The 281,923-nt window shown below is 55.4% G+C and overlaps 4 protein-coding genes, 4 long non-coding RNA genes and 1 pseudogene across 9 annotated transcripts; 6 read left to right on the top strand and 3 right to left on the bottom strand.

The window, feature by feature from the left end:
• Positions 1–74,815: 74,815 nt before the first annotated feature.
• LOC115504305 lies at positions 74,816–88,915 on the top strand. The gene is made up of 5 exons (XR_004343057.1): positions 74,816–76,298; positions 80,189–80,470; positions 81,508–81,609; positions 85,801–86,171; positions 88,544–88,915. It is a non-coding gene; the product is annotated as an uncharacterized LOC115504305 (long non-coding RNA).
• A 1,884-nt stretch (positions 88,916–90,799) lies between these two features.
• Positions 90,800–92,123, top strand: LOC115504306. Its single transcript, XR_003965655.1, has 2 exons — positions 90,800–91,763; positions 91,869–92,123. It is a non-coding gene; the product is annotated as an uncharacterized LOC115504306 (long non-coding RNA).
• Positions 92,124–95,581: 3,458 nt separating this feature from the next.
• On the bottom strand, positions 95,582–95,766 carry LOC115504619 (annotated as a pseudogene).
• Positions 95,767–96,736: 970 nt separating this feature from the next.
• FOXK1 (forkhead box K1) lies at positions 96,737–167,400 on the top strand. The gene is given in 10 exon segments (XM_030301180.1): positions 96,737–96,797; positions 96,800–97,367; positions 144,438–144,623; positions 154,514–154,670; positions 155,226–155,372; positions 156,029–156,222; positions 158,130–158,296; positions 158,383–158,667; positions 159,486–159,710; positions 160,171–167,400. Coding segments are annotated over 10 exon segments (2,259 nt in total). The 3' UTR covers positions 160,440–167,400.
• A 4,780-nt stretch (positions 167,401–172,180) lies between these two features.
• On the top strand, positions 172,181–183,324 carry AP5Z1 (adaptor related protein complex 5 subunit zeta 1). Its single transcript, XM_030300783.1, has 17 exons — positions 172,181–172,263; positions 175,154–175,291; positions 175,557–175,743; positions 176,711–176,855; positions 177,050–177,162; positions 177,573–177,741; positions 178,083–178,223; positions 178,499–178,536; positions 178,614–178,776; positions 179,256–179,434; positions 180,065–180,207; positions 180,461–180,601; positions 181,211–181,322; positions 181,602–181,699; positions 182,139–182,271; positions 182,350–182,564; positions 182,778–183,324. The coding sequence occupies exons 1-17, from the start codon at positions 172,223–172,225 to the stop codon at positions 183,046–183,048; spliced, it is 2,427 nt and encodes an 808-aa protein (XP_030156643.1). The 5' UTR covers positions 172,181–172,222; the 3' UTR covers positions 183,049–183,324.
• Positions 183,325–184,091: 767 nt separating this feature from the next.
• Positions 184,092–188,619, top strand: LOC115504108. The gene is made up of 5 exons (XR_003965588.1): positions 184,092–184,171; positions 185,792–185,989; positions 186,556–186,770; positions 187,487–187,619; positions 188,108–188,619. It is a non-coding gene; the product is annotated as an uncharacterized LOC115504108 (long non-coding RNA).
• On the bottom strand, positions 186,581–274,706 carry RADIL (Rap associating with DIL domain). 2 transcript variants are annotated; one of them, XM_032591581.1, is made up of 16 exons: positions 274,476–274,706; positions 273,741–273,810; positions 249,199–249,797; positions 210,693–210,925; positions 208,403–209,041; positions 206,413–206,450; positions 200,288–200,448; positions 195,919–196,031; positions 194,562–194,799; positions 193,845–194,017; positions 190,233–190,383; positions 189,097–189,287; positions 188,594–188,921; positions 187,472–187,611; positions 186,977–187,116; positions 186,581–186,710 (listed from the first exon to the last, which is right to left on the bottom strand). In XM_032591581.1, exons 1-16 carry the CDS (start codon positions 274,495–274,497, stop codon positions 186,605–186,607), a joined length of 3,342 nt encoding a protein of 1,113 aa, XP_032447472.1. In that variant the 5' UTR covers positions 274,498–274,706; the 3' UTR covers positions 186,581–186,604. The 2 variants fall into 2 exon arrangements, with proteins under 2 accessions (XP_032447472.1, XP_030156657.1); XM_030300797.1 differs by lacking the exons at positions 273,741–273,810; positions 274,476–274,706 and adding an exon at positions 253,700–253,751.
• LOC115504106 lies at positions 189,282–192,890 on the top strand. Its single transcript, XR_004343041.1, has 3 exons — positions 189,282–189,386; positions 190,939–191,235; positions 191,815–192,890. It is a non-coding gene; the product is annotated as an uncharacterized LOC115504106 (long non-coding RNA).
• PAPOLB (poly(A) polymerase beta) lies at positions 235,625–237,550 on the bottom strand. The gene has a single exon (XM_030300801.1). It carries the CDS (start codon positions 237,548–237,550, stop codon positions 235,625–235,627), a length of 1,926 nt encoding a protein of 641 aa, XP_030156661.1.
• Positions 274,707–281,923: the final 7,217 nt, after the last annotated feature.

The following is a 281,923-nucleotide window of genomic DNA, read 5'->3' as shown; positions in this document are numbered from 1 at the left end:
CGTCAGGTTACCCCAAGGGTTCTCGCAAAGGCACCCCATCCGCCCCTGCTCCAAAGGGCTCCTCCTCTCCCCATCTTCTCAAGCCCCATGTAAATTCTCTGCCTTCTCTCCAAGCAGGCTAATGCTGATGGAACCACCAGACATCTCCGGCCCAACTTGGAGACAGGAGATTTCCGTGTCCTCGTCCTGTGACAGCTCTGTGATTTACTCTTCAGAATAAAGTCCGTCTCTGTCCTTGCTCTTCCTCTGAATTGTGAGCTATGTAGGAAGAGGGGCAGTGGTTCCCCTGTATCAGAAATTCTAGCATCTAGAATTGCATAACTACGAGCGCCAGTTAAACAGTTTTGGCCGATTAGGAATACTCCGAAATGCTAAAGCAACTTTCCCGTCTGTGCCAAGACCCTGGACAGAATGTGCGTTAAGGAAGTACCCATTCCGAGGGCAGAACTCCCCAGAGCAGCGTGACTACTCTTTCTCTGAGATGAGCTCTGCATCCTGAAGACGGCTGCCTGGGATTCTGGCAGGCAGAGGCCATGAGGCTATTTTTGGAAAACCTAAAAGCACAGAACTTGGAACTTTCAGAGGAAGGCCGTGAATTACCTCCCGCAGATGTTTCAGGGAAAGGCGGAGAAACGTCCTGCCCTAACTGTTGATGCCCCATCTTGGTTCAGACTGTGTCACAGGAACACACGCCGGGAGACCCATCCTTGGGGGAAAGGGTCGCGTCACGGAAAACTCCCGAACGCGGGTGCCGTAAATGCCAAAACTGACCGCTGTCTCCGCCTGAACCTGAAGCCCAGTGAGCATGGAAGGCAATTGGAAGATAAAGTTTCAACTTCCACGGAACACACAACTGCTAAATGATGCCGCGTAAACAGCCAGGTGGGCTGGTTAGAAAGAAAGCTGGGCTCAGAGGCAATGAAAAGTTTCATTTTGAGATGTTCAGGAAAGAAGGTGGTTTTATTAACCTGATACACATTTAAAAATCAACCGTTGAGGGGCGCCTGGATGGCTCAGTCAGTTGAGTGGCTGACTCTTGATTTTGGCTCGGGTCGTGATCTCAGTGGTCTTGAGATCAATCACTGCATCGGGCTCGTGCTGAGTGTGGAGCCTGCTTGGGATTTTCTCTGTCTCCTTCTGTCGCTCTCCCATGTGAGCTCCCTCTCTCATTCTCTCTCTCTCTCCTCAAAAAAAACTTGAAAACTAGATGTTCTACTGAACTTGTATTTGTGTTTCTATTGAAATCCATACTTAGAGACAGAGAGAGAGTATATATATATTTTTTTTCCTCAAGTGTACTCATTTTTTTTCTGGTGTGATTCTTACCTTTCATTTACTTGACAATTAAATGTTCACGGCATGATTGTAACCTCTATTGTATCTTTGGCACAAAACCAGGTTTCTGTCTGTCGCAGTCCAGCTTGCGTTTCTGACGGCAAGGTGGTGGTTAGCACCTCCACACCCCTGGGCAGCTGGGTTTGGTGAAAACACCCTGGGCTTTGCCGGCTGTGTGGTCTCGATCTGACTGCCCATGCTGCCGTGTGGCCAAAAGCAGCCACAAGGTGGTACCTAAACCGGTGGGCGCGGCTGTGTTCCAGCAAAACCTTATTTACGGACGTTGAAATTTGAATTTCACATAGTTTTCACGTGTCACAAAATAGTATTCTTCTGGGTTTTTGTTTCGTTTTTGCAACCATTGAAAAATGTACAGGGGCGCGTAGGTGGCTCGGTCGGTTGAGCGTCCGACTTCAGCTCAGGTCACGATCTCACGGCTAGTGTCAGCTGTGCTGACAGCTCAAAGCCTGGAGCCGGCTTCTGATTCCGTGTCTCCCTCTCTCTCTGCTCCTCCCCCGCTCGTGCTCTCTCTCAAAAATAAATAAACATTAGAAAATTAGAAGAAAAAAATGTATAAACCATTCTCAGCTCGCAGCCCATACAAAGTGTCAGGTCAGGTTACACTACATGAGGGCCCCAAAAAAATGGTGAGGTGAGTGATAGCGAAGTTGCCCCTGCATCAATGAGGAAAGTGAGGCATAGATTTTGAGTGACTCCGGAAGGTCAGACAGTCACGAGTGGCGTGGCAGCGATCGGGTCTGCCCCTGGAGCCCAGCTTCCAACACCGCATGAGACTGGCCTCTGGCTACTCTGTGTATTGTTATTGTGTGTTTATCGATCGCTTTGCCACCTCGAGCATGATGTCATTAATTTATATGAAATTCTTCTCCAAGTGTTATGTTTTATTCCTGACGCTTCCAAAGCTCTCCATTACTGAACTTATTAACAACAAAGCAGCAGTCTGTGGTCAGTCGAGCAAATAGCCCGAAACCGTTGATGGTTTATTTTCTCCGACCCCAGGCTCAGAAGACACCATCATTGTAATTACTTACGTATTTATTCCCATCCTACGACACCTCTACGAGAGTTTTAGGTAACTTACAGCATTGTAACCTCGTAAATTAATGAAGATGTTATAAATGGGTGATGTTAAATCTTTAAACATAAACCGTAAGGCCCGGACATGCTCTTTTAGGGATTATTAATTTACTTCTTTCTCTTGCCAACACGGGAACAAGAAAAATAATTCACCCGCAGGCAAAGCCAAAGGTGGGATTGTCAGCCTTTGAAGACACACACCTCGAGTTTCTGGGAAGGTGCTGACAACTTCTTTCCATGAAGATTTCCTCACTCCCAGTCTGTTCTTTTCTTTTTTCTTTTCTTTCTTTTTTTTTTTTTTGTGTTTGTTTTTGTTTTTGTTTTTTTTTGCTCTAGCAAATTATTTGAGAAATTCCAAAAAGTTACTGAATTACTGGACACAACCCTGTGGCGATCTGCCTCAGGACCTTTGTAGGTCCTGTTCAAAACAATCTTTCCTTTGCAAAGCAGATGCCTTCTCCTCCAGGTCTTGGCTTGGGAAACCCTCCCTAAGCTCATTTTCCATCTGCTTCTCTCTTCCACTGCCTTTTCTCCTTTGTGGCCATTCAGAATCTGTAATTCCATGACTTATTCATGGTTTACGAAGGCTTCCTCTGTCTCCTCCTCTACACTGGAGGCCTTGAGGGGACCGTGTCTGCTTTTCAGCACTGTTTTCCTGACCCCTCACGTGGTGGCATCTTCTTGGAAACACTGGAGGAGAGAGACACTGGAAAGGTTAGCGAAGGCACCCACGTTGCAGACTGAGCCACCAAGAATGTCCACAGAGGCCACCAAGGAAGGCGATGTTTGCAGGAGGTGACAGGCTGAGTAGAGAGTGACTTTCACGAGGCAGGAACTTCGTTTCCTCTCTCTCCTCTCAGCTGTGATACCTTCTTGGATTCTTCCCTCCTTTGTTCCCATAGCAGAAGCCTCCCATCTGGGGATGCTGTTGGGGTACATTTCCTAACTCCCCCCACCTCACACGGGCACCCACGTGCCCCTATCTAGTGTCAGTTTGTCCTAAATTCCCTGCGTTCAAACTGAGCTAAGACACAAAAGTGAGAAGGAAAAAAAAATAAAAAACCAGTTAATGTGTCGGGGAATATATTTATTCCTGTGCTATCCTAGAGATGGGCTGAGAGGTCATTTCAAATAATTATCACCCTGATAATTGAGCAGATGGCAATCACCAAATCAGGCAGTTCCCCACCAGTCGGCGTCTCTAGCTAATTCACCTTCATGCCTGGGCAATTTGTTCTAACGAGATTATATTTCATGATAGCAACTTGCATTCGGCGCTTTGCAGGGTGCCCCAGAAACTGACTTTCCAAGGGGTTTGGTGTCACACAAGGAGCTGCTGGCACAGAGGCTGGGAAAACAGACGTGGGGCCGGAGACCCGGCGGCTGCCTGAGGCGTCACAGTTATACCCCATCACGCCTCTTTTCACGGCTGCCTTTGTGTCTGTGCTGGAGCTGTGTCTCCTCCTGGACCGTCCTCCTCAACGACGCCGCCGAGTCCCCCTGACAATTCCTGCAGGGATGTGCTCGCAGGATGAGCGCTGTCTCTCCCCGCGTTTTAATGAATCGACTCCAAGGGGAGAAGCAACTTGATCACGGCCACCGTGCTTCTCAATTTGTCATCCTGGTGCCCAACTGTTCCCCTGACCTTTTTCTGCCTTTTTAGTTTGGTCCTTTTTATCAGAATTCTGAGGGAGTTTCCTACCTGTGCAAATTCACCTCTCCCCGGGAAGGCAATCACGCACACTGGCAGGTGCTCCCACTGTGAATGGGTCATTACTTTTAGGCAGGGATGTGAATAGTCCATTTACTTGGAGGAAATTAGAGGCGAGGATCGAGGCAACAACGTATAATCACTTAATTTGGAGGAGATCCAGGACTGAATATAAGCACCTTTGATTTAAAGGAAAAAAAGCAATTAAAGCCAGTTGGCAGAAAGTTCTTTTCAAGTCAATGAAGTCATTCAAGCAGTCCCTAAAAAATGACTAGCTTTTGAAAGCATAATTTGATCCCAAGTGAGAAGGGGGGAAAATGCAAAGACGGGCGTGGACAAGAAGAGAAAACCAGTACCGAAGGATAGCGGACAGCCTCATTGGTTTTCTGCTTCCGTCTTGCTCTCCTGTCATCCCCCTTCTCCGACACACTCCAGCCCTGCCGTTCATCCTGCCAGCCAGCATCTCGGCCCCAAACATTTGACGAGGCCCTGCTTCTCAGTGGTGGGGGGAAGGGCTGAGGACGAGTGCTGGGGGCTCACTCTCCGCGACCACCTGCAGCTCAGGCTCAGCCCCAGACGCGCTGCCCGCACCGACTCCTGCACTAGTGACGTCAGGAGCCAGGGAGGGGGGCTCCCTATCATTTCAGGGGCACACAGTCCTGGCGGAACCCGTTCCGAAGTGTGATGGGGGGGCAGGGCTTCTCCAGCTCAAGACCACTAGGTGTCCGGGAGAGGGAGCACGGACAGCACACCAGGGCAACACAAACATCACGACTTCGCCTGGAGGTGGATGAGTCCTAGGAACAGTCAGAAAGTTCTTCTGGCACAACTGCCCCATCTTTCCTCTGTCTCGCCCCAACTGCCCTGAGTGCCTCAGGTGCGCTCACGGCCGGGGTTCAGCTGCCAGGTACCCACCAAGTTCCTCAAGGCCCCAAAACCCCAACTGCACGCACCTGGCCTCCAGCTCAAAGCTGAGCACTGATTACAACTGACTTAGAACTCCATCGTGTCATGTTGCCATGAGAGGCCCACGTGCCTTATCTGAAACCCTTGGGCCAGATGTGTTTGGGAATTCAGAACTTTGCAGCTTCCGAAAGATAATGCATGCATGTGCTCTGTATTACATTAAAAATCCCGAAGGCTCCAGGGGGACAGCACCCTGTAATCAAACCCATTAATATTTCTGTAGGAAAACACATGAATATTCAGACTAAGCGGAGAAAATAATGATTATAAGTAGTGTCTCATCAGTTCAGGTCAGGTTTTGCAACCAAAAGAGTTTCAAAACTCTTTCCATTTGCAGAACTTCCGGATTTCGGAGTTACATGTGAGGATTGTGGACTTTTAAGATATTTGCATATCTTACGGGGTGCCTGGGTGGCTCAGTCTGTTGAGCGGCCGACTTCAGCTCGGGTCACGATCTCGCGGTCCGTGAGTTTGAGCCCCACGTCGGGCTCTGTGCTGACAGCTCAGAGCCTGGAGCCTGTTTCAGATTCTGTGTCTCCCTCTCTCTGACCCTGCCCTGTTCATGCTCTGTCTCTCCCTGTCTCAAAAATAAATAAAAGTTTAAAAAAAATTTAAAAAAAAAAAGATATTTGCATATCTTGGGGCACTTGGGTAGCTCAGTTGGGTATACGTCCGACTTCAACTGAGGTCATGATCTCACGGTTCGTGGGTTTGAGCCCTGCATCGGGCTCTGTGCCGACAGCTCAGAGCGTGGAGCCCGCATCGAGGTCTGTGTCTCCCTGTCTCTCTCCTCCTCCCGTCACCCCTTGCATTCTGTCTCTGTCTGTCAAAAAATGAATAAACATGAAAAAAATTAATTAAATAAAATATAAAAGACATTTACCTATCTTTCCACCCCACCAGCCTGAACACCAGCAAAGACATGTTGGCTCCCTGGCCGTCTATAAAATCTGAGGCCTCGGTACAACGTGTGACTAAACCAATGACAAATAAAGTAAAAGGAAGTGTTGAGGAATCGAAACAGGTGCCCCGTCCCTTCTCCAAAATGCTGCCCTCCTGGCAGATAATCCGAGGCCAGGTAAACTTCTGCGAAAGGCCAGATAATAAATAGCCTTCAGGTTTGGGAGCCAGACAGTCTTATTTGTGACTATTTAACTCCGCCATTTAGTGCAAAGGCAGCCTTAGACAACAGGGAAATAAACGGGTGTGTCTGTGTCCCAATAAAACTTTATTTATAATGACAGACCGAGGCCACATTCGCTGACTCCTGAACACATCCGTGCTAATGTCTTGCTTAACAAACAGGATCCACTCAGCAGATAAGGCTTCTATCATCCGACGAGCCCCGTTCTCAGTACCAGAAAGTCAGCAGTGACTAAAACACCAGTTTTCCCCCTCATTCAGCTTGGAGTCTGGCTGAGTCCAGGAACTCGGTAAAATTCTCCACATCATCTCAGCTCTGTGCTTTGCCTCGACGAAAGTGGACCTTGGCCAAATTAGGCGTCATCAGGGAAACGCACGTTAAAGCAACAGAGGTTCTGTTGCACGTCCGTGGCAACGACCAAAACCCTGAACGCTGACCGCCAGTCGCTGTCAAGATGCGAACAGCAGGCGCTCTCGAATTCGGGGCTGGTGGGACGGCCACTGTGGAAGACGGTGTGGTGGTTTCTTACAAACCCATGCACACCCTTACCGTAGGACCCAGCAGTGCCGCTCCTTGGCAGTTTACCCAGACCGACGGGAAAGGTCCGTCCACACAAAAGCTTGCTCATAGATGTTTACGGCAGCTTCATTCACCACGGCCAAACTTGGAAGCAACCGAGATGCCCGTCAGTAGGTGCCGGATAAATACACTGCGGTCCATCCAGACAGCAGGATATTATTCAGTGCTGAAAAGAAATGAGCGTCAGGCCGCGAAAAGAGATAGAGGAAACTCAAATGCATATTTTGAAGTGCAAGAAGCAGTCTGAAAAGGCTTCGTACTGTGTGATTCCAACCATATGACATTCTGGAAAAGGCAAAACTACGGAGACAGTAGAAAGATCAGTGGTTTCTTGGGTGGGGGAGGGGGGAGAGAGAAATACGCGGAGCACAGAGGGTTTTCAGGGCACCGAACATCCCGTGTCGTGTTATAATGGCGGATGAGTGTCACCATCCATTTGTCCAAGCCCACGGGCCGTACCACACCAAGGACGAACTTGAAGGTGAACCGTGAACTTTGGGTGATGATGCGTCTGTGCGGTCCATCCTCTGTAAAAGATGTGCCATCCTGGTGAGTGAAGTTGACAGTGGGGACGCTGTGTTGGGGGTGGCGGGCACTCGGGAAACCTCTGTACCTCCCTCTCAATTTCGTTACGAACCTATAACTGCTCTAAAAAAAAAGTGTTGGCACATAGAGTTGATTCTCCTTATTTACAGATTCCAAATTTCTGACTTTGCGTACACACTAAAACCTATTTGTAACCTCAAGGTAAACACCTGCAGAGTTTGGGGGGTCATCCACAGACATGGGGGGAGCAGTGAAAGATTGGATTCGCACAATCCACACGTTCTTAGCTACGGTCGAGGGAGGCAGCCCTTGGCCTCTGGTTTGGTTCTCGCTGTGCAAACAAGTGTCCTTTCTGCATCTATTTGGTGCCATGGTTTTTGCATTTTTGTGCTTTTTGCTATTTAAAAGGCCCCCAAAGCACAGTGCTAGCATGCTTTCTAGGATTCATAAGTGCCAGGAGGCTGTTTGCAGAGAAAATACGCGACTTAGTTAAGCTTGATACAGGCGTGAGTTATAGCGCTGTTGGCTGTGGGTTCAATGTTAATGAATCAACAATATATATTCAATAAGGTGTCTTTAAACAGAAATGCAGATAAAACAAGGTGATGTATTGATCGGCTGATGAAAATGTCGTGACCAGAGAGGCTGGCAGTGACACAACCCAAGTTCAACCCAGGAGCCACGATTCAGCATTCACGAACTCAGAGTTCGTGGTGACTTTATAAAACACAGACACCGGGGACGCCTGGGTGGCTCAGTCGGTGGTTAAGCGTCCAACTTCAGCTCAGGTCATGATCTCACGGTTCGTGAGTTTGAGCCCCACATCGGGCTCTGTGCTGACAGCTCGGAGCCTGGAGCCTGTTTCAGATTCTGTGTCTCCCTCTCTCTGACCCTCCCCCATTCATGCTCTGTCTCTCTCTGTCTCAAAAATAAATAAACGTTAAAAAAAAAATTTAAAACACAGTTGCTGGAAGAACTAAAATCAACAGTGTTTGTTAATAGTATTCTTCTATTTTTTAAATCTCCACCTCATCCATAATTATAATTCTTCATATAAAACATGATTTATCTGGGCCTTGATCAGTGTCTCCAGAAACTTGTCTGAAATCCTTAGTTTGGGTTTCTTTTCCCCCCGAAGATAATCAACTTTTTGGCTCTTTTTATTCTTCCATCCAGAATTCTTTTCTAACCCCCAAGTTATCCAGCCACATATGTTATTAAATTCCCAACCAGTGTGCATTTTTTTTAGTTTATTTATTTTGAGAGAGAGAAAAAGAACTTGAGCAGGGGAGGGACCGGGGCGGGGGGCGGGGGGGAGGAGAGAGAAAGAATCCCAAGCAGGCTCCACACCATCAGTGCAGAGCCCCCCGTGGGGCTCAAACCCACAAACTTTGAGCTCATGACCTGAGCCAAACCCAAGAGTTGGACGCTTAACCAACTGAGCCACCCAGGCAACCCCCACAGTGTGCATTTTTTAATTTGTCTTTCCGTGTTAGCTTCTGACTTCACAGCGATGCCATTGGACGACATGGGCTGTCTGAAAGCCATCCCGTCAGACAGGTAGGGGCTACCCAACGGCCCCTACTCCGCTCACCACCCATGGGCGCCAGGCTGGTCTACAGCCCTCAGGCTGAATTCGGGCCCGTTAGGCCAATGCTCAGCTCCGTGCGGATTTCCCATAGCCTTGCTTATTTGCTGTCTGATTACTTCCAATAATTGGAATAATTGGAAAGGTGGATTTATCCATTTCCCCTGCAGCTCCGTCCATTCTTGGCTTCCTCCGTATGGGGCTGTCTTGTTAGATACTCCACATCTGGGACGGCCGTCCCTTCTCACTGAACAGAGCCCATGCCGTCGCACAGAGACTGGCTTCATGCTTTCCCACGCGTTTTGGCTTGAACTCTTTCTGCCTACTGTTTACCCGAGTACAGTGTCTTTTGGGTGGTGTATTACTGATAGGCCTTTTCGTCCATCCTCTTTATTTTCAACCTCTGTGGGCCTTATGCTTTAGATGTGCCTCTTAAAGACAAGAGACGGGTAGAAAAGGGTGGGAAACAGGAGAGCCGACGCCCATGTACCCACAGAAACAAGGCGGGAGCGAAGGTGGGTGAACCCAGCAGCCTTAACCATCGCAGACCAGTGGGGACGTATGAGTCTACAGGCTGCGCATTTTCAACACCCACAATTTCCCAGCTCAAAAAGAGGTGTGTGGCGATGGGAGATCAGCACTGGTTTGCTGAAAACAAACGTTATCGTGGGTCAGTGGGCTGGGAGGGGAAGCATAAAGTGTGCAGAGCAAGTTAGAGCCAAAGTCAGCAGAGATGAGTAGCACCTGGGTCCCTCCCGCAGGTGCGCGTGCACGACAGTCCCTCCATGGATGCGCGTGCATGGCCGTCCCTACCTCGGGCCGGACCTTACCACAGGGAAGAGAAGGACTAACAAACATTAGTTGAAAGGAACAACCCTCAAAGTTTTTGACGGAGTCACGAGGGCATCAGGCTTTCAGAACCAACTTATAAACTTGAAAAGAACAGCCTTGGACCTCAAGAGAGAGACTCAGACCCATGACATGTTTGGATTGTGACATAATCATCTAATCATGATGACTAACTTTGTTTAGAGAAGACATTTGCAATTGAGCCCTTGCAAGTCAGGGTACCCAAATATATCCAATGCTTGATACAAAAAAGCTTACATTTGACCTAAGAATTCTAGGCATCACAACTTGTCTTAAGGTCATAAGGGGACCACTGCACATACCCAAATGTAGGAGGGTGTTAACTGCATTGCTCTTTCTAACCAGAAAATCAGAAAACAATCTAAATTGATGGAAAATTGATGAAGCGAATCGTGGCATATCTGTGCAAAGGATTACTTTGCAGCCATTAAAATTATGCTACAGATCGATGGTCACTGATACGCAGAGATGGCCATGCCATATTAAGTGAAAAGAACAATACGATACTTAAAAAAAAAAAAAAAAAAAAGGAAATGCGTGTACAAAATTACTGTGTTCATGCCTTGAAAAAAATGCCTGGGAAGTCATTCATCAAACTTTGAGGATTACTGGCAATCTGTATTTTCTTTGTGCCTTTTTATGTTTGGTGAGTTATTTAAAATAAACACAAATCATGATGGTTTATAAAAAGAAGGTGCGTAAAGAGCCCATTGTGAAAGCTCTTTTAGCATTTTAAATGAATAATTGATCTCTTTGGCAGCTCAGGTTTATTCTAAGTTGTAAGTTCCCGAAGAGTGGGGAGGATCTTCACTTCTGTTCCTCCCCCCACCCCCCGGCTGCACATGCAGCCCTGCCCATGATAAGAGCTCCCTGATGGCCACTGACTGACTGAGTATCTGGGTGTCAGGTACAGAAGAGATATTAGTGAAAATAGCTGAGGACCAGATTGCATAGCTGAGCCTTTGGCACTAGAACTTTTCATAATTGAAAACTAAAACCTTTGAGTCGTTTCATTTTATTACAAACGAACCCACCCCTCAACTCCCCTTCGGTTTTGAAATCTCGCCAAAGTGTTGGTTACGATCCCATCACTCGGCTAATGTGAAAGTTCTAAAAGCTGTTTAATGACATCGTTATCCCGCAAATCATAATGAGGGAGGCAAGAAGAGTTCGGTGTTTGAACAACTCACGCGTGGGCCTGTGGTCTCTGATACGGGAGCAGGGCCCCTGCGGAAGACAGTTTCGCCTCTCAACTCCTTCCCGGGGCCTTTGCCCCCTGTACCGGTCAGCTGTTGCTGCCTGACAAGCAGCCACAAAAATCTCAGTGGCAGAGAAAGATGACGTGCATTTATTGGCCTGTGCTGGGCTCAGTCGGGGGGTCCCAGCTTCTTCAAGCCGCGAGTCTGTCTGGCCTCTCCCCGTCCTCCTCTGGGATTCCGTGTATTCACTTGGGGTCCAGGTTAAAGGACAGAAGCAACTTAGGGGACGCTCTTCTTCTGTCAGGGTAGAAGGCCAAGGTCAAGAGTGTATGCTCAGACACACAAGCACGCTTCAAGTTCCTGCTCACGTCATGTCCGCCGACACCCCCTGGGCCAGGGTCAGTGCGACGGCAGCAGGCTGGGGAAGCCCACAGAAGGGGGCACTCGAGGGGAGCAATGATAGCTGCTTGTGCAGGTGTCTGTCACCACTTATGCTCTTCCTGAGTCCACCGCTGTTCCCACGCAGCCCTATCTAGCCACCCATTCTGCCTGGAGGAGAAAAGCCAGCCTTGCCTCAGTGGTAAGCTCGGTGTCCTTTTTGGGCAAATAAAACGCCGATTTGATGTTTCGTTGACCCGAGTTCTTACCCTGTTTGAGGGCTCTTTGGAGAGGGAGGGCCCTCCCCGCCGTTAGCGTAAGCTTTTCGTCTCTTAGTCCTGGCAGCCGGAGTCGGGGGAGAGCCCTGGGACTTGCACAGAGGGACTCGCCAGCCACGCGTGTGGCCAGAGTCCTACGGGCTGAGCAAGAACGGAGCCCCTGTCGCGCAGCCTGAGAAGACCCGTGGCAGGGGCCTGTGGCCGGCAGCAGGCAGGGGGCTGGCGGGCGAGCTGTCACCCACAGCACCAGCCCCGGAGCGGTGCCCGCGCTTCCCTCTGGCTGAGGAACAGCCGGCGCTCCCGCTAATAACTCCTCGCTTTAAACCTCTCGGAAAAGCAGGAGCGGTTTTGCCTCCTAACGTCGTAAATTAGGCCGGGTTCTCGGGAACCGCGCCGAGGCACGTCGGGCCGTATACAAACGTGAACAATGGCGGGATGTGGAGAGGAAACAGGTCGTGGGTAAACGGGTCCCTGTCCTGACACACAGGCCACAGAGGAGCTCTCAGCTTTCTCCTCCCAAATCTAGACCCCGGTTGGCAGTTGGTGCGCCTATGGTGCCCGAGCGAGACGGAGGCCCTCCGCTCCCAGGCCTGGCTGCAGCCGCGATGAGAGGAGGCGACGGTCCAGGCAGTGCCGCGAGGAGCGAGTGCTAAGGTTTCGAGCTGAGCACCCCAAACGAGGGAGGCTTGAGGACGGGACGGCTCAGGCCGGCTTCCCGAGACTCGGGCCTCCAAGGCACTTGTCCTAGCTGCCCCCTGGCCCCCGGGGATTCCAGGTGGACAATCAGCACGTGGTGAGCGTCCCTCACGGGCCGCTTGAAGGAGCAGGGCAGCGCGCAGAGGGGAGAAGGAAGGGCAGCCCGGGGTGGGCACGGAGCGGAGGACAGTGCCGGGAGAGCGTGCTGGGTCCCGCGCCGCCCCGGGTATTGGTCTCCTGAGCCCGCCAAAACAGAGGCCGCGGAGCCTGTGGCTTACCCCGCGGCACCTACCGTCTCCCGGTCTGGAGGCCGGGTGTCTGAGGGCGGGGTGGCGGGGTTGGGTCCTGCGAGGCTGCGAGGGGCGTCTGCTCCGTCCTCTCTCCCGGCCGCGGGTGGTTTGCCATCAACCCTGGGCCTTCTTGGGCTTGTGGAGGGATCCCCCCATCTCCGCCTTCTCCCTGTGTGCCCTCCGGTCCCTGTGCCCAACTTCCTTTCTATGGAGGACACCAGTCATCGGGCCACCCTCGAGACCCTGTCTTGACTAATTACATCTGCAAAGGCTCTATTTGCATATAAGGTCACGTTCACAGTTACTAAGGGTTAGGGCTTCGACATCTCTTGGGGACACAATTCAATCACAATCGCTGACAATTGTGTTTTTTTTTTTAAGATTTTATTTTTAAGTTATCCCTGTGCCCGACATGGGGCTCGAACTCATAACCCTGAGATCAAGAGTCACACGTTCTGGGGCGCCTGGGTGGCTCAGTCGGTTAAGCATCTGACTTCTGCTCAGCTCATGATCTCGAGGTTCGTGAGTTCGAGCCCCACGTCGGGCTCTCTGCTGTCAGCACAGGATCCTCTGTCCTCCTCTCTCTGCCTCTCACCCACTTGGCTCTCTTTCTCTCTCTCTCAAAAATAAATAAATAAACATAAAGAGGGAGGGGAGGGGAGGGGAGGGAAGGGAAGAGAAGTAGAGGAAAGAAAGAAGGAGAGTCACATGTTCTACTGACTGAGCCAGCCAGGCACCCCGCTGACAGTTGTGATTTGTACAGTCATGGGCACATGTGACCCAACAGGAGCCAATCAGATGCAACAACACACCGCTAAGATTCTGGGTCAGAGCTTGGAGCTCGGAGGATGTGAGGTCCGATGTGGCCAGCTGTTTGGGACCCGTCACGGAAGGATAGGAGCCCACGCTCGTGTGGACACAAGGGAGCCAGCCCCCATCCTGGTGCCACGTGGACCCAGGAGAATGTGGGGAAACACTGGGTCCAGGTGACACCACTTAAATGCTTCAAGCCAGGCCTTTTCCCAGACACTCCAAATGCAGGAACCCATGCCTCCTTTTTGTCAAAATCATCTTGGATTGTGGTTTTCTGTCCCTTGAAATCCAAAGAATTTGACGATACAGATGGTTCCGCTGGTTCTTGGCCTGATGTAACGCATAGAAAAACAGAACAGCTGGAGTACAGTGAGGGCTGCTCTTGGCTCAAGAGGGTCTGCCTGGCTGCAGAGAGAGATCTCAACCCGCAGGACCCACACCAGGCACACGGCGTCTCCAGGCTGACCACGGAGAGGCCCCAAGTCCCTGCTGCTCAGCATGTGGTCCACGGGCCAGTGTATCCGGCCCCCCGGGAGCCGGTCAGACACACAGGTTCTCAGGGCCCGCCCCAGACGCTCTGAACCAGACTGCGCATCTTAAACAGGATCACCATCGATTTATGTGCTCATTAGAGCTCAAGGAGCACACTTCCAGCCTAATTAGCGAGCAAAGTTTGGGTGGATTAAATCCCAGCTATTTAACAATCAAATTGGATTTCTGCTCTTTCTATCTGATTTAAAGCTCTTCCTCCAAGGATTGAGATGCCCAAACAACCAAGTAATCCTATGAATATCGTATTGTGTCGTATTATATTATGTTGTGCCATGTTGTGTCACGTTATATCATATCATCAAGTTATAAACATAACATCAAAATTAAGTAACATCAGAGTGCAGCGTAGTATATACATTCCACTTAGAAGTACGAGGCATCAGACAGTATTTTCCATGTCGTACCTTATTGAAGAGCACAGGATAATACTGGAGACCACGAGGACCACCGTCTGTGCCCCAAGCGCTGCTACGTTCACCGCCGTCTTCAGCGTCGTGAGCAAACGTTGTCGAATCATGGCTCAGCTCTTGGCTCCGTGCGTTTCCACTCACCGGGCATCCGGAGTAGCCTCGCGGAGGCTCCATCAGCACCAGAATGACGTGCCTCCGAAGCCCAGACAGCTGGAAGCCCAGCGCAAACCTCTAGCGGTTCACCTGCTCTTATGGAAAGTAAATTCTCTCCGGTTTCCTGAGTGTCATGGAGACATTTGTCTGGCCTTCCACTGTCTGAGAGACCTGCTTGGAAGCCTTTGGGGAGTTAGTTTCTGCTGGTGGTCATCTTTGATGGCACGGCCGCCGGGGTGGGAGGCCCGCCGGGGCACCACGTTTCAGCAGGGATCGGCCGCCGAGTACTCAGAGGCCCACAGACAACAAAGACACCGAAATTAAGCTAATCCTCCGTGCAAGGCTTTGCAGATGAATAAAATTACTTCTGACCCTTTCACATCTTTGACTCTTTGTGTCTTTATTTAGATCGTTATGGATACCGTCAAAAATGAAAACAAAGACTAATCAGAGCTTAATAAAATGCACAAAGTGAAGTCTGTTCAAAAGGCAGAGGAGAGTGTGCCATGAGGAAAAAGCCCTGAGCGGAAAGGCAAGGTTTAAATCCCAGACAGGGGGTTGCTGATGAACAATTGACAACTTCTGCCGTGGACAGAACGGAATGATCCCCTCGGTGTGTGTACCATTGGTTAAAACAAGCCCTATTGTGGGGCGGGGCCCAGGCGGTTAAGCATTGATCTTGATTTCGGCTCAGGTCATGATCTTGTGGTTCATGAGGTCAAGTCCCACGTCGGGCTCTGTGCTGCCAGAGTGGAGCCTACTTGGGATTCTGTCTCTCCCTCTTTCTCTGCCCCTCCCCTGCGTACATGCTCTCGCTCACTCTCGCTCTCTCTAAATAAGCATTAAAAAAAAAAAAAAAAAAAAGCCCTATTGCTCCCTGGTCTGGCAACTGTCGTCAGCTTGGTCCAGGAGGGGTCTGGGGTCCATCCAAATCCATGGTCCTCCATCCACGGCCTCTGGCTGGGGCCACTTATGTGGACTCTCCTGGACGTGTACTGCTCTGAGTGCGTATGGCACCACATTAGAGAAGACTGCGCCCCCTACCCCCTTGCACTCCCCACCCCCTCGACCGCGTCTACTTCTCCTCCTAGCTCCCGCCACTGCCTGACCTCCGTTCCGCTAGCGTGCGTTTGTGCTGCTGACTTGACCCACTCCCAGCTGAGAGCTCCGAGGGAGAGGGGCTTTGTTTTGCTTTCCGGCTGCATTTTCACATCTAGGACAGCACTTGGCGGAGAGTAGGTGCTCGGGAAGTGTTTCCGAGTGCAAAACGACGTATCAGGTGCTAGGCGGCACTAGAGCTTTTCAAATGAAAACACTGTTATGAAACATAAGCCAGACACTCTCCGTTTTAGGAAAATATATTTTAAGCCATAGACTGAAAAGCACAAGGAAAAACAGCACATTTTATCCTGCTTTGGAAGGTAATTTATCAGCGTCTCCAAAAGTTTTCAATTCTCACACCCTGCAACCCCAGAGCTCTGTCTCTTTGGATGCACACCTCCCCTCACGCACAGAAGTCATGCCCTTGGATGTTCACACGGCCTTGTTTGTGAAATACTGAAGACAAGTCTCAAGCCCCGTCCACCACGTGCTTCCCGTGGGTCTCCTCGGAGAACACAGCGAGTGCCCGGTGAACACAGACCTTACCATCCACGGCAGGAACCCTGTCCCGCCCTGTCCCACCTCCGGGAGGGACCCAGCCAGCTCACTCAGCAACGTGATCTGTTTCCACAGTTCATGACCTGAAATCGGGGTGTCCTTGACCTGCCCTGGTCTGAGAGTCTGAGCTCCCCTCGCTGCTGGAACAGACCTGTCCGTGCTCAGCCTGCACGGCCCATGCTGAGGCCGTGTTCCCCTGTGAGACACTGGGGGTGTCAGCTTAGCCAAGTGCAGGTGTTTGGGGGAAATTTTGTGAATGAACGGCCCCAAAAGAGCCAGCGACTCCTTTGCTAAAGGCAGCGGAGTGGGAGACCGGCGGCCACGTTCTCATACAAGACCGTCTGCTGTCTTCAGGGCTCCTCACTCCCCCCAAAATAGGAATGTCGGGCAGAGAATCCCAGACATCTAGAGGTCAGGCGTTCAGTTTCAGAAAAAGGTCAGTAGCAAGGTATTAATAGCTGCTTTTCAAAAGTCATGTGTCTAGTAGGCAAGCCAAAGCCACAAGTCCAAAACCCCAGAGGTCCTCCTGGGGAAGCCTGCCTCCCTTTGGAGCCCAGGGACTGCAGTTAGCAATGTCTTCATGCTCGGTCTGTCCCCTACGGCTAAAGGCATTCCCGCAAGATGCCGATCCATCGATGGCAGCGAACGGCAGGGGCTTAACGCACTTCGGTTCTGCACATACAGCTTTCCCACATTTGGAGGGCGGCCCGCCTACTCAGCGTTCACCACTTTCAATGTGAATCTCATCCAAAACAAGCCTCCTAGGTGACGCATGAAATAAACCGTCACAGTACCTTCTCTCCTCCCCCACCACGCCCGGTGCCCCTTCCCCCGCAGGACCAGGTACGGCGGTGACCCAGGTACCCATGGCCAACAGAGAAAGAGAAGTTGAGATGCTCTCCTCACACAATGTCCAGGCTTCCAGTCCTCCTTTGGCACGAGGAGACCTCGGCCCCACCCTGAACCCCGAAAGCCACCGAGGGGCAGAGGGCGACACGGAGAACGAGTCTCTGGCATTCAGGCTTCAACAGCACGACCACCGCTTGTGGCTCAACCGACCGGTCTTCCAATGTCCACAATCCACCCAAAGCCCTCTGCCAGCCCTGGGACGCACAACCCTTTCCCTCTACCTGCAGGAGAGGGCAACACCCAAAACCCCATGTGGGCTACTTGCTTCCACCCCACGGCCACCTCCAAACCATCCTATCTGCGGGCAACGAACCAGAGGACACCGTGTCACCCGCCTGACCATACAGGATGGTCACTGTGTCAAGTACCAGTTCTCCTGAACTTCCCTCAGGTCCCCCCAGTTGGTCTTCAGGGCCCTCATCTGCCTCGTCCAGAAGCCCAGTACCCCAGCCTCATTGCCAAAAGTGTTAAGTCCGAATCTGGGAAGGGCCTGGATTTTACTGAACTTGCATCCCAAGTGCTTGGTTTGCCATAATTTTATATCCATATCCTAGCAGAAGGACACAGGACCCCCTGGGTCAGAGGGAGGGGTTACTACTCACAGCAAGAAAGATAAACAGCGCAGCATCCTGTGTGTTAACCCTAATCCCCACAGGGCCAGGCACGAGGGCCAGGTTATCCGTACGTGCAGTGGGGTGCAGGCGCCACAGGACCCTAAACTCGAAAGCCTCTGAACTTTCGTGAGCTGCTGGCGTATCTGCTTAGATTATTCGTTCCCCCCGGAACGTAAGCAAATATTTCAAGAAGGGGAGGAGATTTTATCTTTCCTGTCTGGAGACATCACCAGGGAGGTATTTCTCTACATTTCTCTGGTGGGAGCGTCTCTCGCTTCCAGCACGGGCTTGCTCTTCCAGCGTGTTCTTTGTGCAGGTGGCCTGGACATGCAGGAATACAAGAAACCCATGAGGAGCTGTCTTCCAGCAGTATCACCTTTTGTGAATTGTCTTTTCAAATATTTGGCAATTCATCTTCTTATCATCGAGCTGTAACAAGATATGTATCACCAGAGCCCTTTGTAAATCTACATATTACAAATGTGGCAAACAAATGAAAAAACCCCTCCAATGATCCCTGTGTTTACTTAATGGTTTTGTAACAGGAAGTTTAAATGCCTTCTAAAGTCCAATTTATCAATTTCTTTAAATTGCGTAATTTGCTTTTGTATCATTTTTGTGTCCTCTGTGCTGACAGCACAGTCTCTCTCTCTGCCCCTCCCCCACTCCTATTTTTTCCTTCTCTCTCTCTCAAAATAAATAAACATTTTTTTAAAAGGCTAAAAAAATCAGTCATATGCATATGGATCGATTTCTGCGTTCTCTATTTCAGCCCTAATATAAATACAACGCAAGATGTAAATGTAAGCTACATATGTGATTTTACGTTTTTCTAGTAGCCACATTTTCAAAAGTGGACCGCTATGGAACCGCCATCTTAATCACCCACAGTTTAGTCCCATGCACATTTACCCACTGACGCTGTGTTTGTTTGTTTGTTTGTTTGTTTTTTAAGGAATGGGTCCCGGGCTGGCCAATACAGGGGGTGGTTCATCGTGAAATATGTGTCAAGTAAAACAAAACTTGATACGGCGAGATTAAATTGCTCCGTAAGCTGGAGCCTCGGCTAAAAGCAGAGCCCACGCATTGTGACTTTCGGTGTGATGTCACATAATCAGTGCTGAACATTTCCCCCTACCCAGGCTGTGTGGAACAAAGAGCCAGAATCTAGATCCATAATCAATACCATGAGCAATAGGACGTTCATTTAACTCAAAGAGGCGAGAAATTACTAAAGGCTGAAATAAATCTTAAAGTTGAGTTACGAATAGCATATACTATCCTATGCCTGGCTTCACGGGTTAAGTTTCTAGAAACAACTGAATGAAGCTTTATGGTTTAAAAGAAACAAAGATTTATGGGAGAAATGCCATTCGAAGAACAAAGACTGCAATTAGTCTATGAAAAATAAACAATGGAGACATAACAAAACGACATACTGAAGTGTCACTGTCCTCTGATTCCAAATCCCATAAAATGGCAGAAAATATAATTTAAAAGAAAATAAACACATAATAGTACTACAGCAGAACTTTAGAAGGTTTTTTCGAAGTATAGAAAGTTCACAGGATATGGGACGCCTGGGTGGCTCAGTTGGTTGAGCGTCCGGCTGTTGATTTTGGCTCAGGTCATGATGCCAGAGTCATGGGATCGAGCCTCAAGTTGGGCTCGGCACTGACCATGGAGCCTGTTTAAGAGTCTCTCTCTCTCTCTCTCTCTCTCCTAACCCCTCTCCCCTCGCACTCTCTCTCCCAAAAATAAAAAAAACTAATAAAAAATAAAATAAAATAAAAAATAGGAAGTGCACAGGGTATGGACACACTATAGGGGAAAAGACAACAACAAATAGCCCAAAGGCAACACGAAAGCTAAAGCCATTCAGGGACGCTCCAAGCCCAGAGCAGAACCCAGAGTTCCCGGCTGTCCACTGACTTCTCTATCACATTCCGTACCTCTGGTAAATATTCTCCTAAATGATTTAATACTTTAAAAGTAAGCTCAGGTTACAAAACTTCGGCGTTAAAAAGCAAACAAGGGGCGCCTGGCTGGCTGTTGGAGGGGCATGTCACTCTTGATCTCAGGGTTGTGAGTTTAAGCCTCACATTGGATGTGGAGATTGCTTAAAAATAAAATCTTTCGGGGCGCCTGGGTGGCTCAGTCGGTTGGGCGTCCGGCTTCAGCTCAGGTCACGATCTCGCGGTCCGTGAGTTCGAGCCCCGCGTCGGGCTCTGTGCTGATGACTCAGAGCCTGGAGACTGCTTGGGATTCTGTGTCTCCGTGTCTCTCTGCCCCTCCCTCCCTCATGCTGTTTCTCTCTCTCTCAAAAATAAACATTAAAATAAATAAAAAATAAAATCTTTTAAAATGAATAAAATAAAATAAAAATAAAAAGATTCCCTCTTAGGAAAGCATCCCAGTTCATTGCCTTTTCTTTTATATTTTATATTCCTTTTGTATTTCCCTACTTTCAAGTGTATTTTACATATGCATAATGATACATTTTTATGTATAATTTGTAGACATATACAATCTTATGTCCCGTTTTTCACTTAACCTTATATAAGTGTTTTTCATCTTGCCACTCACTCCTCATAGCTCTCATTTTTGATGTCTGCATAATATACTTTGATTGAATGTAGCATGATCTATTTTCTCCTTTCCTTCTTTTTGACCATTTGGGTTGTTTCCAATGTGTGCTATTATAAATAATGCCGTAATTAACATCTCTATTTCCTCAGCTAAATTTAAATCTGTTTTATGAATTAAAAGCAGCTGAACTGACTTGTGTGTCATTCCTTTTTGAACGAAAACAGAATGTCCTGGTTTTGTAACAAGGAACGCTTCTAAAATTAGGCTTACGGATAGGGCTGTGTGACAAGTCGGAACAGCAATGGCAGAGTTCCTGAATCTTTTTAGACAATGTCTGCTTAGCTTACTTGTCCCTCTTTGGGGAATAGAGTAAGTCCCATGCTGCTTCAGCTTAAAACGAATCTCAAGATCGGTAACGTTAGCCTTGACAGGAGTAATTTTTTTTCAGACAGCAGCGCTTCTGGCTGCGTTACTTCCTTCAGATCTTCCCGCACTTGACCAGGGTGAAGGTCAACTGCGGATGCATAATTTTCAAGCTATTTGAAATACTGGGTAACACTGAAAAGGTTTCTGTTTTCTCATAAAGTTTTTTGTTGCCCCAGATACAGAACACCTTGTGAGAGTAAAGCAGATATGTGCATAGAAGTGGAGGTGGAAGGGGAATGAGTTTTACAAAAGGACCAATTACAAGTCGAAGAAACTTATTTTTTTTTAATGTTTATTTATTTTGAGAGAGAGAGAGAGAGTGCACGTAAGCAGGGGAGGGGCAGAGATAGAGGGAGACACGGAATCTGAAGCAGGCTCCAGGCTCTGAGCTGTCAGCACAGATCCCGATGTGGGGCTCAATCCCACGAATCAGGAGATGGTGACCTGAGCCGAAGCCAAGAATCAGACGCTTAACACAAGTCAAAGAAGTTTAAAATACGATATTAAAACCTCAAAACTCAACAGATCAGGTGACCAGTAGTACACTGATACAGCTAAAAACGAATTCCTTCCTGGATAATCAAACCATTCCAAGAGCCACCTAATATGAATTTCATGGGCAGAGAATTGTGGGAATGAAGGGGAGAAAAAATTAATAATAAAATTATCCACAGTTAAATAAACACACGAGTATCGGGGTTGAGTGAGTTCACTGGAAGTTGATCAGAATGCATGAAACACATAAGCACCTACAGAGCACCGCTGGGAAATTTCAAAACGTCAAGGATAAAAGGGAAGTCCTAAAAAGCAGACAAAAATAAAAGGAAACAGATTGCCTACAATCTGTCCATTGCCTACAATCTTGTCAATTTGACAAAAGTCAAATTGGGTTCTATCTTCTCATTGGCAGCACTGGTGCTAGAAGACAACGGACAAACAACCCGGAAAGTACGAGTATACCTTACAAAATGATTCCGACGACCAGGTTAGTTACCGTATGCATCACATCACATAATTACGATGGTGTTTGGGGGGGACGGTGAGAACATTCAAGATCTACTCTCTTAGCAACTTTCAAGTATATAATATGATGTTGTTAACTACAGTCACCATGTTCAACGCAAGATCCCCAGAACGTAGCCATGTCATCATTGGAAGTTTGTGCCCTTTGACCAATGGGTCTGCCCATTTCCCCCACCCCCAGCCCTGACCACCACCATTCTACTCTCCGTTTCTATGAGTTTGACTCTTCTTTTTTATTCCACACGTGAGTGAGATCATATCATATTTGTCTTTCTCTGTCTGACTTATTTCACTTAGCACAATGCCCTCAAAGTGTTCATCTGTGTTGTCACAAATGGCATTGTGCCTTATCATTTTAAGGCTGAATGATATTCCATTTTATATATATATATAAACCACACATATCACACACACACACACACACACACACACACACACACCACATTTTCTTTGTCCATTTATCCATCGATGGACACTTATGTTGTTTCCGTGTCTTGGCTGTTGTGAATAATGCTAAAACAAGCATGGAGGTGCAGACACGTCTTGGGGATAGTGCTTTCCTTTCCTTCGGATATATACCCAGAGGTGGGATTGATGGATCATGTGGTAGTTCTGTTGTTAATTTTTTGAGGAACCACCATGCCGCCTTCTGTAGTGGCTACACCAATTCACATTCCCACCAGCAGTACACAAGGGCTCCCTGTTCCCCACATCCCCATGGACACCCATTGGAACAGGTGTGAGGTGACCTCACTGTGGTTTTGACTTGCATTCCCCTGATGGTGGGTGATGTTGAGCACCTTTTTATGTACATCTTGGTCATTTGTACGCCTTCTTTGGGAAAAATGTCTGTTCATGTCCTCTGTCCACATTTTATTTAATCAGATTATTCTCGATTATTGTTATTAACTTGCTGCTGAGTTGTGTGAGTTCTTTATGTATTTTGGACATTCACCCTTTATCAGATAAATGATTTGCAAGTATTTTCTCCCATTCTGTAGGTTGCCTCTTTGTTGATCGTTTCTTTTGCTGTGCAGAAGCTTATTTTATTTTACTTTATTTTAATTTTATTTTAGAGACAGAGAGAAAGAGCACACACAAGTTGGGGAGGGGCAGAAGGGGGGAGAGAGAGAGAGAGAGAGAGAGAGAGAGAGAGAGAGAATTTCAAGCAGGCCCTCCCCCCAGCACATAGCCTGATGTGGGGCTGAATCTCACGACCCTGGGGTCATGACCTGAGCCAAAATCGAGTCAGATGCTTAACCAACTGAGCTACCCAGGTGCCCCTGTGCAGAAGCTTTTTAGTTTTATGGAAGCCCGTGTGTTTATTTTCCTTTTTTTATTTTTCGCTTATGCTTTTGGTGTCATATCCAAAACATCATCACATTATTGCCAAGTCCAATATCAAAGGGATTTTTTCCCCCTTTTCTTCTTCTAGACCAGTTCCAGGTCTTACATCCAAATCTCCAACCCATTTTGAGTTCATTCTCGGGAGTGGTGTGAGATGGGGTCCAGTTTCAGTCTTTTACACGTGAACACCCAGTTCTTCCAACACTCCTGAAAATACTGTCTTTTCCCCACTGAGTATTCTTGGCTTCCCTGTCAAATATTAGCTGACCACATGCGCATGGGTTTGTTTCTGGGTTCTCGACTCTGTTCCATCAGTCTACGTGTCTGTTTTTACCAGTGCTGTGCACTCGGTGCCGATGACAGGACCAAGCCCAGTGGGGCGTGGCCGAGTTCTTGGGGGCACAGAGCTCTTTCTGGGGCTGTGGCAAGGACTGCATTTGGCAAACCAGCTGCCTGGGTTCAGACCCCCCCTTCCCAAAATCCTCACCTTGGTCTTGGGCTGTGCCGAGGCTCCAGTCTCCAACGTGGATTCCAGGGCTCCCACAAAGACGTGTTTGTCCATGAATGTTGGGGGCGGGGAGTACGTGTGAGGAACGTCTTATTCGACCATCTTGCTGGCATCACCCCAGGACTTTTTAGTTCACACATTGGTTTCTGGACACCTTCGTCATCCCAGATCCCCTTATCCGATTACACTCCAAGTTTGTCTGGGATGTGTTTCCTCTTAAAACCGAACCATCATGTAGGCTTATCCTGAAAGTGAGTTTTTGAAAATCACTCTGAGCCTTGACACTGCTTCCCAGCATTTTGGAGGGACTTAAGTCACCAGGAGACGGGGACGAGGACCACATCCAGGCCCCAGGAAGGACACACACACCACGACACATCAAAATCAGACATTCGCCAAACCGATTCAGTGCTGTTCACAACTTCCCCAAGGAGATTGCCGGTCGGTTTCAAGCTTGCCATCCTCACGAAGGTCCTTGGCTCACCTCAGACTTGCCGTTCAAGCCCCCAGAGCGAGCCAGGCAGGAGGGGAAAGGACCCTTGTTAGCAGGTAGAAATGCGGTCCCGACGTGGCCCTGTCTTCTCATTTTTCCCAACATGTCGGAAACCCAGATTTTTGCTTTTTGGCCGGGGACTCTCCTGACTTCTGTAATTTGCCAACAAAACAAAAAGATTCTTAAACATTCTACGAGCCAGCCAAAACAAATACATGCTCCCTATTCAGAACAGACTCGAAACCTCCGATTTCAGTGAAGTCTAATGGGTAATAATGCACAAAGGCGATTAAATTTCCAGGGCCGGAACTTTGGATCCAGCAGACAAAGGGAGGCGGGGCCGGGGCGAGGAGAGTCACAGCCATCTCTTTGCCATGGAAACCCCAAGGGATGAGACTTATATTTTTTTCTGTATTAAGAGATAAATGGGAGATTAATAATAATCCCGTACATTGATGTAGCACTTCAAACCTGAGTGCTTGCTCATCTACAATCTCATTTGATCCTTATAACAGCCCCGTGAGCTTGTCAAGAACATCCAACACTCTCTCATCCGATTAAAGGGAGCCAAGGACTCAGACAATTTCACTTAGAGAAAAAAAAGAGGAGAGACCAAAAGGTAACCTTTTCCAGCTTTCAGTGGCAATGCTCAGAAATAAGTCCTTGTTTCCCTGACTTTCACCTGCTCTCTTTCCTCCTCCCTGTGTTCGGTACACTGCCCTGTTCCCTTGTTCCAGAAGGAGCAGCTCATGTTCACAGAGCACAGGTCTCGGCAGCAGCAGGGGTCAGTCAGAGCTCCGGCCGGTGAACTAGAACCTGTCTGGCAAGGTTTGCAATGAAAATACCAGCTGGTGGTTGACGATCCAGAAATGACCCTCACTGACTTGTTGATATGCAAAGAACCAAGCTTTGACTGACCTCACTCAAGTCCTTGGTCATAAAAAATTTTTTTTAAATTCATTAACTGTAGCTAATCTTTACAATCCAGTGGCTCAGAGATAAATGAGTCTCTTGTCAAAAGTGGGGTGAACATACCTGTTACGATGGCTTCTACCCAAAGAAAAATAAACACAGAAAACCATAAGTGTTGGCCAGGATGTGAAGAAATTGGAACCCTCGTTCCAGGCGGGCATGTGAAATTGGTACTGTGGTTGTGGGAAAAGTATGATGGTTCCGCAAAATATTAAAAAGAGAATGACCATATGGTCCTGCAATTCTCCTTCTGGGTATTCACCCTAAAGAGTAGAAACGACAGCCTCGAAGGGGTATTTTCACACCCATGTTCATGGCAGCGTTACTTGGTGACGCTGTTACAGGCGAGAGCCACCCAGTACCTGTTGATGGATGAACAGATAAGCAAAATATGGCCTATACATACGTGCCAAAGAATAGTACTCAGCCCTAAAAAGGAAGGAAATTCTGACACCCGCTCCAATGTGGATAAACCTTAAGCACGTTGTGCTGAGTGAAACGTCGGTCCCGAAAAGACAAATACTGTGTGATTCTATCATGGAGTGCCCCTCGATTCAGAGTAGTCAAGTTCAGGGAAACAGAAGATGAAAGGGTGGGTCCTCAGGGCTGGGGAGGTGGGTGGGGAGTCCATATTTAATGGGGGCAGAGTTCCAATTTTTACAAGATGAAGAGTTCTAGAGATGGATGGTGTGATGGCCACACAACAGTGTGAATGCTCTCAGCACCACGGAGTCTTCCTCATAAGAACGGCTAAGCTGTTATATGTATTTTATCACAGTCTATAACATCTTTTTAAGTGGGGTGAAGTCACACAACTACCGCAATCCCTCAGCCGAACCTGGGGCATCACGATCCCACCGATTCCTGACTCCCTGGTGACACTCTGCTGGTCTACACCAGAGTAGGATAGACCATTCTCTTTCCTGTCCCCGGGGTTATCTTCCTTTCCTTTTCCTAGTTATTAACCAAACCCAGTTCGCACGTCACCTTTCCAAAGGCTCTCCCATCTGACCACCTACAGCGTGCTGGGAGAGTTTACCAGTCTCTCTGGGAGCCACCCCTTTGCCCTGTCTGTATTTCTGTTGTTGTCCTTTCATATCTTGAGAGAGAGGGTGGCAGAGAGAGAGAGAGAGAGAGAGAGAATCCCAAGCAAGCCCCCCCCCCCCACGCTGTCAGTGCAGAGCTGGATGGGGGCTCGAACTCATGAGCTCACGAGATCATGACCTGAGCCAAAACCAAGAGCTGGACACTCAACTAACTGAGCCAGTCAGATGCCCCATCCTTTCAAGTACTATTATGGCGACTTGTTTGCTGGTCCACACGTGTCTCCCCGGTAGGCCAGGGCTGTGGTGGGGAGGGTGCATGAAGGAATGATGGTAACCGGGCAGTTTCTCAGCCATCCAAGGCAGAGAGCAAAGACCCAAATATTTGGAGATGGAATGTAATTCCAGCGGGCATATAATGACCATAAACATGCACGCTTCATGACTTTGTGGTGTGTATAGCAGAGGGTCCTAGGCTTTATGCATCTCTAGGGTCTTAGGAAGACTCCAAGGAAAGGCAAGCCGGAGGAGATGGGTGGTTCCTGGCCCAGCTGAGTACTGTGTCCCATGCGGCAGGGGCCCACCGGGACTGGGAATGGTGGGCTGAGTAACGAAAATGCTTTCAAAAGACAGCCTTAGACACCCGTGAACACCTCGCCAGACCCAAACCTTGAGGGTACCCGGGCCAGATTCCCAAGAAGAAGAGGCCCTACAGTGAACAGTAAAAAAAGACCAATTCAAAGAAAAAGAAAGTGATCCCGTCCAAAGAATATTTAAAAGCCTATTGAAAGGAGAGAGATATACAGAAGCAAGAAATGAATTCAGACACAGACCCACCTATGGGTAGCCTGTTGATTTATCACCAAGACTCCAAGGCAGCCCAAAGGGAAAGAATCACCTTTTCAATAAACAGTGATGGCGCAGGTCGATATCCTTACCTCACACTGTGTACAACAGCAAACTCAAAATGGATCCTAGGCCTAAATGTAAGAATTAAATTCCTAAACGTCTAGAAGGAAAAAAGCATTGAAGAAAAAAGCCCTGTGACTTTGGGTTAGGCCAAAGCGTCTTACGTGTGACAACAAAATCACAATCCTTTTTAAAAAGGATAAATGAGACTTTATCAAAATTAAAAACTGTTGCTTTCCAAAAGACACCATTAAGAAAACAAAAAAACAAACACAGAGAAAGTTTGTTTTTTTTTTTTTAGAGAGAGAACATGCAAGCAGAGGGGAGGGGCAGAGGGGAGAGAGAGAGGGAGACAGAATCCCAAACAGGGTCCACACTCAGCACAGAGCCTGATGCAGGGCTCGATCCCACAACCCCGGGATCATGACCTGAGCCAAAATCAAGAGCCGGACGTTCAACCAACTGAGCCACCCAGATGCCCCAAGAAGGTATTTTCAAATCATGTATCTGACAAAGAACCTGCATGATATGTAAGTCCCCTCTAGGAAGCCCATAATAAGAAGACAACCCAATTAGAAATGAGTGAAAGGTTTGAAGAGGCATTTCACCAAAAAATAGTTAATAAGCACAAGCAAAAATGCTTGGTATTATTAGTCATCAAGGGGACGCATGTTAAAACTACTGTGGAACCCCATCACACCTCCTGAGGGAGCTGTAATCGAGAGGACTGTCAGTTGGCAAGGACTTGGAGGGGCTTCAATTCACACACTGTCAGTAGGAATGTAAAACCGGAAAACACTTGGAAGTTGCTTTAAATGTTAAGCGTACACTTATAAGCCAGCAATTCCATTCGTACGTCTCTACCCAAGAGAAATGAAGACATATGTCCACATAAAGACTTGTGCACGAATGTTCGTGGTATTATGACTCATAATAGACAACCCATAGGTCCATCAACTGGTGAATAGATAAGCAAAAAGTGATACATCCACACATTGGGCTCTGACTCCCTAATAGAAAGGAAGAAATTGCTAATATATTAAACAGCACAATTGCAACTCAAAAGCATTATGCTCAACATGAAAGTCTACATGTTGTATAATTTCACTTATATGAAATTTCTAGAAAGGATAGAGCTTCAGAGATGGCAGGCAGACCAATAATTGCCTGACTTTGAGGTTAGGAACAGGCGCAAGAAAATTTGCGGGGGGTGACAGAATTGTTCTAAAACAGGATAACGGGTGGGTGCAGAACATGCTAATTTACTAAAAACCATCGAGCCTGCCCTTACAACGGTTGGGTTTTATGGTATATAAATTATACTTCAATAAAGCTGTTTAAAAACAAACAAACAAACAAACGTGTTCTATACGTTACCCAGAAACTCTGCACCCAAGAATCGATCCTTAATACACCTTAGCAAAAATGCAAGATGGCCATGCGTTAATCTATTTACTGTAGCATTTTTTGTATACGCAAAAGACTGGAAACAACCCAAACGTCCATGAGTAGGGGACTGAGTCCTACCGTGGTAGACCCCTAAAATGGAGCATTTGGATGCTGTAAAAAGGCACGAAGCGATTATAACATAATCTGTACAACAAATTCCCAAAAATATTGTTAACTGAGAAAAATAAAGCTGCAAAAGAGTTTGATAGTAGAGGAGTCTAAGAACAGGGGGTAGTAACGTATTTAAATATGTGTTTGCCTAGCCTTTCGGTAAAGAGACCTGTGCAGTCTGTATGTATTTTAAAATTTGCTTACAGGAGAGCCTCTTGCTGGTGCCCCTTCAGCCTGGAACAGCGGGGTGGCCGCCACCTTGTTAAATTCTGTGACGGTGACGGCTGTCACAGCTACCCTGTGTAAGACTTACGGCCACCAAAAACAGGAGTCTCCTCAACCTCGTCACCTGGGGGTCAAGGAGACGGGTTTCGGGGAGGAAAGCGGACCTTGGCGCTGTGCTGGTCAGTGCTTCTCGCCCGGCCCCCCAAGAGAAAACCCTGACCGGCGGTGTTGGCCGGCTTCCGTGGTGCCGGTGCTCCCCTCAGAGCCGATTCCGCGCTAACATCGTGACATCCCCGAGCCCGGCCACGATCGGCTCTCCTGGGATCCAGACCAGCTCCAGCACATGGCTGGCGACGAGCTACCATCTCGCACCTCTAACTGGCAAATCAAAAAGCCTGACGACACCAGGCGTTTAATAGAAAGATGCATTAAAACGTGCAAGCTCTGTAAATTGGTCCTGCGCCTTGGAGAGCACTGCAGCTTGATCTGGTACGGCACACGCACACTGCGGTCCAAAACTGCAACCTTCCACCAGGAGATGTACAGGCATGTTTGCAACACTGTTGGTAAGAGCAGAAAAGTGGACGGGGTGCCTGGGTGGCTCAGTCGGTTCAGCGTCCGACTTCAGCTCAGGTCACGATCTCGCCGTTCGCGATTCCCGAGTTCGAGCCCCGCGTCGGACTCTGTGCTGACAGCTCAGAGCCTAGAGCCTGTTTCAGATTCTGTGTCTCCCTCACTCTCTCTCCGCCCTCCCCCACTTGTGCTCTGTTCTGTCTCTCTCTCTCAAAAATAAATAGACATTAATTAAAAAAAAAAGTGGAAACAACCTAAATGTCCATCAGTAGGGAAAAAATTATAAATCATAGAATAGTCATTCGACAGAAAGAAGAATGCCGTCCAGCATTTACAATTAGTAAGCTAATATATGTGTCAAGATGTCTGTGGCTTGGAAAACACATTGAATGAGAAATCAAGCTCTAGGATGTTATGCATAACGAATAACTTGTGTAAAAGTTGAAAATGCATGAAATGATAGTCTGCAATATGGTATAGAAATACATATTCATTGAAACGTGATGAAATCATTTTAAATAGAGTAGGCAAACACATAACAAATTTATGATGATACTGCCTCCGGGGAGCGAAAAAGAGAGACTGAAACTGGGGAAGGGTACAGAGGGTACTTCGTCTCTATCGAATTATCCTGAGGCCTTTAAATATTAGAAAATATTGATCTGAAATGAAAACAACACATTAATGGTTTAAATTCTGGGTTCTGAGCAGTAGGGTGTGGTGCTGGCTACCTTTGCCCTTATGTTTTTCAATATTTCAAAACCTCCTTCCAAACACTGAGGCACCTCTTTTGTTTTTAAAAAAAAATTTTAATGTTTATCTTTGAGAGAGAGAGGCAGAGTATGAGCGGGGGAGGGGCAGAGAAGGACACAGAATCAGAAGCAGCTCCAGGCTCTGAGCTGTCAGCACAGAGCCCGACGTGGGGCTCGAACCCACAAACTGTGAGATCGTGACCTGAGCCGAAGTCGGACGCTGAACCGACTGAGCTACCCAGGCGTCCCAAAGCACCTTTTTTATGACCGAGATTGTCGATTCTGTCACCGTTCACTGGCAGGTCCCATGGGCCAGACATCCAGCCGGAGAAATGCCAGTAGAACACCCTCACCGGGGCACCTCCCACACAGGTGGCATGGGACCACGGAGGGCACGGCTTCATGCCCCCTCTCCTGACTTCCTCCTCCCAAAACCTGGCGGCATCTCATGAAAGTGCCTATGGGGACATCTGTCACACTGTATATACACTAAAGACGTTGCATTAATAATAATAACGAGACCCCCTGAGTAGGAACACACTTGGCTCAGTTCTGCATTCCTGGGCCCTGGGTGCACCGCCGCGGGCACGCTGATTTTGAACGAATCGTGAATGAAGGAATCATCTGTTCTGCGTGGCCACCTTCTAATTCAGTGGTCTGGAGGCTCGTGTCCCCTCCGCCCAGATTCACAGGTTGAAAGCCTACCCCCCACAGTGGTGGTACTAAGAGGAGGGCCGTGAGGGTGGAGCCCTGAGGACTGGGGTTCACGCTCTTAGAAAAGACGCCCCTGCCAGCTCCCTTCTGCTCCCGCCACGTGAGGTGCCGGGGGGTGAGCCAGCAAGTGGCCTCGCCAGACACCGAATCCGCAGAAGTCTTGATCCTCGACGTCTGGCCCCAGAACGGGAGAAATGCACGCCTGCTGTGTATACACCGGCCCATCCGTGCCATTTTGTTGCAGCAGCCAGAGTGCGCGGAGGCAGGTGCGGGTGCAGAGGCCACACACTCTGCAAACAGGCCAGTTAAATAATCATTAGTTCCAGTTCTCGTGGCATGACACAAAGGCTCGTGGGCTTGATGACGTAAGCTTCTTGAAAGCCACCGGGATCAGGAGGGTCGAGCTTTGGCCAGTGTGGCCGCGGCCATGACAACGTGGTCTGGCTCTAAGCCCAGCGTTTCCTTCTCGTTCTTAACTCAAGATAAGTCTGTTCGCCAAAACTGCAAGACATGAGGCCCAGAAACTTCCATCACTCTCGTCTCAATGTCAGAGACAGAGACATCCCTCCACAAAAATAGAACAGTAGTGTGGACTTAAGGTGTGCCCACAGAATGGGGGCCGAGGAGGGCCCAAGAAAGGACAATGCAAGGGACGGGCAGGTGTCACGGCAGGACATACGTCCTGATGCAGATTAGTAAAGCGTGTTCCAGGAAAACCGTCTTCTTCACATCACAGAGTCAGGCGTGGGGGAAGAAATGAACCTCAGAAAGTATCTTCAGGAATCCAGGGACTGAGTCATTCAGCAAGCTGGCTCTTCAGCAAATAGATCTGTGCTAGGGGCGCCTGGGTGGCTCAGTCGGTTGAGCGTCTGACTTCGGCTCAGGTCACGATCTCGCGGTCCGTGCGTTCGAGCCCCGCGTCAGGCCCTGTGCTGACAGCTCGGAGCCTGGAGCCTGTTTCAGATTCTGTGTCTCCCTCTCTCTCTGCGCCTCCCCTGCTCATGCTCTGTCTCTGTCTCAAAAATAAATAAACATTTTAAAAAACTTTAAAAAAAAAATAGATCTGTGCCAAACCAGGCAACTCGCGTCGCTTCTGCAGCCGACAAGAGCCTGCGCAGCAAGTACGAATCTCAGCGACCTTGGCCAGCACTCTAGGTGGCTCGGTGGTGTCTCATATCACAGGAGAGCGTCAACTGCATTAACGTCCTCAACCTCACAGAAACCCCACGATAGGTGCCATTATCATCCCTGTATCACAGATGGGGAAACTGAGGCTCCCCAGCATTGAATAACTACATCCCCCAGCTTTCAGGTGGCCGAGCTGGCTAATGAATCCAGGGAGACTCTGCCCCTCAACGAGCACAGCCCACTGGCGCCAGGAACCTCGATGTCCCAACACAACTGCTGGGATCCTGCCCTTTAATGTGTGTGCACACACCCCGTACATATTCACACACACACACACACACTTGTACACAAACATACCCATGATGCACATACACCCTTTTACACACACACACACCTGTAAACAAACACTCACCTGGATGGACACACACACACACCACAACCACCACCACCATGGAATTTTGTGAGCTGGATGCCAAACCAGCTTGAAATGGACCACAATGGGAGTATTTATGTCACAGAAATACACGATAAATCTGGTCTTTTCTGAGAGAGCGACAACGTTGCTTTACCTCACTAGATATGGGTAGAGAAATATTTACATTATTCTATTTATTATTTATATTTCTATTTATTATTTATATCAATTCTGTGTGAATATATTCAACTTTCCTCTCTTTGGCCACTGAGAGAAGATGAAGAGGGGTGGAGGGAGGGGCACCCCCCCTGGCTGTGAGCAGCCCAGCCCCACACTCCACCCCTCCCTCGGCCTCACCAAACCCCAGCGCACCGGTAACCACCGTGATCTAGAAATATCCTACATGCCTCCAAGTCCGTAGACTGGAGTACAGAAATATTCATGTATACTTTTTTTTAATAAATATTTTTTAAGTTCGTTTATTTATTTTGAGAGAGAGAGCCGAGCAGGTGAGGGGCAGAGAGAGAGAGAGAGAGAGAGAGAGAGAGAGAATCCCAAGTGGGTTCCATGCTGTCAGCACAGAGCCTGATGTGGGTTCGAACTCACAGATCATGAGATCGTGACCTGAGCCCAAATCAAGAGACAGACACTTAATGGACTGAGCCACCCAGGCACCCCAATCTTCTGCATATTTTTTTATGTTTATTTATTTTTGAGAGAGACAGAGACAGAACACGAGCAGGGATGGGGCAGAGAGAGAGGGAGACACAGAATCCGAAGCAGGCTCCAGGCTCTGAGCTGTCAGCAGAGCCCGACACAGGAATTGAACTCATGAGCCGTGAGATCATGTCCTGAGCCGAAGTCGGTCGCTCAACCGACTGAGCCAGCCAGGCGCCCCTCTTCCGTATTTTTTTATTGAAAGAAAAATCTTGGCTTAATGTTAAAACATAAAACAAACAAACCCCACACTTGCAGAGAAAGTAAGAAAAGTTGAACAGAAATGGTTTCCCCACCGATGGCCCCATAGCCCACTTTTCAAAATGACATATTTAATCCAAAATTTCAATAAGGGATTTGGGGCTTTTAATGAAAAGTGAATCACGTGGGAAAGAGGTAATGACATGCATTGATGGGCAAACATTACAAGGGCTTGAAGTAATGCATTTTATGCAGTTAAAGGGGATGTAGGGAGGGGAAATGGAGAAGAAGGGTAATCACGAGACAGAAAGCCATGCTGGGGGTCCCTGGACACCAATGGCCGCAGATCAGTGACGCCCTGCAGGTCTCCCGGCCTGACTCACATTCGACCTGGTGACTCATGGGATCCAGGAAGGGAAGGCTCCAGAGGCTTTCGCTAGAGGGCTTCATCCCAAGGGGCTCTCGACAGAGACCGTCCACACCACAGGGGCCTCATCCTAGCAAGCCTGTCAGCTGGAAGTTTCCAGAACTCACCCCCACATTGCTTTATAAAACATTTTGCATCAAAATCACAAAATCCCTGGGAGAAGAAAGAAAACATATTACTAATCTAAATGTAACGAGCCCTGCCCCTAATGAGGACAGAACTGACCCGGAGCAGATGAAATGCAACTTACTACCTGTCACCGCAGGTGTTAGTGACGTCTTACGGAAAAGGAGAGAGGACAGAGGAAATATTGAAACGGAGAATTTCAAGTCTCTCTCGAACTGTCTGCGAGTACCGTAGAGTCCGAACATCTTAGCCTGTCTGTGAAGACCACATAACCCCGTTCTTTCTGACGTGTTTGGTGGGACGTGGGTTGTCTCTAAATCTCATAACCGTCTGAATTCTTACCTCCAGGGCCACGTGGAAAAACGGATGCTGAGGGAAAGCCAGCATGGCCTGCACGCTCTGAACCCCCAGTTACCACCCTGTTCACTGATCTCAGGAGCCCTGCTAGATTTCCAGGGGATTTAGGACATTAAGACACCAGTGACCTCTTTCAATCTAGCAGATTTCCATAAGTCTGAGACGTGTTTGTTGATTAAGAAAGTGATGGACGGATGAATGAATGAATGAATGAATGGCAAGGGAGACTTGCCCTCCAGTCGTCCACCGCAAACAGACAAGAGGAGACAGTGTCACCTCTCCAAAAAAGATGGAGCTAATATTAAAACACATGCTCTGGGGCGCCTGGGTGGCTCAGTCGGTTAAGCGTCCGACTCTTGGTTTCCACTCAGGTCATGATCTCACAGTTCGTGAGTTCCAGCCCCGGTCTGGCTCTGTGCTGACAGCATGAAGCCTGGTTAGAATTCTCTCTCTCTCTCTCTCTCTCTCTCTCTCTCTCTCTCTCTCTCTCTCTCCACCCCTCCCCCCCCCAAACTGTTTCTGTCTCTCTCAAAATAAACTTAAAAAAAGAATACAGGGGCGCCTGGGTGGCGCAGTCGGTTAAGCGTCCGACTTCAGCCAGGTCACGATCTCGCGGTCCGTGAGTTCGAGCCCCGCGTCGGGCTCTGGGCTGATGGCTCGGAGCCTGGAGCCTGCTTCCGATTCTGTGTCTCCCTCTCTCTCTGCCCCTCCCCTGTTCATGCTCTGTCTCTCTCTGTCCCAAAAATAAATAAAAACGTTGAAAAAAAAATTAAAAAAAAAAAAAAAGAATACAGTTATTTTAAAAATAAATAAAACACTTGCTCCGAGTGTTCGCTTCTGTCACTTAAATAAATAACAACAAAACTACCCGTCGCTGAGTTCCGGCTGTGATTTTGATGTTTTCACTGTGCGAAACACGGCCCCAGAATCGTGAGTGTGGGGGTGCGTCCACGAAGGAGTTGATCTGGGAAAAGTGGAAAGGAAATTATTGTTGTCGTTTTTTTGTTGTTTTTTTTTTTTTTTCGGAGGAAGGAAGTCCAGGAAGTTCTTAGGCGGTAATTGGGCACCGAGGGCCTGAGCGGGAGAAGCGGGATTTCAGAAACAAGGCTCAGGTCAGGTCTGCAGGAAAGGAAATCCAAAGCAGAGAGCCTCCTGTGTGTGTCCGCGAGTCTATTGCATTCCGTCTGTGTGTCCGCGAGTCTATTGCATTCAGTTACATTAACTTCCTAATAATTTTGCCAAAGCATCTCTTTTCTAGCGTATCAGTGATTCTCCCTTTGTGTAAACACACACACACACACACACACACACCTCATCTGGAGGTTGAAACTTGAAATCAATAGACAAGCACCATTTCACCTCAGTTACACTCCCTCCCTGCTCAAGTCAGCCCCGGGGCGCCTCCTGAGAAGGTGCCCCAAGTAAAGCAGAGAGCCCTGGTTCAACATCTCAACACCCAAAAGACGTCACAGGTGCCAAAGGGTGAGTTAGAGCCGTGGAAATAACAGCGGGGGGGGGGGGGGGGGTGTTGCCAATGCTTGAGAGATTGCAAGTATGTGCAAACTCCCCAAAGGTGAATCTCAGGCTGCCCGGGAAACTGAAGTTCCAGAACCATCCAGGGAAACAACAAGGCTCCTTAAGAGCATGTGCCAGGAAGAGAACAGCCTGACTCTAGCACACCGAGCTTAACGAGCCTCTACCAGGGTCCCCCTGGACGCGCCTCTCCCAATACCAAGTACGATTGTGCCTCCCTGGGAATCTGCACCTGCCAGGAAAGAAAAAAGCCTCTCGAGGATGCTTGCAAGTTGGAAGAGGAAGTCCTGGGCTGAATCAGCCAGAGGCTGCCGGCTGAGGAGACACCTGAGACTCCTCACAGCAGACAAGAGAGCCTGGGCTACACCTGGCCACTGCTAGGTGGAGCCAATGGCACCATTTCTGGAAAGTCTGAAACCCCAGAACCTCCCCCCGCGAAAGGGAGCATTTTTACTAAGGAACTAAGCTGGGATTTGCAACCATACGCAGCAAAAGAGGGGGTTCAGACAGCACTCACCCAGCAGTAATAGCCCAGGGGGAGTTCTCTTCTAGGCAAAAAGGGGGGAAATGTCTTTTTGTTCCTGTGATGGTTAATTTTATGGGTCCCCTTGGCCAAGCCGCTGCCCAGTTTTTGGTCAGCTGGCCAGATGAGCACCCCCACCCCCACACCGTGGGGAGTGATGAGCTTTACGCCAAGCCTACGGACCTTCTGACGATTGTATGCTTAAACTAGCCCCCGAGCAGAATCACATTCAGGTGTGCAAGCTCTTAAAGGAAGAAAAAAAAGTACCATGATGCATCTCTTCTCAGAAAGCTCCAGACGTGAGGCAAAGGGTGAGTTAAGCAACCTTCCCGTGAGAAGCACTTCGCCGTGTATGCACGTAGCTGGGCGGCCGCGTTGTGCACCTGACGCCTTCACAGTGTCCTTTGTAAGTTACATCTCAGTAAGCCTGGGAATAAATAAAAATAAGAAGGTGCCCTCTACCAACACGAGGGAAGAAACCAAGAAAGGGAAAGCCTCAAGGTCGAGGGACAGGTAAACCAAGGTGAGGCTGAGGTTTGCTGATTGGTCGCGGACGTCACATCATCATCTTTGAGGCCTTCCCTTGGGCCAGGTAATGATTTCTGGCCAGCGGTGAAGCCAGGGTTGTGGAAAAACCCGCTTGCTGCCCGCTTTCCCGGGTAAAATTAATGAGCTTGTCTCATCGTCAGAGACCCAGAGTGGCTCCAGGGGGCAGTCGGCCCGGAGCCCACCCCACGCCCCTCGCGGCACCAACAGGGAGCAGAAGGTAGTTGGAGAGCAGAGTCTATGCCGGAGCTCGGCTGGTGCTGCCCCACAAGGAACGGGCGCCTCCGTCCCCTGTGCTCGGGTGGTCGGCCCGTTCGGTCCCATGGCGGGGGGCATTGTAGTTGAGGCACACAGCAGTGTCCCCAAGGAGGGGATGTCTCGGGTCCCGGGGGGTGGGGGGGTGGGCAGGAAGCTTTCAGGTCAAGATCGTCTCTGTCTTGCATTTTGTGTTACTCAGCGTCGTCCCTCGTATGACATCCACCGAGAAAGTCCTTTTATAGTTTAAAACCAGAAAATGACAAACGAGCCAGCTTTATTCCCCACTAAATAACGTGACTCGGGCAGTGCTATTTCCCTCACTGCCCAGACCACTAGGATTTCTGGTGCAAGTTTTAAAATGTAATCACAGTAGCTTAGTCCTTGAGGAATCTTACTTGTTCCTTTTCATGGCTTTGATTCGTTTTTCTTTTCCCATAATCTTATTGGACCTGTCTCTTATTCTAAGCGGTCTTACTATCTCCCTGGGAGTCTCCAAGCCGGGCCCACGAACACCTCACGACGGACGGTTTTGGGAGCCAGTTAGTAAAATTTGCACGAAAGAGAGCCATCAAGGCATGTCTGGAGAAACGGTTTCGGGAGCCTCATTTACGGGGAACCGGGAGAAGAAGGGGAGTCAGATGCTCAGAGCATCGTGGCCACGACGTGGCCCGTGAGACATTCAAGAGGAGAACCAACGTGATCAAGGCCACACTACGAGAAACAGGAAGGGAGGAGGGGGAAAGTGGGAAACACAACGTGAGGTCCACCTGTGCGGTCCTGGGAAATAAGGGCGTCTCAGGAAAGTGGGAACAAAGGGGTGCAGATAGGAAGCTAATTATAAACACGAATGATGTTTTGATGCAAGGGACATAGTATTTTCATACTACGCCTAGTGTTAGGTTTACAACCTGAAAAATATTCCGAGTCTGAGGGTTCGATAGAGCCTTGTGAAAGCAGATGACGGGCCCCGAGGCCGCTGTCCTTGAATATGGAGAAGGGATGTCTGCATCTGATTTTTGATAAGGAATTTTCCAAAGTCTTCTGCAGGGCCCGAGGGGTGAGAGCGGGGATTTGCAGCCTTCGTTCTCTGTTGCTGCATCTGACAGTAAATCCAAACCGAAAAAGGCAGAAGCGTGTAGCTTCCGACCTATCTCGGCCTTCCAAATCCCAAATGAAATGCGAAGGCGGATAAATTACAAGGCAGGTGGCGGCCATCCCTAGATGTCCAAATTAGGCCTTCCGTAATGGATGATGTTATCATAAAGAATCAAAACTTTCGCTGAGATTTAAATAGGAGAGTCCGCCCAATTTAGAAGCAGGTGAGGGAGGGAGGGGACCTCCGGCTTTCCAACGACCTTTTAGCCGAAAGAAGGGAATGTATAAATATCTCTCCTTGCAACATCTGTCCCCCGGGCTCCCTCTCATTCCTGGATACCGCCCTCTACCTGCCAGATGGTAATTCACGTGTGGATGACAGGAATCCCAAACCTCCCGGTGCGGTTGTGTTTTTCATATCATTTTAATAGCCGTCGCTACGAATTTAGTACCTGTCTACTGCATACGGGGCCTCCTTCAGTTCCAGGCGCTGGACGCAACCCAACTGTCCCTTCCCGTTCCCCCCACCCAGGATAGCGGCCAGTCGATCGGACCTCCAACCCCCGGATCTGCAGCTGGGAGCCTAGAGCTAACGCTTGAGAAGTTTCTCTGTAAAGGTGTGTGTAAGTTCAAAAATAGGACGACCGAGGTTGGGAGGAAAACACATTAGCAGACGGAAGTTACCGGCATAATCCTAAGTGGGAATAGTTGACCTCCTCCTCCAGGCTGCGTGACCCCGCTGTCTGCCAGGCACTGAGAGAGGAATCCGTTCAAGCGCTTTCCTCGTCCTCGGCGGCCACAGTGTCGCTCGTGAAGATTCGCCCCAGCCCGCACTGCAGGCCCCCGCGAATGTGACCTTACTCGGAGACCGTGTCCTTGAGGCCGTGATGAAGAATCTTGAGATGAGCTCATCCTGCGTCTGGGTCTCGTACCCGATGGCCAGTGTCCTTGTAAGAGAAGGAAGCGAGACTGGAGACAAGGGGCGCCACACGGATGAAGGTTGTGTGAAGATGGAGGGCAGAGATCGGAGCGACGCGGCCACAAGCTAAGGAAGCCCAGGAGCCCCCGGAAGCTGGAGGAGGCAGGAAAGGATCCTCCCCTGGAGCCCTCAGGGGAACGTGGGCCTGTGGATGCCTGGATTTTGAAACTGCGGGAGAACACGTTTCTGTTTGAAGCCCCCCAGCTCCCAGCTTTAGCAGTAGGTCATTTGTAAGAGTATTATTTTGAAAGACGAAGGCAAAATGCAGTCAAGCGTTCAGGTAACTGGGCAGACAAGACTTGCTCATCAGAACGTGAGGGTGGCGTGGGGCTCCCCGTGGTGACCTGGCCGGGCCCTGGCACACAGGAGGTCGAAGCATCCTTTTACTGGGGGACAGATGGGTCACCATAAAGGAGGAGGACGTGGCGCCTGGGTGGCTCATTCGTTGAGCATCTGACCCGGACTCAGGTCATGATCTCACTGTCTGAGTTCAAGTCCCACATTGGGTGAGCTTGAGCCCCGCTTCGGGCTCCCCCTGTGCCCCTCTTGGGATTCTCTCTCTCCCTCTCTCCCTCTCTCCCTCTCTCCCTCTCTCCCTCTCAGAAAACAGAGGAGGGCCATCAGGGCCGCCAGTGAGTCGTGCACCAAAGTGGGGTTCTGCAAAAGCCAGAGTTCCTTACGGAAATGGCAGGAGAAGCCAGAGGTAGAGCGTTGTCAACAAGCAGAAAGTGACAGCCTGTGTCCACCACCCTGGCCGCTTCCCCGTGTCGGTCCTGCTGGATCGCCGGCTTCGTCTTCTCGGGAGCTTCTCTGGCCTCAGACGCTCACAGCCACGGTCTGCTGCAGCCTCAGCGACGCACACTGGTCCACGCCAACCCCGCAGAGCTCTGCAGTCCCAGGGGGCCCCCCGGACAGCAACCACTGCCCACCCCGAGGCCGGCCCTCCAGTCCTGGCAGGATTCCACGTGTAAGGAGTGACTCCCGCTGCAAGGATGAGCCGTCCATGGAAAAGACACACAGGCCGTCTCTTCAGCTCAGCCAGCCCTGCTGGTGGGTCCACGACACGGGAGCCGGTCGGAACTGCGTGGTTCCCCCAGCTGCCGGGGACAAAGCTGGCCGGTTCCACCAGCTGACACTCCCCAGACTCACCCAGAGCATCAGGGGCTCTACGCACCAGGCTCGACTCCCAAGGGATACTTCTCTCCAACCACAAAGTAACGCTCATCAAAATCTCTGTATGCAAAGAGCCGTAAGAGTGTCCATCGTTGGGGCGCCTGGGTGGCTCAGTGGGTTGAGCGTCCGACTTCAGCTCAGGTCATGATCTCGCAGTTTGTGAGTTGAGCCCCGCGTCGGGCTCTGTGCCGACAGCTCGGAGCCTGGAGCCTGCTTCGGATCCTGTGTCTCCCTCTCTCTCTGCCCCTTCCCTGCTCGTGCTCTATCTCTCAAAAATGAATAAACTTTTAAAAAAAAAAAAAAGTGTCGTGATGCAAGCATTCATTCAATGAACGTGTTCTTAGAGCCTCTTGGGCGCCCTGCTGGGCACCACGAGGGGGTCACAAAGAATTTGAGAACTGGCATAGCAGACCGAAGTGTTCAGTCTCCAACCTCAGAGATCAAAGCGTAGACTTTGGGGGATTTTAACGTTAACATAATTCATCCACTTACTCACTGAACTATTTATCAAGTGCTGGGCACTCTATTAAAAGCGGAGTCTCCAGTTCTAGAAAACAAGCAAGTTTCCTGCCCTCACGGAGCTCGCTCAAAACCGACAGATGAATTAATAGTAATAATCGTCACAACAATAGCAGCAAAGCTCCCCTCTGCCGAGACGGGCGCCGAACCCCCTTGTCCCTGCCCCGAGACAGGGTGGGTTATCACTTCGCGATTCACTGATAAAGAGACCGAAGCACAAAGAATTTCAGGATCTGTGACTCCCAGAAGCGTTCTTCGTCGGCCGGTGGTTCATTTTTTTTAACGTTTGGAACCATGCGGGGGACGTTATGACTTCTGATTACCCTCTTCCTTCTTGGATGTTTCGTGGCTGGACTCGCCATTTCTTCGGGTGAAAGTTCATCAGACGTTACAAGTTAAACACAGGCTGTGGGAGAATAGTCAGGCATTTCCTCTCGGGCCGTTGATAATAATTGAACGATTTTGTTTTAATCAAAAATCTTGCCAAGGTCACAGAACTCGTAAGTGGCAGAGCCGAGCCTCGACCCCATTCAGCCTGCCCCACAGCTTGTCCTCTTGACCATGACATTTGCTAAATTAATCACATAAAGTCGCTTTGCTACAGCCAGAAGCTTCAGCTCACCGCAATTAACAAGGATGGATTTAAAGGTGCAGGGTTCACCCCTCCACCTGGCTCAGAGAATATGCCGTAATGCGATGCGATACCGTCTTTGAATTATTAACGAATGCCTTTCTTTTTCTTATTGGGCTGAAATTCACATACAGAAGACGAACTTTTTTAGAGGGTGAAGTCTGGTGGAATTTGGCACATTCACAATGGGATCGAGCCATCACCTCCGCCTGATTTCAAAACCTCACTGGTTACCTTTTCGTGCCTGATAGTTCCTTCGACCTTGCCGGTCGTGCTTCAGTAAATAAATGGCAAAGCAGAAATGCGGAAAGAAAGTGAGTCATAGCGACCCTCTGAGAGATTGGCCCCCCAAAATTCGCGTGTTCAAGTCCTAACCCCCAAAGGTGATGGTGGTAGGAAGTTGGGTGTTTGGGAGGTGCTCAGGTTGTGAAGGTAGAGGGTTCTTACAACACGGGATTCACGTCAAGAGGCCCCACAGAGCTCCCCGCCCCGCCCCCCCCCATAAGGACACGGCGGGACGGGCCGCCATCTATGAACCAGGAAGGCCTTCACCAGAACATGACCGTGCAGGTGGCTTGAACCTGGACGTCCAGCCTGCAGGACAGTGAGAAAAGCTACCCCACCCCCTCCCTGTTGTGGTATCTGAACAGACTGAGACGGTCATTTCTTGGCTTTTTGAGTTTCAAAAGCCTGGGCCCCAAGAACTAGAATGTTCTCTCACACGTAGATGAGATTGGAGAAACAGATGAATAGGGTACTCCCGGCTGGGAGAAGGTGGAGAGAAGAGGAGGGCATTAAGGGCGAGGGGACAGGACCCGGAGGAGCCACGTGGACCAGAGAATGTCCACCCCCAGGGCCGCCAGTCTGTACCGTTCAGGAGGCTTCTAAGGGACAGTTCACTAGCTGTCCTTCCTTTGGAAAGCAGCGAAGCGCCCCCCCCCCCGCCCCCACCCCTATTTTTAAAAACCTTTTACCGAGGCGTCACCTAGGTGCAGATGTAAACAGAAGACAAGCGTGAAGCTCAGTGTATTTTCCCAAACCCCATCTGGCCGTGGACCCAGATCCAGGAGGAGAACGTGACGGGAACCCCAGAAGCCTCCCGGGCCCCCTTCCGGTCAACTATGCCCCCAAATGCTACCCTCTCTCTCGATTTCCCACAGCACAGATGAGCTGAGGCTGGTTTTGTGTTTTGCAGAAATGCAATCACACGGATGACTCCTCCTCTGTCTGCCTTTTCGTTCACCCCCTGAACATTACGTTTGTGACATTCATCCACGTGTGGCGGTAACTCCTTCATTTTCACCACCGGGCAGCATTCCGAGGTGTGACCGTGCACAACGCACTCAACCGTCCCCCTACCGGCGGCCACGCAGTTTCCGGCTTGGGGCCTCCCTGAGCTGCGCCGCTGAACGGGAACGTGCCGGTAAGTGTCTTTTGGTGAACCTGCGCTTGCGTTTCATTCGAGGGCGTGGCCCCGAGTGGGACTTCCGGGCTGTGGGGTGCAAACAGGTTCAGCTCCGGGAGGTCCTGCCAAACGGTCTTCTAGGGGGGTTTCACCAAAATTCACAGGGAAATGCAGAAGGCTGGACATGGACAGGGCGATGGTGGAGAAGGGGAAAGACTCAGGAGGAGGAGAAAGTCGGAGGGTTTGTGCTACCGAGTAAGACCCACGATGGGGCCTATCATACAGCGACTGTAACTGAGGTAGTGTGGAAATGATCAGGACAGGCAGAGGTGGGGGAACCTTTAAAAGAAAACCAAAAGCTGGGGCACCTGGGTGGTTCAGTCAGTTAAGTGTCTGATTCTTGGTTTCCGCTCGGGTCATGATCTCACGATTCATGGGTTCAAGCCCTGCGTCAGGCTCTGTGCTGACAGCACGGAGCCTGCTTGGAATTCTGTCTCCTTCTCCCTCTGCCCCTGCCTTGATTCCATTCTCTGGAGCGCTCTCTCTCTCTCTCTCTCTCTCTCTCTCTCAGAATAAATAAATAAACTTAAAAAAAAAAAAAAAGCTCGGACTCTGAGCTAAAACCTGGATTTAGATCCTGGGTCCCCCATGAACTTGCTGGGAGCCAGGCCAGTCACCTCTGGACCCGAAGTCCTTCCTCGTCCAATGGCTTGTAACAGTCAGCTCCGTGGAGGCGTTTGTTTTGTTGATGTGTCCATCATTTATGGAGGTGAGATTCACGTCACATAAAGTGAACTGTTATAAGTTGACCCATTCAGGGGCATTGAATGCCCTTCTAGGGGTGAGTCCCCCACCCCCAGCACCTTCCCCGGCACGGTGTCGCTCTGACAGCAGAATGAGCTCACGCATGTGATGGGTCGGGAAACGGGGGCCTGCAGGCGTAGGAGCGGCGCTCCTTATCAGGACCTTTTCCAACTGCATCGGGGCAAGGGTCACTTCCGGGGCCTCGTCTGGGCCGGCTTTGCCTTCATCTAACAGATGGGCTGGTTGTCAGGCTCCGAGAAGCAGCAGCAGGGACCTCATGCACACGGTGGTGCGGTGGAACATTCCAGAACCGAGGCCCCCTTGACGTGGAGGAAAGCAGCAGGGGCCCTGACTGGAAACGGCCGCATCCCCCCACAGGAGCCACTCGGTGGGCAGAGCAGCCTCCAGCCCTCCGTCTAAGGCTTGGGTTCCACCTCCTTTCTGCTCTCAGTACACGGCTTTTCAGATCAATTGCCTTACGTTTTTAATTAATTTGAAGCTTAATTAGTTTGAGTTTTAGAGGGTGTGCAACGGTCCCAAAGACCCTCTCGGGATAAAAACACGGGAAGGCTCGGCCTAACCAAAGCAAGCCGTTCCCGGCAGCCGCCCGCACGGGCTCCCTGGCCCAAGGGAGGCCTCCACCCAAGAAGTGAGGCTGTGCGTCAGAGGCCGAGAGGTCAGGGGCATCCTAGGAGGCGCCGCCCCCCCCAGACCCGAGAGCCCAGATGGCGTCGTTCTGTGCGTGGATTCTGTGAGTCTGGAACTGGGCCGGGCGCAGTGGGGACAGAAGGGTCTGCTGCCCTCCCACCTGGGGCCCTCGTCTGGAGGCCAGGGGCTGGCATCGCGGCAGGAGGGAGAGGTGACTTGGGAGGGGAGCTCTTTGCTCAAACGTCTGGCACTTGCCCCACAGGCCGCAACCTCACCAGGGCGCCCGGGCACCTACACTTGGCATCCCCGCGTGGTCTCTGTGGGGTGCTTGGGCCTCCTTGCAGCGCGGTGGCCGCATCCGAGAGCGAGTGTCACACAAGAACCAGGTGGGAGTGCACATGTTTCTTTGCCCTGGTTCCAGACTCACACAGCAGCCTCTCTGCCCGATGCTGTTGGTTGAGGCTGTGTCCCTTAATCGGGGTAACCAGACCCAACCCGAGACCTGCCAGCGTCACCTCCCAAAGACCTCCAGACTCCATCCACGTCCCTCTGCCTCCCCAGCCGTGCCTGAGCCCGAGCTGTCCGCCTCCTCCTCCTCTCCCTCCTGGCCCCCCGCGCCCTCTGCACTGCTCTCTGCACGCACGTTCTGTTCCCACTGCGTCCTTCTGGCTGTCCTCTTACTACCGCCAGTGGCTTCCATTTCTCTTAAGACAAAGTCCAAAATCCTAACCGTGGCTACCAAGCCCCACCCCTCGGAGCAGCACCACCCCCTCCAGCTTCACCCCTGTCTCCCCGTCCCCAGCCCCCACGGAGGTTCCCTGGTGACATTTGCCACTTCTCCTGTGCTCATGAGCCACGTGTGGCCGGTGGCCGCTAGAGTGGATGCCCCTGTCCCCATGTTGCCCTCTCTGCTCTTTCTTCCCTCCCGGGGCAGCCCTTCACCAGGGCCACACTCTACTCTGCTGTCCCCTGAGGCGGATTTTAATCTGTGTGTGTTTTCCTATTTTGAACACACATTCTTCTTCTAAGCCACCTAAAATCGTACGTGGGCCAAATTCTCTGCTTCGTTCCTTTGACTAGCAGAGCCTGGCTGTACGGCTAGACCACAGGATCACGCCTTTGCAATCATCTCATTATAGAATCTGAGGTCTTCAATTCCGTCATAAACTCACAGAGAACATCTTAGTCTGTTATATTTGATTTATTAGCAGCAAAATACTTCTCTCAAAAAGACCGTCCCTGCACATACAGTCAGAGACCGCCCCCCCAGTACGAACAGTCACAGGCAATCAGAGCTGGGATGGTCCAAGCCCACATGGGCAGAGGACACTCCCACTTGCCCCCTTCACCCTGTGCTCTGTGCTGTGATGGCCCCAGGGCACCCCAGCTCCAAGGAACAAAGTTTGAGAACCAGTGATTTAAGTCATAACAACACATCAAGCTTCTTTATGAATTCCAGCATCGTTTGCATATAAAATGTACATTAAAGTCTGGAGAGATTGCTTAGGCTCTTCAAAGTTATTAAAAGATCATTTTAGAAGTGAAAATCGCCTTAGAGATAACTTCTGGAGAATTTTAATTTGTCTCTGAGTTAAAGGCAGCTGAGATACAGTGAAAGAGGCTGCTGGTTAAAGAGGACCTGGTGAGGAATTCTAACTGCAGGTACAAACAAGAAACAAAAAACCATACAGCGTCTCTGAGCCTCCGTTGGCCTAGTTTCCCGCAAAACGGCCCAAAGACTTCCCTTCCAGTGGCCTGGAGAGCTAAATGAGATGGAAACTGGGAACGTGCCCAAGGATCGAAAGTATGCACAAGAAACTTCTCCTTTAAAAATCATTGGAGCACCCGGGTGGCTCAGTCGGTTAAGCATCCGACTTCGGCTCAGGTCATGATCTCGCGGTTCGTGGGTTCGAGCCCCGCGTCGGGCTCTGTGCTGACAGGTCGGAGCCTGGAGCTGCTTTGGATTCCGTGTCTCTCTGCCCCTCCCCTGCTCGTGCTCTGTCTCTTTCTCTCAAAAATAAATAAACATGACAAAAATAATAGTTAACTGGACAATTAATACCATAGGGCTATAGAAACGGATCCTGAGGAAAGAATACTTACAATGCAAAAAGAAAATCATAACCCCTTGCAGAAGGGAAAAGGGAGACATTCAGATGTGCTACCAATGATGCAGTTAGCTTCGGAAACACGCGTGCTCGTGCTTTTACACAAATACAGAACTTCATCATCCATAGATCACGGACAGCCTGTAAGTCTGTGTGAGGTATGTGTGTATGTGCGGGTGTAGGCATGTACTTAAAAGCCACAGTGGAAATAAAAACTAGCGGAAAAGAAGTAGCAGTTATCTCCGGGTGGCAGGATGCATGAAAGATCCTTCCTCTTTGGGTTTTTTCTGTGGGCTGGTCTAGGGGTTTTGTTTGGCTTGTTTTGTTTTTTCAAGTGCTTTGCATTGGGGTGTGAACTGCTTGCAATCAGAAGGCGAGGTCGCCCTCCGTGAGATTCGAGGGCCGTTGGTACAGCATTCCTGAGTCTGTGGAAACTGCTTTTGAGTTTCGTATTCTGAATTCTAAAGAAACTGAGCAATCTGTTTTAAACCGAACGAGAAAATGTTCTAGATTAAGTCATTTGGCCGTGACAATGGCTGAACGAAACAGACATCCTTAGAGACGTGCACAGGCCAGTTGCCACGGAGTCTGAATTACAGGAAGTGGCTTTGTTTGGTTCGTCAGTTTGGCTCTGTTTGGCCTGACCTGGTTTGGATGAGGCCCGAGAGGCAGCTCTGTCTTGACCTTGGATCTGTGACCCCACCAGCCCCTGGACACTTGGTGAGCTCTCTCTGCTCAGGTGGCCGGGAGGGCGCCCGATAGCTGAGGAAGGTGCCGATGTCAACGAAGATCTGCCTGAAGGGGACAGTGTTCCTGGAGAGGGGCCTGTGCCCAGGCGGGGGGTGGACAGGTGTGACAGCGACACAGAGGGGAGCCAGGGCACGGTGGGAGCAGAGTACCAGGCAGACTCTCAGAGGATGGTCCCAGGAGCTGCGTGGGACAGAGCTCCAGCTGGACATCTGCTCTGAGTGCAGCCAAGGTCACCAAGGAAGTGAGAGCATGTCAGGAAGAAACGAGGACTGAGCCCTGAGAAGTGTCCTCTTTGACTCTTGAGGACATCAGGGCAGAAGGCTGGCTTCTGCCACTCAGTCTCGCCATCTGAGCTGTCCTGGAGTGCAAGGTCACACTCAGCTCTGGAGACAGGATATACTAGATGCTTCTAGTCCGAGCTGGCTGCCCACATCCACCCCATCCTACAGTGGCAGGAGACAGGTGCGGAGGGAATCTAACTGGACCATCTGCTCAAGTTCATCTTGAAACGAAAGAGGTTGTAGCCAGGTGTTTTGGAAGTCCCGTCCCTGAAGCTCCTCGCTGCACTGAGAAAGTCCCCGACGACCCAGGATCTGGTGGGCGAGGCTGACACAGAGCCGCATCGTCGTCACCTGTCCCCTGCCTCTGTCCCAACACCCAGCCCTGCCTCGCTCCTTCCCTTCACCTTCCCGTCGTCCCCTTGATGATAAGGAAGCGGGACATTCTTCGTTCCTCCTCTTCCTCCAGATCTTCCCGGCTTTCCCGGCCCCCCTCACACCTTATCCAGTGTCCCAACCTCAACACTCTGATGGGGCAGTCTGGCCTCTCCCTTCAAGAGGATTAAGACCCTGTGGTCTCAGTTCCTCCATGTCTCCTCTACTCCCCCCACACACCCGTGCCTCCATTCTGTGCACACCCTCGTCCCGGCCCCACTCAGTTGAATGAACATCTGAACCATCTCAAAGATGTCTGCTGGATTCAGTCATCAAGAAGTCCTTCCTGGCTTGGAGCAGGACATCTCCGGGGATGAGATGGTGGCATAAGGCAGACTGTGGGAGACTGAGTGGGGCGATGGAATATTCTAGATCTTCATTGCAGGGGAACGTCCATGACAATATCTTTGTCAAAATTCATGGAACCACACACTGAAAAGGGACATTTCACTAGGTGTAAATTATACCTCAATGAAACTGACGTCAGCGTAAAAATATAAAATAAATCGTTCTTAACAAATGACCACTTGCCTCTTTAAACGACTCCTTTCGATTCTACACATCACAGCTCAGATGACGCTAACAGAAAAGGCAACGCACGTAAATATTTCTCTCCTGCTTATTTTCCATTTCTCCGTTCACCAATTTCCTTCCCGTTTTCCCCTCAGCGCAGACTTTCCTCTGTTCCCTTAATAGTCCCCGCTCTATAATTAGTAGCTCTGATAATTCTTTTATCATGTGTGTTTTATTTCTAAAATATTCACTACCGCAGCTCTCCCATAATGCCTTAATTCAATTCCCTGATCACCATTTTTACAATCGTGAGGTATTAATAATATCTTCTATTTCGGTAGTGCCTTTTTTTTTTCTTTTTGTCTGACGAACAAAAAAGTACTTTGCAGGCACTTTGTGTCCCTGTGAGGGAGTTAGGGAAGGAAGACAGACTGCGGGTGGAAAAAGGCAGGCACAAGACGCGTGTGGGTGTGCTGTTCACACAAGACAGCGCTGAGCGTTGGCCAAAGTTCACTGCAGAGCTTTGTCTCCCAAGAGAGGGGCAGGGGTCCCCGCCCCACTGCCTGGGGGAATCTAGAGTCAGCCCAAGCCCAGCCTCTGGGTGGAGGCCAAGTCTGGACACCTCCCTTTAGAAGGCGGGACACAAAATCTGCCCTCTCCTGACCCTGACCCCGACCCTGACCCAGAGACTCTTACTGGAGGTTGGGATGGGAAGACAATAAAAAAATGAAAACGAGAGCACTGCAATGCCCACCTGGAGAGAATCGTGGAATCTCTCTGAGTCCAGAGGCCACCCCCGCTAAATCCCCCTGACTCCGATTTTGCAAGCGCACAGCCCACCCGGGGCAGGTCCCCAGCCAAGACGCAACCCACTAGGCTGCCCTCCAGCCTTGTTCCCCAGGCTCCCTGGGTCCATGCCATTCTTTCGACAAACACCGGACCTCTGTGTCGTTGGACTCCCCAGACGTTGCTCGTCTGGCGGTACTCCTCCCCCACACAGAATCCGCCTTGTCCCAACACACAAAGTCAGGGCCAGATCGTGTCAGTCTTCATAACGATGTAGGGCATGTCACACACAGACCATACGCCCAGTGACTAAGAGGGCAAAGGGCCTTGCAGCAGATCCGACCCGCTGTAACCGGTAACGGTGACGCTAACAGGCATCCCGGCCACCGCTCATCACATGTGCCAGCTCTTACAGGTGCAGGGAGGTGCAGGTCAAAGGTCACTCTGGGAATAAGTGGATGGGCCGAGTTTGGACCACAGACCACGCTCCCTCTACCCCATTTCCTTTATCTAAACCAGGAACATGGATCCTCGGTGGGACTGGCGGAAGGTTCTTGCAAATCTTTTGGTTCCCTTGTGCCACTGTCTCCCTCTAGTCTTAAGGCAGGTTGTGTTTTCCAAAAGGGACCACAGACATCATCTCCCATCCCACCTGCTCTAGCTTGACACCCCTCCCGTGGAGGGATGGGACCTGTGTCCCCTCCCCTTGCACTTGGGCAGTTTGGGAAGACTAGACTGCACTGACTCATTCGTTATTTTATAGGTATGTATTGAGCACCGCCCATGGGCCCAGATCCTCGCTCAGACTGTAAATACTTAAGACTCCACCTTTGCCTTCTAGGAGAGAAATTCCTCTCTCGACAGCTGCTCCCTGGTTTGCTTTGAGGAAGCCGCCTATGAACACCCAGTGGGGTGCCTCGCAAGGTGCCAGGTGGACCCAGCGCTGAATTCTGGCCCCGTCCTTGCCCCCTTCCCTGTGAATCTGTGCTGTGTCGATGCTGCAGCAGGAAGGAAACGTCCCACGTTAGACTCCCCATAGGGTTATAGGAGATCCGATGTCACTCTCGGAACCATACACGGAGCCTGGGGCAATCAGAGTGACCAGCCATTCTCCTCCCTTGTTTGTTTGTTTGTTTGTTTGCTTGCTTGTATTTAATGCACGCCTGTCCCCTTCCTCCGTAGCATCGGCTCCCTCTTAAATCATCTCCCAACACAGTAACGCGTCAGGCCGACGGGGAGCTTGGGAAATGCACGGCTTTGATTAATTGCGTTTCTGGTTGACAGAGTCGAGCCGAAGCCGTGCTGCTCTGACTGTTGCTGTTGTACAGCTTCCTACTCTGCAGACTCCGTTAGTATCTGCTACGAAACACACTTGGATCCCACGTTGATGACAAGCCTCTGTGGACACCTGGGAGCCTCTGTTTCCATGTGAGGTAGGACTTCGTTGGCTTCTTTGGGTTACCACCAAAACCAGACGGGAGTTTCAGACCAGGGATGTAAGAATGTGAGTGTCGGCTCCAGAATGGACCACAGCCAGGAACCAGAGCACCTGAGGGAACCCAGGCATCCGTTCTGCCTTCTTGGCATGCCTGGCCAACCGGGGAGAAGACGGTCTTTGCCAAAGGCACTCAGGGTTTCTCTACCTGGGGTCGGGAGAGTTGTGCCCAACTCCAGCCAACCTGGAGTCTCTTAGCACCAGGAAAGTCTCTGCCTGGACCAGCTGTGGTGAAGCCGCCTCCAGAGCAAGGGACTTTGTCAACAGCAGACGCCGAACAAACATGGCGGCCCCCACTGCGACCATCAGACGGCTGTTGGAGGGGCGGGCTGAGTGAGAAGGGGCAGTTTCCACGGGAGCCTGAGTAGATAAGATCAGACGTCCACACATTTCAAGGTCTATGGTGGACGTACAGCCCCAGACCTGGAAACGCAATTTTAACTAAAGCCCCAATGTCAAGGGTTTTCTTATCACCATTTTCTATGTGATTGGCGATCACAGCTGGCTGTCTTCATCTGGGTCCTCCCAGAGGCAGGGCTGAGATGTAGATTTGAGTACGAGCGGTTTATCCAGAGCGTGTGTGGTGCGGTGTGTAAGATCACTTTGGCACGTTGAGAGTTTTGTCTGGAGACGGAAGGCAACCACTGACAAGGAAATCACATATTTCATGCAAATAGGAGAGACAATTCGGTGTATGTCAGCATGCCCAAACCCCAAATAATCTATTTTCAAGTTTTAGGGCAGTAAATCATTGGCTGTTACCTTCTTTGAAAAACACAAAACTTGTAGATTACAGGCAGTACTGGAATTCATTTTCCACGGTGTGTGTGTGTGTGTGTGTGTGTATGTGTGCACTTTCTTTTTACCTAAAGCTTAGTTTCAGCCGCTTTTGGTGCCCAGGGTGAACCAGCGCCCCCTAGTGGTGAGTATGTCGCTGCGTGCTTGCATGTTCATGGCTACCCTGCAGGCACCCCAAGGAAGGAGTCCCTCTCGTGGGTCACTTCCGCTCCTCTCCTCCTGCCCTTTCCTCTCCCGACACCTGATGTACCAGACTCGGGCTAGCTGCTGTAACCAACCCCAGACGTGCTGGGGCTTAAAGCAGCAAGAATGCCCTTCTCATCCCTGGACCAGACCCGGGCAGGGCCGTTCCTGATGGGCTGGGGGCTCTGCTCCACCCAGACATTCCAGGATCCAGCCTCCCCGGGAGCTTAGCTGCCGTGGATGGGCCTGGATCTCAACAGGCACGCCTCCCCGGCCGTCCGCATGGGACATAGTGGGAGAGGGGACCCAGGGCCACAGGTCTGCTGTGCCTCTGAGCACACTGTGTCACTCTGGTGACAGGCAGGCAGACAAAGTCCTCCAACGGTGCTTTTCCTTCCTAGAGACAGCCTCCGTCCCGTGGAAATATGAGGCAAGGAGTGATAACAGCCCCCCACCACAGTATCAGAGGGTCTCCACAGCCTGATTTGGGCTTCCCCCTCCTCTACAAGCGCCTCATGCTCCAGCCACCCCAGGTGACCCCTTATGCTCAAAACCTCCCCGCTCCTTCCAGCCACAGGGCCTTTGCTCATGCCATTCCTCCACCTTAAATGCCTTTCCCTTCTTTGTCTAATTGGGAAAATCTTATGCATCCTTTAAGATGCTAACGTCACCTCGTTTCCAGAAGATCCCCTGACACCCACCTCCCCAGCAGCGTTGACGCTTCCCGCCTCGGTGCCCTCCTAAGTCACTCGTGTGGGTATCCGTTTCTGCCTGCACTTTGGGCCCCGAGGGCTGGGTCCATACAGAAGGCGAGGCATGCATGCCAGTAAATTATTTTTTAATAAGGAAGTACGTGAATGAACACGTCCCACACGTTTTGACTTCTGCCCGCTAAGGAAGGACCCCGCACACGTCACGGCCCCCTGCCCATCCCCCGCACCCCTCCCTACAAAGGCGAAGACCCCGCTCCGTGAGTCGTGGAATTGACAGGACTCCGGCATCGCCTCCTGAATTTCTCGGAGGGAAATTTCTCCTTCCCTGGATGGCTCCTCCTACACAATGCAAAACAATCACCTCTTCGTGGCCTCAAAGAAGCTCTGCTCCAATCTCGCTGGCAGATGTCTCCAAAGGAAGGCTCCGGTGCCGAGCCACAGCGTCAGAGAGCTCCGGCGCTCCCTCGATTGCTGGCACAGAACCTGGCGAGCCCTGCACTGTCAGAGGGAAGGGAGGGGAGCCCTGGGCTCTGGGCCCGACTCCAGAAGAGGACACAGCACCCGCCCATCTGCCTCCTCCTCCGGCCCGCTCCCCCACCCACCGCAACCCTAACGCTCTGCCTTTGCCCAACATCGCATGATTCTTCCAAACACTTGCGTGCCCGCATCTCATGGGAGCCTTCCCCCACCCCTGCAAGGGCACAACGCGGGCCCGGTTGCCCCCACGCTGTCCCTCGCAGCCAGGGCACGACCCATCTTACTGGAGCCGGGAGGGGCTGCCCGTGTGCCGCGGCTGGAATCAAAGTTGAGCTGAGGTCCCCGAGCAGGACCACCGCTTGGAAAAAGCCACGCACGGATCAAGGCTGCTGACAGATGTCAGTTTGAAAAAGACCTCTCCGGGAGAGGGGGCAGCCCGCGGCCTGCCGGTGAAGAATGTAAATTGGCTCATCTTTCTAAAGAGCAGCGTGCTCTGATGCCTGCCGGATTTGGAAACTCAGACTGCACGTCGGGTGGAGAAGAATCAGTGAGTCAGGACCCGGGCTCCCGATTCCGGTTGTGGCACAGACGGGACGTGTGACCTTGTGCAAAGCGTCAGGTCACTCTGGGAGGCCCTGCAAGAGAAAGATAAGGTAGGACATCAGTGGTTTTCAGCCTGTGGGCGCTCAGAGTTCGTGACATCGAAAATCAAAAGGACTCACATCTCCCAGAGAGCAGCAAAACCAGACCAACACATCTGTGATTATTACAAAGTTCTGTCTTCCCACCTCGATTCCACCTGGTGCCACAAGTTAAGAGGTTCTGCTTCTAAATCAGACACTCTCTGAGCAGAAGAGAAAAGGCGTCTGAAGCTGGAGCCCCGCAATCAGGAAGGTCTGGGTTCAAACCCGCCCTCCCGCCACCCCTGAGTGTGATCTGGGCCCCGGGCTTCGGTTTGTCTACAAAACAGGGCTTATCGGAGGACACACAGTAGGGCAGACAGCATCGTTGTGAAGGCTACCTGACGTGACGCAGTTCCTGGAACACAGTAAGTGCCCAATAATGGGGCGCCCGGGTGGCTCAGTCGGTTCAGCATCTGACTTCGGCTCAGGTCACGATCTCACAGCTCATGAGTTCGAGCCCCGCGTCAGGCTCTGTGCTGACGGCTCAGAGCCTGGAGCCTGCTTCGGATTCTGTGTCTCCCTCTCTCTCTGCCCCTCCCCCACACTATCTCTCTCTTTCTCTCTCTCTCCCTCAAAATTGTCAACTCTGTCTCAGCCCCATAACTGTCAGGCTGCTACACTGTCCCAGCCCCGATCCCTGGGACACCGGATTCCCTCCGGGCAAGTTCTAGATGCAGCCCCCTCACCCTCACCTGCTCACCCAGCCCTCCCGCCACATTCCCCCACCTCCCCCCTTCCTGGGCCACCAGCTGGTGAAGCACCAACCCCTTGGGGCAGGGGTTGGGGCCGGCAAACTCCAGCCCTTCGACCCTATGATTCCACCGAAACCTTGTCCGATGGGATTTTCACTAGAGCACAAAGAATATAGGGGTTACTTGATCTTACGATCTAAGGATCAGCTTGGGGTGGGGTTTTTTTCATCAGTGTCAAGACCAGTGGTCACAAATTTATCGGCCTCCAGCAGCAGTGAAGACTGCTGATACATAAGGGAAGACACTTGGGGAAGGCATCTGACGCTGCATTAGCATAGTTTCATTTCGCTATAGCCATTGACTAAGGCTTGAGGGACAATCGGGCGTGGCGGAGACGAAGGCTAACTGGAGACACATGGAGAGCAGCCTCTGTGTTATAATTTGGGAGTGAGGGCCCAGTTTCTCTACTTTCTCTGATTTCTCAGATTTTTCCAGATCATTAGACACAATCTGCCAAATTTTAAAATATTAGCTCCATTTTTTTTTCCCCCTCTGCGGGTCGAATAAAAACAGCAGACCAGGTTCAGTCCCCGGGCCATCATTCTGTGAGCTTTCATTGGGCCGCCTCTGCCCAGTCCTGACCGTCACCTCCAGTGTGTGTGAACGAGAGTGAAGAGTGGCAGGGTCACCATGTGTGGTTGTCCAGGGTGTGCACTGCCCAAGGCTACCACACCTAAGAGGCTGCCATTTCCATCGCCGGCATCCAGGCTCTGTACTATGAATTTCAGCAGTCTTCCAGCAGAGGGCAGTCACATGCCATGCTCTGACAAAACCAGCTTTCATCACATTTTCATCCGGCGGAAGGGTCTTAAGGCAGGAGGGTCCTTTTCCGATTCCCACAAAGATGTTATAAAAACCAGCCGCAGTCGTAAGGGTGGAGAATATCAACGTGTACCATTCCCTGCATTATGACCGGGTGGCAAGCAAAACGGAAGTTCCAAATACCAAGTGCTGGCGAGGTGGTGCAGGCCCCAGAACGGCTGCACTTTTCCGAGCGTGTAAATCAGTGCACTTTGCAAACAGGCTGCACCTCATCAAGCTGAACGTGCAAATACCGGACAGCCAGGCATCCCCCTGGGTGTGCGCCCAACAGTATGCACACATCCGCGCACCCAGAAGCACGTTCTAGAACACTCACAGGCACACCGTTTCCAACGGCCCCAACGGGAGCGAGCTCTGATGCCCGTCAGCGACGGGAAGGATCCAGAAGGTGCGGCACAGTAGACGACGATGGAACAAGAGCAAACCGCCGTTGCAAACGGTCATACAGATGAACCTCACAAAGGTGGGGCTGCATGAACGAATCCGGCCGCGGAAGAGCACGCCCGCGTGATGTCACTCGTATAGAATGTCCGTGGCGGGCAGAGCTAGCCTCTGGGGTCGGACGTCGGGATGGCACCTTCCCTGGGAAGGAGGGGGCGGAGGGAGGGGAGCGAAAGGGCGCCCGGGGGATCTCCTGACGTCCTGAGGGGCTCCTGGGAGGGGGTCACATGGATGAGTTCACGTTGGGAAAATCCACCCGTCTGTACACACTCACGCGTTTGCACTTTTCCATCAGCATGCTGAGTTTCGATCAACAGTGTCACGGTAGATGGTCCCACGCGTCGCCGGGCAGGGAAAGGCTTCGGAGGAGACGGGGAGGGAAAACCGCCGGGCCGCCGTCCCAGCCTCTGGGAGTAACGTTCTTTCCCGGGTTGCCGGGAATCACAGACGGTGTGTGGTTGCAGAAGGAGGCCAGCTTCCTTGGATCGGCTGTGTCAACAGGCTGACCTCCCGGATTGGTGAGCAGGAATCCTTGCCTCTGGCTGCGGCTCACATTGTTTCTGGCATTTGCCATTGGCAAGTATCACTGGCCTCTTGTTTTCTGGAAGCAACGAAAACGTCACAAGGTATCTGCACCTCACTGAACAACTTATCACACGGTTGGAGCCCGATGAGATTGATTGGTGTGAGTCCAGCAAGACGGGCGGCCCCCAGTGTGCTCTGGGAGCTCCCCCGAAGCCTTGTGATTCTTTCCGGCCTCCTTGGTCTTTGGGGTGCTTTGCTTCGCACGGCGCGCACCTGCAGTTACTTCGCGTGCACACGCGGATGCTGAGAGCTGCCCGGGGCTTCTGTCCCCAGGTGAACCCTTGGTCACTGACACGCAGGTACTTGGATATGAAGGCCCAGCTCCTCCGCCCGAGCCTGGACAAACCCTCGGGGAGACTTTGCCGAAGAAAACCCCGTCCCCCCTTGGCTTCTTGGTCTCCTCCCCCCCTTGCAGACCACCCTGGGACCGTGACCTCAGAGGACAGCTTGCGCACCAATCTCCGTCTCCAGGTTTGCTCCAGGGCAGCCTGACCGAGACGGGAGGGGAAAACGGATTCTAGCGTCGTGGAGAATGCGCAACCTGAGACTCCTTGGCGGGGACTCCCGCCTCCCGCCTCCCCTACACACATGCCTGCGTCTCGGGTTTCTGCAAAGGCCAGCAAGTGGCTGGCAACAAGCTTGGAAGCGGCCGGCATCATTTCCAGGACTCGCTATTACTCAAGTCGTGATGTTTTCGTTGGGACCACAGACAGGCTCCCACGGGCCATGCACCGGGCCTCCCTCTGGCGTCCGGGCTTGGAACTCAGAACGTGCTTTCCCGTAAAAATAACAGCAGGGGCTGACGCGGGGGAGAGCAAAGCCTGTTCCCCAAAGAGCCTTCTTAACCCGTGTGTTGCCGGGCTCCAGTGATTCACGTGCTGATCTGAAGAAAATAAATAAAGGGCTGATCTGAGTTCTGCCCGTCTTCCTCCAGTTCGAGAGGGAGAAGAGCTCGTTCCCGTCCTAGGACAAGGCTTCTCTGCAGTTCAGCGGGTAGGAGCTCACGCCCTGTCACCCGAGTTTATCCGGGATCCACCATGTACCAGCTGTTCCTCTTCAGGCAAGCCGCCGGCCCCTTCTGCCCTCCAAATGTCCCCATCCGACCAACGACACAAGAATGCCAACCTTTCAGGATTATAGTGAGTGCTGTTCAAACATAGCATTAAGTGGGAAGTTGGAATATGAAAAGGTGTCCCACGTTATTTTTTTTAATGTTTATTTATATTTTGAGAGAGAGAGTGAGAGAGAGAGAGAGAGAGAGAGAGAGAGAGAGAGAGCGCAAGCATGAGCGGGGAAGGGGCAGAGAGAGAGGGAGACACAGTCTGAAACAGGCTCCAGGCTCTGAGCTGTCAGCACAGAGCCCGACACGGGACTCGAACCCACGGACCACGAGACCATGACCTGAGCCGAAGTCGGACGCTTAACCCACTGAGCCACCCAGGCACCCCTAAAATATTTTTTTAATATTTATTTATTTTGAGACAGAGAGAGAGAGAGGGAGCATAAGTGGGGAGGGGCACAGAGAGAGAGAGAGAGAGAGCGGGAGACAGAATCCAAAGCAGGTTCCAGACTATGAGCGGTCAGCATAGAGCCCGGCGCAGGGCTTGAACTCAGAAACCGTGAGATCATGATCTGAGCCGAAGTCAGACGCTCAACCGACTGAGCCACCCAGGCATCCCTAAAATGTTTTTTTAATATTTATTTATTTTGAGAGCGTGCGAGAGAGAGGGAGCATAAGTGGGGAGGGGCAGAGAGAGAGAGAGAGAGAGAGAGAGAGAGAGAGAGAGAGAGAGCGGGAGACAGAATCAGAAGCAGGCTCCAGGTTCCCAGCTGTCAGCACACAGCCCGACGCAAGGCTCGAACTCACAGGCGATCATGACCTGAGCCGAAGTCGGATACTTACCCGTCGGAGCCCCCCAGGTGCCCCAGGAGTTGTTGCACATTGTTACCCATCGAAGAAATGCAAAGAAAAACTGCAACTCCATAAGAGGCTGGGCAAAAGCAAAGTCTGCCCCTTTACACCGGAGCACCACATGGTACGCCTACCTCGGAAATACATCTGCCAGCACCTGCTAGAGCTACGTACCTGCCCCATGACGTCCCCCAAGACAAACAAGAGCCCGGACGCACCCGAAGACGCGTTCCAGAATGTCCCCTGTGACCTTATCTGTGACAGGCAAAAGCTGGACACCACCCGGATGTCCCCCGACAGTGAGTGGGTGGTCGCTTGTGGTCTGTTCTGGTGATGGAACCTGGTACAGCAGTGAGAAGAAACAAGTCCCGTCTCCGGCAACATAGTATCTGGGAGTCTGGGAGACGCTATGCTGAGCACGGGAGCCCAGTTATGTTCTAAAACGGGGCAAAACTGTCTCAGTCTGTTCCGGCTGCTGCAACAAAGTTCCACAGCCTGGGTGGCTTATAAACAACAGACCCCTCGGGGCGCCTGGGGGGCTCAGTCGGTTAAGCGTCCGGCTTCGGCTCAGGTCACGATCTCGCGGTCTGTGAGTTCGAGCCCCGCGTCGGGCTCTGTGCTGACAGCTGGGAGCCTGGAGGCTGCTTCGGATTCTGTGCCTCGCTCTCTCTCTACGCCTCCCCTACGCGTGCTCTGTCTCTCTCTCTCAAAGCTACCACTCCTCCACAGAAGGAAGGAAGTACTGCCACAGGCCAGAACGTGGCTGAACTGGAAGGTGGAAGTGAAGGAAGCCACACACGAGAGGACGAGACACGAGAGGACGCATATGGTCTAACTCCGTTTAGATGAGATACTAGGGATGGCAAATCCATAGGGACAGAAAGCCGCGTAGTGATTTTCAGGGGCTGGGGGAGGGGGGAGGGGGATTGGTTACAGGGTTTCAGTTTGTGGGGGGAAAGTTCTGGACCTAGATCATGGCGATGGTTGCACAATTTGCAGATTCCTTAGTGCCCCTGAATCCTACACTTTAAAATGGTTAAAATGAGAGATTTCATGTTACGTGCATTTTTCACACACACACACACACACACACACACACACACACACACAGAATTAAATACAGGGTAACCATATGACTCAGCAGTTCCCCTGCGAAGTACAGAGCCAAGAGAATTGAAAGCAAATATCCACACAGAAACCTGTCCAGGACCGGTCACAGCGGCATGACTCACAACAGCCAACGGGTGGAGACGATCCAAACGGCCCTAATGAGTGGATGCGTGAGTTTCCTCCGGCTGCCGAAAGGCACGGCCACAAACCAGGTGATTTCAAACCACAGAAATGTACGGTCTCCCAGCTCTGGAGACCAGACGACCGAAACCAAGGCGTCGGAGGCGCCTCGCCCCTCCGGGAGCTGGAGGGGGCTCCTCTCTTGCCAAGCTCGGCGTTTCCTGGGCTGTGACTGTGTCACTTCAATTTCTGCCTCTGTTGTCACGTGGCCGTCTTCTGGGTATCTTACTAGGACGCGAGTCATTAAGGGCTTGATCCTCAGCATGACTGTATTTTACTAGTTACATGGGCAACCACCCTGTATCCAAATAAGGTCAGGTTGTGAGGTACGGAGGGCTGGGATTTCAACATTTCCTTTTTGGAGGACGCAGTCCAGCTCCGAACAATGGACCGACGCCATGCGGTCTGTCCGTACAAGGAAATACTGTCCAGCCGTAAAAGGAACGGAAAGCCTGCAACACGTAAGGCCTGAAAACATGCTGCTGAGAGAAAGAAGCCGGACCCACAAGATCCCGTGTGGTGTGATTCCACTTGTGCAAAACACTCAGAGCAGGCGAATCCGGAGACAAAGTGGATGTGAAGGCTGGAGGGAGGGAAAGAATGAGGACGGGCTGCCTAATGGGTCTGGAGTTTATTTCTGGAGTGACGGAAATGCTCAGGAATTTTATAGTGATTAACTGTTGTACAAAATTATGCACACACTAAACACTAGTGGACCGTGTGCTTTAAAAGCATGAAATTACAGTGTGTCATTTATATCTCAATAGGGAAAAAAAAAAGACTCTTAATGGGATGAAAAACAAGTTACAGACGGAGAGAAAATATTTGCAAACCACTTTTTTTTTCTTTTCTTTTTTTTTTTTTTTTTTTTTTGGAGAGAGAGAATCTCAAGCAGACTCCAGGCCCAGCACAGAGCCCGACGCTGGGCTTGATCTCATGACCGCGAAATCGCGACATGAGCCGAAATCCAGAGTCAGACATCTAACGACTGAGCCACCCAGGCACCTCTACAAACCACTTAATTTGCAAAGGATTTGTATTTAGAATATATACGTATTAAAAAGAACGTTCAAAAATCCATAGCAGAAATAAAATCGAGTTGGAAAATGGGGAAAAGGAACAAAAAGACCTTTCACTGAAAAAGATAAACAGACAGGAATTAAGCACATGAAGAGAGTTCGACAATATTAGCCACAAATTGAAACCACAGTGAACTATCGCTACACGCCTACCACGGTGGCTAAAACAAAAAGAAACAGACAACACCCTGTGCCGGTGAGGATCTAGAAACTAGATCCCGCCTACGTTGCTGACAGAAACGTAAAATGACGCAGCCGTCTAGAAAATTGGCGATTTCTTACAAAACTAAATATGCACTTATCATATTCGCCCAGAAATAAAAACTTACGTGCACACAAAAACCTGTGCACGACTGTTCATAGTGGCTTTCTTCATAATGGCCCCAAACTGGAACCAGCCAGTACCCTTCAAGGAAAGCGTTACATCCACACCACGGATACTACTTAGCAATACAAAGGAGCAAACCGTGGATACACATAGTAACTTTTACGAATCTCAAGGGAATCACGCTGAGTGGAGGAAAAAAGCCAATCTGTGGGTGTGACAGAGTAAAGACACAGCCTAAGGGGGCTCCTTGTGTCTGGACTGTGGTACTGGTTAACAGATCTACTCATGAGATAAAACGACACAAAACTGCATGTGCACACACACGCACACACACAACTGGTGAAATCCGAGTAGATTCTACAGATTATACAAACGTCACTTTCCTGGGTATGATATTGTACTATAATTATGCAAGATGTTACCATTGAGGAAAACTGGATGTAGTTCAGGGGACCTCCCCGTATATATTTTTTTGCAACTTCTTGAGAATCTAGAATTTGTTCCAAATAAAGAGTTTTAAAAATAGGTCATTTATTCACAAAAAATGTTGAACGGTCAGTACGGCCTGGCACGAGCCGGTCGGAACAGAGCCCAGCCACGAGCAACCAGCGTGGCCAGCCCCATAACGGTGGCCCGTCAGCTGCACACAAACCCCAGGGTGAAACCAAAAAAACGAGGTGTTGAATGTGGCGGGGAAGGCTGCATCTCTTTAAGATTGTGTTTAATTGGGGGGCACCTGGGTGGCTCAGTCGGTTAAGCATCCGACTTCGGCTCAGGTCGTGATCTCACAATACGTGGGTTCGAGCCCCGTGTCGAGCTCTGTGTGACAGCTCAGCGCCTGGCGCCTGCTTCGGATTCTGTGTCTGCCTCTCTCTCTACCCCACCCCTGCTTGCACTCTGTCCCTCTCTATCTCTCAAAAATGAATAAATGTTAAAAAAGAAAAAGAAAAACCACAAGTTAGTAGAACATTTACCGTTATTAATATATTATTGACGATATTTATCCCTGGATAGTAGCATTACAGGTGATTTTAATTTTTTTTTCTTTCGTGTATTTTCCCTTTTCCCCCACGACAGATCTAGATAAATAAGTTACGGTTTCAGTCTTCTTTGGTTGCAAATCACAGAAAGCAACTCAAATTAATCTAATCAAAAACAAGTCCTAGGAAGGATGTTGGGGGCTGAGGCAAAACAAAGAGTGAGACTTGCCCACCCAACATTCTCTCGCTCGCTCTCTCTCTCTCTCTCTCTCTCCCCCTTTCTAAAAGAAGCCTGATTTTTGTCACAGTGGGAACATGTCCATTTAAACCCCACTGCCCAGCTTCCCTTAAAACTCGGTGTGGCTGTGTGACATTATAAATGGAAGTCCAATGGGTTGGAATCCTGGGAAAGGGTTTTTTTTTGGCTTGTTTGTTTGTTTGTTTTTAAGTGGCTGACTGCGCTGGCAATGCCCTTTTGACCCTCCTCCTTCCTCATTCCTCCTGTATGGAATATCAACATGATGGCTGGTGCCGCAGCAGCAATGATGACGTTACATGACCTTAACGATCGAAGCGCCATGCTGAGGATGGTTAGAGCAGAGAGACAAGAATAGTCTGTGACATTAGTGACTCTCTGGAGCCACAGACCGGACCAGCTGCCTGATATTTAAGTCACTCTTTTTCCACTGCCTGCAAACTCATCCCTGAGCCATCCAGGGCTCACAGGACCAACAAGAAACTGGAGAACCTGGCTTAAAAACGGTCAAGAATGGAGGCAGCTGGAGAGTTAAGAAGCAAGAACCACACCCACAAAGTTATGGGTGACCTCCTCACCCGCGTGTGGTAATCCTCCTTCTCGAGAGAGCAGCAGCTGGGTTAGTCAACAGTCACCTGTGTCTGAAAGCAAACCACATCCTTTCCTGGAAGCCAAGCGTTAGGTTGGGAAAAGAAGAAAAACAGAGAAGTCTATCCATTTGCCTTCTAGAAGTTCCTCTTTGGAGATCCTGCTGGTTTATTCTTATCTATTTCCGGGGAGAAACTTACCTTCTCAGTGTCTCAAATAAAACATAAGTCATGAACATCTGTGCCCACATTTCTCCGTCACAAAAGACTTCCCCGCCACGGCACGCTGTAAAGCACGGGGGGCCGCCTGCATCTACCCCTCACGCCAGGTAAGCCCTGCCAGCTCAGAGGTCCAGGAAGTGACGAGACCTGCCTCCAGCAGAGAGCTGGGAGTACCAGGAAGAAGATTATTGGCAAAACCCTTTGGAGCCCTGAAATTTCCATCGCATTGTAAGTGTCAAAAATGTAAGTGTCACCTAAGCCCGCAAGGGGCGAGGCCCTAATTGTGGCACACCCCACAAGTTGGGGCGTGGAAAAGAATTCCATTCATTTTGTAGCCCCTTTGTTCTTTTGCCCAGGACTCAGCTCCAGAGGAAGAAGCATCCAGTTGGGTCTAGCTTGGGCCTCGTGATGCCTTGTGTGCTGGGTGGAGGGCAGATTCCCTCCTGATTATAAACCCCACTCACTGCCATTGAACTGTATCCAATGGGAAAGGGACAGGAGATTCCTCAAGCAAAATCAGAGGAAATGGGTAACTGGGAAATACATGTATTTTAACTTTAAATAGAGAAAATCTAAATTCAGTGTTTAAAAGACAAAAATCCAGGGAAGCCTGGGTGGTTCAGTCAGTTAAGTGTCCAACTTTGGCTCAGGTCATGATCTCACAGTTCATGAGTTCAAGCCCTGCATGGGGCGGCTCTGTGCTGATGGCTCATAGCCTGGAGCCTGCTTCGGATTCTGTGTCTCCCTCTCTCTCTACCCCTAACCCACTCACATTCTGTCTCTATCTCTCTCAAAAATAAATAAACATTAAAAAAAATTTTTTGAAGACAAAAATCCATGTAACACTTTAACTGAAAACTCTTAGAAAACACAAGGGCCAGGGAACTAAGGTGGTACTCAGATTGCATATCTGTGCTTTTCAAGTTCCAGTTTCTATGTCCAGATGAATTCTGTGCTGAAATCCACCCGAGCAATACTGTGATTCTCTCGGGTCACACGACGGTGAGTGGAGTGGTCCCTGGTACCACTCCTGAGTGGTACTGATGAGCTCCTGAGTCCAGAGAGGGAGCAAGAGATTTATGTGACAAACCATGAAATGATGGGTAAGACCTGTTAAAGGCACCCAGCGAAAGCACCATGGGAGAACAGGGAAATGGGGTTGTTAATTTTGGTCCTGAAGATCAGAGGAGACTTCCTGGAGGAGGTGACACTTGAGTAGATGGGAGATGAAGACACAGCTTTGAATGTCATGCTGGATTTTTCGGTGGAAAACGGTGCGTCTCTGATGTTTTTTGAGCAGAGGGATAATATGGTCTTATCCCAGCAGCACTGGAGAGATTAGGTCGCCCCGGCCGGAGAGGTCGGGAGACCAGTAAGAGTGTGGCTGCGATGATTCAGATGAGCAGTGATGAGGGGCTGTTTTAGAGTCCGGGGAAGCTGCGGTAATGATGAGAAGCCGCATTCCGGGGAGCAAGACTGGGCAAGCCTTGATGAATAACTGGATGTTGGGGGTGAGGTGGAAAGTAACGTAAGACTTCTGTCTTGGGCGATCCGGTGAATTGCGATGCTGTGAACCAATCTGGGAACTCGGGAGCAGTGTGAAGGGGAAGACGAGAAGGCCGATTGGGGTCAGGTAGGGTTTGAGATGCGTTAGAGACACCCTGGCAGAAACATTCAGTAGGTGAGTGGATGCCAGAGTCGGAACCGTTGGTACTCGTGACCTTCGAGCCCTAAGCGTGGACTGCCTTTGGTTCAGTCACCTTCAAGGTCCCCAGTGGGCACGTGCTCCTTTTACAGTCGCAAAAAGGAATACGCCGTGTTTTGAGAAGAGCTGGGAAATCGGAAGGATCACGGACACGACAGAGCCTATGAGCGAGACTGTCGGGCCGGCGTCAGCTCAGCTCGGGGCAGATCGACACAGTTACCGAGGACACACGTCCTCTTTGCCAGGCTCTGGGGGCGCGGCGGGCAAGCGGGACGGTGACCGTGACAGATGTAGCCCCCGCCCTCACAGAGCCCCGAGCAGTGGGAAGGTGCCAGCGGAGGAGAGATGAACATCTGTGCCTCTTTGCCAAAAAAGGCAGATTCCAGAAGCTTCAGAACTCCACGTCTGGCTGGGCAACAGTCCTGAAGTCTCGTAAACCCCGGGAGAACAAGGCAGGAGTGGAGGGTCCTCTACTCATACGAGAGGAAGCTCTCCCTTCCCGAGAGGGGAGACTCCAGAGACGATGCGTCTGGGGTGCAGTCAGACATTTGGCAGAGGTCCTCAGGTGGCTCCCGTGAGCGGGTTCCACAAACACCGGCTGAGGGCAGTCGAGTGAGACAGATTCAGAAGAGGCGAAAAACTAAATGCAAAGCTTTGATTAACGGGCTGCTGTTCAAGCAAGAGAAAGGTCTCGAGACCTCAAGGTTCTCCTCATGGCTCTGTCCTGTGTACCTTTTTAAAAAAAAAAAAAAAAAAAAAAAAACCACAAGGGAAATAGATATCAGCTCAGGACGAGGAAGAACTTAAACGATCCGAAAAAAGGTCCAGTAGACCCTTTGTGGTGGGGAGTCCCATCAGCAGGTACATGGGCGAAGCCCCCGGTGACCGCCTTCCGTGACCGTGAAGACCAGAGTGCAGTCTTGGAGGAAGGGCGCAGTGATGTCCCTCCCAAACCGAGCATCCTTCCCGTCCACGAGCAGCCTCTGGACCCCAGAGCGGCACCCCCCGACCCCCGCCGTCTTGGGAAGCTCACCATGTCTACACGCGAGCTCACTGAAGGCGGCTGGGTCTTGTGGGGGGCCCGGGATCTTTGCAGCCAGTCAAACCCGGTTCCCGTCCGCAGCCACAACTGTCCAAATGTGTGCATTTGTCACAAGGCACCCCACCCCTGCCTGTTTCGAGGGCTCCGTGTTTCGAGGGCTCAGTGAGGACCACTGTGTACCTCAGGTGCCTCCATCCACCACCTGCTCGTTCCAAGTATTCCGTGAGAGGCTGGGAGTCCGGCAGAAGGCCCACACACATACAGACCATTAAAATGAGGAAAGAGCCTGAAGAAGGCATGATTACAAAGTGAGGGAGAGAGCTGGAGAAAAGGGTGAGAACACACTTCTCTGAGCCTAAAAATATCATCTGTGCAGAGCCTTCTGGGCATGGCACACAGTAGGTATCTAATAAATGACGGCCTCTTTCCCTGCACCAGCTATGCTCCAACTGCCGTCGCAAAGTACCACAGACTGGGCGGCTTAAACCACAGAAATATACTTTCTCCCCGTTCTGGAGGCTGGAAGTCCGAGGTCAAGTCCCGCACAGGCCGTTTCTGGTGAGACCTCTCTTCCTGGTTTGCGGACAGCCACCTCCTCGCCGTGACCTTACGTGACAGAGAGCGCAGCGAGCTCTCTAATAAGGACGCTAATCCTGTGGGAGCAGGGCCCCACCCTCGGGACCTCAGTTAACTTGAATTACTTCCTCAGAGGCCCTGCCTCCAAATGCAGCCACATCCGAGGGCCCAGGTTCAGCAGATGAGTTTCAGAGGGACACAAGGATTCATCCAGACCCAATTCCCGTATCGATTTCCAGGACATGTGGGCAACCTGCCCCCTTCACCAGGGCCCCTCCCCGGTCTTTCCAGCTGGTGAACTTGGGGGTGTGGTGTGGTTTCTCCAAGAGCCAAAGGCAGCCAGGTCCTCATGCGTCAGACTGTGCCCCCCCACCCCCACCGGCCCCCAAAATCACAACAATTTAACTCGTAGGACCTCGACTGCCCGCTCCAGACCTGGACACACTTTTGGAAGTGGGAACCATTCAAGACGCCCGTGACCTATCAGTGATGCTGGTGACCGTAACATCTCCCATTTACTGACCAACGTAGTATCTTACCATCTGACGTTGATCAACTGTTTGCTATGTGCCGTGCTAAGTATTTTATGGGTACTCACTCATTCAGTACTCACCCAAACCTGTGAGGTGGGTCCTGAGACTCCTCCCCTCTCAGGGAGCCCAGGCACCCACCAGAGAAGGGTCTCCCCCACCAGGTCACATGCGGAGGCCATGCCGGGATTTGACCCCAGGCCATCAGGCCCTGATGCCCCCCGGGGAAGAAGCCTCCTCGCTGGCCCCTGTGTCCTGCTGAGCAGTGGGTCGGGGAAACAGGGAAGCACCTGCCTTCCTAAAACCTCAGACTGTCGGGAAGTGTTAAGGAAGAAAATTCAAATCTTGTAGCTAGTAATTCAAAACATTACTTTTACGCTAAACGTGCCTCTGTCACAGAGTCAAATCCAAAATGTATGAGCATTTTGCAAGATAAAGCGGATGCTTCTGGGGAGTTTCAGCAGGACGAGCCCTGGAAGACTTCTTTCTCTTCCTCCGGGTACCAGGTACCGGGCTGGACGAGCCTGGGATAAACGGCTCCGGCTTACAGCATCAGGCTTGGGCCCCCCCCCCCGGCCCGTCCCTCAGAACTCACCCACACTGGCCTCACCTGCACCCCCCGCCTCTCACCCGCCTAGACCGCCCCCGTCCTCCCCCTGCACCCACTTTCTCCCCTCCACCCCCATCACGCAACCCCAACACCTTCCATCACCCGTCTGCCATTTCATAAACCACGCTGGCCTCCTGTTTTGTTTTTTTCTTTTCACGTGCAGTTTCCAACCTTTTCAGTAAAACCAGCAGTCCTCTGCAGACAAGAGCCGGGCCGTCACTTCTCTGCGTGACCGAGGGCCACATCTTGCACACGGCCCCCGCTCTGGGAACACGCGCTCATTATTTTGAGGACAGGTATTTCCTCACCGTTTGGGGCCATTCCTGCCGAAAAGCGCGTGCCCTTTCTGAGTAACAGGATGGCCCGTAAATCCCAGCTTTGACTGCCTGGGACCAGTCTGTACCAGTGATCTTTGGAAACCATACGGATGTGCTGACACGCATGCGGTTTCTGCCTCAATGTCGCTACGTGTGCTTCCTGCCGGGCTCCTTGTCTGTCCCTTAGATCTCACCTCCCAGATGAGGTCACCACCCTCCTTATACCCGCCCCGAGCACCGGGCAGCGGCTTTGGGCAGGCTCCAGCACTGTGGGCTCGCTTTGCCTTCTAGGTCCCCGGCACGTAGCAGGCTGCATGTCACACAGTAGGCAGTCAATGAAATGCTGGTGGAATATCGAACGCTCTCCTGTTGCGGCAGATATACGCGAACCCCGCCCACCCCCACCAGGCTCGGGGCGGGGCGCCTGCCTCACACGCCCCCCCCCCCCCCCCCCCGGGGCCTTGGCCCGGAAACCAGAGCTCAGGGCTGGGACCCGGGGGGGGGGGGGGGGGGGGGAGAACCCCAGTTCTGGCGATCACAGCGGGAGGGATGATGGCAGCGTCTGGGAGGAGCTGCTGCGGGTTTGCGGCCCCGGCCTTGTTCAACTGCCGTCCTGCACTGCCCTCTCCAGGATGAGAAGAGGCGCGGCCAACTCGGCCCGCAAACACGAAATCCTCCTCCTGACCGGGGGCTTTCCATCCAAGAAAGGTCGGGGCACTTGAGAAACAGTCACTTATCACTATCCTCCCTTGGCTGGGGGGAGGTGGCGGGCAGGGAGTTGTTCAGAGCTCTCCAGGGACAGAAGCCAGAAGCCCAGACACTCACGGCCCGTCCCCTCCGCTATGAGCTGCTGAGACCACAGGGCCAAGACAGGGAGGACCCTCGACCGGGGCTCATCCCCGGGTTACACGCCTAGCAGGCACCCGGGTCCTCCTCAGATGCAGCATCCGAGGCAGCGGGCGGGGGTGGTGCCTGAGAGCCTGCATTTCCAGCAAGCCCCAGCGGCCGCTGCTCTTAGGCCCCAGTCGATCCTTGATGTTCAAAACGTGGTCCAGCGACCAACAGCGTCCGCATCAGCAGCACCTGGGAGATTTCTGCGACTCAAAATGTGGTCCTCATTTGACACCATCCGCAGTACCCCAGAGCTCGGCCCCACCCCAGACTCCCCTGGAGCCTGTTTCAGATTCTGTGTCTCCCTCTCGCTCTCTCTGCCCCTCCCCCACTGATGCACGCTCATGCCCTCTCTCTCTCTAAAATAAACAAACATTAAAAAAAATTTTAAAGAATGTTTTCTCAATATTTTGTTTAAAAAAAGCTCAAGTTCTGGGTGCTAGATATGCTCACTATTACTGGAGAGTTGTAGATTCTAGGCCCTTCTTTGTGTTGCGTGTTAACCATCATTTGTCTAGGTTCCGGTTATCTTTCAATCTTGCTCATAAAGTTTGCTGAAATACGTGTTGAATTACGTTTGTTGGGGTGTCATTAAGAAACACAGAAAAAATACTTTCTTAAATTTTACTAATATACTTCTTAATATTTACCGGCATTTCTTTCTCCAGGGAAAACACAAATGTCCGGCCAGCACGTGAAAAGATGCTCAACATCATTAATCGCTAGGGAAGCGCAAATCAAAATGCAGTGAGACACCACCTTGCACGGATGGATGTAATGTTTACAACGGAAATTAACAAGGGCAGGTGACGATGTGCAGAAATTGGAACCCTCACACGTTGCCGGTGGGGACGCAGAAAGGTGCGGCTGGTGCGAAACAGGCCGGCGGTGCCTCAAAAAGTAAAACGGAAATCACCACGTGACCCAGCAACTGGCAGTCCCAGCTGTATACTCGCAAGAATTGAAAACAGGGCCTCAGATACCTGTAGGTACATGTTCACGGCGGCATCATTCACAAGAGCCGAAAGGAATATGTTCATCAACAAGTGCTTGTCAACAGATGCGTGGAGAAACAAAACGTGGTCTGTCCGCACAACGGAGTATTATTCGGCTGTAAAAGAGAACGAAAGGCTGACACCTGCTACAATGTGGGCGAGCCTTGAAAACACGATACCCGGTGAAAGGAGCCAGACAAACAGAAAAGAATACCGTGTGATTCCATTTACGTGAAGTATCTAGACGAGGCAGGTTCAAGGAGACAGACGTGGGTTTGTCTGTGCCTTCAAGAAACCATGAAGTTTCCAGAACCACACCGTGGCTTCCTTGGATGTGTTCTAGGCCTATTGCAAAGTGAGTGAAGGTCCTTCTTAACCTCAGTTTTGTCCAGAAAACCTCTTGCGTCGTCCAGTTCTTAAAGGGAGCAAATCATTCATACAGACATCGCACATTTTTGCTTTATTGCTGGGTGTCTCCATTTATTTTGCACTGGAAAAGGGATCTTTTCTTCCACTGTATTTTCTGAGGAGCTGCTATTTGTACATGGAAATACTATTGATTTTTTTTCATATCCACTCATCTTACAGTAGTTTTCCAGTCGTCTCGAGTTTCTAGATATGGCTCATGCCGTGCACAAACATCTTAGGCGACTGACTGATTCCAGTCCCTCCCAAACCATGTGCAGTGAAGGGCCAGACTGTGGTCTTCTTCTCAATGTGTTTTACAAAATAGATGATGAGCCCATGGGATCCACTCTCGGATGTCATTAAAATGTCAAATTCCTGGGGCGCCTGGGTGGCGCCGTCGGTTAAGCGTCCGACCTCAGCCGGGTCACGATCTCGCGGTCCGTGAGTTCGAGCCCCGCGTCGGGCTCTGGGCTGATGGCTCAGGGCCTGGAGCCTGTTTCCGATTCTGTGTCTGCCCCTCCCCCGTTCATGCTCTGTCTCTCTCTGTCCCAAAAATAAATAAAAAACGTTGAAAAAAAAAAAAAAGTCAAATTCCTAGGGGCACCTGGGTGGCTCAGTCGGTAAGGGCATCTGACTCTTGACTCTGGCTCAGGTGATGATCTCACGACTTGTGGGATCAAGCCCCATGTCGGGTTCCATACTGACAGCTTGGAGCCTGCTTGGGATTCAGGATTATCTCTCTCTCCCTCTCTCTCTCCACCCTTCCCCTGATCGAGTGTGCTTGCTCGCTCTCTCTCTTTTGCTCAAAATAAATACTTTTTCTAGAAAGAGTCAAATTCCTAAAGAACTTTGTTTTTAATTTTTTTTTTGTAATGTTTATTTATTTTTGAGAGAGAGACAGAATCCGAAGCAGGCTCCAGGCTCTGAGCTGTCAGCACAGAGCCCGACACAGGGCTTGAACTCACAGACTGGGAGATCACGACCTGAACCGAAGTGGGAGGCTCAACTGACTGAGTCACCCGGGCGCCCCCTAAAGAATTTTCTAAATGTTTATTTCCAAAGTCTGCACTTTCTTGTCACAGACCAGGAAACAGTGGGCAGATCAGGAGTGGTCTACAACCTCACTTCAAATATCACTGGTTTAGACCTCTTTTCTAACATTTTTAGATGTGGCAATTCCACACCTCTAGGACCTTCTCTGTGCCCAGTTACCAAATTCTGTTTATTACTGCAAAGTCACCAGCAGTGCTTATGGGAAACACAGGAACGTGGCTCAATAAGTTACATAGCACCTGGTTGTGTGTGTGTGTGTGTGTGTGTGTGTGTGTGTATGCACGCTCATGTGTGTGCATGCCTGTAAAATAGATTTTTTTATGTCTAAAATCAGAAAAAAAGAGATGTCCATACCCCACCAATACCTGATGGTAACTGCCTGAGACCCCCAAGCGAAAACCGGAATAGCTAAGCCCTAAGTGAACTCTTGACCTAGCACACTGCGGGCCAAACACAATAATTGCTTTTCCCAAGCGAGTGTGAAGGTCCTTCCCTCCCGGAAAGTAACAGGAGCACTTACCTGTCTGCCTCCATTTCTTTTTTGTTTTTAAGTTTATTTATTTTGAGAGAGAGAGAGAGAGACTGTGCACACAGAGGAGGGGCACAGAGAGGGGGAGAGAGAGCAGATCCCAAGCAGGTTTCACACCACGAGTGCAGAGCCTGATGCGGGGCTCGAACTCACGAACCCCAAGATCACGACCTGAGCCAAAGTCAAGAGTAGGACGCTTAACCAGCTGAGCCACCCAGGTGCCCTGGGTCTGCCTTCATTTCTTAAACCTCTCTCTCATTCGCATACTCCTCCCACCTGGTCTTTTTTCTGCTCCCCAAACACACGAAAATGGTTCTGACCTCTAGGGTTTTTGCACCAGCTGCCCTCTCTCTCTGAGAAACCCCTCTCTCCCCCTCTCCCAATCTTGCAGGCTCTCATCTCAGGCCACCAGCTCTCAGTGAGTCGCTCAGGCCTACCCCATCTAGCTTAGATCCCCGGTCCACAGTTGCCTCATGCCGTTTTTTTAATGGTACTTACACCATCTGACATTTTTCTGCGTTTATATCCTCTGCCAGATTATAAAGTCCGTGAGAGGAGAGTCCTAACCTGTTTTGATCACCTGTGCATCGCCCGGTCTTGTATGATGCCCGGCAGAAAATAAGCATGTGTATGAAACGGACGAGTCCACGAGAAGGGAACAGCCGTGCGAAGATGAGAGGGACAAGCATTTCTGTCAGCAAGAACAGCAAGGAGCAGCAAAAATGGTGTGTTCTAGGCAAGAAAGGCGACTGGTTGGGGCCGGAGGGGTTCGAGATGAGGTGGGCAGGGATGAGAGAGGTCGGGGCCTTTTAGAACATAGAAAGGATCTTGCCTGGCAGAACTTGATGTGATACTGACTGGGGAGGATGTGGTAAAGCACACACACCGCACACCCTTTGCCATTTTAACCATTCTCGAGTGCAGGATTCAGGGGCATTAAGCACATTCACATCGCTGTGCAGCCGCTGACACCATCCGTCTCCAGAACTTTTTTTCATCTTCGCAAACTCAGACTGCGTCCCCATCAAAGAATTCCCATCCCCTGGGCACCTCTACTCTCTCTGTCCTTATGAATTTGCCCTCCTGTGAGTGGAATCATGCAGTAGTGCTCCTTCCGTGTCCGGCTTCTGTCACTCAGCCTCAGGTTCGTGGCCCTCGTGGCTTGGGTCAGAGTTGTCTTCCTTGTTCATCGAGACAAGATACAGCTAACACAGTATCTTTCTGGCTTTTTGAGGCTCAGCAGTATCCCACTGTGTGTAAACACCTTTTGAGCACCCATTCATCAGCACGGGGGGGTGGGGGGGAGGCTGGGGGCTGCTGGGCTTAAAGGCTCTCTTGGGTGGGGACTGGCCCCAGGGCCACGTGGGCCAGGGAGGACAGCGGGGGGGGGGGGGGGGGGGGGGGGGGCTCAGATCAGGACCTCATCTGCCGGACTCAGGACACCGGGCTGCAACCGCGGAACGCAGCCCGGGAAGGAGCGGGCGGGGCCCAGCTGGGCCGCAACCGCGGAACCCAGCTTGTCCCGGCCGCCGCCCTCCCGCTCCCGACGGGTCCCCGCGCGGCGCAGCGGCGCCCTCCGCCCGCCAAGGCGCTTGCGCAGGAAGAGCCCCGCGGAAGACGCGGGGCGCATGCGCAGGAGGCTCCGCTCCCCGGGAGTCGATCCGCGATCCGGGGTTTGGGCGCCGCCGAGAGCTCTGTTTATAAACACACCGCGCGGCCACCCGCGAGGGGCAACCCGAAAGGTAGTGGGGTCGGAGGTCAGAGGTCAGCAGGGGCGCCAGGGGCAGACCGATCCCTTAGCCTTTGCCGGCTGCTGGCGGCGCGGCGAGGCGTGGCCGGCCCGGCCGTCCGACCGCGGTCCGGGGCTGCCGGGTGCGCCACGTGGTGCGCACGTGGTCCGGTCCCGGCGCGGACCCTCCCTTCCCCCCACGGCGCCGGCGGCCCGCAGCGCCTCCTGGTGGCGGCCCCGCGCGCCGCACCGCTCGTCGCGCCTGCGCACCAAGCGTCACGACGCGCCTTCCGGTCTGCGCGCTACCGGGCGTGGGTCGGTTGCGTCCTTGCGACAACCGCGCGTCCTCCCGCCCGCCCGGGGTCTCGGCGAGGGGAAGCTGGGGGCGGCCCGCCCAAGGTCACACGCGCGCGGCGCCGGGGCGGCCCCAAGACCCCGCGCCGTGCGGGGGCGGGGCCTGCGGCGTCCACGTGGCCCCGGTGGCGGAGCGCTCGGCCCCCGCCGCTGCCTGCCCAGCCCGAGTTTGCGCTCGTGCGCGGCGGCCCCGCGGACGCTCGCCGGGTGCCCCGTGCGCGCTTAATGCGAGGGGGCCGCGCAAACGAGAGGCGACGCGCCTGGCCTCTGCCGTCACCTGGCTGGGCGCTCGCGGAGCCCCCAGGTTGTGCTGCTGTTAGAGCGGTCGCTTCCCCGCCCGCCTTTGATTTTATGCCCTGTTGCTTCAAAAAAAGATTTGAGGAGGCTTGCAGAGGTTAGAAAGCCGACTTCCCCCGACTTACTTTTTTTTTTTTTTTTTGCCATTTTATCGGAAAGGCTCACCATTGCATTGCCGCTGCTGGTTGCTCTGTCAAAATTAGTTTGCCCACTTGAGCAACATTTATTCGATGCCTACTGTGTGCTGGACGTTGCTGCAGCCTTTAAGGTGCCTGGGTCACGTGTAGGGAAGAGGCAGCTCTAAAGCTGGTTAAGTTATCAGGGAAAGGCAGGAAGTACTTACCCTGAAGATCAGGCTGATGCTACTGTAACAAGTGGTTGGGGCGGGGTTCATGTGCCTAAACGTGAGTTTATTTCAAATTTAGCTGAAACCAAGCATGGGCAGCGCCCCCTCCACAAAGAATGATAAAACAAACAGTATTCTTTCTTGTAAATCTCTTAGAGCCCACTGATGCTCAGAGAATGCTTTTGTTTATTTTTGCTGAATTCTTTTATTATTATTTTAGAGAGCGTGAGGAGAAGAGAAGGTCAGAGAGAGAGAGAGAATCTCTCCACACCCATGGAGCTGGACGTGGGGCTCTATTCCGTCACCCTGGAATCATGACCCAAGCTGAAGTCAAGATCCCATGCTCAACTGACTGAGCCAGGCAGGTGCCCCTCTCTTCCCTGAGTAATTCTTTTTTTTAAAAAAAAAAATTATTTTTGAGAGAGAGAAAACAGGTGAGTGGGAGAGGAGCAGAGAGAGAGGGAGAGACAGAATCTGAAGCGGGTCCCGGCTCAGAGCTGTCAGCACAGAGCCGGACATAGGGCTCGAACTCACGAACTCAGAGAACATGACCTGAGCCCAAGTCAGATGCCCCACCAGCCAAGCTACCCAGGTGCCCCCACACCCCAGTAATTCTCAAACCCAAAGCCAGTCTCTAGTTGAAATTCACCCATGATCTGTCAAACTGAGTTGCTTCCCAATAAACTTGTCATTAAATGTAATTAATATGTGATACGAACTTTGAAGCCAAAAAGAATTTCATCAATGACATGAGCAACTTCTTGGCCAAATTGGATCATGGTTTTCCCATAGGGCACAAATACAGTTTTTCCTCCATGTTTTCTGCCGGTTACAATGTAAAAGATACAGAGTTGACACATTTTGGTCAAAGTTTTGGCAACATTTTAAATTAAACTACATTGTTAATTTCCTCCATTACTTTCTTAAGTCTAGACTAGAGGTTGGGAGAGTTTTCCCCGAAGGGTCAAATGGGAAATATTTTAGGCTTTGCCAGACACATGTAGTGTCTGTCACATATTTTTTCTTTTGTTTTGTTTTTTTACCACCCTTTCAAAACATGAAAGCTGTTCTTAGCTCCAGCAAAGGCCAGATTCAACCTTCCAGCTCTGAACTGTAGCATGTTCAGATTTCGACAATATAAATGTTTCTCTGATGGCTGATTTCAAGCGGCCAATGTGGGGTGCCTGAACCAACATGGAGTGTCAGAATGAGGCTTGGGAACCCTCTTTCCAGCATATGGATCCAATAAATGGAAGTAACCCAAGGCACATAGGTCACGGTAGGATAATTGAGAAGTAACGTGTTTTGAGACCTTGTTATCAAGAGTACTGATTTCACTGTAAACTTCTATAATTTAATTTTTGATAATGTCTGTTTAACCACAAGCCCACAGAATTCCTGAAAATTTAACATTTGATTCTCTTGCCCCAGCTCCGGCTCGCACGGGTGTCACCTCCAAGTGGAGATGGGGTTGTGTAAGCTAGGCTTCTGGGTTGGTCCTGGATGTTCAGTTTCTTCCCCCAGGTTCCACTTGGGCGCCCCCCAAGGTGACCCCCGGCGAGTCAGTGCCCTGTATCATCCCCTCCCCCTGAGTCTGAGCCCGACCCATCATGTGCTTCTGACCAGCAGAGTTTGCTGAGTGGGGTAGGCCCTCGTTCCCTTGACTGTGTCCCTTCACATGTGAAGGATGATGGATGTCACACCCATCACGCCCACGATCCCATGATGTCTGGAGACACAGTCCCCTGCCGGCCTTGCAGGAGCCACAGCCACGTGAACAGCCCTTGGAGAAGGCCCCGTGGCAGGGGACGGTGGGCCACCTCCAGGACCTGAGGGTGGCCTCCAGCCAATCGCCACAAAGAAGCTGGGGCCCTCGGTCGTGTGCTCACGAGGACACACGTGTGCCAGCAGCCTGAATGAGCCGGAAAGAGTGGAGCCTCCAGACGAGAGCAAAGCCCAGCCCCCACCTGGATTACACGGGAGACCCTAAGCCAGCCGCTCTGCCCACCCCTGACTCCTGCCCTGGGGAACATGAGGTAACCAACCTGTGCTTTGTCAGTTACTAAATGTGTGCTGGTTTGTTACACTGCATCAGAAAGTGACTATGTCATCATTCGCTACATTTATGCACCTTTCTATGTATGTATGAAATGTTACATTTCCCCATTTTAAAAAGTTGGGGAGAAATGTAAACATTGCACGATGAAAATAGCAGGCAAGAACTGTATCCCGGTGTTGGCCCAGAACGCTCTCTGATGGTGTCACTGTGAGGAAACTCGAGGTGGGTTTCCGTTTGGGATGGGTTCACCCCCCACCCCCCGCACCCCGCAATGACTCTGTCCTGAGTCCACGAGCTGTGCGGTGGGTGTGAGGTCGGCAGCTAGACTCCTGTGCCTCATTTTGTTTTTAAAAAACTGTTTAATGTTTTTATTTATTTTTGAGAGAGAGAGAGGCAGAATGTGAGCAGGGGAGGGACAGAGAGAGAGAAAGAGACCCAGAATGTGAAGCAGGCTCCAGGCTCCGAGCTGTCAGCACAGAGCCCAACGCGGGGCTCGAACCCACGAACTCCAAGATCGTGACCTGAGCCAAAGTCGGACACTCAGCCGACTGAGCCACCCAGGCGCCCCTCCTGTGCCTCGTTTTCACCTCTGTGCTAGAGCTTCCTGCCTACCTGTGTGTCCCAACAGGCCTCCCTGTCCTCTCCTTTCAAGTGGAGGTGACCACAGTACCTGCCTCATGGCACAGCTGCACAGGACTCGGTGAGGCAGCCATTTTCAGTGGACCGTGTTAAGTGGCCATCATCCCTTGCTGCCCTCACCCGCTACGGAGCCGTCAGGGGGCAGGGAGGGGGACCGACTCCAGCTGGGCACGGATGGGTCTACACCATGCATAGTGAGCGATTCAGGAACCCAAGTCAGTCACTGTCTACCATCCCCCAAGCCTTCCGGGAGAGGTCAGGTGTCTGTCTGATAGGAGTTTCCCCAAAAGGGTTCTTACCTCCTAAGCTACAGCCTTGAGAAGGGAAGGCCTTTCTCTCTCCAGACGCCACGGGGGAGCGTGAGCTGTGGCGGCCGTGGGGCTTGCCACAGGAGGAGCACAGATAGCATTGTCTGAGGTGGCTGGAACCATGGGGTCGAGCCACCCCGAAATTCCCCCTACATCCAGATCCTGGTCATGTGGACGGACACACTGGGCATCGTTCAGACCATTTTGAGTTGAGCTTTCTGGTAGTTGACGGCTGAGCTCGCATCCTGATTAGGTTGTCATGTAAAAGCTGTTGCATTGACGGGCGGGGGGGGGGGGTGTTGCGGACACGAGGGACAACGGACAGTGGATGCTGGGTTCTGTGTCTGCAGCTCCCCTGGAGTCGGGCAAGGTGGGCGGGGCCCGTTGGCTTCCATAGCTAAATCCCCGTGAGGTGTTCTGCGTGCTGGCTACCATCTGCCAGCACCTTGACCTTGGACTCCCAGCCTCCAGAACCGTGAGAAATCAGCGTGTGTTGTCTTTCAGTGGTCCGGGCTGTGGTGTGCTCGTTACGGCAGCTGAGCCGACGAACACACTCCCCACATCTGCCCGCACGCTCCCCGGCCTCTGAGGCCTCGTCGGGAGGCACTTTTGTGCTAAAGAGAAGCCGCCGTCGGGCACGCTAGCATCGGCGGCCTGCGCGGGGTGGGGGCCCCACGTGCTCAGAGCTGGCAGAGGCTTCTCGAATGCTGAGCGCCTGACTCTGGGATCCGCACGGGATGCTGCCGTCCTGCCCGCCCCTCGGCAGTTGTTAGAACGGAGGCGGGGATTCTGGGCTCTGACAGCCCCATTGCCCCCCACTCCGATGTGACCAGAACTACCCGCTCATGCCCCCGTTCGCGCTCACGGGCAAACGCACCCAAGGAAGCATGGAGCCAGCGTGGGACCCGCACCGGCCACGGTTTCCGGGCCTGGGCCTCCCAGCTGTTGCTCCGCTTCCTGCTTTGATTCCGCTGGGCCTCGTCCCCGTCCTCCCACTTCTCCTGCGGTCAGAGGGGGCTGGTCCCCAGTCCCAGGCCCGCACGCTTCCCCTAGCCACAGACGCCCGAAGGCCCGGCCACCTTGCCGCCTCCGCCGAGGAGCCCTCCCGCACCCCTGCCCGCGAGCCTGCGTGCCACCATCACCATCACCGCCCTTGAGCCTTGGCCCTTCTCTTGCCTGCGGGACCTCGCAAAAGAGAGCAGGGTCTCCGGGCCCCAGCCCAGCCTGAGCGCTTCGTGAGGCCCGGGTCCCCCCTTTGCCTGCCAGACTTGACCCCCCTCCCCAGAGGAGAAAGCTCCTACTAATCACCCCGCCCAGGACGCAGGCAGATGAATCTTCCCAGACCGGCGTGGGGGCTCAAGGTTGGCCTGGCAGGGACAAAACCGAGCAGGCCTGAGGACCGGACTCCCGGCCGACAGCCGTTCTCGGCTTTATCGGCCGCTTTTTCTGCCAAACAAAGGCCCTGCCCGCCCTGGGAGCCCACGCTGCTGCTCTATTGAAATCTCGAGGTGGTTCCCTATTAATCACTCCCTCTGGTGCCTCAGAGGCCAAAAAGACTCAAACAAAACCTCTTTTCTAAGCAGGAAGAGCTTTCCAGAGGCCTGAGCAGAAGGATTCCCCAACTCCTCTCCAGTATGACACTAACAAGATGCTGGGGCCTCTGGGACTCACACAAACAAGAATAGCTGGGCGGATTTGGAATGTGACCAGTCCGTCTGTGTGCTCCATAGACAAGGCAGGGGTGGTGAGTAAGGGGTCTCGCCCGCATATGGCCCCTTCCTTGTTGTATCTACTTTTTTATTATTTAAAAAATTTTTTTAACATGTCTTTATTTTTGAAAGACGGAGACAGACCACGAGTGGGGGAGAGGCAGAGAGAGAGAGGGAGACACAGAACCTGAAGCAGGCTCCAGGCTCTGAGCTGTCAGCACAGAGCCCGACGCGGGGCTTGAACCCATGAACCGTGAGATCATGACCTGAGCGCAAGTCGGATGCTTAACCGACTGAGCCACCCAGGCGCCCCTTCCTTGTTTATTTTAAAAAGCAAAAGAGACCCAATTAAATGATTTTTTTTGAAAGCAGAGACATACGAAAAAGATGAGAAAGAGAAAAAAAATCCCATTTCACTCCAGCCTCTGACACAACCTTGACTCTTAACTCCTGTGTCTCTCTTTTTTTTCTGATGTTGCCACTCTGCATTAACCAATGACTAATCTTGCGTTTAAGCATCATTCTGTAAATGTGAGTTTGGCTTGTCTTTTTGAACAGAAACACCAAGCCATCATTCCCCAAGACAAGTCCTCATTTCCTGGGGACCAGGCCTGATATCCGCGGGCCTGCCTTTTGGACTGTCCTGTTGCAGAGAGAAACAGACTCTTTGTCCCGAAATTGTGGCCCCCATCAGGATGGGGAGCGGCCTCTATGCCTCTGAACGGAAGCACATTCCTTTCCATAAAGATCTAATTTAAAAAAAAGGGAAAAAAAGCTGGCTCGAAGAACATTTGAGGGCCATCCGTTCCCATGAGGGCAGAAGTGTATCAAAACAATCGCATCCTCTTAGCTTGGGAAGTCAGATGGATAAAGATGCAATTCATTGTAAAGGCCTCAACATGGGAGGTATACTTCAAAACACAAAATCTGGCATGTTTTGGATACAGCAGTAGTCCCGTGAATCTAAAACAGGTATGGCATGGGGCACCTGGGTGGCTCAGTCGGTTAAGCGTCCGACTTCGGCTCACGGTCTCACGGTCTCACGGTCTCACAGTCTGTGAGTTCGAGCCCTGCGTCGGGCTCTGTGCTGACAGCTCGGAGCCTGCAGCCTGCTTCGGATTCTGTGTCTCCTCTCTCTCTCTGCCCCTCCCCTGCTTGCTTTCTCTCTCTCTCTCTCAAAAAATAAACATTAAAAAAAATTTTTTTAACAGGTATGGCGCAGACAACGGGAAGGATGGGGGACACATAGCATCATCACACTGGGAGATCAATATGACGTCTCAACCCAAGAGGGCAGATGTTCTCCTTGCCGAAATAATAAATCTGAGAGACAGATGATGTAGCTTGATCTGTGACCAACCAGGCCTGCTCACTCCTTGAAGGTTAACAGAATAAAATGACTGGAAATTAGTCTGGCCTAACACACACTGTCAAATAGCAGGGAAATCCTACGAGGACAGTGAAAAAAAAAATACTTCTGCAGCCTTGCCATTGTGAGTTTTGTTTTGTTTTGTTTTTTTATTAAAAAATTGACACTCTTAATAGGAGAGATGATTAGGATAATGGTTCTTCAGTGCTTCCTAAGGATCCATCACACCAGTGAAGGGAGGAAATTTAAGGTACAGCTGGGTACCTTACTGTACCTATTAGCTCACTATTATTCCAGGAAGGGTTCAGGCGCTCGATGGCTTATCTTTTTAAAAAATGTCACTAATAATCAGAAAGTTTTGTGTTTTGCTTTATGGTTTACAGCACACATCAACACACAGGGTTCTCCTGTCACACACACACACACACACACACACACACACAAATCAGAGACGTGCCTCCCACCCCGTCCTCGACACAGGCTTTCTTTCCCCCAAACTGAAGAAGCGATCAGAAGGAGGCTAAGCCTTTGCCTTAACTTCACGATCCAACAAGTGGATACGTGAGTAATGCTGGCACTTAGCTTCTCAACTCCCTGTTTCCTCCCCACCACCCACACCCCTGTGATAGTCATTCCAAAGCACAAAATGATGGTGTTTTGCAGAGTGATTGATCGGTGTGTGTGCTAGGCAGTTATTTAAAATGATGTCGACTGAGGACTTTTAAGAATGGGGAAATACCATACAAAGTAACGTGACATGAAAAAGGTAAGATACGAGATTACGAGATAGAGTGTGAACGTGCGTGCGTGTGTGTGTGTGTGTGTGTGTGTGTGTGTTCTCAGGGAAATGCCCCAAACTATTGAAAGTAGTCAGTGGTGAGATTAGGCATGCGACCAGTTTCTTTTTTATAAGTATTTCCTGATTTTCTACAATGAACATATATTGCATTTCAAATCAGGGAAAGTGTCATTTTTAAAGATGAAATTTAGCAGAAACTGGATTGGCTCTCCGATGTGCTTTTTCTCGCGTATGCCACCTTTTTCTGCTGATTGATTTCTGTGGCCCTTTTGAGTCCCCTTTATTCCATTCTTGCTGTGCTAGCTTGTTGCTTGGTAACCATCATTTTCACTGATTGCCTGTTTCTCACTGGTGCTCTCTAGTGATGCCACATTGCAGAGCGATCCCCTGTGAAGTGACTTCCGTCCAGGGCCACAAAACAAAACCATCTAACCTTAATCATCACGCCTTCCACCTTACGAGACGTGAGTACCACTGCCGGCTCCCCAAAACGTTGGGTTTCATAAATGTCCCAGAAAGAATTAACGTGGTGAAGATTCGAGGGGCCTACTTTTTGCTTCCACACGCAGCTGTGAGAATCTCTCCTTTTACCTGTCCTTCCACGCTGCCGGTCCTCACCGTCCGCCCTGTGCCCTGTTGTGGCAGGTGCATTTTTGCTGCCTACCTAGAAGCCCCTACACACCCTTCTCCTCTTCCTGCAGAGAGATCCCAGATTTTGTCCAGATACACACTTGCTATCTGCTGCAGGAGAAGTGGGGCCCAGCTCTTAAGAGAGGATCACGACTAAGCTAGGAAGGGTGTGGTGGTCCCACATCCCCCATGGCTTAGGCACAGGTGGGGAGTGTAATTTGGGCCGACAAGACATGAAGGGAAGTGTGCTGGAGTCTTTGTCCCTAAAGAGAGACGCATGAAGCAAAAATGGTCTCTGGATCCTGGTTTGGGAAGATGGGGCCCAAGGCCCCTTCAGGCACTCGAAAGTACAAGAATCAATACATCAAGGACACAGGTGCCACATGGTGGAGAGAAATGGAGTCCTTGCTGGCACCACGGAATCACTGAATCAACACATCCTAGGCCTGCCCTTTCTCCTAAGTTCTTTTTTTTTTTTTTATTTTTAAATTTTTTTTTTCAACGTTTATTTATTTTTGGGACAGAGAGAGACAGAGCATGAACGGGGGAGGGGCAGAGAGAGAGGGAGACACAGAATCGGAAACAGGCTCCAGGCTCTGAGCCATCAGCCCAGAGCCCGACGCGGGGCTCGAACTCACGGACCGCGAGATCGTGACCTGGCTGAAGTCGGACGCTTAACCGACTGCGCCACCCAGGCGCCCCTTTCTCCTAAGTTCTTACATGTGAGGTCATAAATCCCCTCTGTGTCAGAGCCACACTGGGTTGGCTTCTCTGTTATTTGCAGTTAAAACCTGCTAACTGAGCCAGTGCCAAAGTTAGACGTGTTTGCATGATGTGAACCTCCCCCTCGTCTCCGTAGGGTGGCCCACGTGTTGTGGATTATCCAGGGAACTCACAGTTTACACTGAGCCTGGTACAGTTACTACTGCCCTGTTTTACTGTCCAAAATGTCCCAGTTTCAGATGATCAATTATATGGTCATTGTTCTGGGTCAGCCTGTGTCCCTGCAGTAGTCACATGTTGAAACCCTGCCCCTAGTCCCTCCAAATGTGACCTTACTTGAAAATAGGGTCATTGCAGATGTCATTCATTAAATTGAAACCATACTGGAGTAGGTGGCCACTAATCCAAAGTGACTGGGGTTGCCATAAAAAGGGGGATGGGGGGCGCCTGGGTGGCGCAGTCGGTTAAGCGTCCGACTTCAGCCAGGTCACGATCTCACGGTCCGTGGGTTCGAGCCCCGGGTCGGGCTCTGTGCTGACGGCTCAGAGCCTGGAGCCTGTTTCCGATTCTGTGTCTCCCTCTCTCTCTGCCCCTCCCCCGTTCATGCTCTGTCTCTCTCTGTCCCAAAAATAAATAAAAAACTTTGAAAAAAAAATTAAAAAAAAAAAAAGGGGGGGATGGCCCTGCTGATACCTCGATCTCAGACTTCTGGCCTCCAGACTGAGAGACGATGCATTTCTGTGGATTAAGCCACTTGGTTTGTGGTACTTTGTTACAGCAACCCCAGCGTTCTCATGCAGTCATCCTACCCACTGGCTCTGTCTGAAGAGGAAGGAATCACTCTGGCTGCCAGTGATCTGAGGTGTCGGCATCTGAGGGCAGCCTTGCAGGAAACATGAGATGTCAACAGGCAGGGATGGTGTGTGGAGAGGGGGCATGAAATGCGTGAGCCAGGGCAAAATTACAGACAACTCTTAAGGCATCCTGACCCTAAGGGAACAGTCTGACCCAAGGCACCTAAAGCTTCTCTGAGAGGAGGAATTCTGCTATAGGGCAGCAGGAGAGGAGGTAGGGCATCCTATACTGTGTGGTCCTGATCTAAGTATACACAAATACATAGAGGAGACACCAGAATGCTCAGAAACAGATCTGTGTACATGTGAGCACTCAGTGTGTGACAGAGAGGCCCTGCAGAGCTGTTGGGGGAAAGACGTAGTTTTCAACAAATGATACCAAGAAAATTATGTACGTACACATCTGTGGAAGAAATGGAACCCCTACCTCACATCGTATGCAAACAGTCAATTCCAGGTGGATCAAAGAATTAAATGTGAAAGGCAGAGGTACAATCTTTTAGAATACAGTGTAGGAGAATATCTTCATGACTGAGGGGTAGGGAATAACTTCTTGAACAAGTCATTGAAAGCACCAATCATAAATGAAAACAGGAGCAAGCTGGAGTAAATTAAAATCAAGAAGCTGTTCTTCAAAGTGTAGCAACAGCTTTGCTCAGAGTGGAAGGAGATAACCTGCACAGGAATAACCAACCAAGACCCATTTTCCAAATATTTAAAGAGCTTCAAACCAATGAGGAAAAAACAAAACAAACAAAACAAAACAAAACAAAAAACAAAAACAGATGACCCAAGAGAGAAATGGGTGAAAAACTGGAACAGGCACTGCATGGAAGGGCCTATCTGGATGGCCAGTAAAGGTTCAACTTCATCAGAAGTCACACAAAACTATTAAAACTGTGTCACACACCTATTAAAACTATGATGAGGTAGCTTCATACCTTCCAGGCTGATAATTTAAGAGTCTGACCGAGCCAAGTGATGGCAAAAATGTGGAGCAGGGGGGCTGAAATACACTGTAAGCGGAAGTGCAGACTGGGACAAAGGCTTTGGAAAATAGTTTGACATTATCTAGGAGATTTGAAGTTTGCATATCCTGTGACTCCAAGTGTACTTCTAGATATATAACCGAGAACAGAGGTTCTCATGTGTCCAAGTCTCCTGGGGGGCTTCTGGGCCCCACTCCCAGAATTTGAGTCTGAAGGTCTGGGTGGACCCCTAGATCTGCATTCTAACAAGTCCACAGGTAATGCTGACACTGCTGATCTAGGGAACCACACTTTGAGAAGCACCTGGAGAGGTGTGTGCTCCCGTGCTCCGGGATATACAGACAGGAAGTGTTCTTAGAGTAATTGCTGAAAATGTCCATCTACAGTTGAATGAACAAAGTATGGCATATTCATACAGGGGAAATGCTAGAAAGCATTGGAAATGAATGGACCACTTGCAAACTATGGACGCATGGTCCAAACAATTTGACTGTAAAATGCCAGACACAGAAGACCTTACACAGGGGCGCCTGAGTGTCTCGGTGGGTTAAGCATCTGACTTGATCGTGACTCAGGTCGTGATCTCGCAGTTCGTGCTGACAGCACAGAGCCTGCTTGGTATTCTCTCCCTCTCTCTCTCTGCATCTTCTCCCCCGACTCAAAATAAACAAGAAGGCCTGTGCAGTATCATTCCAATCATAAAAAGCGTAAAAAATAAATGCAACCCAGTATTCAAGGTTGCACACATAACGTGATAAAACTCTAAGGGTAAGAGAGTCTGTCATCCTGAGCTCTGTGACCTCTGTTTGAGCACGTTAGCCACAGAACGTTGCGTGGCCACCCCTGGCCTCAAGGCAGGCTGAGACACGCTGTGTTTTAGCTGGGCTCCGTACCCTCCTGGGCAAAACCGGAGTTGTACTAACCAGAGGAAGTGCAGAATGGATACGGAGGAGGCTGCTAGGAGGCTCTGCCCTTTTAACTGCAGACGATAATCATTAACCACCCTGTGACACCGCCTGGGTCACACCCACCAGAAGCCAGGACTCCTGACGGCGGTCACCTGCAGGACAGGCGGCCCCGCCTTCCTCGCTCGAACACGGCTTCACCTCCGGCATCCTACAGAGGAGAATGATCTCCGTCTTGTCACGTTTTGAATCTTCGATGGCTAATTACATTCTGTAGGGGAGGGACTGGGTGGTAAATCTGGCCCGCCCGTGGCGGGTAGCTGCTGGGTGACCACCGTCACCAAAGGGAAACACGGAGGTGTTACAGGAACTGCCATTGTCTTTCTGTGCTTAGGGTCAAGCATGACTGTTTCCAAGTCATGATTCCAAGGGAATCAGGGGTTTTTGGTTTCGAGAGAGGTTCAGGAATCTTGGGGGTCCTGTACTCTTTTTTTTTTTTTAACCTTATATTTATTTGATCCTTTTCTCAGACGTTACTTATTTTCTTACTCTAGGTTGGTTGTAAATCTCCTTCAGGGCCTATATTTGCTGCTGTTGGCACGGTAAGAAAACGCTTGCCAGGGAGGATTTCAAACCTGGGAGCGAATGTGTCAGCTCGCTTCAAACTCAATAGCTGGTTGCTCATTCTCTATGGCAGTGATGGACGTAAAAGAGGGAGCAGCATTATGTCTTACAGAGTTCATCTTTTCGGTCACCGTAAACTTCGTCAGACTCTCTCGGCCAGCTTGTTTTTTTCCCTTGAAGCCTTAGCAGGATAAACCGTAGAGGGGAAATCCGATCGGCAGGTATTGCACAGCCGAGGGACGCCGGGCCGTGCACTTTTCACACGCATCTCGTGGCCTCCCCACACCACGTCATCCGCAAGGTACGCGCACAACAGAGGCTGCATTTCAGCTGCTTCCGATTACCGGAGCACCGACTGTGTCTAGCACAGCCATGCTTTTTTGTAAATGGCTGGGAGTCAGGCCAGAAGTTAGACTTCTCGAATTCCGTTTCCTTCTCTGAGATACAAACGTCTTCACAGATGTGGGAAGCTGCGTTTGTTTCTCCCTTTTCTCCCGCTTCACAACGGGGACGCGGTGCTGTGCGTGGGGGGAGGATGAGACCAGCAGCCCCCGCCCCCGTGGCGTGGAATTGGTAAAGACCGGTTTCATTTAGTCTCACGGCCTCTGGTTCCGAGTCTTCCCGCGAGCAGACCTCCGGGGATCTCTGGTTGCGCTCCCACACTTGGGCCTGTGTTTTTAAACTTGAGTCCCAGTTATAATTTTAGGTTGAAACAGGAGAAATTAGTGGCCGTTGAGCAGATTTGACGATTCTTGAGGGGCAGTTGGGCGCGTCAACCCAATGCTGAATAGCGTGACTGGGATGTCGCTTTCCTGCCGGGCGCTGCCCGGAGCCCTTTACACACATGACCCTCATTTAGTCCGGAGGTTTACAGGAAGTGGGGAAACTGAGGCATGGGGAGCCCCACGGTCACACAGGCAGTTAGTGCTGGAGTCACACCTGAAGCCTAAGGGGGTCTGGTTCCAGTGCCTGTCCCCGCACCGACGGCGCCCGTGTGCCGTCGGCTCTGCTAACCTAGGGGCGGAAGCATATTGTCATCTGTGTGGGTGACAAAGCGTTTTGTAGGAAGGACTAAGTGAGAGCTTTTTGCTCATGTATTTTATTTTACTTGATTTTATTTTTTTTAAGTTTTTATTTATTTATTTTTTTGAGGTGGGGGGAGGGGCGCAGAGAGAGAGGGAGACACGGAATCCAAAGCAGGCTCCAGGCTCTGAGCTGTCAGCACAGAGCCCCATGAGGGGCTCGAACCCACGAACCATGAGATCATACTGAGCTGAAGTCGGACGCTTGGCCGACTGAGCCCCCCAGGCGCCCCCAAAGTATCACTGTTTCAAGACATAAAGGCATGATTCTTTTTTTTTTTTTAATTTTTTTTTTTTCAACGTTTATTTATTTTTGGGACAGAGAGAGACAGAGCATGAACGGGGGAGGGACAGAGAGAGAGGGAGACACAGAATCAGAAACAGGCTCCAGGCTCTGAGCCATCAGCCCAGAGCCTGACGCGGGGCTCGAACTCACGGACCGCGAGATCGTGACCTGGCTGAAGTCGGACGCTTAACCGACTGCGCCACCCAGGCGCCCCAATAAAGGCATGATTCTTAAAGTGCACGTGGCAGGATGTTTCCCGATATCTAAATTTGTATCTTGTTCTCTCTGCGTTTATTTCTGGAAGTAGCCGGGCCTCGTGTGCCCCTGTTTTAGGGCAGCTGGGATTGCAGAACTGAAAGCACCAGTTTCCAGTGAGAGCCTCCGAGAAGGACAGAGAGAGAAGAGTTCCCAGGAGGGGCGGCCCAGCCAGCCCCGATACGCCTTCTCCTCTAAAATTTCCTCTTTCTACCCCTTTCCTACGCCTGGAGTCACTCCTCGTGTGGTCCACTGTCTGCTTCTCTCACTGAGTACAAGGTTTGGGGTTCATCTGTATTGTTGCACGTATCTGCTACCCGTCCCTGCTCGTGCGGAGCATACTTGATTGTACGAAAATACCATTTTCTTTTCAATGAGCCCACTAGATGATAGACGTACGCATCGTTTCCAGCTTGGGTTTTATGAATAATTCTGCTCTAAACATTCACGGAGTAGTCCTTGACATGTGTTTTCACTTCTCTCGAGCAGATTCCTAGGGGTGGATGCGTTGCATTGCACACTGAGTGTATGTTTAACTTTTCGCTAGATTGTGAAAAGATTGTGAGGACTTGGCTGCAAGAGCGGTAAGGGAGCACTTTTGGTGACGGAAACGTTCTAAGACATTTGAAAACCGGACAGGACTAAAAGTCATCAGACCATACACTAACTGTGTGAATTTAATATGGAAAACGTCAGGCCTCAATAAAGTTGTTAAAAAAGGAGACGCTAGGGGTACGGCTCAGACAGTAAGTGTCTGACTTCGGCTTAGGTCATGATCTCAGGGTTCGTGGGTTCGAGCCCCACAATGGGCTCTGTGCTGACAGCTCAGAGCCTGGAGCCTGCTTCGGATTCTGCGCCTCCCTCTCTCTCTGCCCCTCCCCGACTCATGCTCTGTCTCTCTCGTTCTCAAAAATAAATAAACGTTAAAAAAAAAAAATCAGAATCTGAACACTGGCCAGAAATCTGATAATATTAAGACATTGTTGGGAGTCTTTTACCGGTGATAATATCACGGTTATGTTTTCTTTAAAACAAACTCTTGTCTTTTAGAGATACACACGGAGTTACAGGAAATGATATAATGCCTGAGATTTGCTTCGAAATAATACAGGAGGATCTGGGTGGGCTTATAGATGAAACAAGCCTGCCAATAAGTTGATCGTTGCGGAAGCCAGGGGATGGATGGATACACGGAGATTTATTTTATTATTCTGTCCTCTTTGGTACATGCTTCCATATTTTAAAGTTTGAAAAGATGAACTTAAGAGTTTCAAAAGAAAGAAAGAAAAAAAGCTGAATTGGCCACGTCCCGCAGTGGCCACTGACGACACCAGGCAGGAGTGAGGCAGTGAACGTCTATTGTCTCTGCCTGCTCGGCACACCCTCCCCCTTCTTCTAACAGTGGCCAGACTTTGCTTTGAGTAAGGGCCAGCCTCTGCTTGCGTCTTCCGTGGTCTGCCCACCTTCGATCCAGGCCCCGGGCCCGGAGCCTCGGGGAGCCAGTCAGCCGCTGTCTCCTGGACATTCTCGCTCAGCTCATGTGGGATGGTGCGAAAAGGGGAGAAGCCAGAGCTGATCTTCCCCCCCCCACCCGAGAGAGCAGCCTTGGGGTGCTGCTGCTATTAATCCCCACGGCAGCTGACTCCCACCCTTTTCGGGAACCCGGATCTCAGCTTTCTTTGGTTCTGTGACCCGTCCAGCATCACGCCGATAAATTCCCTTCTTGTTTAAGTTGGCCAGTGTTGCTTTCCTTGGCCGAAAACCAAAACACCCCGGGGCAGACACAGCGCAGCTTCCCGGACAGTCTGCACGTTCCTTCCATCTCTGCACCTCCTTCGGGCAGATTCAGCTACAGGCGCAGACCCCCTCGGACGCTACGAGTTGCACAAGGCGACCTGGCAACTAAAACAGGAAGGAAAACACACCACACAGAGGCACCGAATTGATAGCTAGGAGCCCTCGCTCTGCTCACACACAAATGGAAAGCATCGTCATGAAGACAGAAACATTGACCGGACCAGAAAAGTTTCACTGGCCTCTAACGCACCGTGGGGTAGAAATATATGAACCACAGATGAGACGCACAGATGTAAGTTCTGAATTTTCCAGGAGCTGCATTAAAGTGGTAAAAAGAAATAGGTGAAATTAATTTCAGTAATACACTTTATTTAAGCCAATATATGCCAAATATTATCATTTCAAACTGTAACCCCTGTGGAAACTATTACTATATTAATAATATTTTTTAATGTTTATTTATTTTTGACAGAGAGAGAGAGAGACGTCACCAGCAGGGGAGGGGCAGAGGAAGAGGGGCATTGAGCAGTTCGTGGTGGGAGAGGATGCACAGAGCCTCGCCAAGAAGCAGAAACAGCTGCTGGGAGACGTACGATTACCTCCCGCGTCCGGTCCCTCGTGCCCGGAGCTTACGTGTTGCTCCCCGATCCACGCCACACGATAGAAGCCAAACGAACACGCTGAAAATCAACAACTCCTAGATCGGCCAGAAAAGGGAGGCCACGGGGCAAACCTCGGTGCCCAAGTGGGGGAGACAGCTTTCCAGAACAGAAGTCCGAGAGCAGGAGGCGCCGGGAGACCCAGCGGGGGCCAGAGAAGCCCCCCCAGGGTGGACGCGGTGGATGCTGGCCTCAACGACGAGGACAAGCGTGAGAACGAAAACCTCTCAGCCCTAGGGGTCCGCCCCACATTTCCTAGAGCTTTGCCCCCAGAGTCTCCATCAGGTCTTAACAGAGGAGGGAAAAACATCCCCTGGGGTGTCCATCGGGCGAGGGGAAGCAGCCTGTCTTGCAACACGTCCGGGGGGCTCTGCTTTGCAAGGCCTGCCGGGCGGGGTGGGCTTTGGGCTAAGAGTCTGGCTCTCCTCATCTCCCAGCCTGTTCTTGTAAAGCGCTCTGCGTTTCCGGAAGCAACGTGAATGAGGTTCCGAGTGTCTTGCAGCCCCATTGGCATTATTTCTTTTAAGCCCTCCAACACCCTTCTAAGTCCGCGTTACAGCCGAGGACCCTGAAGCCCGGAGAGGCCAAATAACTCGCCCAAGGTCACGTGACTGGGTAACAGAGGCGCGGGCTCCAGAGCCTGTGTCCCCTCCAGCACACCTTCCTGCCGCTTTGACTTCACTGTGGCAACTCGACGCAGTTCGCTCTGTCCTACGTCTCCAGCGGGCATATCATCACCAGCATATTGTCTGGCTGCTAAATGGGGGAGGGGCAGAGAGCGAGGGGGACAGAGGATCCGAAGCAGGTTCTGAGCCGTCAGCACGGAGCCCGACGCGGGGCTCAAACTCCCGAACCGTGAGATCATGACCTGAGCCGAAGTCAGACGCTCAACTGACCGAGCCACCCAGGCGCCACCCCCCACTCCTTCCAACTCCCCTGCTGGTGGCCACACTCCTGCGGAGGCCCCTCCCGTGCTGAACTGGGTGACCGCGTAACCACAGGGACACTGTAGAAACGGCAGGGTGGGGCTTCCTCGTGTGCTCTCGCAGGAGCTCGTCACCTGGGAGGTGGACCCTCCAGGCTCAGGTAAACTTCCAGGAGATGCGGCCCCGACCCACACGTTGACACAACCTCCTGAGACACCCCGTGCAAGAACGACCCGGCTGCGTCGTCGTTCCTTCCCCAATTCCAGGCCCACAGAAACTGAGGTGATACGTGTTCTTGTGTTTTCAGCACGTTGGAGCCATTTACCGCCCAGCAACAGATGAGCAACACAGCCTCTCTCTCTCTCTCTCTCTCTGGCTGTCTTTTGCAGCTGTACAAAAGTGCAGTCCTGCTCCACAGTGGTCAGAGTTCCCGTGGCTGCATGACAGGAAGCCCTCAGGACGCCGCGAACAGGCAGGAAGCAGTCCTGGGGCCACAGGAAGCATCCCAGAAGGATAGGGCAGCAGCAGGAAGTAACACTCAGCAGACAGGAAAGGGAAGACGATACAAACACAGAGGTCTGGGTTCTGCAGGCATCTGACATATTAAGTGAGTTCCAACCCTTTGAGGATGCAGGTATGGACCAGGAGCTTCCGAACTTTGAGGCTTCTCCTCCTCGGCCCCATCTACCTGCCTTCAGACTCAGCCAGCTCTAACGCTGAGGGTTCCAGAGGCACCCTTTCTTGTTGCTGGGGCTCTGTTCTGCTTTGCACGTACCCACCCCGGCCCGAGGGTGAAAACCCCTCAGGGCCGTCGGGGGCCCAAGGCATCGCTTCTCTGCAGGTCTGGTACAGCCACCGTGTGCCTGGCACGATTCCCGACTTTGGCAGGTAAAGACAGGAGAGAGCGGAGGCAGGAGCCCGGCCACACCCCACCCTCGGAGCGGCTGGGCCGGGAGAACTTTCCGCAATGATGGGCATGTTCTTTATCTGCAGTGATCAGGACGGGAGCCACGGGATAAGGACCTCCACATCCAGCACTCGAAACGTGGCTCATGCCACTGAGGAATGGACTGCTTAATGTTACTTCATTTTAATTAGAACATACATGCAAATAGCCAGCTGTGGCTAGTGGCTTCTGAATTGGGCGGCATGGCTCTTATCCACGTTCGGGGTCTATAACGCAGGCTCTGTAGAGTTGTATTTTTATTTCTTAATTGGTAAATTAAAGTACTATTTACATAGAGGAAATTTTGCTTTAAACCTTTTTTTTTAAGCGTTTATTCACTTTTGAGAGAGAAGAAAGAGCCTGAGTGGGGGAGGGGCAGCAAGCGAGGGAGACAGAATCCGAAGCAGGCTCCAGGCTCCGAGCTGTCAGCACGGAGCCCGACGCGGGGCTCGAACCCACGAACCGTGAGATCATGACCTGAGCCGAAGTCGGCCGCTCTACCAACTGAGCCACCCAGACGCCCCGAAAATTTGCTTTCTTTAGTGCACAGTTTTGCTACTTTTGACAGATACAGAGTCATGCAATCGCCACCACGATCATCCCCTGCCCCGCCCCCCAAATTCCCACATGTCATTTTGCGGTCAGCCTCTCCCCAGACGTCCAGCCCCTGGCAACCGCTCACCTGTCTCTGTCTCTATAGTTTTGCCTTTCCCGGAACGTCCTGCAGATGAAAGCCTACCCGGTGCATTTTGGGGTTCACCCGTCTTCTCCTGCAGATTCGCACTTGGCTCTTTTTCATTGCCACGTTGTATTCCACCGCGTGGCTGGACGGCAATTTGTTAATCGGTCCCCAGTTGGGGTGCATTGGGATCGTTGGGGCGTTTCCACTTTTTGGTGGTTATTTGCGTACAGGTTTTTTGTACCAACGCGAGTTTTCATTACACTTGGGTTAAAGCCACGTAATGGGGCTGCCAGCCAGAAGGTAAGTTGGTTGAACTTCATAAGAAACCGCCAAACTGTCTTCTCAAGCGGTGGCATCGTCGTGCACATCCCGCCAGCTAGGTCAGCGAGCCCCCGGCCGCTCCACGTTTGCAACAACAGTTGGTATCGTCATTTTCCTTAAGGAACTTCAGTAGGTGTCTACCGATGTCTCGTTGTTTCAACTCACTCCCAACAAGTGGTGATGTCGAGACTCTTTTCCTGTGCTTGTCTGTCATCCATATATATCTTCTTTGATAAATAACCTGTTCATGTTTTGTCTTGTGTTTTCTTTTATTTTTTTTTTCTTAAATGGGGTGTTTCTCCAGATAGTTCACTGCCTCTTTTGTTCTTTTTTAAAAAAATTTAGCGTTTTTTACTCATTTTTGAGAGAGAGAGAGAGAGACAGAGCGTGAGCGGGGGAGGGGCAGAGAAGGGGAGACACGGGATCCAAAGCAGGTTCCAGGTTCTGAGCTGTCGGCACAGAGCCCGACGTGGGGCTCGAACCCACGAACCGTGACATCATGACCTGAGCCGAAGTCGGCCACTTAACTGACTGAGCCACCCAGGTGCCCCTGTGCACTGCCTCTTTTTAACACGGTCTTGTCACCTCCCAATAAAGCCCACTTTTCTTCTTGATGGTTTAGTGTCTTGGTATTAGTTCTATTTCTTTCTGTTTCTGCAACCAGCTCCAGGAGCTTCTATCAGGGTAAGAGCCTGACGGTCACAGGGTCCGAAAGGTGGACAAGGTTCGCCCTTGCAAGCTGTTTATTGCTCCTTTTCCGAGTGCCCGATTCGTGAAGGAGCTTCTCCATGCCCTCCAGACCTGGACAGAGCGAGAAGAAGTCAGCGTCTCGCATTTTGCTTCTTTAATGGCCTTTTACTGGCCCTTTCCTCGCGCCGTCTGTTGAAGCTGTCAGGATATCCAGTGGTTTGCTGTTGGAGGAAGGAATGCGGTGGGTGTCTGGACTCGGCAGGGTCACCGTGACGCAGCCCACGAGCTGCTGGTGTTACCAACACGCGTGGCCTTGCTCCTTGGGAAAAGACTCGTGGAGCTCTGTCGGTCTGGGCCTGAGCCTTCACACTGGATGGTAAGTTCAGCCGGAGGGGCCTGGATATACACAACGTACCTCTTGTCATCCAACACACCAGGCATCGAAAAGCGAGAAGTCACCTCAGATGACCCAGAAGAAAGAATCTTGGAGGTTGTATGTAAATCTCTCACTCTTAAAAAAAAAAAAAAAAAAAAAATCGTGGTAAAATACACCACGTGAATTTTACCATCTTAAACACCTTCAACTTGGTAGCACTGAGTTCATCCACCTTACTGTGTGGGCATCACGACCTTCCGTGTTCAAAACTTCTTCATCTTGCAAAACTGAAACTGTGTCCCCATTACCTCTCTCTCCGCCAGCCCCTGGCACGCACCCGTGTACTCTCTGTGTCTAAGAACCTGATGACCCTGGGGACCTTATATAAGGGGAATTATACAATACTTGACTTTCTGTGGCCAACTGGTTTCTCTTAGCACAGTGTCCTCGAGATTCATCCATGGGGGAGGAGGTGTCAGAATTCCCTTCCTTTTTTTAAAATAAACGTAAAAAAATTTTTTTTAATGTTTATTTTTGAGAGAGAGAGAGAAGGAGGGGCACAGAGAAAGGCACAGGATCCGAAGCAGGCTCCAGGTTCTGAGCGGTCAGCACAGACCCCAAATCGGGGCTCGATCGCGCGAACCAAGAGATGGTGACCTGAGTGGAAGACAGACGCTGATCCCACTGAGCCCCCTCCCCCCGCCCCAGGCGCCCCTCCTTCCTTTTTCAGGCCGAGTGACTGATACCCCATTGGCTGTCTGGCCACACATGTGGGTGGAACTCTGGCTCCCACCTTTTGGTGCTGCTGTGAACATGGATGGACAAACATCTTTTCAAGACCCTGCTTTCAATTCTTTGGGGTTTATATCTAGAAATCGAATTGCCCCAACTTCTGTCCACCTCTCCCCTTCGGCCCCCGCCCTGCCCCCTCGCCTGAGTTACCAGCTTCCTTACTGGCCTCCCACAGTCACTGACCCCTTTCTGACTCGAGCTCCACACAACAGCCAGTGGTTCTATTTCAAATACGTGGGTCAAATACGTGTGCCTTTCTGCCGAAAACCCCTCAGTGGTTTCCATGGCCGGTGGGATAAGACCTAAATCCTTACATGACCCAACATGGCCCGTTAGGCTTTTTTGCCTAATTGGGCCCAGCTGACGTGGTCACTCTCTCTTCCATCCTCAGTGACCTGTCAGTCCCTTGAAGGTGCCACCCTCCCTTAGCACGTGCTGTTCCTTGGCTAGAATCCCATCCCCCAGACTCCCACCCCCCCTCACCCCAAATCATCTTTGGACTTCAGATCAACCGTCATTCCTTAGGGAAGAGATCCCTGACCCTGTTTTTACTGTCCTCTTCCCTCTGCCAAGTATGTTTTCTTGTGACAGCTTTTCATAAAAATGTTTTACAACCCCCCGCCCCCCTGCCGCACCCCACCAGCACCACAAACTTCTCTATCTCCATTTGTACCTCTGTATTTGCTCAGACGATGATTCGTTAATACGTCCTGCACGTCCAGGCTGGAAAGTGAGTAAACAGGCAAACTTCTCACCCTGGGGGGCCCCTTCTCCCCACACACTCTCAGGTCACCACCCAGCAATGCCTCACAGGATTTTTGATGGTGGTGATTTTGTATTTATTAGCACATGCATTTGACCCACGTCTGCATCTCCCACTGAATTGTTAGCTCCACCAGGGAGGGTCTGTGTTCTGACACTTGACAATCATTTTTTTTTCCTCCCCCACTATCCCAAATTATGCAGTGGAGGTTTCTGCAGTTGGGGAGGTCACAGGGGTCAGCACATCTGGAGTGCAATGGACCAGCCTCATCCTGGGAAAACCACCTTCATGATCACGGTATCTCCCCGGCCAGGTAAGTATTCGACAATTATTAAATGATGGAAATGTGGGAACGTTGCCACCTTTTTAGGGGGCCTGGCTGAATTAGGAAGGCATACGGGGGTCCTCTGTAGTACTAGAGGGGTACTAGGGGGGTGTGACCCCCAATGCCCCACTGGCCAGGCATGTTCTTCCCGGATGAGCAGGTAAACAGCTTGAAGGGCAAAGCTGTGTCTTGTCTTCCTGAAGCCGGTGCCTAGCCTGGGTCCCGGGATATTTGATCTAGCTGTTAGTTGATTGAATAAATGATTCCAAAAAGGAACACAGACATCAGGGATCGCAAGCATCTTTAGGCAAACTCCATTTACAGTAGAAAACCCTTAATTCAGGTGCTTAAGTGTGACGGCAGTTTAGGCTAGGGGGGGTGGAGCGTCTGGGCCCCAGAGACTGCTGAGCTCATTTGTCCCTTTGCCCAGTGACCCAGGAGCAAAACTCTCCAGCTAGACTTTTAGGGGTTCCCCTCCCCGACCCTCCCACCCCAAGCGAGGAAGGGGAGGCAGGGGGTTGGGGGGAGAGGGCAGTCGTCCCTCCCCCCTCCCCAGGACGGTCCCCACCTTCCCGGCCCCCCCCCCCACCCCACCCAAGGACAGGAACGGGGGCAGGACAGCCGTCCCCCCTCCCCGGTCTTCTCCCACCCCCACCCCAGGAGTGGGAGGGCATTTGTCTCCTCCTCCCCTGTCCCCGTCCCCCGCCCCCAGGACGCGAGCGCGGGGAAGGCAGCGCTCCCCCGCCGGGCCCTCCACCCCACCCCACCCCACCCGAGGACAGGGGCGGGGGGAGGGCAGCGCGCCGCCGGCGTGGACACCGCCCCGGCCCGCCCCGGGAGCGCGCGCGGCCTCCGGCTCCGCTCCGCCCGCGATCCGGCCCGGGATGCCGCGCCCGCCCGCGCCCCGCGGAGCCCCGCCCCCCGCCGCCGCGCCGCCGCCGGAGGCCGCTCGGAGGCTGCGCGAACATGGCCGAAGTCGGCGAGGACAGCGGGGCCCGCGCCCTGCTGGCGCTGCGCTCGGCGCCCTGCAGCCCGTGCTGTGCGCCGCCGCCGCCGCCGCCGCCGCCTTCCCCGCCGCCGCGGCCCCCGCGGCCCCCGCGCCCGGGCCCGCCGCCCCGTCGCCGCCGCCGCCCGCCCAGCCCCCGCCGCCGCCGCCGCCGCCGCCGCCGCCGCCGCCGCCGGGCGCGATCGCGGGGGGCGCGGGGGCCGCGGGGGGCGCGGGGCGCGGGCGGCGCGGGGCCGCGATCGCGGGCGGCGCGGGCGGCGCGACGGGCCCGGGCGCGGGGGCCGCGTCGGGCGAGGCCCTGGTGGCCGCGGCGGCCGCCTCGGTGCGCAGGAGCCCCGGGCCCGCGCTGGCGCGCCTCGAGGGCCGCGAGTTCGAGTTCCTCATGCGGCAGCCCAGCGTCACCATCGGCCGCAACTCGTCGCAGGGCTCCGTGGACCTGAGCATGGGCCTGTCGAGCTTCATCTCGCGGCGCCACCTGCAGCTCAGCTTCCAGGAGCCGCACTTCTACCTGCGCTGCCTCGGCAAGAACGGCGTCTTCGTGGACGGGGCCTTCCAGCGGCGCGGCGCGCCCGCCCTGCAGCTGCCCAAACAGTGAGTTGCCGCGCCCCCGCTCCCCCCGCTCCCCGCCCGGCCTGGACCCCGGGGTCACCCGGACCCTCGGCCCGACTCCCCGACTCGTGGTCACCTTCGGCCTTTGGCCCGGCCCGGACCCAGAGGTCACCCTGACCCGGGGCCCGAGCCTCGTCCCGGGGTCACTCCCGACCACCGCCCCGGATCCGCAGCCTGACTTAGATCCTGGGGTCACCCCAAACCTTGCCCTGACCCCGCCCTGCCCGACACCGGAGACGCCTCCGACCCCGCCCAGCCTGGGCCTCAGGGACGTTCTCCAACCCAGGTCCGATCTGTGCTCAACCCGGGACACAAGGTCCACTCCTGACCCCACCCCCCACCCCCCACCCCCCACCCCCCCCGCTTGGGCCTTGGGCTCCGAGGGTCGCCCCGCCCCCACCGAGCCTGAACCATAAGGGTCGCCCTTGCCTCTGCCAGGCCTGGACCGGAGGACACCCCTGACCCCCGCCCAGCCTGAGTCCGGGGGTCGCCCCTGCACGCACTCCTGAAAAGGATTGCACGGGGAGGTGTTGGTCGGGGAGGTGCGCCCCTCACCCCCTGGCGCTAGGGGCCGAGTCAATGGCAGTGACTTTGGGCGTGTGAGGGACGTTCCCATTCCCAGGGCGGAGGGACAGGGCAGGAAGTGCTCGGTCCTCAGTGCCCCTGAAATCGCTGCTCCTGGGGTGGGGCAGTGGTACCCAGCACTTTGAGCATTTGTAGCACAGCCTGGGATTCCTGAGACCAAAGGGGAAACAGCAGGGTTGGGGGGGGGGCAGGGCAGGGAGAAGGCGGTTCCAGGGGTAGCACGGCCACTGTCACAAGCGTGCTTTTAGCGACATTCACTCACTTTCCCTTGTCTTCTGGCTCCCACTTCCACTTTTCCCCCCACGGGCTCTGCTCCTGTGATCCCTGCTTTCTCAAGGTCTGTTGATGAGGAGAAAGCCTATTTACCTGCCCCGCTTCCTCTTCAGGGCACTTTCTGTTTCTGTGTAGTAATTGCCTTTAACTCCTCACGGAGTGTTTATATTTCTCCAACCGGCTTCCTGTTGCACAGTCGCCTCTGATGGGCTAAGTGTTCTTCTTTATGAGAGAGTTCAGGGGATTTTTGCTGGGGTGATCCCCGGCACCCAAAGCTTGTTTCTGTAAACTTCTCCCCTCCCCAGGGTCTTGGTGTGCTGGCTTGTAAATATTGCACTGAATAGTTTCCCAGTGCAACACCAGCAGTGACTCATTCCTGCTTAGGGTGTGAGAACAGACCTTTATTTTGCAAACTCGAAAGGTATGTATTTGGGTAAAATCAGGGCTTGGCGAGTCACAAAGTTATTCTATCCTGCGTTTGTTACCACTTTGTTCTCTCTGTTCTGGGCCATTCAGTATATTTCAGGGCCTGGGAGGGTGACAGGCAGAACAGCGCCTTCCCCTCCCCGCCCTGGGGCTCTTAGAGGCCTGTTTCTGCTAATGCCTGTCTGTATACTGGAGGCTGATTTTCAGAGCGCCCTGCCCAGTTGTTGAATAGGTACACTAACTAGGGCCTAGCTTACTGAATCTAGAGCCCACGGTATCTTCTGGAACTCGAAGGGACGGAGTGTTAGCCCGCCGAGTCCTCAGATCAGCCTCAGGATGGGCCAGTCCCAGGTCTGTGGCCTGTAACGCGTGGTGGGTGTTTGTGGTGCATCTCAGGTCTGCCCTCGAGGGGCCCGCCTCCTTGGTGGGCGCGTCTGGAGCGCTGTGCTGTGGCTGACCAGGCTCTCTGCCCCGCTGTGCCTGTGTCTGACTCGAGACGAGCTTCTGAGCAATCTCCACGTAGGCAGTGATGTAAAAATCACAAGAACAGAACAAACGGGCAGAAGGAGAAACATTAAGTGGACGTCCGTGTCTCCCCTCCCGTTTGCTTCTGAAAACCGACAAAGCCTGTTGACTGACGTGTTTGGCAGTTTGAGTGGGTTTACCTCTTGTTTTGTGTTTTGTTTTGTTTTTTTTCTGTTTAAGAGATCGTGAACTAACTCCGTAATCCCACATATGAAATGGCTGTTGTCAGCTTCTCAGAGCTAGGCTCTCTGGCCTGTCCCACCGAAAGCGCTCAGGAAATTTTAATGAATTCAGCGCAAGGAAGTTGAATGTGTACATTTTTGTCACTCCCAAAATGGGAAATTCGTTATTTTTAAAGAAAGGTAGTAATTAATGTCTGTTTCCTCTCAGGCATTGGTACATGGTTCTGCCATTAATATTGAAGCTATGGGGGCACCTGGGGCTCCGTCGGTTAAGCGTCCGACTTCCGCTCAGGTCATGATCTCACGGTTTGTGAGTTCCAGCCCCGCGTCGGGCTCTGTGCTGACAGCTCAGAGCCTGGAGCCTGCTTCCGATTCTATATCTCCCTCTTTCTGCCCTTCTCCTGCTCTCTCTCTGTCTCAAAAATAATTAAGCATTAAAACAATGTGTTTTTTTTTTTTTTAGTATTTGAAGCTATGAATTTCTTTACCATAAATTTAAAATTCCTATCGTATTGGCATTTCGTTGATTTGGCAATGCTTGGATTTCATGGAGTGCAGGTGCGTGAGCCTTGGGGCCTTGTTTTTTTTTTTTTGGTTTTTTTTTTTGTTGTTGTTGTTTTTTGCGCTGTGGTCATAGACACACCCTTTCCCGACGGGGGACGTCACACGCACCTCCCATCCCGGGGACAGGTTCCGCTGCGCATTCCTCACTCTTCTTCCCCACTCAAGAAAGCATGTGGCTAAGAGGAATACCAGAATGTACCCCAGTTTATTTCTAGAGGTACGTTTTCCCAAAGCTTCCATGTTTTTGAATGACCGGTGGGAAAACAGTTCCTTGTGACACACTGAGAGCCGGCCCTGCCTGTGGCTGCGGGGCTCCGCCGTGCTGAGTGCGTGGGGACGCGCAGGGAGGGAAGCGCGTCCGTTATGACTTGTGCTAAGTTATACACGCGCCTAAGTTAGCACGCACCTCGCTGGACTCTGCCGGGCCTCCCGAGCCGCGACTCCAGCATTTCTCCCCACGGCTGGGCCGGGCGCGGTTCTCCCTCCCTGGAGACGCAGCGCAGGAACTGGCAGGCAGTGCGTGCACAGAGCTGAGTTGTGTTTGTTGAATGAACTCATGAGTAACTGGAGGGATTTGCAGCATCCGTGGGGAAAGCAGTGGCACTGATTTCACGCGGTTTTCTGAGGTGGAGAGTCAACTTGCCCCGGGGACGCGTGGACCCCGTTCCCTGGTTTTACGGGTGGGTACGGTGTGCGTGTGACTAGTTCTTTACGCCCTCAGATTTGGAACTTGACGTCGATGTTATGTGTGAGCCACACAGAGAAAGGCCCGTACGCAGCCCCCCACATGCTCTTGCCCCCTCTTTTCCAGCCTTCTTTTCTTTAAAAAACAGGTTTGTAATAAACATGGGCTACTTGATTAATTACAGTACAAACAAGACTTCTGTTTGCGATGGCCTCTGAGAGTGGTAAGATCACAGGGTCCTTTTTTCCCTTTTTCCTTTCCTGTGTTTTCCAACCTTTTGGGGACGAGCAGGGGTCTTTTTTTCTTCCCCCGACACTTTTTATGACAGAACATTTCAAACTTAAAAATAGAGCGGTGAACTTCTACGCACCCGTCACCGGCGTCGGGGGTAGCCTGCCGTGACCTGGCTTACTTTTCCTTCGTCCCCACTCAGCTTTCCTGCGGCCCCCACTTATCTGGACGGAAATCACAAATGTCATCTCCTTCTGTGTGTCAACGCTTCAGTAAAGATAAAGATCCTTTTAAAAAAAATTTTTTTTTTTTTTATTTTATTTATTTTTGGGACAGAGAGAGACAGAGCATGAACGGGGGAGGGGCAGAGAGAGAGGGAGACACAGAATCGGAAACAGGCTCCAGGCTCCGAGCCATCAGCCCAGAGCCCGACGCGGGGCTCGAACTCACGGACCGCGAGATCGTGACCTGGCTGAAGTCGGACGCTTAACCGACTGCGCCACCCAGGCGCCCCTAAAAAAAATTTTTTTTAACGTTTATTTATTTTTGAGACAGAGAGAGACAGAGCATGAACGGGGGAGGGTCAGAGAGGAAGACACAGAATCTGAAACAGGCTCCAGGCTCTGAGCTGTCAGCACAGAGCCCGACGCGGGGCTCGAACTCACGGACCGTGAGATCATGACCTGAGCCGAAGTCGGCCACCCAACCAACTGAGCCACCCAGGCGCCCCAAAGATCCTTTTTTAAAAAGCTTCAGCACAATGTTATCACACCTTAAAAATTAACGATAATTTCTTCACGGTCATCAAACTTCCGGCCACTGTATGCGTTCCCCTTGCTGTCTTGTGAATTTCTCTTCTTACACTGTGCTTATTTGGATCAGGAACTAAATCAGGTGCAGACAGCCTGTTTGGCTGGTGTCACTCACATCTCTTGTCACCTGTAGGCTCCATCCGTCTCTGTTTCCCTCGCTGAAGAGATGGGCTCATTTGCCCCATATCGTTTCCGCAGCCTGCGTTTTGTGGACTGGATTCCCATGGTTCCCCTTGCGTAGGTTAGTAGTGGGACTAAGATCTGATCGGACGCGGGTTTGATGCTGCTTTGCCTGAGCTGCCTCTTAGGCGGTAGGGCGTGTGTCTGTCAGGAAGCAGAGATGTCTGTCTGTCTCCCCTCGCGCCTTTGGACGGTCCTTGCCTAGGCCCGTAGACTGGTTACCGCCTGTACCGTGGCCCGTGATCTTGGCGCCTGGCCGTGCCGGCGTGCGCCCCCCTCTGAAGGACATGCCGTGAGCGGCCCGTGGGAGGGCTCTCAGCTTCCGCACACGGACCGTGATGGAAGGTGACTGACCGTGACCAGCAGAGCATTTTAGCACGTACGAGATCGTTTCCTGTAGCTTCCCAGGGCTGTTCCGCCGTGGTCCCTCGAAAAGTATGGAATCAGTCACTAACCGTCATAGCAGTAGTTATCAGATTGAAGTCATTTTGAAAGTAGTCGGAAAATGCCCCAGATTTGCTGCAGACAGCAGCATCCCAGGCAGCAGAAACTGCTTTTCTCCCTCACTCTCGACGCCGTGCCTCCCCGTCCGCCGCGGCCGCAGGATCCCCTCGCGACCCGGAGCCTGGGTCGTGGCCGGAACTGTGTGCTGCATGGGGTTCAGGACGGGAGAGGGTGTCAGCTCAGCTCCCAGCCGCCACGAAGGGAGACTGCGCACCTTGGACTGGAGAGGAGACAGGTGGCCAGAAGGGCCTCTGAGGAAGAAACGTCCCCGTGCGGGGCCTCCCAGGAGGGAAGAGATGGTGTGGGTGTGGAGGCTGCCGGACTCAGACGTGCCCGTGGAAGGAGGAGCCGCTCAGGAGACCAAGCTGTGGGTTCGGCCGCATGGTGTCCGCGCGGCATGGGCCGGAATACAGGATGCGCGTTTTCTCTAGATATACCCCTCGCTCTGGTTTTCTTGCCCCGTGGCAGTTGTTGTGGATCACTTGTGGATGTTTGTTCAAAGTTACACTGTCATCTTGTTAAACGTTTGCTTGGAAAGGGCTTATTTCTGGGAGCGTAACCCATTGGGAGCCGGTACACGGAATCCCTGTTAATGAAAACGTGTGCCCCTTTCCAACATTCAGTTCACGCTGACTTTTTTGGGCCTGTCACCCACATAGGAAGACGTATGTAGTATTTTAGCAATGAGCCTGTGAGAAAGATATTACTTACCATGGAGCGTGTGCTGAAATCGAATTTATAATAACTTTACAAGAGCCTTTGTCGCTGGGAGAGGGAGAGGGTTGGTGGGCGCCCAAAGGGTATTGTGTAGAGTTTTAATGACGTTCATAGTCAGTGCTTTCGAAAAAGACAGCTATGTTTACAATTATGAGCTGAAATGAAATGAAAGCTTTTGATTTGGAGATACAGTAATTTACTGTTTGCTGTTTTTGCATCTTGTGAATGTCAGGGGATAAACTTGGTAAATTAATGACAACTCAAATTACAGCAATGCCTCATTTCCATAATTACCCTGCATTTAAAGCATTTCATATTAACAGGAGAGGATTATATAAATGCTTTTACTTTGATTTCCTGGAAACGGGCCCTTGCATCGTGACTTGCAAGGAGGTTTCGTGGGCAATGTTCGCCGCCGCTGTCGCTTTTCACAAGTTTCCGGTTTTCTGGGCAAAGGTTCCTGATGGATTTAAAGGAAAGCAGATGGAATCTCTGGCTGTACGTGTGTTTCATAAACGTAGAAAGGGAAGCCGTGAGGGTGCGCTGTGCACTGCCCAGGAGTCTTGGACAGAGGCCGTGAGCACAGCGGGTCCCCGCCGGCCTCGTGCTGACTGGTCCTGCCGCCGTGCCCCCGGGGCCTCACCAGACCCCCTTCCAGGAGCCCGATGGCAGGCCGAAGATGTGTTAGCGCGGGTTTTGCTTTCCTCGGACACGACGGTTCCAGCCTTCCATCACGAGCCGGTTGCAAATGTGTGGCATCCTCTCTCCTACGAACACTTTCCGGGAGGCACGCAGAGAAGAAACGGCTGTTTTGACGTGGCCCGCTTACGAAGACGCCTCTTCCCCTTCGTCACCTGTCACATGTTCCACCATGCCCAGAAAGGCACACATGTATCTTCTGTTTGTTTCCTCGGCAAGCGGGGCTCTGGTTCTTCTGCACGTGCGCGCAGAGCGGGGCTGTGACTGCGTCACCTTCCTGCTGGAAGCCACAGCGGCCGCCCAGCGCCCTGCCCCTGAGCCCCGGCCCGGCGCTGCTGAAGCGCTTCCCCCGGCCTGCCCCTCTTCCCCAGGGCGCCCCCCTCCCCCCGCCTCGTCCTCTCCGGCAGGACTCAAGGTGTTGCGTCCAAGGGCTCTTCCACACCCTCACACGTCGCTGGGGACCCCGGAGAGCTTTCGTTCACGTGGGGCTGTCCGTCACCCGCAGCGTATTAGCGATTGGAAGTGAGAAGTTCAAACACACGTGTTTATTGACCTGCTCAGAAAGAGCAGTGATAAATGTATCTCAAGAATCGCCGTTCATGACAAAAGCACTCTATTTCCCCAAACACAGACATTTAGAGTAGGGTGTTTGGTGTTTGGAAGAGGCTTAAGGTCTGGCTCGATCGAAGACGGCCGGAATGTCCTGGCTGCCGCGCCTCTCGTCTGTGGAGGTAGGTGGCTTTGGTTCAGGCTGGGAAGGAAATTCAGCCTCACGCAGAGAGGGGGCTGGACGAGGGAGGGGTATCCTAGCGCCTTTCAGATGATTGTGGACGTCGTTCCTCGACGCCTCCGCAGAACCTGACAGGTGGTAGTTTCTTCAGGGTCACTTGCAGTATGGAGTCTGACACATCATCGGTGGCCGTGTTCTCTCTCAGTTACGTTAAAACCCGTTGCTCTGTCTCACATCTAGAATAAATCTCTCATTACCCGGCTTGGTTTTGTGACCTCATGCATTGGTTGATTATTGGGGGAAGTATCGATTGAATTATGCAGATCTTCTGATGTCAGTATGTCTTATCATATAAAGAAAAGCATATTTTGTCTTAAGTTGGGTCGGTAAATTTGAGCCCCCTTGAACCCAGCAGGTCATATTTTTGGAAAATAGAAATCTTTGAAAGGATCAGACATTTTGATGTAGTTTAATTGTAAAATTTGCTTTAAAAGTTGAGCGACACAGTGTATTTTTATAGAAATAAAAAAAGTCATATAATTTAGTCATTGGCCTTGTTAGCACCTCATGACCTAATTAGGCTTAAATTTAGGTGGCTTTTTTTTTTTTTTTTTTTCCCTTGTATGGACAGTCAATTCTTGATGATTTCATATGGGGCTCTCCCATCTTGTCAGTTATTTCTGTTGTCTTCCCATAACCAGGCAGGGCATGGGGGCCCTCGTCCTTCTTCCTGGTTCCCGGGTGGTGGTCCTGCTGTCCCCCCTCAGCCACGGGAGTGGGGCCACCAGGAGAAGTCAGGGAGAAGGGTCTGGACACAGAACTGTGAGAGTCCTCACGGGGTGTCAGTGACAGAGGAGGTGTGTTTTTATGGAAATAACTCCCCGTTTGGGATTTCTTTCGAGACCCTTCTGAGCACACTTCTAAAAAACTGTGCCAACTTTCGATAAACACCGGCATTCCCTCCCTCCCTGATTTCGTATTTTCCCCCCTAGATCTCTCTTCCCTCCTCGCAGTAAATCGGTATCCTAGGGCCCAGCACTGACCTTCTGTCTGCTCAGAAGAGACTCTGCTTTCTGGGGTTTGTAGCACAAGAACAAAAGGTACTCACTGTTTTTCCAGACGGACAAGCAGAAACGCCGAGTGCGTTCTGACCCCTCCCGGGCCCTTCCCACAGACTCGCACTGCCCCCTTTCACAGCTATTCTGGGTTTTATAAACTTCATAGTTGCGGAGTTTGAGGTCATGTGGTGGTTGTGCCTTTGACGCCCGAGCCGATCGGTGGCCTAGCGAGCTGCTCGGGAAGATGGCCACCAGGACCCCTCCCGCCCGACACTGCTGAGCCACGTGAGTGATTTGGGCTCAGGCACGTGCACGGGCAGTGGCTGGGGCCAGCTGTCCATCAGAAACCTGCCCAGGAAAACTCCCTCCTATCACATGATTTGGTTACAGTTTACCGGTGAAATTAAGGATCCTTCTCTATGCTACCGTGGAGCCGTGGGGGAACACAGGCAGTGAAAAATAGCTCGTAAGCCTAGGAACCCTCCGGAGCTGATTCAGAAAGAGTGTGACAGTGGAGTCTGATGGTCCCGGTGGCAAAGCAGGCAGCTTGGAGGCTGCAAAGCTCCGTGAACAGAAGTTTGTGTCTGTCTGCCTCCACCCTCGGGGACATAAATATATCCGTTCTGCTTGGCTGGTACACCCCTGAAGCTGGGAACAGTGACTCATCACAGCTTGAGGAAAACATCTTTCCCTCAAGAATAGCCACCTCCCTCTGGTTGGATTCCGTATCAGCTGCGAACATTTATAGCCCTGCCTTGGCTGCTAGCATGCGAGGACACTGCTGAATGTTGGGCTTTCTTAGCGGTTGTGTTGTTCTCTGCAGACTGTGGTGTGAGCAGGTTTTCCAGACCTGCTGACCCCTTGGGTTAGCCAACAGGAGGTCTCACGGAGAGTCTAGAACTTTCTGCAGTGATAGAAATGTTTTGTGTCTGCGCCATCCAAGATGGCAGCACGAGGCGTGTGTGGCTGGTGAGCGTCTGAAATGTGGCCGAAGTGAGTGGAGAACTCAGGTTTCAGTTGTTTGGTCTTTAAGTTCGTTCACGTTTACAAAGCCTCACGTGCCGCTGGCCTGGAGAGGTGGCCGGTCTGTGGGTCCCCGGGGCGGGCGTGGCCGCTGCCTCAGTTTACCCGTCACCCCCGAGGCACGCGTATTGTTTTCCGCAGGGTGCTCGAGGTGAGAGAGCCCCACAGGTGTGGCCCGGGCCTGGGGCTCAGGCGGACTCCCTGCGGCTCCCGGGGGCGTGAGGCGAGGAGGCCGCCAGCCGTGGCCTTCCGGAAGGACGTTGAAACGTCTTGTGGCTGCACAGGCCGGCCATCCTCGTCGGCTTCTGTTCCTCGGCACCGCAGACACGTGAGCATGGACGGTGTCCGTTTTCGCCTGTTGCCCGGGTTCTCGAAGCCCGAGGGCCGAGCAGAGAAGCGAGGGACCCAAAGTTGATGCCTGTGGGTAATAGAGAGAAGACACGCGGTTGCTGGTGTGGGAAGCAGCGTTCCTCAAACTCCGTGGCCCTTTCCGGCCCTGGCTTTCCTGTGCCCGTTGGTCGTCGACAGAGTGCTTGTGAGTCCAGTGCCTTGATGTGAACATTACACGCTCACAGATTTTGAAGTTCCTTTGTGAACAAATGAGTGTGCGTGCCGCCTGCACGGACGCCTGCTCGTGCCCGTGACCAGTATGGCTGGTCATTCTCTGGTGTGACTGTTGGTCGTGGACCCCCCGCCCCCGGCCCCGCAGGGAGCCTCGAGCCCACGAGGGCAGGGCTGAGCTCCCTGCCCTTAGCGTTGCACTTAGCGCTTGGAGGCCACGAAACATGAAACACCTACTTACGTACGTAACCTTCTGTGGCCTGCTGCTTGTCGTACGGGACAAATTCCAACGTCTGGCTCACGGAAAGCCCGGAATCGGTGTTTCTGACTCGTGGTCAGGAGCCCCGTGCTCCACGTGGGAAATCGGGGACCCGCCGTCGTCGGCTCGGCTCTCTGGGCCGTGGCGGTGTCTGCACCCGGCTTTCGGCCAGCGACCAGAGCTCGGCCCAGGGCCGCTCCGCGGGAGGGCCGTGTGTCCGGGAAGAAGAGGAAACGCCCCGGTGGGCGGGCAGCCGGTCTCAGCGCCTCGGGACCCTGGCAGCAGACTGCAGCCTGTGGGCAAGTCCCGCCAGACGCCTGTCTTTGTAAATGAAGTCTTACGGGAGCACGGCCGTGCCCGTTCCTTGACATGGTTTCTGCGGCTGCTTGCTTGAGGCAGAGGTGGGGTGGCCCGAAAACTTAACAGATTCAGCGTCTGGCCCTTTACAGAAACAGCGCACACACTCGGCAGCCCAGTCCATTCAGTGATACATTTTGCCGAGATCGTTACCGGTTTTCTTTACGTGGAGCCCCTGTGTCTCTTGAGGTGTTATGTTTAATTCTGGGTGTTTTATATATTTGTCTTGGGGATGGTCACTGTCAATAATGGGATCTTTTTTCCCTGATTATTTTTGAAAGGGTTAGTGCTGACATGTAGGAAAGGAGGGCTGTGTGTGTGTGTGTGTGTGTGTGTGTGTGTGTGTGTTTTCTTTTTTTTTCTACGAACTTTATACTAATTTATTTTTAGATTTTTACATTTTATTTTTTTATTTTATTTAAAAAAATTTTTTTTTCAACGTTTATTTGTTTTTTGGGGGACAGAGAGAGACAGAGCATGAACGGGGGAGGGGCAGAGAGAGAGGGAGACACAGAATCGGAAACAGGCTCCAGGCTCCGAGCCATCAGCCCAGAGCCCGACGCGGGGCTCGAACTCACGGACCGCGAGATCGTGACCTGGCTGAAGTCGGACGCTCAACGGACTGCGCCACCCAGGCGCCCCTACATTTTAAAAACAAGCTTCCAGAAAAGCTTTAAGACTAGTTCAAATAACTCCTGTCCTCTGCCCAGATTCAATGTTTAACTTTCTGCCATGTTTGCTTTTAGTATTTTCTCTACACGTATCTGTGCTGCTTGAGGGCAGGTTACGCATGCGACGCCTCTCGGGAGTAGGGGTATCTTCCGTAGCCGCAGTCTGGTCACCGAGTTGGGACCTCGTGCCCCGCCCTCCAGTCCACGGCCCGTGTGCCAGTGCCATCAGGTGCCCCAGTAGCACGCTTTACGGTGTCCCGGGTCCTGTCCAGTGTGGAGCCCTGTGTTGGGGTGCCCTGTCTCTCTGGCCTCCTTGCTCTGCGACAGCTCCTTGGCCTTCTTTTGTGTTGACCTTGACATAAAAAAAAAAAAAAAATAGGACAGTCATCTTATCGGATGCCTCTCAAATTAGATTTGACTGGTTAAGACCAAGTCCTGATGAGATTCGGGTCAGGCATCTCCACAGCCCGAGCGAGAGCACTCCCCTTCTCCAGGGCCACTCCAGTGCTAGCGTCCCTCCTGGTGGAGGTGACGAGGATCCCTTGGTAGAAGTGTTGACTGCGCTTCTCTGCCCGATAGTTACTGTTTTTCCTTTTGTAGTTAACAAGTAATTTTTGCCCTTCAGCGCTGGAATAAAATGCTTATTTTGTATCCAGTCGCTGTTACTGTTCCTTGTAACAGTGTTTAAATTCACGTTTTGCATGCGTTTTCTAGGTCAAATTTTCATCCGCAAATGATGATTGTTTTGTGTCTTTCTTCCACTACCTTTTATCTCCTTTCTTCTTGCATCTTTTTTTTTTTTTAATTTTTTTTTCAACGTTTTTTATTTATTTTTTTTGGGACAGAGAGAAACAGAGCATGAACGGGGGAGGGGCAGAGAGCGAGGGAGACACAGCATCGGAAACAGGCTCCAGGCTCCGAGCCATCAGCCCAGAGCCCGACGCGGGGCTCGAACTCACGGACCGCGAGATCGTGACCTGGCTGAAGTCGGACGCTTAACCGACTGCGCCACCCAGGCGCCCCATCCTTTCTTCTTGCATCTTGTCGAGTTTGTTAGAACCTCCAGATAACACAGAATGGGTACCCTGATGGTGGGCTCCATTCTTGTTTGGAGCCGGACCAGGAAGGCTTATGGGGCCTTTCAGAGTAAATGTAGCCTTGCTGCTCCGAAGCTGCTTCCCGAAGGCAGTCTTCCTGGTACCTCGCTGAGGTGAGCCCGGGGCTGCGCACCCACGGCACCCCTGGTCTGGCCATCCCGCTGTTACTGTAGGGTCGGTAGTGTGTTTATCTGACATGATGTGGTGGGGGTGGGGGGTGCGCAGGATTGTGCTTTCCTCATCTACTGCTGTCGTCCCAGTACCAACCAGTGACCCCGGGTTGGGCACATAGTTGGCGCTTTATAAGTTGTTGGCAGAATGAATAAAAAAGCAAACAGGAAAGGTCTGAGTGCAGAAATAACCTGGCAGAAGATGGTGACCAGAGGTGACAGGAGCTTAGCATCTGAAAGATCTGCATCGTCACCCCCCAGCTGGGTGCCCTTGGGCAGGTGCCCTGACCTCAAGCTCCATCTGTAAAATGGGCACACTCCCCACTTGCTGGGGAATTACGAGAACTAAAAGTGGGCCAAAGTGCTCACCTCAGTGTCTGGTGTATAGGTGCCCTCTCCACGTGCCTAGGCCCTTGCCATCGCTGCTGTCACCGTGACCGTGTAGGAGAGGCTTTGTTGCTCTGTGAGGCGTGCAGGTGTCCGAAGTGAGATCTCCTTTGTGGTGGGAAAGCTGTTGCAGGGCCTGGAGCCCGTCTCGGTGGGGTAGTCTGGCCCCCGCCCTCCAGCAAAGGTGCCAGTCACTGGCAGGGTGTCACAGAGCATGGCATCCGGTCTGTGCTGGCTGGAGACCGGGCTTGGGTGGGCCGGGATCCCTCGCAGCTCCCAAGGCGGTGCAATCAGAGCAAACTAGGGTTTGTTTCTTGTGTTTGTCTGAGCTGCTTGCGCAGAGGGTGGGGATTTGAAAAGACAGACTCGGGTTTTCCCGTGGATCAGTTGAACCGCCTTCGTGGGGCTCAGAGACCGGCCCGCACTGGGGCGGGACGCTGAGAGCAAAGCCAGCCTCAGTGCAGCGGTCTGACGGCCCCTGGCTGGGGCACAGGGCACTCGGCAGAGGATCAGCGGGCAGCTGGGGACGGAAGCCCAGATCTGATCCGGTAATTGGTCTGCACGTCAAGGCGTTTACGAATACGGACAAGTATGGAAGATGACGGAACGTGTGCTTGTGACCCACGAAGAATTGGCACTCGTCCACATCGTGTCATGTGCTTTCAAGGCTTTTTAGAGTTTTGTTTTATTTTTCTTTTCTTTCGTTTACTTATTTCTGCCCAACGTAGGGCTTGAACTTGTGACCCTGAGAGATCAAGACCTGAGCTGCGATCAAGGGTCTGAGGCTTAACCGACTGAGCCACCCAGGCGCCCCTATTTTTTTTTTTTTTTTTTAGTTGCGTTTATTAAGTAATCTCTCCATCCAGCATGGGGGCTCGAACTCACAACCCCGAGATCAGTGGCCGCTCGTCCAGCTGAGCCGGTCAGGCGCCCCAGGCCTTCTTTTGAATAGAGAAACAACACCCCGCAGATGACAGCAGGCCCCGAGTCCCCCTTCCTACCACGTTTCTGTCCCTTCTCCAGAGGCAGCCACCCTTCGGAGTTTAGCTCCGGATCTGTCTCACTTGCCCTGTCTCAGTTGTCGCAGGGGATGGGGGCAGACGTATAGAAGTGGCCTCACAAATCTGCCCGTTACGCTGCGTGTGTTTTCCACTTCTCCAGAAGACTGGTTCGTGGGTGACACCGTCAGACACGGAGGCCTCCTGTTTCTTCACAGCCCTGCTGCTCGGGCCCCCGTCCTTCCCGTCCTGCAGCCTGCTGTCCCACCTGTCCCCCATTCTCTCGGCTCTGGCCAGGGTGGCTCCCGTTCAGCACGTCCAGCACGTCCAGCGCTCCCGCGTGCGCCTGGCTACCGGGAGCCCCTCCGTGTCTCGGCTCGAGCACCTGTGCCTGCTCTGCTCGCACCTGCTCCGGGGTGGCTCTGGGCTCCTGCCCCGTCCCCGGGCTCGTCTGCAGCCCTGCGCGGCGGCCCCGGCATCTCCACGTTGAAAGCAGACGGCGTTGGGAAGACCGCCCTCAGCCCCCCCCCGGCCCGCACGCCCCCTGCTAGGTGGTTACTGAGGCCTTCGCTTCTACCCGCGTCCACACGTGGGTGCTCGCGGTGCGGGCCGGGTCAGGAGGGAGACCTCACGATCGTGAAGCGTGAGCGTGTGGTACCATTTCGGGGGGTGCGGGGTACAGTGAGGAAGCCAAACAGAGACTGTCAGGTGGGTGGGGAAGTGATATTTTGGCATCTCCGTTACGAGCAGAAGCTGCTGACTGGAAGCATCGAGGGCAGAGACTTCCCAGCGGTGGGACCTGTGGGTGCAGTGGCTGGGGTGGGGGCGGACGGTGCACCCACAGAGGAGGCCAGAGACTGAAGGGCCCAAGGCCCCCGGAAGGTTCCAGGGGGCGGTGACATTCCCAGCAGGGCCACCGTGGCAGCGGTCAGTAGGGTCTGTAGGGCCGAGTGCTGGGCTGGCTCTGAGGGCGTGGGAGCGGTGTGTGCGTGTATGTGCGTGCGTGTGCGTGTGGACAGGTCCCTAAAGCACCCAGGAGGAGCCACCTGTCCAGGGCCTGGAGTCCTCACCTCCCCCAGGTGTCCCCAGCGCTGCCTGGCCTCATGGTGCGGAAGGAAGGAAGTGTGCGTGAAAGTTCCGGAGCCCGGGGGGCTAGGGTGGATTTTATCCACCCGCGTGCCGGGGACAGAATGTCGTTGAGAACGATGGTTTCCTTCTGTGTGGCAAAACGAAAAGCTTCAGTCATGAAACCACACGACCTGAGGGAAGCCCCAGGCAGGGGCTGGCTCCTCCCTGAGACTCAGAATGCTGTTTGGACAGCGGGAAGGCCCTTCCGGACTCTGGCCGCGTTTCCAGCTCATCTTGCTGAGTGTGCTGTGACTGCTTCAGGGTAACATTGCAGATGGAGCCACGGCCTGCTGGAAACGCTAGAGGGACCACCCCAGCCACGCCTTCATCTGGGGAGGTGAGAGTCACGGACGTCACGTCTGTGCGCTAATCCCTGCCCGTCTCTGTGAGTGCAGAACACCTAACGGTGCGGGAGAATGTGCGCGTGCGCCTGTTGTTTTGAGAGTATGCGTCCGTGTGCTTGGAAGGTTGGCTACTGCTTGCTTGATAAAATAGCGTGGGAACAATTACTCGGACAGCTCGAGGTGCCGGCTTGGGACCCTGCCCTTGGAGCCCTGGCGAAAGCACAGATTCCCGAGTACTTTGTGCGTACCCCGTCCCCGATTGGAGACCGAGAAGCCGAGGCACAGGCCACGGTGGAACCGTCCGGGGCCAGCACCTGCTTATCTTCAGCCCACACCCTGGTCCGCATTTTCTTCTGCTCCCCGGGCCTGTGAAAGGCGGAGGAGAGGCCAGAAGAAGGCTTGCTGGGGAGGGCGTGCGTGCTGTTTCCCTGGCCCGGCTCGCGTGCCCGAGGGCCCTGGAGACACAGGGTGACCTCGGACAAGCTGAACGTCTCCTTGCCGACCCCTCTTGCACCCGGGGGACCTGGGCGCTGGCCCATCGCACCACTTCCAGATGGAGCCCGAAGAATGTATCGCCAGCTGCTGAGAGCCCTCTGTGTACCCGGGCTGTCCTCAGCCCCGGTCACCGTCTGCTAAGACAGGCGGACAGCCACCGGGACGGGAGGGTATGTAGGCTAAAGGGGCTTGAAGGCTGGAGTCACACAAAGGGTGGCACTCGTGGGGCCCTCCGAGGGTGACCAGCGGCAAGACCAATGCCACGGGAACAGCAGGTGGGACAGGGCCAGACTAGCGTGTCTGGGGACGGGCCCAGGATGTGGGGAAGGAGGGAGGGGCTGTCCCGGCTCCCCCTGCTGCGCCCTCAGGTTCTCGGGGGCTCCGTGGGCCCCCGCAGGTGTGCCCTGTGTGGGGCGCCCTGCCCCCTCCTCTTCAAGGCCGAGTGTCCACGGCCGGAGGGGCGCTTCCGCTAACACACGAGGGGTACGCTTCACTGAGCAGCCGACGTGCCACACACTGTCCCAGGGAGCCGTCCGGCTTCGTGCCTCGGGGAGGGCAGGGGGCCAGGCGGAGGCGGAACAGCTTGTCTGCGTTACGTGTTGCCCTTTCTTGTGAGATTCTCCCTAACACTTATTTCGACTTATGACCCTGTGTCCAGTGAATTGAATTTTTCTAAAGTAGATCGGTTTGGTTTTTTAAATGCCAGTGAGATTGAGATGGGCCTTCCCGGGCGGGTGTCAAGCAGGAGTGGGAGCCCAGCCTGGGCCGCTGAGTGGGCCCGGGAGGCAGTTGCCCCGTCCCGTGTCCGGCCGGGACGGGTGCCCCTGTCAGCACCCCGGGCCCAGGAGCCACTCGCCGCAGGTCAGCTACTGCCGGAGCCCCTCCCTCCAGCTCATCTTTAAATCGTGGTGACACATACGTAAAGTAAAACCCGCTGCTGTCACCAGCGGCCAGCCGCCGACCGCGTGCGTCTTCCCCAACCGCAGCCCTGTCCCCCCCGGGCGCTCCCCTTCCACTCTGTCTCTGGAGCGGCCTATTCCCGCGCCCCCTTCCGCGTCTTCATCTTCACTCGGCTGCCAGTCCAAGCACGTGCGCCCCTTACCGTACGTGTTCATGCACGCGTCCCCGCCGCGTCCCTGCCGCCCTCCTGTCCTGCCGGCCTTTCCTCAGCCCCCTCTGTCCCCTGCCCGGAGCACCGTCCACCTTCTTCCGTGCAGGGCACGCATTGTTTGCGGTCTGCATTTCTTCAGGGTGTTGGTGTTGTTTACAATTGGGCACATATCTTATAGGACACGTTCCCCTCCGCCCCTCCCCCTGCCTGCCCCGTTAAGCTGGAAGGTCTGGGACGGTGAGGACCATGCACGCAGGTGTTTCTGCTGTGGCTCACCAGGTCGAAAGGTTCACGTGGGCGTCTTTGCTGGTGAACGTGTGGTGGCAGAGGAGAACCTGAGTAACCACCGCCCCCCCCCCCGCCTCTGTTGACCGGGAGGGGATGTGGGGAGGCTCTCAGAACTTGGTCAGCCCCACTTTGGATAGTCGTTGCCAGGATGGCTCCTACAGGCGTGCCCTGGTTCCCTCCTCCCTGTGCATGCGCGGCTTAGCGTCTCTGTGCTCTCCGGTTCCGGCACCTTCTATGTGCGCCGGCCGTACAGGGAGCTCTAGCGATACGTGCAGCCCATGTTCGGGGATAATTAATCTTTCAAGTTTCTTGCCTTGTAGCCTTTAAGGGATTGAACTGGAATTCTGACGTGTGGGGATTTGCTGCGCTTACTCAAATTTACTTCTTCTCATCGTAATTTTGTCATTTTTAAAAAATTATAACTCCATGTAGCCTTCATCTTTTATGGCTTTCAGAATGTTAATTTCATTTTGTTCACTGTCACCTACGAAGCCAGGGAGGTAAGATGTATTTTTAACAAGATAACTAAAAAAAAAAAAAATGGGCAAAAATTTTCAAGTCGGTAGCTTTTTAAAGGAGCAGATGATTGTCTCTTCAGAGAATTCATCTATCCAAAGTGATTTTTCTCTGGAGGAGTCCAGACTGCTGATATGGTAATAAACAGAAAGCTAAAAATCTTTAATACTAAAGTTTATTTGGGAGTTTGTTTTAGAAGCCTGCGTTCTGTCCAGAAAGCCAAAAAAAAGTGCCTTTTTTAGCTTTTATGTTCTGTACCTTTACTATTTCAGACGTTTTGGTATTAAATATGCAATCCATGCTTATAGAAAACTTGGAAAATGTGGAAACGTGGAAAGAAGCCATGAATAGCTCTCCACAGAGACACCGGCTAAGGCCGATTTTCCTTGCTTCCTTTTTAAAGAGCCTTAGCAGGAGCTTTGCTGAAACTGCAGATTTGCAATTTCACTATCGCTGGGGATCCCAATCCCACCGGTCAGACCTTAAGACGCCTTTTTCATGTTAATGTCTGTTTAACCGAGGAGGTTAGGGCCGCTTTGCCCCCCCCCCCCCCCAAGCTAGGAGTCCGCCTCTGGCCTCTTCGCCTGTCCCTGTGGCCTGACGCTTGAGGGGGAGGTGGGGGGAGTCCGCCGGCCAGGCTGGCGGGGGCGGCCCCAGAGGAGGCCGTGTCGGGACGGCTCCTGGCTCCTGGTCCTGCTTCCTGTGCTTCCCTCTTATCAGGAAGGGGCCTCCCCACCGTCCTCGTCGGACTGGACCAGATAACGCTTGCGGTAACCCAACGCAAAATGTGATTGCTAGTTTTTTCTGGAAAGTTTTCAGAGTGGGGGGGGTGGTGCAGAAGAGGGCCTGGAGCTCCGGGCTGCAGACTTCTCACGAGAGAGCTGTGTTTGGGGGGCAAGCGAGGGGCTGTGTCCTCCGCAGCGAGAGCCGGCCCGGCCGAGTCCCCCTGGAGCCCAGGGCAGGAGGGGCTGCTGGCTCTCCAGGGTCTGCAGAGACTTGCCGTTTTTCCCCAGCACTTTGGATTTGCAGGGCCGACAGATCATTTTATGGAAAACAAACGGATAACGCGACAGCTCACGAAAAGCTCTGCCCTGGAAACGGCTCAGCTGCTTTACGCCCTGACTGAACTCCATTGCGGTTTCTTTGTAAAAGTGCAGACTCAAGCCTGTGCATCTGCTGCCTTCGCGGGAGAGAGAAGAGGCTCCAGCAGCCCAGGCAGGGCCCGACCAGCGGCCGGCCGGCAGGGAGAGAACGATGCCTTTCCCTCCTCCCGTTTCCTGTGATGCTACGTGTGTCCATTCATGTGTCGGGCGCCCGGGCAGGAGGGTGGGGGCAGGTGCCGCACAGACTCTCAAGGAAAGAAACGTCTGGAAGTTAGGACCCGGAGGCAAGCCGTGCTGGGCCGGGAAAGAGGGTCTGCTCAGTTTTTATTTCAGAGAACACTGCCGATGAGTAGACCAGACCTTTGGGATAAATGGACGTGACCGCGGGTGTGATTTACATAACAATGAAGCCAGTTCAGTAGACCCTGGGCTGAAACCGGGCCTCTCTCAGAGGGATGATTCCTTATTCCACCGTGCTAATCTGCTTTATGACCCACTTCCCCAGGCGCATCTCTTCTCTTCACGGCACTAAACGTGTTCAGAGACACGGGGTCTGCCCTAGCGGGCGGGTGGCGGTAAGAGCGGCCCACGGGATGACCTCCGCGCTCCACCTGCGCCCCGCCAGCACCCCTCCGTCTGGGAAGGGCCCATCGTCACTCGTCTTTCCCATCCATATGTCCCCTGGTGCCACACGGTCCTTCTGACTCACGAGTGTGGAAGCTTATTTTGTTAGTGATCCTCAGATTTTCACACGCTCTCCCGGTTCTGAGTAAACACAGGGGCGAAGAAGGGGCTGCCCTGCACAGGCCCCTGGGTCAGGACCGGTTTGCAAGGACAAGGCCGGCTTTTCCGGGCGGTAGGAATGTGCCCTTTGAAGGGCCTGTCAAGGGCCGCCCCGAGCAGAATAAAGGAATAAAGGCCTTTTCAGGTTCTGTTTGGTGAGGATACCACTCCCCCGTTTTGTTTGGGGCTCTATGCAGGACGGCCGGTGTGGAGGTCTCTAAAACGAGGCTGGTTGCTTTGTAAACATCATCTGGTTGCTGGAGAGGATCCCAGCCTCCTTTCGGAAAACCGGATGTGCTTCCTGACTCTTTGATCAGGCTGCTGGGTTATCAGTGGCTGCTGCCTTGGGTAAATCGGAATTGGATCTGGGCTGCGGAGGTGGGGGGAGGTCGGGGGAACGTTGGGGGTTGGGGGGGCGGGGGAGACCATTCCCTTAGGAAAGGTTGGAAATGTTGAAATCTAACTCAACCTTATATTACCCAAAGTGATTTTCTCGGTTTAGTACGGGATTTGACGTGGCAGAGCGAGGACGAGGGGCCTGGGGTGCAACAAACCTGTGTGATAAAAGTATAGCGATTTGCCCCCAAATGATAGAAGCTTCAACTTCTTTTGTGTGCCCTGGGAAGGACTTTGCTCTGAATGTTTCTGCAGCGAAGCCACAGTGTCACGAACAGTGGGGTGTGGTCTGGCCTCGGCTGCCCTGTGGGCTCGAGGGCTGGTGGGCAGGGGTGGCATCAGAGGCTGCCTCCTGAGGAGGCTCGTGGGAAACGTCTCTTGTGAATGTGGCCAGTCGAGCACCGGGTGGCTGTGAACCCAGCAGCCCCATCCCCGCGTCCCCTGGTGTCTTCTCCGTGCTGTTCACGGCCTCGAGTGCCATTTCCATCCGTCTCCCGGACAGCCCCCCCCCCACTTCTGGCCATGCACACCTTGCCTCCCCGTGTTGTGTACCAGGGTGGGGTGCAGCCCTTCACCATGGCTCCTGTCTTTGTCGCTCTAATGCAGCACCTGTCACACGGCTGTTTATTTGCCCCCCTGACTAGGTCATAGGCCCTGCCTCCCAGGAGAAACCATCATTTATGTTTCTTCTTGGGGCCTGCACAGAACCGGGTGCTTAACAAACACTTAACGAGTGTTTGTGGGTGAATCACAGCCTGAAGGGGTGCGCCACGGCCTGGGCCATCTCTGGGCGGGCCGTGGTGACTCCCAAGGGGACCTGGTGAGTGCGGCCCTTTCTGCCAACATGGGGCTTTACCCTGGAACTCAGGCTGTCATCCGGGAACACAGACCATGTCTTCCCCACACGTGGGCACGGTTGGTAGTTTCGTGGCAGGCGTGTGTGGTCGGCCGGCAGGGAAAGGTGAAGCTTCATTCACGTAATAAAAAGTCCAAGCTGCGTATCGTGCCGTCGACTTGAACTTCTGAGGCGTGAGCTTCCACACGTAGTGACGGCTCCCGGCTTGAGCGGCCTGGTGCGGCCCTCGCGCCCCGTCACGGCTCACTGACAGCTTGCGGCCCCTGGTCTGCATGGTGGCGGGACTGGCGGGACCGTGTCCCTGCAGCAGGGGGCTTGCGTGGGCTCCTGCAGGGAGGTGTGCGGACCGGTGCCCGGTGCCCCCCATGTCACGCTGAAGCTGGAGGAGAGAGAGACCAGCAGGCGAGAGAAAGTGGCCGTGAGATCGAGTTGCCAGGCGCTAGGCTGACTCAGCGGCAGTTCTGGTGGTTTTCGCTGTTGAAATTTTTTTTTTTTTTTTCAACGTTTATTTATTTTTGGGACAGAGAGAGACAGAGCATGAACGGGCGAGGGGCAGAGAGAGAGGGAGACACAGAATCGGAAACAGGCTCCAGGCTCTGAGCCATCAGCCCAGAGCCCGACGCGGGGCCCGAACTCACGGACCGCGAGATCGTGACCTGGCTGAAGTCGGACGCTTAACTGACTGCGCCACCCAGGTGCCCCATTCGCTGTTGAAATTTTTAACAAAATTCGGTTTCTCCATTTCTGCATCTGAGGAGCTGGAAAGCCAGGGTTTAACTAGAAGCTCTCAGTTGCTGCCTTGGTGACTGGATGGCTTTGGACAAGTGACTTATTCCCCCTAGGCCTCAGTTTCCTCATCTGTAAAGCAGTGCGGATGCCACCTTCCTTCCCGGGTGGAAGCCTTGGAAAGTCCTGGACGACTGAGTTTCCTACCTCAGGATCTTCACACTCGACCGGCTTCGTCGACAGAGACCCGTACACGTTGGCTTCAGGACCAGTGGTGTTGGTCCGTATTTTAACTGACATCTGAACTGGGGATTTGAACCAGGGGACTGTTTTAGACTTTAATTACCACATCACGTGGACTCCAGAGAAGCTGTGCCACCAGGTCTGACTCCCGCTAAGCAGGACGTGTGTCCCGTGCGCCAGAGAGAGGGCCACATTCGGGGGCGGGCTGGCCGCCCGGCAGTGTAACACAGGCCTGTCCCCACACTCTGTGCAGGTTGAGACTCTTAATGGAGACTGAGCTCAGATGGAACCCCGGGCTCCTCCGCGTGCAGCTAGGCACTGCACGTCCTGGCTTGTCCTGCTTCGTGGTCGCCACGGTGTTGCTGCTCGTTCTCGTCACCGTGCTTGTCCTCCGTGCTCCTCCCCCTGCTCAGCGTGGTTCTTCCTCAGTACAGACGTGGCCTCCCTCAGTGTGGCCTCTGGCGCACTTGTGAGACTCCGTCCCGGCCGCTAGGTGCTCAGGGAAACCAGACCATGAGTCACAGCCTCGAGAGGGGCTCCGAGCCGGGAAGGGCACTGAGAACCTGGCGTGCGGCAAAGCTGGTACTCGGTCCGCCTCTCCTGATCCCTGATCGGCACCTGCTTTTGCTCCTGAAACAGACGCTTCTTCAAGGCCCCGGCCTGAGGCAGGGTTCATTCTGGTTCGGCTTCAGAAGCATTGCGCTGATGTTTGTCCCGCTGGGGCCACCAGAAACGCAAGGACGGGAAGCTCCTGCGCCGGGAAGGTTTCCTCCGTAGGGCAGCCCCGGCAAAGCAGGCGCACCAGCCAAGCGCTCATGCGCTCGTGCGTGATGTGTCAGTCAGAGGGGCTGGGGCATAGTAGCGGGCACACCCGATGACCGATGACCGGTGCGGTGCGCGGCGACCGGAACAGAGGAAGTAGCAGCAGCCAGCCCCTCCCGGAGGCGGTGAGGACAGCCTCTCCCCGGGGGCCACAGAGGCCGCGCACCCAGCCCGTGGGAGGGGTCGCGGCAGGGAGCGGGCGTACCCCCGTCTGCACAGTGTCGGCCCGGGAGTGGTGGGCCGGGGGCGCACGTGACCGCACGGGCTGCCGGAAGTGTTGCTTAGCTGCGGCCCCAATGGCAGACGCGGTTCCGGCGAGCAGCCAGCGGTCCGTCCAGCGCGAGAGAGCCCATCTGGATGCGGAGTGCAGAGAGGTGTGGTGCTTTTAGTGGACCTCAGACACGTTGGCAAGCGGAGCGGCTGGGAAGGTGCTGAAAATTCTGTGGCCGCGGGTGCCTGTTGGCGGCTTTTCAAGGAGGCACGTGATGTGGTTCGCAGCACGTTTAGGAACCCGAGTCGGCAGCGGCCGCGGGGGGATTGGGGTGAGGTGGCCACAGGCCTGCAGCAGAGCAGACATGACGCCCGTGGCGGGCACGCTGGCCGACCGACAGCTCTCGGCTTAATCTCGTGCGGCAGGTGAGTGCCCCCACGCTTTACGAAGGAGGGGCCCGGTTTCCAGACGTGGAGTCCCTCCCCAGGGGCACACAGCCCGCCAGGCCAGGTCCCGTGCACGGCCACAGGAAGGGAGCGTTCAGATGTGCAGATGACCTCGGAGGGCCGCAGCCTCCGGGAGAAGCACGCCGGGGATGCCAAGACACGAGCCGGCCTTGAGCGAGGTCAAGTTGGGTTCGAGATGAACCGAGCCTGGGAGCGGGGCAGGGCCTCCAGGCAGCGGGCGACCGACCCCCAGGCCGGGAAAGGAGGTGCGCGTTTGGAGGGAGGCAGGAGGGCGAGACACGCTGGGCGGTGTGCGCCGTGCGCGCCGTGCGCGGAGGGAGGGTGGCAGGTGATCGGGGCGCCTCAGGAGTCCTTTCCTACCAAGTCCCAAACTAGGCTTGATGTTTAAGGTGGATCGTACGCGCCTGTTATTACTTCCTAGGTCCGTTTGCCCTTTCGCGCAGACCGATGGGGAGAGTGCCGATGAGGTGCGAGCACGGGGTCTGAAGTGAGACGCAGCGAAAGCGCCCACCGGGGACCCTCCACTCTGCCATCGGGTCCGTCCGCAGACCTGCGGAGACGGGCTCTCCAGACAGGAGCGAGCCGAGCGCCGTAAACCGCCGTCTGCCCTGCGGATGGTGTGGAGTGCGTGGTCCCCTCCTGAGGACAGCCCGCTCCTCTCACGAGCGGAGGTTACTATTTCCGAATCTTTCCCGGCGCCTTTCACCTTACAGAATGATCTCTGCAGACGGGGGAGGCGGAATGCTGTTGACGGTCACCGCGGAGGAGGAGGAATAGGCATTTCTAACAAGCCACTGAGCACCCTGGCGCCTCAGACTTCCTCGGAAGGAGTGCTAAGAGTTGACAAAATCAAGCCACTGCTCTCTGAATTCTGGATTTATTCTTGTAACCTTGAAAATGGCCCTGTCTGTCTGCAGTTTAAACGTCCCAGCCATCTGGCTTTCTCTGTACACACGGCCCGGGCTTTCCGTCTTCTTCCTTGCTAATCTGCTACTCCGATAGGTGACATTTAGTTCTGTTTATACTTGTGAGTGCATTCGGAGCCATTTATGATTAAACACTGCTCACACAGCCAGGGTGAGATTTATTGACACAGAGCAGGGTTGATGTGGATGGAGTGCTCGGGGAGGGGGAAGGAGAGTCATTTCTCTGTTCTGTGTATTTCCAGTTGACAAGACATGACATTTATTTTTAAACGGTGCTCATAGCTCTGTGACTTCTGTAGAACTCCAAACAAGATTTCATTTTAAAATTATGGTAAGAGGGGCGCCTGGGTGGCTCATTCGGTTGAGCGGCTGACTCTTGATTTCAGCTCTGGTCATCATCTCACAGTTCGTGGTTCGAGCCATGTGCTGCTGGGCTCTGCACTGACAGTGAAGAGCCTGCCTGGGATTCTCTCTCTTTTCCTCTCTCTCTGCCCCTCCCCACCCTCTCTGTCTCAAAATAAACTTTAAAAAACATAAAAATGGGGCGGGGGGGGCGCCTGGGTGGCTCAGTCAGTTAAGTGTCTGAATTCGGCTCAGGTCATGATCTCAGAGTTCACGAGTTCGAGCCCTACATCAGGCTCTGTGCTGACAGCTCAGAGCCTGGAGCTGCTTCAGGTTCTGTGTCTCCCTCTCTCTCTGCCTGCTTGTGCGTGCTCCCTCTCTCTCTCTCTCTCTTTCTCTCTCAGGAATAATAAATGAATAAACTTTAAAAGAATAAAATAGTAAAAAAAAGGGATAATAGTCGGTACTTCTGAGGGGTGGGCCTCTCCCTGGTCCCCATCGGTTCGTGAACTTTACATCCAGGCTCACAATCAGATAACCTTGGTTTAGGTAATTTATCCAAGTGAATTTGTGACTTAAAAATAAAATTCTCTTCCTGTCCTATTAATTCTCTAGTTACTTACTTTTGTTAAATAGTCAGAAGAGAAAGTTATTAACTGTTCACAGCCCATCGTATGAGCTTCAAGTGGTGAAAAGCAATTGTTTTACATAATTATTTCGGGGTGATCGTGTGCCAGGCCCTGAGCTAGGCCCAGGGGGTGCAGGCCGTCTAGGCTCCTGCCTTGACCAAGCTCGGGCCGTGGGAATACCACGCGGGAAAGAACCAGGCCATGCAGCCCATGTGGCCGCTCGTTCCGGGAGAGCCCGTGAGGGGGCGGCTTCCCAGACAGAAGATTCCAGTCTGATAGCCACCGTCCGTTTGATTTCTTGCTCATCTGCAGGAGGTTTCTGCAGTCGTCCAGTTTTGAATACTGACAGGCGCTTGCTTTGTGGCTCCCGGGTCTCGTCACTTTCACACAGACAGGACGCGGACAGAGGAGACGCGTGGAGTTTGGTGGGGACCCTCCCCTGGCCTCCGCTGTCCGCCAGACACAGCCCGGGTGTCAAGATAAGATCCAGGTCTTACATTTGTGTCTAAAAGTAGGGTGCTTTTTTGCTTGTTTCGCTTTTGCAAAAAGGAACATTTTACCAATGTTGATTTAAAGGTTTTCTGAAAGGTGATATGTTTCCACAGTTCAAAACTCAAAGGCAGGGGCGCCTGGGGGCTCAGTCAGTCGAGCGTCTGACTCTTCATGATCTCATGGTTTGTGAGTTCGAGCCCTGAATCAGGCTCTGTGCTCACAGTGCAGAGCCTGCTTGGGAGTCTCTGTCTCCCTCTCTCTCTATGTCTCCCCTGTACGTGCTCTTTCCCTCTTTGTCTCTCTCTCAAAAATAAGTAAACTCTTAAAAACAAACAAAGAGGGGCGCCAGTGTGGCTCAGTCTGTTGAGCATCCGACTTGGGCTCACATCACGATCTCAGGGTTTGTGGGTTCAAGCCCCATGTGTGGCTCTGCGCTGACAGCTCGGAGCCTGGAGCCTGCTTCGGATTCTGTGTCCCCCTCGCTCTCTCTGCCCCTCCCCTGCTTGCTCGTTCTCTCTCTCTCAAAAATAAGTAAACGTTAAAAAAAATTTTTTTAAATAAAAAACTCAGAGGGTATGCAGTCCACAATCTTTTTCTCTTTCATCCTGGCTTCCCTCCCAGATAATCCGTTTCTGGTTCTTCGTGAGTAGGTGTCCCTTCCACCCTGACTTCCTTTTCTCCACGGAGCCATGATTAGCATAATGTTTTCACGCGCGCTTTCAGAAAGTCTGTGTGCACGTGGAATTGTGCGCGGCGCACAGCACTGTCCCGCGTCTTCCTTCCCAGCTGCGGGAACCAAATCACAACAACAAAAATCGGGTTCTGCCTAGGGGTGAAGAGGTCGCTCTTCGGGTCAACTGAGTTTCTCAACTTTGTCTAATACAGAGAATCCTCAAAGGGATCGTAGGTGGAATTGTGCCATAGCGTGTGGCCGTTTCATTTCAAGGCGCGATCCTAACTGTAGCTTCCACTTGATGGCAAAGCGCATGTCCGAGGGACGCTGCTGTTTCAGGGTCAGGGTTACGTGTGGCGTGGGGCCCAGACGTGGAGGCACCGGCCGAGGCCCGGGCGCAGTTCGCTGTGACGCAGTCCACGCACCCCACTCTGCCCGGCTGTCCTGCTTTCCCGCGGACCGGCTGGGACTCGGGCCCTCTGGCCGGTGGCAGAGGCTGAAATGCCTAACCTATGAGAAGCCTTCTGTTTATCAAGTCGGCTCTGGGCTCGGGCAGAGCCAAGTTTGGAATGAATGAATAGGATATTTTGAAACACTCTGGTGTTGTGAAACACTAAACTTCGCAAGTTCTTTTTTCTCTCTGTAACCGACCGACAGGAGCTGGGTCTGGCCAGGCGGCTTCTGGGGGGGGGGGGGGGGCCTGGTAGTAAACTGTGTGTCTTGGGACAGCTCGAGGCCGGGCCCCGCAGGGGTCTCCGACAGGAGGGCTCACGGAGGGGAAAACAACAACGACAACAGCAGGCGAAAGCAATCCTTCCGAGGCTGTTCCCAGAAGGGGAGTTGCCGGACTTCACCCTGGTCCCCGCCCCCCGGAATCTGTCAGTAAAGGACCAGAAATAAGGGCCGGGAAATAGGGTGCCTCTCTTGAGAGTCTGCGGGAGGCCGTGTCCCCAGTGGAACGGGGCGCCGACGCCGTCCACGTCGTAAGAAAGCACAGACGCGGGCCAGGCGGGTCCGCCCGGAGGGAAGGAGGAGGGGAGCCGCCCCTCCCCCCCACGAGAGCCCACGTGTCCTCGGGGCACGGCCGCCGCCAGCCGGGCTCGGGTCGGGCACGCCACGCGGGCGGGCCTAGCCCGCCAGCAGCCCACGAGCGCCTCAGCACCCACTTTACAGACCCGGAGCTGGCTGACACAGGTGAGGACGCATAGCAACGAGGGCACGTTGTAGTCTCGTGAGTTATTTTAAGCTGATGGCTCGAGTCTTTTTTTTTTTTTTAATGGAAGTTGAAACCAGTTGTTGGTTTGTGTCCGGTTTTCCAGGTGACGCGGCTCTCCGGGCAAGAGGGGGGCGTGCGCTGCGTGGGGCACGGGACCACCCTGCCCCTGCACCTGCCCCTCACACCCGCCGGCGCCCCTTTGTCGCCCCGGCATCTGTGTGTTCGTCTGAGACCGGCAGTGCTGGAGCCGTGTCTCCGAGTCCCGCTCTAACGTGTTACTGCGCCTCCGTGGCTCTCGCTTTAGCGGGGCGACGCTCCCTTCGAGAGTGATCGGAGCCTGCGCAGGTCGTGGAGGGCGCGGCCCTCGGGCTGGTGCCGTGCTTGAGCTCTGGTCTCGGGCTCGTCGTTCCTGTCGTAAGAGCCGTGGAGCGAGAGGCATCTGCGCCTCCTCACCGCCTCTTCCTGCTGACGCGTGCGGACCGTCGTGCGTGGACGTGCCGCTGTACGTGCTTCACGTCCCTCTGCGTGGTGTTCCGGTCTCGCAGTGAAGGAGACTGAGGGTCCTGCCCCCGGGGAGACCCCGTCGGCAGCGGGGCGTGGCCTTCCACAGCGGGTCCCGGCTCCGCAGGCTCGCTTTTGCTTTTGAAGTAGGTTCACGGGAAATCGTGAATGCTTTCGGGGGGTCCCCTGTGTACGTCACCCGGTTGCCCCCACCTGTTAGGTGGTATGTGGTCAGGGGACAGAATCAGAGCCAGGAAGCGGATGTGTCACGGCGTGCGCGTGGCTGTGCCGCGTGGCCACACACGTAGATCTGTGGGACCGCCACCTCCACCAGACGCACGACCGTCCCAGCACCACACGGCCGTCCCTGGTGCCGCCCCCGCAGCCACACGTCCGCTCTCCGGCGCCGGCATTTGTCATTTAGGGTTACGCTGTTTTCCGACACCACATCACGCCTAATGTGCAGCTGTCACGTGTCCCAGCAGCCCGTGGCCCCTGCCGCCGAGGGTCTGAGTCCCGCCGAGCGGCTCCCCCCTCTGCTTAACCCTCACCCGCTGAGGGACGTCTGCAGCGTGGGGGTCGCCAGTAAGGCTGTGGCGCGGGCTGGACTGGACGCGGGCCCGGGCTGTAACTGCGAACCGGTTGGCGTGTGTTTAGGTGAAGACACGGCCACTTTCCGTTCGTGCCGCCAGTGCGGAAGACACCCCGCTGCTCGCCATCCCGCCGGCCTCTGGGGGCGCCGGCTCGTATCGCAGCCGTTCCGCCGGGTGCGCGGCGACGGCCCGGCGGGGTCCCTGCTTTGCAGTCGCTGACGGCATCGGTGCTCGCCTCCTGTGGGCTCGTCTGCCGTCCGTGGTCCCCCTTCAACCGACGTGCCTCTTCGTGCTTCCTGTCCACCTTCTGACTGAGTGGTTTGCTTTTTCCCGCTGAGCTTTGAGACTTGTGACGCTCGTAGGTGTGAGCCTCTGCCCCGCGTGCGGTGCTGGGGACCTTCTGCCGGCTCCAGCAGACGCACGCCCATGGTTTCGATGATGAAATCCGGTTTGTTGATTTTTTTTCTTTTTCTTTTCCGGACCGTGCTTTTTGGTGTTGTGTCTAAGAAGTCCAAGCTTTAGCTCCCAAAACTTTTTTGAATTTTGACTTTCTCCCCCCGTAGAGAATGTGTTGTTTCCCACTGACTGTTTTCAAGACAGATCAGTGTTCAGAAGGTCGGCATGGATTTCTTTGGGTTTATCCCGCTTAGGATTCATTCGCGTTCTTGAATATGTAGGTTTACCTCTTTTGGGGGGAAATGTCAGCCATTTGTTGACTATTCCCCAATGTTCTCTTCTTCTGGGGCCTTGCACGACGTGGGTGTTCGATCTTTTTTTTTTTTCTTTTTTTTAATTTTTTTAACGTTAATTTATTATTGAGAGACAGAGAGAGACACCGTGAGCAGGGGAGGGGCAGAGAGAGAGAGGGAGACACAGAATCCGAAGCGCCTCCAGGCTCCGAGCCGTCAGCACAGAGCCCGACGCGGGGCTTGAACCACAAACCATGAGATCGTGACCTGAGCCAACGTTGGACGCTCAACCGACTGAGCCCCCCGGGCGCCCCTGGATGTTCGATCTTATTCAAAGTGCCATGTGTCCCTCAGACTCCAGTCGCCGATTTTCTGCCCCTCTCCTCTTTGTTCTTCGGGGGTAATTGTCCTTCTAGCATCAGGTTGTCGATTCCTTTCTCTGCTCTTTTCATTCTGCGGGAAGCTCCCCACCAAGCCCTGACCTCAGCTACTGGTTTGCTTTTGTTCGGAAATCCCACCGGCTCTTCCACATCCGCCTTCTCTCCTGAGATTCTCTGGGTCTTTCTTTGTGTCAGCATGACTATACACGTCTGTAATTGCATGAAGTTCTCGCGGTGGCTGCTTTAAAATCCTCGTCACGGGATCCCGGCATGAGTGTCGTCCTGTGCTGGTGTCTGTTCTCATTTGCAATCTTCCCCATTCTTGGTATGACAGGTGGTCTTTACGGAAACAGGACGTTTGGCGTGTGATGTTCGAAGACTTCGGGGTCTCATCCTAATCCTGTATTTTATCAGGCCTCCGATACCATGCTGGTGGGCGCAGTGGGGGTCGCCCCTCCATGGACACTGAGGGCGTGCCCTGTGCGCATGCATCGCTCCCAGCCCGGGCCGGCCTGCCTCACGAGCTCTGCCCTGGCCTGTTGTCCCCAAGTCCTCAGGGGACGGTGTGTACCCCTGTCCATGGTGGGGATGGCTCGTGTCCCTGGCCCTCAGCGCACGTAGCTTTCTTTGCAGGGGCTCGCGTCCACCGTGGGTCTGTGGCTGCTTCTGGGCCTCAGCAGAGCGAGGCCTCGTGTGTCCCCAGCCTCACCGTCTGTCTCTCTGTGATGCTGTCTCTTCCTTGCCTCCTGGCTCAGTGTCTGTCCTTCCTCCCCTATAGCCAAACGCTTCCTTAGACTCAGACGTGTTATACAAACTCACGTGTAGGTCTTGTGTGTCCTTCAAATATGCTTTGTAATTTTTCTCCATGAAAGTGTCACACGTCTCTGACTTTCGGTTCGTTTGTGTAATTGTCGTTACCATTGCTGTTGGGACCTTCCACGTGATTAACTTTCTGCCGTGAACCTTCGGGTGCCGCTCCTCACGGCCCCTTTTCGTCCAGATCTGGTTGTGGCTTATTACACAGGAGTGCAGACTCACGCAGGGTCTGGGGCTTTGGGGGCCTTGCACTGTGTGTTCTAGTCAAAGTGGATGGAAACCCCCCAGAATTTCCCAGCCGGCCCCTGTGGCCTTGCGGCCTCTGAGGATGATGTAACACCCCTCCCCCCGCCCATGGCCTTGGTGAGAAGGTGGCATTCCCTGTGACAACCAGGCCTGTTTCCTGTAGGCAGGTGGTAGTTCTAGAAAACGGTCTTAATTCTAATCTTGAAGCTGTCGGCAGTCATTAAGCCAAATTACAGCAAGAGTTTTCCTAAACTTTGGGAATGAGAGTGGTTCCAGCCTTCCACCCGGGAGAATCCTGGGCTGACAGCTCAGGGACAGTTTCCTTTCCTTCCGTTTCACCGAGCGTTGGCGCACCTGTCGTGCGTGCCGGGCCCCGGATACCACGGTGAATGGGCAAGGCCCGGCTCTGTCCTGGGGAGGCGGCCGGCCAGCGGGCAGGACCGGAGGAGAGAGAGACGGACCCAGCTCTCGTGTTCTCACAAAGCGCAGCGTGTGCCGGGGGGACAAGAGCCAAGTGCTTGCAGAGGAGGGAGGGTGTGGGGCTGCCGTGCACGGCACCGAAGTGTCCTCGCTGAGCGCGGCCACCCGTGCCGAGCGCCGCCTCAGGGCAGGGGCGGGTGCAAGCGTGCCCAGAAGGGCGGCCCCGGGGCAGGAAGGCCGAGGGAGGGCCCCGCATGGCATGGATGGCATCGGGGAGGCTGGCGGGGCCGGTCCTGCAGGGCCCAGAAGTTTGCATTGTCTTCCGAGAGCCGTGAACAGTTTCTAAGCTTTGGAAGGACCTGACTTGACGAGGGGCTTCAGGAAGACGGTCGCGCTGGCATGTGGAGGGCAGGGGATGGGACGGAGAGGGCAGGGCGCAGGGAGCCCTGGGGGCCATCCAGCCACCCGCGGAACAGGGCAGGGTGTGGGCGGAGACTCCAGGAAGCTCGGTGGTGAGAACCCACGGGCAGGCCTGCCTGCTCCAGCCTGGCATCTGATGAATGTTCAGGCTTTGGTGGAAGTTCATGCTCATTTAATTTTTAACTGAAAACTGGCCTGGAAGTACTTAAATTTTCCCCGAATTAACCCTGAAAAAAAGAAAACTTGCTCAGCACCGACTTAGGTGTCTCATGAGGCTGTCGAGGGTTGGCTTTGCTCCTTGAATGGTGTGTTCGCAGCGAACCTGGAGTGGGTTCCACGTGTCATTCGGTATTTCCTCCTCCGCTTGGTGACCGCGGCTCAAGGTACCCCACATGACACAGTTTAAGACGCATGATGACGGCACCCCGTGTTGCACTGTGTGGAAAGTTAGTTAGATGATCCCCTAGATTTCCAGTGAGGAGCGCAGGAAAATGCGGAACAAATGAAAAATAGGGAAAGTGGGCGCCTGGGGGGCTCAGTCGGTTCGGCGTCTGACTGCGGCTCAGGTCATGATCTCGCGGTTCGTGAGTTCGAGCCCCGCGTCGGGCTCTGTGCTGACAGCTCAGAGGCTGGAGCCTGCTTCGGATTCCGTGTCTCCCTCTCTCTCTGCCCCTCCCCCGCTCATACTCTGTCTCTCTCTCAAAAATAAACATTAAAATGTTTTTCTAAAAAATAATCCAGTGAAGAAATGGGCAAAAGACACGAATAAACACTTCTCCAAAGAAGACATCCAGATGGCCAACAGGCACATGAAAAGATGCTCAACATCACTCATCATCAGGGAAATACAAATCAAAACCACAATGAATACCACCTCACACCAATCAGAATGGCTAAAGTTAACAACTCCGGCAACGACAGATGTTGGCGAGGATGCAGAGAAAGAGGATGTCTTTTGCACTGCTGGTGGGAATGCAAGCTGGTGCAGCCACTCTGGAAAACAGTATGGAGGGTCCTCAAAAAACTAAAAATAGAACTACCCTATGACTCAGTAATTGCACTACTGGGCACTTATCCACAGGATACAGGTGTGCTGTTTCGAAGGGGCACATGCACCCCGATGTTTATGGCAGCACTATCGACAATAGCCAAAGTATGGAAAGAGCCCAAACGTCCATCGATGGGTGAACGGATAAAGAAGATGTGGCGTATATATACAATGGAGTATTACTTGGCCATCAAAAAGAATGAAATCTTGCCATTTCCAACCACGTGGATGGAGCTGGAGGGTATCATGCTAAGTGAAATGAGTCAGTCAGAGAAAGACAAAAATCATACGACTTCACTCATATGAGGACTTTAAGAGACAAAACAGAGGAACATAAGGGAAGGGAAACAAAAATAATATAAAACCAGGGAGGGGGACAAAACAGAAGAGACTCTTAAATATGGAGAACAAACAGAGGGTTCCTGGAGGGGTTGGGGGGGGGGATGGGCCAACTGGCTAAGGGGCGTTAAGGAATCTACTCCTGAAATCATTGTTGCACCACATGCTAACTAACGTGGATGTAAAGTAAAAAATAAATAAATTTTAATAAAAAATTAAAAAAAATTTTTTTTTAATAGGGGAAACAGGAGACGTCCATATTGTTTTCATTTCACAATTGGGCTTCTTAAATTTCAGGGCAGCCTGTGTCCTTCAGGAGCCAGGCACAGCACCCCCTGCCATGCCCCAGAGTGGCTGCCCTGCACCCGGGGGGTCCTGCCCCACGTCCTGTGCTCGCACCACCCGCCCGGAGGCAGGGGTCGTGTCCTGCCCTGAGTACTTGAGGGAACTGGGGGGGGGGGGGGGGGAGGGGCGTGTCTCAGTGAATGTTCGCTGTTCCTTCCCCTGCTGCCTTCCCAGGTGTTGCTGCCCCGGGAACCATCCACACTCTCTTGTCTAGAATGTCTCCAGGGTGCTGCCCAGATCCTCTCCTGCATTTCTGATGCTTGTTGGCAGCATTTCCTTAGTTAAAGAAGTGTTCTGTGAACGGGTGTTCCACATCTTGGCCAGGGGGCTGTCCGGAGCCCCCACTGGTGATGGTGCCAGGTGAGTGGGGGTCCTGCTACGATGCTGGGCGTGGCTGACTTTGCCGCCACAGAGACAGGCAGGGCTCACTTGTTACGCGGCGAGTAAGCTCTCGTGTACATCGTGGGGGGTTTCCAGTGGGCTTTCTCTCAGGAGCATGATCTATAAGAATGTTACGCAGCCACGACTGGCCCCCGGGAAAGCCAGGAGGGCAAGGCGGCCCCCCTTGCCCAGCCCCCCACCGTGTCCCTGCTCCTTCTCCATTCTCTGCTGGGTTTGGGTCCAGCCCCCAAAACGCCAGCGTCTTGTCCCGAAGCCTTGTGCGCGGCGCTCTCTGTTGGAGGTGTGCGGTCAAAAGCACGGCAGTCTGCGTCAGGAACCCCCAGGCGCCCTCCGCGCCCACCGCTTTTCACCCTGGTGACCCTAAGCCCGGTTCCCTCATCTGTCCCGACGAGGACGACAGCGGTGGGCCTGTCTTAAATGGTGCCGTGGGAGTTCGTGTCTGGTGCTTGGAAGCGCCAGCCGGCACTGGCCGTGGCCCCCGTTCCTGCAGGACGTGGGTGCTGCCCGCCCCCCACCCCCGAGAGGTGAACGCAGTAAATGTAGGAGACCCTGTTGGTCGGCAGACGCCTGAAAACGTGGGCCTAGTTCGTCTTCTCAAAGCTGTTTCACTTTGTTTATTTTTGAATGTGCCAAGCTGACTTCTTTCCAGGACCGCCTTTGAATAATGTCGCTGGTCAGAAGCATACTGAACGCGAAGATAAAGCTTGTGCCGTGCTGTGCCGGGCGGGCCTGAACCTCCCTGTCTGGTGTCCCTAGATCTGCCCCTGCTCCCTGCAGACAAGCTTCCTGGTTGCCATGGCAGGGTCGCCATGGCTACGGCGTAAAGAGTGAGTGCTTGTAGGAATTCGGGAAGCACGCTCTTCCTCCCCTTCTCTCTTTCGGGCAGATAATCATTCAAAATAATTACCTTTAATTTTTAAGAAATTTAAGTGACCTTGTGTCTTTCTGCTTCTTAGGTTTTCAAGGGCCCTTGGCATTTTGGCTTCTTAATTTGTGTGAGCCCAGATGATAATGGTGTTGCAAAAGGAGCTCCTGGTGTGTTCACCAGAGCCGTGCTGTGCAGTAAACTGCTTTTGAAACGTGGCCCACCCTCCTGGGGTCTGCTGTGTGGACAATAGTTCAGTCTTTTCTTCAGCAGAAAGCCCTGGCTTCTTTTCCTTTCTAAAGCCAAGCAGTTTTGTTTTGTATAAAGGATGTGCAGAGGATGAGAGGTTGGTGCTTTGCTGTGTGTGTGTGTGTGTGTGTGTGTGTGTGTGTGTGTGTGTTTTCAGGGTAGTTCTGCTGCCTCCGTCACAGACTGCAGTCGAGGCCCGGGCTGGGCTCAGCACATATCAAGGCTGCTTCTGTTTTTCTGTCTCACCATTCTTAGCAAGAGGCTTTCATTTTCAAGTGACCTCCTTGTGCAAGGTGGTTGCTGGTACACCGGTCATCACAGTTTTGTCCTAGGCGAGAAGTGGAGGAAGAGATGATGGGCACTTAGTGCTCACTCGGTAGCTGTGTGTCCTCCTCTTCGGGGACTTTCTGCATGGCCTGCCCATGAGGTTCCGCTCACTTTTCGTTGGTCATCCCCCACTGTGGAGATGGCTGGGAAATAGAGGCTTTTAGGTGGAGCCTCGGCACGGAGGAAAAAGTTGGGGGGAGGAATAAGGGAAGTGGGCGCCCCGCCTTCTGCACTTTCCCCGGGAGAAACCTGCCCGGGCGGCCGTCGTGCGCACCCCCACCCAGCACAACCCTTCCCCCTGCCGCCCCCGCGGAACCTCCTGCACTAGCTTTGCCCGTGCGGGCTCCTTCTGTGACTGGGCTCCGTTTAAGGCCGCTGGAGGCTGGGGGCTGCCACTTGAGGGTGACAGTCCTCAGCTCTGCTCACAGGAACACCCAGAGGTCGCCACCCCGTGTCCCTCTTGCCACAGCAGAGGACAGAAGCAAGCTTGCAGGGGCCCCGTAGGTCAACTAGAGGGTGCTGCTCTGTAAGGTATCAGCGGGGTGTCACCGCAGGAGAGCAGGAGAGCGCCTTCCCTGTCCCTGGGGGCCGGGCGGCCGGGTGCCAGCGCACCCCGTCCCGTGCTGCGGGCTGCGGGGCGCGGGGCTGGGAGCAGACTCCACCCGGGCTCGGACGTCGGCGCAGAGCGCCCCGTCTGCCAACCGTGAGCGCTTCCCGGGCCCTGTCACAGGCCTTCAGTTCCCCGGGAAAGTGGCCGGACGCCAGCGCGGTTCCCAGATAGCAGGGGCAGAGCCGCACACGCCCCACGGTCCCTCCCTCACAGCTCCGTGCAGGTTTCGGTTTGCGCCTGTTGCGTTTTCCAAATTAGGAAAGTAAGCTGAGCTGGGCCTCCATAGAGCAAGGACGTGATTTGTCACAGCATTCGGGCACCCGGGCGCTCTGCTCTCCCTGTGGTGTTTTGACAAATGGAACTTTAAAAAAATAAAAGCCCGGCGCAGACTCTTTGCTCTCGGTGGAGGCGAACTTGGAGTTATGTTTTCAGGCTCCTCTTGAGCTCTGCTGCTGTCCTTGGGGACGGGACCAGAAGGGAAGGCCTTGAAACATCACTTTCGACTGGGACAGGGTTGCCAGTGGGAGGCGGGGGCACGGGGCCTCGCGGGTTTGCCTGGGACGGCCCTGTTCTGGGCGAACTCACGCTTCTCTGCGGAAGGACGGGCCTTGCTACAGACCTTCCGTTCGGGCGGTCGTGGTGGTGACGCCGTTCTGGCCGGCCCTCCCAGCTCTGCCTGCAGCTTCTGAAGGCATTTCCTCTGCCAAGTTTAACAAAACTGAACTTGGGCCTTTTTGAGTTTCCAGAATCCAGAAAATAAACACACAGAGTTGATTTCTGCCCCGTTGTCGGTCTCTCCTCCCCTTCCTTCCACAGCTCGACGGCGGCTGCGGCCCGGGATCTTTCCCTTTGCTCCTCTGTTCTGTTGGGGGGGGGGGGGCAATGATAACGCGGCGGCTTTTTTGTAATATTCTCAAAATACGCAGATTTAAATAAAACTAAAGTGTCCAGAAAAGCAGGGTGTTTGGGCCGTTAACGTGTTTAGAGCCTTCAATGTGCCGATACCTGGCACGCTGTTTTAACTGTTATTGTACCATTAGGGAACTTCACGCTAATTAAGCCTTAGGCAAAAGACCTTTGATTTTTCACATTATTCTCACGCAGAACGTCTCTCCTTCGGCAGCATCCCAGCGGCTGGCAGTGTCCTACCCGACTGGTCCTAAACTCTGAATGTCACCTGGATGTCGTGCCCCGTGGGGTGGGGGTCCGTGACCCGAGGAGGGGGTGTTACTGGTGCTCTCTGAAAAGCATTTCAAAGCGTAAATGTGATGATTACTTACTTTTTGGTGATTTATGATGCTTTCCTGGGCCTCCCGGGGGTCCTCACTTTCCTGCACCAGTGCCCTGTGCTCCAGCAGCGGAGACGCTGTGCGTACAGAGGGCCCTCGGGCGTGCGTCCCTGGGTCACATGGGTATAGGTCAGGCAGGTGCTGGTGGCTGTGCAGACTTCCCCCCTCCCCCCATCTCCGTGGCATCCTGGCCAGAGGACTCGGGGCCGCCGCGAGCACTGCCATATCCCCCTGACTCTCTCGGGAAAGTGTGCGTGCGGATTGGGGCGGCCCCAGTCCCTCGGCCGGGGGTGAAGCGATGGCCCTCCGCTGCCCCGAACCTTGTCTGATTCTTTCGCCAGTTGACTCCACCAAGCACAGTGAAGGTGTGTTGTCCATATCATCGCGACGTTAATCTAGGACCAGAAAATTCTAGTCCTTTCCCTGTGGTTCAGCGACTCCACCGGGGCCGAGATGTAGCTGCTGCCCTCCATGTTGTGGTTCGTGCGGCGCCCCGATGAGAATTCTCTTCTCCTGTCTCTGCCTTATACACCTTTACCTCTTGATGGACTTTCGATTCCAGAAATACATCGTGGGGAACCTGTCGTGCGCTCTGACAGGTGTGTGCTCTGTGTGTGCCGGGAGAGCAGACCGGCCGCGGTGCGGGCACCTGCCCGAAGGAGCTTGTGGGGCGGTGAGCAGCCCTGAGCCGGGCACGGGTACCGAGGGGACAGAATCTGGAAGAACATGGGCCCCCGGGAAAGAGTGGTGACGTGGAGATACTGTGGCTGCGTCATAAGATCCGTAGGTCAAGCCACTTAAACTTCCTGGAATCGTTTCTTTGGATCCGCGTGGAGGGAAAGGGAAGAGGGAACTCGAAGTGCTCGTGCTCACGGCCCCGTTGTGTCCCGCGTCGCCCCCAGGGAGCCGCGGTGCTGTTTCCGTGACTGCCGTGCGTGCGGCCCGGTCCTGTGGTCTGCGGCACGGGACGGCCCCTCCGCGGCCTCTTCGGTCTGGCACTGACCTTTAAGAAGCCAGGACAGTGGAGGTGCTAGTTCTGACCTTTGTGGCTCCTCCATTCACCCAGCTGGAGGGTCTTTGGTGATTTTTAGGCAGGTCTGGGAGGTATATTGGACTTTCTGTCCCGTTGATTTTCCAAACTATAAAGCTTGGGAGCTCGCCTTACACGGTGATTTTTCTGATTTGTGTTAAATCCCACACATCCCCACCAAGGGCTAAGAATGCCCCTGAGAAGATGGCCGGGGTCCTCCCCCAGGAACCCTGAACCTCCGCTGCCGGCAGGTCTGTGTCTAAGGCCCCTTCTCTGTGGCGCGATAGAAATGGCCACGTGGGGGTGGGTCGCTTCGTGGGCTTCCCCTGGGGCCAGGGGACAGAGCAGGCATGCCTGGCCCCTCAGCTTGCATTCACTGGGGTCTTAGGTAGTTTCCCAAACACGCCTGAGCACCAGGCTTCCCCCGCAGTAAGATTCCCCCGGGGGGCGCCCGCTGAGAGCGCGGATCCTGGGGCCCTCGCCCTCCCGGATGACTCAGTGGGCCTCAGCCGAGTGACACTGTACACACGGCCACACACTCTTCAAGTCACACTGTCGAAGTGAGCAGGAATCCTCCGAGTGATGCCAGAGAACCCGTCCCGATTTGCTAGGGGTCTCCAGGGAGCAGGATGTCGTTCCCCAGAAGGGTGGGTGAAATGAACCCCAGGTGGGCCTCCCTAGCCGCCTCCTGCAGGGGGTCCCCGGGACTGCCGTGAGCCCACCTGGCGGGACGTGCGAGGCGAGGGTGGGCCTCCAGGGGCTCCCGTCTAGTTCGGGGGTCCCCTGCCCCTTCTCTCCTCGGGGGGCTCCTCACATGGGGGCTGAGCCTCCATTTGTACCAAGGAGCCCTGGCTTTGACCAGGCCTTTGGCTGCATTTGTTACTGCGTTTTTGATTTACCCCAGGGGCTTAAATATCCTATCTTTTTTTTCTTTTTTTCCCTATAAAAGTAGATTTTTTTTGACCTGATTATAAAAATATATCGTCCTTATTTAAAAAAAATATAGATCATAGGAAAACATATAAAGAAGAAGAAAACAAAGAAGAAAACAAAGCTCTTTCTAAACCAGAATTCTTAAATCCGCCGTATTTCATTCCCACACCCGCGTTGTTGCTGCGCAGACGGACCCGGATCGGAGCCGGGTCGGTAGCCACCTGTTTCCCCGGGAGCAGCCGGCCAAGGGCACAGCCGTGTGGCCGGGCCAGCCCAGGAAAGCAAGGCTGAGGGGTCACTTCGAAGGTGGGGCAGGCTGGTGCAGAGTGGCGATTGCAGCCCCGATTCGTGGAAGAGGGACCAAGACTGAACACCGGGGGTCGGGCTTGGAGTTCTGGGCGCTGCGTCGGGGGCCTTAGAGAGCCGGCGCCCGGTCAGGGACCGCGGTCCTCCCGCCTTCCCGCGGCCTCGGCCATCGGCTCCCCTTTGCTTTTCCTGGCCCGGGCTTGCCCTGTCGCTCCTGCCCTGCCGACCCGCCTGTGCTCTGCAGCCCCCACCGACGGCCCCAGCTTAGCCACGAGGGTGTCCCACAGCCTCCCTTCTGCGCTTCTGGGTATTCTAGCAAAATGTGCTTCGTTTTTAGGAAAAACAGATGTTTTAGGTTGCAAAAAAAAAGATTGCCAGAATCCTTTGATTTGGGGATTTTGTACGTAAAAGTGTCTCGAAACCGTTTCCCGAACGGTCTTGTTTTTCTCCAACGATCCAGCTCCTCTGGCGTCACTGCAGACCGAGGCACGTGGGGACCGCCGCGGACCGCGGCCACCCACCCCGTGAGCGTTGTCTCATCGCGTCTGCTGGCACCGCGGCACTGGGGCAGGGCGGGAAGGGAGGGGCCGGCCTCCCGGCCTCCCCTTCAGACCTCGAGGCCCGGCCGTGTGTCCACCTTCCCCCCCACCCCCGCCCCCGGAGCCAGACCGCACAGCAGACCTGGGCCGGGGTCGGCCCCCCGTGAGTTTTCCAGAAGACCCGTCACACCTCGCAACATCCCGAAGGACTAGTCATCAAGCATTACTTGCCCTCCACCCCCAGATTCTGGAACGTCTCATTTCTGAAAGGACACGGTAACACCGAAGGAAAATTCGAAACCGGGCGGCGGGGGAGGGGGGGGTCCTGGGAGGCCGCCCCCACCCAGGGCTGCTGCTTCCCCTCTCGGCCGGCCCTTCTGATAGCACCACCACCTACATGCCGTGCCGCTGGTGGCCGGCGGCTGGCCACGTGCCGGGCCTCGCACTCGGTGTCGTTCCTGCGTCCGGGCTGCCGCTGTGCGGAGACCTCCCCGGCCCTCCGACGCCATCCCCGCAGCCCACTCTCAACCCAGGCCTGTCTGATTTCGGATCCCACACCTTTCGCCACCACTCTGAGCCGCTGGTCTCTGCGCTTTGACTTATCACCGCGTCTCACAATGGGCCAGTGCTTTGTGGGCGCTTGGACCGTTCTGCTTAATACTCCAAAGAACCCTACGAAGGATTTTCTGTAGTTACCCCGTTCTCCTCGATGGGGAAAACAGGCGGATGCGTTCGAGATTTGCCCAGAGGTGCGCAGTGATGAAAAGCGTCCTTTTAAATGGCCGCGTGACGTTCGTCCATGAGTACACAGCATAGTTTGCACAGTGGTTCCTATTAGAGAGCTCTTTAGCTGTTCAGAGTTAGGGTGTAGTTTTGGTTTTTTTAACTAAGGTCAAAAAACCAGGGTGAAGCTGGGGCGCCTGGGTGGCTCAGTCCGTTAAGCATCTGACTTCAGCTCAGGTCATGATCTCATGGTTTGTGAATTTGAGCCCCACATCAGGCTCTGAGTGCAAAGTCTGCTGGGGATTCTCTCTCTCCCTCTCTCTCTGCCCCTACCCCATGCTCACTCGCTCTCTCTCTCTGTCTCTCAAAGTAAATAAACTTAAATATTTTAATAAAATCTCTTAAAAATTACTTTTTAAAAGAGTGAATAAATAGGCTAGTTTAAAATTAAACTTACATTGGGGCACCTGGGTGGCTCAGTCAGTTAAGCATCCGACCTCAGCTCTGGTCATGATCTCTGGGCTCTTGGGTTCGAGCCCTGCGTTAGGCTCAGTATTGACAGGTCAGAGCTGGAGCCTGCTTCAGATTCTCTCTCTCTCTTTCTCTCTCCTCTCTCTCTCTCTCTCTCTCTCTGCCCTTCCCGTGCTTGTGCTCTCTCTCTCTGCCCTTCCCCTGCTTGTGCTCTCTCTCTCTCTCTCTCTCAAGACTAAACATTGAAAAAAAACCCAGGGTGAAGCTGGTTATTTTTTGCACGTAACAGTCTTAATCTAAGCTGACACAGCAGCTCCAAGCTCTTTTCCGTTATGTTGTCCTGTTACCCGATGTCCATTTATTTTATGGCCCATGACGGCTGCTGCAGCTCCTGCCATCACACTGGCATTGTGGCCAAGGGGAAAGAAAGAAGTGGCGACACTATTCCTCTTCAGGGCCTAAGTCTTCACATCCCACTGACCAGCACGGTCCCTTGGTTGCAGGAGAGGCAGAGAAGTGTGCACAGCTGTCCAGCTAGTTCACCGTAAGAGCAAGAGAGGACGTGTGTCCAGGGGACTGGCTGTCGCTGTCATAGTCCGCCTTTTGACCACCCACATGCTTGTGTCCCTTCTTCCAACATAAAAACACTCCTCCCCATCGTTACAGGAGGCAGCCCCAAGCCCCCCTCGGTGACTGCAGCCCGTAAAGTCCAGGATCTCTGGTGACAAGCGCGTCCCTCTGTCAGGGCGCTCCAGGTGGTCCCGCTGCAATGCTGAGCCCAGCAGAAGCAGGGGCAGGTGATCCCAGCTCTTACTTGGGAAAGAGAAGAGCAGGAAACCCACTCACTGGTCACGGACGTTCTCCAAGCCTGTGCCCCACAGGGCCCATCCCTCCGTCTGCATTCTGGAAGGATCTCTGCCCACCAGCCTCCCTGGCCTCGTCTGCAGCGGGCCCGGGAGCTGATGCGCTTCCTAGCGGCCCGTCCCACCTGATGCAGGGCGGGGTGGGAAGGTCACACCTTGCCGGCCGGGTTTGTGGCTTGTTGGGCTGCAGTTTCCGCAGAAGCCCGGTAGGCGCCCCGGCTGCTTGCTCGGGGTCCTGTCCGCGTCCAGGAACCACGGCAGGGGTCTCCGGTGCCAGGTTTCATCCTGGAAAATGGCTCTTTCAGTTACTGGTATCAGGCGTGGGCCTGTCTGCTCCTTCCCGGGGCCCCCGAAGCTCGAGGCTCAGCAGCCCGGTTCCCCATTCTCTGGCCCGGCGAGAAAGCCTGGGCCCTTCCCAGTGCTGCAGCCCATACGTTGGGCGTCCCCGCGGACACCGACGCTGCACGTCCCCACGTGTCCGGTCACGGCGGCAGGCTCCGTCGCACGGGGCCCGCTGTCCGCTGCCGCGGGGGAAGGCGCACAGCCTCCAGCTTCTGACGTTCGTGTCCTCACTTCCTGCTGGTGAAACAGCGCCTGTGTTCGGAATTAAGCTTGGGGCCGTCCCCAGCTGCCCTGTAGCAAGCTCTGGGTTCTGTGATGTCCGGGAAGCAAGGTGAGGTTCGAAGGCCACGGTCTGTGTTGTGGGATCCGGAGCCTTCCTCCCCGTAGCTTCCTGAAAGGGCCTCTCTGAGGAGTGGGTCTTGTCCAGATGTGAACCTCCCGGCCCGAGCCACCAGTTTTCTTCGTCTTTTCGGGAGGTGACGTCCCGTCTCATCCAGCCTTCCTTGCCAAGATTTATTTTCTGTGTACGTCTGGTTGTCCAGGAGGTGCCTTTGGGGGCCCTCAGCCCTTGGGCAGCTGGGAGACACAGGTGGCCTGCCTTCCCCTCTGCTCCTGAGTTATCTGCTTCCTCTGGGCCCCCCAGTTGTCTGGTCCCCGGCTTCCTGTTGCAGATGCTTCCCAGATGTCTGTCCTTCCCTGTCCCCGTTTAGAGCGAGGTGCTCACGCTGACCGCTGACCACTGCCGCGAGTGCCGGGGTGGTCGGCTGGCAGGTCCCTTGTCCGATGGGCTTCACGAGGGCCACAGACGCCGGGTCTGCCCCCTGTGCCATCCGCTGGGGGATGTGAGAAAGGTTGGGGGTGCCCTGGTTGGCGTGCAGAATTTCAGTCATTCGTTTTCAGCGTGGGATGTCCTTGCCTGCTCGTTGTGAGATGCCCAGGAGTGTTTCTGTGGGTCACCCTCTCTGCGGGGACGCGGTGGGGCGAGAGGCGGGCCCCGGGGAGTGGGGGCAGTAACAGCTCTGGAGATGAAATCTCTATTGCCTTTAAAAAAATTAAAAAAAAAAAAAAAACCTTTTCTGGAAGCTTTCGCCTGTACTTCCTCCTCTTTCTGATTATTTCTTGGGTCTAAAATGAAGACCGTGGTACTTATATTTGTATCGGTAAGGATTAAATGAGCCATTTTTATCTGCAACAGTTGCCTGGCTGTTAGGGCAGGCAGTGGGATTCCCACTTAAGGCCCAGGCGGAAGTGAGGGCAAGTCAGCGCCCCGGGCCCCCCAAATCACTTAGGCTCATTCGAGCTTGAGCAGCAGCAGAGCCAAGACTTCCGTGCTGTGATCTTTGACCTGATGCTGAATAGGGCCGCTTCCGGGGAACCAAGGCCTCACCCAGGAGCCTTTGGCGTCCAGATGGCCCCAGGACCTTTGCAAGCCTGGGGCGGACCCCAAGCATGAGGGCTTGAGGGCAAGAACATTTTTTCAGAAGAGCTCAAATGAGATACAATTCACATAGCACGCAACTAACCCACTTAAATTGTCCAGTTCAGTGGTTTTTAGTCTGGTGGGCAGCTCCTGCCATAATCAATACCACCCCTGCAAGCCAGCTCCCCCGCCCCACCCCTCCCCCAGCCCTAGGCCGCCACCCACCCACTTTGTCTCTGTCCATCAGGACAAGGACGCTATGCGGAGATCTGAGGGGCTGGCCCTCCCAGGTAGGCGCTTCCCTGGCAGAGCTGTGCTGCAGGCCGGGGCGGTGATTTCTAGTGAGTTCTAGACACACAGGCTTACCTGCAGTCTGGGTCCCGGGCACTGAAGGCAGGTGTGCAGCGTATGGTTGGGGTGAGACCGAAAGGGAAACAGCTCCAAGAGAATAGCTTTAATTACAAAACATGCTCATTAAAACTCCAACTAGGGCCCTAACCCAGAATGAAAGTTTTGTAGGGAGAGAAGTAATTGGCGAACCCGGGAGCACCCTGGGGAGATGTCTGTTTAAAATTATGTAGCTTCCTGGTGTTTCTCCCAGGTAGGAGACAGTCTGCCTCGGGATAATTTTTGGAAGAGTGAGTCAGGAGCTGCTTTTGAAATAGCTGTTACAGCAAATAATATGAAAATGTTTATTGTTAAACCCTAATTGGAAATGACTCTTCCAGTAGGAAATTGCCCTGTTTGAATCAGTTCTGGATGGTGTTCGATTTTGCTACGAATTTGCTGACCGAAATCCCCGACCCACAAAATGTTGTGTTTTGTTTTACTGAGAAGTCCACCCGTGTGCGTGTTGTTATCTGGAATCTTTGCTTTTTGAACTGGAAAGTGCCTAAGAGATCATCTCTTCTATTCGAAGCGTCCGCTTTTGTTAGCCAAGAACACCGAACCCCGTAGAGGTTAGGGCACTGAGCTCCCTGGAGGTGAGGTGAGGCCCTAAATCACCCTCTTCCTTCGCGTTGGCCCCCTGCATGTCAGCCCACCACCCGACACCTCTCCTGGACCGGACCGGACCGGAACCGGTGCCCTCCCTGGGCGCCTCCGTCACCTGCTGAGACTCGCCCTCTGGTCCTGCAGTGATGTAGCCCCGGGCCAGACCCTCCGCCCGGAGCCTGGCTTTTCCCCCGGAGCCTGGCTTTCCTGTTCCGGGTCCAGGGATCCCGCACCCCCAGCTCTTGTGTTCACCCGAAGCCCTGTTTCTGACATCGCCCTCTGCCTTGTGACCTCTGTCATGGGCCAAAGCCACATCCTCCCTCTGGCTGCCTGGACGACTCTAGTACACTCTGATCTCGCTCTGATCTCCTGTTAGCGTGGGGGCTTTCGCAGCGCGGGGCACGGAACTCCGTCCGCGCGCCCTGCTGGCGGGTGGCAGCCCCTCGCTGTGAGGATGTGCAGCTGCCGAAGGAAGGGACAGGAGAGGACGGAGAAGCTGTCTGCAAACGTTCCTCATCATCGCTTCCGTTGCCAACCCTGCAGGACAGGGGTGTGCGCGTGTGGAGCCCTCGGCCACATCCCCGGTTCCAGCTCCTTCCTCCCCCCTCTGTTTCGGGGACGGCGGCCCACCCTCGGGCATGAGCTGGGAAGGATGTGGGCTCTGTGCCCTCAAAAGCCGACAGGCCTCCAGGTCTGGAGACACCACGGGCCTCATCGTCATAGGAAAATGCGTGACGTACCTTCCTGGCCAAAATACCGACGAAAGAAACGTCTGTTGGGTTGTGGGAGAGCTAAGGGACGTGGAAGCGACATCAAACGGTTCAAACCGTGGCTTTTGCAAGGAGAAGATTACAGAATATTTTGAAATGGCCGCGGGTGGCCTTAGGCAGAACCGCGGGGGCGATGTTGACGTGACGGGACAGACCGCCCCCGCCCCCACCCTGACGTGCTGGCGTTTGGACCGCATCCCCCACAATCAGCCCGGGAGCAGGAAACCGCGTCAGAATCCCCTCGTTCTGGTTTTAGGTTCGGAAATACAGACCTGGCGCCTGTGGGTCAGAGTCTCGGAGTCTGCGGCCTGGCTGCGGGGTCTCCCCCACCTTGGCCGAGACGCCCAGCCCCTGCGCTCAGGTGTCTCTGGAAGAACGGGTCCTGGCCGGTCAGGCCGGTTTGCTGCCGGTCTCCCCGTGAGGCGCAGGCAGCTTGGCCGTCGGAGCAGATGCCTGCCTATGTCGCTGAGTCGTTTCACGGGAAGCCGTCCTCCCGCTGCAAGGCTCAGGAGTACCTGTGGGCTCGCAGCGGGCCCGTTCGCGGCCTCGCGTGGTCTCAGGACCTACGTTGACCTGTTCTTAAATCTCGCTTTTTAAAAACTACTTGACTGAGAGGAAAAGGGGGCGTCGGCCGCGTCCGTGGCAGTTTGGAGGTGTAGTTGCTGGGTAAACACCGGTACCGAGTCGGAAGTACGGCAGGAGGGGGCCAGCAGCCGGCTGGCGGTGGCCCGGCACCGTTGCCCCCGGGGCGACCCTGACCCGCGCCTGAGCTGTGACTCGCTTGGCGCGATGGGAGCGCCTTTCTGAGACTGTGGCGCGCGCGTCGGGGGTGGGAGCTCACGTGTGCCGCCTCCAGCCCCCCCGCCGCACCCCCCGCTTTTCCCAAAGAGCCTTTTCTAAGCCATTGCCACCGGCGAGACTGCCGCGGGGGTGTGCGGGCAGCCTGCTCTCCTTTGGCCCTTTGGGTCTTCGCTTCTGTTTGTGACTTGTTGAGGGCCCGTCCGTCTAGAAGGCAGAGGGCGCGCTGGATGGGTGATGTCTGGATTTTAAAGGCAGACGTTTCTCGGAAGGAGGCCACCCTGGGTTCCTGTGACACACGCGCGCGCGGGCGCACGTGGGGTTTGACTGGGATGCGCGAGGCTGGGTTTGCTTGCGCCCAGTCACCTGCCCGCAGGAGAACCAGGGCCCAGGGTCCGGCCCACGGTCCCATTTCTCCGTGAGGCTCCCGCCAGCCTGGGGAGGGGGCCCTGCCACTTCTGTCACACTTCGTAGCGTCTCGCAGCCGCAGCGTGGGCGTCTGTGTGTCAGCTCGCCGTGTGAACGGTGACCATGGCTTCTCAGTTCGCAGACAGGCATCGCCTGCGAGCCAGTGAACCCCCCTCAGGTCCCCCTGCGGCCATCCCAGGGGCCGGGAGGTGGCTCTGTGTGTCTGAAGCTCTGCTGGGTCCCGTCGGGGTCTGTGTCTCTCTTCACACGTGCAGGGAAAGAAGATCCCGTGTCCGTGACTGCGACAGAAAGAGGATTTCTGGTTCGCTCTGTGAACCCAGAGTGACGGACGGTGGGGGCTCCGTTACTTGGCGATCCAGAACCTTCCCCCCCCCCCCGACTCTCCGCCCTCCTCCGCATCTCCTGCGCTGACGTGTGCTCCCCCTTCCCTTGCAGGTGCACCCTTCGGTTCCCTAGCACGGCCATCAAGATCCAGTTCACGTCGCTGTACCGTCAGGAGGAGGCCCCGGCGTCTCCCCTCCGGCCCCTCTACCCGCAGATCTCCCCTCTGAAGATTCACATTCCGGAGCCGGATCTCCGCAGCCTGGTCAGCCCCGTCCCTTCCCCGACCGGCACCATCAGGTGAGCGGCCTGCCCAGGCCTGTCCGCGGGCCGTGAGCCCTTGCCACGTGGTCCCCGCCACACAACCAGGGTTCCTGCGCCCTGACAGTCTGTCTGGGAAAGAGCAAGGTGACGCGGGTCACCCAGGTCTCCTACAGCATCCTGTGTCTCTCTGGAAAGTGGGGCGTGGATGGAAATTTTGAAACTATTTTAAGTGCGTCCAAGGGACCTGACTCCTTACAGAACCCCTCTGGAGAATTCTCTCGTCTGGTGAGGGAGGAGTCACTGCCTCTCGACTCACTCTTTCAGGCGGCAGCCGTGTGGACTCGGGGCTTGCGTGAAAACAGGCACAGGTGTGAGTTCTTTAAAGACTGAAAAACGTTGCGAAGTCGCCTGTGCGTACCAGGATAGGAACTTTGTTTTTCTCAATTTTATTGGTGAGGTTTCAGGATTCTCGTCCTTGGCGCGGTGCACAGAGGACCCTCGGGGGGAGGCCGTGGGGGATCATGCACAGAGGGGCGGGTTGGGCTCTCGACTCCCCGTGCCCCTCAGGTCCTGCCCTCTGCCGTGTCGTCGCAAAGCCCAGTGAAAGACGTGTCTGAGGGTCACCGTTTAACACAGGTTGGATGAAGTACTTTGCTGCTTCATTAGGGACATTTTCAGCGAAACTCGCTTTCTTTTTCTTCTTCGCTGCGTGTGTGGCCCCAGGGGTGCAGTGACCCCCGTGTCCTCGGTGCCGTGCCTCGGCTCCCGCACCGGTACCTTCCCCTGCGGCTGCCGCCTTGGTGACTGTGTCAGCCCTGGGAGAGGCAGGTTGTGGCTTCGTCTTGCCGCGAAGATGGTTTTGCTTTCACGGGCCTCCCGGCGGGGTCTCGGATCCTCAGGGGTGCCTCTGAGCCACGCTTTGCAAACCGCCGCGGCACGGGCGGGCGCTCTGCCGTGCCGGCAGCCTTCCCTCACCACGCAGCCACACTCTGGCGGGCCTGCGTTCTGGAGCCGTGTGCCACTCGGCCTTCGTGTAAGAATCATGCCCCACTTGCGCCTTCTGTCTTCCTGCTGGGACGTGTCGGTCGTAAGCTGGGAACCGTTTGCACTGAGCTGGCGTCGAGTGCGTTGCCTGCAGGGCCAGCGAGCAGGTGTGTCTTTCTCTTACAGAAAGGATGGTAGGGGCAGCGTTGAACCTGGCCTGGCCTAGAACCCAAGGCTGGGACCTGAGTTCTGCTTCTGACCATGTATCCAGTCAGCGGGAGCAGCGGGAGGGGGGAGTCGCTGAGGCCAGATCTGCAGGCTCGGGAGAACCACGTGTGTGTTGGGTCCTGTGTTCAGCGCCGTCCACACCTGCCCCGTCTCAGCCTCGTCCTGCAGCTCTACAAGGAGGCTGCCTCTTCTTCCGCTCCTTCCAGCTTTCTAGAATGGCCCTGTGGCCCCGTTCTAAAACCCACCATTGAGCGCGTGATTTCGTTGTTCTTTCAGACGGCTCACTTGAATTTAACCTAGAACGTGGGTTTTTTTCTTTAAAGTTGTTTTATTTTTGGGGGAGAGAGCGTATGAGCAGGGGAGGGGCAGAGAGAGAGAGGGAGAAAGAGAGAAAGTGAGACAGCCAACGGGGGAGGACAGAGGATCCAAAGCGGGCTCTGCGCTGACAGCAGCGAGCCCGATGTGAGGCTTGAACTTTCGGACCGTGAGGTCATGACCTGATCCGAAGTCGGACACTTAACTGACTGAGCCCCCCGGGCGCCCCTAGAACGTGAGTTTTATGCTCCCACTACGAAAACGTTCCTACGCTTGCTCGTATGTGTGTAGTTCATACCGAGATCTGAAAAGGTCACGGGCCGTGAAGTGACGTGGCCACTTTGGGAAACAGACTGGCTCCGCCTCACAACGTACCACGTGACCCGGCGACTCGGTGGAGCGTGAGGTCCGGGCAGACACTGCACACGAGGGCTCAGGGCACCGTGAGTCATAATAGCCCCAACGGGAAGACGACGCAGCTGTCTGTCAGCTACGGAGTGGACAAGTACAACGAGGAGTGTCCTTACCGCGGAGCGTTACTTGGCCACAAACAAGGAGCGAAGGACCGATAAGCTGGTATGACTCGGGTGGCCCGTGAAAACAGGCAGATGCAACATTGGCAGGAGACGTCTGGAACGGACGGATCTGGAGAAAACGGGGGGCTGCCGGGGGCCTGCCACCCGTCCCGGGGGTCCTTTGTGGGGTGACAGAAGTGCTTTGGAATCGGAGAGCGGTGAGGATTGCGCAGCGTGGGAACAACGCTGCAAACCACCGAATTGTACGCTCCGGACGGGTGAATTACGTCTCCCTGACGCTGATACAGGGACGTAACACGGGCTGACACCTCCACCCGGCTGCCCCTGACGCAGCAGTGGGCACGGCAGCCGAGGGTGTTTCGCGCCCACGCTGCCGGCAGCTGAAGGCCGGTCCCGCCGTGGGGTCGGGCCGCGGAGGGCCTTGGGCGTCCGGCAAAACCAGAGCAGGCGGTGGGCGTGGGGTTGTTGATAATCGGTTCATAAGCCAGCCAAATGGATGCTTTCGAAGGAAGAAAAATGTGCTGGTTTGTACCTGGAGGGCTTCAGAAAATAGATGTATTTTCCAGTAGTGTTTCACATGAACGCAGTAGCCACCCGGGGAAGCTATTCAAGCCCGTGCGCTGACTTTGCTTCTGTGTCAGAAGGGAGGTGGTCCCTCCCGGAGCAGTGGAGCGGTTAAGACAGGCTCCTGAGGGGCCGGTCCTGGGCTGGGCCCCGGTGGCTGTGTCCCCACCCCCCAGGAGAGACTGCTTCTCTTTTTCATCTGGCAGGATATTTGGGGGAGAAAGTAGTCACTTTGGGACTGGCCCTCTCCGTTTTTGGCCTATGAAGTATCACAGAAAGGATTTCTGTTTACATTCATTTATCTCAGCGCCGCGGAATCCAATGGAGTGTTTAGAAACCTTGGGGCCCTTGTGGTTTTGCTAGCCAAGATCCTGTTCAACTTTGGCCAGTGCCGGGGTGGAGCCTCATGTTTACAAACACCAGCCACCCTTCCCCTCCTCCCTGGGACGCGCCCTCCCTGCAGCTGCGGGGGCGGGGGTGGGGGGGGGCGGGGAGGGGACGAGGCTGGGGGCTGTCAGCCTGGGGCCCCGAGTGAGCAGCCATCACAGCCCCCGTCCCTCCTGACAGCACAGCGGGAGGAGAGGTTCCTCTTCTCCTAGTTTGGTGTGCCTGTGTCCCCGCTCGTGCCATTGGCCTGTGTGCTGGATCCCCGCCCGCCCGGGCCGCCTGGGGGCCTCTGTTTGGGTTGCTTTCCTCCCTGGACCTGGTTTTCCAGCACCCTGCCCAGCCAGAGCCCCTGTCTCCTCCAGGGTTTTCCGAGTGGAGTGGCGAGAGGCAGTCCCTGTAGGAACGTTCTCGATTCTTGCTAATAAACAGCCCCCGCCCCGCCCTCTGGACCCCGCCTGCCTTCCTTTCTGTTTGGCCTTTTTCTGCTTCCCTCCCCACCCCCCTGCTGGCTAGGGGGTGTGGTGCGCCTGTGGTTGGGTTTTTGCTTTGTTTTTGGGCGTCTGTTTGTGTTGTGTGGGGTGGCTTTTTTTTTTTTTTTTTTTTTTTTTTGTGCTGATGTACTCCACCCAGAAAATGAATGAAGCTCTTTGAAATAAATTCTGCTGTCTTCAGCAACATTTTATTGACTTTTTTTTCTGCTTTGCAAAGAAGTGGTGTTTTCAGGAGAAATTGGTTAATCATTTTCTGGGTTTTACAAAGCGAGAGACCAATCTAAAAAAGGCTCTCAGAGTTGAGTTTTGGGGAACGTGCCCACCAGAAGCCAGAGAAAAGGCAGCGCAGGAGGACAGGGGCTAGTCTTCACCGAGAGCCAGCCTCAGGAGCTGTCCCTTTAAGAAGGCGCTTCTTGAACTTTTTCAAGGTCGAGACGGAAACCAGAGCAGTTTGTCTTGTGGAGTCTGGCGGAGTCTAAGCTGCTGCTTTCAGAACGAAACCACCTTTAACCGTGGTCTTCGATCGCCAGTCCACCTCGTCACTGGATAGAGCTCGGCCGCTCTCCATCCCCGGGAGAAAGGCAGACTCGGGCCCTTCCTTGGGGTGACGTTTCCTGCGTCAGGGTCACAGTCGGTCACGGCTTGTCGCCACAGCCTTTGCACGTGCTCCGGCACGACCTGCGGATGAGTGTGGCTCTCCACTCAGGCCAGCAGGGATCCTGGCCCCCCCGGTCGGGGAGCCCTGTCCTCTGTGGCCCGTCTGGAGGCCACTTGACCTCCGAGCACCTGTACCTGTGGACCTCACACCCCCACCTTTCCCTGTCTGAAAACTCCAGGGAAATAAAACTGGTTCATCCACACAGAAAGGTGGGCCCTCCCCGTACTTTATGTTTTCCCTTCTGCCGAAATCCGGGCCAGGGTGTGTTTGGGCTCCAACATGTCGAGAGAAAGTTCTTGTCTTTCCCAGGGTGGCCGTTTCCCGGTTCTCAGGGGGGGCCCTTTGAAGGTTCACGCTTAATCCCGGCCCCAGCCGGCCGTGTGCATAAGGGCCGGCCGTGTGCATAAGGGCCGGCCGTGTGCATAAGGGCCGGCTGTGTGCATAAGGCACGTGACCTGGGGACAGGGCCCTCCCTGCCCAGGCCTCGCATGCTGGGAAGCAGGAAGCGGGAAGGACCTGGAGGCCTGGAGCCGAGGGGGGACGTGGGGGTGGCCTCCCCGCAAGGTCCGCTCGAGCCGGGCCGCCCCTGGGACGTGCACACCTGGTTGAGTCCCGGCCGAGGAGCAACTCAGGCCGGTTCGCTGACTGGGCACCGGGGCAAAACGCACTGCAGAAACCAGGCGGGCCCTTGAAGTCGCCTCCCAGGACTTGACAGCGCTGCGTTTACCTTAATCGCTAAGACAGGTCTCAGGAGCTGGCCTCTGCGGATTTTCTTCGCCGGTCCTTTCCCTTCTTGCAGATTCCAGCAATGCCGTGTAAGCGTCACGCGGAGCTCAGACATCTCAGGGAGCGCAGCCTCCCCGCACCGGCGCTCCCAGGACGGGGGCGCGGTGTGCACCTGCTCCAGACGTTCTCATGGGGGCTGCTGTCGGTCGGTCCTCCCCACGCAGGCCCCGTGCGGCCCGGTGTCCTCCGCACGACCTTTTCCCCTCTCGCGCCGGGTCTCGGGAGCCTTTCCGCGTCGCCACACCGCAGTGGCCGCACGAGTGTTTTGTGAGTTCCCTCCTGGGCGGCATCCGAGCCCTTTCCGGTGTCCTCCTCTCAGGGGCCGCACCGCGGTGGTCTCGCGTTCCGAGTCATCTGCGCATCTTACGCTGAGGCAGTGAATTTCTCAGATTTGGTTATTTTGTTTAAGGTACGCTGTTCGGGGTGCCTGGGGGGGGCTCAGTTGGTTGAGCATCTGACTTTTTTTTTTTATGTTTATTCATTTCTGAGAGGGTGGGGGAGGGTGGGGCAGAGGGACGGAACCCCAAGCAGGCTCCACACTGTCGGCACAGAGTCTGATGCAGGACTCGTGAACCGGAGCCGAAGTCAGACGCTTCTCCGACTGAGTCGTCCAGTGCCCCGGTTGAGCATCTGACTCTTGATTTCAGCTCAGGTCATGATCCCAGGGTCGTGAGATCGAGCCCCACATCAGGCCCCGTGCTGAGCGTGGAACCTGCCTAAGATTCCCTCTCTGCCTCTCTCTCTGCTCCTCTCCTGCTTGAGTGCACACCATCTCTCTCTCTAAAAAAAAAAGTGAAATAAAATAGGCTCTTTAAGAGTCACGAGCCACAAGATTTTAAGAACAGTAATGAAAACAGGAACTGTTACCGACGCTCACGCCGGGCGTCTGAGGGCTGGACGCGCGTCTGCCCTTCGTGTCCACCATGACGCCAGGAGACCCAGGCGCTGCCGTCCCCGCTCACAGATCAGAAACCGAGGCCCAGCAGACTGTGTACGGCGGGCGGGCATGGTGTTTGGCTGGTGCCCGCAGGGATGGTGCCGGCACTAACTGATTTCCGTTAAGCTTTCAAAAAGCCGGTTTTTATCCGCGGAGGACGTGAGGTGGCAGACGAACTGAAGCGTTCCGCACGTGGTGACAGGAGCACTGGCCTGGCCTGGCCCACCGCAGTGGCACCGTCGTGGCCGTCCTGCCCCCACCCCGAGCGCCCTGCCGGTTTGCTTACCTCGGCGTGGTCCGCGACGCGGCTCTCTTGGCTTCTCGGGTTTCGGCGTGTGCCGCGTCGACCTCCTAGCTGGAAATCGGGGTTCTGTCGTGCCTGCCCGCCCCGTGCTCCCGAGAAGATGACACCAGGGCTGTGGGTGCAGTGGGCAGCGGTGCTTTCCGAGTGGGCCGGTGGCAGCTCCAGCCCCCACCGTGCCCTGTCTGGGCGTTGGCGGTTCTGCCGGGAGTTTGTGTCTGGTGCTGTCTCCACGTCCCTGTGCCCAGCACGGCCACCCTCTGCCCCGCGCGGCCCTCACACCTGCCGGGTTCTTCCTCAGGAGCCCGGGCTCCCTCCGCCTGGACCCAGCCTGGTGCACCTCTGACCTTGACTCCCTGTGCCCAGCAGGTCTCCCCAACCTGCTCCTTGGTTTTAGTGGAGAACGTCCCCCGGTTGCTTCCTGGGAAGGGGTACAGGACAAGTAAATGTAGGAAATCATCGTTTTTCTTGGTTGCGCTACGTGGAGAATTCTCAGTGGGACACATTCTTCCCTCGGAATTTAAAGTCATTTTCTGGCTTTGAGTGTCGCTGTTAACGAGTCCGGTGCCCCTCTGGATGCTGACCCTTTTGGACCTGACGTTTGCCCTCTGAGCGCGAGAGTCCGTGGGTCCGTGACGACCTTACTGTTTCCAGGGGGCCTCCGCTTGTGTCCTTACCCCCTCTCCCGCCTCTCCCGCCAGCTTCCTGGAAGGCTTTCCCCTCCCATCCTTTATCGAACTTCCTTTTATCCTCTTTTTAAGATTTTAAGAGCGTTTCCTTACCCCTCGAAAGTGCCTTAGCAGCCTTCCCACCGCTCGTAAATGCGGTCTGTGCCTTTCTGGGGATGAGGTCAAGGCCACACTCCACATCCTTCCATGTGCGGACATCCTGGGCTGACCTCCTGTCCGATTGGTCTTTCTCAGCTTGAATTCTTATCGCCACAGTAAGATGCATTTTCCCGTCAGGCTGTTCCTTCTTTTCCAGTATTTGTAAACATAGGACACAGTGTCATCGGCAGCTGTGACCTGCGTGGTCACAGAGGTCCCGTTCCAGGCCTGGGCTGTCAGAGCCAGTCTGGGTTTGCCCTGGCGAGACAGTGGCCCCAGTCCAGGGTGGCCGCCACTCAGCACCTTAAGTCTCTCTCGCCTGAAACAAAAACGTGACTCGGGAGCACTTTTCCCATAAGAGGGGTGTCGGTGAGCAGTGGTCTGAAATGCACGTTCAGCTTCATTTCCACCTTTAATCTCGGGAACAACAGACACTCGTTTTACGTGACGCCTGGTAGGTCACGGCTGCTGGGACTCCGCTGCTGCTCTCTGGTGCTCAAATTCAGATGTCCCAGGTTCCTGGGCAGTTGGGGACACCCCCCCACCCCACCAAGGGAGCAGTTCTTTGCTGAAGTCTGGCATCCGAGGAGGGCCCCACCGTGTCCTCTCTGTCCCGTCCCCTCTAGAGATACACAAGTGCGTTTATACTTTAAGAACTTTTTCCAGGGCCCCTGGCTGGCTCAGTCGTAGAGCACACGACTCTTGATCTGGGGGTCATGAGTTCAAGTCCCATGTTGGGCCTGGAGCCTACTTAAAAAAGAAGAAGAAGAAGAAGAAGAAGAAGAATGCTTTCCAGATTTTGCTAGTAGTCAGGGAGATTCTCAGTGGGGTAGGTTCCAGCTCTGGTATGGGGCTCTGAATGTCTGGGTGGGTTTCCCCAGGGCGGGAGCCTTGCTTTAAGCCCAGGCCCCCAGGCCCCCACCCCACACCTGCCCCTCTGAGGCCTATCCTTGAACTGAACTTTGCTCTGCCTGAGGCCTCCCTAGGCTCACGTGGCCTCTCTCTGTCGTCCTTCCCTTCAGATGGCGGTGTGAGATCAGGGCGGCCGGGTACCAGGCACAGCCCTCTCGGCCGAGGCGGCCTGCGGGGACAGCTGATTGGGGCTCACGGAGAAGCTAGCTGCTCTGAGGCCGCAGGGCTGTGCACACAAACACACGTCCGCCTGAGACGGGCCTGCTGGGCAGCTCTGGGCCAAAACCTGCCCCTCTGCGTGCCCCCAGGAGCGCTGGCCAGCACGAGCCGCCGGGCGCCGTAGAAAGTGCTACGGGGCCGCCCCCACTTCTCCTTTCCGTGAGCCTGCTTTTGCTACCCTATACGTCACTTCCATTTGCAATCATTCTTTGGTGAATGACAGACAGCCTTTTCTCTGAGTTCAATGAGTTCAATGCAAGTTTTCTATAGTCTTTTACAAAACGGTGACTTGGGACGGGCGGCGGGAGCCCGTGTGCCTAAGCCCACGGGCCGCTGTGTGTCCTCTCCGCTGTGAGGGCGGCACGCGGTTATGGGTCCACCAGCCACCCGGTCGGGTGTGAATCTGTGTCCGGGAGGTATGTTTCCGGGTCTCGTCCCTCGTGCTCTGGAGGAAGATGCACCATTTGGCTTTATTTGCGTTCAGATCCAGACGGGGCGTGGAGTGTGTCTGGGAATGACGCAGGGTTGATGGGGCTGCCTTTGGCGGGTGCCTTCTGTGCTGCCGCACCGTTTGGCAGAGTGCAGGGCAGAACCTTCGGGAAAAGTCCTCACGTCAGGGTTGCGTGACCGCTGAACCACCGCCTGGTGCCACGTGGGGTGACTGTATTTGAGCAGCTGGGTTTCGAGTATGTGAACGTGGCACCAGTGACATCCTTTGTCTTCCCCTCACGCCTCATGTTGTAAGTTTGGGGTTTGTGTATTTGGTTCCAAAATCAGTTAAGAAAAAGTTGCTTTTTTTTAATTGTTTCCTGCCTTTACCAAAGGGAGACAGACCCGTAAGCCGGTGGTTGCTGTCCTGGGCCGGGGGGAGGAGGAAGGTTCTGGACACTGAGGGGCAGGACACTCGGGCAGGGAAATGGGGCAGAGCACATGGTGTGTGTTCAGAAAACTGGGGCCTTCTGGATGGTTCCTACTGGGGTACTGGCTTTGCAGGAGCTCTCCTGAAGCCGGGGGCCCATCCGTGGTCTGGTCAGGTCCCAGCAGGGGCACCTTTACCTGGGCTTGTCACCCACTCCCGGTGTCATTTGTTGCCTCTGAAAATTTTATAACAGAACTGGTTTTCAAAATGAGAATGTTGTTGTAGTTCGATAACCAAAGTCCACCTCGTTCACAAGAGCACTAGACCAGAGCCCGCCGGTGAGCCGGGCCGGAAGGGCTCCAGCAAGGAAGCGGCCGGGGGCCCTGCAGGCCACTCGGGACCCGCCAGGAACGAGAGTGGCCTCGGGCCATAGGTGGTTCCACTCACAGCCAACGTGAGTGACCGAGGTCGAAGCCGTGGCCGTGGCTCCGGAGGAACTGGGGAGGGCCCGACCGAGAGGTGCTCACGCCCTCTCTGAACGCCACGGCTCCCCAGCCTTTGCCCACAGCGCCCTCGTGTGGGCCCGTGAGCGCCCGACAGCAGCCACGGGCAGGGTCAGCCCGGCTGTCTGCAGTGGGGACGGGGCCACCCGGTGGCCGTCCCGGAAACCTGCCCATCAGGGCCCACAGCTGCCCACCGCAAGCAGAAACTGCTGCTACGCTGGCTGTGCGCGGACACGAACTGTCTCTGGTCACACTCGGTCCAGCCTTTATCAAAGGGGAGGTGCTGTGTCACATGACGTAGAGAAGAAGGGGGTCAGAGTTTCTGTCCCCCTGCATCACCCAGGTAGGTCCTGAGATCCTGCACCGCCAGCCGTCCTTTTCGGGGTCAAGAACTTAGGACGTGTCATTTCTCTCCGCAGCGTTCCCAACTCCTGCCCGGCCAGTCCACGCGGAGCGGGGTCCTCCGGCTACCGCTTTGTTCAGAACGTGACCTCAGACCTGCAGCTGGCCGCAGAGTTTGCCGCGAAGGCCGCCTCAGAGCAGCAGGCGGACGCGTCCGGAGGGGACAGCCCTAAGGTCTCGGGACTCACGGTGCATGTGGCCGCGCGGCGGCCGGGCGCGGGGCACGGAGCGGGCGCGGAGGCGCCGGCGTGAAAGCGAGGCGCCCCCGGGGGGGACGGGACGCTGCGGGAATAGCCCGCTTGCTGGCGGCACGTTTGGGCACCGTGGGAGCTGCTCTCTCCCGCCCTGCACCCCCTTACTGTTCACCCTCGTCCCGTCTGCCCGTGGTGGGATGGCTTTGGGGTGTTAACTTAATTAGTCTTTGAGGAAAAATGACAAGTTTTTCCTTACAGCTGTGTATCTTGGCTCATTCCCGTCTGATACCTGTTTTGAAATCCTTTTGTAGAGGAAGTGAGAGATTTCTGCGTCTTCCCTGCGTGGGGCAGGCGCGGGGCACTGCTCGCTCGTCGGGGAAGCGGGTGGCGGTCGCTGGGACAGGGCTAGGCGGGCACGCCGTAGCCGTCGGTCCGTGTGGGAAGGGCGCCCTGCCGGAGGGGCCGTGGGCGGCCGGGGCGTGGACGCCCTTCTGGAGCCGCCGACGCGCTGACCACGTGCTGCCTGTCTCCTCAGGACGAGTCGAAGCCGCCGTACTCCTACGCTCAGCTGATCGTGCAGGCCATCTCGTCCGCGCAGGACAGGCAGCTAACACTAAGCGGCATCTACGCCCACATCACCAAGCATTACCCTTACTACCGGACGGCTGACAAAGGCTGGCAGGTGAGGCCTCGAGCCCGAGAAGCCGGGCTCTGGGTCCGCTGCCCCGGAACAAGGGCGCCCACGGGCGGGTCGTGTTCTGAAAACCCGAAAGCAGTACAGGGTGTCCTCGTCGGTGACCTGTGGTCTGTCTCCAAAGAGCCACAGCCCCTGGGAGTCGAAATAGTCGTCTTTCCCTCCAACGGCCAGAGCAGGGAGGGGCGATACGTATGCCTTGTTACGTTTTCACGCTGACCGCCCCTGGTAGTCCCGAGCTACTTTGGAAATGGGCGCACACGTGGGCCCAGACGGCAGCCCGCGTGCACGGGGACCGTCAGACCTAACTTAGCTGTGTCTCACTTGTTTTGCCCACGGTCGCGGTTTCCCACTGGCTACTTGATTTAGTACAGGTTTCAAACTTGACATACGCCTGGCCTATGGCTTGTCTCTCTGTTTCACTTTTTCTGGAAAGAATGCTGTGCTCGATTTTGATAGAAAAAAAATTACCACCGTGCCTTTGCACTTGCCAGTAAAACACAGTTACCTTGCCGGCCTGGGGAGCGCCCTCGCTGGCATCACCTCCGGGCCGCCCCATCATCTTTGGTCTCGTGTCTGTTGCGTTCACATACGGAGTTTGTTTTGCCGCGTGCTAACTGGCGAATGTCTCTGCTTGTCCACAGAATTCAATCCGACACAACCTCTCTTTGAACCGCTACTTTATTAAAGTCCCTCGTTCCCAGGAGGAGCCTGGGAAGGGGTCTTTCTGGCGGATAGACCCCGCCTCAGAAGCGAAGCTCGTGGAACAGGCATTCCGGAAACGGAGGCAGAGGGGCGTCTCCTGCTTCCGCACCCCCTTCGGGCCGCTGTCGTCCAGGTAAGCCTCCGGGCTGCCCCTCGGTCAGAGGCCAGCTTCCACAGACGGCTCGTCACAGTAGTGTTTTGGGTACTTTAAACTTGTCACCTGTATTTCTCGAGCGAGACTGTCTGAGGACCGGTGAGGTCTGTAACAGCAGAGTGAGTGGACAGCTCGCTGCCCCTCTGACCTGTCAGCTCTCAGCAGCCAACACTGTGACCGAAGTAGAAATCGGAACAAAGGCGATGGTCACGTTGGTGAGGTCGGAATTCGGGACGTTTGAACGGAGCTCAGATTTTCCGGATCCCACGTTGCTTGGTAGGAACGTGGAGAGAAATTCTGTGAGAGTGACAAGGGTTAGTTTGTGGGGAGAGTACCACAGGCCCGGCCACAGAAACATCAGCCGCCCCTGTCCCACGCTTCCGCGGCCAGAGGCCACGGGGGCGGCCGGGCGCGTCCTCTCCTCCAGGCCTGTCCTGGCTTCCGGGGCTTGCTGGCCACGACCGGTGGCTTGTGGAGCCCAGGCTTGTGGGAGCATATCATCCCGCCCTGTTCTCCCCGGGCACGTGCGTCTAGAGTGCCCCTTTGAGGGCTCCGGTCACTGAGCCCGGGACCATCCTAGTGCCTTCATCCAACTCCGTCACTTTCGTAAAGAGTTGACTCCAAGCAAGGCCCCCTTCTGAGGCACTGGTGGTTTCTGGGGACACAGTTCAAACCCTAGCGGTGACCAGCACTACGTTTCACTTGTAGATGAGCCCGTCCGCCAGCTGGGGCAGTGGTTACGGGGCTGGCCTTTTGCGCCCAGCACTGCCCGGAAACCCCGATAAGGAGTGACTGTGGGAGGGCGTGGGGCGGGCCTGCCCCAGGGTCACCCTGGGAGTTAGGGACGCCATCTCGTGACGCGGCACAGGGGAGTGGCAGGCGGGAAACCCTCAGGCTGGGAGGGCAGCCCAGCACAGCTTCCGCGTGAGCTGTGCGTTACGGAGAGGGGGGCCTCTCGTGGCTGCAGAGCCCGGGTGGCCGAGGAGGGAGGCGGCGGGTGTGTTTGTGCTGGGTGGCAGGCGGGCAGGAAGCAGGGTGCGCTTGGTGCAGGGTAAGGTCCTGCTAGAGAGGGCTGACGACCGTCACAGGCTCGGGGACTGGGAGGGACCCAGGCCGACTACCAGTTGGAGCGTGGGAATGAGCGGACAGGGTCCAGGCCTGGGTTGGAGTCAGACAAGCCAGCTGGCAGATGGGAGAAGCGAGGAAGGCTGGGGGCCCGGGGGCGGGGGGAAAGGGTGCCAGGTCCGTGCCCGGGGAGACCAGGGTGCCGCTCACGAGGGAATTTATGGTGATAAATGAATGCAGGGCGAAGGCCGCTGTGTCCCCCGGCGGCGCCCAGGCAGTCCCGTCGTCCTGCCTCTGAGGGTTTGTGTTGACCCTGTGACTCAGCTCGCGGGACGTGAGTCCCCGTGCTGCATAGCCGGTCCTGGGCCAGCCTCACTGGCAGGAGCTGGACGGGATCGCCGTTTTCGAACCAAGAGAACGGTGGCGGAGGGAGATGAATAGGTGTGTCCTCTGTCCTGGTGGGGGCTTTGTGCCCATCCCAGCAGAGCTCGTGAGTTTAACACGGAACACTGAGCCACTTTTGCGGAAGCCTGGCGGGTCCCTTTCAGGAAGTAAATGCTCCGGAGCGTGGCTTTTGCTGGGAAGCCACGAATAACGCGGCGTCCTCCCGTTCGCTGGGTTCAGGGCCCGGTTGCCTTTCCGTGTATCGGACAGCATCGTTGTTGGTGTTGGAACTCTCCGCAAGAACAGAAGAGCGTCAGGAAAAGCTGGCGCAGGTGACGTGTGAGACGCGGATGCGCCGACGTTCACGTTCAGGTGCCGTCTTCGTTCCTCGCCCCGCGTGCTTACCGTTGTGCTCCGTTCTCTCATTGCTTCCGTAGGAGTGCTCCAGCCTCGCCCACCCACCCTGGGCTGATGTCCCCTCGCTCTAGCGGCCTGCAGACCCCAGAGTGCCTGTCTCGAGAGGGCTCGCCCGTTCCGCACGACCCTGACTTCGGGTCAAAGTTAGCTTCTGTTCCAGAGTATCGGTATTCCCAAAGCGCACCCGGTAAGAGTGGTTTGGGCCTTTACGCGACGTGGCGGAAGCGGGCCTCGCGTGCGCAGGCTCAGCGGCCGCGCTCCTCCTCCGTGCAGGTTCTCCCGTCAGCGCCCAGCCGGTGATCATGACCGTGCCTCCCCGACCGCCCAGCCTGGTTGCCAAGCCCGTCGCCTACATGCCCGCGTCCATAGTGACGGCGCAGCAGCCCTCCGGCCACGCCATCCACGTCGTGCAGCAGGCTCCCCCTGTCACCATGCTCAGGGTGGTCACCACGTCCGCCAGCTCCGCCAACGGGTACATCCTCGCCAGCCAGGCCTCGGCGGGAGCCGCCCACGAAGCGGCGGGCACAGCCGTGCTGGACCTGGGAAGCGAGACAAGAGGTGAGGCAGTCATGTGGTCCCCGGGCCGGGCTGGTGCCCGGAAGGTCGCCCGTCAGCCTGGGCTACGAGGCTGAAGGCCCGCGTGCTGGGGACACGCGCTCCCTCCGGGGGCCGAGGGTTCTCCGGCTGCGCCTGCTTGTCTCCCTGCTGCGGGTTTCTTGGGGAGCGCGTCCTTGTAAATCCGTGCTGTTTACCCTCCTCGGCGGTCGTGCCTTCGGGTGTACGTGACCCCGAGGAAACGGTGGGGGCTGTGGGTCTTGAGGCCGTGGCTGGGGTGGGGGGAGCATTGCTCTGGGGCCCCCGGTGGGGAGTCCTTGGAAGTCGCTTAAAAACCGCTACAGGTTCCTACGGGAGGCACGTTGGGCCCAAGGAATAACGGGTGCTCACGAATGCAGCCCGTGGCACGGAAGATGCTGGAGGGAGCCTGACTCCGGGGCTGCCTCCTCATGGCCCCCACGCCTGTTGATCGCGTCATAACGACAAAGGCGTTTGGGGAAGGAAGTCTGTGACTCCAGATGCAAACCTTTTCGTTCCAGATGATACCGTCTCTTCGTCTGTTTTTATGTTTCGGGTTGCTTAAAGTTCAGGCTCCGGCAGTGTCTTTCTAAAACCCTATTCATCGTTTTTCTCGTTTCAAATGTATTTCGTCGGTAGGATTTTTCTTTTGAGAAAAGTGTTTTCCCCAGCGCCGATGCCTTAAAGCCGCAGTCCAATCCCCCCCCCCCCCCGTAAACAGACTTCCTGCCGCGGCTCGCGTGGGCATGGGCGTGGGCCGCCGTGGCGGGCCCGCGGGGTTCGCACACACTGTATTCCTGCAGGCCTGGAGGAGAAGCCCACCATCGCCTTCGCCACCATCCCCGCCGCTAGCCGCGTCATCCAGACGGTAGCCAGTCAGATGGCCCCGGGGGTCCCCGGCCACACGGTCACCATCCTGCAGCCAGCCACTCCGGTGACCATCGGGCAGCACCACCTACCGGTCCGCGCCGTCACTCAGAACGGGAAGCACGCGGTCCCCACCAACAGTTTAGCCGGCAGCACTTACGGTGAGGCCCTGCCCGGCCCGTGCCCCTCTGCGCCCGGTCGCTCTGCGCGGAGCGCCTGCCGTGCGAGAACGTCCGGTCGATCCCTCTGTGCCCTCGGCGCGGGGGGCTTGCCGGTCAGGCCGGGGCCGGCGCCCTGCCGAAGGCAGAGTCCTCACGGCCCAGCGCTCACACCCGTGGGGTCGGAAAATAGACGGAGGTGGGCGGCGAGTCCCGGCGGGAACTGAAGCAGGGGTGCAGCTGCAGGGAGGGGGCGGGGCCCCGGGCGTCCGCAGAGATCAGCGAGAGGAGGGCCCCCAGGCGAGAGCAGGGTCAGGTCGGGGAGGGCGTGGCCCTCGAGGCCCAGCCGGCGAGGGGCCGGGATCCGGGTGCCCGCGTGGCCGGCCCGGCCCTCCCGCAGCGGCTCCCCGTGTGCCGCTCTCGGCCGTTCGCCAACGCGCACCTCTCTTTCCTCCGCTCCCAGCCCTCACCAGCCCCCTACAACTCCTGGCGGCCCAGGCGAGCTCATCCACGCCGGTGGTGGTCACGCGGGTGTGCGAGGTGGGGCCCGAGGAGCCGGCGGCGGCCGCGGCCACCACCGCCACCGCCCCGGCCACCGCTGCCTCCGCCGCCTCTTCCACCGGGGAGCCCGAGGTCAAAAGGTCGCGCGTAGAGGAGCCCAGTGGGACTGTGACCGCGCAGGCCGGGGTGATCACGGCCGCCGGCCCGCAGGGACCCGGAACCGGGGAGTGAAGACGCCTGCCTACGGGCCGAGTGGGACGCTCGCCATATGGGATTCTGGAGCCGGGCCCTGACCGCCGACCCCCTGCCGCTTGCGGACCGCGACAAGAAGGCTCCACGGTGACCTGCGCACGTGCCAAACGGACAGGACGGTCTCGGCCTCCACCCGCACCTGGACGCACTCGTCCTCCCTGTTCTGTCTCCTGCCCCTGCTGTGGTTTAAAACAAAACACATAAACAAGTTCAGACCGCTGATTGTATGATTCGGGAATTGTTTGTTTTTATTTCCTTCTCTCCTGCACCGTCTTCTCTCCTGGGCCCGTGGCCGAGGGCGTGGGGGACGAGGCTGCGGCCCGGCGCCTGGAGGAACGGATCACGGGCAGACTTAGCCGCGAGCAGAGGCGAGGCTGCCGGAGCACCCGTGGCCCCCGGAGGCCCAGACGGAGGCCGTCGTGCGAGGGAGGGGACGGCAGCGGCACGGGTCCTCTCTGCGGCGGATTGGGAGAGCGCAGGAGAAGGGCAGGCGCTGCCAGAGCCCGGAGCGTCCCGTGGGGTTTTCTCCTTAAAGTAGCGACACAGAAAGCATTGGCATTAATCTGGGGTGCGGGGCTCAGGCTTGGCTTTCTTATTTTGTTGAAACGGTGGGATTCAGGCTTCATCTCAAATCTGAGATAAACACGAAAGGAAGCAGGTGTCTGTGAGGTCTGCGTCTGTGGACAGCGTGACGGCCGTAGGCCTGGGCTTCTTACTGGCATTAATCCTGTGACGAGTCAGTCCTGCCGCTCTGTCTGCTAACTTCAAGAAAGATCGACGGCCTCCCAGACTGGCGTTCGGGGCGGAAAGCTGTGTGGGCGGGGGCGGCCGAGGGTCCTCGTCCAGAGGCCCCGAAACCGGGAATCGGCGAGCCCTGTGTCCCCCGCGGGCCTGAGGCCCCGGTGCCTGGAGGCCGTGGGACGCACAGCGCTGGCGGGCGCCTCTCGGATACCGTCAGCAAGTGGCGGTCGCTTTACCACTCGACACGTACCTCCTGCTGTAAGTCAGGCCGTGTCCTGTGCCCGCAGCGCCGGGGCCACACCGCCCCTGTGCTCGGCTCTTGCTGCCTCCATCGGTCTTGCCTGCGACCTGGCCGCGTGACCAGCGAGTGACGCCAGGCTCCCCGGGACCGAGGCCCTGCGCTCACAGACGCCCCGTGCCTCCTGGAGCCGTCACCACAGCCGGAGGTGAGGCCGCCGCACTCCTGGTTTATAGCCCAGTTTCGGGTCCACGTTCTAGCTCTTCAGCTCCTCTCGGAGAACATTCTCAGGAAACGTCAAGTGGTCTGTGAAAAGCGACTCTAAACTTGGCCGGCCGCCCCAGCACTGGTTTTTCTGACGGTGGACACCGGGCCCTGCACAGAAGTCCAGCAGGAACAGTTTTTCTTCCTGGAAGTCGCCTGTCCTCAGCATCGGTCTCCAACCAGCAAAGCTGCCTCCCCAGGCCCCTGCCCCAGCGGCAGCGACAGGGAGCGAGCTCGGCCCCTAAAGCCCCCGAGAGACGGAGCGGGCCTGGTGGGCCGGGTCAGGCGCCAGCTCGGAGCGAAGGAGAAACCACAGAACAGTCTCGAGGCCGTTCAGGCAAGACGGGCTTATGTGCCAAGCGTGGCCGGGCCGTGGCCGGGGCGGGCGGACGGGCTCTGTCTCACTGCCGTGGTCGTCAGTCGCCGAGGACAAATACAGAGTGTCCTCCCATCCGGCCTGTGACACCTGGTCCGACATTCTTCAAGCCCCAAACCGCTCGTGTCTGTGGCACCAACTTCAACTGGGAGAGAAGCTCTTCTGTGAAGTCCCCACCCACTGCCTCCGGTGACACTGGGGTGGAAGTGGCCGGGCGTGCCGTCCTCGGGGATGGGAAACCGCACTCTGTTCCGCGTTGGCGATTTCTGTTTCATAAACTCTGTCCTTTGCCGCAGCGTCTGGTGTGTGCGTGAGAGGGCAGGTGGGGTGGTGGGCGTTGCACAGGCAGTCTGCCCCTTGCGAGGGCCTCACCTGGGAGGATCCGAACCCAGGGTCTGCCTTCAGGTCGGCTGTCAGGAGGTCCTGCCGAGGGGACTGTATCTGCTCACCGGCCGGCAGGACGGCCCCAGGTTTGCCCCCGTGGGAACGCTGGGCCGGCAGCCTGCACGGGACACGCAGGACAGCGTGGGCGTGGAAGAGCCTCGGGCCTTCGCCGGGTCTGGTGAGTCTGGCACCGACCTTTTGCTTGCCCGGCTTTGGAGACGCTTTGGTTTCCGTTCATTTTTGGTGATGACCCACCCCATGTTCGGGCAGTGGTTCCAGGAGAGGGCAGACGAGAGAGGGCAGGGTGTCCGTCGGTGGGTTCTGCCTCGTGGGGAGCTCACGGGACTGAGAAGGGCAGGGCTAGGCCTTGGGGGAGCTGCCCGTCCGGGCTCACAGACGGTGGGCGTCTGGGTGGGTTCACGGTCCTCTGACCCAAGAGCGGGCCTGCTGCTGCCCACCCTTGGCCTGGGACTGGTGGCCGGAAGGCTGAGGGCAGCCTGCACCTGGGGACCAGGTGCACCTTAGAGCGAAAAGGTCGTTCCGTGCCCCCAGAGCCGACCGAGTGATGGTCTCCCCCCCACGCTGGAAGCAAGAGTGCCAGGCTATAAATGACCAAGGAACCGCGGCCCTCAGAATCTTGGCCACGTGTGACCCACCACAGGTGTGGGTTGTAGAGGGTGGGCCAGCCCCCACCAGTGGGGGAGAAGCGGAAACAGCTCGATCCCGGCACCATCCTGTTGTCAGTGTGGTCTCAGGGGTCTCAGAACCTTCTCTTTGGTCACCCGGGGGCCCAGGTGCGTGTGAAGGGGGCGGCCAGGCAGGTGTGCGGGCTTTGGGAAGGGCCCGCCTCCCCTGCGTCGTGACACAGGGCACTCGGGCCCTCTCCCGCTGGTACCCGGCTTCCCTTCTGTCTGCTGCTTGACCTGTCGCCCCGTCGACGGCACCAGATGCAGGAAAACACCCTCTCTGCACAGGAAGGAAGTCACAGAAGTAACTATTCAGTAGCCGAGCGTTTCCCACCTGGACGGTCTGGTGGGCAATGGAAGGAAAAGGCCTGTACCCAGAGCTCCCGGGCCACGTCACAGGGCCCAGTGAGTGCCACGGTGCGGGGCACAGAAGGCCACAGAGGCACGGCCCCTGCCACCGTAGGGCGGACCTCACGAGCGGTCCGCGTCTTTCTTGCCGCGGACGCTGTCCTGAGTGGTGCGAGGACAGGCTGAGGCAGAGCGTCAGGGGCTCCGGCAGATGTCCTTTTCCACCTTCTCTGTAAAGTCGTAAAGGTAACGGGGCTCACATCCCCCGGTGAGGTTAGACACCTGCCACAACCGCCCCCACCCCTGACCTGGGACACAGCCCTCTGGGCCTCGGCCCATGCCCTGGGGACCGCAGGACCGATGCCGGGTGCACTGAGCCCCGCACTGGGGGGGGAACAGGTCCGCGTGCTTACAGCCGCTCCCGTCAACTCCCCGCTCTCGGTCTGGTGGGTTCATGTTCGAGGTTTGCGGTCTTCCCTCTGTTCTCTGTTTAACAGCCAGGCCAGATTGCGAAGGTGACGAGGGATTTCTGAGTCACTAAAATGACTATTCTGCGATTCTCGAGCTGGCGGGGTGGGGGTGCCGCCACGGCTGGGGGGCGGGGGCCCCGCCGCGCCCCGATGGGTTCGGCAGGGACCTCCTGGTCCCTTTCCTGCTCCTCGCCGGGGCTGGCGGAAGACCCGTTTGGGGCCGTGGGCATGATTCAATCAGTGCTCTCCTTTCCTCTGAGACTGGGTCTCCGTGGAGCATATCCAGAGGGAGCGCACGAGGTCGCTGCATTCAGAGTTCGGGAGAAGAAGGCGGCCTTTGGCCTTGGGGTCGGTTTCTTGATAGAGACAAAAACAGGCCTCATTTGAAAAAAGATGCTTAGTTGAACGTGTGGTTGAACGTGAGAAAGCGTCAGGGAAGAAACCATGTTCCCCGAGCTCTTGGAGCCCAGAAGTGAGTCCCGTGGGTGTGCGTTTCTCCAAACGCCTCACATTCCGCTTTGCCCTCGAGTGACTGCGTGCGGGACGCAGGGCCTTCTCGGGGTCACAGCGCCGCCCCCCCGCGCCCCTGAGAGGCGGTAGCTCCCCCAGAAAAGGGGTCAGGGCAGCTGTGCGCGCAGATGCTGAGGGGATCGTGAGCTGCTTATTTTAGGCACCGCGACTCTCTGCGGGTCCCAAGAGGCAGAGCTGCTAAGAGGAAGCCCGGCCACGTGGCCGCCAGTCCCCACCAGGCCCCCCGACCCACAGCCCCCACCGGGCCCCCCGACCCACAGCCCCACTGCTAGCTTGGCTTAAAGCAAAGAACGTCTCCTCCCAGCCCCCCTGCAAGCCGCCTTTGTGATACCTCAGCCTCGAAGCAATATTTACTGAGAAGAATGTAAGTGTGTCCGCGTGCCCGTGTGGGGCCGCCCTCCAGACGGGCCTCCACAGGGGTGGCCGCGCCCGCAGTCTCTCGCAGGGTGTCTGTCCCTCGTTTTCAGCTTGTTTTCCAGTTTCATTCGGTCCTTTCCTTCTAGGCATTCTGTCCCGAGGCCTCGCCGCCCGCGTTAGGTTTTAAATGCTCAGGACCTGGCCGGGTGGGTCCTCGGCAGCCCCCAGGAGCTGGCCGAGGTCTCCACTGTTGTCCCTGGTGCCGGCTCCAGGACGGGACTTTGTGACGCAGCCACAGGCGCGTTCTCCAAACTGAAATAACACAGGCCCGCTTGCCCGGCTGCGTTTAAGGAAAATCGTTTTCCTCCTGCATTGAGCGAGGCCACCGCCTGTCCCGCAGAGTCCTCAGGGGCCCCAGGCCGTGTGGGGCCGTCTCTGCCAAGGCGCTCGGCAACCCCGGCTCGGCCCTGCGGCCACTTGGAGGTTCGCTCCACGACCTGCCTCTCCACCGTGTCCTAGGAGGTCCTCGCAGAGGCCCCAGGGCCCCAGGAAGAAAATAGGGGTGCTGCCTGCGCCCGCTCCCCCCAGGAGGGGGGACACAGGACAGCTAAACGGAGGTTGGACGTCCGCAGGATCACTTCTGCGAGCCTGACGGACCCCACGGTGCCTCCGCCACGTAAGGGCGAGTGTCCGTGCCGGCTGCTTGCGGGAGGCCCGGCTCCCGTCTAGAAAACGACCCCTGCCTCCACCCCCAGGCAGGCCTGGTCCCCGGGATGCTGGAGCGCAGCCAACTAGTGGTTGGAGGCCCTCCTGCCGGTCGCTCCCAATCGGGGCTTCCTCTGAAGCTTTGCCCGTCGCCCGGGGCTGAGGCTGCACTGCATTGCTACACAGGACTGGGAGGAAATTCTTTGCATTAGTGAGGCTTGGGGACCCCGTCTCTTTCAGTTCTCCTAACCGCTGGTTTTGGCCGTGAGGATTCAGCAAAGAGCGAACGGAGCAGTGACTTCATTTCTGGGCATGTCTGTCCCCCTTCCTGGCACCTGCTGGCATCTGGGTGCACTGGGGAACGTGAGGGGCAGGCCCCGGGGGCCGGCGGGAGGCGGAGCTGCGTCCGCCACTCCCTCCGCACGTTCTGGTCTCGTCCCAGGCGGGCCGGCGAGTCTCCAGGCGGCTCTCTCCTCTTTGCTCCAACCCAGGTATTTTAGGACTCAGATGATAATTGGAAGAATTCTGGCTTATTCTCTTCGGGAATCTCTTCTGGAATAGTTTGCTCATTTGATTCATCTAAATATTTATTGGTGGTTTACTCCACGTCAGAAACAGTAGAAAGTGCTGGGGAGGCCAGGCCCGGGAGGGATGTGGCCGTGTAGACAGGCCACGTGCCCTGGGTTGCTGTTACATCGTCTGGCACGTTGCACAATGTTTTCCTTAGCTGCAGTGGCAGGGCTGTTCCTCTGAGCTGTCTCCCAGAGTCCTGAGGCGCCCAGTGACCTGTCGCCCTGAGCCAGCTGGCCGCACTGCAAAAGGGCCTTGACTCGGGTGGGTTTTCCCCGCACAAAGTTAACCGGCGTGAAGGATGTCAACCTGTGCCTGCTGCCTCTTAAGCTCATAACGTCTAAGTTTCTGTGTTAACTGACCCAGATTCCTCCTCCTCTCCTTTTTTAATCCACAAATACGGGAGTTAAAATCAAGCATTTTAAATTTGGCCCTTCTCTGCTTCCCTCCCAGCTCCCTGCCCGGAAGGCTTTCTGGATACCCGGATACTTAATTTACGCGGCTCAGTCTGTATTTCAGGATGGGGTGAAGGAGGAATAAGACAAAGGTGGGACCCAGACTCTCGCCCGGATCAGCCCCGCAAACCCCGTGCCCGCAGCACGGCCCGCATGATGAGGGATTAAACCAGTACAGAGGCTTGTTACCTTCCCTGTAAAGTGACTGGGGGGGGGGGGGGGGCGGGTGTTGGGGGTGAGTGCACGCGTGAGCGTGTTTGTACAGTGGCTGTCTGAAGTATCTTTTCACCGTATGTTTCATCATCAGTGCTTGAAAAGCGGTGGTTGCCCACGCAGTGGAGACTTGGGTTCTGGCACGCTGGACGGGAAAGTGGCTTGTGCTGCAGGGTTCGGCTCCCTGGGCCCGCGGCGGGCGTCCGTCTGCGGGAAGCCCTCCCGGGAGGGACCCAGATGCCCCGGCAGGTGGCAGGTGGCAGACGGCCCGCGGTCCCGTCCGCTCCCGTCCTCGGAAAGACGAGAGGCCCACCCACCTCGCTGGGCCTGCCTGCGTTTTCGTTTCAAATGGGATACAGTATTTTTTTAATAAGGAGCCATACTTTTTTTTTAAAAGTTTGAGATCTGAATGTGATTTCTAATTGTATCAGACGTTAATGTTTTAAAGCTATAACAAAGTTGCAAATTTCTACTTTTTGTTTTCCATTTATTTTAACTGTCCTTTTATCTATTAAATTGTTGTATGTGGATGGGGAAGTTCTGTTTCTCCCCTTAGCATTTGTTTCTATAACCAGAAATAAAATTATATATTACAGAAGTGACCCGGGGCTCTGTGTGGTCCTTGTGAGTGACTGCTGAGGGACAGACGGGTGGACACCCAGCCACTGTCTGCTCCCTGGCACGGGGCGGGGTTGGGGGGGGGGGTGCCTGACCCCAGGGGGCCGTTCCTGGGGAAGGTGTGTTTTCTCCCACTGTGCCCGGTAGCCCTTTCCCGGGAAGAAGCCAACAGACAGGTGCCTGTGATTTCCTGGCCTGGCCTGGGCCCCGGGGAGTTCCCTGAGTGTGCGTGTTTGCAGCTCCAGGGACGGGAGGACAAGTCACATCTGCCCCTGGACGGAGAGGGGCCGGCGGAGCCTCCACCGGCTCCCAGGCACCGACCGTGAAGCTGGGGAAGCCCACCGACGCCGGTAGCCGCCTCGCGGGTGGGCCCTCGCACCCACCAGGGGCGGAGCCTGGACAGACTTGGGTTCACAGTTCAGCGGGGGGGGGCTTCCGCCTCCAAGAAGCCCTGTTTCTTCATCTGCAAAATGGGGGCCCCTGCCTCACAGTGTTCTGTGCATTAAAGGCCATCGTGCACGTCAGCTGCGGTGAGAGCCCCCCGCTTTGCAGAGCCCGGCCGGGTTTACGATTTCAGCTGTCGTAAGAAGGGTGCCAGTCCTGACTTGGGATTTCATAGAAACGTGCATTTGTCACAGACGCATCTTTGGTCAAGGTTCTCCAGCGTTTGTGCACGTGACCCCGTCACCTCGCTGAGCCAAACAACTGGCCTCTCTCGGGTTTTGCGGTTGCCTGCGGTTGTAACTGAAGCTTGAACCCTGCTTTCCTTCACCTTACCCCACCGCCACCGCAAGATGCTAACTGTAAGCCTGAGCTCAACCTTAACAGAGTCGGGACACTTCAGGATTTTAGCCGAATGACGAGCAAGAGTGAGAATAAGCCCTGTGAGCTGCGCTGGCTAGTTAGCGTCCTTCTGAAACGTGTAGCTTTTTAAGTCTCGGTTTGTTTTTCTTTAAGTTTTTTAAAATTGATTTATTTGGGGAAAGAGAAGGGGAGAGGGGGAGAGAGAGAAAATCCTAAGCAGGCACTGCACCGTCCGTGCAGAGCCCCATGTGGGGCTCGAACTCACAAACCGTGAGATCGTGACCTGAGTCAAAATCAACAGTCGGACGCTTAACCGACTGATGCAGCCAGGCGCCCCAAGTTTCAGTTTTGATCAAGACGACCATTTCTCACTAGTAAGACCTTAAAGATGCCAGTCTACACAAATGGAAACGTTGTTGTAAGAAGCAGTCAAATATCACCCTTGGGAAGGTGCTTGGGGTGTGTGTGCACGGAGAGGGAGGGAATGGCCCCGGCACACGGCCAAGCTCTCGGTGCAGGCGAAGCCGCTTCGTGAAGCGGGGTGCATTCCAAAGCCCGCAGGCGCACCCCCCGCAGACGACAGACTGCGTCCCGGCTGCGTGCACAACCGCCAGAATCCGGAAACCAACCGAGTCATTCTTCGCCGACGGTAGAACGGCGAGCGGCGACCCGCCCTGCAGTCACACGCCGAACACAACATGGCTCGAGACCGCCACACGGACGCCTCTCGGGGCGTCGGGCTGAGCCACGGCGAAGGCTAAACGCCGTCGGCTGGCACGTGTAGGAAGCGTGAGCAGGCGGCACTAAGGCACAGTGACAAAAGCGAGGCACCGCAAGCCAGTGGGGCGGTGGCCGTGCGGCCTCACATTGGTGTGCGGGGTCCGCTCGTGAGAGCCGCCTGCCACACCTCCGGGAATTTTGTAAGCCAGTTGCTAAAGCCATCAGTAAAAATTTTAATTCTCTAAATTACATTGGAAACAAAGGTAGTGAGTACTCGACTCGTCACTCGCTGCTACCTGTCCCTGTGTTCCTGGGCCACCCCCACCCATGGCGTCTGTACAGCGGGCGGACCGTCCAACCGTAACTGGCTCCCCCGGCTGCCCAGTGACGTCGCGTTGGCAGCTTGGAATTCTGCCATTTGGGGAGTATTTACACCACGGAAATTATCAAACGCTACGAGTCAGCCCCTGTGCCCCCCAACGAGCTAGCTGAACGTTTACTTTCGTACCACTGAACGATAGAAATGAGAGAGCTCGTTGAGTTCACTCAGAATTGGTGTTCCGCGTATGTTTTACCTCAATAAACATTTTTTTAAGCTATGAAATTAGTACTTGAACTCCTTTCTAGGTCTCCAATTTTGTAGGTCTAAATGCCGTTAACCTTTGAATTTTAAATTTTTTTCACGTTTATTCATGTTTTGAGAGACAGAGACAGTGCGAGCAGGGGAGGGGCAGAGAGAGAGGGAGACAGAATCGGAAGCGGGCTCCAGGCTCCGAGCTGTCAGCACAGAGCCCGACATGGGGACTCGAACCATGAACCACGAGATCGCGACCTGAGCCGAAGTCAGACATTTAACTGCCCGAGCCGCCCAGGCTCCCCAGTGCCATTAACCTTTGGGCCTGATGTCTATGCGGTGGCCCAATGAGCCAGTAAACTCGCACCAAAACCACGGGTCATTAGTGAGCTATCCGCCGGTATTTTCACACCCAACTTCCTGTGTGTTCGTGATTCCAGGGCTGGGGCTCTGCAGACCCGGCCCCGCGGCGCCAGCCTCTCCCTTCAACACGGAACACGGGTGCTCCCGCAAAGCGGGAGGGTGCTTCCTGCTCCTGGCCGCTTCCTGCAGCAAACGCTCCAGCAACGGCAGAGCAGTGGATTGCAGTTAGATTTTGCAGCCCGGCCCGGGGCCGGCCGCCCGCAGGTGCCTCCTCCCCTCCAGGCTCTGGGACCCTCCCTCCCCGCCCCACCTGCTGCCCATTCCGCACTCCCGGCAGCAGCTGCGACTCCCCGTGCCTACGGGATCGAACAGAACAGCCAGGTGCTTCTCGCCCGACTGGCCCCGACCTGTGCCAGCTGGGCCGAGTCCGTGCCCGCCCCGCGCGCAGGCTCAGCGGCTCTCAGGACTTGACCTCCACGGCCCCGCCTTCTCCCAGACGCTACTTCTCTGGCCCTTCCTCTGCAGGGAGCACACAGTGTGGCTGCCCCGGGGACCCCCCCCCCCCGCTGGTTCCGAGCGCCTCTCCGCTGACAGGTGTGTGACCTTGGGCGCCTTCCCCAGTTTCAGCTTCAGTCCACCCATCCTTCAAATGGTGGTAATAAAACCGCTCGAGCTGTCCCCCGGTTCGAGGAGATCATTGACCTGCGGTGCTGGGCATGTGGCAGGCCTCCCGTAAAGACGGCCCAGGACAGACTCCCTTCGCCAGCTCCCTTCCTCGTCACTCTGCGGCCCCGTCTCCAGGTCCCTGGCACCAGCCCCCCTCAGCACCTCCTGGGTGCCGGCTTGGCATCTCAGACCGCCACGTCCGGGATTCTGGCAGGTGAGTGCCTGGCTGGTCCTCCCTCCGCCCCCTCTCCGGCATCAGGTGTGTCCTTCCTGCTCATCCCTCAGAGGCCCCCCTGCCCCACCACCCTGCCCAGACACCCGACTTCCCACAGCGCCCTGCTTTCACTCAGCCTTTTCTTCCCTCCGTAGCACTTACCACTGCTAGGCAGCTGTGCATTTGCATAGTTGATCATTGCCCACCTGCTGACTGTAAGCTCCGGGGGGGGGGGGGGGTGTAAGGCCCCCCCCCTCCCCTGTTCCCTTGTTCTCCGGAACCTGAAACACTAGCACAGTGAAGGGACTCAGTCATTGCTCGCTCGTTGAATGAATGACTCCCCAAACTCCTCCTCTTCTGCCCCAATCCTAAGGGAATGGCACCTCCCGGAAAGCCAGAATCCTGCTGTTGCCGTGATTTTTCCCTGTTCGCCCTCCTGTCCCCAAATCCGTCCCCGGGTCCTACAAATCCTCCCCGTGAACGGTTGCTGAAACGGCCTACTTGCCATCCTGGTGGCCTTTGCCTCACTCGGGCGACCTCCCTGTCTCCTGGGCCACCCCATCCACTCTCTATCCTGCTGCCCGACATCAGTCCCCCCTCAGGTGCAGCAAGCCCCAGGAAGTAGGCCTGTCCCTCCCCACCCCTAGGCCCGAGGGCCTCTGGGATCACGTTGGGCTCCAGTCCCTCTGGAAACCCTTTCCGCCAGCACCCTGCCTGCCCAGCCCAGCATTCCCCACCCACCATGGTCACCGCCCGGGGCATCGCCCTGAGCCTCCACCCAGTCTGCGGGTGGGAATACTGTGGCCACACCTCCCCCAGAACTACTCCTCTCTAGGCCTGCTGCCCGCAGCCCCGGGTTGTGGTGGGCATCGAGTAAGACTTTCTAAAGCACCACGAGAGCCTAGATCGGTGCCACACAGAGGGGAGCCTCAGAAGAAAACACTGCTGAGGCGTTCGGCTGTTCCCTGCAAACTGCCACACGCCGCAGTTTCTTTCACGTTTCAGGTCCTAGTGAGCGGCGGACCCGCAGAAGGCGGTGTCGTCTGTGGTCAGGTAACCACTTACAAGTGGGACAGTGGCGCTGCGGCCGGAGGCAGGCCGCCTCCTAACGGCACCGGGCACCCGGAATCCATCGGGGAGGACCTGGGGCCTTGAGGTGCTGAAGTCACGGGGTGCTGGGGGTTGCGGGGTCGCGGGGAAGGGGCGAGGTTCCGGGGTCTCGGGGCCCCAGGTCTCAAGGTTCCGGGGTCCGCAGCCCACTGAGGCAACCACGAACCCACCTGGGCCCGTGGCGCGAGCGCTGACGGCCCCGCCCCCTCGGACTTGCTCCACCAAAGCCCATTGGTCGGCGGCCTGTCCGCCCCGCCCACGTGACGCGACACGCGACGCGACCCGGAAGTGGCGGGCCGCGGGCCGGGCTGCGGGCGGGGCTCCCGGAGTCGCCGGTGTTGGCGGCGGCGGCGACATGTTCACGGCGGGGGCCGAGAGTCTGCTCCACCAGGCCAGGTGCCCCGACCTTTCCCTGGGGGCTCTTGGCGGGGGGGGGGGGGGGGGGGTTGTCTCAGGCGACCCGTGCGTGGCGACTCCAAGCAGTCCTCCTGGACCCGCTCTAGCGACCAGGGGGACGGGGAGGCCACGCCGTCCAAGTCTGGGGTTGGGGGCCCGGGATGGGGCCCCGCGGACTGGCGAAGGCTTGTGGGTGAGAGCCACCCCCGCCCCACGCCCAGCAGGAAGTGGGACAGCCAGAAGCTCCCACATGCTTTGGGGTCAGGAGCACAGAGCCACCCAGAGGCTGGAGAGCCTGGTGGGACTGAGCCACAGCAGCGAGCACAAGCGCCAGGCTCAGGAGTTTGATACCATCCGAGGGGTGGGGGAGCCAAGGGAGGATTTTGCGATTTAGAAAGACGCCTTCCTGCGGAGGGATTAGATAAGTGGAGAAATTACCCACCTGCTTCTGGCCCCCAGCTGGCCCTGGATCGCCACTAACTCATTGGTAGCCCTTTGCCCACCAACTAACCAGTCATGAGACAAAGCAGAAAGGGGGCCAGGGCTAAAACGCCACCGTCATCAGATGGTGTAAGACTTGAAGCTACTTGTATCCAAAAAAACGCCCGTGGTCAACTTTTTTTAAAAAACCCCCAAACTCGAACTGGCGCTGGACCGATTGGTGGGAAGGATTAGGATCGCTGAAGCCGCTGTAATTTAGTGAAGTGAGATCTTGAATGTATATTAGGTTCTAAAGGCTGTGAACGGGGCAAAAATATGTGGCCAAAATGACCCTGCTGGGAAAGTGCCTCATCGATTTGTGGCCCCGTCTGTGTCTCCATCACTGTTGGGCAGATACTCCAATATTCAAGTTCCAATGTTACGGTTCTTGCTCACTTGAATTTAGGGGTTGCAGGAAGTGAAAATAGGTATCTTTAAATACCAGCCTCTCCCTCAAGATGCAACATGGCCACGCCCACGTTCTTGCTAGACGACACTAAGAGCAGACACCCACTCAGAACTTCAGTGGGTTTACTTCTCCCAACTCCCCTCTGCTCCTGGTCATAAATTTCGTGGAATGAAAGGCAGGATGACCAGCCCTCACCATCTAAATATTTCTCTCTCGCGCTGACTTGGCGGGTGAGTGTGGGTGGTTTGAAGGTAGAGTGCGGTTCAATATCCAAAAGTGAAATACACGTGTGATGCAATTCATCTCTCTCAGCGTTTGAGGAAAGCTAGTCCCTATCAGGTGTCACTGGTTTTCACTCTGTTTGGCTCTAATGAAGCCTATGATTTGGGGGAGCACTTTAAGTTGCTGATGTCCGGGAGTTGGGATTTGGAGTGAGTTTTTGTTTCTGAATTCTTCAGAGCTGGAAAGCAAGGGTGGAAAAAGCGGCCAGGAGCATCGCTTGTGAGCTGAAGACTGAGCGAAGGACAGGGGCTCTGAGAACGGGTGTGCAGAGTGCAGCAAGTCAGGGGGCAGTTCCAGGAGCTCCAGCCAACTGGAGGCTCTGCATGAGGAGATAACCAGCAAGGGATAAAGTCAGGGGTATTTCAGGCAGAAGGTCCATGCCCGGGGCGGGGGCAAGAGCAGGGGAAACAGAACTGTGGGATTCTTAGACCAACTAAGGAAGGCCAGGGACCCTCTACTCATTGTTAGGGTCGGTAGGAGCTTGGCTCTGATGGCCCTGGGGAGCCACTGAGGGGTTGGAGCAGACTGGGTTTTAGAAAGCATCCTGCAACATGGGGAACACGCTGGAAAGGATTCATTTGGGAGGAGGAGCCTCCCATGTTATTTTGAGACGGTCTGGTAGCTTCAGTCCCATTAACCCGGTTAGAAACGACCTGGCCCGGCCTCTTGTCTTTCTGTGTCCTCCCCCCACAGCGCCAGTTACGTGGTAGGTCACCGAATCCGACTCTGGCTACGTCAAAGGGAAACAAAAATGAAAATGGGCTGGGAGGTGAGAGGGAGACCTGCGGTGGCAGATTCATTGAGATTTATCCGCCAGCCTCCAAGTAAGAACAGGAAAGACGAGATGCAGCCCCAGGACCCCGGGACCCCAGCTCCCGATGTCTGTTTAACCTTCTCATCAGCCCGAGTCTGCAGATGCCCCATCTGTAGTGGTTCAAATTTCCAGACTCTCCCGAATTCGAGCATCTCATGGGTCCAGCGGGGATTCGGTGGCCTTTAGTCATGGCTCGGGGAAAGATGGGGCCCTTCTCCAAGACCCCCCCTCCTAGCCACCCTGGAGGTCCCTAGGACTTCGTCTCCTTGGCATGTTATCTTCTCTTAGCTTCTGGACTGAAACAGAACTTAAAACCGGCTTTCCATTTTGAGACTTTGTTCAATGTCTTACCAGTTGTCAACGCTCAACAGATACTATTTTTAACCAGGCAGATTAAACCCTGGAATAAGAAGCTGTATGTAGCAGGCATACCTTACGTGTCACTACACTTGTCCTTTAATACATGAGATTCTGCTCTTGTCCCAGAAGGTCAAGCCTCGTTGAGCGGATCTTTTGAAAAGCAACTTACTTCGAACTAAACCTCCCTTAATACGGACTCCTAAAACCAATCGGTTTTAGTTCTTCCGCTCCTGGGACAACCAAATCCGAATGCGTGTGGTCTCTATCGGGGCTTGCTGTCCGGAGTGGTGGTCTCCCCACGGCCCTGCCCGCCAGGGGAGGGGGGAGGGGACCCGGTGATGGCTGGCCCCCAGGGACGGAGGGAGGAACCAGGCCGGGTAATCAGGTGGGTCCCCACGAGAGGCAGAGGTGCCCCGGGATGGTAGAATCGCTCTCCCGCCCACACCCGGCCTACCCTGCTCGATGGGCGTTTCCTCCCGTGCGAGAGCTGCTCTGTCCATGGTTCAGGGCAGCACACCAGGTGGCTGACCTCGCTCTCTGCTCAGGGACATCCGGGACGAGGAGCTGAAGAAGTTCTGTTCCCGGGTCGTTAACCTGCTGCAGAAGGACGAGCTGGGGCCCGACGCCGTGGACGCCCTGCAGAGGCTCTTCCTCATCGTGTCAGCCACAAAATACAAGAGGAAGTGAGTGTGATGGTCTCTGGGGTGCTGCGGGCCCCGGGCCAGGCATCCAACACGAGAGGCCGCAGGCGGATACCCGCCAGCGCGGGGCAGCTTGGCGCAAACGTACGCGTTTGGCGCTCGAGTCTTACGTCCACTTGAGCCAGTGCTGAAGGCCCTCGGATCCAGAACGTTCTCTCTGCCTGCCGGACGGTCCGGGGCGGTGGCCCCACGGGGGCTCCTGTTGGGACATGGCCCCTGCTCACACGGCCTTGCCCCCCCACCCCAGGCTGGAGGACACCTGCGTGCACCTGCTGCAGGCCACCCTGTGCTCGCCCAAGTGCCCCGAGCAGCTCCAGCTCCTGTGCGCTTCCATCCTGAGAGAGATGTCGCCCCGTGACAACCTGAGCCTGTCCTGTGACCACATCCAGAGCACCCGGCAGCTGAGTCTGGTGGCCTCTGTGCTCTTGGCCCAGGTAACGTGGCCGTCCCTGCTTAAGTGGGCCTCCCTGCCCTAGGTCACCCTGGGGTGCTGGTGCACGGCCCCTCTGCGGGCACTGACCTGCAGCACAGGCGGGCTCGGCTTGGCCTCCCCCTCCATTCGGCCATGTTTCCAGCTGTCGCTCGTGTACCAGTCCTCCGACACCTGTGTGCTTGTAGAAGGGACAGAAACACCTATCTCTCCTCATCCCCCTGCCTCCCCCAGTTCCTCCTGCCTCCCCACCCACCCACCTACCGCCTCCCCCTGCCTCTCCCCATTGCCTCCCCCTCCTGCCTCCCCACCCCCCTGCTCCCCCTGCCTCCCCCCCCACCACCTCCTGCTTCTCCCCACCCACCCACCTACCGCCTCCTCTTGCCTCCCCCTCCTGTCTCCCCACCCACCCACCTACCGCCTCCCCCTGCCTCTCCCCATCGCCTCCTCCTGCCTCCCCACCCCCCTGCTCCCCCTGCCTCCTACCCCACCTCCTGCTTCCCCCCACCGCTGCCTCCCCACCCACCCACCTACCGCCCCCTCTTGCCTCCCCCTCCTGTCTCCCCACCCACCCACCTACCGCCTCCCCCTGCCTCTCCCCATCGCCTCCTCCTGCCTCCCCACCCCCCTGCTCCCCCTGCCTCCTACCCCACCTCCTGCTTCCCCCCACCGCTGCCTCCCCACCCCCCCACCTACCGCTTTCTCTTGCCTCCCCGCCCCCACTCCTATCTACCCCCATTTCCTCCTGTCTCCTCTCGTCTCTGGGGAAGCAGCAGAGCTCTGTGAAGGCCATTCCAGGCCCCAGTCCTAGACACGGGTAAAAGGTGACGTCACCGAAAGAACGATGCTAGTAGAGCAGCAGCCTTCAGAACCAGACGGTCCTTTTCCAGAAGTTTTCAGACCAAAATGACTTGTCGCTCTCACGCCAACGTAAGTCACTGCTTTCCGGTTCACCTGTGTTCTGTTTGAAGGGTGACCCGAAGGGGGAGGTCAGGAGCGTGGGCCAGCGTGTCTTCAGGATCCTCGAGAGCCGGCAGCCCGAGGGGCCCAGTCCCAGGCACCTGCTCCCAGTCGTGTCCAAGATCACCCACCTCGCCCCACACACCCTCCACGAAGGTATTCGTCCTCCCTGAGAGGCCCGTGCGGGCGGCGCAGAGGGAGGCGGTCCGGGGTGGCCGGGGCACAGCACCCTGTCGGGAGCAGCTGCTTGTTTTCTAGAAAGACCTACGAGTGCCCTTGCAGCCCGCATCTGGGGATTTACGTATTTCCCACCCGTTATTCCCGCTCCCCCCCCCACCCCTGACCCATAGACCAGACCAACCAGCTCAGCAAGCGGCTGGTGGACTGGCTCCGCTACGCCAGCGTCCAGCAAGGGGTGGCGCACACTTCTGGAGGCTTCTTCTCCACACCCAGAGCCCGGCAGGTGAGCCTGGGGACTCCCACCGTTCCTGTCCCTGGGCGGCCCCGGGCCACGTTGGCCGGCCTCGCCCGCAGGGTCCCTTCAGCTCCTCCCGTCTGTCTTTCCACCCGCTTTGGTTCCAGAATGATCCCTCTTTGTCTCCACCTGGGTGAGGGAGTTTTGGGTCTCGCAGGGTCACGGCCCCCCAGACCGGGACGTCGCGTGCCAAACGCGCTGGCGAGCATCGCTTACCTGCCGGGGCCGCGTCCACTCGGGCGCTAGCGTTTATGCATCTCCCGGGGGCCGCCCCCGCTTCTCGAGCGTGGACGGCCACACCCGGTGTGAAGGCGGGGCTCCCTCCCGCTCCCGTGTGGTCTCCGCCCTCCCCAGCCCGGGTCCCCACAGCGCTGCCCATCCTTCCTTGCCTCCCGCAGCCTGGCCCTGTCACCGAGGTGGATGGGGCGGTGGCCACGGATTTCTTCACGGTGCTGTCCACGGGCCAGCACTTCACAGAGGACCAGTGGCTGAACGTGCAGGCCTTCTCCATGCTGCGGGCCTGGCTGCTGCACAGCGACCCCGAGGGCCCCAGCACCCCGGATGCAGGTGGGACGTGGTGGGGGAGCCACGGGAAGGGGGGCCTGGGGGAGGCTCCAGGCGGCGCCGGCAGCCCCGGCCGAGCCTCAGCGGCACCAAGAGGCCCTGCCCGGTCTGGGGCGGGATCCGGAGTGATCACGGAGGGCGGGCGTCATCAGGGTGTCCGGAGAGCTCCCCCGAGCCCCTTCTCCTCAGCGGTCTGACCGGTGGTGTAGACCGGCTGGACTTACGGGCGGGGACACCTCCGCTCCACGGGGGCGTCTGCTGAGGGTGAGACCGGCCCCGGTGACTTTCACGCCCCCGGACGGGCTGGCCTGGGCGCCCTTCGAGTGCCTCGTTGTCTTTTCCAGACGACAGGTCGGAGCTGGAGGGCTCCACGCTGTCCGTGCTGTCGGCCGGCTCCACCGCCGGCCACCTGCTGCCCCCGCGGGAGCGGCTGCGGGAGAAAGCCTTCGAGTACTGTCAGCGCCTGGTGGAGCAAAGCACCCGGCGTGAGTCCCGGGGCCGCGTCCCAGGCTGCTCGTGGGGCACGTGGGGCAGCCTCTTTTTCCCGGGGGGCTTTGTGTTCCAGACGTAGACCCCGGGGAGCCGGGCAGTGGACAGAAGCTGTCCCCGGCCCTCCCGGGCGTCTGTCCCAATGTCTCGTCCACCCCGGGGGCCGCGCTCTGTTCCCGGATGGCTCCTCTCCTCGAGCTTCCAGAACAGTGCACCCCTCGTTCACTGTTGGGACGCTGACAGAGACGGGGGGATCGTCTTCCTTCTGCAGGAGCCCTGAGGAAGGGGGACTCAGACCTACAGAAAGCTGTAAGTGCGGGGCGGGCGGGGCACGCGGGGCTCCCCGGTTCCACCCGAGCCCATCCCGTGTCCCTGCGTCCCTACAGTGCCTGGTGGAGGCCGTGCTGGTGCTGGACGTGATCTGCAGGCAGGACCCCTCCTTCCTGTACCGCACCCTGTCCTGCCTGAAGGCCCTGCACGCGCGCCTCTGCGGGGACCCGGCCCGGGTGCGGACGCTGCTGCCCATCGCGCAGTTCTTCCTGAACCACGGTGAGCCTCCGCCTTGAGCCTGGGCTCCCGGGGGCTGCCCGGAGACCCTTCCGGTTCCCGGCCTGGGACAGCCTGTCTCTTCTCGCTCTCTGAGGGACTGTGAGCAGCAGGTAGTGTCGTTTTTCGGCGGGTCGATGTAGCGAATGAAAAGGTAGCGACTTTACGCTGACCTCGGAACTCCTGGCCGTGAGGGTTCACTGGAGTTTCGTGGAAGGGGCCGTGGAACCCAGTACCTTCCAAAGAACGTTCCGCATCACATCCCTCAGAAGGATCGGTCTGTAACCAGAAACTCTCGGGAAGAGCTGAACGTAGTTCAGCCGGTTTTTCTCGTGCGGGGTGGACACCCCAGAGCCCCTGGTGTCCCGGAGACACGTGTGGCCTCGGAGGCTTGGCCCGTGACCCCGAGGGACCCCAGCCAGCAGCAGAGGTGGGGACGCACCTGCCGGGGCCCCGGCCCTGACCTTGCTGGTGCCTTTCAGGGGAGACGGCCGCGGTGGACTCGGAAGCCATCCTCCGGCACCTGCTCACCAGGACCCCCTCCGAGTTCTTCCACAGCCCCATGCTGGCCTTTGAGCTCACGTGCTTCTGCAGAGACAACCTTCCCCTGTTTGGCAGGAACCTGGACATTCTCAAACGGAGCTTCCCCAACCTCTTCAAGGCACGCGTTGTCGTCCTCGGCCAGAGCCAGGGGCTGGGGGCCGGTGGGGGGTATAGGGTGGAGGGTGAACCGTGGGGCGGCCTGGGGGTCCGTGCGTCACACGGAAACAGCACCTACGCCAGGGGGGGAGAGCCCTGTGCTGACCCCCTTCAGAGGAACAGGGGGCCTGACGGCGGTTTATTCTCACGGGTTTGTCCAGATGGTCACATCCGGTCAGCCCTTCATCCAGGAGCCTTGCCTGCTGTGCCCAGCCCTTTGGTGCTGTTGACTTCCGATGTCTTTTGTGACCGGTCATGGTCACTGCGTGGCCTTTGCAAATTCAGCTAGAGACACCGTCCTTTCATTAGAGGGGGAAAAAAAGAACACGGCAGGTGGAAAGAGATGACGTTGATTGTCGGGAGAAAGCGAACGCAGAATCAGAGCAGGGACAGAGGGCAAACAGGCCGGAGTGTCTCAGGCTCCAGGATCACAGGAGGGACCCTCACCCCTGCCGATGGGCAACCCGGGACCCAGGCGCCCTCCCTCTGCGGCGGCCCGTGGGCTCCCTCCCAGACGACGGCCCTGCTGCCGGGCTGTGCACCCCACACGGGCCCTCCCGTTCCCATCGAGCCGCCTCGCTTGTCCCTGCAGCTCCTGGCCTGGAACAGCCCACCGCTCACGGCCGAGTTTGTGGCTCTGCTGCCGTCGCTGGTGGACGCGGACACAGCCGTGGAGGTGCTTCATGCCCTGCTGGACCTGCCCTGTCTGACTGCGGCCTTGGACCTTCAGCTCAGGTGAGCCCCGGGGGCGTGCCTCGGCCCCTCCCCGCCCCCGCTGCTCTGCCCCGATGACAGCGCCTCCCTCTGGCTCTTTGCCTCCCGTCGGCGCCATCCCCGGGCCCTGGAGCCCCCAGCCCGTTTCTCGCAGGTGGAGCCTCGCCCTGCAGACACCGTGAGGCCCGCTGGCTCGGGTGCGGTGATATCCCGGAGACGTCTGCTCTGTCTTTCCACGAGCTAAGCCCGGCCTCAGGCGCCCGCTTGTTCACAGGTTGTCGCCAGCCACATCCGAGAGGCCGCTGTGGGACCCCTCCCTCAAGATCCCCAGCTGCCTGGAGGCCTCCCGGGACCCCCAGTTCCAGGGTCTTCTCCAGTACCTGTTGCGTGCCACGGCCAGCGGGACCACGGAGAGGTGGGGGGGACTCTGGGGTGCGGCACCGAGGCCTTGGGACCTGCTGTGTGTGGCCAGAGCCCGCTCCGGGGATGGTGGGACCCTGCTTCTGCCCCTGGGCCTTGTGCCTCCTGACGCGAAGAGGCAGGCGTGGCCGACCCCCCCTGCCCCGCCACCCTGCAGCGGCCACATCATGGGTGCTCCCTGGATGGGCCTCGCGCTCGGCTCCCTGCCGGCTCCCTGGGTCGGTCTTCGTGACCCTGTGAGGTCCGTGCCGTGGAGCTTCCGTTGCACAGATGGAGAAACTGAGGCATAGCACGCCCCAGGAGGAGGAGCCTGGGGACCAGAACAGGGCATCCTGACCGCAGATCCCTCGCAGCTTGGCCCCAGTCCAGCCCTCCCTGTGTTCCACCCTGGTGCCGGGGGCAGAGCTGCGGTAGAAGACGCTCGTGGTGACACGTGCCCTGCTCCGACGAGGCCGGTGTCACAGAACGTGGCCCGGGCCGTGGCGCTCTGACCGCCGTCTCTTCCCTCAGGCCCCGGCCCACCGTTCGTGCGTTGAGGGCGTGTGTGTGTGGGCTCTGGGGAGCGTGTGGGCGGAGACTCAGTGGGCCACGCTGTGTCCTCCAGGTCGGGGCCGCTCCACCGGCTGCTGCAGCCCCTGGCCAGCTGCGCCCGTGTGGTCCAGTGCGCCCAGGCCGTGCCCACCTTGCTTGAGGCCTTCTTCTCGGCGGTGACCCAGGTGAGCCTCACACACCCGCGGCCCCGGGGCAGCCCGGAGGGAGGACGGGCTGCACGCGCGCCCAGGGATGGCATCCTCGCGACGGACCTCTGCAGAGCCTGCCTCGGCCAGAGTCACGGGGAAGGGTGGGAGCCGCGGTGGGGGCCGTCCTCCTCCCCGGAACGGGGGCCCTGGGACCTGCCCGGGACTGGCGCACACGGCTGGGAGCGGAGCGGAGCGTGGCGTGAGGTGATGTCACCGGGACCGGGACTGAGTCGGTCTCTCCCTTCTGACCCCCAGTTTGCCGACGGGGCCCTGACCAAACAGCTGGCACTGCTGCTCCTGGAGAGAAGTGACTCCCTCTTTCAGGTGCCGCAGTACGAGGCCCCCGTGCACAGGTGGGCCCGCACCCCACGGCTTGAGTGTCCCCTCCCAGGTCCCCGCTCCGGGTCCCCGCTCCCCCCGTGGCTGACCTCCTTCCAGCTGCCACCTAGCGTCACCCCCAGGCCCAGCTACCGGGCCAGCGCTGCGTCCCTGTGTCCGTCCCTCCCCCCAGGTCTGTGATCTCCGGGCTGGCCCAGGTCCCTCTCCATGGAGCCCTCTGGGCAGCCCGTTCTCCGTTCGGAGGGCCCGATGCACACGGGCCTGTGCCCAGGCCGCTCGCCAGCCCCGGCCTCCTCCCGGGGGGTGGAGGGGCTGCGGGTTCCTTTAGGGGCCAGAACTATCTGCACCCCGACCTGGTGCTCAGAGCCTTCCGTTCTGTCCCCTGGCTGTGGTTCTGGGCGAGGGGCCGCGGCCTGGGGGCGGCCACGGCCCACCTGGGTCCTCCCCGGGCAGGGTGCTGAGCTCACGGTTCCTGGCCCTGTGCGCGCTGCACCCGTCACTGGTGGTGGAGCTGGCGAAGGAGCTGCTGGAGTTCGTGGGGAGCGTGAGCGGGATCCAGGGCCGAGGGGCCATGCTCGCCTCCGTGGTAAGGCCGGCCTCCCTGCCAGCACCCCCGCTCCCGAGGCGGGCGGCCCGCAGGGGGCTGAGGTCTGTCCCTACCCAGGTGTGGGCCATCGGCGAGTACCTGTCCGTGTCGTGGGACCGGCGGTGCACTGTGGAGCAGATCAACAGGTTCTTCGAGGCCCTGGAGGCCGTGCTGTTCGAGGTCACCCAGTCCCGCCCGTCGGCCGCCCTCCCCAGGTGTCCCCCGCAGGTCGTCACCGTGCTCATGACCACGCTGACCAAGCTGGCCTCCCGGAGCCAAGACCTGATTCCCAGGTATGGTCGCGGTCGGACAGGGAAACCCGCAGGCTTCCCGTGGGGAAGGGAATGGGCCCCGGATGCCTGCCCGGTCCCCGATGTCTGCTCTGCGGGGGGGGGGAAGGCTGCTGGTGTCGCCGCCTCGCTTCTCCAGCTCGAGCCCCACGAGCTGGGGGCCCCGTTCCACGTGCGGGGCACGTCTGCAGCGGACCCGGGTCCCTTCATCCTCAGGGTCTCTCTGTTCCTGTCGAAGATGAGGACCCCGGCCCAGAGCCCAGCCCCGAGCTCCACGAGCTGCGAGGAGGACGCGGGAGCCGTGCGCACACGGGCTGCTGAGCTGCTGACCCTGCTGAAGATGCCCAGCGTGGCCCAGTTCGTGCTCACGCCCAGCACGGAGGTGTCCGAGCCCCGCTACCACCGCGACGCCAACACGGCCCTGCCCCTGGCCCTGCGCACCGTCAGCCGCCTGGTGGAGAAGGAGACGGGCCTCCTGCCGGGGTGAAGGGACCGTGACGAAGAGCCCGGCGTGAGGGCCGGGCCTCGGCTTCCGTGATCAGAGGGGACGTGAGGAGGCCCGGGTGGGTCTGGGTCCCTCAGTGCTTGCCAGGACCGTCACGTCCTCAGTCGGTGGCTCTTTGTGTCTCTCTCCAACCCTGGTGGGCCGTGTGGTAACACAGGTATGATTTGGGGCTGGATGGCATCTGCTTGGTCTGTTTCGGGCTGTTCCTGGTTTGGGGCAAGAAAAGGTACAGCAAAAATAAACTTCTTTCCGCAAGTATCTGTGTGCACAAGGCAGGGGCTGTGCGCTTTCCTCCACCCGGGGGGGCAGGGCCAGAAGTGGGGGTGCACTGCTGGTCTGCGAGACCTGGCCCTGGGGACCCTCGTGCAGCTACACCAGACACCGGAGGCCGTTCCTGCCTGCTCCGTCCCCACAGCGTCCCGGAGGTCCCAGAAAGAACCGCCCAAATACCGGCAGGGAGGAAGCAGGGTGACCCAGAAGTGCAGCTGCCCCCGGAAGGGCCTCGGCCCCGCGTCCTTTCTCGCCCGCCTCCCGCTAGATGGGCCCTGGGGCCCCTGCCAGGCGGGCTGCAGGTGCTGCGACTTCAGGCCTACAGCCTCCTGCCGTTAAGAGGGGGCTCCGGCCGTGGTTCCCGGGGACCCTGACGCCCGCCTGCTGCTCGGAGCCTTAGAGCAAGTGGGGGAGACACGCTGGGTGTGGTGGGGCGAGAAACTGCCCCCCAGCCTCGGCGCCTCCTGCCCCCGCGCCCCTGAGGTCAGCTTCCCACCTCGCACACCAGCTCCCTAGGCTGCTCCCCAGCTCCACCCGGTGCGAGGGGGCCCCCGGGCCACCAGGTGGTGCCGCTGCTGCGCGAGTCTCCGGGCCAGCCCCGCCCCCGCCTCCGGCCACGCCCCCAGGCCCGCCCCGGCTCCGGCTCCGGCTCCGGCTCCGCCTTCACCACGCCCCCAGGCCCGGACCCTGCCGGTTGGCCGCTCGGGCACCTGTAGAAACGGCAGCCGCGGAGGTGGGTGGACGCCGGGGGGTCCCGGACCCGGGACTGGCCGGGCAAGGGGTGCCCGCTTCTGCTCCGACAGTCGGCCTCAGGATGACTTCCGGCAGGCGACAGGTGACGCGCCCTCGGAGCAGAGCGCCGGGTATCGGGGCGGGGCGCGCCAAGGGACACCCTGGTCCTCCCGGGATGGGGCAGACCCGGCTTTGCTGCTCCCCGCACCCCTCACCGACCCCGCGTGAGCCGCGAGCTCCAGGACGGAAGGCCAGGGTTGAGAATATAGGTTTTAGAGAAAAGTATTATTTTGGCAAGGTGCCTGCGGTGCCATCGTCAGCGCGCAGCTCGTCCGCACACAGTGTGGGTCCCAAACCTGCGTACTAACTAGCTGGTGAGCGCAGACTTGGAGGAGATGGGTTCCCTGCTGCACACAGAGCTCAGGCAACCCAGACATTGCTTTCGCGTGTTCTCGGCTGGGTGAACTGTTGCGGCGCCTAAGCGTCTGGAGACAAACTACCCGAGTACCGATCCCGGCTGGCTCTGGAGGGGCACGCTGACTCGGTGGCCTCGATTTCTCGTTCCCCTGGGCTTGGGGTCCATACCCACACCCTTGTGGCCTGATTGGGAGTGGGGGGTGGGCCTCAGGTGGCCCGCTGATTGTGGGCTTGGCGGTCCCACCCGCTTTGGCGGACAGACTGTGGGCAGGAGTGATGGGGGATGAAATGTGCTTGGGAGCTGGGCTCGGCCTCTTGGCTTTTGCTTTGCAAGGAGAACGTTCCTGGCTGGTCTGTTGGTCTAAGGGCGGGAGAAGCGTGGGGCAGACCTGGACACCACCTGGAGTGGGGAAGTACCTCCGGCTGAGAGTCGGTGCCGTTGTTTGGAGACACGGAGCTCTGTCATTTGTTCCCCCAGAGCGTTATTGGGGTAACGGCTAGAGACAGAGAAAATCGGTCTTCCTGCACACGTTTCCTCGTCTGGAAAACGTGTTGATCGTCCCACCGCGGGGTGGCTGGGAGCAGTTCGTGAGCTATTGTGCGTAACGGGCCCGGGGAGCTCAGCCTGCCGTGAGCTCTGCTTTCGTCGCCTCTCCCCGGGCACCAGCCCCTGGGGGCCTTGAGGTATGTGGGCCCCCGGCGACGTGGCTCCACGCTCCGTCACCTCCTCTGCACAGAGCAGTGAGGAACCGAGACCTGTGATCCGGCCGGCCGTAGGCTGCCGCTGGCCTCTCTGAACTGGTGCCCTTTGTTGCAATTCGGGGCTCTCAGAATTGATCTCTTGGGTTCAATCATACGTTTCAAATGTTTTTTGTCTAGAGAGAGAGCACGCAAGCGGGGTAGAAAGGCAGAATTTTAGGCAGGCTCCATGTGTAGCACAGAGTCCAATGCGGGGCCCGATCCCCCTGACCCTGGGATCACCACCTGAGCCGAAACCGAGTTGGACACGAAAACGATGGAGCCACCCGGGTGCCCCTAGGATGAAACTCGTGCAAGTACATCTTACCCGGCGTCTGGGGCACTCAGTAGAGGGTGGTGCTTCCAACCAGGCGGAATCTCGGAGCCTCACGTTGAAAGGGCCCGGGGTTAGACGCAAGCGCGCCTGTCTTCTGCGCCCACCAGAGGGCAGCAGGGAGCCGCGCCAGACCTAGGACACCACTCGGGTGGCCCTGCACCCTCCAGAAGACCCCTTTCCACGTGAAGGGCGGGTCTGCCACTGACCCGCCAGAAACCCCTTCTCCCCCAGGTGTCTGTTCCTGTCAAAGATGAGGACCCGGGCCCAGAGCCCAGCCTTGACTTGTGAGGACGACACGGGAGCCATGGGTACACTGGCCGCAGGACCCTGCTAAAGACGCCCGGCGTGGACGTGTCGGAGCCGCGCTATTACCGCGACGCGAACCCGGCCTCGCCCCCGCACGCGCTCGGCCGCCTGGTAGCCAAGGAGGTGAGTTCCCTGTCGGGAAGGGACGGTGACCAGGTGGACACCAGCCCCGCGGCAGATTAAGAGCTTGGTACGAGGGTCGAGCCTCAGCTTCCACAATCCGAGGAGAAACTGGGAGGGGTCGTGAGTTGCGGGGAGGAGATCGGGGTACTCAGGGTGGGTAAAGCCCCTCACTGTAACTTTCTCAGGGAGGTTCTAGACCATTTCCTGGACGGTGCCGAGCCTGTGATTACCAGGAGGGCCCCGCACCGGCGTGCCCACTGCCCCCTCCCCTCTGCTCGTTTCTGGGCAGGGTGGGGGGCAGACAGACTCCCTTAAAACCGCAATCCCGTGTCCTCCCAGGGGCTCTCCCAAGCTGGCGGGGAGGGGGGAGGCCCTGGGGACCCCAGCACGGCACCCCCCCCTGGCTGCACGCAGCACCAGCCTCTCAGAGTACGAAAGATAGTTTATTGAATCTATACTCTTCTGTTAAAATTTTCAAACATAAAAGCTCTGTAACAAACGTCACAACTTCGTATCGTCTGTCATATAAATAAAATATACACTAAGATGTACATTATCCACGGCAGGGGACGCGACCACACGGCACGGCCGCCACAGCTGTCCCTCCAGCCCGCCCTAGGGAGGTGGGGTGCGGAAGCGGATCTTCTTGGCCGTCTCCACGTCAGATTTGGCAACCAGAAAGCGCATCTTCTTTCCTCCGTGTCGGATCAGGTCCACAGCCCTGAAAGCCGGCCAGGGGAGACGCGTGGTGTGGCCGACTCGCCACGGGTCCAGCCGCGGGGTGCGTGGGGCTCCCGGGGCGCCTGGGTTGGGGACCCCCCCCGCCGCCCCGAGGGGCCCCGCTGGGGCTGCCGTGTTGTCAGAGGTCGCAGAGTGGGCTGGGGACCGAGCCCACGCGCTCTCTCGTCTAAGACGGGGGCCGGGGCTAAGGGGCCCGGGCTCCCCTAACGGCTGGGCGGTCCGGTCCGGGCCCGAGGGCAGGCGTACCTCAGGTAGCCGACGCCCATCAGGCTGCTGCCGTTCACCTCGAGGATGCGGTCGCCCAGGGCCAGCCGGCCGTCGGCTGCCGCGGGGCTGCCCGGGAGCAGCGTCTGGATGTAGAGCCCGGGGGCGCCCAGCGGCGTGTGCTGCGGGCCAAGTAGCAGCTCAGGGCTGGGCGGGCCCCGGGGGGGGGGGGGGGCGGGGCGTGGGGCGTGCTCTCGTGGTCTCCGGCGTGTCCGTACGGGCAACACCGGACAGCACCCACCCCCCACCCAGGCCCGGTACCCTGAGGTCTGAGGACAGAGGGGACACGGCCGGCCGGGGAAGCGGCTGCCGCACGGGCCCTTCTCTCAAGCGCTACCGAGCTGCCCCACCGAGCCCGGTCCCGAGCCCGCGGCCCTTCCTGCCCTGCCCCGCCCGCCCGTGGTCTCCCAGTGACCGCGCGAGCCGTGGGCCTGCGTGGGGCGGTCCTGAGCAGGAGGAGCCCAGGGGGCCGCTCACCATCCCGTCGATCAGGCCCATCCCCAGGCCGGAGGGACCCCGCTCCAGCTCTACCACGAACACGTAGCAGAAGTCCTCGGCGCTGGAGCTGCGGCTGGAGAGGGCTGGCGGGGGCTCGTCCGCCGGAGCCACGCCGTCTCCTGCGCAGGTGAGAAGAGACGCCACGGGTGGAAGGGGAGGGCGGCTCGTGCCACCGTCGCCACTGTACTGTCCCACCCTGTCCCCACCCAGCGGGCTCCGCCGTTCCTCCACAGGGAAATGCTCCCGCGGCTCCGACAAGATGCCCATCTGGGCACAAGGGGGGCAAGTCCCCTCCAACCCCCGGGGGGTGATGGATCCCGGCCCCGCCTGTGGGCCACACCCCCACGTGCCTGTAAAGGGTGTGCGTCCTCCCCCCTCGTGACGGCCCCCGGACGGCAGCCCCTCCCAGAGCCTGGCTGTTTCCAGAGGCTGAACGGCGGCGGGCTCTGCTCCAGGTCCCCCCCACGGCTTCCCCTCCCTCTCCCTCTACCCGTTAAGCGGTGACTCCGCCTCCTTTCCCCCCCCACCCCCGTGTCTGACCCCGCCCCTGCCGGAGCTGGGACTCGTCGGCTCTGCGGCCCCCCACCCAGGGTCCTGTGCCTTGTCTCCCCACAGGTCAGATCAGGCCTTCAGCCACAGCGTGTGGCTGCAGTCCCCTCACCAGCAAGCAGGTGCCCTGCCTCAGGCCCGGATCTGCCCAGGTGACCCCTGGCCTTGGGGCACACCCAGAGTCTGCAGGGGCACTGCCGGGGGCGGCTCTGCCCTGCACTTCATGGCCCCCCGGCCCTCCCCCCAGCCTGCTACCTGGTGCACACCACCTGAGCCGTCCCTTCCTCCACCCCGGGGGGAGGGACTTCGTCCCACAGGCGGCTGTGCGTGCACCCCGTGCCCTTCGACGGGGGCCTGAACCACCCTGCGCCCACCTCACGTGGCCCCTGGAGCCTGCCCAGCACGGGCTACGGGCGTTCGTGGGCAGATACCAGAAGCCCAGGCCAAACGTGCCCCTAGGGCCGCACGGTTACGGTGACCCAAAGGGGCCCCGCCCAGGTGCCGGGGGCGGGGGGGACGGGGAGCTGTTGGGAGCCTGGGGACAGGTCTTACCTTCCCCAGCTGCACCTCGGGGGCCACTCTGCCCGCTCGGCCTCCCTTCCGGGAGCACTTTCCCACAGGTGCCGCCGGGCTCTGGCCAGTCGGGGACAGCGGGCTCGAGGCCGAGCGGGGTGCCGGGAGGCGTGAGCAGGCACGAGGAGTCCACGTGCAGGACGCCAGCCTGGGGGCCCCCGCGGCTCTGCCTTCCTGGAGGGCCCTGTGCGCGGGGAGCCCCCGCAGGAGGAGGAGGAGGGCGCGCCTGGCCGGCTTCACGAGCTCCCCTGGAAACCAGCGGGCAGCCGTGGCCCCCCGGGGGCCCTTCGGGGGTGTGCTGCGGGCCCTGGGGGTGGGGGGACAGGGACGAAGGCCTCAGGTGCCCAGCGGCCCGCCACAGTGGGAGACCCCAGGGGCCACCCCCGCCTCTGGGGACCCCCAGGCGCCGCAGAGGCAGCAGCCAGGCCCCGTGCTGGCTGCCCTCACCAGCCCCGTTGTCAAAGCCAGAGCAGCCCGGGTACCTCAAGGCACCCCGGCTGGGAAGGCCCGGCGCCAGGGCTGGGTTTGCTCCGCAGGCTCCACAGGAAGTGGCGCAGGTACAGAAGCTGCTGGTAGATGCCGGCGTCCGGGCAGTCCGCTTCCAGATTCACCTGGAAGCCCTCGCTCGGCAAAACGATGGGCGGGGGGTTCTCGTAGGACTCCAGGACGTCCTCTGCCGACGGCGGTGAGGACGGCGTGACCGCGCTGGCCAAGAAGAAACGCCCGGCCCCTCCCCGGGCCCACCAGCCACCCCCCCCTCCTGACACTGCAGGTACCGGGGACACGGGAGCGTGGGACTCGGGAGAAGGCAACCCGCCCAAACCACACTCTGGGCCCTTCTGCGTCCCAGTGAGCACCCAGGAAGAGGCCCGAGCTGCCTCACCCCCACTGCCCCGCCCCCAACTCCCCCTGCCTCTGTACCCCCCACCCTGTCCTTCTGATGCTCTCAAGGCCCGTGGTGGCTGCATCCCGCACGGTCCCCAGGACCCTGAGTCCCAGAACAGGGCATGCTCAGACGGCGGGAAGGCCAACACCTGCACCAGCTCTGAGCAGAGAGCCCACCCGGGGACAGGCCCCGGTAGTGATTGAGGAGGGGCGCGAGGGGCCAGCGGGGCCCAGAGTCCTGCTCCAAGTGGTCCCTCCCACCGGCCATGCCCTGGGCGACGGGGCACGGGAGAACCGAGCCCGAGGCCCCGTTTCTAGCCGTAGCTTCTATCTTCTGTTAATTGTCATTACGTGCATCATGCTAACGATGAGACGTGCATCTGTTCGTGAGAAACGTTACGTGCACGTACACGTATGCTGCGTGTGAACAGACATGGGTGCGGGGCCCGCCCACCATCTCGGCACTCAACGCCGAGACCCTGTTCTCCTCCTGGTGGGCTGTGTGCACCAAGCGAGGCCCTGCCGTCAGTCCCCATGTTGGGTAGGACCTTGGACCTGACCCCAAAGTCGGAACCGGGCTGTGGGCTCCCTGACCTCCATCTGTGATAGCCTCCAGGGCACCAGGGTGGAGGAGACAGGTCTGTAAGCTCTTCTGGAAGTGCCCCCAGGAGGCGCTCCCCTGCTCCCACCCCGACCCCCACGGCCCCTTGTTCCCGCCTCTGATCAGGCTCACCTGACTTGAAGGCCTCGGGGCTGTCCCGGGCATCGGGCTCCCAGGCGCTCATGGGGCCCATGGCGGAGGCCAGCTGGTACTGTGTCAGCAGCCGGTGCAGCTGGGCTGGGCTCAGGGCGGGGAACGCAGCCCTCAGGCTCGCCCAGCTCATCTGGGGGACAAGGAGGAGTGTGTGGTCAGAGGCCCCACGCGCACCCCCCCCCCCCCAGCCAGGGAGGATCTTCTTCCTGGGTGCTCTGGGGGCCAGGGTACAGGGTACCCCGGGCCGTGGCCCCCGAAGGGCCGGGGGGTGGGTGGCCGGGGGAGCGCCAGGTGGGACGGCCGTTCTGGGCAGCGGCCAGCAGGCACCACCCCGAGGGCTGGGTCCCCTGAACGTGCCTCCCCCCACGGCACCGCGTGGGGCTGAGACGCCAGGAAAAGAGCCCGGGGATTTGGGGATTCCTGCCTCACAGCATGAAGAGATCCGACCCCTAGAGCTGAAGACGCGCGTGAAGGCAAAGCCTCTCAGGACGGGGAGGCCTCCTGGAGGGGGATGAGCAGCCCAAAAGGGAGGAGGGGAGGAGAAGGGTGGACTCGTGCTCCACAAAAGAAAACGGGCACGGTTACCCGCGACCCTGCTCTCCGTTGGCCAGGGATGCTCCTCCTCCCTTGTTTTCTGGAAACTTCTCTCCAATTCTCTGAGCTAATCCCCATTTCTGTGACACAGTCGCTCCAGCAGCTTCCTGACCGAGGTTTCCCGAGGACCACTGCTGACCCCGCAGTCGGCGGGCCGGCCCACGCTGTCGCCCTCCACGGCGGGTATCCCCGGGTTCTGGCGTTGCTCTTGAAGGTCGGAAACCACGCTGAGGGCTAGTCTTCGGGACGCGTCCGGTCTTTATTCTTGTGGGAATTTCACGGGCTCCTCTGGCCCACGGTCTCCACACGGCAGCCCTGGGCTTCTCTGTGCAAGTGCAGCCACGGAACTGCTCGGCCATCGGCCACGCTTGCCAGCACCTCGGGGCAGGTGGGTCTGGGGGTGGGCGCGGCCATCTCTGACTCCCTGGCCGCCAGGTCCCCGCTCTTTCCCCTCCCGTCTGGCCTCCTCTCCTCGGCTTCCCTCTAGCTTCATTTTACTGCCAAGGTCACGAGGCCCGGGCCGTGGGGGGCAAGTGCCTCCGGCAGAGGAACAACCGTTTCCTAAGGCTACTTTGGTGGGGGGGGGGGGACGAAGGGCCGCGGCTGGGAGCCCCATCCCCCCACACCGGCTCCGTTCTTTCTGGTTCTCCCAGGTCCTAGAATCCAGACTTCCCTCCCAGGGCTGTTCCTCGTCTGGGGCTGGTGTCAGGAGGGTGCCAGCCATCAGGCCCAGAAGCCACCAGCAGGGACCCAGCACGCTCCCCTGTCCTTCATACCATCTGTCTACTGTCTGGGAGATTTCCCGGACTGTCTTCCAGTCTTGCCCCTGGACCCTTTCTCTTTACTCTCAGGGTTCAAATTTCCAAAAATCCTTTTGGTTCTCTTATCTGTAGGAGAATATAAATTTTTAAGTTTTTTCTCCCGGAAAAGTTTTGCACGCTCAGAGTGGTGTTCACATTTCTTAAAGGGCTTAACGCAACGAAGAATTCTGGACGGCAACTGTACGTGCCCCACAAAGGCTACATTATCTACCCCCTGGCCCTTTACAGAGAAGTCTGTCGCCCCAGGATCTGCGTCCTCCAACATCCGGCTCTCGTGCGGGAAGCGAGCGGGTGCTCAGTCTGCCAGGCTGGCTCGTGGTGGGACAGATGGCCACGTCCTCCAGCCTCTGCCTGGGTGTCACGGACGCCAGCGTTGTCCGGTCAGCCCCCTCTGACAAAGAGCACGGGGCCTCCCGCACGCAGCAGGTTCTCTGTCCTCCCTCAGAAGCCCTCCTTTTCAGGATGACACTTCTGGTGTCAGGATGACACCCTGTCTTAAATGTTCCAGAAGCAAGCACAGGTGTTTGGCCAGCGCAGGGGGAGGGCCGGCCCGGCCGTGCGGGGAGGGGCCGCTGAGATCCGAAGCGCGCACAGAAACCGCACAGACGTGAAGCACGACGGCCTGTGTTCCCAGCGCAGGGCAAGAGCGGGGAGCGTGTGGCCGCGCGAGGAGACCCCTGCCGGGCAGGCCTGTCCCCCGCTGCAGCCCCGCTCGGCCCGCTCTTGTGTTCCAGACCCCGGGAATCACCACCTGTGCCCCTCTGGACCCGACTGTGGCTCAGCCTCGTATTTAACGTTGGCCTGGGCCTGGGCATTCACGCTGCTGTGTGGAATTTCGCTGCAAGGAATTTTCTCGATTTTTTCAAGATTTCAAGTATTTACTATACGCGGGCCGAAGGCTCGAACTCACAACCCCAGGATCAAGAGCCGCACGCTCCACGGACCTTCAGTCCCCGCCGGCCCTGTTCTCGAGGCTCCACGTCTTCCGTGGGCAGTCACCCCCCGGCCTCCGCTTACCGGCCCCCGCGGTGTTTCTCCTCCCCGGGCCTGCTCGGTCCCTGTGGGCTTGCGCTTTGCTTTTGCGGAGTGGTATTTGGGGAGGAGGCCAAAAGCACAGGTTCAGGTTGCAATCTGTATGCAGAGGTCCCTATTTTCTGCATTGTCTCTAGTGAATTCCTGCTGCGCTTTTAGAATTAAAAGAACAAAATCAAGTAACTCAAAAGACACTGGAACAAGCCGTGGCTCCCAGCACGTGGCAGGTTCTGTCTCTGCCGAACCATCACCGGCCGTGGGACCGGGACTCAGCCAGCAGGAAGCAGCGGTCACGGGAGGTTGAAATGAGACGGCGCGCTACGCGGGTCACACCTCGGAAGTGCTCGGCAAGGCAGCCGCGGCCACCATTACTAAGAGCGACAGTGACGACACCCAGATTTCCGTGCTGCGTCCTTGAGTGGAGGAGAAGCGCTCCGGTTTTACAGCAGACGGGAAGGTCCACCGTCCCCCCAGGCTCGCATCACCCCTCGGCACACGCGGTGTCCTGCAGGCAGGGAAGGACACACTGGTTTCATTGATCATCGGTGACGACCGTCCGGTAGCTCCTGAGGGAGGGCACCATGCCGTACTCGCTTCCTGTCATTCTTCCCACAAATGACCGTGCGCGCATCCTCTGCGGTTCTGGGGGCTCAGACCCCGAGCAGGCTTCGGGCCCACACCCGGGACTCAGCAAGGCTGGTGTGGGTCGTGCGAATTCAGTTCCTCGTGACGACAGGACGCAAGTTCCCCTTTCTGCACTGGCCCGCAGCTGAGGGCCGTTCCCAGCTCGCGGAGGCCACGACGCCCCACGGTCCATCTTCAGAGCCAGCCGGGTGGTCGGGGCCCACCTCCTGTGCTCAATCTGACCCCTCTGTCTGCCCTTTTAAGCACTGGCGTGGTCAGCCCGGGCCCACCGGAGAGGGTGATCTCCCCATCTCGGGGTCCGTGCAGATCCCCCGTGCCGTGTGGGGTCGGGGACTGGGGACACAGACCCCCGGGGGGCCTCATCCTGCCTGCAGGTGGGACCAGAAGCGGAACGGAAGCAACACTGCAGGGTCTCAGAAGCCCCGAAGCCACTTCCATGGCCCACGCCTGGTCTGTGAGCTGGCGACCCCAGAAGTGACACCTCGTGCACTCCTCCTACCTGGATGAGCTGGGCTCGGGGAGTGGCCAGCAGGTTGAGCGTGCAGGAAAGCTTCCGGAAGAAGTGTTCCCCGGCCTCCCCACAGCCGGTGCTCCTCATCCACTCGAGGAGCTGCTGCAAGCGGGCACAGGCCTGGACACCTCTGGGCCAGTGGAAGCAACTCAGAGAGGGGCCTGCAGGGGGCGGGAAGGGGACGCCGTGCTGGCCGCCTTCTCCCAGGGAGGGCCTGTCCTCTCCACCTGCGAGCCTCTGACAACGGGCCTCCTGGGCACCTGCTGTTGGTTTCCAAGGCAACCGGCCCCCCTCCGGGCCCCTCTTTGGGTGGGGCGGGGTGGGCCTGGGAGGGGGCGGGGCGGTGAAGGGGGGGGGCAGAGAGGGGTTGTGACAGCCGCCGAGGCCCGAAAGCAGAGAGGAGTGCACCCCTACGGCAAGGCCCCGTCAGGCCTAGAGCCCGCCTGTGGACCCCGACCAGCCCGGGAAAGCCACACGGGCGACACACGAGGGCCGCAAGTTCACACCACTCTCATCTCCCCGAGTCCAGGCAGGGCCCCCAGCTGGAAGGAGCTGGCACCAGAAGCGAGGAGAGTCTGGGGGGCAGCAGGCAGGGTCACGGACCACGTCGCTTCTCTGAGCCCCTCCCTCCGCTCCCCGCCACGGGGCTGGGGGGTAGAAGGGACCAGGCCAGGCCGGTGCGGGCCCCCACCCCCCCAGCCTCACCCTTGTCCAGGAGCTGGTTGAAGAGCAGCGTGCCGGAGAAGAAGAAGAGGTAGGCCAGCACCTGGGAGGCGATCTCGGGGTGCACCTGGAATTGCCGCAGGAGATCCAGGGTGGCCTGGTAGACGGACACCACCCGGCGCGTCTCCTCCGGCAGCGGGGACGCCGAGCACCGGCTCTCCCGGCACTCCGTCTGGAAAGGGGGGCACTCCAGCAGGGCCGGGAGGCAGACGTACAGCGACTGGGGGCAAGAGGGAAACACCAAGCACGTCTGGCCCCCGGGCACGCGGTTCCAGCTCTGGGCACCGGGGCAGGTGACACTCACAGGTGCAGGGAGCCTGGCAGGACTGCTGGCACAGCCCACGGGTCCTGATCCGTCAGACAGAACGGGCCGGGGGGTCTGCTGGCGGACCCAGGACCACCGCCCCACCCCCCGCACCAGGAGCACCCCCTCCCGGGGAGCTGAGCCAGGGGCAACAGCCTGGGGGCTACGGCCACGGTCCTGGTTGAAGGGGGCAGCACTGCGGGCGCCCACACTCATCGAGGGCCGGGGGGGGGGGGGGGGGGGGGGGGGGGGGGGGCAACATCAACAGCTGCTCCCCAGACACGAGCGAAGGCATCCCCTCCGGGGGGAGGGGCGGGTCCTCGCAGCCACCACACCTCAAGGGGATCCTGGGATGACAGACCGGTTAAGGGCGGGACGCAGCCCTGCTCAGACCCCTGGGGCAGATGTGAGTACATGGGCGCGGGCTCATTCCTGTTGGGCCAGGACACGAACTCAGGCTCTTCACACAGGGTCCCAAGCCGCCACCAACTGACCACGGAGCTGGCGGACTCGGGTGTCGGGTCTCCACGCAGAACAAACGGGGAACTGTCCCCAGAGTGCCCCGTCCAACCGGCCCCTCTCGCTTTCCGCGGACGCATCCCCCACAGAATCCAAGTCAAAGCTCCGTCTCGGCAAGTCCCCTTGGATCCCCCAGCTGGGGCCACCTGCCCCAGGGGCTGCTGCTCTCTCCACTCCCCCCTGCACCCTGCTCTGTGTGCTGGGATGGGGTGACTCCTCCGGACCCGGAGGCTAACACCACCTCTGGTCGCCACAATGAGCACCAACGTCCGCGTCCCCGAGCAGCCGCCCCTCCTGCTCCCCGACGTCGTTGGCGCTTGCGCAGCCACCGGCTCCCAGGATGAGGGGGACGCGGGCCAGGAGGGAGAGGACCCGGAACTGGGCTCAGGTGTGCCGAGGTGGCAGTCGGAGCTCGAAACCCTCGGGTGACGGTGGCAAAACCACCTCCATCTTTCCCAGGTCCCCAGCCCTCCCCGCCCAGGGGAGCATGAGGCGCACACCCTGGCCACGCCGTACCTTCGAGACGTAGTACACGCACTGCTGGAAGGCGTACAGGATGACCTCCTCCAGCACCGCCATGGCCTCCTCGCTGGCCGTCAGCGTGCAGGAGAGCAGAGACTCCCTGGAGCCTGCGAGGAGACAGCGGGGCACGGTCACCGCGTGCTTACCTCCGGACTGCGCTCACCCCCGTCCCATCTCGGGTCTGGGGAGCCGCCTCGCGCGGCCGGCTGACCCCCGGCCCGACTGCCACCCCTCCCCGAGGCGCCCAGGGATGAGACGCCGGCCCAGATGGCCGAGGGGTCCGGGCACCGTGCCTCCGAGCCCATCGGTGCTGAAGCATCACCCGAAGGGATTCTGAAGCCCATTGACGGATAGATCCCAGACACGTTTCCTGGTAGAACCAGCGGCCCCAGCAACACGGATTCTGACCCAAGGGCCTGCGCTCACTTCCCACTCCGGACACAGGTCAAAGGAACACCTGGCCAAAACTCCTAAGGAGACCATCACTCCACGGAATTGTGACATTTTTCCAAGAAGAAAGAAATGCAAACGGCCTACGAGCCCCACTCTCCCCCCAGCATCCCGGAGAGACCACAGAGAAGACGCAGCCGAGGCCCGGCTGCTGGACAGCCCCACGGAGTGAGGCAGCCCGGCTCCATGGGGCCCCAGCGGGTGGGCCTCCCCAGACCGTAGCTGGAGCTGAGCCCCAGGGGCCGGCAGGGGGCCCGCCCAGCGTGGCAGGAGGGGCCCCGCGGATGCCAGGTGAGTCCTTGCTTCTGGCGGTTCCCGTGAATTAAGACGCCAGATCGGCCACAGGGACGCCAACACCAGAGAACCCCAACAGGGCAGAACTGTCCCGAAGGGCCTCCAAATGCAGGAGGCACCCCGTATCCCACCAGCGCCGAGCAGGGCTGCCCGGGGCCTGGAGGCCCCGCCTCCGCCTCCGCCGCCCTCAGATCCTCACTTCTTTACAGGAGCTGCAACCGGGCAGCTTGGACGGGTATGTCCAGCGCAGACCCGTGGCTCTCGGCCACCGTTCGTTCTGCTACAGCCTCTTCTCTTTTTAATGTTTATTATGTATTTTGAGAAAGGGCACGAGCAGGGGAGAAGCAGCGAGAGATGGGAGGAGAGAGAGGATCCCAAGTACGCTCTACACTGTCAGGGCCGAGCCCAACCCCGAGCTCAAACCCACAAACCGCGAGACCGTGACCTGAGCCCAAATCGAGAGTCAGATGCTCAGCCGACAGAACCACCCAGGTGCCGCTGCTACGGCCTTTCCGTTAAAGGAACCTCTTCTCAGAGCAGGGAGGGGGGCGCTGGGCCCGATGGGGCCCAGAACGGCTCCGAGCACTGAAGCGGCCCTCCCGGGAGCACGGGGGCCCAGGCCGCCCGCCGCCGCACGAACAGAATGGAAACGGCGTCCAAGTCCGTCAGAGACCCCATCCCTAAAACACCCGGATGCACCACTGTTCGAGACGCTTCTCCTAGGACTCGGGGCTCTCCTGCCCCTGGACCCACAGAACACACCCCAGGGGCTCACGCCCCAGGAACCCGTCTGGACTGGGAAGCCAGACGCCTGCCTCGCCTGCCGGGTCCTCCCTAGAGCCCAGCCTGTGGGGTCTCGTGGGACCCACCCCCACGGGATCGGGATGCTCCTGCGGCCTCACTGGCCTTCAGAGGAGAGGCAACCCAGACACCGTGAGGGTCCCCGGGTGCTCCCCGGCCCACTGCAGCCTCCCAGGCCGAGAGGGACACGCGAGGCCGCCCGCTGCTGCCCCCGGGACCCGCAGACCACCCGCCACTCACAGCCACTCAAAGCCAGGAGGAACGAGGCCAAGAAACCGGTTCCAAACCCTTCCACCGTAGCTGGGCCTGGGCGCCACCCTGCAGGCTACGAGTCTGTCCCGGCCTGTTCCCGTGTGGGTGTGGGGGCTCCGGCAGGAGGAGGGATGACGGGAAGAGGAGGCCGGGACTCGGCGGCCACAGGGAGACACAGATGCCGCCACAGTCCCTCCCACATCGCTGGAAAGCCAGCAGAAACGCTACAGGCTAAGCAGAGGCCGGCGTGAGCCTTTTAGGGGACGGGGCCCACGCCTCGACGCCCCCAGATCTGTAGGTGCTGAGGCAGAGCCGCAAGGGCTCCCCAAGGACTCTCCAAACATCCCCTCCCCTGTGGGGCCCACCTTCCGTGTGCCTGCGTGAGCGAGGCGTCCTGGGTAAGAGCTTCAGACAACAAAGACTGTTCGCGGAACGCAAAGGCGATTTTCCAGCGTTCAGGACGTGACATCCGTTTTCAGAATTCTTCCCACAGAAATTTCCCGCTGCAGGTCAGGAGGCCGAGACGCGGCCCTAACCTTGCCTTTGCCCTCTGGTGATGTTATTTTTTCCTCAGCGCTCTCCAGCGCCTCACCGCACGGGACGCTGTTTGTGGGACGTTCAGATCCTGCCGTGGCTCCCCCGGCCCCGAGCGGTCCCAGGGGCGGGTGGAGGCGGGACCCCGGCCATCCCCGTCCTTGCTCTCCCGGCATCGACCGGGCTACAGGACACCCAGGCCCGGGACCAAAAATAACTTCCTCTGAGAGCAGAGGCAGCAGCTGAGGAAGCAGAGCCCCCGTCAACCCCAAATAGCTTTTTTCATGAAAATCAGCCCGACGCGGGGTCCCTGGCCTGGGGAGGCAGGCCCAGGGGGGCCCAAAGACCGCAGCGTCTGACATTAGGCCGGATGAGAAGGGGCGTGAGCGGGACCCGCCCACGAACGCTGTGCCGGAGAGCCGTGGAGGGGGCGGCTCTCCTGGCTGAGTCTGCTGGAGCCGGCTGCACCCCGACCGCCTAACCCCTAGTACAGAAGGACCACAGGCGCTTACAGACGAGCCGGAGGCCCGGGGGCTCACTGGCCGGGGCCACGTCCAGAAGAGAGGCCCCTCTGCTCGGAAAAGCTGGGGCCCCCAAGGACGACAAGCAGGCTCTGGAGAGAGAGGGGCCTGGGTCCCGGGAGCACTGAGCTCGGGACGGCCCGGGCCGCCGGAGCAGAGCGACCGCCCTGGCTTTGGGGACACACAGAGGCGGCCGTTCACCTGACGCTCGGGGGAAAAGCCGGGTCAGCAGCTGCCACGGGTCTGTGCACAGACAGCAGCCCACCCTGGGAGGTCAAGGTGCACATCTGGCGCAACGTCCGCCCAAGGGCAACGAGGGTTGCAGGCCAGAGGCCAGCGGGCCCGAATGCCCACTGGGACGCAGAAGGATCCGGTGCTTCCCTCCGCATACCCACGGAAGCCCAAGAACGTTCCCAATGTCCCCTACGCTGTGAAGCGGGGGACCAGAAAACACTAAGAAACCACATCTAACAAGAAGACACGCAGACACGCCCGCTGGCTCGGCCTCCCCTCAGCCCCCACCTGCCAGCCCGGCCTCCCCACCTGGCTCGCGAGGCCAGACACCAGCCTGGCACGGACGGGGTAGGACAGCCTGTGCCACACAGACCGCGGCCTCTCACCGTCACCGCCAGGAGTCCCTCCTAGCAGGGGCACGGCAGGACCCCGTGCCACCCGAGCGGGGTTCGGGGCCCTCTCACCGGGAACCCGCGGCCACCTCCTTGGAGACACAGCCGAGCACACGGACACCGTGCAGGGCCTGGCAGACCGACCCCACGGGGGAGCCTTGGCCAGGCCCCGGCCCGCCCGCCTGCCTGGCTTCCTTCCCAGCTCTGGGTGCAGCCTCCAGAGGCCGGCTGCCAACCACGCCTACCCGGGATTCCCTGCAGCTTCTGCTGCCGAAGCCCCACGACAGGGATACGGGGAAGGGAGCGGCTCTGTTTCCGCCACACGGGAGCGAGCGAGTGTGGGGCGAAACCAGGCTCCCCCACTTGAGGCTGTGGCCCAGCCCCTGGGACGGCCCTGCGACTCGTTCCACCACCCGCTATGCAGACACACAGCCGCTGAAATCCCACCCGGCCTCGGGGCCCGGCCCGTGCCACCTTCTTCATGAAGCCCGCCAGGACTGCCCCCCTCGGTCTCTGTTTTCAGCACGTCAGGCTGTGGCTCACACAACCTAACGCGGGCTCCCCGGGCAGGTGAGGCCCCAAAGCCAGCAAGTCACGGTCACAGTCGCGGCCCCCAACGGCAGTGTGTCTGCTCTCTGAAACGGGTGCACCCGTAAGGGACGGCCCAGGGCCGACGCACCGTCCTCTTCCCACAGGGGCACACGGGAGGCCTGTGTCCACCGCCCCCCAGGCAGCACGCTGTGCGTGAAAGGACGACGCGAAGAGCCGGGTTGGCCCGACCGCCAGCGTCACCCCCTCGCGCGGGGAGCCCTGACACGAGGCCACCTCTGTTCTAGCGGCTGGACGGCAAGGCGACGGGGCGCGCGCCCCGCTCCCCGGCGGTACCTGTGACATCCAGCTCCTCCTCCCAGGTCTGCATGTAGAGCGGGCACTTCTGCTGGATGAAGTACAGAAGCTCGACCGAGTTAGACATCCAGAAGAGGATGTGCTGCAGGTCTGGAACCAGGCCAGCCATGGTAAAGCCGGCCAGAGAGATGGGCTCCTGGCTGCCAAGACACAAGACGAACGGTTACTCGTGGCCGCCACCCAGGGAGGCCGAGCGCGCTACACTCTGCACGGAAGGGTGTTCTGCTCAGCGGGACGCCACCCCAACCAGCCGAGACCCGTCGGCCTCCCGGCGTCACGCTGGGAAATGTACAAATATAAGCCGTTCGACCCGTGACAGCCAGAGGCCCGTCTACAAACCTCCGACCTCGCAGGAAGGACACCGGCACCCACGGCCAGTGCCAGTGACTCTCGTCAACAAAATGTTTTCACATCTTCGGTTTCCGGAGGAGATAATGAAGGAGCTCAGTGGGGGGGGGGGGGGGGGGGGGGAGCGCGTGCAAGCGCATGTGCTCGGAGAGATGGGGCGCACGGCTGTCAGGACGAGCAGCACGAGTGTGTCACTCGTGTACGAGAGACAGGAGTTTTCGCGTGTTAAGTTCACGTGACGAACTGAACGAACGGTAACGCCTCTATTCCAGGAGGCGCACAGGCGAGACTAGCTGGGAACTACCTTGTTAAAAGCCCGACGATGCCTGAAGTCCGTGCATCCAAAAGCAGCCATCAGAGCGTGTCATTTGAAGATTGAGAGGGAATTGTTAGAAAAAGGACTCCACGATGGCCGCGGCTCCTGGAGCCGCCACACACTCGTCGCATGGCCTCTTCCGCCAGGGCCAAGCACGTGTCCCTGCGGCGGTCCAAACAGAAGCCGCCAGGCGCCAGGCACGGGGCGAGAAGCTCCTCGTCCCTCTGCTCCCCTTACGAGCCTGGGGACGGCCAGCCTGGGGTGGAGGTGGCCCCAGAGGCGCTCCTCTCCCAGGCCGGCACCTAGAGGCTCCTCCGGGCCACTCGCCCCCGGGGTCCGGCGGGCTCCCGCCAAGCGCAGATCCACCGCGGCCCCTAGGATGCAGGACCTCGTGTCTGGGGGCACCGGCTGGGACAGGAAGCTCCCCAGCACCGGCCCCACTCAACCACCGGTTGAGGAGTCTGAGGGGTGGACGGGGCGAGGCTGTGCCGAGCTCGGGAAATTTCCCGTTTCAGAGGTCGACGGCCATCCTCCTGGGCACAGTCCCTCGTGTCGTCCCACCCGCTGTGCGGAAGCGGTTCCGCGGGTTGTCCTGTGACGGCCTGTGAGGACACCCCCGAGGCGCCCGCAGCCAGGATGTCGCGCTGGTGCCGCCACCACACCCACTGGACTGTTCTGACGGGTGAGCAGAGATCCGTTCGCCGGCAAATCGCCCCGCCCAGCTGTGACTCGGGCTTGGGTAGGGGTGACACGGGGCAGGCTGACCCGCAGTCCCAGGGGCACGGCCGGAGCAGCTGCGCGCGTTCGTGAGGGTGGTGTCCGGGGTCCGGCCAACGAGGCTCACGGGCAAAGCCACGGGGGCCCTACGGGTGGCGGGCTGACGAGGCTGCGTTGTCCCCTGAGGCAGCCACCAAGGGCCCAGGCGGCGGGGCCTCAGGCTCCCTGTCGCGCTTCCTCTCGTGCCTACGGTTTTGGTTTTGTTGTTCCGACACAACTCCGCTTATGCCCCTGACGGTGCGACCTCTCTTCCATCTCCTCGTTTTCACTGCTCGGGGCTGTGGCCGCCGCGGCTCCTGCACAGCTCCTCGCGCTGTTCCTCCGCGTCTGTGCTCCGCACGCTCGTGCTCCCCATGCTCTTCCTCCACATTTGTGCTCCGCACCCATTTGCATACGCACACAGGCGCGTAGCCGCAAAGAGTTTGGGGTTGTTAGAAAAGGATTAACCTGGGGCTTCAGAGCCTGATTCCATTTTGTTTTCCACGTTCACTGCCCCTCTCGATGTCACCTTCTCAGAACTCTAAAGGACGGACGGGCTCTACCAAAAAATAAACCACCAGGTATTGGCAGCTGGAGTTTCGGTGTCGAACCCCGGCGAGGTGGCCCCGAAGGCACGGCACCTGCCAGCCGCAGGCCACACGCTTGGGGCACAGACACCGGGCAACGGGTCCGGCCTATCCCTTCAGGTGAGCACCGAGTGGGAGCGATTTCACGGATAGGACTCCAAAGACACAGGCACCGAAAGCAAAAATAGACAAGTGGGCCTACGTCCAACTGAAAAGCTTCCGCACAGCAGAGAAAACCTCCAACAGGGTGAAAAAGCAACCTACAGTGTGGGAGAGAGATTTGTAAACCATCCATCTGCTAAGTGGTTAATTTCTAAAACACATAAGGAAACCCCTGTAACTCGAAAGTAAAAAAACTCACGACCCGATTCAAGAAAAGGTTTAAGACTCGAACAGACAGGTCTCCAAAAAAGACATCCAGGTGGCCGACAGGCTCGTGAAAAGGCGCTCACCATCGCTCACCACCCAGTAAACGCAAACCAAAACCACGATGAGCTGTCACCTCACCCCCGTTGGAATGGCCATGGTCAGAAGGACAAGAGGTAACAAGCGTCAGTGAGGGTGTGGAGAAGGTGGAACCCTCCTGCGTTGTCGGCGGGAGTGCAGACCAGGAACGGCGCAGCCGCTGTGGAGAACAGTGTGGAGGCTCCTCAAAATCGGCCTGAGGACCCGGCAGTTCTGCTCCTGCGTACTTCCCCAAAAGAACTGAAATCAGCATCTCCAAGAGGTATTCACACCCCACTGCTCAGCACAGCGCTAGGCGCGAGAAGGACGACACAGAGCCACACCAAACGTCCACCGAGGGAGGGAGGGGTAAAGAAAATCTGGTACGGGACACAATGAAATGGTATTCAGCTTTTAAAAAATAAAGGAGGGGCGCCTGGGTGGCTCAGTTGGTTGGGCGGCCGACTTCAGCTCAGGTCATGATCTCGCGGTCCGTGAGTTCGAGCCCCGCGTCGGGCTCTGGGCTGACAGCTCAGAGCCTGGAGCCTGTTTCAGATTCTGTGTCTCCCTCTCTCTGACCCTCCCCCGTTCATGCTCTGTCTCTCTCTGTCTCAAAAATAAATAAATGTTAAAAAAAAATTATTAAAAAATAAAGCAAATCCTGCAATAACGCGACAGCACGGATGAACCTTGAAGACATTATGCTAAGCGAAATAAGCCAATCACGGAAGGAAAAATACTGCATGATGTCGCTCAGGTGACGTTTCTCAACAGTCCAACTCATGGACTCAGAGGGCAGAATGGCGGCTGCCAGGGGCTGGGGCGGGGACGGAGAAACCAGAAATGGCTAACCGACACCTCAAAACGCTAAGGGGTACTACGCTCATGTCAAGTGTTCGTACCACAATAAAAATAAACCAAACCGGATCAAATCAATCACTGCTCTGATACAATTTTTTTTAAAGTAGGCTCCACGCCCAACATGGGGCTTGAATTCACAACCTTGGGATCAAGAGTCACATGCTCCACCTAACGGAGCCAGCCAGGCGCCCGCGATCTAATTTTTTTTAATCCATATGGGAAGCATATCGAAGGGAAATTATTACTTGGCAACAAAATCGAAAGCGTTTTTGTTAATACAAATTTAAGAAATTCAAATATTGTTCCAAATAATTAACGAATCAAAGAGAAAATTAAAATAGAAATTATGCAAGAATAGGAAACGATAAAGACCTTCACGGAATAGAAATCGAAGAAAACGTAAGCAGAAACGACAAAATTGGCCCTTTTAAACACACAACAGACGAATCCCTGGGAAGATAATTCAAAGGGAGGGAAGAGGAAGGAGATGCAACCAATGTAAATGCTGGGATAGTACTACAAATACACAAGACGTGAAAACTCCAAAGAGAACAGAACGAACAACTTTATTCCAATAACTTTGAAAACGAAAGTAAACATTACCGAAATCAGCGTAAGCAGAACCAGAAAACTAGATACGCCAATAATCACCCAAGAAATGGATTCAGCAAAACCGGGCCGTCCAGACACTTTTACAGGGAAGTACTTCGTACTTCGAGCAAACCTGTGAGAGCTGAGTCCACACCTCAGACAAACCAATGCAGGGAACTGAAAACACACAGGGTGGCCCGGTTCAGTCTCTGCGAACCCTGTTATTACAGACAAAGGCCAAGAATAAAAAAATCACAGGTTAATGTGACCTGTGAATTCAGATGGGAAAACCCTCATTAAAACATCAACCAACTGAACCTCGCCCTCCTAAAAACTCAGCCATCACAAAGGGTTTCACTCCCAGGGATTCAGTCGTGGTCCAGAAAACTTGGTAACGCAGCACCCACATTCGTGCGTTCCCAGAAAAAAAGGCGTGCTGATCACATGGGCAGCAAAAGCGTGTAGTGAAAGTCCACAGTCGTTCGAAATTTAAACAGAACCACCCCGCACAAAGCTCTGACACCCGTGAGGCAAAATGCTAATGTGAAATTCAGGTATGGATTCTTGGGTGGTTAATAGTCTGTGCTTTTCTATATTTTGGAGGTGATTCCTAATTTTAATTTTTTTTAATGTTTATTTTTGACAGAGAAACAGAGCGTGACTAGGGAAGCAGCAGAGAGAGAGAGACACACACACAGAATCCGAAGCAGGTTCCAGCCTCCAAGCTGTCAGCACAAGAGCCCGATGCGGGGCCTGAACTCACGGACCACGAGATCGTGACCTGAGCCGAAGTCGGACGCTCAACCAACTGAGCCACCCAGGTGCCCCGATTCGTAATTTTTTAAAAAGGAGGGAGAAGGAGCAATCCCTGCCGATGGACACAGGCATTTTTAGGCCCTAACAACACAAGTTCTGGAACCCAAAATGGGCATGAGCTGCTGCAGGGAAGGCCTTGGTTCCCCCGTGAGCAGGGTGCCACAGCACAGGCACCGATGTGGGAGGCGGCACTGAGGAGGGAAGGGGCAGCACGAGCGCCTGAAACCTCAGCTCCATCACCTCCACACCCCACCCCTGCCCCGGAAGCCCGGCTGTCCCGGAGCAAAGCAAGGGGCTGGGGGTGAGGCCGCCACACCTGTCACCGGGCCCCCAAGGCCAGCCCCTCACATGGGAAACCTACACGATACAGGCCGCCCGGTGCACTAGGCCTGTGCCGTTCCCTCCGGCGCGGGTGAGCCAGCCGCCACCCTCTGATGCCGGACTCCCCCGTGGGGCCCGGGCCATGCTGAGCGCTGCCCCGGTGAGCTGGGCGGCAGGGCCGGGCCTCCCCGTGCCGCCCCACGCCTCAGAGGCACATCGCTCATCAGCAAACACTTCCGCAGAGGTCGCTCCAGCTTCCCGATGTCAACGGGAGCCAGAGAGCGCACGCCGACGAGTGCCAGGAACCCTGTGCTCAACTTCCGGCTCGGGTGGGACCCCTGGGCCACTCCAGACCTATGCTGCTCCTGACCCAGGCTTGCATCCCTCCCTTCGAAAGGGGGGCGGTGACGATTGCTCCTTTCCCTTCCGGGGACCACGGAGGACGCCCGAGCAGACATGTACCGCCAACGGCATGCTTGACAGATGGTCTTTATAGCAGAGGCATCAACGGGAGTGAACCAACGTGTGACTTAAGGTCCCGTGTGCCCTTCCCTGACGACGGGCAGTGACCAGCCCCCTCAACGTGGCTCTCCTTTGGGGTGTTACCACATGTGTCCGTTCCTTGGCCGGACGGCTTCGCTGTTAATGCCAAATAGCGTCCCAAGTCCCAGCAGCGCTGTGAACGTAAACAGCACTCTCTGGGAAAACAGACGTGGGAGAACAGAAACGTGCCGCCTTCTCTCAAAATCAGGGTTGCACAACTTCCTGAAGCGGCAGGTTCGCTTTGGCACAGTCGTCAGGGAAGTGAGGGCACGACAGTGCTGCAGAGGGGACCTCGCCCCCTCGGTCTTACAGGTGCCCTGGAGAAACTGCCCGAATACAGTGCTTCCTGGGGTGGTGAGCGCAGAAATGGAAACAGCCACTCTGAGGCAGAAGGACAGTTGGACAGCAGCACACAGCTGACCCCGGAGACGTCAGGGGCCCCCCAGGCTCCACAGGGAGGTGCAAGTCTGCTGGGGAACTAGCTCCCCAAGGGACAGGTGCAACGGCTGGGCCATACTTACAGGTGCGCCTGCTTCTCCGCCAGTTCTTTGGTTTTCTCCTACAATCAGAGACAAAAAAATCAAGCATGAGAAAAGACAGGACAGCACAGGACGTGCTCAGCGAGAACGCCACTAAACGCCCAGCACACCGTCCGCGTAAAAACACGGCACTACTGTGCGGACTGTTTACTCGAAGCCGTGCCGGAAAGGCCGGTTTTCCACCGGATGTGACATCTCTTCGTTCCATTGCCGAATATGACCTGCGTGCTTCCTGCAACAGAGATCATTTACAACCATCTAGCTGACTTAACAAGCGGCCCTTTCAGAAACAGGAAAGCAGCTCAGGCATCTTACAAACGCCAGAATGAAGATTCTGTGCGCACTCGTACCGTCCAGCTTAACACATACGCTTTTCGACGTCGGCCACGGGTTAGCCAACGTTCTCCATCACTTTTAACTGACAAGTTACTCTTGCTTTAGTAGCAAGCTGTCATCTGACAGAGCGGAGGTCCACGTGTTCCAAGACATGCTCGCCACCTCTAGTGGCGGAGGACAGACGGCTCTTGCTGCCCGACAGACAAATGAACAACGAAAACGTACGGGGCTCTCGCCAGACCAGGGCTGAGGTGTGTGGACAGACGGGGGAAGCAGGCAGGGTGTAGCCCGGATTCTGACTCCTTCGTGAGCCCCAGACCCCGGATAAGGTAGTTCACCTCCACGAGCCTCGGCTTCCACGCCCGTACGGTGGGGGACAAGGCTAATCCCAGGAGCACCTCCGACAGCCACGGGCGGCACTCAGGCTCAGGCTGGCAGACGGCTCCCCGCCCGCCTCTATGCTCCATCACAAGCCAAGTTACACCCTCCTTGCCTCGGTTTCCTCAGCGGGGCGTGGGATACGGCTCCCGCGTCGTAGCATCTGACTTACTAGTGTCTGGCCCAGAGCAGGCTTAGGACAGGACGGCGAGCTGTGTAGAAACTCACAACCCCTGAGCCTCAGGTCCCCGGTCACCACAGGCCCTAGTGTGCTCAGGCTGATGTACCTCGTGGACTTCACCCGGCCCGCACGGACCGCACTTGACCGTGCACTTGACCGCACGGAGGGAAGCGACCACACCAGGGCCATACCAACATCAATCCACGTGGGAACCGTCAGAGGTGGCCTCGGATAGCCACGATGCACGTGGATTACTTGTACAAACCTTGGGAGGTGACAGCCCATGTTGGCTTTTGCTTTTAAAAGGTTTCAATTATTTTAAACGTGCATTTTAATCTGAAACATCTTTCCAGTTTCTGCAGAGCCAGAGTGAGCTGGGCCAAGATATACGGGCGTCTCTTTGGGAGACCGTGTGTAACTACCTGCTAGGCTTTGGGTCCTGGAGGAGCAGGAAGAGGTAAGGGGCCCTGAGTTCTGGACCCAGGCCGCCCGCAGCAGCGCTTGCCCTGGCCCTGCAGGGACGCCTGGCAGTGCCCGGAGCCGCCTCCGTGAGGGCAGGGGAGCCACTGGCAGGCGGCGGGCAGAGCCCAGGGATGTGAACCAGCCTCCGACAGGGCACAGGCTGGCCCCACACCTCTGCCCAAAGGTGGGTGGTCTCGAGACCCTAAGGGAGTCAAGCTTTTCGGTGTACAAGAGTCGACCCGCCCCGGGGCCCCCAGCCCCGAGCTGACAAGGGCTCCAGAGCCGAGTGCTGGCCGAGGCCCGAACTGCCCCAGGCAGACAGCACAGGGCACTCGGGCCTAATGGGTATCCAGGGCTCAGGGGCACATCACGGCTGGGCTGGGACCGGAGCGCACGATGCCGTGGCCGCCCCCCCCCCCGCCCCCGAGGACAAAATGCCACAGTGGGATGCTCCAGGCTCCCTAGGTGCGGACAGACAGTAAAGCTGGCCTTCGGTCAGAGGAGGGACTCGTGACATCCCCCAGGCACCCACAGCCCACACCCAGCTCCGCCCCCAGCCAACGGCCCCCCCCCCCTACCCCACCGACCACAGCAAACGGCAGCCCCATGACTGACCCAGACCGTCTCTCGGATTGCCTTGGCCATCTTGAGCAGGAGCGGCCCAAATGAGCCGGGCTCCAGGCGGGTGGCCGAGTGCTGGACGCAGAGGCAGAGGAGGAAGGCGGGGGCCAGCTTGTGGCCATCACCGCCAGGCTCGACCAGCGTCATGATCCTCTGCAGCAGCGCGTCCTCCACCTCGGGCTCAAACTCCAGGTGCAGCGGCCTCGGCCGGGGGAAGGCGGCGCGCGTGGAGCCGGAGCGGGGGGTGCCCCGGGCCCGGAGCGTGGCCCCGCACATCCTGCAGCTTCGCGGCCCAGCCCGCAGCCGGGCCAGGGCCTGGGCGGGCAGGGGCTGGGCTTGCGCCGGGTCCTTGAACAGCAGCAGGTAGTAGAGGCCGAGGGAGAGCAGGTCCCCGTGGCGCAGCACCACGGCCCGGCCCCCCACCTCCGAGAAGTTGACGGACACGGGCGCCCCGGGGACAGGCTCCAGGACCAGCCTGTTCCCTGGCCTCTCTGGGCCCGGAGGCCGGTGCCTGCGGATGGTGCAGTGCAAGGGCAGGATGTCCGGGGCCGAGAGGCTGACGCTGGGCTTGCTGGAAGGGGTCCTCTGGCCCACCGTGTGCTGCTCCCGGTTGAGCAGGTACACCAGGCTGTCCTGAAACGCAAAGGCAAGACTTCAAGCGCCGGACACGCCTCGGGCAAACCCCTCAGGGGGAAGAAGCGAAAAGGTGGCCCGGCTCCAGGTGGCCGGCTCGCCATCCTGGGCCCCCCTGCCCCGGAGCCCTTCCTAACCTGCTGCCTGCCACCCGCCCACCCCCCGCTGGGCACCCACGGTCCCCGCGGGAGGAGGGCTTCGCGGAGCAGCCCCCGGGGCACACCGGACACCCTGGGGAGGACTCCAGCTGTGAGACGCCAGAGGCCCGACGGGGCCGAGCCGGGCACTGACGCTGGCGTATAGGCACAGCCACGTGCCGCCAGGCCCCGGCGTGACCTGTGCCGAGCCGTGCGCCAGCACCCTCCTCTGCAGCCCCGGCTTCGCGAGGGCCGACGACTTCTCACGAGACGGAACAGGGACAAGACTGTAGCCTCTCCCGGAAGCTGATGCGACGCTACGGTAAGAAAAACTCCCCAAGAGAAAACGCAGGAGTCCGTGTCTCCTAGAGCAACGTGCCTTACAGAAGTGCAGAACGGAGGACACCAACCTCAAGGAGGGGCCGGCGCCCGAAGGCGCTCGTGACATCCGGCCCGTGCTGGTGTGTGCCACGATGGGCCCCTGACGCTGGCCTGCGTGTGCGCGGGGCCCACCAGGCGTGCCCCCAACTTACCTTCCCCTCGTTCACAAGCTGAAAATCACAGCTGGGACGGAGACTTAACATACAGCGTGCCCAAAGGCACGACCGCGAAGTACACGGGTGCCGAGAAAACCCTCGCCTCTAAAGCTTCACCGCCACCCTCTCCCCACCTGTTTCTCGAGGAAACTCTTCCCCGACCTCTAGGCGCAGAGTCGGCAGAGGACTCCTTCCTCTGAGCTGCCGCCCTCGTGCTGGAGCACACGCCCCAGGAAAGCCTTGCCCAGAACCCTCGTCCGCCTCTCGTCAATTCCTATTGCTCGCACAGCGCGAGGCCCGGTTTGGCGTCGCTAAGACCTGAGCGCCGCCAGCCCCACCGCTGCACGGCGGCGGGCACCGGGATGGAGCTGGGAGCTGGGCAAATCGGCAGAGCCAGAGAGCAGGAAGGGAGAGCCTGCGGAGCGGGACGAGGAACCTCAGAGGGCCACAACCCTCCGGCCGAGGGCTCCCACAGAAGTGGTGGGACATGCGGGCCGGGGACGGGTGGCTCATCTCCCTGCCTCCTCGGGGAAAGCTTCTCGCGGTACAGTCGAGGCTGTACGACACAACAGCTGTTGGCCAAGCAGCCACCGTCGTCTGGACAGGTGGGCAGACCCGTGTCGGGGACCCCAAAGGCACGGCAGGGCACGGCCCGAGACACACACGGAAGGAGGCAGACAAGCAGTACCGAGAGGCCCGGCACCGGGTGAGCCCTCTCCCCCGCCACTTCCTCCTGAAGCCCGGACATAGAATGCTCTGGAAACACAGCACAGAGGAAGCCTCCACTTCCCCCAGAATCCAGGACGGCCCTGCATGGTGGTCCCCACCACCCCGTTTCTCCAGCCTCATCACGCCAGCGCCCGTAGCCGCAGGAGCTCCCAGCTGACGCAGCTAACGGGCGAGAAGGCCGTCCGCCGCGACAACGCCCAGCGGGCACTCGGTCAGCTCAGGGTGGCAGGGCTGCGGGGGGCGGCTCACATGCTGCTGGCTGTAGCCCTGCAGAAGCAGCAGGTGGGGCGACTCGTACAGGGAGTAGCGCATGGCGTCCGGGCCACGGTCCTCGGCGCCCTGGGCGGTGGCCGAGCTCAGGCTGGTCTCGCTGACGGTGCGGCGCAGCCGGGATGTGGGGGGGCTCTGGGCGGCGCCCGAAGCCAGGGCCGGGGTCCCCTTGGCGCGGCTCCGCTGCAGCCTCCGGGCTTGGGCGTTTATCCCTGAAATGGAAGCAGCACGGTTAGGTAAACAGAGCCTCCGGGGCCTTCTGAAATGAGACCTCCCGGGTCCCCTTCTAACGCTGGTCAGTCGCTGTTTTGTCAACTGCTATAGAGGAGACCGCGAGACTCGTGAGGCCGGTGCACCTCCGAGGCTCCCCGAGAGGAGACGGGCCAGCCGTCCATGTCCAGAGACGCCCATGGGAACCCAGTGACCCACCTGGACCAGCCACCCGGCAGCCCTCCCCTCAGGACGCCAAACCCACTGCCACCTTCACTTCCCCTGGGCCACCGAGGGGCTTGTCCCTAAAGCCCTGCCAGGCCATCCGTGTGTGTGTGTGTGTGTGTGTGTGTGTGTGTATGTACAGCCAGGCTCCTGCGGGTGCGTGTGTATGGGGGGAATACCTGTGTGTGTGTATGTGTGCGGGGGGGGGGGGGGGTGGGCGCGTGCATGCGGGGGAGTGAGGGCGCGTGTGTGGGGGGGGAGGGCGCGTGAGGGTGTGTGTGGGGGAGGGCACGTGCGGGGGGAGGGCACGTGCGGGGGGGAGGGCGTGTGTGCAGGGGGGAGGGCACGTGCGGGGGGGAGGGCGTGTGTGCAGGGGGGAGGGTGCGTGAGCGTGTGTACAAGGGGGCCGCGTGCGGGGCGGGCGCGTGCAGGGCAGAAGGCGTGTGGGTGTGCGGGAGAGGAGGGCGCGTGTGCGGGAGCGGAGTGTGTGCGGGGGGGGGAGGGCGTGTGTGCGGGGGGGGAGAGTGCGCGTGTAGGGAATGGAGGGCGCGTGCATGTGTGCAGGGAAAGGAGAGCTTGTGCGTGCGGTAGGAGTGGGCGCATGCGTGGAGGGGGAGGGCGCGTGCGTGTGGGGAGGAGGGCGTTAGGGGGGGAGGGCTCGCGCGTGTGTGTGCGGAAGGAGGGCGCGTGCGTGGGTGTGCGGGGGGAGGGGCGTGCATGTGTGAGGGTGACAGAGAGCGCGTGCGTGCGGTAGGGGAAGAGCGCGTGCGTGCGGTAGGGGAAGAGCGCGTGCGTGCGGTAGGGGAAGAGCGCGTGCGTGCGGTAGGGGAAGAGCGCGTGCGTGCGGTAGGGGAAGAGCGCGTGCGTGCGGTAGGGGAAGAGCGCGTGCGTGCGGTAGGGGAAGAGCGCGTGCGTGCGGTAGGGGAAGGGCGCATGCAGGGGGGAAGGCGCGTGCGTGCAGGGGGGTGAGGGCGCATGCGTGTGGGGGGGGAGGGCGCGTGCGTGTGCGTGGGGGGAGGGCACGTGCATGGGGGAGGGCCTTGGGGAGGGCTCGTGCGTGTATGCGGGGGGGGAGGGCACGTGCGTGTGTGCGGGGGAGGGCGCGTGGGGGGGCGTGTGCGGGGGGGAGGGTGCGTGCGCGTGTGTGCGGGGAGGGCGCATGCATGTGTGCAGGGCGGGGAGGGCGTGTGCGTGTGCGGGGGAGGGAGGGCGCGTGCGTGGCGGGAGGGCCTTCGGGGGGGGAGGGCTCGTGCGTGTGTGTGCAGGGCGGGGAGGGCGTGTGCGTGTGCGGGGGGGGGAGGGCGCGTGCGTGTGTGCGGAGGGGGGGAGGGCGTTGGGGGTGGTTGCGTGCGCGGGGGCTGCCTCCGTGCGCCAGGGGACGGTGCATGTGCACCGGAGTGTGTGCTGTGATTAGATGAGACAAGAAATATTCACAGCCTCCCTACCCGCCCCCCCCCCCCCCCGTTTACAAGGAGGAAGCAGTCCGTGTGCCCTCGACCCCCAGTCCCCTGAGCTGGCTGGTCTCTGTGTAGAGAAGCACGGCTGCTCCTTTCCGAGGCTACCCCCGCCCCCGACACGGCCAGGTCCGAAAGCACACACATGCACACAAACACGCGTGCAAACACACGCACGTGCCCACACGCTCACTCGTGCACCTGCGCCCCCTCCGCCACCAAAGACTCTTCCACACACGGGAGGCACTCCGCCACCAACGCTGCTGGAAAGCTGAGAAGCCAACCGGAGCCCAGGAGGCCAGAGAGCAGAGCTGACCCCGGCGCTTGCTTTCTGAGCCCTCTCCCGACTCCCCCCGCCCCCGCTTGGAGCCTGCCTTCCTCCAACCGTGCCGGCACGCCAGACGGAGCAGCCCGAGGAAGTGAGGCAGGCCGGCCGCAGCGAGGGTGCCGCCTTACCCGAGAGCGGCCCTTCCGGGACGAAGCCTGCCTCTCTGCAGCCCGCAAGAGGCCGGGTCTGCGCGGTGCAGCCGGCGCCGCAGTGCGAGGCTGTCCGCCCGGCGCCCGCTGCTCCTCCGTGCCTGCTACGGGGACAGCGACTGGCAGGCAAGAGCGGTCGGGCAGAGGGGGAGGTGGGGCGGGGGAGCAGCGGGGCAGGGGGCAGGCGGGGATGGGGAGAGCAGGCCGGAGGAGACAGGGAGGGCAGAGGGGGAGGGGGGCAAGGGGAAACAGGCAGGGCGGGAGGAAGGGGGGGAGGCAGGGGGTGGGAGGGGCAGAAGGACCTGGGGGCCAGGAGGGGCAGGGAGCACAGGGGCGGGGGGGGGGGGGGGGGGGGGGGCTGGTGGGCACCGGTGGAAGCCAGCTCCTACCCCCACCTGCCCTGCCCCCCTGCTGCTCTTAGCACCACAGACCCCAGGGCTGGTGGCAGCACTCGCACAACCACGGGCCACACTCGGAAGGAGAAACGCTTAAAAACCAATCCAAAATGATGTAGCCGCCAAGCTTTTCCTCCATCCAGGACGCAGCCATAGCACAGGACTCGCCTCACCACATCCCGGTGCCCAGGGCCGGCTTCTCTGGCGTCGCTGCAGAAGGTAGCGGTTCCTGGGTGCGACTGAGCTCAGTGGGGCCAGAGGCTCTGGCCTGATTCCAGAGGTCTGAGGGACACCCAGGAGTCCGTACTTCGTAAAAGCGCCCACAAGGTTCTGGACCACTGCTGCCAAGGCAGTCCCCCTCCACTGTCCGCCTGCACACAGACCCTCCTGGGGAGTTTCAAATACCGCAGCGTGGTCTGGCCTCCGGGTCTCCTCACCGGGTCCGGGGGCGGCCACAGGAGTGTCGAAGGGTGGGGGCTGAGGAACGCTGGCTCGGAGTCTGTCAGGGGTGAAGCGCCCATGGCCAGGAGGACCCTCGCACCTGCACGGACACGACCCCGACACGACCCCCCACACGCCGTGCTCACAGCACGACCAGGAGAACCCTCGCACGTGCATGGACATCTGTGCAAGGACGGCCACTGGACAGGCCACACGACCTCCGTGGGAGCTATGTGTTCACAGGATGAAGGTGCCACGGGGGAAAAGCGGGAGCCAAGTATGCACCCGAGGTGGGTGGAAAAGGCAGACTGGAGTTCAACACTTGAGGTATGAGGCCATTTCTTTACACACTTAAAAAGCACATAAAACATCACTGAAGGGACACCTGGGCAGCTAGGTCCACTGAGCGTCCAACTTCGGTTCAGGTCACGATGTCTCGGTTCATAAGACTGAGCCCCACAACCAGCTCTGCGAGAACAGACTGGAGCCTGCTTGGGATTCTCCCTCTTCCTCTCTCTGCTCCCCGCTTGCTCTGTCTCAAAATAAACTTTAGAAAAAAATGGGGGGTGGGGGCGCCTGGGTGGCTCAGTCACTTAAGCATCTGACTTCGGCTCAGGTCATGATCTCACGATTTCGGAGTTCAAGCCCTGCGTCGGGCTCTGTGCTGACAGCTCGGAGCCTGGAACCTACTTCGGGTTCTGTGCCTCCCTCTCTCTCTGCCCCTTCCCGACTCCTGCTGTGTGTCTCTCTCTCAAAAATAAACAAACATTTAAAAAAAAATTTTTTTAAAAAAGACCCACAGTCAAGTCGAGAAATGGCTGTCATAGGTGGGGACGGAATGAGCCTGGGGATATATATAATACGAAGAACATAATGGCTCAGGGTGTATTTTTATATATAACTTTGTATATATGCCGTGTCTTTTATATAAGAAAACTCCAAGTCAACATGAATAAATTGTACGTCAATTCTGGGCGTCAGTTACGTCATTCTTTATACTGTTAAAATCATAAACACCTTGCAGGCACCCCCACCACCACCAGGCACGTGACCACGGCCCCCCTGTGGCCCTAGGTGCAGTTCCAGGCTTGGCCCCATCCTCACGAGGCCGCTAGAGGTGAAGCCCAGCACCGACCCCAGCGAGAGGCTCCGAGGAGGCCTGTGGCTCCCAGAGTGCTCACAAGGACAGTCACCTTCCCCTGCTGCCAGCTGATTTTAGTTCAGCTTTGCCATCATCAGATCCAGGCATCTGAGCACTATGCAAAACCAGGACAGATCTGCCTCACTTCTGGGTGGAGGGTGACAGGTGGCACACAGCTGGGCAGAGTCCTTGCAAACGTACCCCAGAAACCTTCAAAGGCACGCGTGGCGTGGATCTGGCCTGCACAGCGTGGGCGTTTGCAGGGTGCTCAGGGGCCCGGGCCAGGTGCGATGTGGCCGAGAAGCAGAGAGGAAGGAGCCTGCGGTGCAGAGGCCGGCCGGGTCTGCAGCCTGATGGGGGGTGGGGGTGGGGGTGGGGGATGGCTGGGGTCTCTGCCACCAGCAAGGCCATCCCAGCAGCCCCGCCACCCCCAGGCGGGGATTTCACTCAGCAGAGGAGATCTAATGAAATAGATGGGCAATGGGGTCCACGCCCGTCACAGCACGGTACTCTAGGTGGAAGCTATTCATCCCACAAGAGTGCCAGGCCTTGCCCACGGGTGAAGGAGATGCCCTCCGAGGCTGGCGGGCCAGAATAGACCCCGTCTGCCACCACACTCCCCCCGCGATGGGCCGGGTGTGCCGATCCACACGTGTTCCTGCTACGGTGCAACTGAGCTCAGTGGGGCCAGAGGCTCTGGCCTGATTCCAGAGGTCTGAGGGACACCCAGGAGTCCGTACTTTGTAAAGGCACCCAGAAGGTTCTGGACCACTGCTGCCAAGGCACTCCCCCTCCACCGTCCCCAGACAAAGCCCCTGGTGCAGAAATGCGCCGAGCACTTGCTAAACTTACTTGAGTACCTACCCATTTAACTTGAGTTTTGGATTTCTAATTCTTTTCTCTAGGTAAGTGTTTGTCAGCTCCCAGAAAGGTGGCAGATATGGGGCTCCCCGTTCCACCCTTACATAGCTGCTCTGGTGAAAAAGCAGAAACACGGCCCAAGAGAAGTGGAAGCAGGGGTCTGGGTAACCCGCCTGCGGAGGCCTCCTGTACCTCTGCCGGACACACGCAGGACCACCTTGCCCCGCCCCCCTCCCCAGGACACACGCGGGAACCATGGTGCCTCCCAACACTTGTTAATGCACACAGGCACCAGACTCAGAAGCCAAGCGATTACTTTCCTCATTTTAAGAGGATAATTCAACGAGAGGACATTCTGAAACGACAGGAATCACAAGTCAGTCGCGGGCCCTGATGGGACACACAGAGTCCACTGTGCGTCTCCTGAACCCTCCGCTCTGACCCGGGAACTGGGAAGGGGCTCCTAACCTGCAGGAGGTGTGGCCGTGAGAGGGACAGTGAGAGAAGGTAGAGATCGGCCACAATGGACGCGGTGACAGAAAGGAGCTCCGCGCGTCCCTTTCCTGGCCGCCGGCCCTAGCTAGCTCCCTCACCTGCCCAGAACTAAACCCACAAGCAGGTGGCTCTGCAGTACAGGAATCCGTGGTTTCCTTATCCCCTGGATCAGACCTTCCTGGGTGAGGCAGCCATCTGGGCAGGGGAGGAAGCGGTGTGGGGTACACCCTGGGCCACAAACTCTTTTAAATGCAGCCCCTCTTCCCTCCACGTCGGGTTGGTGCAGACGTCCCCTCTGCTGGTGGAGAGGACAGGACTCTGTGCATACCAGGGGTGGCAAAATTAATTTTGAAAACAGTTGGTAGCTGTCACCGGAGCTCCGGTCACGGGCTGGATGCTGGCTCCAGGACAGCACTGGAAAGAAAAACACAGCTCTTTCCTGAACGTCACTAAGTTTGGGACAATAAATTTAACCTGTAGCTTTTTACCTCGGAATCCTGTTTGCTCTTCCCTCCGGGATTCAGAGTTTGAAACAATACGTACAACTTGGAAAATCTGTGTTGCCTACACCCACCGCACGTGCGCAGGGCTGATGGTCTCTCAGATGTGGTTTTGATTGATGACTAAAGACTGACGGGGCAACGGAATGGTCCTGCGTGAGGGAATTTTATTAGAATTGGGGGAATTTGACTACTTTTAAGTGATCTCTAGTAAGTTGGGCATACACTGCTGAATACACTCTCCAGTAGCTGCTGCAAAATGCAGAGGGACACCTGCCTCGAGCAAGTCCGTTTTAACTGCAACGCCCTTTTCTACTTTAGCAAAGACACAGAATGGAGTGCTCTGAGTTACCAAGCAATCCTTGAAGTTAACATGAACTTTTTTGCATTCGAAATGCACAAAAAGGAACTACTTACAGATAATTTGGTGAGCACCTGTCTACTGCCTGGCCAGCTTTACTCTGGGCATTTTGCATTTAATTCCACTTCATTTTCACATCAAACCCTATAACCCGCACCTGCTTGTGCAGGTGGATGGGACTATGTTAGCCTAGCTCTACAGGACCAGTCTGACTACTGGCAAAGAAAATTCTAAACAAAATCTATATGGAGCACCACCCCCTTGGGAATAAGACGGGGATGCTTGCTATGACCACCTCCATTCAACATTGCACTGGAGGTCCTGGCCAGTACAATTAAGGCAAGAAAAACAAATGAAAGTCTAAGAATTGAAAAGAAAGAAATAAGATTATAATTATTTTGCAGACAATTTGACTGTGTTTATAGAGATCTCAAAAGAGGAGCACCTGGATGGCTCAGTCGGTTAAGTGTCCGACTTTGGCTCAGGTCATGATCTCGTGGTTCGTGAGTTCAAGCCCTGCATTGGGCTCTGTGCTATCAGCTCAGAGCCTGGAGCCTGCTTCAGATTCTTTGTCTCTCTCTCTCTCTCTCTCTCTGCCCCTCCCCAACTCGTACTCTGTGTGGGTCGGTCTCTCTCTCTCAAAACTAAATAAACATTAAATAAATAAAAGACACTGCAAAACAATCTATGAACAAGCAATCAAAACTAACTAGTGAATTTAGCAAGGTGACTAGACATGGTGAGTGTGCACGTTCACCATCTTCGTGTGGGAGAAACAGTGAGAAAAGGGTATGTAAAAATAATGGTGCCATTTATAATCGTGTCAAGAAACACAAAACAGCTAAGGAACAAGTCTACCCAAGATGTGCAGGACCCCAACGCTGATAACTACAAAACGCCATGGACAGAAATTAAAGACCCAATGAATAGAAGGATACACCAGGTTGATGGATTGTAAAGGTATCTGTTCTCTCTAAACTGATGTATAAACTCAATGCGATCCCACATTGGAAGGGTCTCAGCAGGTGTGTGTGTGTGTGTACAAATTGATAAGTGTATATGGCAATGCAAAGGGTATAAGGTAACCTTGAAGTTCAACTGTGATGCTGGAAGACTCGAACTATCAGATAACAGCCTAGCCTAAGCTACGGTAACTGAGAGAATGTGGTGGTGCTATAAGGACAGTAGACCATTGGAACAGAAATGAGAGTCCTGGAACAGAATCTCACATACGCAGAAAGGATGGTCTTCTCAGTAAATGATACCGGGTCAAATGGTATCTCCATATGGGAAAAAAAAAAAAAAAAAAATCAATCATGACCCCTACCTCACACCATTCACAAAAATTAACTCCAGATGGACTATAGATCTAGCCATGGAGATCAAACAATGAAGAATTTAAAAGAAAACACAGGAACAGATCTTCACGGCCTCGGGCACACAGAGATTTCTTACATGGGGGGAAGGCGCTGCTCACAAAGGGAAGACCACCCACAGATGCTTCTGGGTGCGCTGCAGAGGTTACAGACACTGACAAGCTCACCTCTTCAAGTGTGATACTTGCACTGGTCAGAGAACAAGGAAGTGTCTAGAGGGACCCTAAAATAATTTGACTCTTGCATACACGTGGTCAACCTAAAAATCAGGTCTAAAATTTAACTGTGTGGTTTGCTGAATAACAGTGAAAACTGAATTCACAGCCTCAGCAAGTTCCCCAGGTGAAAGTTTGGGGAAAACTTGCCCTGATGGGGAAAGAGCAGGACCCTAAAACCTGGAACAGTGCCATCAGGATGGGCTCCGACAAAGCTGTGCCACTTGAACCCCTGATCCGAGCTGAGCCTTACTTGCCAAGAGGAGCAGCTGTCCTGCTGGGTCTGAAGGGACTCGCTTTCCCCGGCTCTGAGAACCTACGAGCTTCACCTGGGGGCCTCTTTCCCTGAACCCCTACCCTGGTGACCCCTCAGTGCACTACTGGGCCCACGGGTGCCAAATGTGAGTGGCAACCAGAGCAAGAGTAAGATGGGCAGCAAGGCTGGGCTGCGGGCACGCTGCTCCGGCCCCGGGGAGCCGATACCCCCGGAGAGCTGCGCCAACGGGCCCGGGGCCAGCCTCAGCGGTTTGGAGCGCACCTTCCCCTTTCCTTTAGAAACATCTCCTGACCTGTTACTGGGGCCCGGTGGGAACTGGAGGTGACATCACAGGACGGCGCAGCCTGAGTTCCCGTCACCAACTGGTGTGGTTTCTGCTTCCCTGACTGGCCCGGTCATCGTATTCAGAACTTCTCTTCAAAACGTGTGAAGGCCAACTGCAGCGTAGGAGGGGATATTTGTGGTACAGCCCTCAGGAAAAGGGCCCGTCCCTAAAATCACTAGGAACGGGGCAGACGACCCAGCAGAGAAGCACGCGAGAGCTTTGAACAGATGCCGCAAAGAGCATCCGAAATGGTGTTTAAACATACAAGAACGTGCTTCGCCTCACTCATCATCAGATACGCAAACTAAAACCACAAAGTAATAACTGCTACACAACCGTCGGAAGAGCCACAGTGAAAAGACAGGCAGCACCAAGTGTGAGAGCGAAAACGGAAGTCACGACTCTTACACGCTGGTGGTGGGCGTGTCAACAGGCACACGCACTTAGGGGAGAAACGGTTAGCGGGATCTCCTACACGAGCACGTACGCACACTCGCTGGCCCATCGACTGCACCCCCAGTTGTGCGCTTGACAGAAATGCACGCGTCACCACGAGACAGACCCAAGTACGTTCACGGCGGCATGATTCCTACTGAGCCCCAACTGGAACCCAGCCAAGTGTCCGTCAAAAACTGAATGGGGACACAAGTTGGAGTGTATTCACGTGAATACACGATAGCGTACAGCAGTGATCGTGAACTCTTCCATAACCAACAAGATCAGGGAATCTTTCAAAGGTGATATTAAGGCCAAGCACAAAAAGGTCGATATTACAGGATTCCATTTGTAGGAAATCCAAAAAGAAGAAAAACCCAACTTTGGCGTTAGGAGTCAAGACAGTTGGGTCGGTGCCTCACGGTCGGGAGGGACCAGGAGGGAGCCCTGCTAGAGTCCCAGGAGCGCCCCGTCTCCTGACCTGGGTGCCTGCTGCACGGTCCACTCACTTTTTGAAGATTCACTGAGCTGCACACTTACAATCTTTGCACTTTTCTGTCTGTGCGCTCTATTTCAATGACAAGTGTCCTTCCAAGAAAAGGAGCCCAGATGTTGAGATTATCATACACAAAATATACGCCTGCCCTGTGTAAAAAAGTAAAACACACCTTGAAATATGTGGAGAGAACAGTAAATTATAAACAGTGACGCCAGATTTCAAAAAGAACAAACTTCAAGTTCTAGAAATGAAAAATTCAGTAACAGAAACTATTGCTTCCATGTAATGTATCGGACACACGAAACATATCAGAAAGGAGAACTGATGAACCCAAAGACCAGTCGGAAAAAATTACCCAGGAAGTGGTGCAAAGAGACAAGGAAGAGAAAATATATGAAAGGGGCTAAGAGACAGAGTGAGAAGGTCTGACGGGTTTAAAGACAGCTCCAGGAAGAGAGGTGTAAGAATGGCGCAAAGGCAACATCTGACGAGAAAAGAGCTGAGAATTTTCTAGGACTGACTGAAGAATCCAGTTCACAGATTCGTGACGTCCAATAAAAGAATGAAGAAAGACATCACAAGAAAACACATGAAAGTCTCCAACAAGACACAGGCGAACCAAATCCAGCAAGATAGGAAAAGGATGATACGCCAAGAGCACGTGGGATTTATCCCAGGAACACAAGGTTGATTTCACCTACGTAAATCAATCACTGTAATACAGCAAATCAGTAGAATAAGACACCAAACCACACGAGCATCTCAGCGGACACAGTAGAGAGCTCGGGACTGTGCGAGAGTTGAGGAAGGGTCTCAGGGAATCCTTTTCCCAAAGACCAAGGATACTCCAAACAGGTGAAATGAAACTGTCGTGTAGGAGCAGACACGCGGGTGTTATCACTCAGAGAAAAGGGACAAGATGAGCATTAGGAAATCAGGACAGTGGTGGCTTGCGGGGGGGGGGGGGGGGGGTGCTGGGGCAGGGCGACCTGGGGCAGGCGACCATCCGTGTCCACCCAAGAAAAGCAAGCGGGAGGCACAGGCGCTACGAGCACAGCTCAGCGGGCCGTGCTCGCTTCGCGATCTCCCTCCCACTGACCCTACAGCAGTCGCGCTCCACGCCCTTTCCCGCACGCGGTCCCTTTCACAGCGGCAGCTCCACGCACCCGGCCGCGGCCTCACGACCACACCGCCTTGCGTTTCTAGGGCGCAGGGGACGCGGCTTGGCCGGCAGAGGGGCCGGCCGGAGACACTGGGGACAGCAGGAACACGGCGCAGAGACCACGCATGGTAACCATCTACACCAGCGGTTCTGAAAGCCGGGCGCTGCCGGGACAAGTGGAGTCTTGCCGGCTCCTTCCTGGTCACTCGAAGGCTGTCCGAGGCGGGCAAGCGCCACCCGCACCCACCGCCGGCCCTGCAGCCTCCAATTGCCCCTGCGTCGTCCCCACAGCACACCCCTTAGCTCCGCCCAAGGAGCTGCCAACGCTTCCTTCCTGAAAGCGACCCGGGGATTCGGTTCCCACGCAAAATGCAAATGTCCCGAGCTCCCCAGCTTTCTCCCCAGGTACCCAGGAAAACTTCAAAGGGAACAACGTCCCCCGGGGGGCTCTGTCCAGAGCAGCCTATTCTTTAAGCTGGGTCGTGGGTATACAAATAGTTCACGGTATTATTCTGTATCTGCTTTTCCTGGGCTTCAAGTATTTCGCGATCAAGAGGAAAGCAGAGACAGGTACAGAATGAGAAATACAAACATTCATAAACATCCTAAAACCCGTTCGACCTCACAAATACTACAGGAAACAACCTACAGGAGGGAGAGACGACGTCCCTCTTTCAACTCAGTATTTCAAATGATGGAATCAGGTGATGGCTAAGATACGGAAATGGACATCCTACTGGTGGGACGGAAAGTGGCACCAATCTGCCCCCAGTTTTAAAAACAGCTATCGAGGGGCATGTGGGTGGCTCAGTCAGTTAAGCATCTGACTTCGGCTCAGGTCATGATCTCACGGTTCGTGGGTTCGAGCCCCGCATCGGGCTCTGTGCTGACAGCTCAGAGCCTGGAGCCTGCTTCAGTTTCTGTGTCTCGCTCTCTTGGTCCTTCCCCTGCTTGCTTGCTGTCTCTCTCTCTCTCTCTCTCTCTCTCTCTCTCTCTCTCTCTCTCTCTCTCTCAAAAATAAATAAAACCCTTAAAATTTAAGAAAAAAATAAAAATAAAAAAAGCTATCGAGATAGGCCATCTACACCAGTATCGGATAAAGATATATCAGTATCTAAAATGTCCCCATTCTTCCAGAAAGGAATGCTACTGTTAAGTTGCTGTCCTACAGAAATAATCAAAAAAGGAATCAAACATTTAGGTACAAGGATGTTTATTTACATAAGCATTATTTATACACCAAAAAATGGGAAATAGTCTTAAAATCCAATAGGGAAATGATCAGGTGTACTCATTCAAATGGCATTAAAAATTACGTTCATAGGGAAGCCTGGGTGGCTCAGTTGGTTAAGTGTCCGACTCCTGGTTTTGGCTCAGGTCATGATCTCCTGGTTCGTGGATTCGAACCCCGAGACGGGCTCTGCACTGACAGTGTGGAGCCTGCTTGGGATTCTCTCTCCCTCTCCCTCTGTCCCTCCCCCACTCACGTGTGTGTACTCCCTCTTTCAAAAAAATAAACATTAAAAGAAATTATGTTTATAGGGGCATCTGTGTGGCTTAGTCGGTGAAGCGTCCGACTCTTGGTTTCAGCTCAGGTCATGATCTCAAAGTTCATGAGTTCAAGTCCTGCATCAAGCTTTGTATGGACGGTGCAGAGCCTGCTTGGGATTCATTCATATTCTCTCTCTCTCTCTCTCTCTCTCTCTCTCTCTCCTCCCTTCTCCCTTTCTGCCCCTCCCCCACTTGCACTCTAATAAACCTTAAAAAAAGAAAAAATGATATTCCTAATATGAATAAATATACTAAGTTAAAGAAAACGGAGGACGTGGATGTAAGTTGATTTAAATTGCGTAGGAAATCCAGTAGTAAGAAGAGACTGGAATAATAAGGGGACATTTTAGGTGATTTCTGTTCTCTTCTTTATACTTTCCCTATTTCCAAATTTTCAACGATGGGAACGTCGTTTTTCTAAGTGGAGAGAAATGACATTTTAAAGCACTGACAGGATTGTTTCTGTGGTAAACCTTGGGCCTTCTCACGTTAATTTGAGCCTCGGTCAGGAAAGAACATCCCCTCTCTAGAAGGAATCGCCTCATTAAGATAACGGGTAACCGAGTGGATAAAATGCTTAAGCCATTTGTTAGTCAGTCACAGAAAGAAACAGAGCCCCCAGGACTGCAGCAAAGCCAGAGCAGTGTGGCAGCAGAAGCAAGAACTTTCTGAACCCCAGGACCTATCTGGCTCCCCCGACATGACGAGATGGCGCTGAGCCCTTTTGCAGGGAGGACCGCGTGGCACGCACAGTGACAGCACACAGAGACAAGAAAGACCCGGGGACCACTTTCTGCTCTAGGCCCGCCAGGTGGGCATCCCCTGGGTCCAGCCGGAGAAGGTGATCCTCGTGCCAGAGCTGAGCGGTCTCAGGTTTAACCTTCCATTAGGAATCCTGACCTCAGGGAAGGGCTCACCCCCCTCCCCCGCCACTGCTCTGGAATCAGGTCCCCACGCTGACCCCGCAGGTTGGAACAGGCAGTTGAGGAAACTGCTTTGCAAGTTGACCAAAACGACAAAGAAGAGAAACTAGGAGACCGAAAAATCAGAAAAATAGATCCAGAACCTGAATAACAGAAGAGCCTGAAGAAATCGTCAAAGGAATAACATAATTTTTCAGAACGGAGTTCTAAATCTTTCAGATCCTGAGTTTTTAGATTAAAATGGCCCATTAAAAGTCCAACACACAAGAGAGGTTAAAAACGCATGAAGGGTCAAAATATGCAATTGGGTATCATTTGAATAAATATGGTAACGGATACGACCATAATTTTTTTTAAATAAGAAGGCAAGACTCACACCAGAGTGGAAACACACCCCTTCCAAGGCACACAGCCTGGCTCTTCACAGCGAGGCTGGGAGGGAGCAGCATAGAGAAATGAGATGTTTCCAGAAGAAGAAGAAAGCGACTGAACATGAGGGGTGAGGAAGCACAACGTCTAGCACCTCCCCCGGGAGGGGGCTCTGGAAGTTACTGGAAACGGACCAACGCCTTCAAAATTCTAGCAAGAAAGTTGCTTTCATTCTAAAACTCCACACCCAGATCAACTATTAATCACGCGTTAAAGTAGGATAAAGATCTTTTTAGACATACAGGGTCTTGAGCAATTTTAATTCCCAGGTGCACTTTCTCAGGAAGCCACCGGGGAGAGACTCCACCAGGACGGGAGGTGGGGGGGACCTACCTAGAACGAGGAAGGGACAGCCAAAACCAGGGGCTCCTTCCTTCCCCAGAGAGACGCCAAGGGGATGACAGCTAAGAGCAGCCTTCAGGGGCAGCCAGCCCAGACTGAAGCGAGGCAGCGGACCCCAAAAACGCTCGAATTGATAACGTACACCATAGAGCTGAGCGTCCTGAAGCAGGACAATTGGCAGAGGGCTGGGGAAAACGGGATTCGTGAGAAGCACCGACAGAAAGAGAAAACAAACGATGACAACAGTAATTCACTTCCAAGAAACTAAAGGTCGGACCGCTAGGAAAAGTAACCCTTGTACAGACCCACCTTCGGCTGTGAAAAGCCACATCTGGCCGAAACAACGTACACCCCCTGCCTAATCCAGCCCCAGCCCCAAGCTCACCGAGAGCGCGGGCCACCGGAGCTGGTTTAACGAGGGCCACTCCCATCCCCATGGTGGGACGTCACTAGCTCCGCCCGAAATTTAACAAATCAAGTCGTTGTAGGGTGAGCTCCTTATTTTAAGCTTTGGAAATAAGTGACCAAAAAAAAAAAAAAATCATTCACAGATGAAAACGATTCCCTCGGAGGATCGCAAAAATCGGGAAGAAGTGCAGGCTGGGGCCCGGCGTGAGGCTTGGCTGTTTTTCATTAGTGCCGGGAAGCTGTGCCCCCATGTGACTTGGGTGAAAAGTAAACGTTCAATGTGCATCCTGTTCCAGCTACCAAAGGAAGGAATGAATGAACACGCACACGCAGGGGGGATACGTCATCCGTCCTCAACATTTTAAATCCCCGTTATTTGCATCTTTGAAACTGGAAAGCATCCCACATTCATATGGATGCCAGCCAGGTGGCGGCCGTGAGGTGGAAACTTGATTGTCATTCCCTCCGGGGGCGGGGCAGGGGGGCAGGGGGCGGCGCTACAGTCTTTCAGTCACTTAAGGATCACTTGAAGAGCGAACGTGACTTCTGGCTGCTGTGTGCGAACTCGCAGAATTTCACGCCCACGGCTGGAAAGAAAATGGCAGAGCTAACAGCGGAGGCTTCTCCTCAGAAAGGGTGCGTCCCGGTGTTCCCGAGGGCACCTGGGCGCGGACAGCCCGGAGTGGAAAAGGGGAATTAGACACTGGATTTATTTCACTGGTGTCTGTCTTTTCATGTATGCATGAAACTAACAGAGATGAAAGTCCGTGATTAAATAAACCCTTCCGTTTATGAGACCTCTTCAGAGAAGTACAAAACTAAGAATCCTAGGTAATTATTAAGGCACGGTGTTCAATTTAACACTGATTTTTAGGTTAGTCGAAAGTAGGTACTGGCCATCTTGCAATTATTAACACATTCGGCGTTAATACATTATATATGGCAATAGGTTTTGCAAAAGCATTCTTAATGATCCCAAAATATACATAGTGCTCCATCCACACCATGGAATATTCCATAATCCCTAAAACGAGTGAATGGGAACTCTGACAGATGTGGAGAGATCTCCCAAAGGAGTTTGGTAGGAAAACGAAGTATGTGGCCCCATTTCTAAAACAACAAACTTTGATCAAAGCCTGTGTGAGTACACGTTTGAGGTGTGTCCAGGCTTACCCAAGCGCAGGCAAACTAGACAAGGTCACTATGGTAGGCAGAATTCTCAAATGACCGCCCCCCCCCACCCCACCCCACCCCACCCCACGATCTCCGCTTCCTGGGATTACTCCCATGACTGTGTTCAAGGGCAAAGAAATTTTGCAGATGTAATTAAGGTTCCTGAGGGGTTGATCTTACCATACGGAGACAATCCAGGGGGCCCAACCTAATCACACGAGTGCCATCAAAGCAGAGAGTTTTCTCCAGCCAGTCACAGAAATCAGAGAGATCTGATGTGTGACAAGGGTCTGAACGCTGCAGAGCTGGGAGGGGCCCGCGGTCCACATACAGCAGAACAAGAAGGAAAGGTAGAGACGAGATGGAGACTTCAGTCCTGCAACCCCAAGGATCCAAACGCTGCCAATACCATGTGGGATTGAGGGGCCCCGTGCTCCCGTAGGGACCACAGCCACCCAGTGAGCGGAGGGCCCAGCCACCGCATGCCAGACTCCCGACACGCTCAATCCGTGAGACACTGAAAGGGTGTGGTTTGAAGCCACTACACGTGTGCCTGTTGGCAGGGCCCGGAAAAAGGCGAGGAGCACCTCGCCTTGAAGACACCAGGATCGTGTGTCACGGGAGTGTGGACTTCGAGGGGGCTGCGGCAAAGGCTCAGAAGGACACGGGGGCGTGTTTCTGGAAACCCCGGGAAGGGGGCCCGTCATGCGGGAGCAGGACTTGTGACTGATGTGCCTGAGCACACCCCTCAGGAGATGCCACCCGCTTTCCCGTTACCTGTCCCAAGAGGCAAAGAGGGAGAGAAACACCAGGAGCTGTGAATCAGAACGGAACCGGGACTGATGACTGAAGATCCTCAGTCTCCGGAAGATAAAGGAGGCCAAGAGTCGGAGGGTGGCGCAGAGAGAGGGGCCGGTGTCCTGCTCAACCCTCTCCTGGCGCCTCAGGAAGCTCCGAAGGCCAGAGCACCGGGCCAAAGACCCTTTCAAGAGACCAAGGGTGCTGCTCGTCGGTTCTCTTAACCAAATCAGGGGCCCTGGAGAAGCTTAAGGGCATCCTCACCTCTCAGCAGAAGCCGCAAATAGAGAAGGGCCATCTCAGGAGCGTCCCTGGGTGCGGCGCGTCTGACGGCCGGCCGCCCCTGGAATCCACGCCTGGCCCAGCCGGCAGGTTCTCGGAAGCGAGCAGCTCGGAGCAGGGACGGAGGGAGCCCGGCACGGAGAGAGGCTCTCCACAGGCAGCAGGCAGAAGAAGCCACTCAGAAGAGTCCCGTCTTTCGGGAAAAGCAAAGAGTGGCTCAGAGCCCAGAGGACGGCCAGCAGAGTGTTCCCAGGCCTGGAAATCCCACCACGGCCCCCAGCCAGGCTCGCCTGGCCGCATTTCAAAATCCACCTACACCAGCGACTCCTTCTCGCCGTCCACTGCCCCCTTTCTGACCCCGAACGCCACGACTCTTGTCCTGCACCTGGCCGGCCGCCGCATTCGGGGAGCCAACCGTCCCACCGGCCCGCAGGTGGGGAGCACTGTGCCCTCCGGCGGTAGAGCTGAGCTGCACTTAATGGATATACGCAGGCGCCCGCCCCACACCTGACTCGGATTCTGTACATGACGAGCATCTGGACGTGAACGGATACGTAACGGCACGAGACTGTGGGGCCTGGAGATGGCTGGAGCGTTTTGCCCATGGACGTAGCTGTGGGTCTCGGCCAGCCCGGCCCAGGATGAGCCAGCCCCCGTGACCGGGCCCTCATGTAATCACCTCCCCAGGGCGTGGGAGGGACCTGTCAAGGTGGAAGCCATCGTTGAGGCTTTGTTTTTCTATGGCAAAAGAGGTTTTTGCAGATGTAACTCGTTTCATTAATCAGTTCACTTTGGGGTCAGTGAAAGGGAGATTACCCAGATGGGCTTACTTTAAGCACATGAGCCTTTACGAGTGGTGAGGAAGTCAAAGACTCGCGGAAGGAAGTAGCCAATGCCACGTTGTTGGCCTGAAGGGGAGGGGGGGGTGGTTAGGGTTTCCAGCAGGGGGACAAGAACCTCAGTCCTCTAACCACGAGGAGCTGAACTCTGCCTACAGTAAGGCTGAGTCTCCTGACAAGAACTCGGCCTGGCTGACACCTCGGATTCAACCTTGGGATACCCGGAGACTCCAGCCAGGCCACGCGGACTCGACCCGTGAGCTGAGCAGTGTGTGTCGTTTAAAGCTGCTGTGTTTGCGGTAATTTATCATATGGCAAGAGGAAACTAATACACGCACGTACTAGGATGTCAACACGAAATCAGGAGGGGTCAGAATGGCAGAGGCACTGATATGGCAGAGAGCAGAACGCCATGGTAAAGAAAACAATGTTTGCATCATGTGAACTCATTTATGTAAAGTTAAATGCAAGTGTATTGTTAGCGTTAAGAAAAGTGTTCGTTCCCTAAAATCCAGCGGTCTAATCAGGGCTAGTCAGCTGAACATTCCCACTGAAAACAACCAACACTGGCCGTATGAGGCATAAACGAGAGCGAAAGAAACCATTAGGCCAAAATCTGAAAGGAGAGAACCCAGAGGTAGGAGTTGTTCTTGTCTGGGAAAACCCTAGCTGGTTTCTGGGAAAGAGAACCGTGGTACCGCGAGAAATCAAAGCCCTGGGCTCGCCACGCAAGAGAGCCTACGGGAGGCCCTCCCTCGTTTCCCGTCCTTCCCTTCTCTGGTTCTGATACGAAAGTTTTCTTGGTTTCATAAACTGCTGCTGCTTTTTCTGTTCCCTGGAATAGTCTGAGGTGCAGTGTTGGAATAATCTGTCCTTGAGCATGAGGAAGAACTGGCCTGGACAGCCTTCGGGGCTGGTGTTTTCACGGTTCTGTCTGGTTTGGGTGCATGCTTGAATGGCTCACACACACAGTTGAGACTGTTCAAGTTTTTGCCTTTCTTGAGTGCGTTCTGGTAGGCTGTATCTTTTCTAGGAGATTGCCCGTTTCATGTTAAGTTTTTTAATTTACTAGCAAAAAGCTATCTGTAAGATCCTTTTTTAAAACAAATATATTTTTGAGAGAGACACACACACAGAATCCAAAGCAGGTTCCAGGCTCCAAGCTGTCAGCACAGAGCCCAATGCAGGGCCTGAACCCACAAATCATGACCTGAGCCACCCAGGCACCCCCTTTTTTAAATACCCCTAGTGTAACTGTCGCTATCCCCTCTTACACCTGAGACTGTTCATGTACCATCTTGACTTTTCCTCCTCAGTCTTGCCAGTTTTGGGTAGTCTTTTCAAAGATACCACTTTTCATTTTATTGATCCTCTCTCCTGCATGTGTTCTGCTCTATATTGTTTCCTGTCTTCTCTCGCGGAGTTCATTAGCTATATATTTTGACCTAATCAAGTAGGCAGGTAGCTCATTGGTTTTCAGTCTTTATTTTCTCGTATGAGCATTTAAAGCTTCAGCCCTCTTCTAAATCCCAGATCAGGTGCCTCCCCCAAGTTCTGATTCACCTTCAAGTCTTGGATCCCTGAGCTGCTTGGACGTGTTTGAAGTTGTATGTATCTGAGTGCTGTGTAAGAGTCGGCTACCACTGCCTGTCAGTATCCATTCTTTCCGCCTTCCTAACAGCATGACGTGAGGAACGACGAAGCAATGTGCCCAGTCACAAAAACCACCTTTCCGGGTCTCTCTTGCAGACCGGCGTGGCCATGCGGCTAAGGCGCAGTCAGCGAGAGATGAGGGAATGTTCCCGCTGGGACTTCTAGGAAAGCGCCGCGGAAGGAGCACACAGTTTGCGGGGACACCTTTGCCTGGCCCCCTCTTCCTGCCTTCCTGCCCTAAAGGCAGATGTGATGGCAGCAGCCCCGCAAGCATCCTGCATTTGAGGGGATCTTCCGGCCTGAAGGCGTGAACTGGGATGGCGGGGAGGGCTGGCCACGGAAGGAGCCACGGGTCCCCGGTGACCTGGAAAGCCACCCTATGGGCCCTGAACCTACCACTGCTGTATCGCCAAAGAAAAGAAACCTGCATTGGGTTCAGCGACGGTTACCTGGCCAAATGCAGTTCCTAATTAATACAGAGGCTGCCAAGACCCCACTTGGGACCGGTTTTTTGATCGTGGAAGATGTCACCTACACGAAAGCATTTATAACTTAGAGTAATGGTAAAATGCACCCCACTTCATCCACCATCCAACTTGAAAAAGGCGGAACCCTTCCAGGCTCCCTGTGTTCTCGAAACTACGCCTCCCTGCCTGCTCCCCAGCTCTCACCCCGCCAAAAGGAACCCCTATTCTGGATTCTGTGTTCAACATTCCCTTATTTTTCACCGATGGTTAGACCACACATTTTGGTAACCCCAAGTTACACTGCTCTGTTTTGCTTATATCACACTATTTCTCCGCCGTTTGCTTTTTTCCTCAACCGTACGAGACACACCCATGTTGACGTACGTAGCTGTGGTTCATTTAATCTCGCAGCTCCGTACCGTTTATTGCATGAACACAACACTATCCGTCCCTCCGTTTTTGGGTTATTTCAAGCTCTAAGCTATTACAAAATGCTGATACCGACACCCCTGTACTCGTGCCCTGGTGACCCATGGGACAGTCTTCAGGAGAAGGCTTCCTCTGACACCATGATATACGCAGATCGTGACATTTACGTGCACACCGGAGGTAACGTGGAGGGGTGCAGAGTTCTGCATGCAGCTGCAGAGGGGGCCCACAGCATGGCTCCTCGAAGGCTCGGGGGACCAGTAAAATGAAGCACATCGGTGCCCCACAGTATGGTGGCAGAGGCACGCACCACGGCCAATGGTGCCAGATGAGTCCAAATGGTCTCCCACGGCTCCCAAGGGGGACAAGGTACTTCCGGCTCTCACGGCGCTCTTGGAGCACCCCCCTCCTCCTCCTCCACAACCTGGATGTTGTTAGACTCTCTTTTTTTGTTGTTTATTTCTGGGGGGGGGGGGGGGCGGCAGGGGCAGAGAGAGGGAGACACAGAATCCAAAGCAGGCTCCAGCCTCTGAGCTGTCAGCACAGAGCCCGGCTCAAGGCTCAAACTCACGAACCGAGAGATCGTGACCTGAGCTGAACCTGAGCTGAACCAACTGAGCCACCCGGGTGCCCCTAGACCTACCTTCTATGCTCTTAATTCATGTTTCCTCACTGCTAATGCGATGGGGTATCTTGTACTTCCTGTCTATTCCTACCTCCTCTTCTGAGGCGGCTATGTGCCTCTTTTGCCCGTGTTTTATCGAGCTGATTTTCTTAAACAGCTTGTTCCTGGCATCCTTGATCTATTCCAGACAGTAATCATTTGTCAGTTGTATATATTATAAAATCTTCCCACGTTAGCCTGTTTTTCACTTTTCACTGTTCATTATTTGATACAATTAAAGAGATTCATCCGTCTCTTCGTGGTTTGAGTTTTTTGTGTGTCTTCCTCAGGAAATTCTTCTCTAGGCTTTTTGTTATTGAATAAAAAAAACCGGTTTTGTAGTCAGAGAACATGCTCTATGAATCAGGTAATTTGCAATATGCTGAATCTTACTTTCTGATCAAGTAGGAGGGTAACTTTTACACATCCCAATGTATATTTGAGAGTAAGATGCACTTTCCAATTGTTGGGTGGAGGGTGCTGGAATAAATGTCCAACAGATAAGGAATGACAGACGCTGGCCAGGGGGATGGGTAACAAATCCAAGCCCCGGCCATCTGTTTACATATTGTCTCTGGCTGCTTTCACGCCGCAACGGCGGAGTTAAGTAGGTGAGACAGAGACCATATGGCCTCCCAAAGCTGAAAATATTTACTCTCTGGCCCTTTATAGGAAAAGCTTGCCAGCCTCTGTTGTGTTCAGAACGGTTTCCCTAGTTCTTTTTTTTTTTTGTTTTTGTTTTCTCTTTTGGTCTGCTTGGTATCAATTGATGAAAGAGCCATTTTTAAATCTAAGACAACAACGCTTTTGGCAATTTCTCCCAATCCTTGCTTGTGATGTTACTTTATGTTAAGGCGAATTTATTAGACGCAAATGAGTTTTAAATCGCTCTATTTTCCTGGTACATGACTTATTAATTAAATGTATAAGCATCATTAAAGCAGTGGTCACTTTTGTCCCTAGTAATTACTTCTCTGAAATCGGTGTGGATGATATCATCACTACAACAGTTTCTTGTTGTTAGCATATTTTTTTCCCATTCTTTTATGTCTTATATTTTGGATGTGTCTCCCATAACTAGCACACGGCTGCACTCGGTTTTCCCATGCATCCTGACCTTTTTAGTCAGAAAGTTTGGTCCATTTGTTATATACGGTGATGTTATATTTGGTTACATTTCTACTATCTTAGACGATACAGTATATTCTTTTTACCTATCTTTTTCTTTTTTTTTTTTAATTTTTTTTTCAACGTTTTTTATTTATTTTTGGGACAGAGAGAGACAGAGCATGAACGGGGGAGGGGCAGAGAGAGAGAGGGAGACACAGAATCGGAAACAGGCTCCAGGCTCTGAGCCATCAGCCCAGAGCCCGATGCGGGGCTCGAACTCACGGACCGCGAGATGGTGACCTGGCTGAAGTCGGAGGCTCAACCGACTGCGCCACCCAGGCGCCCCTGTCCCCCTTTTTTTTCTGAAGTTTATTTTGAGAGAGAGGGAGACAGAGAGAGAGAGAGAGCAGAGGAGGGGCAGAGAGAGAAGGAGAGAGAGAATCCCAAGTAGGCCCCACTCAGAGCCTGATGCAGGGCTCAATCTCACAACCGTGAGATCACAACCTGAGCCTATTACCTTGTGAGATCACAACCTGAGCCTATTACCAAGAACCTGAGCCACCCAGGCGCCCCTTTCCTGCCTTTTTTTGATTAGCGTTTTTTCACTCCGTTTTTTACCTGACTGAAGTTTTAACTCTTTCAAATGTTCCCCTCACGTTGTAACATCAATTCTAGCCTTAATAAAGTAAAAAAATCTCCTCAGTGTCTTTATCCTCCTCCGCAACGATGTAAGAGCATCTGAACTCTGTCAGATTTCAACCCCTCTGCTTGCTTCTTTGCTATTTATTTTTATTCTTTTTAATGGAGAAATACATCATCTGTTTTCAAAATAGTGCTCGAAAAATACAAGGGGTACAGGTGCTATAAAACAAAGCAAACTCCCATCATGAGACACTACGTACATCATGTGAAAAAAAAAAAAAAAACTAGTCCAATATTCAGGTAATGAAAACTAGAAAGTTCCCAGTTTCCAGCTTGGTTAATTATAGTTACGTAAAACACTTAATAAACTACTTTTCCCCTATGTGTTAACAAAATGACAAGACCAAATTCGTGCCTGGCAATTCCAACCTGACCCCACAGCTACCTGAAATACAGAGTTACTGTGCACACTCCACCTGACCTAGGGTGCCGGAAGGGTAAAGGACTTGACAGGGCAGACGTGGAAACCAGGAACGCTGTGTACTTGACATCACAAAGTAAGGGTGAAAAGAAATCCTCAATTACTGCAGAGCCTAAAGGGAAGACTAATCCAACCTTGGAAAGTGAATCTAGAAGGACAGGGGAAGGGCGTAAGAAATTATAGTTGAGTATGAAAAATGCACGTGTGGTAGAAAGGGACAAGGCTGGGGGAGGCCGGAATCAGGACAGGCTAACTGGAAAACCTGTCAGGCTCACTGTGTCCAGATTAAGGCAGACTACGTTTCCATTCATCTACACCTGGGCCGTTCATGTTTCCTAAACATGGATGTTCTGCTGCTTAATTATGAGTGATCTTTTTTTTTTTTTAATTTAAGGAAGGTATTCCTAATCTCTTATAGAATAAAACAAAAACAGAAAGCTGACTAGATGTCAAGTGCTTGCTAGAAATTGTTTTTTACATCTTAACATGTAAAAATTGATGAATTTTAGTGAGTCCTTTAAAAATAAAAATTGGTTTAAATATTTGGGGGAAATGGCTTTTCGCTTACATGTTAAAATTGGAAATTAACTTTAGCACAAACAGATAGTCTGTGGAGCATACAAAATTTCCCATACGTAGAGCTCGTTTGAGCCATCCAGGGCCAATAACGTGTCTCCCAATTCGCTACTTTTAGGAAAGTTTTAGTAAAATATTAGCCATGGAGCCAAAATCCAGTGTTTTGTGCCACGAGGCCACAGGACTGTTGGCTTCATATCACAGTTAAGAATATACTAGCATTCCAGGTATTTTCATGAGTCTACATACAAGCATACTTTGTGCATACAAGCAAAGAGAACGGAGTTGGGGTGAGGGGAGAGGCAAAAAACTTTTCTGTTTGAGGAAAAATGATTAAGGGCAAGAGACTAGGGAGTTTTGTTAGCTCTGAGACTGTATTTGCTGTTTGCTGATTGTATGCGCTCTAAAACAATTGTACAGATAAAACCAATATATCATTTCTTGATTGTGTCCCAGCAAAACCAAAGACTATCTACTGCTTCAATGTCAAATATATACCCTATGCGTTGACATTTCACTTTTAAAGGGTTATGGCTATCTCACAGAGACCGAATTAGATGTACTTTTACACTTTTTCTGAAGTTTAGTACACACGCACAACGGCATCCCATCTGACGATTAATAATGAAGAAAACTCTTCAGGAAAAAACCAGAATTCATCAAGCTGGAAAACTTAAAATTAGTTCTACTTTCTAATAGAAATATACATACAGTGCATCATCAGTATAAGGAATTCTGATACCAATTTGTATTGCCAATTTTCCCCAACAACGCATCAAACATAAATCCAGTCCAGATGTCAGGCATGGGGTTGCCAGCTGAAGGGGTTTTTTTTTTTTTTTTTTTCTCTTTATGGGCACTAGTCCTTTCAAGTAGTTGCTACAACTGCTGCTGACACATTAATAACAGTTCTAGCTTCACCTACTAACCTGGACTTCTGATCAAGATTAGCCAAGTAAAGGAAGTTACCAAATAAGGCTAAATGTATTTTGAGTCAAATCTCGTTTGGTACCCTTCATTCTCTTCCTGTGGCCTTTGAAGACAACAGGTTGAGTTGGCAGATACTGTTTACGGACCCTGGAGGTTGTTTTTGTCAGTTCAGTCTGTCTTACTGAATTCTTGGTAACAGGAGCAGGATTTGCAGGAAGAGCAGAGATACTGAAAAGTTCTGTACTGGATGTTTTCCAGATGGCCAGCCACTATCTGAATGGTTTCTAGTGGAGTTATACTGTCTCTTTAGGAGATTGTTCCTCTTCTTTTAGTTTCTTTGGTCCTTTCTGAGGTGAGAACGTCTGCTAGACTCCCACTATAGGATTAGCTATGTTTGTTGCAGTGCTCCCTGAAGGCCTGGGCGGATGATTTACCAGACGTGTAGAAGAAACAACTCTGGCAACTGTGGGCTTTGGTGGCGGACAAAGGGCTGGTTGCGAGGCAGTCTGAGGAATGCTTTCCCCCGACGCACCCAAGCTTGCACTGGGATTCGCTTGTTGCAAGGAAACTTCAGTAACTTGCACATTGGTCACAGGTGCCACCATTATAGCAGGAGCAGGACTGTTTCTGCCCTGACAGCTGCCAGTCGTCGGGCCGGTCTTCATAATGCTAGTAGGTGAAGGCACAGACATGCCGTCTTCACTGTCTACAGAGAAGTCAAGGCTGTTGTCATTCAAAGCTGTCAAAGTGACACCTTCCGCTGAATGTGTTTTCTTTTTCTGAAGCACTTGATTAGGTAGTAGTTGATGAAGTTCCTTTCTTCTTAAATGCATTGCAGCAATTTTCATATCTACCTCAAACATCTTAGTATTTATTGCTTGCCTATAAACTGTATCCGTGAAAGACTGGATATCATAGGTGAGATCAATACTGAGAACGTCAGAGTTTTCCGGCTTTTTTAACACTAACCCAATCACCCACATCGTGCGAAATTCTTCCCTGTCCGGATTTTCTTTAGGAGCTGGAAATGACTGAGGATTCACATGCGCCAGAGTAATAAATTCATTCTTCTCCAAGCTCCCAACCAGGATTCGGATTTTTGATTCCACCAAGCCCACCCATTCTAGATGTTGTTTTTCTGTTGGTGCACTTGCTAGAAGTACAATATAATGCTTGTACTTTTGAAAGAAGCTTGGAGCTTCAAAAAGCTTGGACCACTCTGCCTTACTCAGCAAAATTTCGTGTGTAATGGCCAGCCCTTGTTTAAACTCCTCAATCATGACCATCCTTGTTGAAACAGACACATTGTATGTGGAGTTCTGCTGTGGGTACGCTGGTGTGATTATGGGCATAAGATGGTACCTATCACTGGGATTTACTCTTGGGTCCCATACAGGCAAATTAAGGTTCTGTTCTTCAGGCTCTTTCAGTAGCACTGGATTTGGCCACTCCCATTCAGAAAACACCAAGAAAAACTTACGTACAAGAGTCGATGCTATTGCATTTGGATAGAGCTGGCAAGTTCTTGCCACTAGCATGGCCCAGGAAACACCTCCTAGGAAACCTAATATATTGGAATAGATATTGTGGCATTTGGCCCACAGTTTGATAGCTCGCAGAGTTAACCTGAAGTTGTCAATGTCGGGTACCAGATGTAAAATTTCATCTGTCACCCGGCAACCGTTAAGGCTTCTTATGCATCTAATATCTAAATTTTTAAGCAGACTGTCATCTCTTAGGTCCAAATCTTCTGGAATGGTCTGCAGCGCCAACCTTGCAAACAAAATATCAATCTCTATCCCATCAAAACACAGTTTAATAACTGGCACAAACGCCTCCTCAACAGCCCTTAAATCTTTCACTTCTTCGTGTAGTTTCAATTTATCATAGAACGAGGTGAAAAAGTCGCTTCGGTCAACATGTCTTGGAGCAACGCACAACGCATCGATATCGGCACCTTTCGTGTGTACTCCTAACCGGTAAGAGCCGAACGTAAAGATTTTCCCGCCAACATTTTCAATTACAGCTTGTGGAAGGCTCTTGCTTTCACTGATCTCCCGTATCCATTCCTTCACCAGATTATTTAATTTTTCCAAAATTAAAATCCTGCGCTGCAGTTCCTCTTCCTCTTCAAAAACCCCGAAGGGCTTCAGGGTTTCGATTAGCTTCTGGGTAAGTACGCAGTCAGTCTCCTTGGGGGCTGCTAAACTGATGGGGGAGGAGATGCCACAGCGCTTGGGCGGCGGCGGGGTCTGTTGTGATCCAGGGGTCGTCACCGGAAACGGCATCATCTCTAGCGCCGGCCCCGCCACGCCACTTCCCCCGCCACCGCGACCTCCGCCCGGGTCATGATCCGCTGGCGGGAGGGGCGGGGCTCCTGCCGGCCCGGGTCCAACCCGCTCCCGCTCCCTCTCCGCTCCCGCCGCTTCAAGCGCTTTTCTGCCTTCCCCTCAGCCCCAACATGGCGCCGGGGCCCTCGGCGCGGCGTTCTAGAACGGCCGCGCAGGCCACGCACGCCACGGCGCCTGCGCCGCGCGCAGAGCCCCACGGGAGTTGTAGTTTCGCGGCGGGGGGGGGCAGCGCAGGCGGGCAAGGGTGCGCCTCGTCAGTACCGTTTACGCACACCTACCACCTACCGCCCGGATCTCCAGTGCCTCGCACCTCAGATCTACTTCCTCTCCAGGAGCAGCTTCCGGGGGGCCTCCGCCCTAACGCACGTCCTTCGGAAACGCCTCGCAGTCAGGGTCTGCTGCTGCCAAGCGTCCCTCTGCGTCCTCCGTGGCCAGGTGCCTGCCTGGGGGCTTAGCGGTGTCGGCACCTCGGGGTCGACGGTTCTGTTCTTTCCAGCCTTGAAGGTCCTCCGCGCCGCCTCTGCTTTCCACGGCTTCTGTTGAGAAGTCTGCAGTCCGGCCGACCCGCTCACCTTTCTGGCAGCGATACAAATCTTCCCTGCCCTCCACGTCCTGCGATACTGCCACCGGGTGTCGAGGGATAAACTTTTCCCTTATCTTATCGTACACGGTGATTTCTGAACCGTAAGATGCGCGGTTTTCGTCTCATGACCCCAGGAAGATTCTCAGGCATGTCCTTGGAATATGCCCTCCCCACCACCGATGCGCTTCATGCGGACACGTGATGGACTCTCTCATTGGGCTCTCCATGTCTCCCGCCTCCCCTTTCTTCCCGGGCGATGCCGGGTCTACCTCTCAGTTCTCTGATTCAATTGCAGTTAGTCTGCTGTTTAAGCTGTCACTGAAGTATCCATTTCAATACTTTCTTAAAGTTTATTTATTTGGGGGGGGAGGGAGTGTGCACACACGAGTGGGAGAGGGGCGGAGGGAGAGAGACAGAATCCCAAGCAGGCTCTGGGCTGATGGCATGGAGCCCCATGTGGTGCTCAAACCCATGAATCGAGAGATCATGACCTGAGCCGAAACCAAGAGGCCAGTGCTTGACCAACTGAGCCACCCAGGTCCCCCTCAATACTTAACATCTTTAATCACCAGAAGCATTATCTTGTTCTTTTCCAAATCTTTCCAGCCTCTTTGGAAGACATTCTGTTCTTTCCTGTTTTCTTTCTACCTTTTATTCATTGAACACTAACCTTACTTAATATTCTATAACTAACGGTTCCTACTCTTAATATTCCTGATAATCTGATTCTAGCTTGTTTTCTACCAACTCAGACCAACATCATCATTTCACGTGTCGTGTAATTTTGGGACTGTGAGCTCATCTCTGGTGAGGCTTGGGATGCCTGTGTGGATGTCCTCCCAAAGAGGATTTGCTTTGTTTCTATCAGATGTCTTCGTACACTATCAAATTGTACAGTGTAATGTAATTCCTCTTCCAAGGACTAACCAGATTACCAGAGTAGTGCGATTTTGAACCCCAAACACATGTGAGAGGAAAAGTATTTTTCCATTCTAGGGGAGTTTTCCCCGCCCGGACCCCAGGTCAAGAAAGAGAACTCTAGGGGCGCCTGGGCGGCCCATTCGGTTGAACGTCCGAATCTTGATTTCAGCTCAGGTCGTGATCGAGGGTCGTGGGCTTGAGCCACGTGTTGGGCTCCATACTGAGAATGGATCCTGCTTAAGATTCTCTTTCTCTCTTTCTCCCTCTGCCCCTCTCCCCCATTGTGTGCTCTCTGTCTCCCTCTAAAATATTAAATAAATAAATAAATAAATAAATAAATAAATAAATAAGGAATGAAGGAGGGAGGGAAGGAGGAAGGAGGGAAGGAAGGAGGGGAGGAAGGAAGGGAAGGAAGGAAGGAGGGGAGGAAGGAGGGAGGGAGGGGTGGAAGAAAGGAGGGAAGGAAGGAGGGAGGAAGGAAGGAGGGAGGGAAGGAAGGGAAGAAGGAGACAGGGAAGGAAGGAAGGAGGGGAGGGAGGGAGGGAGGGAGGAAGGAAGGAAGGAAGGAAGGAAGGAAGGAAGGAAGGAAGGAAAAGAAGGAAGGAAGGAGGGAGGGGAGGGAGGAAGGGAAGGAGGGAAGGAGGGAAGGAAGGGGGGAGGGAAGGAAGGAAGGAGGGGAGGGAGGAAGGAGGGAGGGAAGGAAGGGAGGAAGGGAAGAAGGAGGCAGGGAGGGAAGGAAGGGAGGAAGGAAGAAGGAAGGAGGGAGGAAGGAAGGAAGGAGGGAGGGAAGTAAGGAAGGAGGAGAGGAAGGGAGGGAAGGGAGGAAGGAGGGAGGTAAGGAAGAAAGGAAGGAGGAAAGGAAGGAAGGAGGGAGGAAGGAAGATAACACTTTGTCATCTCCTTTCACCAGGTAGCAGGTTCTTCCTACCCCATCTTTTCATTCAGTGCGTCACCCTTTGAGAGTTGCAACCATATCTGGGGGTTTCAGTTCCATTTCTCTACCTCTGTAGGTCCTGAAGCTCTGCCTCTTTCCTGGGCAGCTGCTAAAATAAAGGTTCTTGGCTACAAGGACTGGCAAATGCCTCCAGAGCCATGAGAGCTTTAGAATCAGTTAAGTTTCTGAGGTTTCAAAGTACCTCTTTGGGGGTTCTTTCAACCCTGCTGACCTACCTTATTTTCTTAGGCACTTGGCTTGGCATCTTAAAGGAGAATTTTTTTTATGTTTCAACCAACCCTTCCAGGTACTCTATACAGAAAGATTTTCTAGGGTAAGTAATCCCACGTATTACAAGAATAGAAGTACCTGGTTTTCAGCCCACTTCCATACGGCTTGCATGCTCCACATTCCAGCAGCACAGCTCTCAGTAAGGTCTTTGGTGACTGCCATGTCGTTTAATCCAATGCTCTACATTCTTTAGGTCTATGGTGGCCTCTTGTTGGCCTCCATGGCACCACACGCTTTGTCCCGCCTTGTGCATCTCTGGCCTCTCCTCAGCCTAATTTGCTGAGTGCCCCTCCATGACTTAGCCTCTAGAGTTGGTGTCACTCCAGTTTCCATATCAAGCCCTCGTTTCTCCTTATCGCATATACATTCGCTGTCTAGATGATCTCAGTTTTCACAGCTTTAAATATCACCTATTTACGGCTTAATTCAAGCTTTTGTAACAGACTGTCTTCTAAGCTGCAGATGCATATTATCTGACTTCCTGTCTACCACCTCTGTTGAATGTGTCAAACTTAACATAGTCCAAAGAGACCTCTTAGTCCTCCCTCCATAATTTGTTTCTCTCTCAGTAGTCACCGTTTAGGGCATGGCATCTCCATCCACCCAACTGGGCATACCAGAAACCTGGCAGTCATTCTCAACATCTCCCTCTTTCTCACACTCAACATCTAGTTCTTTACAAATATTAGTGATTCTGCCTCCAGAAAAATCTGCAATTCATACACTTCTCTCTACGTGTTCCCTCTGAACTCTACTGGAGGCTACCACCAACTCTCATCTAGGTTCCTACAATAATCTAATCATCTCCTATTACTGACCTTTTCAGGTATTTTCTTTTTTTAAATATTTTTTTAGTATTTATTTCGTTTTGAGAGAGAGACAGACAGAGTGCCAGCGGGGTAGGGGCAGAGAGAGAGGGAGACACGGAATCCGAGCTGTCCGCACAGAGCCCGACGCGGGGCTCAAACTCCCGAACCGTGAGATCGTGACCCGAGCCGAAGTCAGTTGCCCCACTGACTGAGCCACCCAGGCGCCCCTCAAGTATTTTCTGCCTGGGAGCCAGAGTGGTATTTTAACCCCTTCGGGGCCTCCCATTATACTTAGTCTAAATCTAAAATACCTAACGACCCAAGCTTGTCTGTCTTTCCCCTGACCATCTCCCCAGCCCCACTGCCCACAGCTCCCCCCCACGCTCCCGCCACACGGGCCTCCTTTCAGTGCCTTGAATTTGCTTCATTCTCTCTCCTCCCGGAGTCTGTACACAGCTGTTCCCTCTGCCCAGAGAGCTCTTCCCGCCCCACCAAGTATCTGCTGCCGTTCACCTGGTTAATGTGTCGTCATCTTTAAGACTGGCTTACATTTTACCTCCTCAGTGAGAATTTCCCTAACCTTCATGCGAAATTAGCTCATGTGCTTTTCTTCCGTAGCACATATCACAATGTGTAAGTATGGTTTTCGTGTGATTATTTCTTGGTCTTTACTTCCCACTAGACTCTTAAGCTCCATGAGAACACAACCTCTTTGTTTTGTCAACTGCTATATATCCAGCACCTAACAGAGTAGCGCCCAACAAATATGTGCTGACAAATTAGTGAATGAGCACAAAAAATAAAATTCTTTCTCCTTCGAGTCACTGGCTAATCAATATCCAGAAGACGCAGTTCTTGAATTTTGATTAGGTAGAGGCCGGTTTCAAATGTACACATTGGGAAATCATCGTGCCACTCAGTTCACAGTTACTCAGACCAGTTGGCCACAGGGACTTTCTACAGCTGTGTGACTCTAGGACCCTTACTACATTAACATTACAGCACCTTTTGACTTAAGAGCGATTCCAAGGGAGATTTTTGTGGGCCGGGGGCTCATACTCCGTGCCTAAGGATGCGGAAGGACCACACAAGAAAGCACTCCATCGTCATGGCAGCCTTTCTGGAGAAGCTGCTGTCCGTCAGCGCTTGGTAGGAAACAAAGTGGATACATCTGTAATCCAGAAATTCCATTCCTGGGAGAAGGCCCTCCGAGGACTCTGCCCAGACCCTCAACAGGGTGGGAGCGCCCGTGTTTGTAGTGGGAAGAAGCTGGATGCGACCTGAGTGCCCGTGATTAGGGGAATGGATACGGTGGTTTATGTAGGCGATGCAAAACCAGGTCTGAGTGAAATTTACAGCACCACAGGTAGACCTTAATCTTATTATACACGGTCCTCAGTCGAAGAGAAAGTTTAAGCTCTGATACAGTCAAATCCATCTACCTCTTCCCCTTATGGTTTGTGCCTTTTAAGCCTTCTCTATGAAATCTTTCTTCTTTTGGCTGAAGCCAGTCATCCCAACACCATTTATAAAACCCTTTCCCCACAATCTGTGACACGATCTACACTGTGCCAAATTCCCACTGGGTCAGTCAACCTAGGTCTGCCTCTGCCTTCTCTATTCTGTCCCTTCCGTCGGCCTGGATGTTCCTGTCCACAGACCACATGCCTTCAGCTACCACGACTTTATCACCTATCTCAGAGCTTAGGAGATCAATACCCCCTACCCCTGCTCATCCTGTTCAGACCTATCTTGGGCATTCGAGAACCGGTACTCTTTCACAAAGATGGACTCAGTCTGTGCAAGGACAGCACAGCAAAGAAGGTGGACTTGGGCCTCATTTACTGCTGTCACTCTGGACACATCTGAACGTGTGTCCCAGACCTCAGCAAACATTTCTGCCACATCAACCTTCAGAAGGAAGAAAAGATAGTCAGCTAGCATTCTCTGTTTACGTGAGTATATCATCTAAAACCCTGAGAGGGGGGCGCCTGGGTGGCTCAGTGGGTTAAGCGTCTAACACTTGATTTCGGCTCAGGTCACGATCTCACGGTTCGTGAGTTCAGGCCCCCCCTCCACCCTGTCGGGCTCCATGCTGGGTGTGGAGGCTGCTTAAGAGTCTCTCTCTCCCTCTCCCTCTGCCCCTCCTGCAATTGCACTTACTCTCTCCCTAAACAAATAAACAAATAAATAAATCCATGAGATAAACTATTCTATGTGATTTAAATGTATCCCCCCAAAAATCTTTCCCCAAAATTATAAGTCACTTTTGGGAACCAACAGATATGAACACGGTTTAAGTGGTGATAAAACATAGTTGTTAATACGTTAATACTTCTTGGAAATGCTTCACACGGTTAACCCAAGTGAGGTCTCTCTTGCTGTGTAACCAAATGCAAAATTTTGCTTTTATATCTGCCTCCTTCAAGACCACTTTCAAGAGGCCGATTCATTTTACTGCGGTTTGGTACAACACAGAAGGGCCTCGGGAACCAGGTGGATTTGTTGTACTAGTTAGACAGCAAATGCTGGCTAAATGAGTGGTTTTAAATCTATCTACTTCTAGACTTTTAAAATCAGTTTCACCACAACTATGAAGAGGTTTTAGGAAACCTGAGTTCAGTGCTGTTCAGTTCACGGAATCGCTAGTTATTCGTGCCAGCCAATAAACATCCGCTCTCACCTTGGGAGCATCCCGACTGGGGGCCAAATGTGAAGAAAGGTGGAGGCCTGTGGCTCCGAGGGGCTGACAGGTGTCTGGTATTCTCTCTCATCCCCTCAACCTGACACCTAATCCCTTCCGGCCCAACACCCCAGGAGGGCCTGCACCCCCCCCACAGGCACGCACTTCCCTCATTGGCTAAATCCCTTCCCTGTCCCCCCCCCACACCGTCCACACCGGCCCTCCCCAAACCAGTTCCTCTTACATGTCACATCTTCCCAATGTTTTATGCCAGCTCTGCCCTCCCCCTGTGTTTGCTGTGGGAAGCACGGAGCATCTGACTTGGGAGGCTCCTCGTAGGACGAGGTGGCAAGTCCCGGGGAAGGGGGTGGTGCCGCTAGCCAGGCCCCGGGCGGGCGCCACCCAGCTTCCCGGAACAGGGCCTCGAAGCAGCCTCTGCCGCTGCCGCTGCGCGTCTCTGTGATGCTGAAGACTTAACTTAAAAAAAAAAAAATCTATGCAGTGAATTAAAGGATAAGACGGGCTGTGAGCAACTAACCATTCAATTTTATGTTCTCTCTGAATTAAAAATCCTCAAAAATGTCTTTTAAGCTCAATTACTTTTCTACTTTTAGATCGATGAGGAAAGTTAGGGGTTGTCTTGCTTTCTACCAAACCACATAAGATAAATGCTGCCCACAATGAGTCCATCACCGCAAATACGCTCAAAGAGTCTCACTCAAGACCCACAAGGCGATTCCTCCTAAAATAAAAGGAGAAGAAAATCCAGATCACCTCCTTCATCGTGAGAGAAGTTATTAAAGATCAGATCCACGGCGAAAGAAAAAACGTCAAAAGCACAGAGAGGTCGGGGGACGTGTGAGGACAGAATTCACAGTGCACAATCGGTGGGTGGAGACAGCAGAGGGCCCCCCTGAAGCCTCAACATCCCTGTCTGTCACCGGGGCCGAGGCCCTGCCTACCCATCCATGGAGGAGAAGGTGGGAGGAACCACATACTCAGAGTCACGTGCTCAGAGACAACCTCTCCACCACCCCCGGCCACTCCAGCTGGGCCTAAAGGAGAAAGGAGTGTTGGCGGGCTGCACACTCAGATACCCGAGGGACACACTCCCAGTCGCTCGAAGCCGCAGCTGGCACTAGTGGACTGCCACGCCGTCGGAACACCACCCTCTCGCCGCCCCGTCTCCAACCCCTAGCATAGAAAACGGATGGGGCGCCCGGGTGGCTCAGTCGGTTGGGCGTCCGACTTCGGCTCAAGTCACGATCTCACGGTTCATGGGTTCGAGCCCCATGTCAGGCTCTGTGCTGACAGCTCGGAGCCTGGGGCCCGCTTCGGATTCTGCATCTCCCTCTCTCTCTCTGCCCCTCCCCTGCTCGCACTGGCTCGCTCACTCTCTCTCAAAAATACACACTAAAAAAATTTTAAAAAGAAAAGAAAATGGAGCCAAACTCTGGAGTCTTGGATGCACGTGGAAAGTGAAACTTGGGAGCTGGCTCTCCTTCCGTGCGTTAGTACTTCAGTGGGCTTTTAATGAGCACCTACTGTATGCCCCCATACCATGTAGACGGTTAGTCACAAGCCCAGTGACAGAGGCAGAGATGCCTGGAATGGCGTGGCCTGCACACCTCGAGTCACAGCGGCTTCAGAAATGCTCTAAGCTGGCCTTCTTCTAAGAGGACACCCAAAGAAGAGAAGGAGACACCGCCTGCAGGGGACAGAACAATGCCAAGCCTCTGAGGGCCACGCAGGCCACACAGAAAAGGCATCCACAGGCAGAAAAAGAAGCTCCATATGTCACCCTCAAGACACTGGGCTTTCAGGGCGCCGAGTCCTCAGGGAGCCCCGGGAGGGAGAGTGCGGCCTGAGGGTCACGAAGGCACGTGGCCGCTGGCCCCGACGGTGAGGCGCTCGGTGCAGCCGCTCCGTCCGGTTCAGTGGCTCCGTGTCCCGGCAAGTTTGCCCCCCGGGCCACCTGGCAATGCCCAGAGACACGTTCGGTTGTCACAGTCGGCAGGGGTGCTGCTAGCATCCAGCGGGCAGAGGCCTGGAACGTCGCCGAATCCCCGCCAATGCGCACAGGTTGGCCCGCACAGCAAACTACTGACCTAACTTGTCCGTGAGGCCAAGGTTGAGAAATCGAAGCTGAACACACACTTCCGTCCTGGGGACGCAAACGCACCTTCTCTCTCGCCCTCCCCACGCCACTGACGAAGACCACATGGCCCGGTTGTCACCCCACCCCGAAGTGCACAGAAGTGATTGTTGTCTCTGTCGGTGACGAGACGCAGAGGCCTGTCAGTGCTCCCGGCCCTGGACACCAGCCTTCCGGGAAAACGCACACAGGAGGGGCCTCGCGGCGCCCCCCACGCCAGCCGCCCCCTCCCAGAGCAGACACACAGTATTTTGAGACTCTGGAAATCAGGGGAGCCGGCAGCTGCAAAAACACAATATTTATGGAAAACGAAACCCAAAGTGTCCGAGTGCGTGACTATGGGTGCGTGACAAGGGTCCGAACGGGGAAGGAGAGCCCGTGGATCCTCGTTCCGGCGCCACGGGGAAGCCTCTGGCACACCCTCCTTCGCCCCGGGGTTGTGAGCGGACCCCAGCGAGCCTGCAGGAGAGGGGCCCGTGGTGGGTCCCCGGCACCCGGCACCCGCTCCCAGCTGCTCCTCAGCTCCAAAGAGCAGCCGGGAGGGGGCGTCGGCTCCGGCTTACTCTGAACCAGGACTAGGGAGCCCCGGCTCACTAGCGACCGGAGGAGTCCTTCACTGCGACGGTGCTCGGTCACCTGAAGCCAGAGAAGGCCAGCGTTAACTCCCGCGCACGCACATGCACACACACCTGCACACAGACACGCACACGCCGGCACAACTGCGCACACACACAGGCAGTCCCTTCCCTTTACCACCACTCTTTCCAGATGGCTCGCTAGAATTGTAGGGTCAACCTCCCCTGCTCTTTGGGGGAAAAGACGCACAGAGAAGCCCTGGAACACTGCTCTGCGGTGGAATCACCACCGTCCCAGGCCCTAAAACGCTCCACCTCTGTGGGCGTTGATTTCACCACTGCAAATGCCACCACACAGCCTCAGCGCGGCACACAGGCCAGCCGGGCACCCAGAGGACGGCCAGGCGCTGGGGGCATCTCCCGAGCAGGGCAGACCAACAAGCTGGAGATTCTTTCTCGTTATCAGACTTGGCACAGGAACACCAAGTCAACACCAAACACCCCCTTCAGCTCCTCGGGGTCCGCTCGGACAGCTCAGCCTCCGCAGGCCTCACCGCACCATCTCTACCGTCGCTGGCAGGGGGACAGCACGGTCAGGAGGCCCCGCAGTCCCGGACCACGCCCCAAGGGAAAGCCAGCAGCAAAGGGTGATTCCCTGGGGTCCAGGAGGCCTGCTTCAGGCAGGTAACACAACCCGCCTCCGGCCCGGCCAAGTGTGTCCGTGAGACTGGTCCCATTCAATGGACTCTTTATTTGAAAGGTTTTGCAAAACCAATGCCAAGTTGAATAGGCCGTGGGCAATGCGGCCTTCTCTTGCCTCGACTGATGTAAAAGGAACACCGTCCGTAAGGGGTTGGTGAACAGGAAATAAAGACCCCCTTCCTACAGATGGCCTCTGGCCCCTGGTCCCCTCACCTGTGCAATACAGAGCAAGCTTTCCAACGTCCTAGCCGACACCCGGGGCCCAGAGACCCACGCGCTTTTGCCCTCCGCCCCGCAGAACAAACACCGAGCAGGACAATGACCACGAGCTGAACACCAGCGGCCTCTCAGCAGGTCTGCCTGGCCTCCTGGGGCATCTTCTGAATGACGGGACCAGAGTGCGCTGGATCGAGGCAAGGCAGGGCCGGATGGAACGCCAGACCCTGGGCCCACAGGGTGGGGACGTTAGGGTGCTGGGCCAGGGAGAGTTGACTGCAAAAATGTCAACTCCCGTTGGCGAGCTTTTTACTGCCGCCACGTGCCAGCAATTCCAAATGGCATCAGCGATCAGATGTCCCCCCTATCAGTAGGACCCCCAACTTCTGCCTATAAGCACACAGGACAAACTGCTTACCACGTACAGGAAACGTTAACAATAATACACAACTCTAACTCCCTGAGCGTCTGCCAAGCACCATGCTAAGCGCTTTGCGTACATCGCTAACGCCCGTGACTGGGAAGTCATGCCCCCATTATCCAGATCAGGAAACTGAGGCCACACGGGTGAAGTGATCTGCCCGAGGTAACAGAGGACCGCTGCTGCTGAATGCCAACCGCGGCACACCCCTGGACTGTGGGACACGGAGGTCCCCATCAGGCCTGAGTGACCCCGGTCCCTGGAGTTCCAGTGCTCATCTCCACACTGAAGGTACAAAGCGGGCCCCACGCCAGAAGCAGAACTAGAGAAAAGGAGCATTTGCAACCCCTCGGGGGCACACACAACAGGTCAGGAGTGCTCAAGGCCTCTTTCGATCCTGGGATATTGTGAAATCAAATGACAAGTCCCCTAAGGCCGTTAAACATCCTTCCGCTGAGGACCACAGAAGACAAGTCCCTTTTCTGCATAAAGCCACCATTTTCTGCAAGAAATTAAGAAAAAGCCAACTATGATCTGAGATACACCGAAGAGTCTTTTGGCTTTGGAAGAAAATGATTTTTTATGGCGTTTACCTATTAAGATAATCAGTTCCTCTCCACCAGCCGAACCAGCCAAACAGACAGACACAGAGCCCTGGCCCACAGGCCTCCAAGTGCCCCAGGCACCCCGTCACCTCTGGAGACCCTTCACACCTCCTTGTCCCTTCACTGGACTGTTCCAAAGACTCACCCCACACCTCGGGCACCGTGGGACTTCCCATAACCCCTCGGCCACCTGCGCGGCTGTGCACGGCTGTCTGCACCAAAGGACATGACCGGGGAGCTGGAACAAAGGAGGGACCTGCCCTACGACACTGCAAGACTCCATCAGGAGCCACCACAGCACGCGCACGTGTCCCGCAGTATAGACCAACTGCAGTCTCCACAGCAACTTTGATTAAGAAGTCCTCAAGGGGCGCCTGGGTGGCTCAGTCGGTGGGCGTCCGACTTCCGCTCAGGTCATGATCTCACGGTTCGTGAGTTCGAGCCTCGCGTCAGGCTCTGTGCTGACAGCTCAGAGCCTGGGGCCTGGTTCAGAGTCCGTGTCTCCCTCTCTCTCTGCCCCTCCCCTGCTCGCACTCTGTCTCTCTCTCAAAAATAAAATAAACATTAAAAAAAAAAAAAAAGTCCTCAGACGCCGTGACAGACGAGTTTTCCCCCAAACGGATCCCCGAGCCTCTGCCTTTTCATTCTCCCCTGACCAGCCCCTGCTCTTCCTGAACCTTCTCTCCTTCTCACCTGCCGTCATGGTGTCCACGTCCTTGGCTGCCAGCTCTTCCACGTCTGACCTCTTTCTCAGCTCAAACCTCCGGGACAAGCCCTCGCGGGGTTTCCATAATTCCTGGATCAGGAGGGGCTTCTCGTTGTCCCCAAACACCCGAAAGCCTTCGGCCCGCCACTGCTGCCCAGAGTCGCCGGCCTGGCCCACCACGTCGCACAGCACGTACTGGCTGGCGCACTCGGGGCTCAGGGCATAGCGCTCCAGGGCCTCCTTCACCAGCTCCTGGGCGCTGGACGTGCCCGTGGCCAGGACGCTCTTGTAGTGGGTGCCCGAGCAGACGCTGTCCCCGAACACCTTCAGGACCCCGGGGGCCGAGAGCTGGGTGGAGAGCTCCGCGGGGTCGTCGCTGGCGCCCAGGCTGGAAAAGGTGGTGTCCAGGTCGCGGTACTTGTAGCTCAGCGTCCGGGACAGCACGCTGGACAGCAGCTGGCTCTGCCGCTTTAGCTTGCTCTTGGTGGGTGGAGACATGATGAAGTGGGTCCCATAAAACATGGTGGGCCAGCCTTCATGGACAAGGACCGACGGCTCTGGCCGATGGCAGGGTAAAGGCCGTGTCCTGAGAGAAAAACGTAAGGCGGGTTAGCATCAACCATCACGAGCGACAAGAGGGAGCGAGGCTCGGCCACCCGGGGCCCGGGGCCGCAACGGAGCCAGAGGGCATGCTACCTTCGGCCAAGTCTCCCCCCCACGCCACCCCGCCAAGCACCTGAGGCAGAATATGACTGCAACCAGCAGGGACTGCAAGGAACTAAGCAGGTCTGAATGGCCCGAAGCACCCTTCAAGGAAAGCCGTTTCCAGGAAGCACGATGAGGTCACCAAAAGGTAAGACACACTCGGCTGCAGGGTTCCGGCTTCTGGGACGTGCTGGGCACATGCGTCCTGCGCGGTAGGCAGCCAAGAAAGAGGGGCAGCGGGCGTGGGGATGAGAGCGCTTGCCTGGCAGAATCGCCACAGGGCTGGCCAGGTCTCGCGGGAGGCAGCCCACGGAGGGCAGCAAGCCTGATCTCCCAAGCCCAGCCTCTCCGCCACCGCAGCGTCTAACACGGGAAATTCATCGCAAGCACGTGGATGTAGGAAAACAGGCAAAGTCGCAGGCACGTTAACAGAGTGGTAAGTGATCAGACTTTCAAAACACAGACACCCCCCCCCCCCAAATGCTGTCCCTCACTGGCCCTTGCCTGGCCCTACAACGTCCACACGACCACAGTGGACACAAAAGGGCTCTTCCAGAACCAGGGGAGGCATGACTGGAATGTATGCATTCCACCCACCTCATCCAGCCTGGTATTCAGGCCCTGTCCAGCCCACGGATGCAATCTTGCTGGGGAAATTAGAAAACAGCTCTGGGACACTTCGGTGTGTCTAAAAATCCTCCATCCAAAGCCCCTAGAGCTCGAAGGGTCTGAGAATTCTAAAGAGATATTTGCCAGGCTCTCCCGCAAGCACTGTAGGGAGCAGGAAGGCACGAGAAAAAGAAGGGTCTCTGCTTCATAAACACTAAGGCTTTGCAGAAAGTGGGGGACACTGGGAAATCAGACCCATCACCTAACTACTGCACCCCACTTCTATGCTGCTGCCCTCGCCAAAGACAAAACCAGACAGGCTAACCAAGAAAAGTCTACTCTCCCAAGGCTCTGGAAACAGGGGCCTGGGTCCCACCTCCACTGTGACAAACATCAGCACTCGTTCAGCTGAAGTCAGCGTCCCCAGTCCTGACCCACCTCTGGCTCCAGCAGCTCTGGAAAAGGCTTTCAGGAAGTGAGGCTGTCCGCCTAGGGCAGGAGAGAGTCACCAGGGAGCCTCGCGAACAAAAGAACCCACACTGCACCCCCCCCCCCCCCCCCGCCCAGGGAACTCGAAGCGTAAGGTGCTTGCGACACTGACACTGTGCTTGGGCCTCTTGCTAGTCGTGCACCCCGGCTTCGGTCACATGCGCTAAGTGTGTCCCTCCCTCCAGGGCTGCTGTGAAGGAAGCTCGGGAGCAGACCCTCCGCTCAACTCCTCTAGAACGATCCGGGATCTGTCCGCCATCATACAACCCTCAGAAAAGCCTGAACTCTTCAAGCTGCTGCTGGCAGCTTCACGCGCCAAAGACTAGGTTCCGAACACTAACGTCTGCCCTTTGGGGGGGCGGGTGAGGGACCCTCCTCGTGTTGTACAGCCTGTCATTTTTGCTTTACCACCGCAAAGCTGTTTTTTATGCAGTAGCTTTCTGAAGACTGGAGCTCGCGAGTTACGTACACAGCTTGCCTCTCAGGACACCCCGGCTCAGAAGCCTCTGGGCCAGCACCTTCTCAAAGGACCTGAACCCTCCACGGACACTTGGCTTAGCCGGCCTCCTCCTTCAAGCACAGGCCCCAGGGCCTCGGCCCAAACCCAAAGTGGCTTGGAAGCCTCTGCCTTTCAAGATGTCTGAACGTGAACTTGAATATCACGCCGTAAACTACGGGAAAGACGCCCAGATACTGCGGAGAAGGCAACGGCTATTGTGCGTCTGGCAGTGGGTCCGGGTTCTGCAAGGTCTGAAGCGTATACAACTCTACTTTAATAAAAATAAAGAAAGAAAGAAAGAACTAGAGTGGCCCCTGGGTGGCTCGGTCGGTTAAGCGTCTGACTCTTGATTTTGGCTCCGGTCATGATCTCTCACGCTGTGGGATCGAGCCCCACATCGGGCTCTGCATTCACAGCTCAGAGCCTGCTGGGGATTCTCTCTCCCTCTCTCTCTGCCCCTGCCCTGCTCACTCATGCTCTCTGCCTCAAAATAAATAAACTTAAAAAAAAAAAAAAAAAAAAGAAAAACTTACAACACTGCTAGGTCCCCTCCCAGGGCTTCAGAAGTGAGCTCCCCTCCCTTCTCCTCAGCAGGATTCCAAAGCAAAGTCAGCAAAATCACATCAAGACGAGAGAAAATGCAAGAGAGGGTGTGATCTGTTCTCTTCAGGAGCCCCTCCTTAAGCCCCAAGGAGCCCCGGCGAACACAGACCCCGGACTGTGTGGTCTGTGTTGTCAAGGAAGCCTTCTTCTCCTCTCGGGCATTCCCTTGGTGGCCATCTTCAGTGAGCAGCCACTGGTGGCGGCCACGTGTTCCCTTGCCAGCGTCCTTCACAGACAGAATGCGGAGGACAGCCTATCTGTCACACTGTGCCGGACCCGTTTCCAGCAAGGGCAGGAGGGCAGGCGCCCCCCGGGGCAACCCGACCTGGGTTTGGGAGGCGTGACCCGCCTTGCCCTTTTCTGCCCCGTGCTCTACTCTTTCTCTTCCATACAAATGTTTGGGGAAACGCGGGCCCAAGGGTGCAGGACACCTGCTATTGCTTCTCTTAGAGAATGTTTTTCTCTTGTTCTCAAGGAAGAATCCGATTTCTGATGAAAACAAGCGTAAGTCACACCAGCGAGTGAAGCCAGCAAGGTCAGTGCCGGGCTGACGAAATGGGTGGAGGCGCACGGCCGGCCCAACAACACAATGTGGAACCCATTAGAATTTCCACCAGGACAGGGAAGGAAGAGGGCAGACTCAGGCTCTGCTTTATCCCCACCATCCATAAACCCTACCTTGACAGCTCCAGCCGAAGCAAGGCTCTCAAATACAAAAAGAATTTAATCAGATGTGATTCTGACATGCTACCCGCCTCAGAGGGGGCTTTTTCCACCAGTGGGATGAAGGACTGGCTCCTCTCTGGAATGCACGAGAGGTGGCCCCGTGCTAACTGGAGACACCTGTAATCACTGCCGACTGACAAAATTCTTTCGGGCAATTCAGATTAACCAAACACTTGAGGGCGGGGGCCGGTGCGCTGAGCCGGCGCGTCTGCAGCTCCCCCCGCGGTCCCAACAACCGGCTCCCTGACGGGAAATAAACCAGTTTCTTCCGCGGGGCCCCCAGGAGCTCCAGCTCAGCATCTGTTTTCTTAGATGCAGTATTTGTCGAGGGGCCGGAGGTGGTACAGAAATAGCTGGGAGACAATGCTTTCGGCTGGCACACGAGTGGGGAACGCGCTGCTGCGTGAACAGGAAAACCGGGACGGGCTGTGGGCGGGGGCGGGGGGGGGGGGGGGAGAATGTCACCCGACCCTGGAGGGAGGGCGCGGACCCCCGCGCCCTGCTCCCCCGCGACGCCCGCAATGCCAGACCCCCCTCTAAGGGAGCACCAGGGAGGCTGAGGCCCAGGGTCCCCTGCAGTGGGGGGGCCAGATTCCCGGGTCTCAGGGGATAGTGGCCTCAGGCGAACCCTGGAACCCGCGCTCGCCCCGCTTCGGGTCCCACCCCCCCCCCCCGGGACGGCGCCCGGGAGCCCGACCGTAGCCGGTCTCCATGGCAACCGGACAAGCCTGGCCAGAACTGCCCAAGAGATGCCCCGTGAGGGCCCCGTTGCCCCAGCACGCGCCCCGCGGCCTCCCCGCCGGCCGGCTCCGCGCCCCGGCGCCCCGGCCGCCGCTCCTCGCGCACCCCGCACTCACCTCCGACACAGTCCGCCGCCGCTGCGTTCCCGCGCGGCTCCCACACCAACGTCGGCCCGCGCCCTCGACCCTCGCCCCGCGCCCGCGCGTGGCGCGGCGCCTCCTGCCGGCCGCCCAACGGACGGGGCGGGACCTTAGGGCGGGGCGAGGCCTTTCGGGGCGGGGCCCGACGGGCGGGGCGGTGTCTCCTCCCGCCGGCCACCCAATGGACGAGGACGAGACCCTGAGAAGGCGGGGCCTCAAGGGGGGGCGGAGCTGGTGAGATGTTGGGCGGGGCGCCAGCGCCACCTGCCGGCCAATTAATGGGTGTGGGCGTGGCCTCTAAGATCGGGGCGGGGTCTCCAGATGAGGGCGGGCTGGCTGCGGAGAGACAGGACTAGGCGGCCCACCCCTGTCTCCAGCTCAAGAGGTGGGGCCTCTGCAGGAGAGGCGGGGCCACACTAAGCTCAGGGGCCACTTGCTCATCGAAGGCTCTGGGAGACCGGTGGGCTGTTGTGTACCCACTTTGTAGTCCCCCAATGGACAGGACCAAGAAAAGGAGGGACAAGGGTAAAGCAAACGCTTACCAAAAGGGGGGCGGCCCCAATATACGAACATCTAAGACACTGAGAGGAGACAAGGGTGGCAGGTTCCATCTCCCCTACAATCTGTCCCCTACCCCGCAGCCAGAGTTTTAAATGACAAATCAAAACATGACGCCTCTGCTTAAAACGATGCAAAACGGGGCCAGGTCAGCTCCAGGGCTGTGGCCCAACAACCTCGTTGGATAAGGTGTTTTAAAAGAAGCTCGTGTCCTTAAAACTCGCTTTGGCAACAGCCCTCCGGCTGGGGGAAAGACTTTCACTTGGTGAAAGACTGTCCCTTTGTCACATGGGGGATTCATGTGGTCTTGGGTGTAGATGCATAATTCTACCCCTGGGAGTGAAGCTTTTTGCTGCCATCTTGCTATTGGGGTATAAATTCTTATAGTAACGATTGCATATATGCAGAGGAAAGTGGAGGCTGGGAACGGATATTTATAAGACCACCTACCTACAGTGTGCCAGACCCTACGTGAGGGGCTCTAGCGAGGCCCCAGAGCTCACATCGACTCTTGTGACCCAGATGTTGTCGCTCTCACTTTGCAGATGACGAAATAAAGGTTCAGAGAGGCCGGACGGGTGGAGCCAAGAACTGAGCCTGAGACCATGTGATCGAACAATCCCCTTTACAGGACTCCCCCCATACATGTAAGAACCTTTATAGGACTCCCCATATACATATACACACGCCCAACCTTGACCCTCGAGAGGCAGGTATCAGGGCTGTAAGGAGAGCCTGGTTCTCACCATGACCCAGGCTCATCTCCCACTCCTCCCTGCACCCCTCTTCAGCAGGGGTTGCCAAACTATGGCCTCTGGGCTGCTGCTTTGATAAATAAAGTTTTATTGGAACAGAGCTACACCCATTTGTTTATGTACTGTCTATAACTGTTTTCTTGCAACAGAGACCTTAAGGCCTGGAATAACTGAGAATGAATACTACTCTCTGGTTCTGTACAGAAAGAGTTTGCCGGCCCCCTGCTCTTCAGGATCTAGCAATGCCAACTATTTGGCTCAGGCCTTGGAACACCTTTCCTCCACTCTGTTAGTTTGCTGGGGCCGCCATAACAAAATACCACAAACTGGGCGGCTTCAACTGCAAATATTTATTTGCTCACAGTTCTGGAGACTAGAGGGCCAAGATCAAGGCGTCCGCAGGTTTGGCTTCTCCTGAGGCCTCTGTCTTTGTCTTGCAGATGGCTGTCTTCTCCTTGCGCCCTCACATGGATGTCTCCCTGTGTGCCCCTCTGTGTCCTAATCTTCTCTTACACGGACACCAGTCACGCTGGATTAGGGCCCATCCCGATGACCTCGTTTTACCTTAATCACCTCTTAAAGGCCCTAACTGCAAATACAGTTGCATTCCGAGGCAGAGGGAACCAGGGCTTCAACCTAAGAATTTCAAGGGGACACAGTTCAGCCCCTAACCTTAATCGTCATCACCTGGCCAATTGGCACTCTTCCTTTAGGACTCAGATTAGGCAGCGGACCTCCAAGGAGATCCCCAACAATTCACACCCTCTGGTGTTCACACCCCTGTGGGGTCCCCTCCCGTGCTGAATAGCGCCCGACCTATGTAATCAACGAGATCTGCCAAAATGACAGCGTGACTTCTGGAGCTAAACCATAAAAGGCGTGGCTTCCTTGCTTTCTCTGGGATCCCTCGCTCTGGGGGAAGCTGCCGGTTGTGTTGAGAGATCACTCAAGCAGCCCTAGAGAGATCCACATGGTGAGAAACCAACAGCCAGCACCAGCCTGCCATCCACAGGAGTGCGCCATCTTGGACGTGAGCCCTCCAGCCTCAACAACCTTCAGATGAATGCAGCCCTCACCAAGATGCTGACGGCACCTCGTGAGGGACCCCGAGCCGGAACCGCCCAGCAAAGCTATGCCCCAATTCCCAGAAACTGTGCGATGATAAATGTTTCTTATTAATTTAAGCCACTGAGTTTGCTATGCAGGAATGGATAACTAATACGCTTTATCCAGGAAGGCCTCCCTGACTGCTGGAGTTGGATCTAGATGCCTCCCCTGTGCTCCCGTGGGTTCACATCATATCAAACTATGTTTCTTAAAGACAAATGAGATGTTACTCCTCGGCCCATGCTCCCCCATGACTCCCCTTTGCAGAGACTCAGGCAGGGCTCAAACCCTATCCCAGCTGGCCCTGCTGACCGGCCCAGTGCTCCCTCCATCACAGGGCTCCAGCCATACCAAACTCCTGCTTTCAAACGCTCTAAGCTCATTCCCTCCTCTGAAGCCTTCTTCCCTTTGCTGTCTCCTCTTCCTAAAATGCTCCTCCTTTTGTGTCTGAATGCTGGCACCTTCCTCTCATTAAAACTCAGCTCCCATTACTGTCTCCAGACCATTCTCTTGACGGTCATCCCTGTGGTCACTCTCTGTCTCATTACCTGTTTTATTTCATTCATAGGCATGTATCACTATCTAAATGTATTTTCTGGAGTATTTAACGCCCACGGGCGTCTGTGTTCTGTAAAAGGAGGGACTCCAACTGCCTATACTCAGTACCTACTAGGTAGGTGCTCAGTAGCGGTTAAATGAGTAAACAAAAGGAATGAATAGATTCCCACCCATCTCCTTTGCATCCCCTCAACTGGAAGCTTATCAAGGACAAGAACTGAGTTTTATTCATCTTTGTATCCCTGCTCCAGGCCCATGGGCAGGTGAGCAAAACAAGTCTAAACCATAAAGGGTTGAAGGCCTTTGGAAATCCACAAATAAAATGTTGTGTTGAGCTGCCCTCTGTGGCCACCAGAGGGCACCAGAGTCCCGGGACTCAATCAACCAAAGGGGCAAAGGAGCCCAAAGAAAAAGCATCTGGTTAAGGTCAAAGTGCAGGTTTCCAGGGGTGATGGGTCTAGAGGCAGAAAGCCAGGGCTCTTGAGGGGACCAGAAGACAAGGACAGGTGTCAGCAGGCACATGGAGAACCTTAGATCCCGGCCCTTCTTTCTGGATGCATCACTAGAAGGGGTTGGCCACACTTAATCCGGGGATCCCATTCCTGATGAACTCACTGCTACAACCCATAAATAGCAGTGCTCTGGGTTGGGCCATTCCTTGTACACTCATCAGTCAAAACTCGGCGATTGTTATTTTTCTTGGCACGTCATATGCTGAGCAACTTCCAGTCAACAATGTATGCCCTGGGAAAGCACAGGGTACCAGGACTCATGGTATTTGAAATTATTCAATTTAAAGTTGATACGTCTAGGGGCGCCTGGGTGGCGCAGTCGGTTAAGCGTCCGACTTCAGCCAGGTCACGATCTCGCGGTCCGTGAGTTCGAGCCCCGCGTCAGGCTCTGGGCTGATGGCTCAGAGCCTGGAGCCTGTTTCCAATTCTGTGTCTCCCTCTCTCTCTGCCCCTCCCCCGTTCATGCTCTGTCTCTCTCTGTCCCAAAAATAAATAAACGTTGAAAAAAAAAAAAATTTTTTTAAAGTTGATACGTCTATTCTGATGTAGATTTCTAGTAAGCTCAGTAAGCTCTAGTAAGCTTACCTGATGTAGCTCAGGTAAGATATTTAACTGGAAAACAGGAATTCAAGTCATATATATGGGAAATGAAGCCAGAGGTCATAGATGTGTTCAGCTCAAAGGGTTCAGTGCCATTAAAATAAGTGATGTCAAGTCACTTTACTCTTGAGTGTTTGTTTAACAGCACTTGAACATTTACTTGACTGTTAAAGATTTTAGTCTGGGTGGGACTTAAATAATCTACCCCCGCAGTTAATCAATCAACTATTCAGGTAGTGAAGCCTCTGGAAATTCTAGTCCCAGTCTTGGGACTGGGGAACATGTTGAAAAGTTGTTTTTCAATCCCAAGTAGGAGTTAGAATCAATTTCATCAGCCAAAAATATCACCCTGTGATATGATCACAACATAAAATCACAAACATGACCACATGTGGTCTCGAGAAAACACACTCCCCTTGATCTTGGGAGGTTTTTTGTTTTTTTTTTTTTTTTTTTTTTTTTTTTCCCCCTGTGAGGACTTCTTAGCAGTGTCCAACAGTAGAACACGGCAGGCAGAAGTGAAGTTACACGACTTCCAAGGCTAGGTCGTGAACAACATTATGTCTCCTGCCTGGCTCTTTCTTTCTCTTGGGACCCAGCTGCCACATTGTAAAGGGAAACCCAGACCAACAGGGAAGTCACTTGTGGATATGGATTAAAATATCTTTGCTTGGGGCACCTGGGTGGCTCACCTGGTTAAGCATGTGACTCTTGATTTCGTCTCAGGTCATGATCTCCTGGTTGTGAGATCAAGCCCCACCTTGAGCTCAGTGCTGGGTATGCAGCCTGCTTAAGATTCTCTCTCTCCCTCTGTACCTCCCCTACTCATGCTCTCTAACAAAAGAAAGGGAAGGGGAGGGGAGGGAAAAGAAAGCAAAAAGAAAAAAAGAAAAAAAAAAGATGTCTTTGGGGGCACTTGGGCGGCTCAGTCAGTTAAGCATCCGACTTCAGCTCAGGTCATGATCTCAGTGTTCATGGGGTCCAGCCCTACATCGGGATCTGTGCTGACAGCTCAGAGCCTAGAGCCTTTGAATTCTGTGTCTCCCTCTCTCTCTGCCCCTCCCCTGCTTGCACTCTGTCTCTCTCTCTCTCTCTCTCTCAAAAATAAGTAAACATTTTTAAAAAATTAAAAAGAAAAATAAAAAATAAACATTAAAAATAATGAAAAAGAAAACAAAAGATGTCTTTGCTTTTGATGTTTTCACAGCTGGAACCTTACCGACCATGGAAAAAGACTGTCTTTTCCAGGGGTAGCCATGAGAGATGCTGATGATTATTGATGTTTTAAGCCACTATATTTTAGGATAATTTGTTTTACAGCAACAGACAGCTAATGCAAGCTTTTTAGTTTACTTCATGCTTTTCTAAATATTCCAAGTTTTCTATAGTGAACAGAGACTGCTTTTATAAAAACAATGGACAGATGTTATTTGTAAGAAGACAACTGGGCCAGAGTGAGGCATCTTGAATTTTTATTTTTTTTTAAATTCTTTCTACTCCACTGGGAACAAGAACATTCACAGACAGGATTATTCCTCTTCCTACAAATGTTTATCAAACGTTGTGTTAATACAAAATAGCAATTTCACAAACACAGAGAGGGTCCAATACCAGCAGGACATTTTAAAAAAGTCATGCCACAGATGCCACTCTAGGTCTAGAAAGACGAGGGTAAAAGACAGTCAGAGCTCCCGCTTCCCCCTCCCCGCCCCCCTAAGAAAGGCCTTAACAAGCAACAGGAACCATTCCTGCGCAGAAGCGGACAGATTCGTAGTGAAACCCGGCAATGTGAACAGGACTGGCGGGCGATTCATTCAGCGGGGTCAGGGCCCGAAATTTGAAATTGCTTATGGAGGCAAAACAGCCCTTGCAAAATTGGGTCCCCTCACGTTTCAAACAGATTCATTGTCTCCCTCCCCAGCCCTGCCTGAATCAAGGCGGACACGCATTCAGCCCGCCGGAGATTTCTATGACCCATCCAGCCCCAGGGCCCCCCAGAACGTGGGGCCATCATCACCAGGATAAGAGACCCAAAAATCTGGTCTTGCATTCCTCTCAGTGGGGTCAGGGTTCTGAGCTACCAGATCCTCTGAGGCTCCTAACTTCTTTCTCTTTAACTGTCCCCATCTGGCCTTGGGCACGCACGTTCCCGAGGTATGGCACCGCGCCGATCCCCACCAGTCACGGCAGAACAGGCACTAAGCACCCAGTACCAATGCCCACGGCTTTGCAGGACAGTACCACCCAGAACGATTCCCAGAGCTGACGGTTCAGACCCACTCTTGCGGCGTAAAAGTCACTTGGTGGGTTACAACCAGCAACCTGAATCAATGACAAGGGGTAGGACCGACAGGGCAGGTAGCTCATACACAGGTTGGGGCTGCGTCGGCGACGGATGTGTAAACTGGAATGCATTTCTCCTGACGGGTAGTAATCAAAAAGGTTTGGGAGACGGATATCTGGGAATAAACGGAGGAGGACCGCTGACTCACGCCAGGCAGATCCCATGACGCACAGGTGACCCTCCTGATACGGGCCGAAGTCGGAGTGATGCATCTCCCCTCCTAACACCACTACGAGGGCGCAGGCCGGTCCCGAGAGCCCATCACAAGGCCAGCTTGCACAGAGAAGGCTGTCAGGAGACAGCAGGTTGGATGGGCACAGGGACTCCACGCAGACCCGGGATAAGCAATCAGGGCTGCGCCCACCACCCACCACCCACCGCGCCCCGGTAACGAACAGCAGTCCCACAACTCAGGGGGCTCACTGGCTGCCAGGCCCTGTGAGAGGCTTCGGGCTCCAGTGTCCGTGCCCCCTGCAGAGAGTCCCAGCCCTTGCCAGTTCCCAAAGGCAGGAGCAGAGAATGCAGGAGCATCCTCAAGCCTCTCGGGGCTCAGGTAAAACGGACTCAGCTCAGGAACTGAGCAGCCAAGGGATGGCGTTGCTAAAGACAGGAGAACGAGGCCTCACGAGGACCTCAAGGAGAGGCCTTCATCCGCTGCCCCAGAGCTCAGCTCACAGGGAGCAAGCCAGTGGAAGGAGGAGGGTGTGACACCCCAGGGCCATCACTTGGGTTCCAGCCCTGCCCTGCACCACCGGATGACCTTGGGCAAGTCAGGCGGCCTCTCCCAACAGCCTCAGGCTCCCCACGTAATAAGGAAACAGCAATTCCCTCCTGCCAGGTGCTGCCGGGAGAAACATACAAGAAAGATACAAGAACAAAATGTGTACATGTCTAGAGCTGGGTGTATGTGGCCTGTTACGCTGATAAAGAGGGGGATGGAACCGAGAAAGGCGAATGCTGCCGCAGGCAGTGGAAGCTGCTAAACCAGCTCTCCAAAAATATCAAGCTCAGGTCTGCAGCCTGGATGCGAAGGGCCGACGCCTACAGGAGGCTCCCCAGCCTCACCTTCCCAACCTCGGAAGAGAAGGAGGAGATACAGAATGAGCTCACCCCGCTCACCCCACAAATGTGCACCGAGCACCTGCTAAGTGCCATGTGCCGTGCTGGGCACTGGGCATGATCGGTAAAGATGTAGGGCCTGCCCTCAACCGGGTGTCCCTGACGGTTGCTCACAACCCCTCTGCCTCCCAGTCCCGCCCACCTCTCCAGCTCCAGCTCTGGGAGAGCGTTGGTGTGTGCAACATTTGTTACCAACTGTACCACAAAGGGGAGAGTCTCCCAAGGCCCGAGGTCAAGCTGTTCTCATACTACCGCTACATTATTTATCTGTCCCTCCGCCGCCTTCATGCAAAGGTTTCCCGAGGCTACATCACAGGCAATGGTCACAAGCTCGTGTCAAAACAAGCACGAGAATCCAGTTGTCTTCTGTTAAGCCAGACATTTCAAGAAATTTGCAAGAACGTAAGACAATGCCACGCCTCGACCCGAATCTCTTTTGTTTGGAAAAAATAGTTACTTTGAGTAGAAAAATATGTTACTTAGGTTAATGTGAAATGAGGTTATCTTTACGCGAATAGGTATTTTCAAATATCGTCCCTTTCAACTTCAAGGGTGATGAATGTCAATATTAGAGATAGCCCATAAGCACAGGTTCTTTGGTGTCCTCAACGATTTTTAAGGGCACAAAGGGGTTCCAAAAAGTTTGAGAACCACTGATGTACTAGTGTTGTCCAACGGGAACTTCTGGGATGATGAAGATTGTCCTTACCTGCGCTGGGAGCAACTAGCCAGACGTGGCTACTCAGTAAGCACTTCAAATGTGGCTAGAACCCCCGCGGCACTGAATTTCTGTTTTTATTTAATTTTAGTGGACTTACGCGTAAATAGCCACCCGTGTCCACACCAGACTGCACAGAGCTTCTCTACGTGATGTATGGTGTTTCTCCGTCCCCCGGGGGGTTCCCTTTATTTTCCCTGCGCGGTATCTATCAGAGGCGTCTGGGCACAGAGGGAGGGTCTCAGTGTTACTCCCGGGAGGAGCTGGGTCCACAGCCCTCTGCTCCCCCAGGGGACCTCTCCTCAATCTGGGGAAGGGTCTGCCATGCGGAGTCAAGCCAGCCAGCCCGCCAGTTTGGGCTCTGTGCTCATCCCTGACGTGCACAGTTTGGAAACGGACCGGCAGCAGCTTACAATCAGCTGAGTAGGACCAACCAGCTCTTTTTAACAGCAGACCAGACGAAAGCCCAGAGAGGGCAAGTAATCTGCCGAAAGTCACACAGCAAGCGGGAAGCTTCACATCCACGCACGGAAAGCAAGGCCACGGGGGAGGGCTGGTGCTTCCTCCCTGCCAGACCAGGGTGAGCCACGCCGCCTGAGCCACCAGGCTGTGAGAGAGGCAGCAGAGGGCTGCACATCCAGTCACCGGACGGCTCAGGATTCGCCACAGCCTTCTACCCAGAGCATGGGCTGCGGGACCCAGGGAAGAAAAGAAAAGTACGGGACGGAAAGGCACTGGCCCCAGCCCGACCTGGCTCTGTGCCCCGGGCGTATCACTGCCCCGCTCTCATCCTCACTCTCCGGGGACAACACCGAGCTGTGCCACCCCTTCTGGCTCATGTTCAAGGTCAGCGTTGCTCGGGCTCCCAGACTTGCTCATCTCACCTCAAGTAAGGCAACCAGAAAGGCCGATGGGTCTGGGATCCACACATTTCCTGCCAGCCACCTGTGCGTGGGCAGGTGTCCCGTCGGGGCCTGGGGCTCGGAGCCCTCGCAGGGAATCCGGCTGCTGCGGTGAGCGCCGGCATCCGGCCAGAGTGTCCTCAGAGTAAGGCTAGGGAGAGACACAGCGCGGCCCCTCCCAGCCACCCGGCCACTAGGAGCCAGATGGCTGCACGCTCCCCCAAATGAGCGTCCTTTGAAAGACTGGGTGGGAGTTTCTGCCCGTGTCTCCCACACTGGCCTGAATACGGGGCTACTGAATGAAGCCTCACACCCTTGCAATAACCGTTCAGAGCACGTGAACCGGCTGAAACGGAAACACGGAGCCTACGACCATTTCAAGTGCTCCTATCCGCAGGCTGGGAGTTGCCAGTGTTTTAGGGAGCAGACAGTGGAGTGGGGGAGAGCCCATGGCTGCCACATACTGGCTGTGTGCCCTTGGACAAGTTACTTAACCTCTCTGAGCCTTAGTCTCCAAATCAGTAAAACGGGCTCACACCCACCTCTTAGAGTGCTTGTAAAAACGACATAAATCACAGGGCTTGGGACAAAGCGTACGAAACGTCAGTGACAGAGCCCAATTTCAGGAACGGTCTGTGCATAAACACAGGCTGCTGAGGGGGGCATTAACACCGCGAATCTGGGAAACTAAGTGAAAAAGAACCCAAAGCAAGAGCAGTGGTTCGGTGCCCCCCACCCCGGACACGTGTCTGTCCTCTGGAGACTGACTCTATGACCCCACCACTAACGTGCAGGGCACGGCCTCAAAGGGGATGGGCTCCAGAGCAGGGCTTCCAGAAACAGTGTCCAGACCACCCGGAAGAGTGCAGACTCCAGAGTGCCATCCTGACCTACTGGCTCAGCGGTCCCCGGGGTGGTGGGGGGGGGGGGGGGGGGCTGGATCTGTGGTTCAGCCAAGCCCTGTGGAGGTTCCCTGGCCAAGCCCTGGGGTCATGATCACTGCTCTGACTTCCTCCAGCAGGGGCATGGCCTTTGCCCCCCCGGTTCACAAGAGAAAGCGGTTCCGTGTGCTGACCGCAATCTCCATCCCGCACGTGAGATGCCGGACGTGGCTGAAAGTCTTGGGTGCCAGCCAGCGTAGGGCCGGACCTGGATCAGGTCCCACCGGCTCCGGGTTCCAGACTCCCGAGGGGGAGTTTCCGAGCATCTCGATGCCACGCCTGACCCCACACGGGGACCCTGCAGAGCTGGTTTGTTCTCACAACTTGGCATCCCGGGCCGGCCCGGCTCCGTGCGTGAGGGGGCACAGTCAGGAAGCGGTGGGGCAGCGGCGTGCTGGGCGGGCTTGTGAGGGTCAAAGACGCTCATCCCCTCCCCAGGCATCTTCGGTGGTGTCACTGCGGTAGCTGGAAATCGGCCATGGGAGCATTTACACCAGGGAAATCAGCAAATGCTACACACACTAGTGCTTGGTTTTGCTTTCTCAATCATTAAAAATGCTCAGCCCAGGGGCGCCTGTGTGGCTCAGTCAGTTGAGCGTCCAACTTCGGCTCAGGTCATGATCTCATGGTCCGTGAGTTCTAGCCCTGCAGCGGGCTCTGTGCTGACAGCTCAGAGCCTGGAGCCTGCTTCGGATTCTGCCTTCCTTTCTCTCTGCCTCTCCCCCACTTGCACTGTCTCTCTCTCTCTCTCTCTCAAAACTAAGTAAACATCAACACAATTTTTTTTTTTTAAATGCTCAGCCCAGACTTGGGGGTAGTGCATTTCCTTGGAAATAGGACATCTGGCCAAGGGCCCTGACATTTGGAGGTCAGACAGTCCTGGCTTCAAAGCTTTGCTCTGCTGGTGAGATGCTGGGTGCCCTTGGGGAAGCCGCCAAACCTCTCTGTGCTTTGGCTTCCTGCTCTGTAAGATCGAGCTTCATCCCACAGAGGGGACTGTGTCAGTCAATGGAAGAGCGTCTATGAAGCCACTAGCACAAAGGCCGGCCCCCAAGAGGGGTGCCACCTGGGGAGGCCTCTGCCTCCCAGCTTCCTGCTCCTTCCCCTCAGACCCGCTGTGCACCACGCCTGTGAGTGCAGCTGTCACATGCTCACGTGGAAACGGCTGCCGGACCTATCCTTTCGGGACCCCACGATGAGGTCCCCAGAGCACCCCCTGCGGCATCGGGTTGCACGGTAGGCGGTGCCTTTCTAAGTCACTAGACTCACTTCTCAGACCTCTGAGCTCTCCCTGCCCCTCTTAGCCCCTGAGCTGTCCCCGCCCCTGCTTCCCAAAGGAGGCCTGAGCTGGGAAAACATTCCCAGCGCTTCAGCTTTTGCAGACGAAATGGAAAAGAGAGCTTGGTGTGCGGATAACCCCAGAAAACCCAGGAATCCCACGTTCTGGGGAAGCCCTCTACGTCACCCCGCTGTGCGGGGCCTCCACCCCCACCGTCAGTCTAGACCCACTTGGGACTCCCATCCCGCACCCACCGGTGACCGGTGCCCTCCTAGGGTGCTCCCAGCCTGAGCCCGATGCTGACGGGGAGAAGGGACGCTCCGTCCTGTTCCCACCACACGTGCAATTTCCAGTCAAGAAAGGCAGGTCTGGTGTGTGGCGTTGACTTAAAGACCCCTGGCCCGAGAGACCGCTGGCCCCGGGGACTACCCTCGGCAAGTTCTGCCCAGGACCCATCAGGGGGGTCCCACCGGCTGGCAGGCAGGCCTCACCAGCAAGCGCACCTGCTCTGGCTTGCCCAGACGACCGCCAGTGGACTCAGTCAGCAGGCTGTCACCTCCAGGCCTGTCCCCCAGCCCGGCCAAGCGGCGGGAGCCTCCCCAACCGGCCTTCATCCCTCCCTGCTCACCGGCTCCCACCCCTCACCCACCCCAGAGTGTCCACCTAACTCAGGAACAGCTGCTGAAGCACCCAGAACGTCAAAGAGGTCTGCAAACCGCCTCCCTGGCTCCTTGGGGCATGATGGTCACTTTGCTGGGTCGTCCTGGCATACGACAGCCTCAAAGGTGGCCAGGAAGAGGGGGCTGGCTTCTGAATTCCCAGTGTCCCGCCCTCTCCACCCCTGCATGTCCAATGCACAGACTAGAATGCTTACCCACAGGAGGGGATGGCCTGAGCAACATTCTTGTCCTTTCCTGCACTGTTTGTGACACATTTTGGAAGAGGTCCAGGGTCTGGGCTTAGATGAAATGGAATGCTGGGAAACTCACTTTCACAACGATGCTGAGGGAGAGAAAGGGTTCACAGGAAACACCCTGAAGTGGAATAAGGGGAAGGAATGTGGTCAAGGCCCTACAGAGCGGTGTCCTCACCAGCCTGTCCACAGTCTGAAATTCCACCATTAGTGATTCATTCCTCTGGCTAGTACCGCTGACACGCCTAGAAGGGGGTCACCTTCATTATCAGAGGTTGGTGCTCACGTGGACCACTAAGAGAGCTATGAGGATACGAGGCTGGGAGTTTAACTCGTTATCCTACTGAACCTTCAAGCAACGCTGCAAAGTGCCGCCTTACTATACCCATTTTATAGCTGAGGACACTGAGGCACAGAGAGGTTAAGGAACTGGCCCAAGCCCTTACTAACAGAAGATGCCACATTTGATGTCAGACCCAGCAGGACACAGTGCCTCTCTCAAAGAGCTCCTGGGTCGGGGAGCAGGTGCAAGGACCAGGGTGACAAAGGACAGAGATCAAAGCTGTGGTGCAGGTGAGCACGGGGGGTGTTGGGAAGCAGGCGGGAGCCCCCCAAGTCAGAGGAAGGCCGGAAGTCCCTCGATACTGATGCCCGAGCAGGGCTTTGAAGGAGGAGTGGGGATGAGACGGGTGGATGGAGGGGTGAACCCGCGCCTCAAAAGGTGTGGGGCACGAAGGGGCAGGCTGCCTCGGGGGGGAAAATGATGCAAGACCAAAACGGCAGGAGGAGGCGGCAGGAAATGAAGGTATCACATAAAGAGCTCAGCTGCAGAGCCACTGAGGTCCCAGGTCCCAGGCACCCAGGCCTGGTCCCGTAACGGGGCTTTGGCTGTGACAGGACTTTCAGCTCGGCACGGGGCTGGGGCCTTGCTTTGGGAGGTTTCCTGATGGGCTTCCCAGAGCTAAGGCGAGCCCCTCCCCCTGCCTCAGGCCCAGCCAGAGATCACAGCACTGCGTCCCTGCCCCCATTCAGGGAAGAGCGCCTCCCCAGGGCCCCGCCCCCACGAAGCTTCCTCTCCTCATCCCCAACCTCCTGACCCCAACTGATGGCGAGCAGACCAGATGAAGGCAGCTTCCAGAGGCTGGGAGTGCCAGCGGAGACACACAGACATGCACGCGTGTGTGCACACCCGCACACGCCCACGCGCAGGCCCGAGAGGAAAAAAATCCCCAAAGCATCTGCTGGCTCAGAACCCGCCTATCTCAGGAATGTGTTGGATGATTTAAAACTGGCTTCGGTACACGGGGATTCCAGATGCTGGGACCCTGAAGTATCCTGGAATGTACTAGAACGAAGCATAAGGCATCCTGTCTTTTTGCCCACCCAACTCTGGTTGGGAGTCGCAGACTGAGGCCTGTCTACCTTGAGACAGGTTTGATCCAGAGATTCTGAGATTCCCATTCAGATCGGGGGCTGGGCCTGGATCCCCTCCCGAGTAAATGTCCACGCGCCAGGTCAGAGCGGCCAGCCCAGCCCCTGGAGGAGGCTGTGAGGACAGGTCCCTGGAGGCCTTGACATTGGGCTGCTGGGGGCTTCAGAGGTGGGAGTATCCCAACACCGGAGACACTCTGCCCAGATCCCTATGGAACCTTCCCTCTGGCGCTCATGGGAGGAGCCTCTCAGGGTCACTGATTGGCAACAAGCAAGAATCACCGAATGTTGGCATCACGAGCCCTAAACGTGGAGCAGGCCAGCAAGTTCCAGGCCCGCCGCACCCCCCCCCCCCCCCGCCCCCAACCAACGAATGGCTGATAACTTCTCTGGGTTTGTCAGCATAAGAAGAGAACGTCTGCCCTGAGGGTCTCTGCACCGAGAACCAGCTACAGTGGAGCACAAGGTCAGGTATGCTCAGGTTGCCTGCCTTAGTTTCCCCTTACTGCCCCCAGACCGCCCACTCCAGGGGCTTCCCCGAAAGGGACAAGGGAGAAGGAGTGCAGGAGGCAAGCACGCTCCCCCGCCTGGAGACAGACATTTAACTGGTCTGGCCGCCACCCCAGTGCAGAGCACGCCAGGCAAGAAAGGCTAAGAGGCGCCATCATGAGTGCTGAGCTGCCCTGAGCACCGCCTGGAGGAGAATTCTGATGCCGCACCATGCTGCAGTTGATTGGTAATGTCTGCTGTGGTCACAGGTATTCACCATCCCTGATCTAAAGCTGGGTGACTCCCTGAACAGGGCGCGATTCCCCAGCCAGGACTTTGGTAGCAGAGGAGGCCCTGGCCGGCCGGGTACAAACAACCCACTGACTCCCTAACAGATTTCTGAGGACCTTAAGGAGCACATATTGGCCCAGGGTCCCCCCCAGTTTGCCAGGACAATGTCTGCTCCCTTTTCTGAAGACATTAATGTTGTCTGTATTAGGAAACGCTTGCCTAGAATAGAAACACGTTACAGGGTTAACTTCTCCTCTGTAAATATGACTAAATGTGTTCTTTCTCACCTGGGACCCTAAGGACGTTCTGGCTGTTACCAACCAGAAGTAGCCTCAGACCCATCAAAAGCTCTGCCCGTGGACACGCAGACGGGCCTGGGCGCTGTGCTCTGGACCACCGTTCACAGAAACACTTCCCATGATGCTCTGCCCTGTGCAGTCTGGGCCACCTCATTTGGACACCTTGGTCTGCAGGGTGCTGGGCAGATAGAGGTACCTCCAGATGGCATAGTAGTGGGTGCCAGCACCAAGTGCCACAAAGAGATGCCAGATGGCGTGGGCAAAGGGGATCCTCCCGTCACTCTTGAAGAACACCATGCCCAAGCAGTAGAAGACCCCGCCGGTCATCAGCTCCCAAATGCCCTCGGTGTTGGGCTGTCGGCAAGAACAAGGGTGGGGCGCAGGTCAGAAGAGCAGGCAGCAGGGCCGGGAGCACCCCACCATCCCCCCTCCCACCCAACGAAAAGAGACGTGCATGGTGAGCCTCCCCAGATTCCCGGGAAGGTGTCCCCACATGTGCTGTCAATTCCCCCCAGATTAATTCTCAAATGACACTCGGTTCTATCAAAATCCCAAAGAATATTCTACCGTCTATCTTTTCTAAAAATTAACACATCTGGGTATACACCCAAGAGAAGTGAAGGCAAGGACTTGAACAGATACGTGTACAGCCAGGTTCACAACAGGCAAAGCGTGGAAGCAACCGCACGTCCATCCACGGATGAATGGATAAATGAACCACTGTTCTTGTCAGTTCACACAATGGACTATATCACCCCGAGCTAACAAGGAAGGAAACTCTGACAGCTGCTACCACATGGATGAACCTGGGGGACGTGATGCTGAGTGGCATAAGCCAGACACAGAAGGACGAACACTGCAGGATGCCACGCATATAAGGTCCCAGGACTTCATCAAATGCACGGAGGCAAGAAGTAGAATGGAGGTGACCAGGGGCTGGGGGAGGAGGAACAGGGAGTCAGTGTCTAACGGGGACAGAGGTTCAGTTAGGGAAGATGAGAAGGTTCTGGACATGGACGGTGGCGACAGATCCACAATAATGTGAATGTGCTTAACGCCACTGAACTGTATACTTAAGACGGCTAAAATCATAAACTTTATGCATATTTTATCACAATTTTTTTAAAAGTAATACATGTCCACGGTGAAACATTTTAGAGAAACCAAACCAAAACTACGAAGAGAAAAGTAGTGAGGGCACCTGGGCGGCTTAGTGGGTTAAGCGTCTGACTCTTGATTTCGGCTCGGGTCATAATCTCACGGTCCATGGGATCGAGCCCCGTGCCGGGCTCTGCACGGACAGCACGGGGCCTGCTTGGGATTCTGTCTCCCTCTGTCTCTCTCCGCCCCTCCCCCACTAGTGCGCGTGCTCTCTCTCTCGCTCTCTCAAAATAAATAAACTGAAAAAGAAAGTAGTAGTCCCAGCCTTCAGAGATGAGCACTATTAACAAGGGAGTCGTTCGTGGTTAAAGGAACAGCAGAGACCGCGTGAGAACTTGCCACGCCACCCCCCCATGCCCCTGGGTCCACTTTTACACGCATTACAGGCTACCGCTGTTAACAGTGCTTTACGGTATCCTTCCAGAAACGTTCTCTCCGCGTGCAATACGCAACACGCACTTCATACGTATGTACTATGCACAGGAACGGATCTTTCTCGATCATTCCAGATAAACGGGCTCACGCCATCCCCACCATGCTGTGACTCCATGCTGGATTCACTCCTCTGCTGGGGATCGGTCTGCGTTCCCACAGCGGGAGCCATCTCCGTTCTTTTCAGCCGCTGCGGAGCATCCGCCAACGTATGTGCTCAGTCCTCGAGAGTGTGGTGCCTCCCAGTACTTGCCACGTGCCGGGCACCGCCGGAACGGCCTCGGTGGGTTATCTGACGCCACCTTCACAACGTCCTCATGAGGCGGGTGTCCCTCTATACGGCGGTCATGGAAACACGCCCACGACACGTGGTAAGCGAGCAAAGCACACTGCAGAGCAGCACATTTCGTGTCACCTCGTCTTTTTAGAAGAAAAGCCAAGTCAGCGTGTCTGCAAAGCCACGTGGACTTGCACGTAAATAAATAGAAGGGACACACAGCAACCAGAATGGGGGTTGCAGCTGGGGCGGGATATTGGGAGAAGGCAGAAGGCGGCTTGGCTCGTCCACATACTTTCAGACTCATTTTTTGCAGTGACTATGTGTTTAAACATATGCTCACCATATACAAGTATATAAGTACTTAAATGTATGCAAGTATACATGTACTTAAATATGCAATACATAAGTTGATGGATACCGTATAATTGAATATTTATCCCACGTCATTCGTAAAATTCAAAACACTTTTAATAAGTTTAAATGAGTCTTTAAAATTTTGAAAATATGTATTTAATATACGTTATATCATGTAATATTTAATATATTTCATAAAATTTGTAAGAATTTGAAAATAAATTCAAATACAATTTTTTAACGTTTTGATTTTGAAAATGCTTATTGAGTATAAATTATACAATGCAATCTAATAAAATTCATTAAAATTTTGAAAGAAATTGAGTAGCTTTAAATTAAAAGACATTTCATAGAAATTATAAAAATGTAATGTTTAATATACTTCATAAATTTAAAAAAATTTTAAAAAGTAAATTTAAATTTTTTTTATTTTTTTAATATAATTCATTGTCAAGTTAGCTGACATACAGTGTATACAGCACGCTCTTGGCTTCAGGAATAGATTCTCACGATTCATTGCTTACATACAACAAACACCCAATGCTCATCCCGACACGTGCCCTCCTCAATGCCCATCACCCATTTTTTAAACATAAATTTAAATTTCTTTAATTCAAAAACTTTTTTGGTAACATAAATTATACAGTGTAATATTTAGTTTAATATAATTCATACTTTTTTTTAACTTTTATTTATTTTGAGAGAGAGAGAGCATGAGCAGGGGAACAGCAGACAGAGGGAGAAGAGAGAATCCCACGCAGGCTCTGTGCTGACAGTCTCAGATGCAGGGCTCAAACTCACAAACCATGAGATCATGACCCGAGCCTAAATCAAGAGTCGGACTGAGCCACCCAGTCACCCCTAATTCATAAAATTTTTTAAATAAGTTTAAATATTAAATTTTTTTTATTTTAAAATATTTAATATAAAATACACAGTGTAATACTTAATATACTTCATAAGATTTTTAAAAATTTAAGAATACATTTAAAGTACGTTTAAGATTTTTAAAACTTTAAAAATATTTATTTAATATAAATTATATAGTGTAATATTTAATTTAATACACTTCATAAACTTTTTTTAAATTTAAAAAGCAATTTAAATAATTTGACTTTAGAAACTTAAAAATATTTAATATGAATTACATAATTTAATATTTAATAGATAACTTAAATATATGTACTTAAATGAAAATAAACTTGGAGGGGGGAAAAAGCAACCTGTAAGAATAAATACAAATCATCGGGAAAATGCTGAGCAGGAGGACTAATGGGGCCACGGATTAAAACGCAATTAAGCTACACTAAGTAAAATGGTCTGGTGCCAGGATAGAGACATTCCCCTTGATGAAACAGAATTGAAATCTCGGAAGCAGACGCACATATATGCATGAATTTAACAGTTTCACACAGCGGTTTTCAACGGCAGATAATGGACATCACTGGCTAAGTATTCGGGGAGGAATCACCACGTACAGGGGAAACAAGAGTTAGAAGAAAAGTTACCTATTAAAGGTTAAACCACAAAAGAAACAGGAGAAAATACGGGTGACTGTTATCCCTAAACTTGGGGAAAGGAAGACCTTCCTAACCATAACGCTTAGGATAAAACCCATACAACTTAAAAAACAAACAAACCTGTGAGATTTCACTGAATATCCTTTTGACATCAACCAACAATAACAGTATAAAAATAATAAACTGTTACTTGGCCTAGGGAGGGTACCAGGCAGTCTGAATTTACCGTGCCCACCTCACAGATGGGGCAACCGAGGGTCAGGGAGGAGACAGGGTCCACGCACGGCCACCCAGCTTCTTCTCTTCCTGGGCGGGGGCCTCAGTCCTCTCCCTGCAAGGCTCTGCCCCTCACAGGCTGGGCAAAGCTACCCGGAGATCCTACGCCCCACAGTCTGAGGTTATGGGGGTACACCCTGGCCTGGCCACTCAGGGGCCACAAAAGCGCTGCCGGCTGCCTCCCCTCTCGGTGTCCATCTCCAGTGACGCCCGGGGCAAGGACGCTGAATCCTGTGGGTACGCCTCCCGCGCTCCATATGGGCTCAGAAAGTGTGCAGTGAGGGAACCTGGTTGCCCTTTCTGGGCTTGGTTTGGGAGCTTAGGATGTGGCAACACCAAAGGGGGTAATCATTAAGTCCTGAGCCTCGGCTCTGCCTCCGTGCCCAGGGATGTTATTATACAGATTGAATTTAAATTTTTTTTTTTCAACGTTTATTTATTTTTGGGACAGAGAGAGACAGAGCATGAACGGGGGAGGGGCAGAGAGAGAAGGAGACACAGAATCGGAAACAGGCTCCAGGCTCCGAGCCATCAGCCCAGAGCCTGACGCGGGGCTCGAACTCACAGACCGCGAGATCGTGACCTGGCTGAAGTCGGACGCTTAACCGACTGCGCCACCCAGGCGCCCCTATACAGATTGAATTTAGCAACTGGGTACTACGTCCCACGCACCATTCTAATCCCTCTCCGTGGGATTTATTTTTTTAAAATTTTTTTTTCAACGTTTATTTATTTTTGGGACAGAGAGAGACAGAGCATGAACGGGGGAGGGGCAGAGAGAGGGAGACACAGAATCGGAAACAGGCTCCAGGCTCTGAGCCATCAGCCCAGAGCCCGACGCGGGGCTCGAACTCACGGACCGCGAGATCGTGACCTGGCTGAAGTCGGACGCTTAACCGACTGCGCCACCCAGGCGCCCCCCTCTCCGTGGGATTTAATCCTTAAACACACAGCAGGGCTGAAGCGTGGAGGGTCACAGCTCACTGGAGGTTGGGCAGAGTCGGTGCTGCAGAGCCGAGGAGTCGAGCCCCCCCCCAGGATTAAGCCGCATGCTCTACGACCCCTCTAGACCTCACTCTGCCCGTGTGCCAGAGGAGGGGCTCCGACTGGACAACCCCGAGTCACCCCGGGTCCCTCCGGCCAGCCGGCAGCCCCCAGGCCGGGTGGGTGGTACTTACCATTGAGAGGATGACCAGGGCGGGGAAGAAGCCCATGATAACATAGCAGAGCAGCTCCACGAGCTTGTACCTGGCGGGAAGACAAGCCATCTGGGCCTCGGGACAGCGTAAGGCTCCCCGTGCTGGGTAGGAGGGGACCCCTGACCGAGTGAGGAGGACTCCACCCTCTGCCCAGCACTCCTCGGCTCAGATGCCACCCAGCTCCACGCAGCAGGTGCTGGCGGAACTGGGTGGTCCTGGTTTCCGCCCTCGCGAGGACAGGCCAGGATTGCCAATGCTGAGTGTGGCACGCTCCAGCCCGGACGGTCATTACCATGTCATCTGAGCACCTCCTCCCGCTGGGCCCAAGCAGCCGCCTTCCATCCACCCGAGTGGCCACATCGACTGACACCTGCGTGCCAGGAAGTCAACTGTTCCCTTTTGCTTCTCTGTTTCTTTCCTCACCCGACAACAGGACGGAAGTAAAGGGAGTCCCCGTCACCTGCTAACCCGGTTTAGGGAAGGTGGGCAACACGTGACCCACAGGGCCTTTTCAAAAACCTCTTCAGATTGAGCCTACAGGCTGTGGCCTTGGGGCCATCCACGGGCCCGAGCCCCAGGATGTCAGGCAGAGCAGTGCCGTCACGCTTCGGAGTCATCTTGGGGGCTCTCATCTCCCCAGGAGCAGAGAGGAGGCCCCGCCTCCCCTGGGCTCCCACTCCCACCCCCGCCCCCGCCCCCCCAGCCCTGGCTTACCGCTCATGGAAGAAGAAGACATAGACGGTGCCCACAGAGGCCATGATCCAGACCAGCCAACGCATATGCGAGGCCCAGGGGCCCAGCTCCCGAAGGTTCAACCTGGGAGAGAGCCGAGGGCACAGCCTGAGGGGGGTTGCTCCCTTCCGTGCCACAGGAAGGCTGACCCCAGAGAAAGCCTGTGCCCTAAGGCTCCCCAGAAGGGCCATGGGCTGTCGTGGAAAAACCCGAGAAACGCTGTTTGGTACGTGCACACGGCTCAGAAAGGACATTCATCACGGCACGGACCACACAGGAAGAGCCAGAAGGTACCCAAATGTCTGCCAGGAGGGGAAGGGGGACTGGTTGGTTATCAACTTCCTGCCTCTCAGCTCCAAACCCCCACTTTCTGCCTGCTCCGAGATAACGGAGACAAGGGAGCCCGACTGAGTCCGTTCTTCCCCGGCCGCAGGCACGATGTTGGGCTTTGTCGGGGAGTGCAGTGAAGACGCTTCGCAGGAGGAAAGGCTCTTCCTTCCGGACCCCTGCGGTCCTCCCACCACATTCCCTGGGGAGCAGGCTTTTCTCTCCACTGCTAGGCCAGGCTGTTTCCCCAGGGCGAGCTGCCTGGCGGGGCACGGCTTTCTCCAGCACTTGGCCTCAGCTGTTCTCCAGGTGTTGACCTGGGTGCCGGCGGTACAGCGGCAGGTCCCGGATGCTGCAGGCCCGTGGCCCAGGCCAGGGGGCTGCTCCCCGCACCCTGTCTTCAGCCCCACACACCTGCACACGGGGCCCCCTCCCCCGTCAGGGACTCCCGTCCAGCAGTCTGACCTTCACCCTGAGCAGCCGTCTGCACGACTGAACCGCACCGAAACGCTCTAGGTTCCTGCAGGGGCCTCTCTAGCTGCTGGTTCCAGGAGCACCCAGCAAACAGCAGCTTCCCCGGCACGGAGCAAGTGCTGAAGCTCGGTACCTCCCGTGGCTGGCCTCCCCCGGCACCCCAGAGGGCTGATTTCCAGCAAGCCGCACCCACAGGCCCCTCGGGAGCTTCTCTGCCATCCCGTGCGCAAAGACCGGACCCTTTTTGGGGCGCCTGGGTGGCTCAGTTGGTTAAGCGACTTCAGCTCAGGTCATGATCTCATGGTTCGTGAGTTCAAGCCCTGCGTCGAGCTCTGTGCTGATAGCTCAGAACCCAGAGCCTGCTTCGGATTCTGTGTCTCCCTCTTTCTCTCTGCCCTTCCTCTTCCTGTGCTCTCGCTCACTCTCTCTCTCTCTCTCTCAAAAACAAATAAACATTAAAAAAAAAAAAAAAGACCAGACCCTTTCCAATGAGGTGGGAGGTCTGCCCTGGACGGAGGGACAGGTCCATAGTTGTCCCTTGTATCTGCCGCTCCTGGCTTCTCTGGATTTGTCACGGACGCTGGTTAACCAATTCTCCACTATTCCAATCTCCTATTATTAATTCTTTATGCCAAATTATCCGTCAGAGCGGTTTGAAAATAGAACCATCTGCAACTAGGCGCATACATCTCCAAGGCATGCCGGCAGGTGTTGGGGTGGGGAGCGAGTGGAGAACAGCAGGGCTGTATTATCTGCATATGTGAAGACAGACCTGTAAACGCACAGACACTGACCCGAGTCCCTTGTCGACGGGGACGTGGGAGCTCCATCTAGAAAGGGGCAGTCAATGATGGTTGTGGTTTGGCGGCGGGGGGGGGGGGGGGGGGGGGGGGCGTGTGTGGATGGGTCCTTTCACTTTTTTCTCGAGTGAATTTCTTGAGTGAGAATACCTTATGTAAAACCTCTGCCCTCCCTGTCCCCACAAAAAAGCAAGTGGCTCGGAGTCCATTTGTCATTATAAAGAAGTTAAGTTGGATGTCCATCGACTGACAAATGGATAAAGAAAAGGTGGTAAGTACACAGGAACATTACCCGGAGATCCAAAAGATTGAAATCTTACCATTTGCAACAACGTGGATGGAACTAGAGTGTATGTATTATGTTTAGCGAAATAGACAAAGACACATGCGCGATTTCACTCACATGTGGAATTTAAGAAACAAAACAGAGGAACACAGGGCAAGGGAAGGAAAAATAAGATAAACACAGGGAGGGGGACAAACCACAAGAGACTCTTAAATACAGAGAACAAACTGAGGGTTGCTGGAGGGGAGAGGGGTGGGGGATGGGCTAAATGGGCAAGGGACATCAAGGAGGGCACTTGTTGGAATCAGCACCGGGGGTTGTATGTAAGTGACACATCATTAAATTCTATTCCTGAAATCTTATTACACTATATATTAACTTAGATTTAAATTAAAAAAAAAAAAGTTAAGTCGGGGCACCTTGGGTGGCTCAGTCAGTTAAGCATCCGACTCTTGGCTTCGACTCAGGTCACCATCTCGGGGTCGTGAGATTGAGCCCCCAATCGGGCTCCGCACTGGGCACGGAGTCTGCTTTAGATTCTTTCTCTCCCTCTACCGCTTACCCTCTCTCTCAAATAAATAAACAACAGCAAAAAAGAAGTTATACTAAAAACCTTAAAGGTAAAAATAAATAAATAACTTGACTCATTACCCAAAAGAACCATCAGTGAAGATCTTTCTAGATCTCCAAACAGACACAACATAGGCCAATGGGTAGGAGAATGAGTAGAGATGGGATGGAGGGCGTGGGCGGAGGAAGGGATAGAAGGAGAATGGGCTAGTATGGAGGTCGAGGGCGAGGAAGGAGCGAGCATCAACCACATTTTTTTACTAAAATATCACAGAGAATTTCAACTTGACTTTAACAGAAGAAAATGAACCCTTCCCCCGCCTAAAAAAAATGTGCTGAACTTCCAACAAATATTTCTGCTTTTCTCTTTCTACCATGCCAGAGCCCTTCCACCACCTTCTACAACCTTTATTTAAGTAAAGACTGTGTGCAGGAATCTTACACGTGGACCTACATCCAAGCTATCAAAAACAAACACAAAAAGATGGGGTTTCCTGACTGAGGCAAGGATGGGGGGAACCCACGGTCATTCACACCCCCACCCCCCGTGGTCCTCTGGGTACCTCCAGGCCTCCGCAGAAAACAGCTTGAGAACCAGAGCAATTCAAAGAAAGGTACCCACCAGGGGCGCCTGGGTGGCTCAGTCGGTTAAGCGACTGATTCTTGATTTCGGCTCAGGTCATGATCTCGCGGCCTCTCGGGTTCAAGCCCCACATCAGGCTCTGAGCGGGCACCGCGTAGCCTGCTTAGGATTCTCTCTCTACCTCTCTAGCTGCCCTTCCCCCCCCCCATACTGTTTCTGTCTCTCTCAAAAATAAATAAACTTAATTTTTTCTTTTAATTAAAAAAAAAAAGTTCCCACCAAAGGAATGTACACCACCTGCCCCACGTCCCCTTTTCACCAGGCACCCACGTGGTCAGTTTTCCAGCCGGGAAACTGGTCACCAACCTTCTCTATCTCCCCCCTCACATCCAATCGACCCCCGCGTTCCGCTCATTCTTCCTCCTGAACGGCTCGCAGACCCAAGGCACGTTACCCGCTCCCCGCGTTCACGGCACTTAACCACCGTTGTGGTTCATCTCCTGGCTCGGTATTGGGACAGCCCACGTCTGTGTTCCCTGTGAGACCCTAAGTCCCATAAGGGGAGAGAGCCGGTACCTTGGCTTACGGCCTTATCCTCAGCCGCCGGCACAGGACCGGGACAGAGCCCGGGCCCAGTCAGCCGCAGCCGGGGGTAAAGAAGAGAAACGCAGGGATTAAATCAGCAGAGGGGAGGACAGTCCACGGATCGTTCTAGAAATCCATGTCAAAGACAGTTGCTGCAGCCGAGCACCAAACTTAGCTCCGCTCCACTCGGCCACATCCAAAAGGAAACCTGACATCGCCTGGTTCCTGGCAACCGCAGGTGGTGCGCCGGGCACACCGGGGCTGACCACAGCTAGCTGCGTGGAATGAGCTCCCTCCTCCTGTGGCTCCTGGGGTCTCTCTCCTGCTCCTGGCCTGCTCCAGCAGGCTGCCCCTCCCCCAGGACCTGTGCCTATTCTAGAAGCCTCCAGACATATGCCTGCCCACCTGAGCATCCGACGGTCAGAAGCATACTGGTTTTGGGGAGAGAAGCAGGTCCCCTCCTGTCCTGAAGCCCAGCTGGTCATGGGGCACCGTCTGCCCTGTCCCCAGGCAGGCAGCAGCGGGGCTGGTTTCTGGGGTAGCTGGGGGGGGGGGGAGACCAGCCCAGGAAACCTTGGCACTTGCACCCCCACCCACCTTCGGCGAGTCTGTCTACTCAGTGCCCTGCAAGCGTCTTTTCAATCTGTCCGTCCTCTCCGCTCGACCCCCATGGCCACGCCTGGGGTCCAGGCCGCCACCGCTTCTCCCCTAGGTCCTTGGGTCAGCCTCCCCCGCACCTCCACGCTCCCGAGACAGCGACCCTTCGGTCCAAACGATAAGACCACATCGAAGCCCTGCTTCAAACCCCCATCACCCTGGAGAATAGCCCGAGCAGCCTCCCATCTACACTCCGTTTGCCTCCACACTGGTATGAGAACAGCCAGAAAACCATGGTTCCGTAATCTCCCCAAAACCTGGGCACCACGCAAAGCCTGCTACAGGAGCATGGGCACCTGAGGTGCGGCCCCCAGAACACTGTCCGGCAGGGAGAGTAGCAGGTGGGCGGCAACCGTGACTCCGTGGGTCTCACCAGGCACGTGCTCCGTGGAAGAAGCAGGATCCGAGAGGACGAGGACGCCACTGACGCGAAATAAGCAATCAGGCGAAACTATCGTATGGCGACAGGTGTCGGGGCTGTGGTAACCTGGAGGGGGACGAGGGCGCTGGACGTGGTCTGCTTCAGCTGGGTGCGGGCCGCTGTGTGTGAAAATCGGCTTATTTTGCACAGGGACACGGGTGCACGCTCTGCAGGCACGGCACCTGCACGAGGCGTGTTTCCTAAAGCAACAGCCTTTGCGTACACACACAAAACCCACCCATCAGCACACATAACGAAAGAGAACGCCTCACTTATGATGGCCAAAAATAGAAGTTTCCTAGGCGAGCGGAGCTCAGTAGGTTAAGCATCTGACTTCAGCTCAGGTCACGATCTATCTCACGGTTCGTGGGTTCGAGCCCCGCGTGGGACTCTGTGCTGACAGCTCAGAGCCCGGAGCCTGCTTCAGATTCGTTGTCTCCCTCTCTCTGCCCCTCCCCTGCTTGTGCTCTGTCTCTGCCTCTCAGAATAAAAAAAAATAAATAAACATTTAAAAAAAAGAAAGAGGGGTGCCTGGGTGGCTCAGTCGGTTAAGCGTCCGACTTCGGCTCAGGTCACGATCTCACGGTCCGCGAGTTCGAGCCCTGCGTCGGGCTCTGGGCTGACAGCTCAGAGCCCGGAGCCTGCTTCAGATTCTGTGTCTCCCTCTCTCTCTGCCCCTCCCCCATTCATGCTCTGTCTCTCTCTGTCTCAAAAATAAATAAACGTCAAAAAAAAATTTTTTTTTAAAAGAAAGAAAGAAATTTCCTAGGCGAAAACAGAACGAACCTTCCCGTGGCTCCCCACCCTTCAGAAGCCCACACGCACATTCTGAGAGCAGCACACCTCCTCCAGGCGGCCCTCCCAAGGCCCCCACGCCACAGCAACACCTCCTCTGAGCTCCCACAGCTGCACGCACACAGGGCTGTCTTACCACGCCATCACTGTCCTGTCCCAGATGTCCATCCACCACCGAGACCCTCGGGGTCCAAACGCCCACCGTCACCCGGCCACACGGTACGCATTCACCAACCATGAGTGCAATGGCTCAGCCGCCTCCCCAGACTTGTAGAGCATGGCCTGAAGCTTTTTCCCCCAAATTTTTAAATGTCTATTTATTTTTGAGAGAGAAGGTGGGGGGGAGGGGGGAGAGTGTGCAGGGGAGGGGCAGAGATAGGAAGAGAGGATCCAAAGCAGGCTCCACGCTATGAGCGCACAGCCCAGTGTGGGGCTCAGACTCACGAACCACGAGATCGTGACCTGAGTGGAAATCAAGAACTGGCTGCTTGGCCTGACTGACCACCCAGGTGCCCCGGGTGTGGCCTGAAGCTTAGTGTTTATTTCAGAACCTTCCGGATTTACTACTAAATTAAGGTGGAAAACCCCGGGTCACTCGCTGGGGGAGTTTAAAACTGATACAATGTGTGGTGATCTGGCAACAGTTAACCAAATTACAAAGGTTCACTCCCTGCCGCCCAGGAGTCCAAGTCTCGCATTTATCAGACAAAGATCAGGCTTCACCACACAAAGCTGCTGTTTTTGTAGGTCAGAAAAGGCCGCGTCTCAGCAATTCATACGATTTGAGCCAACATATCCATGCGTGTGTGCTAAATGATACACAAACAACAAGATTCACTGAGGTTCTGTCTCTCTTGGCAAAGGGGTGGACCGTCCCACTGCCATAAATACCCACATACAGGGGACGGCCAGGAAACAGTATGCTGCTGTAGAAAGAAATAAAAGATTGGGGAGGGGCGCCTGGGTGGTTCAGTCAGTTAAGCGTCCTCCAACTTCGGCTCAGGTGATGACCTCGCGGTCTGTGAGTTTGAGCCCCGCGTCGGGCTCTGTGCTGACAGCTCAGAGCCTGGAGCCTGCTTCAATTCTGTGTCTTCCTCTCTCTGGTACCCCCCCCCCACTCACGCTTTGTCTCCCTCTCTCTCAAGAATAAATAAACATTTTTAAAAACTTAAAAAAAAAAAAAACAAAGAAAAAAGAAAAGATTGGGAAAATCTTGGGGCACCTGGGTGGCATAGTCAGTTAAGCAGCCGACTCTTGACTTCGGCTCAGGTCATGATCTCGCGGTTCATGAGTTCGAGCCCCACGTCGGGCTCTGCGATCACAGCACAGAGCCTGCTTTGGATCCTCTGTCTCCCTCTTTCTGGCCCTCTCACGCTCGCACACTCTCACTCTCTCTCTCCCTCTCTCTCAAAAATAAATCAACGTTAAAAAAAAAAAGAGGCCGCACTTCAATGTACTAATGTAGAGAGGTGTCCCTGGCAACATTACCGAGAACAAATGCAATTTGCAGTTTGTATGGTATCCTTCCCTTTTGTTCTAAAAGTTGGAGGAAAAATAGAAGTATAAACATATAAATTTACAATATCACGACACACGTATGTATGTGTGCACACATTTGCTCTTTTAGCACAAAGTAACTCTGGAAACACACACAAGAAACTGGTAATACGTAGTTGCTTCTAGAAGAAGAATGGGCAGAGGGCATCTTTTTACCCACACCCTTTTGTGCCGAGCCAGCATGTCACCCAGCCAAATACAAAAAGAAATTCAGAGAAAAGAGAAGAAGCCAGCCCTTCCCGGGAACGGCACACAGATGCTCACCAGGGCGCGTAGGAGGCCGCTATGAAGAAGTAGATGACCATGCGGTCGAACATGTGCAGGCAACGTTCCACCATCCTGGAGCAGAGAAGGGTCAGGGTCAGGGTCAGGGTC

This window comes from Lynx canadensis, chromosome E3 (genome assembly GCF_007474595.2).
Source record: "Lynx canadensis isolate LIC74 chromosome E3, mLynCan4.pri.v2, whole genome shotgun sequence".
NCBI lineage: Eukaryota > Metazoa > Chordata > Mammalia > Carnivora > Felidae > Lynx > Lynx canadensis.
This window is presented reverse-complemented; position numbering and strand designations above follow the sequence as displayed.

Coding starts and splice junctions, on each gene's coding strand:
- AP5Z1 (XM_030300783.1), top strand. CDS start 172,223: ATGTTCACGGCGGGGGCCGAGAGTCTGCTCCACCAGGCCAG. Junction 172,264..175,153: donor AGTCTGCTCCACCAGGCCAG/GTGCCCCGACCT, acceptor CTCTCTGCTCAG/GGACATCCGGGACGAGGAGC. Junction 178,224..178,498: donor GGTGGAGCAAAGCACCCGGC/GTGAGTCCCGGG, acceptor TTCCTTCTGCAG/GAGCCCTGAGGAAGGGGGAC.
- PAPOLB (XM_030300801.1), bottom strand. CDS start 237,550: ATGATGCCGTTTCCGGTGACGACCCCTGGATCACAACAGACCCCGCCG.
- RADIL (XM_032591581.1), bottom strand. CDS start 274,497: ATGTCTTCTTCTTCCATGAGCG. Junction 194,018..194,561: donor CAACCAGCTCCTGGACAAGG/GTGAGGCTGGGG, acceptor CGCCCCCTGCAG/GCCCCTCTCTGAGTTGCTTC. Junction 187,117..187,471: donor TGGGCCTGATCGACGGGATG/GTGAGCGGCCCC, acceptor CTTGGCCCGCAG/CACACGCCGCTGGGCGCCCC.